At 40.4% G+C, this 242,835-nt stretch overlaps 2 protein-coding genes across 3 annotated transcripts; one reads left to right on the forward strand and one right to left on the reverse strand.

Annotated features, from left to right (window-relative positions):
• Positions 1 to 251: 251 nt before the first annotated feature.
• Positions 252 to 55,967, forward strand: gch1 (GTP cyclohydrolase 1). 2 transcript variants are annotated; one of them, XM_062968666.1, is made up of 6 exons: positions 252 to 1,077; positions 13,326 to 13,435; positions 23,797 to 23,852; positions 50,129 to 50,160; positions 52,866 to 53,001; positions 55,195 to 55,967. In XM_062968666.1, the coding sequence occupies exons 1-6, from the start codon at positions 696 to 698 to the stop codon at positions 55,319 to 55,321; spliced, it is 843 nt and encodes a 280-aa protein (XP_062824736.1). In that variant the 5' UTR covers positions 252 to 695; the 3' UTR covers positions 55,322 to 55,967. The 2 variants fall into 2 exon arrangements, with proteins under 2 accessions (XP_062824736.1, XP_062824737.1); XM_062968667.1 differs by having other exon boundaries at positions 254 to 1,077; positions 52,917 to 53,001.
• Positions 55,968 to 80,542: 24,575 nt separating this feature from the next.
• samd4a (sterile alpha motif domain containing 4A) lies at positions 80,543 to 241,119 on the reverse strand. Its single transcript, XM_003227821.4, has 12 exons — positions 240,921 to 241,119; positions 141,452 to 141,997; positions 118,939 to 119,202; positions 113,145 to 113,254; positions 111,209 to 111,295; positions 107,034 to 107,331; positions 104,699 to 104,784; positions 101,584 to 101,702; positions 99,084 to 99,285; positions 95,697 to 95,823; positions 93,260 to 93,343; positions 80,543 to 91,388 (listed from the first exon to the last, which is right to left on the reverse strand). The coding sequence occupies exons 1-12, from the start codon at positions 241,114 to 241,116 to the stop codon at positions 91,360 to 91,362; spliced, it is 2,148 nt and encodes a 715-aa protein (XP_003227869.3). The 5' UTR covers positions 241,117 to 241,119; the 3' UTR covers positions 80,543 to 91,359.
• Between the last annotated feature and the right edge of the window lie 1,716 nt (positions 241,120 to 242,835).

The raw sequence follows: 242,835 nt of genomic DNA on the forward strand, positions 1-242,835 counted from the left end.
TTTCCAACTCTCGCCCCGGTTTGTCCACTCCGTTATGGTGCCTGAGCTAACTAAAGGTTGTAATAGGGCCAAGCATGGAGATGGATTGGTGTGGTTTGTCCCTGTCAGCCAGGGCCCCGAGGAAGCCTGGCCCACCTCCAGCCACCGCCTTCTCCTTCTCTTCGCTCAGCCTCCACCCTCTCCTCCAAGCCCCGGTGACGCACGGGCAGGTACGCCCAATGGGGAGCCTCGGCGCCGGTCTATAAAAAGGGGAGCCGGGGATCTGGGGGGAGAAGCGGCTGGGGAAGCCCAGGAGGAGGGGAAGAAGAAGGTGGAGGCGGCTTAGTCACTGTCGGAGCCGCTCCCACCCGGCTGAAGAGTCGCGCCTTGCTTCTCCTTGTGCCAAAGCGCGCACAGCTTCTTCCCTGGATCCTCTTCCCGCACCGAGGGGCTTGTGGCTGCTCCTGAGCCTCGCCTGCCCTTCGGTGGACCCCCGAGAAAGGCAAGGGGTGTGTGTGTGTGTATTCCCATCTTGGGGGTCTTGTCAGTAATCGCTCTCATACAAAAAAAAAAAGTTGCGTAAAAGTTGAGATTTCGTGCGCCTTTGGAGAGCTCCTAGGGGGACCTGCTTTGGCGACCCCCGAGGCTGCAGGGAGACCCCACACCGGACTCGTTCCAAGGGATTTAGGGTCGGCAGGCTTGGGGGCTTCCGGCCCATGGAGAAAATGAAGGCTCGGTCGCCGCTTCGAGCTGCCAACGCGGCCGCCACGAGCAGCAGCTTCAACGGGTTTGGCGCGCCGGCGGAGAAGCCTCAGCCCTCGCCGCCTCTGCCCAAGGCGCCGGCTCTGCCTCCTGTTGTTGCTCTGGGGAGCGGGCCCGGGGCCAGCACGCGGAGGGCCCCGCCGGAGAGCTGGAAGGAGGAGCGGACCCGGAGCGAGGAGGACAACGAGCTGCACCTGCCCGGCCTGGCCGCCGCCTACGCCTCCATCCTGCGCGCCCTCGGAGAAGACCCCCAGCGCCAGGGCCTGCTCAAGACCCCCTGGAGAGCCGCCACCGCCATGCAGTTCTTCACCAAGGGCTACCAGGAGACCATCGCAGGTGGGCCTTGCACCTTGAGGGACTCCCCACTTACTTACCCTCTTGGCTGGAAGCTCCTTCATCTCACCCTTTTGATCTAGCCCAGGCATGGGCAAACTTGGGCCCTCCCTCCAGGTGTTTTGGACTACAACTCCCACCATTCCTAACAGCCGGCAGGCTGTTAGGAATGGTGGGAGTTGTAGTCCAAAACACCTGGAGGGAGGGCCCAAGTTTGCCCATGCCTGGGCTAGATCATCTTCCCAAAATAGCAACCTTCTACAAGCCTCCTATACTAGTTATTTGTTACTAGCTGTGCCCGGCCACGCGTTGCTGTGGCGAAGTATGGTGGTATGGGAAATAAAGTACTGAGGAATTGTATATTGTATATTGATAATCTTATATTATCTGCTTAGAACTGGATTGTATGAGGCCCCTTCTTCACAGCTGTATAAAATGCACACTGAAGTGGATTATATGGTAGTGTGGAGTCAAGATAATCCAGTGCAAAGCAGATAATATAAGATTATAAATGGGTTATATAGCTGAGTGGAAGGGCCTTGAGTCTACACTGCCATATAATCCAGTGCAAATTAGATAATCTGTGGAAGAAGCCTAAGTGAGGCCTAAATCTGCCTGTCCCCTAACTGAACCCTGGCTGTCCCTTGGCTGAGTTGGTTGCTAGGAGACCAAGTGGGCAGAGATTAGCCCTCTAAACTGGCAGCAATTTGATAAAAACAATTATTGCTCTCCCTCTAATTAGGACTTTATTTTTCTTTTCTTTTTGTTGTATCAACCTAGAGCCATGGATGATGGGTTGTGTTGTCAAATTTCGAGGTTGGGGGGCCTATAGTTTTGTGGGTCGCCGTGATGCCATCACTCATTTATATATATAGATGTATACAATTCAGGGAAAGGTTTTCCCCTGATATTAAGTCTACTCATGTCCGACTCTGGGGGTTGGTGCTCATCTCCATTTCAAAGCCAAAGAGACGTTGTTGTTCCTAGACACCTCCAAGGTCATGTGGCCACTGGCATGATTGCATGGAGCACCGTTACCTTCCCACCATAGCGGGAATACCCACTGAGTAAAGTTCTATATAATAATAATAATAATAATAATAATAATAATAAAATTATTTTTGTATGCCGCCTCCATCTTCCCAGCTGGGGACTCTGGGCGGCTCACATGGGGAACAAGCCCAATATAATCACATAAAATCATAAAATAACAATTTAGACATCAGACAACACAATTTAAAAACAATTTAAACAAGTAATAGTGAAAATCGACATAGTTAAAATGTTACATAATAATAATAATAATAACTTTATTTTTATACCCTGCCCCATCTCCCCGAAGGGACTCAGAGCAGCTTACATGGGGCCATGCCCGACAACAATACAATAACAGCAATAAAACAATAAAACAAGGTCAGCAATAAAACAATGTCATATCAATAAAAACATAACATCAATACATAATCATCTAGGCATTAAAGGACCTATGGTTCTATTGCTTCTTCTCACTAAAGGAAACTGGATCCATTGGATTTACCTATTGATCTACTCACATTTGCATGTTTTTGAACTGCTAAGTTGTCAGAAGCCAGGGCTAACAGCAGGAGCTCCCTCAGCTCCCCAGATTTGAACTGCTGACCTTTCGGTCCCTAAGTTCATCAGCTTAGCATCTCAATACTAGGGGTTGGTGCCCATCTCCATTTCTAGGCTGAAGAGCCAGCATTGTCTCTAGACATCTCCTAGGTCATGTGGCCAGCATGACTGCATGGAGCGCCGTTACCTTCCCACAGAGTGGTACCTATTGATCTACTCATGTTTGCATGTTTTCGAACTGCTAGGTTGGCAGGAGCTGGAGCTAACAGCGGGCGCTCATTCTGCTCCCCGGATTCGAACCTGGGACCTTTCAGTCAGCAAGTTCAGCAGCTCAGCGCTTTAGCCCAGTAGTCCAGTAATAAAATGTTTCAAACTCCTAAGTTGGCAGTAGGGCCCCTGGTGGCACAGTGTGTTAAAGCGCTGAGCTGCTGAACTTGCGGACCAAAAGGTCCCAGGTTCAAATCCCGGGAGCGGAATGAGCGCCCCCTGTTAGCCCCAGCTCCTGCCAACCTAGCAGTTCGAAAACATGCCAATGTGAGTAGATCAATAGGTACCACTCCGGTGGTAAGGTAACGGCGCTCCATGCAGTCATGCCAGCCACATGACCTTGGAGGTGTCTACGGACAACGCCGGCTCTTCAGCTTAGAAATGGAGATGAGCACCAACCCCCAAAGTCAGACATGACTGGACTTAACGTCAGGGGAAACCTTTACCTTTTGGGTTCCTAAGACCAGAAATAAGTGTTTTCTGATGGCCTTTGGTGACCCTTTTGAAACCCCCTCGCGACCCCCCCCCAGGGGTCCTGACCCCCAGGTTGAGAAATGCTGTGTTAGGAATTGTAGGAGTTGAAATCCAAAACATCTGGAGGGAGGGCCGAAGTTTGCCGCCCAAATTAAGAAGAGTGCCCTTTTTTCCCACTGAACATTACTTTCAGCAGCAAATACTTTGTTTTGGTTTCAGGCTTTTGAAAAGTGAGATGTGCGTGGGATTCAGTGGTGTATTAGACACAAGTAAATACATTGGAAGTGGGATTAACAGGAGATGCTTTGCAGGACAAACCTTCACAAACAGCCCTGTCCCTAAAGTTGGTGCCACACTCCTTCAGCATTAGTTCTGCTGTGGATTCAGTGCAGAAATGAGTGGAAAGTCAACTGCTTTGCAGGGCACATCTCAACAACAGCCCTGTGATGTAGGTTTCCCTGGCACCACTAAAATTGGTGCCTATCAGCGCAGTATCTCATGGAGCCACACTCTCCAAACTGGACCTTTGCTGAGGATTTTTAGAGTCCTGAGGTACAGAAAAGAAGGGATAGAAATGATGGAAAAACTTCACAACATCCCTGTGAGGTAGATCTTCCTGGCATCACTGGAATCCCCAGTGGTGCAGTGGGTTAAACCCTTGTGTTGCCAGGACTGCTGACCGAAAGGTCGGTGGTTCGAATCCAAGGAGCAGGGTGAGCTCCCGTCTGTCAGCTCTAGCTCCCCATGCAGAGACATGAGAGAAGCCTCCCACAGGATGGTAAAAACATCAAACATCTGGGCATCCCCTGGGCAACGTCCTTGCAGATGGCCAATTCTTTCACACCGGAAGCAACTTGGGACAATACTATGGAGTTTTAGTTCTTCTCTGCCTTCTCTGCCAAAGAGTGCTGATGCCTCACCAAACTACAAATCCCATTACTTGTTTTAATAAATATAACATTTACAATAGAGTCTCACTTATCCAACACTCGCTTATCCAACATTCTGGATTATCCAACGCATTTTTGTAATCAATATTTTCAATACATCGTGATATTTGGTGCTAAATTCGTAAATACAGTAGAGTCTCACTTATCCAAGCCTCGCTTATCCAAGCTTCTGGATAATCCAAGCCATTTTTGTAGTCAATGTTTTCAATATATCATGATATTTTGGTGCTAAATTCATAAATACAGTAATTGCAACATAATATTACTGCGTATTGAACTACTTTTTCTGCCAAATTTGTTGTATAACATGATGTTTTTGTGCTTAATTTGTAAAATCATAGCCTAATTTGATGGTTAATAGGCTTTTTCTTAATCCCTCCTTATTATCCAACATATTCGCTTATCCAACGTTCTGCCGGCCTGTTTATGTTGGATAAGTGAGACTCTACTGTATTTCTATTTTAATATTTATACTTTTAGGGCTCTTAATTGTATATGCTTTTGAAGGTGATGAGCCACTTTGGATGCCAGTCATGGGAGAAAAGAGGGGCATATGGTAAATAACTAAACAAACAAGCAAACAAGGGATGATTGATAACAAACTACAACTCTCAGGATCCCATAGCATTGACCCATGGCAGTTGAAATGCTGTCAAACTGCATTAGTTTTACAGTGTAGATCAGGCATGAGCAAACTTTGGCCTTCCAGGTGTTTTGGACTTCAACTCTCACAATTCCTAGCAGCCTACCGGCTGTAAATCGAAATGTTGATTAAGTGATAGGTCTTAAAAATCTACTGCTTTGATCATGATTTGTGAGAATAAAATGGTCCATGTGCATTCATGCATGCAGTAATTACTGGATGTACTTTACATAAAACATTTTTAATGGGGACTAATTATTTTATGGCCTTCACTTAATGAAAGCCATGGGTGGCTCATTTAGATCATTTTTTATCAAAACAATTTTGGAGGGAAGTATGACTTCTGCAACTAATCACCTTGATTAGCATTGAAAGGCCTTGCAGCTTCAATGCCTGGCTGATTCCTTCGTTGGGAGGTGTTAACTGGACCTGATTGTTTCCTGTCTGTAATTCCCTTCTGCCACTTGTGAGCTCAACCTGCAAACAATTTTAATGTGTGTTGTCGAAGGCTTTCATGGCCGGAATCACTGGGTTGCTGTGAGTTTTCCAGGCTGTATGGCCATATTCCAGAAGCATTCTCTCCTGATGTTTCGCCCACATCTATGGCAGGCATCCTCAAAGGTTGTGGGGTCTGCTGGAAACTAGGCAAGAGGGGTTTATATATGTTGTTTTCTGAGTGTTGATCTTTATTTACTGTCCTGCAAGTACTGTACTGTGCTGATTAGCATTCAGTGCTAATCAAGCTGGCCAAGTGCAACATTCACAATTGTCTCAAACCGACAAGAGTTCTTTCTCCCACCCTGGTCATTATTCTACAGATATATAAAACCCACTTGCCTAGTTTCCAGTAGACCTCACAATCTTTGAGGATGCCTGCCATAGATGTGGGTGAAACATCAGGAGAGAATGTTTCTGGAACATAATACAGCCTGGAAAACTCACAGCAACCCAGTGATTCCGGCCATGAAAGCCTTCGACAACACACATTGAAATTGTTTGCAGGTTCAGTTCACAAGTGGCAGAATAAAAAAGCTCGGCTTCTCCTTGCTTCTCTTTCCAGTTTTCCAGGACACCACAACATGCATTTAATTATCCCTCGGTTAATAGGGGAAATAGCCAATGTTCCCTGAACAATTGAATCCAGGTGGGATGGTCCAAATGTTTCCCGTTCTCGTATTGGAGACTGTGATGACAGCACCAAGCTTGGTTAGCGCTTCTACGTCACCCTTCTTGCAAATAACCCTTTTGGCAGGGAAACAAAGCAGAGAGACTCTATAATTTAGACCACTTCCCCTGTTAAGCCATTTATTGCCTCTCTGCGTAGCCTGCCATCTGCCACATTTGCACCTTATTTTGTCTGTCGCTGCCTGGAGAAAAGGGACTTGCAGCTCCACTGGTCAAAAGTAATGTTTATTTTAATTTTTGATCCCTGCTTCTCTCTTGTTCCTTCTAGAATTATGACTGTTTTGTATAATTATTATAATTATTATACATTTATCTTCAACCAGATAAAGCAATGCAAGCAAAATGTGCTTTATTTATTTATTTATTTATTTATTTATTTATTTATAGTATTTATATTCACACCGAAGGGGACTCAGGGTAGATTACAATGAACACATATATGGCAAACATTCAATGCCAACAGACAAACAATGTACAGTATAGACAGACACAGAGGCATTTAACTTTTTTTTTTCCAGCTTCACGATTCCGGCCACAGGGGGAGCTGTTGCTTCACTGTCCACTAGTGGCTGTACTTCCTCATTCCTTTCCTTGTGTTTTGCTGGCAGTTTTTTATGGTGTTGTAAATTAGTTAAATTAGCCTCCCACATAAAGCGTACCTAAATTTCCCTACTTGACAGATGCAACTGTCTTTCAGGGCTGCATAGGTCAACAGCAAGCCAGGCTATTTAATGGTCGGGGGCTTAACCCGACCCGGGCTTCAAACTCATGACCTTTCGGTCAGTAGTGATTTATTGCAGCTGGTTACTAGCCAGCTGCGCCACAGCCCGATTTATGAAATCGTTGGATTCTAAAGTGAGGATTGGGTATGCTTAAACTGAATTGATTGATGGCTCCCCATTCAGTGGCATGGAATTTACTGCCCACTGAGATTAGGCAAGCCCCCACATTAGTAGCCTTCAAGAAAGATTTGAAAACATGGCTTTTCCGTGGTGCCTTTGGAGAGTAACTATTTTACATTCCTTTTCTGTTGCTCCCTCTAATATCTATCCTCTAGACTACACCACTTCCTTGACCCTGATTACTGTGGTTTTATTTTATGTTTCTCTCACCCCGAGTTTTAATTTAATGTTCATGTGGACCGCCCTTGTTTTTATTATTCCCTTGATTTGTATTGTAATGGATATTTTATTTATTGTACTGTTCATTGTGTTCTGAAGTGTTGTTTTTATATGCTGTTTATTTTGTATTGTTTTGGGCATGGCCCCATGTAAGCCGCCCCGAGTCCCCGTTGGGGAGATGGTGGCGGGGTATAAATAAAGTTTTATTATTATTATTATTATTATTATTATTATTATTATTATTATTATTATTATTATTATTATGGTCAATGCATCTGCACTGTAGAATTAATGCAGTTTGATACCACTTGAACATCTGTGCCACAGTGCTATGGAAGTATGGGAGTTGTAGTTTGGCAAGGCAACAGCTCTCTTTGGTAGAGAAAGATAAAGTTCTTGGAAAATTACAACTTCCTTGATTTTGTCAGAGTAATTTACGCAGCGCAGCAGCAGTTAGATGGAATCAGCGTAAAGCAGAACGAAGTGACATCAGAAACGATGGTAAAACTATATAAAAGTTTTACTGAAAGCAGTAATAATCAATACAAACAGACTTAAAGACAATGGACACAGGACTTGACTCTCAGCAGACAGCACTCGACTCAACTCAGAACAGAACTGATCAGAACAGATCTGAACTGATGCAATCAGCAATGCACACATACTTGTGTCTGGACACTCCCTGGTTCCAGCCACAAATCAAGGACATCACAGCTTCTCAGTAATTAACTCTTTCCAGACTATGTTACATTCTGGATGATGCAATCAGTATGCAATACAGGCAAGACACAAATTTCATTTAAACACTACCAATACACAAATCCCACATTAACAGATTTCATAGACAGTCCGTCAACTGCACCTGTTCCTTGGGAAATCTGACTTGAGGTGCATCTACATTGTAGAATTGATGCACTTTAACTCTCATAGCTCAATGCTATGGAATCATGTACTCAATCAGGTGTTTTTCTCGAAAATTTTCCGATATGCTTTTGGGGATTTTTTTCTGTTTCTGGGAAATTCCCACTATTGCAACTAGGGTGCATCTACACTGTAGAATTAATGCAATTTGTTCAATGCTATAGAATCCCAGGAGTTGTAGTTTTGCAAAGTCTTTAGCCTTCTCTATTAGATAATGCTGCTGTCTCACCAAATTCCAAATCTCACCGAGCCATGGCAGTTCAAGTGGTGTCAAACTGCATTAATTCTACAGTGCAGATTCACCTTAAATTTCAACAAACATTGCTTCCTGGAACTTGTGAGTTTGGGAAATGTTGATTTTTGGACCATGGTTCTCTAAATCTCTCCCAGGAAGGAGTTCTGATGGATGTTTCAGCTTGAAAAAGTTACTTTTTTTTGCTCATAGGCTGAAATCATACTACATGGGGCTCCTATAGTTAATTTCATCTCCAACAGCATCTGGAAAAGTTACTTTTTTGGATTGCACTTTCCAAAATGCCCCAGCCAAACATAGTCAAGATGCTTGGAGATATTCACTTAAGTGAATATGGAATTAATATTTTTGGACACCACTTTATGGCTCAATGCTATTGAATCTTGGCAGCTATAGTTTGGTGAGGCACCAGCACTGCTTGGCTTTGCAAAACTATAACTCCATGATTCCAAACCATTGAGGTATGGTGGTCAAAGTGGCATCAAACTGCATTAATTCTACAATGCAGATGCACCCTTCATCAACTTTCCGTTGCTCCACTTGTTGGTGGATGGAAGTTCTCCATTGCAAAGACCTTCCACAGGTTGCCTTATGACCTGCCCATCAATCTGTCAAGAAGATGACTTACACTTGTCAGAGGTTGCCGGGGCAACATCAAAGCTATGCAAATAGTTTCCTTGGCAACGAGATCCCTTACTTCTGACGCAGGATCAGATCACCGGAGTCTGCCTCTCCTTCTCTTTCATATTTGGGGATTTTAATCTCTTCCTTTTTCTTGCGCCTCGTTTCCATTCAGGGACGCTTCCGTTGGCTGCGGTTTTGCTTTTTCGGCAGCCGGTGTTGTTCCAGACCGCTTTGTCTCAAAGGCCGACACCAGTTATTACTTTTCGCCCTGCATAAAAAGCTCTCGCTTTATGAATTATGCGTTGAAAAACACTTTATTGCTCCCAAACTTGCTATAAGGTGTTGCCATGAATCCAGCCCAAACTTCATGCATTTACACACTGCTGAGTTGAACAAGAGTTTTACCTAAGGCTGCATCTACACTGACAATATCATGCAGTTTCCAACTCATATAATGCAGTTCAATGCAGTTAAATTGCATTATATGAGTCTACACCATGCATGGGCAAACTTCAGCCTTCCAGGTGTTTTGGACATCAGTTCCCATAATTTATTTATTTATTTACAGTATTTATAGTCTGTCCTTCTCACCCCGAAGGGGACTCAGGGCGGATCACATTATATACATATAGGGCAAACATTCAATGCCCATATACACAGAACAGAGACAGAGACAGACGCAGAGGCAATTTAACCTTCTCCTGAAGAGATGTTTGATTCTGGCCACAGGGTGGAGCAGCTGCTTCATCATCCACTGTGACAGCACTTCCTCATTCCAACGTTATAAATTAGTTAAATTTGCCTCCCCACTTTATAAGTGGTACCTTATTTCCTATTTGATAGATGCAACTATCTTTCGGGTTGCTAGGTCAGCAACGAGCAGAGGCTATTTTTTATTTTTTAATTGACGGGTGCTCAGCCCGCCACGGGCTGGCCTTGAACTCATGACCTCATGGTCGGAGTGATTTATTGCAGCAGGCTGCTCACCAGCCTGCGCCACAGCCCGGCCCCAGTAGGAATTGGGAATTGAAGTCCAAAACACCTGGAGGGCCAAAGTTTGCCCATGCCTGGTTTACACTGAGCACATAAAACAGTTTGAAACAGGGTTGCTGCAGCATTCTCTCCTGACATTTCACCTACATCTGTGTCTAATGGCGTCTTCAGAAGTTCTGTTGGCAGTGGAGCAAGTGGAGTGTATAATGTCCAGGCTGGGAGAAAGACCCTTGTCTGTGTAAAGCAAGTGTGAATGTTGCAATTAGCAAGCCTGAATAGCATTGAGTAGCCATGAATCTGGACGGTCAATCAATGAGGGCATCTGCATAGAGGTAGCCTGGCTTCTGTTGCCTGGAGGCACCCTCTGTTTGGGAGGTGTTAATTGGCACTTGTTTGCTTGCTGTCTGGAGTTCTCCTGTTTCTGACTGGTGTCCATTATTTACTGTATGAAACTGTATTATAAGGCAGTGTAGATCCAGATCAAATTTCTGTTCCTGCAATTCTGGATTGTATGGGAGCTGTCCATAGTGCTGACCTGTTTTAGGAATAGAGTTCAGCACCTTGGCAATACCAATTTGTTCATTGCTTTCATTTGATCCCAATATAGGGACTCAAGGCAGATAACAATAAATATAAAATAATGTGTGTTAAAATAATATGAAAACATTAAAAATAATAATATGCATTAACATCGTTTACCCACTTAAAAATCAAAATGATGCAGCCTTTAAAAACCCAACTGTCACAGATTTATAAATGACTGATGGCAAGGAAAATGTTGCTTTCTGTCAAGAAACGTAAACAGGGATGGGGCCATTCTGGATTAAAGTTTTGGAGAAGCCACTGAAAAGGCCTCGTCTCCAACACTACATAACAAAATTTGAAAAAAATTGTTCCTGGTTTGAAAGTTTTATTTCTTGTTTAATTGTGCGATATAGTACTTGCTTTGAAAGTAGTTGTTATACTCCAGAAACTTTGTTTGTGTGGCTGCCACAAACTATGTATGTTGAATTGGTTGAGACTCGATGAGATATTCATTGAAAAACTATATCAAAATGTGCCGCAGAATGTCCCTCTCACAAAAATGAAGTTTTGGAAGTTTAATAAACCTTTTCCAATTAGGAAATTTATTTATTTATTATTTATTTGTTTACGATATTTATATCCCGCCTTTCTCAACCCCGAAGGGGACTCAAGGTGGCTTTACATATAGGCAGCTATTCAATGCCTTAAAAACAATACAAAATTAAAATAGAATAATAAAATACAATCAAAACCATTAGAGACATTAAAAAAAACCATACAATCACAAGTAATCACACAATCCACAAGCATAATCCAGGCCGTTCCTATACTCATCACACGTCATTCCATATCTATTTATTGCACAGAAATGAAATTTATAACCCAGGAACAAAAACTGTATTGCGTAGCAAATGCAGACTGGGGATAATGGGAATTGCAACCCAACAGCATTTGTGGCGCTGAGGTTGTGGAAAGTTTTAAGGACATGTTAAAGTATTGTGTCTTATTTATTTATTTACAGTATTTATATTCCGCCCTTCTCACCCCGAGATCACATTGTGATCAGGGCGGATCACAATGTACATATACATGGCAAACATTCAATGCCATGTGAACATAGAGACAGAGACAGACACAGAGGCAATTTAACCTTCTCCAGCTTCCTGAGGGTATGCTCAATTCCAGCCACAGGGGGCGCAGCTGCTTCAACATACTGTGATGCCGAGTCCTTGGATACTTCCTTATTCCAAACGCTGCTGGATGATTTTTATGGTGTCACAAATTAGTTAAATTGGCCTTCCCATATAAGTGGTACCTAAATTTCCTACTTGATAGATGCAACTATCTTTCGGGTTGCTTAGGTCAACAACAAGCAGGACTATTTTTTATTTCAATGGTCGGGTGCTCACTCTGACACGGGCTGGCCTCGAACTCATAGTGATTTATTACAGCTGGCTACTAACCATCCTGCGTCACAGCCCAGCCCCGGTCTTAATCTAAACCCCACTTTCTTGACTAAACAAACACAATGAACTACAGCCTTTCAGATGTGGCTGTATCACAAATCCCATCAGAAGTCTAATGAGGAATATGGGAGTTGTAGTCCAGCATCTGGAAGGTCACACAGCAGGACAAATTCAGCCCATGGACTTTGAATTAAACCAGGGGAGACTGAATTGTTTTTAATGGTTTTTAAATTTGTTTTATAATTGTATTTCAGTTGCCTTGTTTTAATAATTGAGGTCCTTAGAACATCTCAATCAAATCAGTGAATAATCAAATCTAAGTTTTATGTGGAAGAGGGAAAGGGGCTAACAATTCCAGCGAATCCTTTAAAGTTTGGACTAAAACCCGGAGCGGAGCAGCACATCCTTTCCTTGCCTGTTCCCATTTCCGTGGGCAAAACACATCCAAACAAGCCAAGTTCTTCCCGTCCCGGTCGCCAGGGCTACCTGCGTCAGTCGGGCTGAGTACAGGAAATTAAAACCTCTCTTGATAACATATCGCTACCAGCTCCAACGAGCAGCTCATAGGAATATATATAAATATATCTACAAGCCTGGTTTTCGTAAGAGTGGATGGATGCAGCTCTCTGTGTGTGTCAGAGGAAGCTATAAAAGACGAGGCGGCTGGCACGGCTCTTCGATTTATATATATTGACTTTTTAGTCACTTGGAGACGGCAAGGATGCTTTTGATGCCCTACTCCCTTTTGTTCCGAATCAGATAGACATTTTATGATAGACATGGGCAGACTTTGGCCCAATAGGTGTTTTGGACTTCAACTCCCACAATTCCTAACAGCCCGTAAATAATAATAATAAATATAATAATACCAATAATAATAGAGAAAAATAATAAATGTACCATATATTCTTGTGTATAAGCTGACCCAAATATAAGCCAACCAGGAGTATACTCACCCGAGTATAAGCCGAGGGGGGCTTTTTTGGTCTTAAAAAAAGGGCTGAAAAACTAGGCTTATACTCGAGTATATAGTATATATATAAAATCTTATATGGTAGCTAGCAATGTTTAAAAAATGACTTATCACTCTGAGATCCATTCTATTGGTGATTTAGAAATTCTTGAAATGAGTCTCTCAAAACAAACTTGGGAAGATAATGCACCAGGATCCAGTGCTCCAAACATAAATGACAGTAGGTTTTAATGCTGCTATTGATGTGGTTTCCTTAATTTCAGATGTACTCAACGATGCCATATTTGATGAAGACCACGACGAGATGGTGATTGTGAAGGACATAGACATGTTCTCCATGTGTGAGCATCATCTGGTTCCATTTGTTGGAAAGGTAATTCCTGTTTGCTTTTTCTTTCTAGCCTTTCCTTGGCAGAAGAGAACATATAGACCAGGCATGGGCAAACCTGGGTCCTCCAGGTGTTTTGGACTTCAACTCCCACCATTCCTAACAGCCTACCGGCTGTTAGGAATGGTGGGAGTTGAAGTCCAAAATACCTGGAGGACCCAAGTTTGCCCATGCCTGGTCTATATGTTCTGTTTTTGTACTTCTTTCCTATCTCCTGCATCCTACTCATGGAAAAGTACGTCTTGGACAAAAAACTTGGAGTTTCCAAACTTAGTTAATGATCAAAGTGAGAGTCATGGAAAATGCGATCAAGAGGAAATGTGGTGGAAAGAGAGGAGATTTTTGTTGTTGCTCAATTTCAGTAAGTGGATCAAGGATGTGCTGTGGTTCCAGTCTCGGACTACAGCTCTGGAGACCAGGGTTTGAATCTCCACTCAATTATATTGGAAACCCACTGGTTAACATTGGCCAAGTCACATTGTTTGATCTTGGAAGCTAAGTAGGGTCAGCCATGGTTCGTAACTGGATGGGAGACGGCCAATGAATATCAGGTCCTGGAGGCTGCATTTCAAAGGAAAGAATTGGTCAAATACACCTCTAAGAAAATCCTGTGGAAAAATTCGTGGAGTGTTATAAGTCAACAGGCCACTTGGTGATACCTACATAAACACAATTACAATTGCGGTAATAAAATTGAAAGGATGTTGCAAACTTCTCTGTTAAAGTCCTTGTGCCTGATATTCAAATATTGGAGTGTCAACTTTTGAACTGGCTTTCAAATCTGCTCCTCTAATTGGAGTTTAGTCTGCAGCAAATTGAGAAAACTTTTAAGTCAGTGTCAAAGACATGAAACAATCAAGACCAGCTAACACCTCCCAACAAAAGGATCCCCCCCAGGCAGGAAGCAGCCAGGCTTTGAAGCTGCAAGGCCATTCAATGCTAATCAAAGTGGCCAATTGCATCATTCACACTTGCCTCAAGCAAACAAGAGTTCTTTCTTCCACCCTGGACTTTCCACATTTATAAACTGCACTTGCCTAATTTCCAACAGATCTCACAACGTCTAAGGATGCCTGCCATAGATGTGGGTGAAACTTCAGGAGCGAATAATTCTGGAACATGGAAGATATATAAACCTCCTTTGCTTAGTTTTCCAATATACCTCACAACCTCTGAGGATGCCTGCCATAGATGTGTGCGAAACGTCAGGAGATAATGCTTCTGGAACATGGCCATATAGCCCGGAAAACTCACAGCAATTGAATGGCAAAGCCTTCTCATTGTATGCAGAACTTTTCAGGTTCAATTCCTGGCAACTCCAGTTTGAAAAGAATCATGTGGCAGATGATGGCAGAGACCTCCAATTGAATTTCTGGTTGTATGTTGCTAGTTGGAGTATTTCTTTTATTTCATTTCTATGCTAACTTTCTCTCAGACCAAGAATCAAGGCAGCTTCCAAAAAACAATAAGCTAAAACAGTAAACCAAGGACGGGAAGGGCATTCCCTTAAATACCTTAAACATCACATCTTCTCTTGGAAACTAAGTGCAGTCAGCCCTGGCTCGTACTTAGATGGGCAACTGTCAATCAATATCCTGTTAATGTGGGATTTGTGTATTGATAGTGTTTAAATGCAATTTGTGCCATGCTTGTATTGCAACTGATTGCATCATCCAGAATGTACCATAATGTAGAAAGAATTAATTGCCAAGAAGCTACGATGACCTTGATGTGTGGCTGGAACTAGGGAGTATCCAGACACAAGTGTTTGTGCATAACGATTGCGTCAGTTCAGTTGAGTTCTGTCTGCCTAGAGTTCGAGTCAAGTTCTGTTGGAGAACAGAGCAGTCCTGTGTTCGTCTGTCGTCTGCAAGTCTGTTTGTGTTGATTATTGCTGCATACAGTAAAACTTTGTACATAGTTTTACCAACGTCTCTGAGAGTCTCTTCGTTCTGTGTTCCACTGCTTCCATCCAACTACTGCTGCGCTGCAAATACTCTGATATATCCAAGTATATTTCGGAGGAAGAAACTGGCAAAACTGCTTCTGAGTATTCCCTGTCTAAGAAATTCATGAGATTGCCATTGATCGAAAGGAGACTGAAAGGTGCATCAGCCCAGAGCAGTGTTTCTCAACCTGGGGTCCCCAGATGTTTTTGGCCCAGAAATCCTAGCCAGTTTACCAGCTGTTAGGATTTTTGAGAGTTGAAGGCCAAAAACATCTGGAGACCACAGGTTGAGAACCACTGGTCCAGAGCAGTGTCAGCTTGGTTGTGGCTGAGACTCGGTCGTGGAAATCTGCTCCTGGATTTGGCTGATACTTTAAGAAGCTATCCAAGGTGCTGAATTCTAACTCCAGAATAATTTCTATATCTTGGGTGGGTCCTTTAAAACCTGCCAGTGGATTCAACATCTCTCGGACACGGGATTCACCAGGACACATTGTTTTCAAGAAGAACTGCAATTCCTGAAATTAGGAAGGTATGCATAGGCTGTAGCTGGCCTTGTTGTCGCATGGCTTTCAAGATGTTTCTGACCTATGGCTTGTAAGTAGTCTGGGTCTAAACCAGGCATGGGCCAACAGCCGGTAGGCTGTTAGGAATTGTGGGAGTTGAAGTCCAAAACACCTGGAGGGACCAAGTTGGCCCATGCCTGATCAACACTATACTGTTATTATTATTGTATGACACAGCAAACAAGATAGATATGCTGGATTTCGTATCAAAAAATCACAAGTCGAACATTTCCCAAGTGTCTAGGACTGTGTGATGTATTTTCGGATGATGTGCGCAGATCCCAGTAGGGTGGCCTTTTGCAGTTGGCAGATCGTAATTTTGTCAATGTCTATTTAGTTTCCAAATGCCGGCTGAGATCTTTTGGCATGGCACCCAATGTGCCAATCACCACCGGGACCACCTGCACTGGTTTCTGCCAGAGTTTTTGAAGTTCAATCCTGAGGTCCTGGTAGCGGCTGAGTTTTTCCTGTTGTTTTTCGTCAATGCGACTGTCACCTGGGATGGCAACATCAATGATCCAAACCTTTTTCTTTTCCACAACTGTGAGGTCTGGTGTGTTGTGTTCCAGAACTTTGTCAGTCTGGATTCGGAAGTCCCACAGTATCTTTGTGTGCTCATTTTCCAATACTTTTGCAGGTTTGTGATCCCACCAGTTCTTTTCTGCTGGGAGGTGGTACTTGAGGCATAAGTTCCAATGGATCATTTGGGCCACATAGTTGTGCCTCTGTTTGTAGTCTGTCTGTGCGATTTTCTTACAGTAGCTGAGAATATGATCAATGGTTTCGCCAGCTTCCTTGCACAGTCTGCATTTTGGGTCATCAGCTGATTTTTCGATCTTGGCCTTAATTGCATTTGTTCTGATGGCTTGCTCCTGGGCTGCAAGGATCAGGCCTTCTGTCTCCTTCTTCAGGGTCCCATTCATGAGCCAGAGCCAGGTCTTCTTCTTGTCAGCTTTTCCTTCAATTTTGTCAAGGAACTTTCCATGCAATGTTTTGTTGTGCCAGCTGTCAGCTCTAGTTTGTAGTGCGGTTTTCCTGTACTGGTTTTTTGTCTGTTGTGTTTTGAGGAGTTTCTGATTTTTGACTTCAATTAAAGCAGGTTCTTCACTTTCCTTTACATATTCTGCCAGGGCATGTTCTTCTTCTTTGACGGCTTGTTTTACTTGTAAGAGTCCTCTGCCCCCTGATCTTCTAGGCAGATATAGCCGGTCAATATCACTGCGAGGGTGCAGTGAATGATGAATGGTCATGAGTTTTCTTGTTTTTCTGTCCAAATTATTGTTATTATTATTAATAATAATAATACCTTGCCCTTTCTCTCCATAAAGAGTTTTACTTGGCAAACCCACACACTGCAGTTAACACATTAATGAGCCACGATATACAGTTTGGAAAGCACTAGTTTAAGGCTTTATAGGTCAAATCCAGCACTTTGCATTGTGCCCAGATACAGACTATGGGTATATCTACACTGTAGAATTAATGCTGGCACTGCTTTGGCCCAATGCTGTGAGCTGTTGTTTGGTGAAGCACCAGCACTCTTTGGCAGAGAAGGATAAAGATCTTGTAAAGTTATAACTCCCATTATTTCATAGCACTGAGCCATGGCGGTTAAAGTGTGTTAAACTGCATTAACTCTTCAGTGTGGATGTACCCTATGCTCTCACAGACAGATATGACCAAACCTCAGCAGATGACGTAATCATTTTGTGTCTGTATCTGGAGACGTATCTGGATACTTTTCCATCCTGTGTGGCAAGGCCCCATGTAAGCCGGCCCGAGTCCCTTCGGGGAGATGGGGCGGGGTATAAAAATAAAGTTATTATTATTATTATTATTATTATTATTATTATTATTATTATTATTATTATTATCCTTGTTCTTCACCAGGCGCAGAACGGATCCCATTTTGGCCAGAAAAAATGTCAATCTAGGCATTCTGGAAGTGATGATGATGATAATAATAGTAACAGTAGTAGTAGTAGTAATAATTTTTTTTTAGACCGCCCTATCTCCCCAAAGGGCGGTTTTCAATATATGGCAATGATTCAATGCCTAAAGAAAACAAACAAACAATATACATCAAGACAAAGCACATGCGTTGACAGGTCTCATCCAGGGAAGCTTGAAGGCCACATGCATCCCCAGCAATGCACTCTGTCCAACCCTGATTTATTTATTATCCCACCGCTGCCACCAACTTGCGAAGGATTTATAACAACTAAGGTTCTTTCAGGCAGGGGGGAATCTTTTTATCCCACTGCTGCTACCAATTGCAGAGAAGAGACGTCGTATATTTATTTTCTATTATTATATTATAACTGCTGCCACCAATTGCAGAGATGTTTATAATGCGGCCACCAGATGTAAAGGGGATCATCCACGCTTGCCACCACTATGGGAAGATATAGCCACTAGCTACTTAGAGAGGAGACCTTTTAATTTTTTGGTTTTCTTCTTTTTTCTTGTTTGTTTTTGATGGTAATATATATATGACAGAAGCTGCGATGTTTAAAAGAACAATAGCACGTTTATTCTGGCACAAAGCTTAATGGTTACAATAACTTTCTCTTTAGAGGCACTTTGGTTAACAGTTGCAAAGCTAGAATGAGGTGTTTCAAACTTCTTAAAATGTCACTTCTTTCTTTCTTGCTCTAAACTGCAGTCACCCTGTGAATTACAATCACAGATTATCTGTTCCTCATCAGGAGACAGACTACCGTAAAATAAGTCACCAAACTTATTTTAAACTGACTCAAAAATAAGCATTTGAGTCTCCCTGATCCCTTCAACTGAGGGTCAGTCTTCACTGTGCCTCATCAGGGCACAGACTAACTGCTTTTTTTTCCAACCTGCACTTCTCCACTAAAATGGCAGTTGGCTCCGCCCACTTCTCCATGGCAACCAACTCATGAGTGCAGAGTAACTGAAATACTGACCCTTTTAAAACGCAATTAAACATGACATCTGTAAACTAAAGAATTTACACTTCGTTACATCATGATATAAATCATTGTGAACGTTTTTCAAATTCGCAAACAGGTGGGTTTCGAAAAATAATTGGCCAAATCGAAATCCAATGTGAGGGGAACCTAAGTAACTAAATCTTGAATTGAAAGTACAGTTCAAAGATCAAGCTTTGGAGAACAAGCAGAAAAGACTACTGTTGTGGTGGTAGCATGAACTCAGTGATCTTCAAAGCACAACTTCCACAGATCTTTTTGAACTCAAGTTTTCAATTTGACAAAATGCTACTGTGTTCTTACGTTGTGGCGTTGTTTTGCTGTGACGCTGCCTTGCTACAATGATCTCTCTCTCTCTCTCGCTGGGTTGGATTTTCCTCTTGTTGTAATAGGTTCTGACATTTCATTTCAAAGCCCTTTGTGTGGCGGCACCCACCCCGAGGGAAGCTCCCGGCACCGGCGTCTGTGCATTAAATCTGATCACCCTGGACATAAGCTTTGATCTCCTCTTCCAGGTCACGCGGTGCCTTTCGGCACAGTTCCTTCTATGAGCGATTTTGCCCGGTTCACCTTAAGTGGAATCCCTCCCCAGCCTCTCCACCTCCACTTTCAGAAGATAACCTTTTATTTAAAAAGTGCTCTCTGCCCCAATGATGTTCTGAATGGCAAACACCTTAGGGTCTCATCAGTTCACCTGCCTGGTTGTTGTTTTTTTTTGGTCTGTCATTGTTTGTAGAATAATTAAGAAAATAGGCGAGTAAAACTTTATATCCAATCGTCTGGTGATTATGTGGAAAAGTGAATAGTGTTAGTTAAAGAGCACATTCTAAGGATTATTTCTGCATTTTATTTATTAAACCCTTCTTTAAACCTAAGTAAAGAAGGTGGAGGCAATACTTTTCATTCAACCCTCGTAGATTGATAGATAGATACTTTGGGCAGTGGTAGTTGGTGACCACCATGTAGGACAATGAATCAATTTCAGACTTTAAACTTTAAAGGAATTTATCTGAAATGCTGGGTTGTCTCCCCCAGCATTGGAGAGTCCTTTTAAAGCTATCCAAAACCCAGATAAGGTTCACTGCTCCACTAACATGGGATTCATCAATTTTTGCTGTTTGCTCTTTCATAAGATCATAATTTTTAACATTTCTCTCCAGAGAAAGTACATTCTGTGGTTTTTCTAAGCCTTTGTTTTTGTTTTTCCTGCAAAGTGATTCCAGCTAACTGGACATGGGACAGATTGTTCCTTGCCACACCAACTGAACAGCTTCCATGTTGAGCACGACTTCTATTGATGCTTTGATCTCCTGCATCTCTCCTCCCTCTTTTGCTTTCTTTTGTGTTCTGGGACCAGAGACCAAATGGTTTCAAGCAGGCATTGTGAACCACATTCCTCCCAGCAGTCAAGACCAGGTGCCAGAATGACATTCCAGTTTAGAGGAGGATAATGAGTTTGATAGGAGGGGAGCGATAACTCACCAAAGGAGGGAACGAGAATGTTTGTGAAGAAGCCAGACTAATCTGATCTCTTTTTTCGATAGAATTACGAGTTGGGTCGATACAGGGAATGCTGTGGATGTAGCCTACCTGGATTTCAGTAAGGCCTTCGACAAAGTCCCCCACGACCTTCTGGCAAACAAACTAGTAAAATGTGGGCTAGACAAAACTACGGTTAGGTGGATCTGTAATTGGCTAAGCGAACGAACCCAAAGGGTGCTCACCAATGCGTCGTCTTCATCATGGAAAGAAGTGACAAGTGGAGTGTCGCAGGGCTCCGTCCTGGGCCCGGTTCTGTTCAACATCTTTATTAACGACTTAGACGAAGGGTTAGAAGGCACGATCATCAAGTTTGCAGACAACACAAAACTGGGAGGGATAGCTAACACTCCAGAAGACAAGAGCAGAATTCAAAACGATCTTGACAGACTAGAGAGATGGGCCGAAACTAACAAAATGAAGTTCAACAGGGACAAATGCAAGATATTTCACTTCGGCAGAAAAAATGGAAATCAAAGATACAGAATGGGGGACGATGCCTGGCTTGACAGCAGTGTGTGCGAAAAAGACCTTGGAGTCCTCGTGGACAACAAGTTAAACATGAGCCAACAATGTGATGTGGCTGCTAAGAAAGCCAACGGGATTCTGGCCTGCATCAATAGGGGAATAGCGTCTAGATCCAGGGAAGTCCTGCTCCCCCTCTATTCTGCCTTGGTCAGAACACACCTGGAATCACACTGTGTCCAATTTTGGGCACCACAGTTGAAGGGAGATGTTGACAAGCTGGAAAGCGTCCAGAGGAGGGCGACTAAAATGATTAAGGGTCTGGAGAACAAGCCCTATGAGGAGCGGCTTAAAGAGCTGGGCATGTTTAGCCTGCAGAAGAGAAGGCTGAGAGGAGACATGATAACCATGTACAGATACGTGAAGGGAAGTCATAGGGAGGAGGGAGGGAGCTTGTTTTCTGCTGCCCTGGAGACTAGGACACGGAACAATGGCTTCAAACTGCAGGAAAGGAGATTCCACCTGAACATCTCCCCCGGGCTGTGGTGGAGGCTCCTTCTTTGGAGGCTTTTAAGCAGAGGCTGGATGGCCATCTGTCGGGGGTGCTTTGAATGCGATTTCCTGCTTCTTAGCAGGGGGTTGGACTGGATGGCCCATGAGGTCTCTTCCAACTCTACTATTCTATGATTCTATGATTCTATGATAAGCAAACGGTTGCTTTTGAGTAGTTTTCTCATGAGAGGAAGACCTTGGATTTCCCTTAAAATCCCCTGTTTTCTCTGCCATGGCAGAGGTGGTATCATTGCTATTCAAGAAAGAAGGATCTTTGTTCCGTGTTCCTGGTATCCAGCTTCAAGTTCCAGCCTTGCCTCGGTCTGTATTTCCAGTTGGATTTCTGTGACTTTGCTGTTTGGTTTTTATTCTAGTCAAGGCTCTTGCCTTGTATTTCATTATTGATTTTATACTCTGGACTATCTTGAAGTGAATCCTGCACTCAAGTCTTGTTTTCTTGTGTTTCCTTGATCCCTGCCTTGGATTGAATCCTGTTTGGACTATCCTGGATATATTTTGCGGCTTTCTTTGATGTACAGTTTTGGACTATGTTCTTTGAGTGGCTTTGAGAGACACTTGTTGCTTTATGAATTTCAAATTCCTTGCTTTTGTGGGTTTTAACCCATTTTATTGACTCTGAACTTTATGTGCTTGTGCTTATTTATAACCTTCAATAAACAACTTGCTTGTTTATATTCTGGGGCTCCAGTGTGGTTTTGAGGTGCCTACGCAGCCTAGGGGTGCAACATCTTGAAAGTTGATTATTCTGTTAATTTATACCTCACTTATTTTCTCTCCACAAAGGAGACTCAAAGTGGCTATCCTTCTCTGTTTGTTGTGCCACATTCAAAGTGAGTTCCCTTGGTTAACAGCCCCATGCTCTGAAGCAGGGATCCCCAAACTAAGGCCCGGGGGCCGGATGCGGTCCATCGAAGCCATTTATCCGGCTCCCACGGCACAAGGACAGAAGGGGGTTGAGCTAAATGACCCAAGGGGTCTCTTCCACCCTCTTTTATTATTATTATTATTATTATTATTAACATTGAGGCTGGGTGGCCATCTGTCGAGTGCTTTGCTTGTGCTTTTGGTGCACAAAGGCAGAAGGGAGTTGAACTAAATGGCCCAAGGAGTCTCTTCCACCCTCTTTTTATTATTATTATTATTATTATTATTATTATTATTATTATTATTAACATTGGGGCTGGGTGGCCATCTGTCAGGGGTGCTTTGCTTGTGCTTTCGGTGCACAAAGGCAGAGGGAGATCGGACTCAATGGCCCAAAGGGTCTCTTCCAACACTCTTTTTTATTGTTGTTGTTGCTATTATTATTATTATTATTATTATTATTATTATTATTATTGCTCGGTGGCCAACTATAGTCCGGCCCTCCAACGGTCCGAAGGATCATGAACTGGCCCCCTGTTTTAAAAGTTTGGGGACCCCTGCTCTGAAGTGTTAAATCCTACATGAATTTGTGTTGATCTTCTTTTTTGCCTTTGAACTAAGCTTCATAAACCCTGGCATTTGTCCTGTTTCGTCTTTCACGAACAGTGTTTTGCCTTAAAACACTGTGGTAAGTAAATGCAAACTGCTTTACTTCAGCAAAACATAAAGAACAGCACACTCAGTGGAATAATGCAAAAGGAAGCAAGGAGGTCATAGGGCAAATACAGTTCTTAGTCTCTGATAAATTCCCAAATTGCAATCTTACTTCAGAGAAAGAAACAGTAATAAATCCTTAGGAGCAGTTTCCCAGATGCAGACTTGAAGCAGGCACAAGGGGAGCCAAGAGTCAGTTTGTTACCAGCAAGAGCTGGCTGCACCTGCTTTTGCTTTATAGTCCTGAGTCCCCTCACAGCTGCTAGGGCAGTTCCCAATTACTCAACTGCATTTCTGGCAGCTATTCTAGCTAAACATCTCTGCTCTGTTTCCTTTCGCCTCTCCTGAAATGTAGGCACTTGCAAAATCTCCTCTTCAGATTCCAACTCACCCTCAGATTCATGAACACTTTCCTGCTCCCCTTGCTCTTCTGAAGAAGAGGAATCCCTAACAGCATTTAAAGATGTCTGATTACTTCTCCCATTCTTTGCAGGAAGGAAAGGAAAATTGGGAAGTGAGTTCTCTGGGCATGTTGAATCTTTCGCTTGTCCCCACTCTTGCGTGAGTGCATGCTCGTTTCCTCCACTCCCAAAACCCTACACACTTCTGGGTTATGATTGATACAGCATGGATGTACATGCATGGGACTTTCAGGGCTTGCCAAATAGTGTTACATCGATTGATTTCATTCGTCAACCTCCTTTTTGTCCTCAGGTGCACATCGGTTACCTGCCGAACAAACAGGTGCTTGGGCTCAGCAAACTGGCAAGGTAAGAACCAGAGTTTAATTAAACTAATACGGATTAACTTGGATTCCCCGGACGAAGTATGTTGAACTGCGTAATCCGATTCTTCTCTCAATCCCAGCAAGCTAAACCTCTTGAGTTTGGAGAACAATACACCTTTTCTTAAGCGGATAAGCTGGCAAGCCATTGAACAACAAATCTCTTGTACGGATAGTGCTTCTAGCCCAGGCATGGGCAAACTTTGGCCCTCGAGGTGTTTTGGACTTCAACTCCCACAATTCCTAACAGCCTACCGGCTGTTAGGAATTGTGGGAGTTGAAGTCCAAAACACCTGGAGGGCCAAAGTTTGCCCACGCCTTATCTAGCTTAATATCCGTAATTCTGTTGTGAGTAATTAATGTAATAAAATGGATTTCGGTAGGGAGAAATAAGCAAAAGGAAGGAAGGAACAAAGCAAGCAAGCTTTGAGATTGAAGCAAGTCATAGTCCCACTTTATTCTGCGTTGATCAGACCTCGTTGGGAATAAAATCTTGTGTCCAGTTCTGGGTAAACAATTTATTTATTTACAGTACAGTAGAGTCTCACTTATCCAACACTCGCTTATCCAACGTTCTGGATTATCCAACACATTTTTGTAGTCAATGTTTTCAATACATTGTGATATTTTGGTGCTAAATTCGTAAATACAGTTATTACTACATAGCATTACTGCGTATTGAACTACTTTTTCTGTAAAATTTGTTGTATAACATGATGTTTTGGTGCTTAATTTGTAAAATCATAACCTAACTTGATGTTTAATAGGCTTTTCCTTAATCCCTCCTTATTATCCAACATATTCGCTTATCCAACATTCTGCTGGCCCGTTTATGTTGGATAAGTGAGACTCTACTGTATTTATATTCCACCCTTCTCACCCCAAAGGGGACTCACGGCGGATCACAATGTACACATACATGGCAAACATTCAATGCCATATGAACATACAGACAGAGACAAGGACAGACACAGAGGCAATGTAACATTCTCCAGCTTCCAGCTTACTGAGGATATGCTCGATTTCGGCCACAGAGGGAGCAGCTGCTTCATCATCCACTGTGACACCGAGTCCTTGATGGATACTTCCTCATTCCAAACGCTGCTGGACGATTTTTATGGTGTCGTTAATTAGTTAAATTAACCTCTCCTCATAAGCAGTATCTAAATTTCTTACTTGATAGATGCAACTATCTTTCGGGTTGCTTAGGTCAACAATGAGCAGGGCTATTTTTTTAATAGTTGGGTGCTCACTCCGACACAGGCTGGTTTCAAGAAAGATATTGGGGAGGTGAAAAGTGGCCAGAGAAGGAATTGTATGGTTTTGGGCATGGCCCCATGTAAGCCGCCCCGAGTCCCCGTTGGGGAGATGGTGGCAGGGTATAAATAAAGTATTATTATTATTATTATTATTATTATTATTATTATTATTAATACCAAAATGGTCAAAGTTCTGGAAAACGTGAATGTGGATGAGGAGTTGGGTATGTTTAACTTGTAGAAGAGAAAGTTAATGTAATAGCCATGTTTTGATATTTGAAAGGTTGTCAACAAAGCAAGCTTGTTATTTTTGCTACTCTAGATCCTAGTAGACATTGCAATGGATTCAAACTTCAGGAAGAGAGATGATGATGATGATGATGATGATAATGATAATGATAATGATAATGATAATGATAATAATAACAGATGTTTGAGGGTCAGGTTTTATCCATTCTCTCTCAGTGTTTATACCACATTTTTTTAGGTTAGTTTTAAGCCCATCTTTACATTTATTTTTTTGTCCACTTACATTAAAAACGTGCCTCGTTAAAATATATTTCTACCCCAGCTGCCAGTTAAAGGTCTGCTAAATAGTGAAAATTTGAAAGGTGAAGCTTTTTAAAAAGGTTTTGATTGTAATTACAGTAGAGTCTCACTTATCCAACACTCGCTTATCCAACGTTCTGGATTATGCAACGCATTTTTGTAGTCAATGTTTTCAATACATCGTGATATTTTGGTGCTAAATTCGTAAATACAATAATTACTACATAACATTACTGCGTATTTAACTACTTTTTCTGTCAAATTTGTTGTCTAACATGATGTTTTGGTGCTTAATTTGTAAAATCATAACCTAATTTGATGTATAATAGACTTTTCCTTAATCCCTCCTTATTATCCAACATATTCGCTTATCCAACGTTCTGCCGGCCTGTTTATGTTGGATAAGTGAGACTCTACTGTATGTCTATTTTAACTGAATTGTTTTGCTTTGCTACAATGTTTATTTATTTATCTTATTTCCAATATTTCTATCCCACTCTTCTCACCCGGAGGGACTCAGGACTCAGGACTCATGTACAATTGGCAGCAATTCGATGCCGACACGTCATTAAAAACAAACGGCATATAAAATCTATTACAAACAGTTAAATACAGTATAAAATATAAAACATATGGTTAAAATCCATTCATCCAATATCCTCGTGCTTTATCCATACATCAGTCTGGGTCGTCTTTGTCGTTGTTTATTATGCCTGTTGTGTTAAATTGTTGTATGTTGGTTTTGAGAATTGATTGTTTTACACACATGTTGGAAACCACCCTGAGTCCTCTCAAGGAGATAGAACGGTATATAAATAAAAGTATTATTATTATTATTATTATTATTATTATTATTATTATTATTATTATTATTATTATCAACACAATGACGTTGTATGGCACAGCAAACAAGATAGATATGCTGGATTTCGTTTCGCAAAACCACAAGTCGAACACTTCCCAAGTGTCTAGGACTGTGTGATGTATTTTCTGATGATGTGTGCAGATCCCAGTAGGGTGGCCTTTTGCAGTTGGCAGATGGTGATTTTGTCAATGTCTATTGTTTCCAAATGCCGGCTGAGATCTTTTGGCACGGCACCCAGTGTGCCCATCACCACCGGGACCACCTGCACTGGTTTCTGCCAGAGTCTTTGAAGTTCAATCTTGAGGTCCTGATAGCGGCTGAGTTTTTCCTGTTGTTTTTCATCTATGCGACTGTCACCTGGGATGGCAACATCAATGATCCAAACCTTGTTCTTTTCCACAACTGTGATGTCTGGTGTGTTGTGTTCCAGAACTTTGTCAGTCTGGATTCGGAAGTCCCACAGTATCTTTGCGTGCTCATTTTCCAATACTTTTGCAGGTTTGTGATCCCACCAGTTCTTTGTGGCTGGGAGGTGGTACTTGAGGCATAAGTTCCAATGAATCATTTGGGCCACATAGTTGTGCCTCTGTTTGTAGTCTGTCTGTGCGATTTTCTTACAGCAGCTGAGGATATGATCAATGGTTTCGTCGGTTTCCTTGCACAGTCTGCATTTTGGGTCATCAGCTGATGTTTCGATCTTGGCCTTAATTGCCTTTGTCCTGATGGCTTGCTCCTGGGCTGCAAGGATCAGGCCTTCTGTCTCCTTCTTCAGGGTCCCATTTGTGAGCCATAGCCAGGTCTTCTCCTTATCAGCTTTTCCTTCAATTTTGTCAAGGAACTTTCCATGCAATGTTTTGTTGTGCCAGCTGTCAGCTCTAGTTTGTAGTGCGGTTTTCTTGTACTGGTTTTTTGTCTGCTGTGTTTTGAGGAGTTTCTGATTTTTGACTTCAATCAAAGCAGGTTCTTCACTTTGCTTGATATATTCTGCCAGGGATTATTATTATTATTATTATTATTATTATTATTATTGTTATTGTTCCACCCTTCTCCCCATGGGGACTCAGAGCAGATTACAGTATAAACTGATCAAGGCAAACATTCAATGCCTTGTTCACTTCACTTCACTTCACTTTATTTCTTAATTAGTCGCTCTCCACCAGAGTGCTCCGAGAGACTTACAATTTAAAATATCATTCCACAATATAAAAACATTCAACATAAAAACATTCAACAGTGACTATTTGGCAAATTAGATCTGATTTACTTAAATGCACAGCCAAACAGCCAAGTCTTGAGCGCTTTTACAAAAGGTCGCAACTCCGACATTGCTCTAACATATGGAGGCAATGAGTTTTTTTGTTGCAATACAATGAGACACAAATACACAAACAAAGGCAAAGGCTTCTCCTTTCATTTCCGGCTCTGGAGACGGTGCTCATCTCTGGCTCTTGGGGAGATACTCGTCTCCATTTCCAAGCCGAGGAGCCTGAATTGTCCCCTCCTGACTGTGTGACAAGCAAGACTACTTGGAGCGTCCTTTTCATGCCTTTGCATGTTTTTGAACTGCTAGGTTGGCAGGAACTAGGGCTAACAGTGGGAGCTCACCCCGTCCTGCTGATTTGAACTCCCAACCTTCAGCTCAGCAGTTCAGTAGCACAAAGGTTTAACCCATTGCACCATTGATTCAATTTCCAGAAAAACTTTCTATGGTTAAGAGCTGTTTGGCAGTGGAAAGCACTGCTGCTTGAGAGTCCAGTGGAGTCTCCTTCTCTGGAGGTTTTTAAGCAGAAGCTGGCTGGCCTTCTCTCAGGAGGGCTTTGATTGTGTGTTCCTGCATGGAAGAAAGGGGTTAGACTGAATTTTAACTCTATGGTTCTACATATTGTGGGGTTGCTGTGAGTTTTTTGGGCTGTATGGCCATGTTCCTGATGTTTCGCCTGCATCTGTGGCTGGCATCTTCAGAGGTTCTGTTGGCAGTGAAGCATGTGGGATATATACCATATATACTTGAGTATAAGCCGACCCGAATATAAGCCGAGGCACCTAATTCTACCACAAAAAACTGGGAAAACATTGACTCCAGTTTTATTTTATACCAATAAAATTACATTAATTGAGGCATCAGTAGTTTAAATGTTTTTGAATCTTTACCTCAAACTGTAATTTAAGATATGACTGTTCAACTCTGATTAAATCATTATTTTCATCTTCAATGTAAATGCGCTTATGTATCCTTTTAATAATAATAGAGTGAAATAATAAATGTAGTAATAATAATAATCATCAATGTAGTAAAATAATAAATGTAATAATAAAGAGAGTAAAATAATAAATGTATTAATAATAATAAAAGTAGAGTAAAATAAATGTAAAAGTAACAGCAATAATAGAATAAAATAATAAATATATTAATAATAATTAATAGAGTAAAGTAATAAATGTATTAATAATAATAGAAATAGAGTAAAATAAATGTAAAAGTAACAACAATAATAGAATAAAATAATAAATATATTAATAATAATTAATAGAGTAAAATAATAAATGTAACAATACCAATAATAATAGAGAAAAATAATAAGTGTAATAATAATTAATAGAGTAAAATAATAAATGTAACAATACCAATAATAATAGAAAAATAATAAATGTAATAATAATAATTAATAGAGTAAAATAATAAATATAACAATACCAATAATAATAGAGAAAAATAATAAATATACCATATATACTTGAGTATAATAAATGTAACAATACCAATAATAATAATAGAGAAAAATAATAAATGTAATAATAATTAATAGAGTAAAATAATAAATGTAACAATACCAATAATAATAGAGAAAAATAATATATGTAATAATAATAATAATAATTAATAGAGTAAAATAATAAATATAACAATACCAATAATAATAGAGAAAAATAATAAATATACCATATATACTTGAGTATAATAAATGTAACAATACCAATAATAATAGAGAAAAATAATAAATGTAATAATAATTAATAGAGTAAAATAATAAATGTAACAATACCAATAATAATAGAGAAAAATAATATAATAATAATAATAATAATTAATAGAGTAAAATAATAAATATAACAATACCAATAATAATAGAGAAAAATAATAAATATACCATATATACTTGAGTATAAGCTGACCTGAATATAAGCCCACCAGGACCCTCACCCGAGTATAAGCCGAGGAGGTTTTTTTTTAGTCCTAATAAAGGGCTGAAAAACTAGGCTTATACTCGAGTATATACAGTATATATATCTGTGGAATAATGTCCAGGGTGGAAGAAAGAAGCCTATATATTGTTGTTCTTGGCTGTCAAATTGGCTTTGTCTCACGCTGACTCTGTGAATGAGCGCATTCCAAGAATCTCATGTCTTGCAAATGCAATGTGGCTTTTCTATACTTTTACTTTCTACTTTTATGAGCGTTGCTGCCTTTACCACAAAGTCTCATGATGTGTCCAAAGTATTATAGCAGGGGTCCCCAAACTTTTTAAACAGGGGGCCAGTTCACGATCCTTTGGACTGTTGGAGGGCCGGACTATAGTTGGCCACCGAGCAATAATAAATAAATAAATAAATAAATGAGGATTGGAAGAGATCCCTTGAGCCATTGAGTCTAATCCCCTTCTGCCTTAGTGCACAAAAGGAACAAGCAAAGCACCCCTGACAGATGGCCTCCCAGCCTCAAAGTTAATAATAATAATAATAATAATAATAATAATAATAATAATAATAATAATAGACCCCTGGGCCATTGAGTCCAATCCCCTTCTGCCTTTATGCACTGAAAGAACAAGCAAAGCACCCCTGACGGATGGCCTCCCAGCCTCAATGTCAATAACAATAATAATAATAATAACTGCAAAAGGCCACCCTACTGGGATCTGCGCGCATCATCCGAAAATATATCACACAGTCCTAGACCCTTGGGAAGTGTTTGACTTGTGATTTTGTGAAACGAAATCCAGCATATCTACATTGTTTGCTTTGTCATACAATAAAATAATAATAATAATAATAATAATAATAATAATAATAATAATAATAATAGACCCTTGGGCCATTGAGTCCAACCCCCTTCTGCCTTTGTGCACTGAAAGAACAAGCAAAGCACCCCTGACAGATGGCCTCCCAGCCTCAATGTTAACAACAACAACAACAACAACAACAACAACAATAGACCCTTGGGCCATTGAGTCCAACCCCCTTCTGCCTCTGTGCACCAAAAGCACAAGCAAAGAACCCCTGACAGATGGCCTCCCAGCCTCAATATTAATATTAATAATAAGGGTTGTAAGAGAAGAAGAGACCCCTTGGGTCATTTAGCCCAACCCCCTTCTGCCCTTGTGCCGTGGGGGCCGGATTAATGGCTTCGATGGGCCGCATCCGGCCCCCGGGCCTTAGTTTGGGGACCCCTGTATTATAGCCTTCTGGTGCTGCTCCATTGTAGAATGAAAGCAGTTTGACACCGCTTTAACTGCCATGGCTCAATGCTACGAGAGTTGTAGTTTGGTGTGATACCATCAGTACTTTGCAGAGAAGGCCAATGACATTGTCAAACTGCAATTCCCATGTGCATTGAGCCATAACACTTACAGTGGTGTTAAACTGCACTCTTAGTTCTGATAATTTCGGTTAGTGCTTCTAATTCAGGTCCCATCTACACTGCCATTATAATGCAGATTGAACTGGATTATATGGCAGTGTAGACTCATATACCGTATATACTTGAATATAAGCCGACCCAAATAGAAGCCCAGGCACCTAATTTTACCACACACAAAAAACTGGGAAAACATTGACTCCAGTATAAGCCGAGGGTGGGAAATTTCAGAAATAAAAAGAGATACCAAAAAATTTCATTAATTGAGGCATCAGTAGGTTAAATGTTTTTGAATACAGTAGAGTCTCACTTATCCAACACTAGCTTATCCAACGTTCTGGATTATCCAACGCATTTTTGTAGTCAATGTTTTCAATACATCGTGATATTTTGGGGCTAAATTCGTAAATACAGTAGAGTTTCACTTATCCAACACTCGCTTATCCAACATTCTGGATTATCCAACGCATTTTTGTAGTCAATGTTTTCAATATATTGTGATATTTTGGTGCTAAATTTGTAAATACAGTAATTACTAGATAGCATTACTGCGTACTGATCTACTTTTTCTGTCAAATTTGTTGTATAACATGATGTTTTGGTGCTTAATTTGTAAAATCATAACCTAATTTGATGTTTAATAGGCTTTTCCTTAATGCCTCCTTATTATCCAACATATTCACTTATCCAACGTTCTGCCGGCCCGCTTATGTTGGATAAGTGAGACTCTACTGTACAGTAATTCCTACATAGCATTACTGTGTATTGAACTACTTTTTCTGTCAAATTTGTTGTATAACATGATGTTTTGGTGCTTAATTTGTAAAATCATAACCTAATTTGATGTTTAATAGGCGTTTCCTTGATCTCTCCTTATTATCCAACACATTTGCTTATCCAACGTTCTGCCGGCCCGTTTACTTTGGATAAGCGAGACTCTACTGTATTTACATCAAGCTTTAATTTAAGATAAGACTGTCCAATTCTGATCAAATCATTATTCTCATCTTCTTCAATGTAAATGTGCTTATGTATCCTTTTAATAATAGTGTAAAATAATACATGTAATAATAATAATAAATATGGGAAAATAATACATGTAATAATAAATAGAGTAGAATAATAAATGTAATAATAATAAGATCAGTTGAATAATAAATGTATTAATAATAATAATAATAATAATAGAGTAAAATAAATGTAATAGTTGCAACAATAATAGAGTAGAATAATAAATGTAATAATAATAGAGAAAAATAATAAATGTAATAATACCAATAATAATAGAGAAAAATACTAAATGTACCATGTATTCTCGAGTATAAGCTGACCCAAATATAAGCCAACCAGGATCCTCACCCGAGTATAAGCCGAGGGGGGCTTTTTCAGTCCTAAAAAAAGGGCTGAAAAACTAGGCTTATACTCGAGTATATACAGTAATCCAGTTCAATGTACAGTAGAGTCTCGCTTATCCGACCTTCGCTTATCCAACATTCTGTATTATCCATTGCAGTTTGCCTTTTAGTAGTCGATGTTTATGTAGTCAGTGTTTTCAATACATTGTGATGTTTTGGTGCTAAATTTGTAAATACAGCAATTACTACATAACGTTACCATGTATTGAACTGGTTTTTCTGTCGTGATGTTTTGGTGCTTAATTTGTAAGATCATAATGTAATTTGGCGTTTAATAGGCTTTTCCTTAGTCCCTCCTTATTATCCAACATTATTGCATATCCAAGGTTCTGCCGGCCTGTTTATGTTGGATAAGCGAGACTCTACTGTAGTTCAATCTGCAATATATGAGTCTACATTGACCATATAATCCAGTTCAAACTGCATTATACAGCAGTGTAGATGGGGCTTCTGACTTTATTTGCTCTCAGATCTCTTTATTGGTCTTTTTGATAGTCCATGGTATTTGTAAAACTTTCCTCCATCAGAAAATGGAAATATAAAGGCAGGATTTTTTCTGAATTCAGTGGAAATATAAAGACAGGAATTTTTCTGAATTTAGTGGAAATATAAAGGCAGGAATTTTTCTGAATTTAGTGGAAATATAAAGGCAGGATTTTTTCTGAATTTAGTGGAAATATAAAGGCAGGATTTCTTCTGAATTTAGTGGAAATATAAAGGCAGGATTTTTTCTGAATTTAGTGGAAATATAAAGGCAGGATTTCGTCTGAATTTAGTGGAAATATAAAGGCAGGATTTTTTCTGAATTTAGTGGAAATATAAAGGCAGGATTTTTCTGAATTTAGTGGAAATATAAAGGCAGGATTTTTTCTGAATTTAGTGGAAATATAAAGGCAGGATTTTTTCTGAATTTAGTGGAAATATAAAGGCAGGATTTTTTCTGAATTTAGTGGAAATATAAAGGCAGGATTTTTCTGAATTTAGTGGAAATATAAAGGCAGGATTTTTCTGAATTTAGTGGAAATATAAAGGCAGGATTTTTCTGAATTTAGTGGAAATATAAAGGCAGGATTTCTTCTGAATTTAGTGGAAATATAAAGGCAGGATTTTTTTCTGAATTTAGTGGAAATATAAAGGCAGGATTTTTCTGAATTTAGTGGAAATATAAAGGCAGGATTTCTTCTGAATTTAGTGGAAATATAAAGGCAGGATTTTTTCTGAATTTAGTGGAAATATAAAGGCAGGATTTTTTCTGAATTTAGTGGAAATATAAAGGCAGGATTTTTTCTGAATTTAGTGGAAATATAAAGCTAGGAATTTTTCTGAATTTAGTGGAAATATAAAGGCAGGATTTCTTCTGAATTTAGTGGAAATATAAAGGCAGGATTTCTTCTGAATTTAGTGGAAATATAAAGGCAGGATTTTTCTGAATTTAGTGGAAATATAAAGGCAGGATTTTTTCTGAATTTAGTGGAAATATAAAGGCAGGATTTTTTCTGAATTTAGTGGAAATATAAAGGCAGGATTTCCTCTGAATTTAGTGGAAATATAAAGGCAGGATTTCCTCTGAATTTAGTGGAAATATAAAGGCAGGATTTTTTCTGAATTTAGTGGAAATATAAAGGCAGGATTTTTTTCTGAATTTAGGGTTCAGTTACAGATACACACATATATGAATCTTATGATTACCTGTCAATCAGATAAATAAATTGTTGGGTTGTTGTATGTCTTTCGGGCTGTGTGGCCATGTTCCAGAAGCATTCTCTCCTGACATTTCGCCCACATCTATGGCAGGCATCCTCAGAGGTTGTGAGGTATAAATTGTATAAATAAATTGTTGTTGCTCTTGGTAGAAACAATACCAGAAGAGCACATACAAGTGGTATGGAAGGAGCACAAGAGAGCCAAAAAATAGCATTTTTCTCGGGCATTGGCTCATGCTATGATGACAGAGAAATGCCACTTCTTACACACTAAACTTTCCATTCTCCGTCTGTATCGATACGGTCTGCGTTTATTACGTCGTGTCTCCAGCGACCTTTTGCTGCAGCCGGTATCTCGATTAAATCTGACTCTCTGCATTTCTTTGTAACCTGCGGGGATCAAATCCGACGCCTGAGCGTCACCGGCGAATCTAAAGTCATTATGATTCACTTTTGGGAAACTTTAAAAAGAAACTAATCGGTTTCATAAATACCACTTCGCCCGGAGGCAGAGCCCTGTTGTAATCGGATGTTGTTAGATGTTCTCTCGGGAAACAAATATGAAAAAAGAGAGAAATGGATGTTTAAACAAAGCCTAGTCTTTAAATACCATGGATTTCTAGAGATGGAACAACAAGAGGTCATCTAGTCTAAACTGCTGGCGATGCAAGAAATTCCCAGCTCAGTTCTGGATATGCCCAAAAAAATTATTCGATATTGCTTGGACTCAAACCAGTTTTTATATATCTATATCTATATCTACAGTAGAGTCTCACTTACCCAAGCCTCGCTTATCCAAGCCTCTGGATTATCCAAGCCATTTTTGTAGTCAATGTTTTCAATATATCGTGATATTTTAGTGCTAAATTCGTAAATACAGTAATTACAACATAACATTACTGCCTATTGAACTACTTTTTCTGTCAAATTTGTTGTATAACATGATGTTTTGGTGCTTAATTTGTAAAATCATAACCTAATTTGATGTTTAATAGGCATCCTTAATCCCTCCTTATTATCCAAGATATTCGCTTATCCAAGCTTCTGCCGGCCCGTTTAGCTTGGATAAGTGAGACTCTACTGTATACAGTAGAGTCTCACTTATCCAACACTCGCTTAGCCAACGTTCTGGATTATCCAACACATTTTTGTAGTCAATGTTTTCAATACATTGTGATATTTTGGTGCTAAATTCGTAAATACAGTAATTACTACATAGTATTACTGAGTATTGAACTACTTTTTCTGTCAAATTTGTTGTATAACATGATGTTTTGGTGCTTAATTTGTAAAATCATAACCTAATTTGATGTTTAATAGGCATCCTTATTCCCTCCTTATTATCCAAGATATTCGCTTATCCAAGCTTCTGCCGGCCCGTTTAGCTTGGATAAGTGAGACTCTACTGTATATTTATATGAGCCTCTTTTACAGTTTTTAATGAAAGAGTTTATTTTTGTCTCATCATCATTTGGACAGAAGTGCATTTGGGAAGCCCCTTCTACACTGCCATATAAAATCCAGATCTGCTTCGAATTGGATTATATGACAGTGTAGACTCATATAATCCAGTTCAAAGCAGATAATGTGGATTATCTGCTTTGATAATCTGGATTATATGGCAGGGTAGAGGGATGGAGACAGGGCCTTTTTGGTGGCGGCTTCGAATTTGTGGAATTTTCTTTTTCCAGAGCCATTCCACACAGTAGAATTAATGCAGTTTGATGTCATCGCTTTGACTGCCACAACCCAATGCTATGGGATGGTGGGAGTTGTAGTTTTATAGGATCTTTAGCCTTCTCTGCCAAAGAGTGCTGATGTCTCACCAAACTACAACTCCCAGGATTCAGTTTGACCCCATTGGCAGTGCCATGGCTCATTGCTATGGAATTGTGGGAGTTGTAGTTTTACAGGACCTTTAGCTTTCTTTGCCAAAGAATGCTGATGTCTCACCAAACTACAACTCCCAGGATTCAGTTTGACCCCATTGGAAGTGCCATGGCTCATTGCTATGGAATCATGGGAGTTGTAGTTTTACAGGATCTTTAGCCTTCTCTGCCAAAGAGTGCTGGTGCATCACCGAACTACAACTCCCAGGATTCAGTTTGACCCCACTAGAAGTGCCATGGCTCATTGCTATGGAATTGTGGGAGTTGTAGTTTAACGAAGTCTTAGCTTCACTAAACTACAACTCCCAGGATCCCATAGCCTTGAGCCATGACAGTTCAAGCGAGGTCAAACCGCATTCACACTAAACTGTAGAGCCAGTCTAAGAGCCTGAGATTTTGATTACGAAACGCCGAGTACATAGAGATGCAGTCTTAATCTTGGCATTAGTTGATCAGTCTTTCAATTAAGCAGATTTAAATCTTAGAGACCTGGATCATGCTAAACCAGCTGAAGTTGTTGCCGAGGACAGCAGATTTGAGCCAAATTGGATGAGATGTGTTGGTGGAGTCTCCTTCTTTGGAGGTTTTTAAGCAGAGACTGGATGGCCATCTGTCTGGGGTGCTTTGATTGTGTCTTCATGGCAGACTGGATAGTCCTCGAGGTCCCTTCCAACTCTTTGAATCTATGATTGTAGTTTTGTGAGACACCAGCCCACTTTAGCAGTGAAGGCTAAAGACCTTGCAAAACTATAGGATTCTATAGCATTGAGCTATGCCAATTAAAGTGATGTCAAACTGCATTCATTCTACAGTCATTGACGTTGTTCCACCTGCCCAATCTAGATGCTCACGGCATTTGATAACTGACTTCCCTTGTGGATATTGGTATAATAATACAGAACAATATAATCTCTAACATCAGGACAGTACATAAAGAGCAACACTCTGAAAACAGGGAAATTGGAAATTCCGGAAAGGAAAAAATCAGGGCCAGCTAACACCTCCCAACAGAAGATTTCCCCCAGGGAGGAAGCAACCAGGCTTTGAAGCTGCAAGGCCATTAAATGCTAATCAAGGTGACTAATTGCATCATTCATACCTACCGCTCCGAGACTATTAATGGCTATTCAACCTGGCCATCCAAGGATTCCACAAGGTAGAAAGCGGCCAGGCTTGCAAGCAGCAAGGCTATTCAGATTGCAGAGATCTGGTGCAATGCCACCTTTTTTTGATTGTCTCTGCGTGAGCAAACATTGCAGCCAGGTAACTCTCTCTTTGTCACCCATGACAGTGTTTTTCATCCACCCACAAGGGATTTGTCATTTCAGATCCCATTATCAGCCTCGTCGGCTCCGGGTCTTGCTGGTCAGGTCAATCGATGGCGTTGCATTACGGTATTTGCCCGACAATTATCTCCAAATGGCACAGACGTAGCAAGGATGTTAAACTGAGAATTATCCCACGCGTCTGATGGCCTTCTTCCTGCCAGAGAAACGTGTTGTTTTCTTTCTGCCTCTTTGCTGATCAATACGTCGCTTGCTTGCGTGAAGCGATCAGAAGAGGTTTGTGGGGTCAACAAAGAGCTGCCTGTGAATGCCAGATGAAGTTGGTGCCATTGATGAATTGGCCTTCTTATCTACGAAGGTAATGCCTCCACCTTCGTTACTTGGGTTTGGATGGAAATATTTTAATAAATCAAACGCAGAAATAATCCTTAGAATGTGCTCTTTAATGACCACTATTCACATTTCCACATAATCACCAGACAATTGGATACATTTCTGCCAACGATGAACAAGTTTTCTGAAGTTGTCACGAAAGAAGTCTACACTCTGTTTCCGCAACCAGCGTCTCGCAGTCCCCATTGTGCACAGATCTTCCGATAGCCAAGCAAAGCAATAATGTGACCCACACGTTCTTGTGAAATGCCGATTATGCTTGAAATTTCTCTCTGAGTGATACGACGATCGTCCTGAATCAATCTGTCCCTACAGATGTCCCAATCCTCAAACACTCTCTGCCTCATTTGGGAAAATGCTACACTCACAGATTGTTATATAAAACTATGCAGCTCCTTTCTAGCTATGTCTCTAAACAACAAATCTAAATGAAAACACAGATAGACAAATAAAACACACACGGGACAGAAATCTTAAGCCACTTGTTTTGTTTTTGTTTTATAAATATTTTTATTGAAGTTTTATAAAACAAAAATAAAGAAATATAAAAAATATAAGGTAAAATTTTGGTACATTGAAAGTGGGGGAACACTGATTTATATAGAAAAGTAGGGGGGGGAAAAGAGGATAAGGAAAAAGAGAAAAAAAGGGAAAAAGAAAAAAAAAGAATATATATATATATACACACACAGTAGAGTCTCACTTATCCAACATAAACGGGCCGGCAGAACGTTGGATAAGCGAATATGTTGGATAATAAGGAGAGATTAAGGAAAAGCCTATTAAACATCAAATTAGGTTATGATTTTACAAATTAAGCACCAAAACATCATGTTATACAACAAATTTGACAGAAAAAGTACTTCAATACGCAGTAATGCTATGTAGAAATTACTGTATTTACGAATTTAGCACCAAAATATCACGATATATTGAAAACACTGACTACAAAAATGCCTTGGATAATCCAGAATGTTGGATAAGCGAGTGTTGGATAAGTGAGACTCTATATATAGTTGACTTCCATCTCTCTTTTGCTGGTTCTTGAGTTCTTTTTGTCTTAATGTCTCACTGTAATAACACTGCTTCTCCTTCGAGTCCTTCTATCCTTTGGATTGAGTAACTTCCAACAAATGAAATCTAATTGCATGTGTTTTAAATAGTCGTTTACTAGGTCCCAATTAGTTTCCTTCTTTGGCAGACCCTGATTTGGTGATAACCAATAGGTCAGTCTGTCCATGTTCATAATCTCTAGAACTTTGTTTAACCAGTCCTCCTTTTTCGGTATCTCTCTCTGTCTCCAAATCCTGGCATAGACAATCCTAGCCGCCGTGACCTGATAGTTGAACAAAATCTCTTTATTTTTATCGTTTCCTATATCTAGCATGCCGAATAGGAAAAATTCAGGCTCTCTTTGGATTTTTTATTTTTTATATTGTTTGTATGGCTTCATTAATTTCTTTCCAATACTGTTGTGCTTTCGGACAAGGTATGAAAAAAGTGCCTATCTGTTGTTCACATTTCCAACATTTGTTGGATGCGTACTTATGGCATTTAGAGGTTCCAGTCACCTTTTTCCTACCAAAATCAGAAGCTGAGGCCCCTTCCTACAGCTGTATAAAACCCACATTAAACTGAATCATATGTCAAGTGGATTCAGATAACCCAGTTCAAAGCAGATATTGTGGATTATCTGCCTTGATATTCTAGGTCAGGGGTCCCCAAACTAAGGCCCGGGGGCCGGATATGGCCCTCCAAGGTCATTTATCTGGCCCCCGCCCTCATTTTTATAATATAATATTTTAATATCAGTTTTAATAATATAATATATTGTATATATATTTATTTATTTATTTATTTATTTGCGACATTTATATCCCGCCCTTCTCACCCCGAAGGGGACTCAGGGCAGTTTACAAGTATATATATACATACAATATATTATATTATACGACTAATATTGCAATATTATTACCGTGTTTCCCCGAAAATAAGACAGTGTCTTATATTAATTTTTGCTCCCAAAGATGCTCTAGGTCCTATTTTCAGGGGATGTCTTATTTTTCCATGAAGAAAAATTCACATTTATTGTTGAACAAAAAAATGAACATTTATTATATACTGTACAGTAATTGTCATCACAAACCAGCATAACCAGACAAACTGTGCATCCTGTCAAAAATTTGTTACTACCAATATTTCCATGTACAATACTCTATGGTACGTACATTTACCGATCCTGGATGTTCTGGTGTTCTGTTTGGCGGGCATGCTTCCAAACAAAAACTTTGCTAGGTCTTATTTTCGGGGGAGGCCTTATATTTAGCAATTCAGCAAAATCTCTGCTAGGTCTTATTTTCTGGAGATGTCTTATTTTAGGGGAAACAGGGTAGTAATATTGCATCTATATATATAAAAGGGTAATGAAATTTCAGCCTAGGACAAAACAACAAAACTAAACATCCCAGAAACACTAAACTTGGCAGCACAACCCCTCATCCATGCCTCTATGTTCATACAACAAAAAGCTCCAGCTACTCCAGAAAACGGCCAGGCTTTGAGACTGCAAGGCTATTCACTGCTATTCCACCTGGCCAACAAAGGATTCCCATAAGCCACAGCAACGCGTGGCTCGGCAAAGCTAGTGTAATATAAATATACAATTATAATAGTGAATTATAATTATTACTACATTGTATTACATCATAATATTATTATTAATATTACATGTATATACAATGAATTATAATATAAGTATAGTATAATATTATTATATATTATTATATCATTAAATTGATACAGGAGACATGGTGGAAAGTCTTCCTGGCCCCATCTTCTTCATTCTGGTCCAGAATGGCAGTTAGATCTTAGGGAGTTGGGGGAATATTACATACAATATAATAATAATAATATATTATTATTATATGTAATATTATATTATATTATAATAATATAATATAATATTACATATAATATTGATAAAAATATTATAATGTTATACAATATAATACTAATAATACCATATAACAATTTTAATTATATATTATATATTACATATAATATTACAGTATAGTGGTATAGTTCAATATAGTAATATATAATGCTAATATTGTGCTATGCTAATAATATAATACATTGTATGTACATACAGCTGCTCTGAGTCCCCTTCAGGGTGAGAAGGGTGGGATATAAAGGTAGTAAATAAATAATTACTTTTATACTTAGGCTCGCCCAAAGTCTAAAATGACTTGAAGGGACACAACAACAACAATCCTAATTAACTTGACTATCTCATTGGCCAATAGCAGGCCCACACTTTCAATTGAAATCCTGATACGTTTATTTTGGTTAAAAAAAATCATTTTTAAATATTGTATTGTTCTTTAATTGTTATTGTTGTATTGCACTACAAATAAGACATATGCAGTGTGCATAGGAATTTGTTTGTAATTTTTTTTCCAAATGATAATTCGGCCCCTCAACAGTCTGAAGGATTGTAGACCGGCCCTCGGCTTTAAATGTTTGAGGACCCCTGATCTAGGTTATGTGGCTGTGTTGAAGGGCCCTGAGTTTTGGCTAAAACTGGGTTCCTTTTTGGCAATCTTTGGCAAACCAAACCTTGTCCTGCAGAGCCTCAGAAATTTCCATCGCGTACTTCCACTTCGGATTTCAGGTTACTCAGGCTGTTGGTATCTGAAGACCATAATCTCTCCTAATAGGATTTCTCTGATGTGTTTGGGTTTGTTGTACACCGAGGGCATGACCCTGGGAAAGCAAACAAACACTTTCTGTCTCTGGATTTTTTTTCCCTGTGGTTAAACTTCAAATCCTTAATTGGATCAGTGCGCAATTTTGCAAATACCTCACCTGACTCTCGCCGGCACCACACACAATAGTATTTGCTGGAATGGGTTTTTAAGGAGAGAAAACATATGTATGTATGTGTATGGGGGGAATAAGAGAATTCACCTTTCCACCAAGCAATGGGATCGGCATAGAGAAAAATGTAAACAAGGCACTCCTTTCCACTGCCAAATCGTGACATCGGTGAGTGATCATTTATTTTATTTATTTACAACATTTTTATCCCACCTTTCTCACCCGAGGGGACTCAAGGCGGCTTACAACAACTGGCAAAACTCAATGCCCAAATACAATAAATAAAAATCAACAATACATCTAAACTGATTAACAGTAATTAATAAAAAAACACATTATACAAGCTTAAAATATATAGCTACTCAATTCCATTCTTCCAAGAGTCTTGTACGTAGACCTTAGATCAGACCATGTCAAATGTAATGCAGGATAATAAAAAAACTAGTAATCTAATAATGTAATTTAAATATGTATTCCACATTTCTCCCAATATGAGATTGAAGCTTACAGTAAAGGTTAAAACAAAACAAAGTTAAACCCATATAAAGTAAAGAATTTTAAAAAGAAGCAATCAAACACTGAGGTTACAGGCAGCATTCAATTGATGGCAGTAACAAAAACAAAATCACAATACACAGAACACTTCTTATGAAAGGTGAGCTTTGTTAAGACTGAAAACTATAAATGTGTCTCATTCTTTAGGTTGGCAAATTGGCCAGGCAGGATTGCTCCAGTGACTTTTTGACCCTGCCAGTGGCTGATCCTTTCTTATTCTGCCATTTAACACTTTGCAGCAGGGGTCCCCAAACTAAGGCCCGGGAGCCGGATGCGGCCCTCCAAGGTCATTTACCTGGCCCCCACCCTCAGTTTTATAATATAATATTTTATATCAGTTTTAATAATATAATATATTGTAGATACATATAATATTGATAATCTTATGTTATACAATATAATACTAATAGTAATACCATATAATAATATTAATTATATGTTATATATTACATATTATATAATAGCATAGTGGTATTGTCACAGACAGAACGCCAGCAAGTAAAACAAAACTCAGTTTATTGAGGTTACAGAACTAAAAAACGCCCGTAGGAAACAAAGAACAGGGCAAACACTTGACTTCAGTGTGATAAGTAACAAAAAACAGCTCAGTTTGAGCTTAAACGGTTCAAAGGAATAAACCGGGTTAAACAGAAGTATAATCCGGATTAAATCAAAGTGCTTACTTCAGCCTGGCAAACAATGCAAACAAAAGAGGATCAACAGGAGTCAGAATGTAAACAACAGACTGGTGGCAGATTCCTCTCTGCTACTCAGAAACAGCAGGAGAATAAACCAGGCTTGTTTATCCCTTCCTGCAGCGGACGAAAGCGTGGTCGTAGTCAGGATTCAGTTTGAGGTTCAGCGGTCAACGAAATCTAGGTCCAAGCACAGCGGTCAGGGTAACGGCAGTCAGCGGGGTCCCAATCCGGTCCAGAGGTCTATAGCCAAGCGTAGTCGTCCAGAAATCCAAGAGTCTCACCGATAGCCAGCAGAAGGGATAATCCGGAATCGAAGTCAGTCAGTTCAGCGTCAATCCAGTAAGTAGGTATTGCCCGTCAAAAAGACGACGGAGGTCCAAGCTATTGAGATTAAACACAAGTTGCACAGAGAAAAACCCCGCACAGTTCCTCCCACCGTCAATGCCCAGTGTCCTTGGTAAACTTACGTATCCAGCAATGAACCACACCCGTCTTCAGGAAGTTCCCCAACAAGAGCCCAAGCGTCCGTCCAGATTACCTTGCCCAACGCAATTAGACATTGATCCCAAACCCCATTTTATCCCAGTTCAAGCTCATCATCGCTGTCAGCTGCCATCCCAATTCCAGACGCCCCAACATCATCATCCTCATCAGAGCTTAAGCACCTTTGACTACGCCCCACAGCATCCCCAGCTGTGGATCCCGCTCCATCCCTCCAGCCAGTCCATGGGTCTGATCCTGCAACCCGCCACTCACCTCCCATGCTTTCATTGCCTGTTTCCCCAACACCCAAATCCTCCCTCACGTGAGTCCATTCCATGTCATCCTCCTCCGAGCTGGCCATCTTTTCCTCCAAGCCCTGAGAAAAACCCTCAAATGAGTCCTCATCTGTCGGGTCTGTAAACAAATCCCGGAGCTGTTTTCTTTCACGCTCCTCGAAAGAGTCTGACTCTCGAGGAGTCTTATGACCCCTTCTTCTATTACCGGAGCCCGAAGGCTCAACCATAACAGGTATAGTTCAATATCTATATATATAAAAGGGTGATGGCATCACGGCAGCGGACAAAACAACAAAAGTGAACACCCCACAACCTTGAAAATTGACAGCACAACCCCTCATCCATGCCTCTAGGTTGATACAACAAAAAGAAAAGAAAAATGAAGTCCTAATTAGAGGGAGAGGAATAATTGTTTTTATCCAATTGCTGCCAGTTAGAAGGCTAAGCTCTGCTCACTTGGTCTCCTAGCAAGCCACTCAGCCCAGGGGACTCTTTACCTTAACTACCACCAATTCCTCAATACTTTATTTCCCATACCACCATACTTCGCCACAGCAGCGCGTGGCCGGGCACAGCTAGTAGTAATATATAATGCTAATATTGTGTTATGCTAATAATATAATATATTATATGTACATACAGCTGCTCTGAGTCCCCTTCGGGGTGAGAAGGGTGGGATATAAATGTAGTAAATAAATGCAGTAAATAAATAATTAATTTTAGACTTAGGCTCGGCCAAAGTCTGACATGACTTGAAGGCACACAACAACAACAACAACAATAATCCTAATTAACTTGACTATCTCATTGGCCAGTAGCAGACCCACACTTTCCATTGAAATCCTAATAGGTTTATGTTGGTTAAAATTGTTTTCATTTTTAAATATTGTATTCTTTCGTTGTTGTTGCACTACAAATAAGACATGTGCAGTATGCATAGGAATTTGTTTGTATTTTTTTTTTCAAATGATAATTCGGCCCCTCAACAGTGTGAAGGATTGTGGACCAGCCCTCTGCTTAACAAGTTTGGGGACCCCTGCTTTGCAGAATCTCTCCGATCCTATTTTGTGGTCTTTCGTGAGTTGGCATGGCATGGAGGCAGGTGCAAAAGCTATCCACACTAGCAATAAATGTAATTATTTTGTACTTTTCTCCAAGTTAAAAATGCCCAGCTCCCTAAGCCACTTGTCATAGAGATTCATAGTTTCCAGATCTCTGACCATTTTGGTTGCCTTTCTCCAGACATGTTCCATCTTCTTCTTGAATTGCTTTGCCCAGAACTTGGATGCACGGTTATTCCATGTGAGGTCAGGCCAAACCAGAGGATAATGGGACTAAGACTTCCCTCCATCTAGATGCCAGACCTATACATACAGCTTAGAATCACATTGGCCTTTTTTGCTGCCACATCACACTGTTGGCTCATGTTCAGCTTGTGGTCTACTGAGGCCCCTTCTATACTGGATTCAGTTTCCAAATCCAGATTATTTGCTTTGAATTGGATCATATAGAATCATAGAATCATAGAATAGTAGAGTTGGAAGAGACCTCATGGGCCATCCAGTCCAACCCTATTCTGCCAAGAAGCAGGAAATCACATTCAAAGCACCCCCGACAGATAGCCATCCAGCCTCTGCTTAAAAGCCTCCAAAGAAGGAGCCTCCACCACAGTCCGGGGCAGAGAATTCCATGGCACAGTGTAGAGGCCTCTGGTGGTGCAGCGGATTAAACAGCTGAGCTGCTGAACTTGCTGACTGAAAAGTTGGTGGTTCGAATCCGGGGAGCGGAATGGGCACCCGCTGTTAGCCCCAACTTCTGCCAACCTAGCAGTTCAAAAACATGCAAATGTGAGTAGATCAATAGGTACCGCTCCAGTGGGAAGGTAATGGCACTCCATGGAGTCATCTGATAATGCACATAATAATAATAATAATAATAATAATAATAATAATAATAATAATAATAATAATAATAATAATAAATAAACAGAGGCACAACTATGTGGCCCAAATGATTCATTGGAACCTATGCCTCAAGTATCACCTCCCTGCAGTTAAGAACTGGTGGGATCACAAACCTGCAAAAGTATTGGAAAATGAACACGCAAAGATACTGTGGGACTTCCGAATCCAGACTGACTAAGTTCTGGAACACAACACACCAGACATCACAGTTGTGGAAAAGAACAAGGTTTGGATCATTGATGTTGCCATCTCAGGTGACAGTCGCATTGAAGAAAAACAACAGGAAAAACTCAGCCGCTATCAGGACCTCAAGATTGAACTTCAAAGACTCTGGCAGAAACCAGTGCAGGTGGTCCCAGTGGTGATGGGCACACTGGGAGCCGTGCCAAAAGATCTCAGCCGGCATTTGGAAACAATAGACATTGACAAAATTACGATCTGCCAACTGCAAAAGGCCACCTTACTGGGATCTGCGTACATCATCTGAAAATACATCACACAGTACTAGACACTTGGGAAGTGTTCGACTTGTGATTTTGTGAAACGAAATCCAGCATATCTATCTTGTTTGCTGTGTCATACAACGTCGTTGTGTCAATAATAATAATAATAATACAGAACAACCATGTATGTGCATATACACTCCTGCAAAAATCCCATTGTTGTTCTGTATTCTTATAGATATTTGTGCATTATCAGCGTATTGCATTTCTTGGGATTTTTGCAGAAGTGTATATGCACATACATGGTTGTTCTGGACTCCATGGAGTCATGCCTATGGCCACATGACCTTGGAGGTGTCTACGGACAACGCCTGCTCTTCGGCTTAGAAATGGAGATGAGCACCAACCCACAGAGTCGGACACAACTGGACTTCATGTCAGGGGAAAACCTTTACCTTTAGACACACATAATCCTGTTCAAAATGGATAATGTGCATTCTGAAAGTGTTTTATTTGGCAGTGTAGATCCAGCCTAAGACTCCTAGATGCCTTTTACACGCACTGTTACTAAGCATTACAATTGAACATGGGCAGAATTGACTTAGAAATATGAGTCTTTGAAATCAATGTTCACCTTTATTAAACCCATGTCTGTGTGTGGAATCACATCAAGGAAAGACATTCTAACAGACCAAGCATTTTAATCTTAACAGTGAAGTCTCAAGAGTTTCCCCAAATCCTTTTGACAAATGATCGTCTGTTTAGCAATACTCTTTCCACTTGTATTTTACAGCAACATGCTTTTTTATGTGATCTCTAATTTTAGCTCACGGTTCCAAGCAACTTAACCATAGACCCTTTGCAGTTCTGAGCTCAAGAAAAGCATGTTTCCCATTTAAAGGTTAACTGGAGCAAGCCATTTGCTGCAGGTTTCTCCAACGAGTGGCAAACCTTTTCCCAGCAAAAAATAGATACTGTGACCTCCATATTGGATATCACAATATGCATCTGAATTGACAATCAAGTATTCCGATGCATTCCATGCACACATCTATATGTGCAGTTCGAATTTTGCAACTTTGAACCAAAACCTCTCTATTATGTGAGCAGTTTCCAGCTGGAAGAATAGGCCACCCTAAAATAAAGTTCCACAGCATCTTTGCCAGTGGAGATGGTGGGTTGCATGTCACTGGGGAACTCAATCCACACCAGGTATTATTACATGAAGAAGTTGTGAACACTGGTTAGCTTTCTGGTTCTGATATTTGGCTCCATCCTGATGACATACTACTTTCCTAAATTAATGAAGGAAAATGCAAGGATGAACTCTATTTGGGACTAATACTTTATCTTGTTGCCCGAAGTTCAAAGAAACTGATGCCGAGATGATAGATTTCCAGTTTCATAATTACACAAATTAGTCTTATCCTAGTAGCTCTTTAATATATTTAGGGTTCATTTTAATAATAGTCATTTTATTAACTCAACAGGTATTGGACTAAATTTTTTTTTAACTTTAGTCATGCACATTTTACTGCAGGAATATGTAAACTGGCTGTGGCAATGAGTCCAAATTTCAGTACCAATCCTTCCATTTCACAATCAAAATATATTCTTCTGCTATGGTCCCTTTTATTAAATAATTTCTCCCTTTCTCTCCCATTTTGGGGAGGGTCTGATTCACCTTGAATGACGCAATACCTTTGACAGTTGTCTATAAGCATTCTGCTGTTACGTTAGTGAGCATAAATTGTCATGCTACTTAAACCAGTAGTAACCATCAGATATTAATAAGCATTTACCTTAATCTCTTCCAGGATTTGCAAAAATAAAAATAAAAATGTAAAACATTTGTACAGGAAATACTATGCACATTTTATTCTATTTACAGTACATTTGTTATAAATATACATTTCTTGAAAAGCTTGATTAACTGGTATTTTTAGCAGATTAATTGTTATAGTTACATAATAAAGTGAATGAGTCTAAATGAACAACAAAAAAGAAGAAGTTGTGAACGGTGTTGAGGTGAGACTCTCAAGAAGAGAATGAATGCAGTTTGATACCAATACCATGTAATAGTGGATGTTTCAGTTTGGAGAGGCAATAAAGAACTTGAACAACCCCAAGATTCCATAGCTTTGAAAAGTGGTGTCAAACTGTATTAATTCTACTGTGTAAATTAGGCATGGGCAAACTGGGGCCCTCCAGGTGTTTTGGACTTCAACTCCCATAATTCCTAACAGCCGGTAGGCTGGGTTGTTGTATGTCTTTCGGGCTGTGTGGCCATGTTCCAGAAGCATTCTCTCCTGACGTTTCGCCCACATCTATGGCAGGCATCCTCAGAGGTTGTGAGGTATGGAGAAAACTAAGCAAACTAAGCAAAGAGGTTAATATATATCTGTGGAAAGTCTAGGGTGAGAGAGGTCAGTGTGAATGTTGTGTAGTTAATCACTTTAATTAGCATTGAAAAGCTTATCTGCTGTCTTCTTCCTGCCTCTGGGGCATCCTTTGTTTAGAGTCGTTAACTGCCCTTGGTTGATTCATGTCTGGAAATCCTCTGTTTTCAGAGTATTGCTTTTTATTTACTGTTCTGATTTTTGAGTTTTTTAATACTGGTAGCCAGATTTTGTTCATTTTCATGGTTTCTTCCTTTCTGTTGAAGTTGTCCACATGCTTGTGGATTTCAATGGCTTCTCTGTGCAGTCTGACATGATAGTTGTTGGAATGGTCCAGCATTTTTGTGTTCTCAAATAGTATTCTGTGTCCAGGCTGGTTCATCAAATTCTCTGCTATGGCTGATTTCTCTGGTTGAATTAGTCTGCAGTGCCTTTCATGTTCTTTGACTCTTGTTTGGGCAATGCTGCGTTTGGTGGTCCCTATGTAGACTTGTCCACAGCTGCATGGTATCCGGTAGACTCCTGCAGAAGAGAGAGGATCCCTCTTGTCCTTCGCTGACCGTAGCATTTGTTGGATTTTCTTCGTGGGTCTGTAGATAGTTTGTAGGTTGTGCTTCTTCATCAGCTTCCCTATGCGGTCAGTAGTTCCCTTGATGTCTGGTAAGAACACCTTTCCTCTGGGTGGATCTTTGTCTTGACTCTCATGGCTTGTTCTTGGCCTTGCAGCTCTTCTGATGTCTGTGGTGGAGTCTCCATTGGCCTGTAGAGCCCAGTTGAGGTGGTTGAGTTCCCCTTGGAGTAGGTGAGGTTCGCAGATTCTTTGTGCACGGTCTGTCAGGGCTTTGATTGTGCTCCTTTTTTGACTTGGGTGATGGTTGGAGTTTTTATGAAGGTATCTATCTGTGTGTGTAGGTTTTCTGTAAACTGTGTGGCCCAATTGTTGATTGGGTTTGCGGATGACCAGAACATCTAGAAATGGCAGTTTTCCTTCCTTTTCTTTTTCCATGGTGAATTGGATGTTTGGGTGGATGCTGTTAAGATGGTCCAGGAACTTGCTGAGTTCTTCCTCTCCATGGCTCCAAATCGTGAAGGTGTCATCTACGTATCTGAACCAAACAGTTGGCTTTTTTGGTGCTGTTTCTAGGGCCTGTTTTTCAAAGTATTCCATATAGAAATTTGCTACTATTTGCCGGTAGGCTATTAGGAATTATGGGAGTTGAAGTCCAAAACACCTGGAGGGCCCAAGTTTGCCCATGCCTGGTGTAGATGCAATTGCCTTTCTTTTTGCCATTTTTTGGGGGTTGACTTTCATACATTTGTATCTGACTTTTATTTTCATAGAAGTAAATTACTTTGATTGTGTCTTCCTGCCTGGCAGAAAGGGGTTGGACTGGATGACCCTTGTGGTCTCTTCCAACACTATCTCGCCATGATTCTACCTTTAGTTTGTATTTGTTTCCTGAATAACTTCAAATCTGCACCCAGCAATTGCAAGTAACACAATGCCTTCTTCTTTTCCCAATCCTTCTGTCCCTCTTCCTCTTCTTTAGGATTGTGGAAATATATAGCAGAAGACTACAAGGTATGTAATGTACTTGGTGCTTGCTCCACATTTGCTCCACATTTGCTGGGATCTCACCTTCAATCAGACATTGCCTGGAGATCAGATTCTGGGTAACCTTCAGGATTTTGGCCTAAAAATTATATATTTTAAATCATATATTACATTGCTTTGAATGTAAGCCACTTTGGGTCTCTTTTTAGAGAGATAATGCAAGATAGAAATACAGTAGAGTCTCACTTATCCAAGCCTCGCTTATCCAAGGTTCTGGATTATCCAATGCATTTTTGTAGTCAATGTTTTCAATATATCGTGATATTTTGGTGCTAAATTCATAAATGCAGTAATTACAACATAACATTACTGCGTATTGAACTACTTTTTCTGTCAAATTTGTTGTATAACATGATGTTTTGGTGCTTAATTTATAAAATCATAACCTAATTTGATGTTTAATAGGCTTTCCCTTAATCCATCCTTATTATCCAAGATATTCGCTTATCCAAGGTTCTGCCGGCCCATTTAGCTTGGATAAGTGAGACTCTACTGTAACAACAACAACAACAAATCTTTATTTATGTCCTGCTTTTCTCCCTCACGGGACCCAAAGCATCCTACAACATATTAAAAATATCATGTAAACAACAATCCAAAGATGCCATTAGCCACAGATGCAGGCGAAACGTCATGAGAGAATGCTGCTGAAATATTGCCATACAGCCTGAAAAACTCACAGCAACCCATTATTATTGTTATTATTATTATTATTATTATTATTATTATTATTATTATTATTATTATTACAAACTACAAACTAGAGCTGACAGCTGGCACAACAAAACATTGCATGGAAAGTTCCTTGACAAAATTGAAGGAAAAGCTGACAAGGAGAAGACCTGGCTCTGGCTCACGAATGGGACCCTGAAGAAGGAGACAGAAGGCCTGATCCTTGCAGCCCAGGAGCAAGACATCAGAACAAAGGCAATTAAGGCCAAGATCGAAACATCAGCTGATGACCCAAAATGCAGACTGTGCAAGGAAGCTGATGAAACCATTGATCATATCCTCTGCTGCTGTAAGAAAATCGCACAGACAGACTACAAACAGAGGCACAACTATGTGGCCCAAATGATTCATTGGAACTTATGCCTCAAGTACCACCTCCCAGCAGAAAAGAACTGGTGGGATCACAAACCTGCAAAAGTATTGGAAAATGAGCATGCAAAGATACTGTGGGACTTCCGAATCCAGACTGACAAAGTTCTGGAACACAACACACCAGACATCACAGTTGTGGAAAAGAAAAAGGTTTGGATCATTGATGTTGCCATCCCAGGTGACAGTCGCATTGACGAAAAACAACAGGAAAAACTCAGCCGCTCTCAGGACCTCAAGATTGAACTTCAAAGACTCTGGCAGAAACCAGTGCAGGTGGTCCCAGTGGTGATGGGCACACTGGGTGCCGTTCCAAAAGATCTCAGCCGGCACTTGGAAACAATAGGCATTGAGAAAATCACAATCTGCCAACTGCAAAAGGCCACCCTGCTGGGATCTGCACGCATCATCCGAAAATACATCACACAGTCCTAGACACTTGGGAAGTGTTCAACTTGTGATTTTGTGATACGAAATCCAGCATATCTATCTTGTTTGCTGTGTCATAATAAAATAATAATAATAGTAATAATAATAAGACTCTGGCAGAAACCAGTGCAGGTGGTCCCGGTGGTGATGGGCACACTGGGTGCCGTGCCAAAAGATCTCAGCCGGCATTTGGAAACCATAGACATTGACAAAATCATGATCTGCCAACTGCAAAAGGCCACCCTACTGGGATCTGCGTACATCATCTGAAAATACATCACACAGTCCTAGACACTTGGGAAGTGTTCGACTTGTGATTTTGTGATACGAAATCCAGCATATCTACCTTGTTTGCTGTGTCATAATAATAATAATAATAATAATAATAATAATAATAACAACAACAACAACAACAACAACAACAACAACATCTCCTCGAAGGGACTTGGGGCAGCTAATATGAGAAAAGAACCAACCACAACATAAATTAACATATAATCCATAAGTTTAAAACACAATACAATAGCATAGTTATAAAACAACATAACATAATGATTATTAAAACCAAGACCTCAATACAGAGGTGATTAGTGCAAACTCTGAGTAAGGTCCGTGAATAAGGTAGGACCTTATAATAATAAATGGGGTGGATAGAGACATGACTAACTTGGCTTGCCTCCAAAAAGTTCAAATTTTTAAAAATGACACATTTTCAAGAAGCATCGGGTAACTGACGTGTCCCAAAATCAGCCATGAGAAGCCACTTTCTCCATCTCCATCCCTTTGTGGTCATCAGAGATAACAACAGTGCTCCCAAGTCTTCCCAAAATAGATCCAATGAGTCCCAGAAATGAATTGGGCCCGGGCTGTGGTGCAGACGGGAGAGCAAACCAGCCGCAATTAACTGCAATGAATCACTCTGACCAGGAGGTCATGAGTTCGAGGCCGCTCGGAGCCTATGTTTGTTTGTCTTTGTCTTTGTTCTATGTTGAAAGGCATTGAATGTTTTCCTATATGTGTAATGTGATCCACCCTGAGTCCCCTTCGGGGTGAGAAGGGCGGAATATAAATGATAATAAATAAAAATAAATAATTTAGGCCCATAAAAGAAATCTAGTTGAGTTCCCACCCATGATTTCCAGATGCCGCATTGCAATCCCTGGCTTCTCCATCCATTTCATTTCTTGCTGCAGTTCAGGAGCGCCTAACGAAACAGATTGCGGTGGCCATCACAGAAGCCTTGCAGCCGGCTGGGGTCGGAGTAGTGATTGAAGCCACGTAAGTTCACACAAGTTTCCAAATTTTGGGGTAAATGCCTTGTTTGGGTTGTCAATATTATGATGTGCCTTCAGGTCAGCTTTGATTTACGGCAATCCTCTCTTGGGGTTTTCCGGACCAGTAGAAACAATATCACGAATCTGAGCTCTTACAAAATTAGCCATCCCTTCTCTGAACAGGTTTCTCTATCTGGCCACGTAAGAATCCTGTCAATAAATCTTATCAAACTTATCAATCTTTATATGAAACGCCATGTAAGAATCCTGTCAATAAACCTTATCAACCTCACAGCAGAAATCTTTATATTAAACTTTGCTTTAATTGGTTTTAATGTGTATGGGCAATTTAATTGTATTTTAATCATGGGTTTTCCATATGTTTTTAGTTTTGGAAAGCTGCCTTGAGTCCCAGTACTAGTTTAGCATCCCTTATCCAAAATGATAGACTTAGGTGGCCATGGCCGGGCTGTGGCGCAGCTGGCTAGTAACCAGCTGCAATAAATCACTACTGACTGAGAGGTCATGAGTTCGAAGCCCGGGTCGGGTTAAGCCCCCGACCATTAAATAGCTCGGCTTGCTGTTGACCTATGCAGCCCCGAAAGACAGTTGCATCTGTCAAGTAGGGAAATTTAGGTACACTTTATGCGGGAGGCTAATTTAACTAATTTACAACATCATAAAAACTGCCAGCAAAACATGAGGAAAGGAATGAGGAAGTACAGCCACTAGTGGACAGTGAAGCAACAGCTCCCCCTGTGGCCGGAATCATGAAGCTGGAAAAAAAAAAGTTAAATGCCTCTGTTTCTGTCTATATATGTTGTTTGTCTGTTGGCATTGAATGTTTGCCGTATATGTGTTCATTGTAATCCACCCTGAGTCCCCTTCGGGGTGAGAAGGGCGGAATATAAATACTGTAAATAAATATAATCCAGATTATCAAATCAGATAATCCACATTATCTGCTTTAAACTGGATTATATGAGGCTGCTTCTACACTGCCATATAATCCATTTAAAAGCAGATAATGTTGATTTTGTACAGCAGTGTAGAAGGGGCCTGAGATAATTACGCCTTTGCTTTTTGATGCATCGATGAACACAAAGTTCTTCCAAATTCTTTGTATAAAACACCTTTAAGGTTACATGTGTAAAGTGTATATGAAACATAAACAAATTTTATAATTAGACTTGGATCCCGGTATAGCGGGTTAAACCGCTAAAGCTGCAGAAAATCATGCTGATCGAAAGGTTGGCAGTTCAAGCCCGGGTTGGGGTGAGCACCCATGTCAGCCCCAGCTCCCTGATCGAAAACAGAAATGTGAGTAGATAAATAGGTACTGCTTTAAGCAGGGAGGTAATGAAGGGCACCCATAAGGGCATGCCGGCGATTCAATCAGGAGGATGTCTAAGGATGACAAAGCTCCTCAGCATGGAAGATGGAGTGACAGCAGAGTTGAGCACAGCTTCCAGATACCAAAAATGGAAAAGATGGGAAAAAGCCTATATCTCTGTTTATGTATTGTCTGTCCTTGTTAATTGTATAATGGCATTGAATGTTTGCTGTATATTTATTTATTTATTTATTTACAGTATTTATATTCCGCCCTTCTCACCCCGAAGGGGACTCAGAGCAGATTACAATGAACACATATATGGCAAATATTCAATGCCAACAGACAAACAACATATATAGACAGACACAGAGGCATTTAACATTTTTTTTCCAGCTCTACAATTCCAGCCCCGGTGGGAGCTGTTGCTTCACTGTCCACTAGTGGCTGTACTTCCTCATTCCTTTCCTCGTGTTTTGCTGGCAGTTTTTATGATATTGTAAATTAGTTAAATTAGCCTCTCGCATAAAGCGTACCTAAATTTCCCTACTTGACAGATGCAACTGTCTTTCGGGGCTGCATATGTGTTCTGTAATCCACACTGAATCCCCTTGAGGAGATAGAGCAGAATTATTATTATTATTATTATTATTATTATTATTATTATTATTATTATTATTATTATCAACATCATCGCACCTCCAAGATAACTCATTGTGGATATGTAAAATACAGGTATTCGAAATCCAAAACATCCAAAATATTTCTGGTCCCAAACATTTTGGATAAGGGATGCGCAACCTGGTCAAGGTGGAGTTGCCTTAGTCAGACTAAACTTTTCTTCTCGCTTTCTTTCTCCCAAAGGCACATGTGCATGGTGATGCGCGGGGTTCAGAAAATGAACAGTAAAACCGTGACCAGCACAATGCTTGGCGTATTTCGGGAAGACCCAAAGACGCGGGAAGAGTTTTTGACGCTAATCCGCAGCTAAATCCCAACGTTCGTGGACTCTCTCTCTTTCTCTGGACTTGTCTTAATGTCACTGTTGCTCTTCTGATTTATTTTCCACCCCATTTAGTTGTTACTTGGGCTCTGTATTGTGAGTCCCATCGTTTGCTCAAAAGGTTCCCAATGTCAAAGGTTCTCAACAGTCCTGAAAATGTCCTATCAGTGGATATGGCTGTTTTTCTAGGCAAACTCTCAATGTGTGTACCTGTGTTTTTGTGGGCAGAATAGGACTTCGTAAACAGAGCTGTTCATGGTCATTGAAGTACTTTGTGCCTATGCTCCCAAATTAGAGAGAAAGAGAGGAAAACTCGTTTGTCCTGATGTTCCCCAAGGGACATCTGCACTACAGAATTAATACAGTTTGACACCACTTTAATTGCCATAGCTGAAGCCTGTGGAATCATGAGATTTGTAGTTTTGCAACATCCGTGGTTATATATATATATATATATATATATATATATATATATGCATACCGTGTTTCCCCAAAAATAAGACAGTGTCTTATATTATTTTTTACTCCCAAAGATGCGCTAGGTCTTATTTTCAGGGGATGTCTTATTTTTCCATGAGGAACAATTCATATTCATTGTTGAACAAAAAAAAATGAACATTTATTCTATACTGTACAGTAGTTGTCATCACAAACCAACATAACTAAACCAGACAAACTGTGACTCCTGTCAAGAATTTCTTGTTACTACCATTATTTCCATATACAACTGGTATGTAAGCCGCCCTGAGTTCCTCTGGAGAGATGGAGGCGGGGTATAAAAATAAAATAATAATAATAATAATAATAATAATAATTATTATTATTATTATTATTATTATTATGTACATTTACCAATCCTGCATGCTATGGTGTTTTGTTTGGCGGGCGCCAGGCATGTTTCCAAACAAAAACTTGGCTAGGTCTTACTTTCGGGGGAGGTCTTATATTTAGCAATTCAGCAAAACTTCTATTAGGTCTTATTTTTTGGGGATGTCTTATTTTCAGGGAAACAGGGTGTGTGTGTGTGTGTATATATATATATACACACACACACACACACACACACACACACACACACACATATACACACATACATACATACACTAACTGTGCCCGGCCACGCATTGCTGTGGTGAAGTCTGGTGGTATGAGAAATAAAGTATTGAGAAATTGGGGGTAGTTAAGATAAAGGGTAAAGGTTTTCTCCTGACATTAAGTCCAGTTGTGTCCCACTGCACACTGAAGTGGATTATATGGCAGTGTGGAGTCAAGATAATCCAGTTCAAAGCAGATAATATAAGATTATAAATGGGTTATATAGCTGTGTGGAAGGGCCTTGAGTCTACACTACCATATAATCCAGTTCAAATCAGATAATCTGTATTTTATAGGCAGTGGGGAAGAGGCCTAAGTGGGACCTAACTCTGCCTGTCCCCTGGCTGCATGGGATAATCCAAAATGTTGGATAAGCGAATGTTGGATAAGTGAGACTCTACTGTACCTCAGAACCTCTGAGGATGCCTGCCACAGATGTGAGCGAAACGTCAGGAGAGAATACTTCTGGAACATGGCCATACAGCCCGGAAAACTCACAGCAACCCTGTGATCTTGGCCATGAAAGCCTTCGACAACGGCCCACAGATTGTATTGTCGAAGGCTACTAACTCTTCCCTACAACTTATTTTCTTGGGCATCTGCCAGATTAAGAGGAAAAGGTCCATTCTGCCAGTGATTGGAACATGGTTAAATGTTGTTTCCATCATGTTTGGTAGGAATAGAGATAAACAGCTGATACAGAATAGTTGTCCTTTAAGATTTCCATGTGCCACGTCTCATGAATGGGTCTTAAGAAAACCCTGCCAGATGCTTGGAAATGGTCATCAAAATCCTACATACCCAACTACATAGCAGAAGTACCAAGAACCCCCTTTTTTCAAATTACACTATGTAACAAACTCTGAAAAATAAATTCTGTTCCTTGTTTGGAAGTGTTATTTCCTGTTTAATTGCGTGGTCATGCTTTGAAAGTAGTTGTTATACTCCAGAAACTTTGTTTTTGTGGCTGCCATTTTTAACTTTTCAAGTGCCATTTCTAACCTTTTGTGCAGACTGCAGAAACAAAGGTTTTTGCAGTTTAAAAAACTTTCCCCATGTTTTTATGATAGAACCAATTAGGAAATGACATTTATAACCCAGGAACTACAACCGTGTTACATAATGTTCTGGAGACCAACAAGCCCAGCCAAAAATGTTGGGACCAATGTGCTACGTGTCAACACAAATAGCAATTGGTCGTGTTGCACATCAGACACCAATATATACTAAGCACTTTGCTAGCTTTGAATGTAGTAGTGGTGCTATATATGTCTCCATACAGTCATGCCGGCTACATAACCTTGGAGGTGTCTACGGACAATGCCGGTTCTTTGGCTTAGAAATGGAGATGAGCACCAACCCCCAGGGTCGGACACGACTGGACTTAATGTTAGGGAAAACCTTTATCTTTACCTTTACCTATTGGATTGCAACTGTGCAATCCTAATTTGCACATGTCAAGTTCACTGATGAAGACGTACATCTCCAGCCATACGTTTTTGGGACCTGCAACACTACAATTCTCCAGCCTTGATTGCAAATGAAGAAGTGGGATTGTGTTAATAGTATTGTCCCTAAAATAATATTTTCAGGACCTGCCAAAATGTCTATCAGTCACACATCTTTTTCCATCCAAGTAGCCAATGCCCAGAGCTTCGGAGCAGAAGTGCTCGCTGTTGTTGTCCAAACCTCCACTTCTAAAACCCAATGACTCAGGTTCAAAGTTCTGATGAGAATGAAGCATCGTTGTGCTTTCATAATGTGCTATCTATAACAATTTGACCTTAAGGAAAATATAGTTTTTTAATATTATGAAAGATAACTCAAACTGCAGGGGCTGTGATGAAGTTTCCTCACTCACTTTACTCTCCCAAACCAGGACAAACAGTCCTGAAAGAAAGCCTATCATGCCAGAATATGTTGCTTCACAATCACATCGCTTCCTGGCAAACTATGGATTTATCTTTTGTCTCCAAAAGCAATCAATTCCTTGGTGTGTGTCCCTTGTATAGATAACTCTTTCCCAATCTCCTGTATAAAGGATATTAAAAACAGGTTGACTTGGCCCATCAGCTCCCCAAAAATATCTATAAAAGGGTAATGAAATTTCGGCCTAGGACAAAACAACAAAATTACACATCCCAGAAACACTAAACTTGGCAGCACAACCCCTCATCCATGCCTCTACGTTCATACAACAAAAAGAAAAGAAAAATAAAGTCCTAATTAGAGGGAGAGGAATAATTGTTTTTATCCAATTGCTGCCAGTTAAAAGGCTAAGCTCCACCCACTTGGTCTCCTAGCAACCCATGATGCTAAATTCGTAAATACAGTAATTACAACATCACATTACTGCGTATTGAACTACTTTTTCTGTCAAATTTGTTGTTAAACATGATGTTTTGGTGCTTAATTTGTAAAATCATAACCTAATTTGATGTTTAATAGGCTTTTCCTTAAACTCTCCTTATTATCCAACATATTCGCTTATCCAACGTTCTGCTGGCCCGTTTACGTTGGATAAGTGAGACTCTACTGTATACACAACCTCTGAGGATGCCTTCCATAGATGTGGGTGAAACGTCAGGAGAGAATACTTCTGGAACATGGCCATATAGCCCGGAAAACACACAACAACCTCATCTATGGTCTCTTTTATCCTACTTTGCAAAATGTATGTCTTTTGCAAGTTTTTAATTACATCCTCAGAGGTTGTGAGGTATGTCTGCCATAGATGTGGGTGAAACATCAGGAGAGAATACTTCTGGGACATGGCCATGTAGCCCAGAAAACACACAACAACCTCATCTATGGTCTCTTTTATCCTACTTTGCAAAATGTATGTCTTTTGCAAGTTTTTAATTACATCCTCAGAGGTTGTGAGGTATATCTGCCATAAATGTGGGCAAAACGTCAGGAGAGAATACTTCTGGGACATGGCCATGTAGCCCAGAAAACACACAACAACCTCATCTATGGTCTCTTTTATCCTACTTTACAAAATGTATGTCTTTTGCAAGTTTTTAATTACATCCTTAGAGGTTGTGAGGTATGTCTGCCATAAATGTGGGCAAAACGTCAGGAGAGAATACTTCTGGAACATGGCCATACTGCCCAGAAAACACACAACAACCCCAATTTCTGGGCCCTTCATTGTTATGATAGCAACCTTTGGAGGCTTTTAAACAGAAGCAGGATAGTCATCTGTTGAGGGTGCTTTGATTGTGCTTTTCCTTCATGGCAGAATGGGGTTGGACTGGATGGCCTTTGGGGTCTCTTCCAACTTTGTGATTCTGTCGAGTTGCACTGGAGGGATTCCCAATCAGCATTTCAATCAGATCTGTAAATAAATCTATAAAACCTGCAAATGATGGACCTGATTTTACATACATACGAAGGTGAGACAAGCTGCACAAGATTCTTAATGTGTTTTATCCTTCTGTCACATCCGTACCTTGCCCTTTCGCCAAGCCTTAAGGCATTTCAGCTGAAATATAGCAAAGTGGAGAGGGAATAGGAAAACTATCAGAACTTGCAGAGATTTCTTTGAACGTAGCACTGTGATGCCTAGTTCAAGGGCAAACGCTGTTGTTATTGTGGTTGCAGTTGTTGCCGTGTCTCTTCAAGTAGTTTCTGCACTGTGACCACTATCAAGCAAACCCGTGTCAGGGTTTTCTTGGCAGGGATTTGGACCCAGATCTCCATAGTTGAAACCCAAAGCTCAAAGAGCAATAGCTAATCCAGGCATGGGCAAACTTGGGCCCTCCAGGTGTTTTGGACTTCAACTCCCACAATTCCTAACAGCCGGTAGGCTGTTAGGAATTGTGGGAGTTGAAGTCCAAAACACCTGGAGGGCCCAAGTTTGGAGGGCCCAAAAACGCAACTGTTGGCACTGGGGTTTATGCCCGTTTCGTGGCCTTAGGACTTTTTTGAGATAATTGTATCTGTTGTCTAGTGAACGCTATTATTTATGATTCTTGTGTTGTGAACAGCCTGTAACTTGAACCACAATGCCATTTTGTTTTGCTCCGTGTATTTGTGTATGTGTATGTATATATTAAACTTACATGGCCAATTACTTTCTGTGTTCTTTCTGTGTCTCTTTAAAATATTAAAATACAGTACTGATCCATTTTGGGTTTGGAAAGCTTATATTTTATTAAATTTTCAAAAATGTAACTTAAATCCAACGAATTGTAAAAAAGCAAGTAAAGTATGGGTTCATTTTGGAGACGTTCCTCAAAGTTCAGCATTTGGACCAACAGACGAAGCAATCTTAATTACTGACATCTTCCTAATAGTATATACAGGTGTAATGCATGTTTCTTATTGTTTGTTCATTGCAATATTTTATCCTTTTCTATACAATGAGCAACACTTCCTAGACTCACTGTTGAGCCATTGCAAACCCTCACTCCCCATAGCTTTGGCTTATGTATTTCTAAATAGATTCAAATGATTACATCACCTGCTGATAGAACCAAATACAAAAATAATTACATCAGCTTCTGATGGAACTTGATATAGATTGCATCAGCTGGTGATGAAACTAATTGCAAAATGATTGCACCAGCTTCTGATAGAACTAGATATAAGATGCTTGCATCAGCCGCTGATGGAAGTAAGTGCAAAATGATTGCATCACCTTCTGATGGAACTAGATATAAGATGCTTGCATCAACTGCTGATGGAAGTAAGTGCAAAATGATTGCATCACCTTTTGATGGAACTAGATGCTTGCATCGGGTGCTGATGGAAGTAAGTGCAAAATGATTGCATCAGCTTCCGATGGAACTAGATCTAAGATGATTGCGTCAGCTGGTGATGAAACTAATTGCAAAATGATTGCATCAGCTTTCAATGGAACTAGATCTAAGATGATTGCATCAACTGCTGATGGAAGTAAGTGCAAAGTGATTGCTTCACCTTCCGATGGAACTAGATATAAGATGATTGCATCAGCCGCTGATGGAAGTAAGTACAAAATGATTGCATCAGCTTCTGACGGAACTAGATATAAGATGATTGCATCGGCTGCTGATGGAAGTAAGTGCAAAATGATTGCATGAGCTTCTGATGGAAGTAGATATAAGATGATTGCATTGGCTGCTAATGGAACTAAGTGCAAAATGATTGCATCGGTTTCCGATGGAACTAGATATAAGATGCTTGCATCAACTGCTGATGGAAGTAAGTGCAAAATGATTGCATCAGCTTTCAATGGAACTAGATATAAGATGCTTGCATCAGCTGCTGATAAAAGTAATTGCAAAATGATTGCATCACTTTCCGATGGAACTAGATATAAGATGTTTGCATCAGCCGCTGATGGAAGTAAGTACAAAATGATTGCATCAGCTTCTGACGGAACTAGATATAAGATGATTGCATCGGCTGCTGATGGAAGTAAGTGCAAAATGATTGCATCAGCTTCCGATGGAACTAGATATAAGATGCTTGCATCAGCTGCTGATGGAAGTAAGTGCAAAATGACTGCATGAACTTCTGATGGAACTAGATATAAGATGATTGCATCAGCTGCTGATGGAAGTAAGTGCAAAATGATTGCATCAGCTTTTGAAATCAGCTGCTGATGGAAGTAAGTGCAAAATGATTGCATCAGTTTCCGATGGAACTAGATATAAGATGATTGCATCAACTGCTGATGGAAGTAAGTGCAAAATGATTGCATCAGCTTCCGATGGAACTAGATATAAGATGCTTGCATCAACTGCTGATGGAAGTAAGTGCAAAATTATTGCATCAGCTTCTGATGGAACTAGGTATGATTGCATCCGCTGCTGATGGATGTAAGTGCAAAATGATTGCATCAGTTTCCGATGGAAATAGATATAAGATGATTGTGTCAGCTGGTGATGAAACTAATTGCAAAATGATTGCATCAGCTTCCAATGGAACTAGATATAAGATGATTGCATCGGCTGCTGATGGAACTAAGTTCAAAATGATTACATCGGTTTCCAATGGAACTAGATATAAGATGCTTGCATCAACTGCTGATGGAAGTAAGTGCAAAATGATTGCATCAGCTTCCGATTGAACTAGATATAAGATGATTGCATCAACTGCTGATGGAAGTAAGTGCAAAATTATTGCATCAGCTTCCGTTGGAACTAGATATAAGATGCTTGCATCAACTGCTGATGGACGTAAGTGCAAAATTATTGCATCGGCTTCCGATGGAATTAGGTATAAGATGATTACATCAGTTGCTGATGGAAGTAAGTGCAAAATGATTGCATCAGTTTCCAATGGAACTAGGTATAAGATGATTACATCAGTTGCTGATGGAACTAGATATAAGATGATTGCATCAGCAGCTGATGGAATTAAATGTAAAATGATTGCTTCAGCTGCTGATGGAGCCAGACACAAAATCAGATTCTGAGATCTCAGGAGGGTCATAGCAGAAGTCACCAGATGATGTAATCACCACATGTCTTGTTTGGGGAATACAGCCAGGTGCTACTTTTATCCCCTTAGAATCATAGTGTTGGACGAGACTGCATGGGCCATCTAGTCCAACCCTCTTCTGTCATACAAGAAAAGCACAATCAAAACACTCCCAACAGATGGCCATCCAGCCTCTGATTAAAAGCCTCCAGAGAAGGAGCTTCCACCAGACTCTGGGGAACTTGAGGATTAACATGACATGACAGCCATGCTTAAACATTTGAAAGGATGTCTTACAGAAGATGGAGCAAGCTTGATTCCTGCTGCTCCCAAGATTAGGATTCAAATTGCATGAAAAAAGATATTCCACCCAAACATTAAGAAGAGCTTCCTGGTGGTAAGATGTATTTTTCAGTGGAATTCGCAGTTGCCTGGCCTTCTGTTAGGAGGCTTTGCATTGTGTCTTCTTGAATGGCGGAATGGGGTTAGACTGGATGGCCCTGAAGGTCTCTTCCAGTTCTATACTTGTGAAGTAAAGGAACATCTACACCGTAGAATTATTGCAGTTTAAGCCCATTTTAACTACCATGCCTCAATGCTATATCATCCTGGGATTTGTAGTTTGGTGAAGCAGTAGTTTGGTTTTAACAGAGAAAGTTAAAAAAGTTGTATAGTCCTATGATTCCATAGCATTGAGCCGTGGCAGTTGGAGTGGCGTCAAGCAGCATTAATTCAACAGTGTAGATGTACAAAACCAGTGCAACCAGAGCTGTATGTTCAATGGGCAATTTCACCTCATGCCATGTGGACCCACACACATATACACACATACACATTATACACATATACACATGCACATATCCATAGACATATACACATGAACATATACATATGTACATGCACATCTATATATATAAAAGAGTGATGGAATCCCGGCGACCAACAAAACAACAAAACTAAACACCCCACAACCTCGAAAATTGACAGCACAACCCCTCATCCACGCCTCCAGGTTGATACAACAAAAAGAAAAGAAAAATAATCTCCTAAGATTCCCATAAGCCACAGCAACGCGTGGCCGGGCATAGCTAGTATACATATATACATAGACATATAAACATGCATCTATACATATGCACATGCACATAGACATATACTCAAACACATAGCGTATACATAGACAGGCATATACACAGGCACATAGACATAATACACATATATGCATAATTACTCATATACATATATAAATATAGACACATACACACATATAACTATATATCATATATCATATACACATATAACTATAATAATATTAACTTTATTTTATACCCCTCCACCATCTCCCCAAATATACATATACATATAAACATATAAATATGCACACATACATACACACACATACATACACAACACAGACACATGTGTGTACATGTGTACATATACACATATACAGGTGTGTGAAAGATAACACACATTAATCTTTTCTCCAAACCAGATCATAATCCTTTTTAATTTATTTGGAACGAGGAAAACCACAAGAGGCAAAAATGTGGTCCAACACACACACACACACACACACACACACACACACACACACAATAATAACCTAGAGGTCTGAAAATCAATTGTGTCAATATTAGGTATCTCAAACAGCACTGCTTGGTCTCGCTCAAGGCCCTCATATTCTTGAAATTACCCTTTTCTCCTTCTTTGTTCAGCTTTGTAGAATCTGAAGACTAAACCGAAAGGCTGACCTTTAATTCCTAGAAGAGCTTGTATTTCGTGGCAGGTTTAATAAAAGTTGGGTCACGGTTTTATAAGTGTAGGAACATCGACATTTGTGTTTCTCCCCACTATTTGCTCAACATTTTGCTAATGAAAACCCTGACACGAATGGCCAAGTAATGTCCGAATGAGGTCAAGATGGCAAGAGTTATTAATGAGTAAAAACACATCAGCAAAGGGAGACTGCAGCCATTTGCTTTTGCCTTAGCCTCTTGGAAAGGGAACGATTCAGCCCTCCTCTCCTCCAGGTTGAACTGAATGTAAATGAATACACTTTGAACTCAGTTTGCAGCAATGGAGGAAAGCTGCGCACAAAGCAAGAGGAGAGGAAGAAACCGGGACATTTTAATAGCAGTTGGAAAAGTGGGATGACAAAGAGTTAATTGGGATTGTCCCTGCAAAATTTGGGCAGTTGCTGTGAAGCAAATTCCTTCCGTTCAAGAAAGTTGAATGAAAGTGTTTAAGAGAGCCCTGTTTTGTCTTTCAAGAATAGCTTAAAACACTGTGGTAAGTAAATGAAAACTGCTTTACTTCAGCAAAACATAAAGTACAGCACACTCAATGGAGTAATGCAAAATGAAGCAAGGAAGTCTTAAGGCAAGCACAGTTCTTAGTCTCTGATAAATTCCCAAACCAAATAGCAGTCTTACTTCAGACAAAGAAACAGCAATAAATCCTTAGGAGCAGTTTCCCAGATGCAGGCTCAAAGCAGGTGTCACACCTCAGGTTAAGTTCACCTTGCTATAGATACCCAGTCAGACACAAGGGAAGTCTTTTGAGGTTTTTATTAAGCAAAGTAGGATGTAATTCAAGCAATCAATCAAAAGGTAGTTCAAAGATATAAGGGAATAGTCAATAAGAATCCAATTGTTCACAATGCAAAGAAATGTCCATTAATCAATGATGCAAGGTCCAAAAGTCCAAAGAGCATAGCAAGAACAATAATCCACAAGGCAAGGCAATAGTCCATATAGTCCAAGAACAAGATCCAGAATCCAGGGGTCCAAGAGCAATAATTCACAAGGCAAGGCAATAGTCCATAGAGTCCAAGAACAAGATCCAGAATCCAGAGGTCCAATAGAGTCCAAGAACAAGATCCAAAATCCAGAGGTCCAATAGAGTCCAGGAACAAGGCCCAAAATCCAAAGATCCAAGAGTCCAAGAACAAGGCCCAAAATGTTCCAAAGATCCAAGAACACAGACGAAGAGAGTATCCACCTAGATAAAGCGAGGAAATTGCTCTGACAAAGAGCAGTCTGCAAAAGTCTCCTTTTAATAACAACTTAGAAAGGCGTTTCTTTTCCCACAGCTGGTTTCTCTTTTTTGCTCCAATCGCTCACTTCTTCGAACCTGGGAACCCATCCAAGACAAACGGTCCTCTCTGGATAGTTCATTGCTTGTGCTACCGTTATCTTGCACCTGGCATGGAGCTGAATCTACTCCCTCATTTCTCAACTGTTCTCCCTCATTATTTCTCAAGGGAATGTCAGCCTGTCCGTTATCTATAGCTCCTGGGTTCAGCAGGTCATCCTGCTCAAACTGAAACTGCAAATCTCCGGCCTCTGAGCCAGACTCCATCTCTGAACCAACTTCTGCCTCTGGCAGCTCTTGAATCTCAAATCCAGAATCCCCTTCATCTTCATCGTGAATCTGACCAGCCCGTGGCTGGTTCACAACAGCAGGCACAAGGGGAGCGAAGAGTCAGTTTGTTACCAGCAAGAGCTGGCTGCACCTACTTCTGCTTTATAGCCCTGAGTCCCCTCACAGCTGCTAGGGCAGTTCCCAATTGCTCAGCTGCATTTCTGGCAGCTCTTCTAGCTGAACAACGTCTCTGGTCTGTTTCCTTTCACCTCTCCTGAAGTGTGGGCACTTGCAAAATCTCCTCCTCAGATTCCAACTCACCCTCAGATTCATGAACACTTTCCTGCTCCCCTTCCTCTTCTCAAGAAGAGGAATCCCTAACATGGAATGATTTCAGTCCAAACTTGGCAACTAACTTTTGCTCTTTCATTGTTTCCCAGAAACAATTATTGGAGATTCTCATAAAATCACAGAGTTGGAAGAGACTCCCCAGGGCCATCCAGTCTATCCCCATTCAGACATGCAAGAAGCCACAATCAAATTCCTTCTGACAGATTGCCATCTAGCCTCTGTTTAAAAAAATCCAGAGAAGGAAACTCAGCCAGACTCCCAATACTTTCGAGGAGGAAGGCAGGGTATAAATAAAGCTGCTCAGTATAAACCATGGGACCATGAAAATGAACAAAACTGGCTACCAGTATTAGAAAACTCTAAAATCAGGATACTAAATAAAGAACAACACTAAAAAAAACTTGGGAATTCCAGACAGGAAACAATCAGGGCCAGTTAACACCTCCCAACAAAGGATTCCACCAGGCAGGAAGCAGCCAGGCTTTGAAGCTGCAAGGCCTTTCAGTGCTAATCAAGCTTGCCAATTGCAGCATTCACTCTTGCCTCCAATAGACAAGAGTTCTTTCTTTCTCCCACCCTGGAGATTCCACAAATATGTATATAAACCCCCCTTGCCTAGTTTCCAACACTCACAACCTCTGAGGATGCCTGCCACAGATATGGGCGAAACATCAGGAGAGAATGCCTTTGTAACATGGCCATACAGCCTGGAAAACTCACAGCAACCCAGTCATGAAAGCCTTCAACAATACACTGCTCAGTATAGTTTTATATGATGATGATGATGATGATGATTATGAGTAGTGTAGTAGTAGTATATTTGCACCTCACTTTTATCTCTTTGAGATGTTAAGTGGCTGACAGCATTAAATTACAATGCAACATATAAGCATTAAGATACGAATAAACATACAAATCAGTCAAGGTGTGACCGAATGCACAACCAAATTTTAATGTTAATTCCTCCTTTAAGATGATTCAGGTATGCCATTTGGTCTGGATCTACACTGCCATATAATCCAGATTAGCAAAGTAGATATTAATCTTCTTTGAATTGTATTATGTGAATCTACACTGACCTATCATCCAGTTCAAAGCAGATAACCTGGATTTTATTTGTCAGTGTAGATGGAGCCTTGTCTGGGAGATGAACTGACTAATTTGGTGCACGATAGGTATTACTCTACAACAAGCAAAAAAATTATTTTTAAATGAATTTTTATTAAATTAAATAAATAAAAATAATGTTAAAAAAATAACACAGACACCAAAACATCTCTAATACATAACCATCGGTAATAATCATATATGAGGGTTGAATGAAAAGTAATGCCTCCACCTTCGTAACTCCTCAACAGATGGCAGTCCTGGTATGTGGCAGGTACTGGCTTGTTGAGTAGACTCTCCTCTACAGTTCTATTTGGTGGGAAGCCTTAGCATTGAACGGTTGTGTTGTTAAAGTGTGAAGTATGGAACCCTGCGCAGATGGTTGGTCAATGCGACTTAAGCAGCATGCAGTCATTGAATTCTGGACAGCAGAAGGTGTCACCCCAAAGGAGATCCATCAGGGAATGCAAGCTGTTTATGGTGGTTGTGTTGATGGGAGTCTTGTGCGTCATTGGGTGAGTAAGTTTAAAGATGTTGAGGTGGGAACATCTGACTTGCATGACAAACAAAGAGTTGGACGTCCTGTGACAGCAACCACCGAGTTTCACAAGCAAAAGGTCTACAGATGGATTCAGGACGATTGTCGTATCACTCAGAGAGAAATTTCAAGCATATTCCGCATTTCACAAGAACGTGTGGGTCACATTATTGCTTTACTTGGCTATCAGAAGATCTGTGCACAATGGGTCCTGTGAGACGCCGGTTGCAGAAACAGAGTGTCGACTTCTTCCTTGACAACTTCAGAAAACTTGGTCATCATTGGCAGAAATGCATCCAATTGTCTGATGTTTATGTGGAAAAGTGAATAGTGGTCGTTAAAGAGCCCATTCTAAGGATTATTCCTGAGTTTGAGTTATTAAAATATTCCCATCCAAACCCAAGTAACGAAGGTGGAGACATTAGTTTTAATTCAACCCTTGTACATAATTTAACCTGCTCATATTCTTGTAACGTCATCTTTTATCCATCTTTATCTCATTTTGGAGCTGTGGTTTTGTGTTCCATAGGTAGGATTATATATAGTTTTAAACTTGGGGAGAGTGGGAAAAGAAATATATTGCTTTACCCAAAAGGGTACAGCTTAGTGTGATTTCTTTCTCTCTTTTTTTGTGCAAAGTCTTTGAAAGAGTCTGTTGACCGTTCAGCCACAAAAGAAAGCAGCTGGACTTTCAGGAGGCTGGTTCAGGAGATCATAACCTTGTATTGATTTTAGGAAGGTTTACACAGGCTTCTGTTTGTCTTTATGGCAAAGGTTAAGTGCAGGGTTCAGCACAAATTCAAGGTTTTCTTTGATGACGATCAAAACCAGTCAAGGTTGCTGAGCCAACCCTTTGGGGACCTTTCCAAGATTTATTTACTCTCATGATTGTTTGGGTTGTTTGTGGTCTATGGGATATGGTTCTTTGAAAAAGGAGCCACTTTATGTCACAGTGATGCAGTTTTGTTATCAAGCCATGATGCCCCTCCTTGAAGATTGAGAGCTTATTAAAAGACATCAAAGAAATATATGATTTTTCTATTCATTAAAAACCTTTTCTGGAGATCCAGAGTTGTGAGATTATGAAGCTTTAGGATTGGGAGCATTACTTTTCATTCAACCCTCGTATTAAAGAGTTTAGAATTGATAGTCTCTAGGGTACAGCTGCTGCTAGCAGCAGCTGTACCCTAGAGACTATCAATTCTAAACTCTTTAATACGAGGGTTGAATGAAAAGTAATGCCTCCACCTTCGTCACTTGGGTTTGGATGGGAGTATTTTAATAAAGCAAACACAGAAATAATTCCACATAATCACCAGACAACTGGATACATTTTTGTCAACAATGAACAAGTTTCGTTTGCAACGTGCAGTCATTGAAGCCTTGACAGCAGAAGGTGTCACCCCAAAGGAGATTGATCAGAGAATGCAAGCTGTTTATGGTGAATGTGTTGATGTGAGTATGTGCGTTGTTGGGCAAGTAAGTTTAAAGATGGTGCAGTGGGAACATCTGACTTGCGTGACAAACAAAGAGTTGGACATCCTGTGACAGCAACCACCGAGTTTTACAAGCAAAAGGTTGATAGATTGATTCAGGACGATCGCCATATCACTCAGAGAGAAATTTCAAGCATAATCGGCATTTCACAAGAACGTGTGGGTCACATTATTGCTTTGCTTGTCTATTGGAAGATCTGTGCACGATGGGGACTGTGAGACGCCGGTTGCGGAAACAGAGTGTCGACTTCTTCCGTGACAGCTTCAGAAAACTTGTTCATTGTTGGCAGAAATGTATCCAATTGTCTGGTGATTATGTGGAAAAGTGAATAGTGGTAGTTAAAGAGCACATTCTAAGGAATATTTCTGAGTTTGATTTATTAAAATATTTCTCATCCGAACCCAGGATGCTGATGCCTGAAATGAAAGACACAGACTTGAAATTTGCCAGGAACTCCTCTCGCGTTACGAGAATGAAGGTGATGCCTTTCTCCTTTGGAGTGATACCTTCTGCTATCAAGAATTCAATGACTGCATGTTGCTTAAGTCGCATTCAGAGGCGGTTCTACCACCAGGCAAACTAGGCATTTGCCTGTGGCGCCATGTTGTTGGGGGCGCCATCGAGGCAACTCCTGTCTCCTGCAGCAGAAAGGAGCCTAGGAAGACAATATGGTTTTTGGGAAGCCTGTGAAGTAAGTATTGCTTATCTTACCTAACTTGGGTGAATTAATTTAATGCATACACACTTATTTAATTGAATGTTCATTTTCTACTGTTACTTTTTAATTTATGGAGCTTGTTTTAATTCATAGGTGAGCCACTTTTGTCGCCATTTATGAGAAAGGAGGGAAATTGTTAAATAAGTCCTAGTACCTTCATTTATAAGTAGAGTTTCCCGAGGATTAAAGTTTTAACACCTGTATGCAACTATTTAGTTTAGCAAAGATATAGAATCTACACTTGCTAATGGATGTGCAAGGCAGAGATGGCAGTAATTAATGTCCAGCACTTCTGGAAAATGTCAGTTTGAGAAAATCTGACATACATTGTCAGAAATAGTTGTACTGATTCAGACTACTGGGTCATCCAACTCCTCCTCTGTAGGAAGTCTAGGAAGCAAGGCAAGTGGGGCTTCCTCTCTGGGGGCATCCTTGGTTGGGGGGTGTTAGTTGGCCCTGATTGTTTCCTGTCTGGATTTCCCATTTTCAGAGTGTTGTTTATTTAGGCTTTCCCTTAATCCCTCCTTATTATCAAACATTTTTGCTTATCCAACACTTTTATTTTTCAGTGATTGGGTTTTTTTTGGGGAGGAGGGCGTCAAAATTTCTGTTTGCCTACACTTGAAAATTACCTTGGACCGGCTCTGGTCGCATTGACCAACCGTCTTCGCACTTTAACAACACAACCGTTCAATGCTAAGGCTTCCCGCCAAATGGATCTAACTGTAGAGGAAAGTCTACTGAACAAGCCCGTACCTGCCGCATACCAGGACTGCCATCTCTTGAGGAGTTACGAAGGTGGAGGCATTACTTTTCATTCAATCCTGGTATGCTTGTCTTTCAAGCAAGCATTAAGTATTGTGTACTTATACTTGTCTCATATGCCTTCTCCTGGCTACAATTCTAGGAAATTCCAAATTCCTAGTTCCTTTAAATTCCAAATGGAAGCAGGTGAGTAGCTAAATAAACAGCTAAGAAATCCATCAGTTCAGCTGCCATAAATGAATCTGTACTGCCCTCTCCTGGCTCTTTTACCAGAGAGAGCAACAGAAGTGTTATTAAATTTTGTTGTCAAAGGCTTTCATGGCTGGAATCACTGTGAATTTTCCAGGCAGTTTGGCCATGTTCCAGAAGCATTCTCTCCTGACATTTCGCAGGCATTTATGGCAGGCATCCTCAGCAGGTCTGTTGGAAACTAGGCAAGAGAGGTTTATATATCTGTGGAATAATGTCCAGGGTGGGAGAAAGAACCCTTGTCTCTTGGAGAGAAGTGTGAGAGTTGCCATTGGCCACCTTGATTAGCATTGAACAGCCTTGCAGCTTCAAAGCCTGGGAGAATCCTTTGTTAGGAGGTGTTAGCTGGCCCTGATTGTTTCCTGTCTGGATTTCCCCCTTTTTTAGTGTTGTTCTTTATTTAATGTTCTTATATTAGAGTTTTTAAAAAATTGCTAGCCAGATTTTGTTCATTTTCATGGTTTCCTCCTTTCTGTTGAACTTGTCCACATGCTTGTGGATTTCAAATGGCTTCTCTGTGTAGTCTGACATGGTGGTTGTGAGAGCATTTCTGTGTTCTCAAATGCAACCAGAGAAGTTAGCCATAGCAGAGCACTTGATGAACCAACTTGATGGACACAGAATATTATTTGAGAACACAGAAATCCCAGGAGTTGCAGCTTTACAAGGTCTTTTGCCTTCTCTGTTCACCAAACTGCAACTCCCAAGTTCCCAAACTGCATTATTTCTACAATGTAGATGTGCCCTAAGCTAATCTACTATGTCTTTAGTGTCACTGTGCCCTCCAAACGAGCTGATTATGCCCGGTCTCTATCTAGGTAGAAAAGACTGTATGTTGGATTATTGCATAATATCCAGGGGTCCATCTGCACTGCAGTTTATACCAAGTTGATGCCACTCTAAAAACCTTGGCTGCATCCAATGGGACCCTTGAGTTTGTGAACGCATTACAGCGTTCAAAAATGAGATTTCTAAATGCTTCTCCCTAAACCGCAAATCAAAAATTCTGTAAGATGAACGACAACAGTTAAAGTGGAATAATAGTGCTGTGATCGGATAGACTTTGGGTGCATCTACACTGTAGAATGAATGCCGTTTGACATCGATTTTATTGCCATGGGCCAATGCTATGAAACCAAGAGATTTGTTCGATGCTATAAAATCATGGGAGTGGCAGTTTTACAATGTCTTTAACTTTCTCTGCCAAGGAGTGTTGGTGTTGATCTTCATTCCTGTGATTTCATAGCATTGAGCCATAGCAGTTAAACTGCATTCATTCAACAGCACAAGGCAGGAGACTCTACTGGACTCCCAGGCAGTCTATACTTCACTAGAGTTTGAAGGGATCCCCAAAGGGCAGCTAGTCCAACCTTTGTCGGCCAGGCAGGAACACAGTGTCAAAGCCCTTTTGACAGATGGCCATTCAGCTCCCATTTAAAAACATCCAGAGAGGTTTAATCACTACAGAAGTGGAGTGCTGGTACTGTTTAAGTGGAGGTATTGTTATATAACCCCTATAATTCGCACAATATGTTGATTAATTAACACTAAAATGGATAAATTCCTAATTTAGAAAATTGGCGCAGTTGTACTACTGAAGAGAATGTGATATTGAAGGTGCTCAAATTTGAAAGGGAAGGGAACTGTGGCCAAGATCCCTCCAGCCATTTCCCAAGCCAGATAACTGTCAATATATCCATTGTATAGATATGAAGATAGATGATCCTCTTTCTAACAATATAAGATCAAGATGTTTGTTCCTTGAACCTGAGGCTGAGTGTCTGCCACTCCTACAGAAGTTGGAGCTTAAGAAATGTGCATTCATTAACTTTATCCACTACCTACATTAACATGGCTGTACTGGAATATTACGTTGGCGTGTTAAAAGTCCATAGTGTGAATTTCCTTCTCTGGACCACTTGGATTGTGTATTCCATTATGGCAGAACGGGCTGTCGTGAATGGCCTTCCATTGATATGATTTTTCCCAACTGAAGCATAAACTGGCCTCCCGTTAGCATCTCGAACAGAAATCTGCCCAAGAACTCCACGAAAGCTATCTAGTGTGCAATATAAATATCAAGGCTGGTTTCTTGTGGTCTGCTGAATACTATAACTTTGCAAATGTCCTACTCTAAAGGAAGCTGTGAAAAAGAGGTATCAAGCTGGCACCATTTTGCAACATATACAAATCCTCTCTTACTCTTCGTGGTAGTTAAAAGTGGGCTCAAGATATATAAATTCTACAGTGTAGATGCACCCTGTGTTGCCTCCAAATGAGACCCTTTGAGAGAAGAGATCGCTTCTTTTGTGTTACATGAACCTGAGGGACACCCAAACAACCTAATGTGTTGTCAAAAGCTTTCATGGCCAGAATCACAGAGTTGTTGTATGTTTTCCTGGCTGTATGGCCATGTTCCAGAACTAGTCTCACCTGATGTTTCACCCACATCTATGGCAGGTATCCCCAGAGGTTGTGATGTTGACAGTTCGAAGCCTGGGTCAGGGTGAGCTCCTGGCCTTTAGCCCAGCTTCCGTCTACCTAGAGGTTCGAAAGCGAAATGTGAGTATGTGTTGTCGAAGGCTTTCATGGCCAGGATCACAGGGTTGCTGTGTGTTTTCCGGGCTGTATGGCCATGTTCCAGAAGTATTCTCTCCTGACATTTCGTCCACATCTATGGCAGGCATCCCCAGAGGTTGTGAAGTATCACAATCTCTGAGGATGCCTGCCATAGATGTAGGCAAAATGTCATGAGAGAATATTTCTGGAAATATTCTTTAAGTTGTTGGTATTGCAACCATGTCAAATTTTTGTATTGAGCTTTTATCTCTTCTTGGGATATCATTTCGTAATTCTGATCTTGTTTTTTTTACAATTTCACTATATTTTGGCCAGTCTATCCATCCTAGAAGCCTTCTTTGCAATGCTTCCAAAGGAGAAAACCACATAGGCATTTTGTTGTACATTCTTATTTTGTATTTGCTCCATGTTTTTATCAAAGTTGCTCTAAAGAAATTATTGTCACATTTTTGTTGTTGTTTTCCCTTGCAAAATATATGAATGCCAGCCCATACATAAATCGAATCCTTCCAAATTTAAGATTTTTTTGTTTTTTAGCTGTATCCAATCTTTGATCCAAATTAGGTTGCAAGCTTCGTAGTATATTTTAAGATCTGGCATCGCGGAGCCTCCTCTTGTCTTGTCATCTATTAAATTTTTCATTTTTATTTGTGGTTTTTTTCCCCTTGCCATATGAAATTATTTAAGTCCTTATTCCATTCTCTAAAACTCTTATGAGATCTTAATATGGGAAGACATTGAAAAAGAAATAACATCTTCGGTAGGATAGTCATTTTGATTGAAGATATTCTGCCCCACAGTGATAATTTCTGTTTTTTCCAGGTTTCCAACTCTTTTTTTAAAATCTCTTTCCAATTTTTTTTTGTAATTATCCTGTAATAGTTGGGAATTTTTGGCTGTTATATTTATTCCTAAATATTTTATCTTGGTTGTAGTCTGTATGCCTAATTGGTTTTTTATCTGCTCTTGTTTTTCCTTTGTAATGTTTTTTGTAAGGGCTTTTGTTCTATTTGTATTAATTTTAAAACCTGCCAGGTCTCCATGGCCATACAGCCCGGAAAACACACAACCTACTGACTCTTCACAACATCATATGGTTCCTTTTAGGTTTCACTCTTCATTGCCCGCCCATCCCTTCATTCATTCATTGGCTGCTTCATCAAGAGACTACAAGCAAATATATGGTTTTTCTTTTCTTTTTATTAAAAACCTTTTCCAGAAGTCCGTAGTCGGGAAATTCCGAAGCTTTAGAGCAGGGGTCCCCAAACTAAGGCCCGGGGGCCGGATGCGGCCCATCGAAGCCATTTATCCGGCCCCCACAGCACAAGGGCAGAAGGGGGTTGGGCTAAATGGCCCAAGGGGTCTCTTCTTCTCTTACAACCCTTATTATTATTATTATTATCATCATCATCATCATCATCATCAACAACATCATCATCATCATCATCAATATTGAGGCTGGGTGGCCATATGTCAGGGATGCTTTGTTTGTGCTTTTGGTGCACAAAGGTAGAAGGAGTTGGACTCAATGGACCAAGGGGTCTCTTCCAACCCTCTTTTTATATTATTATTATTATTATTATTATTATTATTATTATTATTATTATTATTAACATTGAGGCTGGGAGGCCATTTGTCAGGGTTGCTTTGCTTGTGCTTTGGGTGCACAAAGGCGGAAGGAGTTGGACTCAATGGCTCAAGGGGTCTCTTCCAACCCTCTTTATTATTATTATTATTATTATTATCATTGAGGCTGGGAGGCCATCTGTCAGGGTTGCTTTGCTTGTGCTTTGGGTGCACACAGGGGGCCGGACTCAGTGGCCCAAGGGCTCTCTTCCAACCCTCTTTGTTGTTATTATTATTATTGTTGTTGTTGTTGTTGTTATTATTATTATTATTATCATCATCATCAAGGCTGTATTTGTTCCCGTTTTGTTTTGTTTTTTACTTCAAAATGAGGCATGTGCAGAGTGCATAGTAATTTGTTCATAGTTTTTTTTAAAAAAACTCTAGTCCGGCCCTCCAACGGTCTGAGGGACCGTGGACTGGCCCCCTGTTTAAAAAGTTTGGGGACCCCTGCTTTAGAGGATTGGGAGTAGACCTAGCAGCAGCTGTACCCTTCAAAGTCTATCAGTTCTAAGCCCTTTAATAAATTGTATCAATTGGATGGTTTCTGTGTATCTTGTATCTACTGTATACTGTATCAATTCCTTATATAGAATGTATAAACTATCTTCTAAATATATATATCAAAATGTAACTTGAAGGCAGCCATCTCTCTGTGACCCAGTTTGCATAATCCCTTTGGAAGGGAACCGTGGCCAAGATCCCTCCAGCCATTTCCCAAGCCAGATAACTGTCAGTGTACCCATTGTGTAGATATGACGATAGATGATCCTCTCTCTAACAACATAAGATCAGAACGTTGTCCATGTAATTTAAAGATGAGTGTCTGCCACTCCCACAGAAGAAGGAGCTTTAAGAGATATGCATTCATTAACTTACTATACCGGCAGCCAAGATCAGCACCTTTGTCTTTTGAGTCTTACATTTTGATTATCCAAGATCAGCACCTTTGTCTTTTGAGTCTTACATTTTGATTATCCAAGATCGGCACCTTTGTCTTTTGAGCCTTACATCTTCTGTCTTGCACGGAACTGGACACTTGAGTTAATCAATCTCCAACCGACATTCTCCCCGTCACAGAAGAGTGTCAGAACTGTATAAGATGTCATGCCTTTCTCTATATGTTTATGCTTGTACCTTTCAAAGCAAATTGCTTGTACTTGCATCCTTTTTGGCCAAATCATAATAAACCTCTGTGGCTTCTCTTCAACTTGGTGATTTTGTTTCTCTATCCTGGCTGATCTGATTTAGGAAAATGCTCACTTGATATGGACCCTTTTAACCAAGCTGAAATCACTACAATGTAGAGTCAGAAGAGAATAGCTTGGCCTGGTTGGAGACCCTTCTATAGCACTTTGATTTCACTTTTATTGTTATGGCAACATCCTGTGTTTTGGGTGACACTAACACACCATGGCTGAGAATTTTAAATATTTCACTAGTTTGGATTACAGGAGTCCCATCTATATATATAAAAGAGTGATGGCATCATGGCGACCCACAAAACAACAAAACTACAGGCCCCCCAACCTCGAAATTTGACAACACAACCCATCATCCACAGCTCTAGGTTGATACAACAAAAAGAAAAGAAAAATAAAGTCCTAATTAGAGAGAGAGAGGAATAATTGATTTTATCCAATTGCTGCCAGTTAGAAGGCTAAGCTCCTCCAACTTGGTCTCCTAGCAACCCAATAAAAAATAATAAAAAAACACTAAAAATAATTAAAAACACTAAAGAATTAATACAATAAAATACTATAATAACAGAAAATAACTAAAAATAATACAAGAAAATAATAAAATATAATAAATAAAAAGATAACTTACAATAAATTTTTTTAAAAATACAAATAACGTCAAATAAAAATTACACAACAATTTTTAACCAATACCACCACCACTTTGCCACAGCAACGCGTGGCCGGGCACAGCTAGTAATTTATAAGTGTGTTAAAACACTGAGCTGCTGAACTTGCAGAACGAAAGGTCACAGGTTCGAATCCGGGGAGCGGAGTGAGCGCCCGCTGTTAGCTCCAGCTTCTGCCAACCTAGCAGTTCGAACACATGCAAATGTGAGTAGATCAATAGGTACAGCTCCAGTGGGAAGGTAACTGCACTCCATGCAGTCATGCCGGCCACATGACCTTGGAGGTGTCTACAGACTACGCTGGCTCTTCGGCTTAGAAATGGAGATGAGCACCAACCCCCAGAGTCGGACACGACTGGACTTAACGTCAGGGGAAAACCTTTACTTTTACTATGAGTATTGTAGATGCGTATTGGACATGGATGCTCAGCGTATATGTAGGTTGTATTACCATGAAGTTGGTTTCAGCTTCTAGCCTGGCTTAACAATATGCCAAAGCGATCTAGGAATCTTAGTAAGTGATTAGTAAGGGGTGCAATGGGTTAAACCCTTGTGCCGGCTGAATTGTTGACCTGAAAGCTGGTGGTTTGAATCCGCGAGACTGGATGAGCTTCTATCTGTCAGCCCTAGCTTCCCATGTGGGGACATGAGAGAAGCCTCACAGCAGGATGGTAACACATCCAGGCGTCCCCTGGGCAATGTCTTTGCAGACGGCTGATTCTCTCACACCAGAAGCAACTTGCAGTATATTCTCAATATGCTCTGACACAATAAAAAAGTGATTCCACCTAAACATTTGAAAAAACTTCCCAATGGTAAATGCTATTTGACAATGGCATATGCTGCTACCTGAAAGTCCATTATAGAGTCACCTTCTTTTGATGTTTTTAAACAGAGTCTGGATGACCATCTGTCGGGAGGGATTTGTATTGTGTGTTCCTGCATGGTAGAATGGAGTTGGACTGGATGGCCCTTGGGGTCGTTTCCAATTCTAGGGGCCAGGCTTTACATAGCGGGTTAAATCACTAAAGCTGCACAAAATCCTGCCGATTGAAAAGTTGGCAGTTCAAGCCTGGGTCAGGGTGAGCACCTGCTGCCAGCACCAGCTCCCAGCCCAACTAGCAGATCGAAAACAGAAATGTGAGTAGATAAATAGGTACTGCTTTAAGCAGAGAGGTAATAAAAGGCACCCATAAGGACATGTCAGCAATTTGATTGGAGAATGACGAAGCTCCTTGGCATGGAAGATGGAGCAACAGCAATTCCCACCCCAACACCCATGGCCGAAGTTGAGCATAGCCTCCAGATGCCGGAAATGAAAAAGACGGGGAAAGCCTTTACCTCTGTTTATGTATTGTCTGTCCTTGTTGATTGTATAACGACACTGAATGTTTGCCAAATATGTGTTCTGTAATCTATCCTGAATCTCCTTGGGGAGATAGAGTGGAAATAATAATAATAATAATAATAATAATAATAATAATAATAATAATAATAATAATAATGCCGCCCAGGAGTAAGCCATTAGAACAAATGAAATTAAGGCCAAGATCGAAAAATCATCTGATGACCCAATATGCAGACTGTGCAAAGAAGCTGATGAAACCATTGATCATATCCTCAGCCGCTGTAAGAAAATTGCACAGACGGAAAATTGCACAGAAGCACAACTATGTGATCCAAATGATTCATTGGAATTTATGTCCAATGGCCTCCGGTGGCCTAGGGGATAAAAGCCTTGTGACTTGAAGGTTGGGTTGCTGACCTGGTTCGAATCCCACCCAGGGAGAGCACGGATGAGCTCCCTCTATCAGCTCCAGCTCCATGTGGGGACATGAGAGAAGCCTCTCACAAGGATGGTAAAACATCAAAACACCCGGGCGTCACCTGGGCAACGTCCTTGCAGACAGTCAATTCTCTCCAGAAGCAACTCCGGTTGCTCCTGACATGGAAAAAAAAAATGTCACAAGTACCATCTGCTGGTAGTAAAGAACTGGTGGGATCACAAACCTGCAAAGGTATTGGACAATGAACACGCAAAAATAATGTGGGACTTTCAAATCCAGACTGACAAAGTTCTGGAACACAACACACCAGACTTCACGGTTGTGGAAAAGAAAAATATTTGGATTATTCATGTTGCCATACCAGGTGACAGTTAAATTGATGAAAAACAACAAGAAAAAACCATTGTCAAGACTTCAAAATCGAAATGCAAAGGCTCTGGCATAAACCAGTACAGGTGGTTTCAGTGGTAATTGGTGCATTGGGTAGCGTGGCAAAAGATCTCAGCTGGCATTTAGAAACAATAAACATTGATAAAATTACAATCTGCCAACTGCAAAAGGCCACCCTACTGGGATCTGCGAGCATCATCCGAAAATACATCACGCAGTCCTAAATGCTTGGGAAGTGTTCGGCTTGTGATTTTGTGATACGAAATCCAGCATATCTATCTTGTTTGCTGTGTCATACAATGTTGTTGTGTCAATAATAATAATAATAATAATAATAATAATAATATTGCCCAGGAGCAAGCCATCAGAACAAATGCAATTAAGGCGAAGATCGAAAAATCATCTGATGACCCAATATGCAGACTGTGCAAAGAAGCTGATGAAACCATTGATCATATTATTATTATATTATTATTATGATCATATCCTCAGCTGCTGTAAGAAAATCACACAGACAGACTACAAACAGAGGCACAACTATGTGATCCAAATGATTCATTGGAATTTATGTCACAAGTACCATCTGCTGGTAGTAAAGAACTGGTGGGATCACAAACCTGGGAAGTGTTCGATTTGTGATTTTGTGATACGAAATCCAGCATATATATCTCATTTGCTCTGTCATATTCTGTCTTTGTATCAGTAATAATAATATGATTGTGACCTACTTGCAATACAGTCTTCCCACTTTTTCACTGCCTTCCCCATGTGCTCCAGTGCAAAAACCCTTTCTTTGCTTTGAGAGCAAAACCCCAAATCACAACGAGAGTCCAAATAAAGAGCCGACAGTCGCCAGTGTTACAAAATCTTGTATTAATCCTCTCCCTTCACTTTCAATATAACGTTGATATGAAACATAGGCAAATGATTACTACTTACACGGGAGGAGAACGAATAATAAATATATGTTTGTAGCAAGTTGAAATCACAAGGGTGTTTCACCAGTAAGAACGACAATTTGAAAACTGTACACTTGCAAAAGAAATTACAGACTCCTTGAACGTTTAAAGGATCCATCTTCCTTGCGCCCCGACTCCTCCTTCCGTAATACTCAAGAAGCCGATTACGTGTAAACAAACATGCTAATTTCCATATATGGCAAATTTTCTTTTTTTAAAAATATGCATTGCTTAGCAACAATAACTAGGCAAAAATATTTCTTTGTGCACTAATTTTATACAGGGGAAAATACACCCGCCGCAACCCCCCAAAAAACAAAATAATAATAAGAGGGGAAAAAAAAGGAAAAGTCAAGGCTAAAAATGCATGCATGTACAACAGAGGGCATTTTTTTTGCCGAAAGCTGGCATGCAACAGAATGGAAATCCAAGCTCTTTTTTTTTTCATTTGCTTACAGTAGGCATAAATACATAAGGGAGGGTTATATATTAATAAGGGAGGATGTTTTCTGGGCTGTTCTTTTGTTTTGTGTTGTGTTTAAACATTTATGAACATTCCTATTTTCTTGCCATTCCTCCCAGAGGAATACACATTCACTTTTTGCTTCTTCTTTTTTTTTTTAAGTAAAGGAATACAAAAAAAATAAAATAAAACTCACTTCGCAAACTCGGATGACTTGAATATAAAAGCAACTTTAGTGTTTTTTTTAAATCGTAGCTGTGTGCAAAATTATACTCCCTCCTTTCGAGATCTATCTGTTCTGTCGACTTCTTGGCATGAGGCGCATCCAGAAAAACCTCCAAAGCTGTGGACGTTAATTACAACGCTAATGCTCCAGAAAACCTCTAGTTTTTGGGGACACATTTAGGGCATAGACGTGATGCCGTTTCGCCTTGCCCCTTGGAACACAAAGTAACACAAAGGAGCCCCAAGGCATAACGAAATGACGTTGCGTTGTATTTACCTTTCGGAGAAGACGAGAACTTTTGTATGACCGTATGGAAATTTATGGAGAAAAAGTTGACCAGCAAAATACAGAAGGTGGGATTGAAAGGTGGGTCTTCGGAGCGGCACCTAATTCTATAGGTAGCCACAATACAAACTGCTAACAGATCCATATGTCCAACACAATTTGTTTGCTCATTCACGGAGCAAGATTCGACCGAGTTGGAAAGCAACCTCTTCTTCCTTTGATGATTTCGGAAACGCCTTGCCGTCGCATCTTCTTGGCTTCGGGTTGGGATTATAGCAGCTCGCTTGGGCCGAACAGGAGCAGGGAACGACACCTCAAAAGAAAAGGCTTGTTTTCCTCAGCATCGTTCTCCCTTGGGCCCCGTCCAGGAAAAGGAGAGAGAAAAGGCACTGCCAGGCCGCGGGAGAAGGAGAGTTCACGGAGTTTGCGGAAATCGTTTCTGAGAGCAAAATAAACCATGTGGCAGATTCTGCGCACCTTGGATGAAACCCACCAACCAGTTGAGAACATAAAGCAGCATTTTTGGGACTCCTTTGCCATCGAGTTCATACTCCAGCCTTGATGAATCCAAGCCTTCTGCCTAATCCCAAGGCTTGAATGTCTGATAATGTTCAAGATACAAGGAGTGAAGTCCTTTCCTTTCCTATGTAGCTTAGAAGCACCGTGTGCGGAGAGACTCCAAGGTTCTATTAGTCCAACCTCAGTCCAACTCTTGAAAGATGTCCATCCAAACTTGGTTGAAAAGACTTCCAAAGAAGGAGGCTACCACCTTTCTTTCAAGGCAGTCTATTCTACTATCAAACACCTCTTATGGTGAAGTGCCATCGATACTTGTAAGTTCATGGATAGGTTTGTGGCGCAAAGATTATGGGTTTTTAATTGACCCATGGATAAGTCGAGGGTCATTCTGCATAGAGAAGAAAGCTGGTAATGGTGAGAGTAGAACAATCTGATGGTCCTTTCAGGTTCTCCAGGGACAAAGTTCTCACCTTTTGCTACTATACATAGAGATGGTTCCTAGGAGTACCATAACTCATAGCAAACCATTGGATAAGTCAACCCAGGTTTCATGGGCTGTTTTCCAACAAAATTTCCAGACTTAATACATGATTATCTGCAGTAGGTCTTCCAAATGTTTAGATGGGACTATCTTTTCTTGTAGGTGGAATACATCAGTCTCTAAAGCAGCAGAAAATAAGCTTTCTTCATCTTCTTCATGATACCCTTGAAGATATGTCCAGTTCTGGGACAAACCAAGGATACGGAGAAGAGGGAACGTATCTGGAAAAGGGTCACCACAATAATCAAAGGACTGGAAACAGTGAACACCTTAAGAGAGTTAGAAATGTTTAGCCTGGAGAAGGGAAGTTTAAAGGGACACAATAGCCATGTTTAAATATTGGAAAGGATATCTCATTGAGGAGAAAAGGGCAAGCTTGTTTTCTGCTGCTCTGGAGACTAGGAAACAATACAGTGATGGGTTCAAATGGCAGGAAAATGAGATCCCACCTAAATATTAAGAACTTTCTGATGGTCAAGAGTTGTTTGGTAGTAAAATATGCTGCTTGGGAGTCTTCAGGAGGCTTTTAGGCAGAGGCTATATAGCTATCTGTTGGGAGAGTTTTTATTGTGTTTTCCTGCTTGACAAAATGGGTTGAACTGGATGGCCCATGGGGTCTCTTCCAACTCTAGGATTCTATCATCTCCTGGATCAGCCAAGAATGGATTCAAGTAGAGATGTTCAGAAACCAGTCCTCTCAAAGCACCTTGACTAGAACAACCAGCCATCCTTTTCAGGGCCAAGTCTGTAGGCTTCTGGCATGTTTGGTGATGGATGTAGCTATTTCGGAGAGGTTGCCCCGGTTGGTTTCATCCTGATGGATCAACATCAGTCACAGCAAGACAAGCTTCATGAAGGCATCCAAATGCTACTGCTGAAATGTCCCGAATGGCAGTTGCTTTCCATCCTCCAAAATAAGTTCTCTAAGCAATCGGTTCAGTCTCCAACCGAGGAAGTGCTGCTCAGACCTGTAGATGGTACAGTTTTGTTTCTGCGGTGTGGAAACACGGCCAAGGCCACTTGGAAAGGCCAGACTGGTTCGCGTTGCAGTGTAGACGGTCTCACAGTGCAAGAGCGGGAAAAATATCCCCAACCTTTACGATGCTCTGCTCAGCTCTCCCCTCCCAAAACTAGTCCCCAAACAAAGCCTTAAAAGCCAGGTATCCTTGCCTCCTCCCTCTCTGCCACAGCCTCAGTCCAGTGACATGGATCTATTTGCATTTCCCCATCCAATAATTGTCATAAACCACTAAAAATAAGACAAAAAAGCACCAATATAAATGTCCTACGTGATAATCGCATAGAAAAAAGTTGCCTCTGGCGGAACAAGCCTGAGAAAACCACCTTGACACACTCTGGTAATGAGAGCAAGAAAGAAAGAAAGAAAGAAAAATATAGAACTCCACACATTTCTATGTAGTGAAATATTTCGCATTTTGTTCTGACACTTATCATATAATTGCTTAATATAAAACAGTTGCATTTGGCGATAAATGGGAAAAATACAAAAACGAAAGGCACTGCCACTTTGTTTGTTTTTTTAAATACTAAACATTTGACTTCATCCATGACCTTTTGCATGCATTTTTTTTCTCTCTCTTATAAATAGATTTACTCTTAGATTACTTCTGGTTGTCGTTTTGTTTCTTAGCTCTGTGTTAATATCTACCTGCAGTCAATACAGGGTTTAAGAGGGAATTTAAGTGGGCTTCTTAAAAAAATACGTACGGGAAGCCCCTTTTGCTTACGCACGAAACAGAAACAAAAAAAATACATACACACATACACACAGACATGCACCCAGACAACAATGTACATACATGCTGTCAATGGAAAAAAAAAAGATGCATATTCAAAGAGGGGAAAGAAGAGAAAGGAAAAGAAAAGAAAACGGTTGCTAATATCGGGGGCTTTATCATGGTTACCAGCCATAGCAATTTATAGGTCTATTTCTTTTATCCAAAATAATATATCTCAATACTCAGATAAACTCTGTTTTTTTGTTATAAGTGAAAGGAATAAATAGGTTTTTCAGATTTGTAATTACTTTGAGAAACATCTTCCTTTTCTATCCCCCCCTTTTCCCCAAGATTCCTGCACTAAATAACACTGCATAGTTCGGCTTCTCTCAACCTGGTGCCATCCAGGAATGTTGGACTGCCAACTCCCATAATTCTCCAGATATTGGCTGCAAGGTTATGGGAATTGGAGTCCAAAACACCCAAAGGGCACCTGGATAAGGAAGTCTGGGTAAGCTTCCTACAAAACATTCACGCTGCCATTTTCTTGGCTTCTCTATCCAATCCCATCTCCAACTGTCTCTCGCTAACCACCAGGTTTCTCCAAGAATAAGGCTCTCCAAGCTCTTGTCTGGAGCAATCGATACTATTTTGCAATGAACAGGATGTCAATCCCATTTGGTGCAATTACAGCGAACCTGATGGACAGGCACCTCTTTGTCAATGCCTTAGAAATCACCTTCCCAAACCTTTCCTACGACCACTCTTTTCCTTCTTGTTCCTTTTCCCTCCTGTTCATCACACACTCTTGTAAACACTGAGAAACAAACAAATAACACTATTTTGGCACTCTTTTTTGTTTGTTTGCTTGTTTAAAAAATAAAGTCTTAAATGTCTTTAAAATACTGCATCTTGAATAGGTCATCGCATATATCTATCTCTCTTTTTATGAATACAAGCTCAAAAGAAATAAATGGCAGCAAGTTCTGCATGGAGACCAAAATGTTTGGCACTAAATGTGACTGTCGATGAGGTACGGAGAACTCTCGTTCCCCCTTGAATTGAAAATAAGTTTAAAGGTGAACTACCACAGTTTGTGAGTTTGGATGAGAAGAATAACTTGCATTACATTGTTTTATCCAGCTGGGTTATGAATGGTTATATGGATAGGATATTTTGCACGACTCTTTTGGCATGCCACACTTTGGAGCTGATGTTTCTCACATTGGTTTAACTGGCATAGCTTCCAACCTATAGACCAGGTGTGGTCAAACTTGGACCCTCCAGGTGTTTTGGACTTCAACTCCCACCATTCCTAACAGCCTATCGGCTGTTAGGAATGGTGGGAGTTGAAGTCCAAAACACCTGGAGGGTCCAAGTTTGACTATGCCTGATGTAGACCTTACAGAGAAGCCATAATAGATGCTCAGGGCCTTCACAAGACCAAGAAACCAGTTTGTTGTTGGTCATTATAATATTTGGTCTCTTAGTGCAGACTTTTGGAAGTCTCCTTAAAGGAATTATTCTTACATGGGTATCCACTGCACCAAAACCGAAATGGAGAATGCCACTTTAATACATTGGTGAGTATCTGTATGGCTATCGCATAGTGCGTTCTTGTAATGGTGAGAACCAACCCTAAACGAATGCTGTTTGGATGAGTCCTTGTAAACCATCTATTACTTGTACAATGATGTGCCAAAATGTCACAGCATTGAGTTCTATATTTGACTCTCCACATTTGTAGGTTTGATTAAAATGTTCTAAGATGCTCTACATCCTCAAATGCAACTCTTACTACAAGTTGACCACAGAGTCATGCTGGAGAACCTAAAGATTCTCCAGCATGACTCTGTGGCCAACTTGTACACCGCCATATAAAATCCAGATTATCTGCTTTAATAACCTGGATTATATATCAGATTAGAAGGGGACTTAGAGGACACCTCTCTAAGGTCCTCTATAGTGTGAGTCTAAGATCAATCTCCTTAGAGAGATGTTCTCTTAGTTAGAAAAATATGATGTTTTGGGGTTTCTCACTTTTGCAGGGATTGTGTGCCTTCAATTTCCAAAACATAGAATCGTAGAGTTGGAAGAGACTTCACAGGCCATCCAGTTCAACCCCCTGCAAGAAGCAGGAAAATCTCATTCAAAGCACCCCCGACAGATGGCCATCCAAACTCTGCTTGAAAGCTTCCAAAGAAGGAGCCTCCACCACAGTCCGGGGCAGAGAGTTCCACTGCTGAACAGCTCTTTCTCACAGTGAGGAAGTTCTTCCTGATGTTCAGGTGGAATCTCCTTTCTTTCCTGTCGTTTGAAGCCATTGTTCCGTGTCCTAGTCTGCAGGGCAGCAGAAAACAAGCTTGCTCCCCCCTCCCTATGACTTCCCCTCACATATTTGTACATGGCTATCATGTCTCCTCTCAGCCTTCTCTTCTGCAGGCTAAACATGCCCAGCTCTTTAAGCCGCTCCTCATAGGGTTTGTTCTCCAGGCCTTTGATCATTTTAGTCACCCTCCTCTGGACACTTTCCAGCTTGTCAACATCTCCCTCAATTGTGGTGCCCGGAATTGGACGCAGTATAGAGGTTGAATGCAATTTCCTGCTTCTTGACAGGGGGTTGGACTGGATGGACCATGAGGTCTCTTCCAACTCTATTATTCTATGATTTTATTTTAAAGCAATATATTCCTCTAGGTGGCAATGGCACATCTTTTACAAGGCCAAGACGGAAACATTGGCACACGGCATGGAGTTTTTGCGACCTCTACTCATGCCTCCTTTTTCCCAGTAACTTGTGCATGTGAGAAAGAGGTGTTCTCTTCCACCTCCAGGTAACCACAAATAATAAAAGCGCCTCAGACCCTGCATTTACCCCGAAGCGAATCTTATAAAAGAGTTCCAGGAGTCTCCTACGTGGCTTCACATCTCCTCCTAGTTTTGGACAGAGTCAGCCTTCGAAGGCATTCTGGACTCGGGGCTCGATTACAACGTGGCCAAGCGGAAGTCGCAAAGCACAGAACAGCGGCAGAAAGGCGAGACTGTCTGCAGCGCGTAACCAGAGCTGATGGCTCCCTTTTTCCTCGGCCCACCTGCGTGGGGACCTTGCGCGGAGGAGTCAAAGGAGAGCCGGCCCGCTTGCTGGCTTCCCCTCCTGGCCTCCGGCACCGGCGCTGCCTGCCAGGTCCAGAGAAAGGCCGCAGTGTCTGCCTTCCAGCACAAACACGGCTCCGGACAAACGTCTGATTGAGAAAAGAGGGCTGCTGTCTCAGCCGGCTTTGTTTACCCTTCCCTCCTGCGTGGCTCTTTGGCGCAGGAAGGCCACGTCCCACCCTTCTGAGACTACGCGTCCTCTGGTTGCTTCACGGGTGGGGTGGCGAGAGAAGTGGAATCTCTGAATCCACAAACTTTCCAAATCCACAAACTTTCCTTCTGTGTACTTTTTGCATTCTCACCTCAAACGCCTTAACATGGTTTCTGGGACTGTTCCATTTGTTATGCTCACTTAAGGGCTGTTTGTTGTGTGCCTTTGAGTTGTTTTCAATTTATGACAACCCTATCACGAGGGGCTCCATGCAGTCATGCCGGCCACATGACCTTGGAGGTGTCTACGGGCAACGCCGGCTCTTCGGCTTAGAAATGGAGATGAGCACCAACCCCAGGGTCGGACATGACTGGACTTAACGTCACGGAAAACCTTTACCTTTTTTATCACGAGGCACGTGATCTGCCCTAGCTCGCTTGGTGGGTTTCCGAGGCTAAGCAGGAATTTGAACCTTAGTCTCCGGAGCTGGGTTCGGATTCCGGCTTGGCCGCAAACTACTACATCACACTGGCTCTGAAGTAAAGGTCTCTTTCCAAAATTACCCTCAGAATAATGGGCTCAGCTGCATGGTGGGCAATGCCAAGCAGACAAGATACAGCGCAACCACTTCTATCTCTTACCATTAAGGCAACCAGACTGAAAACTGGAGACAAACCTTTTTACCTTTAGGCCCCTTTTACACTGCCATATAAAATCCAGATTACCGTATATACTCGAGTATAAGCCGAACCAAATATAAGCCAAGGCACCTAATTTTACCACAAAAACTGGGAAAACTTATTGACTCGAGTATAAGACGAAGGTGGGAAATGCAGCAGCTACGGGTCAAATTCAAACATAAAAATAGATATTAATAAAATTGCATGATTTGAGGCATCAGTAGGTTAAATGTTTTTGAATATTTATATAAACTGAAGATAATAATAAGACTTTAATAAAATAAGACGGAGCCTCCGGTGGCCTAGGGGATAAAAGCCTCGTGACTTGAAGGTTGGGTTGCTGACCTAAAAGCTGCCAGGTTCGAATCCTACCCGGGGAGAGAGCGGATGAGCTCCCTCTGTCAGCTCCAGCTCCATGCGGGGGCATGAGAGAAGGTAAAACATCAAAACAAGGATGGTAAAACATCAAAACATCCGGGCATCCCCTGGGCAACGTCCTTACAGACGGCCAATTCTCTCACTCCAGAAGCAACTCCGGTTGCTCCTGACATGAAAAAAATAAAATAAAATAAGACTGTCCAACTCTGAATACCTTTATACTCAAGTATAAGCCAATCTGAATAGAAGCTGCCCAGGACCCTCACTCGAGTATAAGCTGACGGGAGCTTTTTCAGCCCTAAGAAAGGGCTGAAAAACTAGACTTATACTTGAGTATATAGAGTATCTGCTTTAAACTGGATTATATGGCAGTGCAGACTCATATAATCCAGTTCAAAGCAGATCATGAGGATTATCTGCTTTGATAATCCAAATTGTATGGCAGTGTAGAAGGGGCCTTAGAGGTCACGCAAAAGTGGGAATTTCAGCAGGTGTTGCTCATCACCCAAGGCAGAACACTGGCTGGGTGTAAGTCAGCAGTGTGATGCAACAACTTTAAAAAGTCAATGCGATTTTATGCTGGATTAATAGGAATACAGTGCCAGGGAAGCAAAAAATATTACTCTATTCCTATCTGGACAGACATGGTCTGAAATCTGGACACTATATCCTTCAAGAAGAATATGGTCACACTGCTATGTACCCAGACAGGGCAATCCAACTGGTCAAAGGAAAAATCTCCCTTTTCTGTGCCACCACTACAAGTTCAAGGATTGCTTCTAGTTTGCACCAGTTGTCCTAATGTTTCTCCAGAAAGAGATGTAGGTGGTGCATCTCCCTAGTCCAGGGGTAGGAATCGTGTCACCCTCCAGACAATGTGGGATTGCAACTCACAGCATCCTTCACCCTTTAGGTTCAGTTTACCAGGACTGTTGAGGATTGCAGCCCAATACCTGAAGGAGGGTATAATTTTCATTCCTGATGGCTTTATGGAAAGCCCATAAATGAAATCGTAGAAGTCTAGGAAGCCGTTCCTGGAGTGGGGTTGCCCACTTGCTCCCTGACACTTCTGGTTTTGCATAACTGTGTCAAACTCAGGAGGAAAGCAAACCCAAAGTTGGTATGCTTCTGTTCTCCCCAACATGCATCCTTAACATGCCCACTTCTTCCTAAGATATGAGACCAGTAGGGCCAAGTCCCAAATGTAAGATACTTCATTATAAAATCTCCCACTCTTTCCCTCCCACCCTTCTTTGCCCACACTTGCATGCACTCAGATACACAAACACAACCCAAGGAACAGAAAACCTTGCCTGCAACTTCTCCTCCGTCTGCTCTGCAACGTTTCTTAACTCCTTTCTTTACTCAAGAAACAAAAAACTAAACTGGGGCTCGAGGTCCTTTTTAAGAAGCAGCAGCTTGGCAGTTCTTATTTTAATAGGCAAAACCTATGGCTAGGAGGCTAATGGGACAAAACAACGAGAAGAAGAGGAGAAGGGGAAGAAAACAACAACAAGAAGAAAAAGCAGGAGAGAAAGTGTCTCGGGAGAGGAAGAAGAGGAGGAGGAAGTAAAAACACACACTCACACAGATAACATGCAAAAGACTCTTTTACGACAGGGAGAGGAGCCAAGCAAGGCTCTCCCGGGATCCTTGCAACTGGCAGCAAATTCCTGCCCAAAAGCCAAAGGGCCTCGTCCGACCCCTTCCTTGCATTTTGCTGTCTGTCCCAGCGTCCTGCAGGATATTTCAGCCATACACACATTTACAGGTTTGCATATGAACACGGCAGGTGGATTCGGGACACGGACAATAAAACCCAGAGCAGCAGGGAGTGGGATTGCGGTTCTTTGGGGGGCAAACCCATCGCAATGCTTCCTTCGCCCCCAAAGCAAAGAAGAGAAAAGGCTGCAGGAGGAGCGCGCAGCACACCCAACACAGCCTTTGCTACACACCCACCCACCTACCGCCGTGTAAACAAGTGCACAAAACCCAAAGCCACTCTTTTTGGGAAGGGAAACGGCCTTTTTCCTTGCTCTTTCATTTGCACCTCTCCCTTCCCCAAAACACAAAGCCCGGCTCCAATCGCAGGGTTGAACGTCGGCGAAAATGCGGTGCGTATTTACAGCCAGTCAACGCGTTCCTCCCTTCTTCTTAGCAATATACGTAAAAGTCTCTTTTGTTTTATAATGATGCAAAAGGAGAAAGAGAAAGGCTTTCCTCTTGACATTCCCTATTCCCACCGGAGGCTCGCCAGCGTATTCTCTCGCCCCTAAGATGCCGGGCCTTGTATGCTCTCCATCCCAAAAAATCCTCCCCAGAAGAGCCCACTTTTTATGTTTTGGACGACATACCGGTTAAGCTAAACAACGCTTTCACGAAATGAGAGCAAAGGGGGAGAAAGGAAAGGAGACGGAGATGGAGACGGAGAGAGAAGGGAAGGAGGAAAGAGCAATGAAAAGGCGGCGAGGCTTCTCCAAGGGTCCTTCCTTTCCACGTCCCGGGATTCATCATCAACATTTCCCACTGGTCCAGCAGCCAAATCCTTCCCACGGCCAGCGCTGACGCTTCTCTGGCTTCTAGATTGTTGAGGTCCGGTCCACACCATCTGGGAAAAGGTGAACACAATCTTTAACACAATCTTCACACGAGGACACACACATATATGAGCATATATACCTTGTGTTGCCCAGGTGTTGTTGGAACTACTGCTCACCAATTTTCTCCCCTGCAGAGAACTCAGGCAGGGGGGAATCTTTTTTAAATCCCACCACTGCCACCAATTGCGGAGATGTGGAGGTGTTTTTATTAATTATATTTATATTATATTATAACCGCTGCCACCAGTGTAAAGATGTTTTATTTAAATGCTGCCACCAATTATTAAAGATGTTTATAATGCAGCCACCAGATGTAAAGGGGATTATCAACTCTTGCCACCACTATGGGAAGATTGAGCCACTGGCTACTTAGAGAGGACTTTTTAATTTTGTTTTTCTTCCTTCTTCTTGTTTGCTTTTGATGGTAATATATATGACTGAAGCTGAGATGTTAGAAAGAACAATACAAGTTTATTCAGGCACAAAGCTTAGTGGTTACAGTAACTTTCTCTTAAGAGGCACTTTGATGAACAGTTACAAAGTTAGAATGAGGTGTTTCAAATTCCTTAAAATGTCACTTTTCTCTACTGCTTTAAACTGCAGTCACCCTGTGAATTACAATCACAGATTATTTGTTCCTTAACAGGAGACAGATTACCTTAAAATAAGTCACCAAACTTATTTTAAACTGACTCAAAATTAAGCACTTGAGTCTCACTGATCCCTTCAACAGAGAATCAGCCTTCACTGTACCTCACCAGGGCACAGACTAACTGCTGCTTTTTCAAACCTACACTTCTCCACCAAAATGACAGTTGGCTCCGCCCACTTCTCCATAGCAACCAACTCATGAGTGCAGAGTAACTGAAATATTGACCCTTTTAAAACACAATTAAACATGGCATCTGTAAACTAAAAAAATCACACTTCATTACATCCCCTTTCCTTCTTCCTGCCTTTGTTCTCCCCTCTTTCTCCCTTCTTCTTTCCTTTCTTTCCCGTCTTCATTTCTTTCTTTCCTTCCTTCTGCCCTACTTCTCATACACATGCCACTTTTCTTTCCCAGCCTTTATGGTACAACCTTTATGGTATAGACAGATATATTTTGACACACACACACATATATATGTCTAGATCAGGCACAGGCAAACTTTGGCCCTCCCTCCAGGTGTTTTGGACTTCAACTCCCACAATTCCTAACAGCCTACCGGCTGTTAGGAATTGTGGGAGTTGAAGTCCAAAACACCTGGAGGGAGGGCCAAAGTTTGCCCATGCCTATATCTTGCAGAATTTGGTCACCGAGCTTTTGCTTTTGCCTCTGATGCTGAGAGAGCGTGACTTTCCCGAAGTCACCCAGTGGGTTCCCATGGCTGAGTGAGGATTCAAACTCAGGTCTCCAAACGAGTAGTACATCCAGTGCTTAAATGACAAGGACCACATTGGCTTTGTTAATGTGGGATTTGTGTATTGATAGTGTTTAAATGCAATTTGTGTCTTGCTTGTATTGTAACTGATTGCATCATCCAGAATGTAACATAGTGTGGAAAGAGTTAATTGCCAAGGAGCAGTGATGACCTTGATGTGTGGCTGGAACTAGGGAGTATCCAGACACAAGTGTGTGTGCGCATAGTTGATTGCATCAGTTCAGTTCTGAGTTCTGTCGAGATCTGTCTGCCTAGGAGTTGAGTACTGTCTGCCTAGAGTTTGAGTCCTGTGTTCATCTGTCGTCTGTTTGTGTTGATTCAGTAAACCTTTGTAAATAGTTTTACCAATGTCTCTGAGTGTCTCTTCGTTCTGCACTCCACTGATTCCATCCAACTACTGCTGCGCTGCTAATATTGTGACAAGCTTCACAGAGAAAAATGAGAGTGACACGTACCTCCCAGGGCATGTTCTGTCATACTGAGGCACAAGGACTCCAGCCTGTTATTGATATCAGGTTCTGTCACTGGTACCTGGAACTCTGTTGAGGGAACGGGAAGAAGATTTAAATAGAAAGAAATGCTATTTCTCGCTTTGGATGACACCATCTATAACAGGCATCTCTGTTATGGTGTTATCCGCTAGATCATGTAGATACAGTAGAGTCTCACTTATCCAACACTCGCTTATCCAACGTTCTGGATTATCCAATGCATTTTTGTAGTCAATATTTTCAATATTTTGTGATATTTTGGTGCTAAATTCGTAAACACAGTAATTACTACATAATGTTACCATGTATTGAACTGCTTCTTCTATCAGTTTGTTGTAAAACATGATGTTTTTGGTGCTTGATTTGTAAAATCATAACGCAATTTGATGTTTAATAGGCTTTTCCTTCATTGCTCCTTATTATCCAACATTTTCACTTATCCAATGTTCTGCCATCCCGTTTATGTTGGATAAGTAAGACTCTACTGTATGTATGTGTGTATACACATACACACACACATACACATACAGTAGAGTCTCACTTATCCAACATTCACTTATCCAACTTTCTGGATTATCCAACGCACTTTTGTAGTCAATGTTTTCAATACATCGTGATATTTTGTTGCTAAATTCATAAATACAGTAATTACTACATAGCATTACTGCGTATTGAACTACTTTTTCTAACAAATTTGGTGCTTAATTTGGAAAACCATAACGTAATTTGATGTTTAATAGGCTTTTCCTTAATCGTTCCTTATTATCCAACATTTTCACTTATCCAACGTTCTGATGTCCCGTTTATGTTGGATAAGACTCTACCGTATATATGTGTGTACACACACACACACACACACACACACACACACACATATATATATATATACACACACACACACACACACAAATACATATACATTTTGGATAGCATAGGGAAGGATTAACACCTCTGTGGTGCTTGTTTTGCTGTCTGTGCCTCTGTTCAGGAGATTTCACAACACTTTCTGTCCCTGTGATAAAACTATGCAATAATATTTTTTTCTGTTCCTGGTTTGAAAGTATTACTTTCTGTTTAATTGTGTTTAATATTGCAGAAACTTTGTTTCTGTGGCTGCCACAAACTATGTTGAAGACTCTATGAGACATTCATTGAAAAACTATAGCAAAACGTGCTATAGCAGGATGTCCCGCAAAAAAACAATTTTTTGCAGTTTAATAAACTTTTTTCTTTTTCTTTTTTTGCATTTTAATTAATATATTTTTATAGAAGTTTTACCTTATAAGATAGAGTAAATTAACATCAAAAGAGGGAGAACATTTGATTGTATAGAAAGTAGGAAAACTGCGATTAAAAAAGGATCAAAAAGGGAGAGAGAGAAAAACCAAAAAACCAAAAGCAAAGCTAAAGTGTGTGTGTGTGTATATATATAAAATAAATCTGAACAAATGGCGATATAAAAATGCAAAAGTACTTGGCAAAGAAACACACTAAAAAGCAAAAGCAAAAAAGCATTAGCACTGGCATTAAACACTTTGAGTAAAATCGCTAGGTTAGAAGCAGCAGACATTGGTAATGTTCTAACAAAGAACTGCCATAAAACTGTTAAAGTTAAACTAAACAATCATTGTTGTTCCAGTACAACAGCTGGAAAATAATAATAATAATAATAATAATAATAATAATAATAATAGTCAGGATTTCCAAGCTTTTTTCATATTTTTATGATGGGACTAATTAGGAAATGGTATTTATAACCTAGGAACAAAAATCGTGTTATATAGTGCAATTGAAAAATTAGCTTGTTGTGAAAACAAGGGTTTGCAAGAAAGCTTCAGTGGAGTTAAAAGTTAAAGGTTTCCCCTGATGTTAAGTCCAGTCATGTCTGACTCTGGAGGTTGGTGCTCATCTCCATTTCTAAGCTGAAGAGCCGGCGTTGTCCGTAGACACCTCCAAGGTCATGTGGCTGGCATGACTGCATGGAGCGCCGTTACCTTCCCGCCAGAACAGTACCTATTGATCTACCCACATTGGCTTGTTTTCGAATTGCTAGGTTGGCAGAAGCTGGAGCTAACAGCGGGCGCTTACTCCGCTCCCGGGATTTGAACCTGGGACTTTTCAGTCTGCAAGTTCAGCAGCTCAGCGCTTTAACACACTGAGCCACCGGGGCTCCTGTTCAGTGGAGTTACATAGTGTATTTGTATTTTGTAAATAACGGCTTGTTGTGGAAACAACAAGCTTCAATGGAGACTCCTTTTGCCCATAATAACTCTTCCAGGAATGAATGTACCTTCCGTAAATATGAGTCGTTTCTAAGTTGGATGTTTGTAACTGCACACTCAGATGCCCATCTGTTGGGAGGGCTTGGATTGTGTCTTCTGTGCAGGAGAACCTGGCTTACCTGGCTGCTGGAACATGAGCATCGTCTGCGGAGAGGTGTGGACCGGCAACGAACGCGTCCTCTGGACTGAGCTGTGAGTCCGGCTGGGCATGCTGTTGCTTCCGCCGGGGTTTGCAAACCAAAGGTTCTGGCGGGGGAGAATGTAGCAAAAATTTACCGTATATACTCGAGTATAAGCTGACTTGAATATAAGCCGAGGCACCTAATTTTACCACCAAAAACTGGGATAACTTATTGACTCGAGTATAAGCCGAGGGTGGGAAATGCAGCAGCTATGGGTAAATTTCAAAATAAAAATAGATACCAATAAAATTTCATTAATCAAGGCATCAGTAGGTTAAATGTTTTTGAATATTTACTGTATTTCAAAGAAAAACAATAAACTAGCTCTATAAGTGGAAAAGTAGGGGCAACAAAAACAATATGGTATCAACAATAACATAATAATAATACAATAGAGTCTCACTTATCCAAGCTAAACGGGCCAGCAGAAGCTTGGATAAGCGAATATCTTGGATAATAAGGAGAGATTAAGGAAAAGCCTATTAAACATCAAATTAGGTTATGATTTTACAAATTAAGCACCAAATCATGTTATACAACAAACTTGACAGAAAAAGTAGTTCAATACACAGTAATGTTATGTTGTAATTACTGTATTTACGAATTTAGCACCAAAATATCATGATATATTGAAAATATTGACTACAAAAATGGCTTGGATAATCCAGAAGCTTGGATAAGCGAGGCTTGGATAAATGAGACTCTACTGTAATAACAACAACAACAACAACAACAACAACAACAAAATCTTCATTTGGATCCCACCCTATCTCCCCATGGGGACTCAGGCCGGCTTCCAACATAGTAACAGGCAAATATTCAATGCCTATATAAACAATGCAGAGCTAGATATAGATCTTTAATTGTAGATACTAATTTCACATATGTATTTCCCCCTGAAACGTTTGCAAATCCCCCCGTGTGTGTGTGTGTGCACGTGCGTGCGCATTTCCCCTACAATATTTGCAAGCCAACATGTCTATATATGTGTGTTCATTTCCTCTTGTAATATTTGCAAGCCCTATATATAGGTAGCTAAGAATATATTCATATCTATCTAGACATCTCTCTTTATATAGATATTTGCAGAGACTTGCAAACATATGAGGGTAAATTCATATATAAAAATAATGTATATGTTTGGCTACAGATACACAGGTACATGGATCTATATGTATAAAGGATTTGCAAAGACCTGCAAGCATATGAGGGGAAATTCATATATAAAATTAATGTATATAGATAGATACACATATAAAAGTACATAGAGATGGCAAAAGCTACCGGCTGTTAGGAATTGTGGGAGTTGAAGTCCAAAACACCTGGAGGGCCCAAGTTGGCCCATGTCTGATATAGATGCACCATCAAATAATATAACACTTTTTGATTCCAACCATTACTATGTTCATTTCATCCTATCCACCTAAAGTCCTTTTTTTACACCTTCCTTCTTTCCTTCCCATTCCTGTTCCTGCCTCTCTCAGCTCTCCTTTTGCAGGACCTCTCTTTAAAGCACCAAAGAGAGCGAAAACAGGAAATGCCTGTAGAGTTTTCTGGCTGACTCTAAAAATTGAAAAATTAAGAAGCATCCAGCTCAGCCTGGAAAAAGGGAACTGGAAAAAAGGTGTCAAAAGTAAACTTTGCAGTAACTCTCTCTCCGACGAGAAGGAAAGATGCATTTTGAGTACGAATGCAGTGATTGCCAGTGTGTATGTATGTGTCGCGTTGTATATTATTATTATTATTATTATTATTATTATTATTATTATTATTATTATTATTGAGACAAAGACATAGTATGACACAGCAAACGAGATATATATGCTGGATTATTATTATTATTATTATTATTATTATTATTATTATTATTATTATTTGAAGCACAACAAGATGAGTCCACAGCAGACACTCTGCTGGCTGTTGTATTGGATCATATGTTGGACACTTATTATTATTATTATTATTATTATTATTATTATTATTATATGTATTTATACCTCGCTTTATCTCTCTTTGTCTCTCCCGAGGGAGACTCAAAGCAGCTTAGCATCAAAGCATTTGCATATTATTATTATTATTATTGTTATTAATACATGTATTATTTCACTCTGATCTTATTATTATTATTACATTTATTATTCTATTTATTACTACATGTATTATTTTCCTGTATTTATTATTACTATTACATGTATTATTTTACTCTATTATTATTAAAAGGATACATAAGCACATTTACATCGAAGAAGATGAGAATAATGATTTGATCAGAGTTAGACAGTCTTATCTTAAATTAGAGCTTGATGTAAATATTCAAAAACATTTAACCTACTGATAGATGTCTGTGCGTGTACATCCTGTCCCTTGTTCTGAGGCTGAGAGACTGAAAGTCCTAGTTTGCAAGTCCCAGTATTCATTGTATGGGTCTACACCAGGCACGGACCAACTTGGGCCCTCCAGGTGTTTTGGAATTCCTACCAGCTGTTAGTAATGAAGGTGTATTGGGAAAATATAATACTTTTATTGGAAACTATATATTGAATGTAATCATATTAGAAATAGGAATAGGAAAAATGTAATCACAAGCAGATTGTGTGCATATAACCCCAAAATACACTCTGCTCAGCAAATAACCTTCCCCATAAGTAGAGACCAAAGTTCACTCTAAGTGCCAGAGACATATGTTAAGTGTCAACAAGAATAGATAAGCTAATGGACAAAAGACAAATTAAGGCTTTTTGGGATGTCAAGATAAGACCTGGCGCCATGTAGGAGTACTAATGACTCTCTGACAAGCTAAGGTAGGGGGGAATTCCTTAATTAATGGATCCTGAGAACCTAGATGGGAATTCCTTAGATAAGGCCTAATGGAGGGTCAGAGGTCTTGAAAGTAGTCTATATTTTAGGAAAATGCAAAAGTAGCTTTTAGTAAAGTCTTTTAGTAAAGACTTTTTTGACACTAATTGGTGATGGATAATGCCTATATGATGTAAATAGATGAAGGCAAAAATAGTATATAAGAACCTGTGTTTCTTTGTTCTGTACCCTTTTTTCCTGGAGACAGGAGGGTCTATATTCTCTCTGGCCACTGAGAATAAACGTCTTTTTTTGTACAGCCACCGGAACCCTCTTTACCTCAAAACCTTTGTCTGCCATTACATTAGGAATTGTGGAAGTTGAACTCCAAAACACTTGGAGGGCCCACGTTGGCCCAGGCCTGGTCTACATGATCATAGTTTGCAAATTGTTTCCTACAGCAGCGTATATCCAAACCTATAATTGTAAACTTTTCTGACTTTTCCCCAGCACAGGTAAGGGACGCACCTGTCTCCCTTGCTTGAGGATGGTGGGGTTGGCGGCCGAGTTGCGCTGCGTGGCCCCCAAAAGGCTGGTGGGTCCCAGGAGCCCCAGCCGTGAAGTGGGGAGGTTCCGGGTCGGGATCTGGAACTGGCGCGGGTTCCGCCGGCCCATTCCTGCACCTACAGAGCCCGCTGTCGGTAAGGAGTTCGACTGGCCAAAACCTCGGCTGGGGGAAAAAACAAACACACACACATTAATATTGCAGGGAAAGAGAAAACACCATTAGGAAGAACTTCCTGACAGTAAGAGCTGTTTAGCAGTGGAATATGTGCCTCAAAGTCAGGTGAAGTCTCCTTTTCTGGAGGTTTTTAAGCAGATGTCGAATGGGCATCTGTCGAGAGTGCTTTATTGTGTCGAAGAGAGGTTGGACTGGTTGGGCCTTGGGGTCCCTTCCAACTCTATTATTCTTTTATTCTACGTACATAAAGACGCAACTATATACATATATACACCTCATTGGTAAGCACCTGGTGCAAGCCTTTTAATAACAAAGTCTCTACACTGTAATACAGTAGAGTCTCACTTATCCAATGTTCTGGATTATCCAAAGCATTTTTGTAGTCAATGTTTTCAATACATCGTGACATTTTGGTGCTAAATTCGTAAATACAGTAATTACTACATAGCATTACTGCATATTGAAGTGCTTTTTCTATCAAATTTGTTGTATAACATGATGTTTTGGTGCTTAATTTGTAAAATCATAACCTAATTTGATGTTTAATAGGCTTTTCCTTAATCCCTCCTTATTATCGAACATATTCGCTTATCCAACATTCTGCCAGCCTGTTTATGTTGGATAAGCGAGACTCTACTGTAAATATATATATATATATATATATATATACACACACACACACACACACACACACACACACACACACACCCCTCATTAGGAAGCACCTGATGCAGACCTTTTAATAACAATGTCTCTACACTGTAATAATAATAATAATAATCTATATATATATAAGGGTAATGAAATTTCGGCCTAGGACAAAACAACAAAACTACACATCCCAGAAACACTAAACTTGGCAGCACAACCCCTCATCCATGCCTCTACGTTCATACAACAAAAAAGCTCCAACTACTCCAGAAAACAGCCAGGCTTTGAGATTGCAAGGCTATTCACTGCTATTCCACCTGGCCAACATGGATTCCCATAAGCCACAGCAACGCGTGGCCGGGCAAAGCTAGTAATAATAATAATAATAATAATAATAATAATAATAATAATAATAATAATAATAAAGCTTCATTTATATCTCTCCTGGGGTAGCTTACTAAAAAGAAGATACAGTATAAATAATAATGAACACATAACCAGATTTCATCCCACTGGCTAGGTGTCTTAGTCGTACTAGGTATCCAATTGGGAAAACCTATATAAACTTTTGATTACAGTTTGGTCTGTGATCCTTAGTTATACTAGCTACCCAATTGCTTCCTTTCATTGGGAAAACTTATAAAAACTTTTGACTATAGTTTGGTCTGTGATCCTTAGTTGCACTAGCTACCCAATTGCTTCCTTTCATTGGGAAAACTTATAAAAAGTTTGGATTACAGTTTGGTCTGTGATCCTTAGTAGTACTAGCTGCCCAATTGCTTCCTTTCATTGGGAAAACTTATAAAAAGTTTGGATTAAAGTTTGGTCTGTGATCCTTAGTTGCACTAGCTGCCCAATTGCTTCCTTTCATTGGGAAAACTTATAAAAAGTTTGGATTACAGTTTGGTCTGTGATCCTTAGTTGCACTAGCTACCCAATTGCTTCCTTTCATTGGGAAAACTTATAAAAACTTTGGATTACAGTTTGGTCTGTGATCCTTAGTTGCACTAGCTGCCCAATTGCTTCCTTTCATTGGGAAAACTTATAAAAAGTTTGGATTACAGTTTGGTCTGTGATCCTTAGTTGCACTAGCTACCCAATTGCTTCCTTTCATTGGGAAAACTTATAAAAAGTTTGGATTAAAGTTTGGTCTGTGATCCTTAGTTGCACTAGCTGCCCAATTGCTTCCTTTCATTGGGAAAACTTATAAAAACTTTGGATTACAGTTTGGTCTGTGATCCTTAGTTGCACTAGCTACCCAATTGCTTCCTTTCATTGGGAAAACTTATAAAAACTTTTGACTATAGTTTGGTCGGTGATGTTGTCATCATCAAAATCATCATCATTGTAATCATCCCTCCAAGCTTTTCCCAGCTCCAAGTGCCTTAAAACAAACATAGGGTGCAACTACTCTGTAGAATAAATGCAACTTGATGCCACTTTAGCTGATATGGAGTCAAGGGAGATGTAGTTTTACAAGATCTTTTAAGCTTCCTCTGCTAAAGGGTGCTGGTGTCAAACTACACATCCCAGGATTCAATAGCATTCATCCACGGCAGTTAAACTGGTATCGAAGTGCATTAATTCTGCAACGGAGACGCGCCCAATAAGCAAAGATAACGCCCTGAAACTTACGTTCTTTGCTGCCGATATCCCGAGAGGTCGAGGATGGATTTCCGAGGGAAAGACCTGAAGAGTTTTTGCACCTGCTGTTTCCATGACAACAGCCGTTTCTTCTGCGTCTCGGTAAACGCCTGGATCAAAAAGAGAAGACGATGCAAGAAATAAAAAAACAAATTATTTATATTTTTTTGCAAGAAAACAGATGCAAACAACGGATTGCTAGCAGGCTTAACAGTAGGAAGGCTTTAGAGCAGGCATGGGCCAACTTGGGTCCTCCGGGTGTTTTGGACTTCAACTCCCACCATTCCTAACAGCCTACCGGCTGTTAGGAATGGTGGGAGTTGAAGTCCAAAACACCCGGAGGACCCAAGTTGGCCCATGCCTGCTCTAAAGGAAGGGAAGAAAGCGACTTGCAGTCCGGCCCATAACACATCCACTCAGCAAATTGAGAAGGCCCTCAAGACTCTTCTTAAGGGCCGGGATCAATGTGAGGTTAATTGTGCAAATGTGCTTAACGTGCAAGTCCAGCAGCTCTGGGATTATGGGAACGAGAAAGCGATATAACCAGCTGGTCTAAAAGCGGCTTCTCCTGTTTTGCCGATCTTGGAAATGTTAGGAATACAATTCTTCCCCAAGCTCTGGTTCAGGCAACAAAAACCTTGAAACAACACACACAGTCAGTCATCTCTCCCCATTTTCAGGTTTAACTTTTGCGGATTTCAATTACCTGTGGATTTGTTTTAATACGGACTCCCTAATAATCTCTTGGTTTTCCAGGGCAACACCTGCTGGTCCAGAATCCGGAGATTCCTAGAGAGCTGTTTTAAGCTCTCAGCCAGTTTTAAGCATGGATTTTAAAAACTCATGTCTTGTGTTTAATAATAATAATAATAATAATAATAATAATAATAATAATGACAAAAAATCAGTACAAGAAAACCGCACTACAAACTAGAGCTGACAGCTGGCACAACAAAACATTGCATGGAAAGTTCCTTGACAAAATTGAAGGAAAAGCTGACAAGGAGAAGACCTGGTTCTGGCTCACGAATGGGACCCTGAAGAAGGAGACAGAAGGCCTGATCCTTGCAGCCCAGGAGCAAGACATTAGAACAAAGGCAATTAAGACCAAGATCGAAAAATCAGCTGATGACCCAAAATGCAGACTGTGCAAGGAAACCGATGAAACCATTGATCATAGCCTCAGCTGCTGTAAAAATATCACACAGACAAACTACAAACAGAGGCAAAATTATGTGGCCCAAATGATTCATTGGAACTTATGCCTTAAGTACCACCTCCCAGCAGCAAAGAACGGGTGGGATCACAAACCTACAAAGGTAATGGAAAATGAACACACAAAGATACTGTGGGACTTCCGAATCCAGACGGACAAAGTTCTGGAACACAACACACCAGACATCACAGTTGTGGAAAAGAAAAAGGTTTGGATCATTGATGTCGCCATCCCAGGTGACAGTCGAATTGATAAAAAACAACAGGAAAAACTCAGCCGCTATCAAAGGCTGTGGCAGAAACCAGTACAGGTGGTCCCGGTGGTGATCGGCACATTGGGTGCCATGCCAAAAGATCTCAGCCGGCATTTGAAACAATAAACATTGACAAAATTACGATCTGCCAATTGCAAAAGGCCACCCTACTGGGATCTGTGCGCATCATCTGAAAATACATCACACAGTCCTAGTCACTTGGGAAGTGTTCAGCTTGTGATTTTGTGATACGAAATCCAGCATTTCTATCTTGTTTGCTGTGTCAGACTATATTGTTGTGTCAATAATACGAGGGTTGAATGAAAAGTTACTTGGGTTTAGATGGGAGTATTTTAATAAATCAGAAATAATCCTGAGAATGTGCTCTTTAACTAGTATTCACTTTTCCACATAATCACCAGACAATTGGATGCATTTCTGCCAATGATGAACACGTTTTCTGAAGCTGTCACAGAAGAAGTCGACACTCTGTTTCCGCAACCAGCATCTCACAGGAGCCATTGTGCACAGATCTTCCGATAGCCAAGCAACGCAATAATGTGACCCACACGTTCTTGTGAAATGCTGATTATGCTTGAAATTTCTCTCTGAATGATACGACGATCGTCCTGAATCAATCTGTCAATCTTTTGCTTGTGAAACTCGGTGCTTGCTGTCACAGGACGTCCAACTCTTTGCAAGTCAGATGTTCCCACCTCAACATCTCTAAACTTACTCGCCCAATGATGCATAGTACAGTAGAGTCTCACTTATCCAAGCCTCGCTTATCCAAGCCTCTGGATAATCCAAGCCATTTTTGTAGTCAATGTTTTCAATACATCGTGATATTTTGGTACTAAATTCGTAAATACAGCAATTACTACATAGCATTACTGCGTATCGAACTACTTTTTCTGTCAAATTTGTTGTCTAACATGATGTTTTGGTGCTTAATTTGTAAAATCATAACCTAATTTGATGTTTAATAGGCTTTGTCTTAATCTCTCCTTATTATCCAAGATATTCGCTTATCCAAGCTTCTGCCAGCCCGTTTAGCTTGGATAAGTGAGACTCTACTGTACTTACATCAAGACAATCACCATAAACAGCTTGCATTCTCTGATGAATTTCCTTTGGGGTGACACCTTCTGTTGTCATGAATTCAATGACTGCACGTTGCTTAAGTCGCATTTACCAACCATCTGTGCTGGGTTCCATACTTCATACTTTAACAACACAACCGTTCAATGCTAAGGCTTCCCACCAAATGGAACTGTAGAGGAGAGTCTAATGAACAAGCCAGGACTGCCATCTGCTGAGGAGTTAACGAAGGTGGAGGCAGTACTTTTCATTCAACCCTCGTAGAAGTTTAGAGGAGCTAGTCCAGCATCTGGAGGACCACATAAAATGACACGGTGGGCCAGATTTGGCCTGTGGGCCTTGAGTTTGATACATGTGACTTGGAGATTCCTGGAGAGAACGATTCTTTAGGAAACATTAGGTCCTCCAATACAATTAGATCCACCAGCTGACGTTGACCATACAGTTCATGTTTTCTCAAGTTATTATGGGGACCTGTGCTTTTAACCGGAGTGAACCAGAGGGCTGACTGAAAATATAGACTAGACCTTACTCACCTCATGGATTAGGCATTTGTCGATGAGCTGTAGATAGGAACTTATGTTCTCCTCATCTGGCCTGGAGACAAGAAGCTGAGTACACACTGCAAGGCAAAGGTGAAAATCATTTTACAAGTGTGGTCGGGGGAAAGAAAATGGGGAAATTTGCACCCGGGTCAAGCTTCTTTGCAATGCACGGCAATGACCTAAAAAAGAGTCACTCCCAACGGGAGAGTCAACGGCAATGAATGCGGACGCAGGCAGGGCCCGGATGCCATTCATGTCTTTCTGCCTTTGGTTCTATTTTGCGGTCTCTGTTACTGTGTGGCGTCAACCTGGAATAACTCAATTTAAAAGTCTATTTATAAAAAGGAAGCAGCTGGGCGCTTTGCATTCTCCTACATATGGAAAGGCGCCCACTCAGGCACAAAGCGGTGCAGACCTCGGCTTGCCGCAAGAGGGCACATGGGAACATCAGAAGCGCATGAGGCGGCTGCTTCACATAACCAGTTCCTGAGTCATTGAATATCAAAAGGATGTGCTCAACCAATTTTCCCTAAGAAAATGATCGTGACTGCATCAACATTGTAGAATTAATGCAATCTCAGTTCATTTTAACTGCCATGGTCCAAAGCCATGGATTCCTAGCGAAATTTAGCTTTAGACTTATCTTCCAAAGAGTGCAGATGCTTTAGTAAAGGTTTTCCCCTGATGTTAAGTCTAGTCGTGTCCGACTCTGGGGGTTGGTGCTCATCTCCATTTCTAAGCTGAAGAGCCGGCGTTGTCCGTAGACACCTCCAAGGTCACGTGGCCATAGGCATGACTGCATGGAGCGCCGTTACCTCCCCGCCAAAGCAGTACCTATTGATCTACTCACATTTGCATGTTTTTGAACTGCTAGGTTGGTATGTGTTAACCCTTGATCAGGTTGTGTAAATGTTAATTATCTATATATATATAAAAGAGTGATGGAATCCTGGCGACCGCCAAAACAACAAAACTAAACACCCCACAACCTCGAAAATTGACAACACAACCCATCATCCACACCTCTAGGTTGATACAACAAAAAGAAAAGAAAAATAAAGTCCTAATTAGACGGAGAGGAATAATTGTTTTTATCCAATTGCTGCCAGTTTGAAGGCTAAGCTACGCCCACTTAGTCTCCTAGCAATCCACTCAGCCCAGGGGACAGGCAAAGTTAGGCCTCACTTAGGCCTCTTCCACACCGCCTATAAAATACAGATTATGTGATTTGCACTGGATTAGATAGCAGTGTAGACTCAAGGCCCTTCCACACAGCTATATAACCCATTTAGAATCTTATATTATCTGCTTTGCACTGGATTATCTGGACTCCACACCTTTACCCTTTACCTTAACTACCACCAATTCCTCAATACTTTATTTCCCATACCACCATACTTCGCCACAGCAACGCGTGGCCGGGTACAGCTAATTGCTATATAATTGTATTGTTTTACCTTGCTTAATAATGTGTTATGTATGTTAAGTAATGTATGTGTTGTTTTTATGATTGGAAACCGCCCTGAGTCCCATCGGGGGATAGGGCGGTATCTAAATAAAAACTTTATTATTATTATTATTATTATTATTATTATTATTATTATTATTGGTTGGGAGAAGCTGGGGCTAACAGTGGGTGCTCACTCTGCTCCCCGCATTCAAACCTGTGACCTTTTGGCCCACCTAATTAGTAGCTTGGCAGATGCTTTGCCAAACTACAAATCACAAGATCCCATAACATTGAGCTATAGCATGTGCAGCTAAACTGCATTAATTGTACATTATAATCGCACCTTATTAATAAATGTCATATTAGTATTTATTCATCTTCCGTCTATATAATCCTTAAGAAGTTCTACAGGCCAATTTACACCAGACTTTCTTTCCTCCAACCTGGCCCCATCCAGACATTTTTGCCTATAATTCCCATGAACTCCAGCCAGCACGGATGACGGGAGTTGTATGCTCAGACATAGATACAGACTCAATATGTGCTACACACTTTGGAAATCTAATTTTTGGACCATACTTCTTACAGGGAGCCAACTGGTATGCTATGTGAGGGTTGGGAAACCCCAAAGTAGTGTCGAAGACTTTCATGGCCGGAGTCACAGGGTTGTTGTGAGTTTTTCTGGCTGTATGGCCATGTTCCAGCAGCATTCTCTCCTAATGTTTCGCATGCATCTGTGGCTAATGGGTCTTCAGAGGTTCTGTTGGCAGTGAGGCAAGTGGAGTGTATATAGGGTTGTTGTGTGTTTTCCAGGCAGTATGGCCTTGTTCCAGAAGTATTCTCTCCTGAGAATGAATACGAAAGCAGACGACTCACCTTTCCCCATCACCTTCGTGAACTGCCCCGGGATGTCTCCTTCGGCCAGAGGGATGCCTCCGGATTCGCCCTCGCAGCCCGGCAAGTGCGGATGGTGGTGCAGCCCCCCGGAAGCGGAGTCCTTGCAGTCTGGACCGTGGCCGTCGGAGACGATGAGAGACGTGGGGCGGCGGGACTCCGGGTCCCGGCCGTGTCCGTCCCCGGCCGAGGTCCGAGAAGAGTAGGCTTTGATCGGGGTGAGGATCATTTGGTGGAGCTCTTGGAGAGGGACGCGGAGGTTGCCACCTTCCAGGATGTCCTGCGGGTTGAGGACAACACATCATGCAGAGCTGAGCCAAAACTAACACATGAATTCCAACAGTACGACACTTAAGCAACACACAAATACAGAATGGTAACGCTTGGCTTGAAAGCAGTACATGTAAAGAACTGTAAAGGAGCCAACAGTGTGATGCAGCAGCTAAAAAAGCCAATACGATTCTAAGCTGTGCCAACAGGAGCATAGTATCCAGATTGAGAGAAGTCATGGTTCCACTTTAATTCACACTAAGTCTGGTTCTATTATTATTACTATTATTATTATGTATACTTATACATTTTGATTGATAAATTAATTACAGTAGAGTTTCACTTATCCAACATAAACGGGCCGGCAGAACGTTGAATAAGTGAATATGTTGGATAATAAGGAGGGATTAAGGAAAAGCCTATTAAACATCAAGTCAGGTTATGCTTTTACAAATTAAGCACCAAAACATCATGTTATACCACAAATTTGACAGAAAAAGTAGTTCAATACACAGTAATGCTATGTAGAAATTACTGTATTTACGAATTTAGCACCAAAATATCACGATGTATTGAAAACATTGACTACAAAAAAGCATTGGATAATCCAGAACGTTGGATAAGCGAGTGTTGGATAAGTGAGACTCTACTGTATTTAAATAATAACAACAACAACAATAATAATAAAAAACAAAACATGTATAAGTAGATAAAAGGTGTGTAGTAGAGGGATATGGAGTAAAGTTGTAATGGAAAAGTTTAAAACTGATAAGAAATATGCTTAAAGATGTTCTTGATTTTTTTTGCTGTCAGATTGTATACAATATGACATGACTAAGATACTGTAAAATGAGGAAAGAATGTATACTTATGCATTTTGATTGATAAATTAATTTTAAAAATTCAAAAAAAGGGGGGGGAAAGGACTGTAAATGAGCCAACAGTGTGATGCAGCAGCTAAAAAGTCCAATACAATTCTAGGCTGCGCCAACAGGAGCGTAGTATTCAGACTGAGAGAAGTCATGGTTGCAAATGTGTTGTTGTTGTTGTTATTATTATTATTATTATTTGTAAGTTTATGTTTGTTTATGTTTATTTATACCCTGATTTATCTTTCCTGAAGGAGACTCAGGGCCTTTCTACACTGCCATATAATCCAGAATATTGAGGCAGATAATTCACATTATCAACGTTGAAATGGATTATCTGAGTCTACACTGTTATATAATCCAGTTCAGAGCAGATAAAATTCAGAAAAGGGGGGGAAGAAAGGACTGTAAATGAGCCAACAGTGTGATGCAGCAGCTAAAAAAGCCAATACGATTCTAGACAGCGCCAACAGGAGCAAGGTATCCAGATTGAAAGAAGTCATGGTTCTACTTTAATTCAAATGTATTATTATTATTATTATTATTATTATTATTATTATTATTATTATGTTTGTTTATGTTTATTTATACCCTGATTTATCTTCCCCGATGGAGACTCAGGACCTTTGTACACTGCCATATAATCCAAAATATCAAGGCAGATAACCGACAGTATCGGTTTGAACTGGATTATCTGAGTCTACACTGCCATGTAACCCACTTTTAAACGGTCCCTATTTATCTACTCATATTTAGCTTTCGAACCGCTAGGTAGGCGGAAGCTAGGCTGAAGGTCAGATAAGATAATCTAGATTTTATTCAGCTGTGTAGAAGGGGCCTCAAAGTGCCTTACGCTCAAACTATGACCACATCATATAAAATATACAAATACTAGCTTTGCCCGGCCACGCGTTGCTGTGGCTTATGGGAATCCTTTGTTGGCCAGGTGGAATAGCAGTGAATAGCCTTGCAGTCTCAAAGCCTGGCCATTTTCTGGAGTAGCTGGAGCTGTTTATTGTATGAACATAGAGGCATGAATGATGGGTTGTGCTGCCAAGTTTAGTGTTTCTGGGATGTCTAGTTTTGCTGTCTTGTCCTAGGCCGAAATTTCATTACTCTTTTATATATATAGATTCAAGCGTTAAAGCAGAATTAAACACAGCAGTATTAAACGTTCACAGGTAAACATCCATTAAAACATATTCATATGTATTGTACAATACACTCATGGTTGCGACGGCGTGTTCCTGAAAACCAAGTCAATAAACAATTCGGTATTTCAAATGCGGGGCCGAGAAAGGTATAGAATTGCTCAGAAATCATATATTTAAAAAAACCACAGGTTGCTCCTTGGCCTTCAGAAGCTAATATTAACGCCGAGAGAGATCTATTACACCTGCATTATCTCCAGCTGGTTTCCTAAACACAGCCTCACTGTAATATAAATGAGCAGAGTAAATAAACCCCGGCAAACTGCAGAGTGGCTGAAAGAGATCCAAACGGAGGTGGATGGGTTTATGTAATATTATATATACCAGGCATGGGCAAACTTGGGCCCTCCAGGTGTTTTGGACTTAAGCGGCAGAGGGGAAAAGGAAAGGGCCCGAGGCTGTTAGGAATGGTGGTAGTTGAAGTCCAAAACACCTGGTTGGCCCAAGTTTGCCCAGGCCTGGTATATACTAATTCTTACATTAAGCTCTTGTATAAATCAGGAGGAAAACAACGTAAAGGGAGTCCTAGGTGATTTAAATATATCATGGCTTCATTGGGTCCAACTAGATCAATGGTTCCAAAATTGGCAAAGAAAGAGCTGGGAGGAAAAAGAACCAACAAAATTTGAAAATATAATATTAAAAGAACAGACTAAAGAGGGAAATGAATATCCAAAAGGGATAACCAGTACGATATATAAAATACTAGCTTTGCCCGGCCACGTGTTGCTGTGGCTTATGGGAATCCTTTGTTGGCCAGGTGGAATAGCAGTGAATAGCCTTGCAGTCTCAAAGCCTGGCCGTTTTCTGGAGTAGCTGGAGCTTTTTGTTGTATGAACGTAGAGGCATGGATGAGGGGTTGTGCTGCCAAGTTTAGTGTTTCTGGGATGTGTAGTTTTGTTGTTTTGTCCTAGGCCGAAATTTCATTACCCTTTTATATATATAGACTAGCTGTGCCCAACCACGCGTTGCTGTGGCGAAGTATGGTGGTATGGGAAATCAGATAATCTGTATTTTATAGGTAGTGTGGAAGAGGCCTACGTGAGGCCTAACTCTGCCTGTCCCCTGGGCTGAGTGGGTTGCTAGGAGGCCAAGTGGGCGGAGCTTAGCCTTCTAACTGGCAGCAATTGGATGAAAGCAATTATTCCTCTCCCTCTAATTAGGACTTTATTTTTCTTTTCTTTTTGTTGTATGAACGTAGAGGCATGGATGAGGGGTTGTGCTGCCAAGTTTAGTGTTTCTGGGATGTGTAGTTTTGTTGTTTTGTCCTAGGCCGAAATTTCATTACCCTTTTATATATATAGATTAATAGAGATTAAAGGTGGGAGGAAAGGGATATTAACAAGGGAAATATGGAAGAACTGGGAATAAAAGTAGGAGAAAGAAATTGGGAAAAATTATGGAAAGCAAGGCATCTTAAAAATTTATCAATTAGAATAAAAGAAAACTACTACAAGATAGTATGGATGTGGTATTTGACCCCAATAAAGATACATAATATGGATAAGAGCTGTTCAGAAAAATGTTGGAGGGGTTGTCAAGAAAGGGGGACAGATATTCATATGTGGTGGGAATGTAAGTATGTAAGGAAAAGACTTAATTATATGGATTGTAAAGATTTTTCTTTTCTTTGTAACAAATTAATAGTAATGTAATAAAAATATATTTTTTAAAAAGGCTCTTGTATAAGTCAGGGGCGGTTTGGAGACCCAACAGCCACCAAAAGAAAGTTTCTGGAGTATAACAACTACTTTCAGAGTAAGGAACACACAATTAAACAGGAAATAACACTTCGAAACCAACTCACCCGTTCCAGGGACTTGAGGAGGTTCTGCCTCTCTTTTAGCTTTTGGATACTGATCACGATTTTGTGCCTCGCGCCTTTGGTAACGTTCTGCAACAAAAATTAACATAGGTATCTTTGCATTATTATAAACATTTTGCACTGAAAGAACCCTTTGTTGCACCTCAGCGCTGGTTCACCTTGCTCTTAACACACACTCCACCGCAGCAGGCTAAGTTTAAACAGTTTATTGATAAAAGATAGCAAAGTCTGAATTAAAAGCAGTAAACATAGCAAACATCCAAATGCAATGGCAGTCAATAAAAACAATATAATCCAGTAGTAAAAGCCATTTGCAGAGTATAAATCCAAAGACTCAGATGTAGGAAATCAGTCCTGAAAAACAAGGTACCATGAACTTCAGGGTAAAAAGCAAAACACAGTTTCCAGGCATGAAAACAGGGAAAAACCTGCAGCAGCTTTCCATTGAAGCTTAGTATAAAATAATTTTGGGACATTGAACTTATGGAAAAAGCTGAAATGGACTTAGTTGAATAGTAAAGCCTTTGTTATTGTCTCATGCTGTGAAACTAGGAACCAAAGACTTCATACTATCACCAAAATATTTATTTTGGGGGAAATAAGATGCAGTGTCCTGTACTTAAAGCTATATCGTGCCATAATAACATGTTGTTGTTGTTAATATTATTATTAATAATAATCCCAAAATACCACCAGAATCAGGTTCCTGAAAAAAGGTTGGACTTCTTTCATTGACGTCAAATTTCTTATCCAAGTTCCAATACGTTTATTGTGCTAGCCAAAGGCTGCATCGACATTGTAGAATGAATGCAGTTTGACACCACTTGAACTGCCATGGCTCAATGCTATGGAATCAAGGGAGTTTTAGTTCAACTAGGTCTTTAGCCCTCTCTGTCAAGGAATGCAGGTGTTTCGCCAAATTACATCTTCCAGCATTACATAACATTGAGCTATGGCACTTAAAAGAGTAGTATCAAACTGCACCATAGCTGCACACTGAGCCTTGAGTAAATGGATGCAACTGTTGTGGTTCAGTCTGATGAAGAAGGGGGATTTGGGTTTATGCAGGCTGACCAAGGAAATGTTGAAGGCTCTGAATTGTCAGAAATGCAGGCTGATCAAGGAAATGTTGAAGGCTCTGAATTGTAAGAAAGGCCACAGGCTAGCAGGAAAGCAGAAGGTTGTGATAAACAGACTGAAGCAGAAGTCAGTGATAAAGGTGACCTTTCACAGGATTTAGAACATCAACAAGTCACAGGTGGCTCGGGCAGCGAGTCAGAGGAGTCTTTTTTAGATAGAGATACAAGGTTAAGGTTAAGAGTTCATCGTCCCAGGCGTTCTCTGAAAATAGCTGGGAAGCGTGTGGGAACTCAAGGACAGAGGAATGCTTTCTTAGCCTGTAAGCATGGTTAAATAGGGAGAAACAGGGAAAGATTTCAAACCAAGTAACATTGATTTTGGAAGCTTAATTCCTGCCTTGTCTCTGCTCATGGAAAAGGATTCTTGCTTTTTGTTCATGCCTAGATCCTATGTTTTGGATTGTATTTTGGAGTTCATGCTACCTTGATTTTCAGGACTGACTTGCTATACTAGAGACTTTGAACTGTATTCTACAGAGACTTTGAACTATATTCTGCAGGTTGCCTTTGCAATTGGACTATTGCTTTCTTTACTGCTTTTTAATAAGACTTTGCTATCTTTTATCAATAAACTGCAAAAAACCAAGTCTGCTGTGGTGAAGTGTGTCTTAAGAGCAAGGTGAACCAGCGCTGAGGTGCAACAGTGACTAGGTTTGTGTTTTAGAATAAGTTACTTTTCAATAGGGGGATTCTGGGAGTAGTTGTCCCAAAGAGTTACTTTTCCAAACTCTGGCTTCTATGGCCAAACCAACCCTTAGTACTAGTTAGCATTCACTCACTTGAGCCTCGAGCTGACACTCGGTGAGGGCCATCATTTCGTCGTAGGTCATCTGGGAGAAAAGGGCAGCGTATTTGTGGAGGCGCAGACTTTTGAGCCAGGCAGGAACATCTACAAGTGGGAGCAACAAAAGGGAATATTAAATATTATTAAGCAGCAGCACTAATAGTTATTGTTGAGGGGTATATTTGCCAAAAAGCATTCAAAAAAGGTAAAGCAGTAGCATCAGCATCAGACTGGAAGCTTTTAGTGAAGGAGCTTCAACAATACAGTAGCAGAGTGAAGCTTCATAACTTATAAAGACTTTATTCAATACTAGATATTACTTTACTAATTAACTCACAGCAAACATCTCATCTCTGAGGACTACAAACTTGTGCAGGATGTGGTTGCGTTCCAATAGTTATTTATTGCTGTTGTTGTTTCTAACTTTATTTATATCCACCTCTCCTCTAAGATTAGGATTCAAGACCACCCACAAATTAAAATGCAATTAAAAACTTGCAAAAAATATACGCTTTGCAAAGTAGGAAAAAAGAGACCATAGATGAGGTTGTTGTGTGTTTTCCGGGCTATATGGCCATGTTCCAGAAGCCTTCTCTCCTGACGTTTCACCCACATCTATGGCAGGCATCCTCAGGAACATGGCCATACTGCCCGGAAAACATACAACAAACCTGTGATTCCAGCCATAAAAGCCTTTGACAACATACAGACCATAGATGCATCTACACTGCAGAATAAATGCAGTTCAACACTGCTTTTTACTGCCATGACTCGATGTTATGGAATCCTGGGAGCTGTATTTTGGTGAGGCAGCAGCACTCATTGGCAGAGAAGGCTAAAAGCATTGCAAAACTACAACACTCACGATTCTATAGCACTGAGTCACATCAGTTAAAGTAGTGCCAAACTGCATTATTTCTACAGAGTAGACGCACTCTAGGGATATGCAAAATGCGCCAGGCAATGGTGTTCACAATGCATCCACACAATCCTTCCCAATTGATGCAATTATTACTATTAGTGCAACAGGTCATCCTATACATTACAATACACTTATTGTGAGCTACAGCCTACAGTTTAGTTTTAGCAAAATGCTGTATGTACACAAAACAATGTTAGAAGAATATTTGGAAATGGAGCCCTGTGCAATTGGCAGCCACAAGAAATGGATGCCCACTTTCCAAACAAAACGAAAGGTATGGGTTGAACAACTCTTATCCAAAATGCTTTGGACCAGAAGTGTTTGGGATTTTCTTTTAAAAATTCTGGGATATCTGTAAAATGGTGCAGTATTTGGTGCAATATAAGACTCGTGCCATCTCAGAGATCCTCATGTATTTCTACAGCTTCGCTTCTCACTTGTTTGTTTTTGTGTTGTGTATGAGACAGAAGCCTGGAGAGAGACTGGGGATTTTAGCAACATATATAATACCTGTTATATACATGAAAGACAACTTTTATTCTAATGTTATAACTATATTGAACTCCATGACTTCACATAGGTGGTGGTGGGAGTGTGGAGGGATGGATGTGTTGATTTGTGATGTGTGCTGGGGAAAATATTTAATTTTGCTGTACAATGTACAATGACAATAAAATATTATATATATCAATTATTGTATAGGAAGTCAGTCTCTGGTAACCCATCGGCTACCTGCTCCTGCCTTATGAACAACTGAGCAGCCATGCCAGCAACACAACTTCAAAGAGCATCAAGTTTTGGATTTTGGAGCATTTCGAATTTCTGGATTAAGGATGCTCAACCTGTACTAAGCACCAGTTACTATCTGATGCGCAAAAATTTCTAGCTAGTCTCAAATACACACACAACTTCATTTCAATCTCTGAAAGCCTGGCCTGTCTATTGCACCACTTTCGTATTTTTAATTTTATAATCACACTAGTAAACTATGTAAAACCACTACCTCAGATGAATAAATGACTTCCTGACCGTCCTTCGACTAAATACAGTTATGGTTTTATCATGCCAAAGTGCCATATGTGTCAATGGTGGGCCTTGATTCAAGGAGATCTTGGATGATGAGGCTCTGGAAGCAAACCTCAGATGAACCAAACTTTGGAAGGCAAAGTTTGAAAAATTATTTGTTCGTGGTTTGAAAGTGCTATTTCCTGTTTAATTGTGTGGTCTTTACTTTGAAAGTAGCTGTTATACCCCAGAAACTTTGTTTTTGTGGCAGCCAATGGTTGAATTGGTTGAGACCCGATGAGATATTCACTGAAAAACTATAGCAAGATTTGCAGCACGATGTCTCACAAAAAACAAAGTTTTTGCAGTTTAATTAACTTTTTCCATGCTTTTATGACAGACTCAATTAAGAAATTGTATTTATAATCCAGGAACAAAAATTGTGTTTCATAATGTAATTGAGTCAGAATTCACAAGCATGGCCTATGGCTATCTAGTAGTCCAATCTGCTACTCGAATATTGAAAAACATCTGGAAAATGTTCCAGTGTTGTATTGCTGGCGTAAAGTAAGAATTGTAAATTCTTTGATGTAGTTAACTTGATTAACTTCATTTTGACAACAGTTGGCATGCATTGTTGTGCTATGCTAGAAAGGCTGCATCTGCAATACCATGTGCTCAGGTCCACACCATCCACTGTAATAACAGGCTATGAGAACATCCTCCTGAACAACAAACAAGCTCTGTTTTCATTTTGTGCTGCTCACATAGATCTCAGAAAAGGATAAGCATGTATGTAGTAGCTATGGCTCATGGTCCTCTGCCTTTGTTTAACTCTAAAGTGGTATGAGGAACGGTCGCTTACTTGTAACCGTGTTTCTTCAAGTGGTCATCTGTGAAATTCGCACTTATGTGCAACTTTCACAGAGACCACGAAGAAGAAAACAAAGATGCTTGGAATACATTTTCTCGATCTCAGCCAATGCTGTGAGTAAGTTGGACAAAGTTATTGTTGTCTGCTGCCTTCTGCTCAGTTTCATGACTCATCTCAGCTTCAGCTTCTACTGTGGGGCTAACATGTCAGTCTTACCCTATAATAACTTCCAAATCGACACACTATTTTTGCTCTATCTTCCATTTATCCATAAATTATCTAGGCTGTCACCACAGAATCACACTGCGCATCTACACTGATCACTAAAATCAGTTTCAAACCTGTGCTGAAAAGTGGTTTCACTGTGCAGATTTCCATAGGGTTTTCTTTCTATTGCACAGGGAACCCAGGAACTAGTTTGAGGCCCAGATTGTGATGACACAAAACCACAGAGCACTGTGGTTTCTTTTGTGCTCTTTCCTGGGGGTTTGTTGTCTAGCCAAGACAGTTTGAAACTAGCTTTTGTGGCTTTGACTATTTGCAGATTTAATTAAAATGTTATTATATATAATGTGCGGTGGTGGTGGGAGTGTGGAAGGATGGGTGTGTTGTTTTGTGATGTGCACTGGGGAAAGCATTTAATTTCGTTGTGCAATAGTACAATGACAATAAAGCTATTCTATCCTATCCTATTCTATGTTATCTCTGGAAATCTCTAGTCTAGAGATTGAAGAAATTAACAACAACAATAGTTAGTGGCTTTTGATAAATCTAACACGACACATGAGAAGCTGAGCTTTTTTCAAAAGGGGAAAATTTCCTTCATCAGACAGACAGGAGTTCCTCTCCTTGGAGACTATTTCTGACTCTTTTAGGAGGCTGATTTTACACAACATGAATCCACGGAGAGATTTGCACCAAAACAATCCACATTAACATCAAATTCCAACCCCTTTTTCTTTTGCTCCCGGACTCGACCAAATTACAAAACAGCAAACTCAATCTCCTAAGCACCGCCTGAACGCTATTTAAGCAGAGAGGTGTACAATGAAAAGTCCAGATTAAATGTCTTGTAAAGCAGAAAGGATGCCCAGACTACGATGAGTTAGGCCCTGTGAAGGGGATCCAGTTGATGAGAATGGGAGCAATTTTTGATCACCTTTTCTAAACATATTTCATCTTGCTTATATCTGTCTGTTACGGGTGCTTTGTGTTTTTCCTGCATGGCAGAAGGGGGTTGGAATGGATGGACTCTAGGGTTTCTGCTATTATTATTATTACTATTATTATTAATTATTATTATTATAAGTATGGGAGGTGGGACTTGAGGCACAAGTTCCAATGAATCATTTGGACCACAGAGTTGTGCCTCTGTTTGTAGTCTGTCTGTGCGATTTTCTTACAGCAGCTGAGGATATGATCAATGGTTTCGTCGGTTTCCTTGCACAGTCTGCATTTTGGGTCATCAGCTGATTTTTCGATCTTGGCCTTAATGGCCTTTGTTCTGATGGCTTGCTCCTGGGCTGCAAGGATCAGGCCTTCTGTCTCCTTCTTCAGGGTCCCATTCGTGAGCCAGAGCCAGGTCTTCTCCTTATCAGCTTTTCCTTCAATTTTGTCAAGGAACTTTCCATGCAATGTTTTGTTGTGCCAGCTGTCAGCTCTAGTTTGTAGTGCGGTTTTCTTGTACTGATTTTTTGTCTGCTGTGCTTTGAGGGGTTTCTGAATTTTGACTTCAATCAAAGCATTATTATTATTATCATCATCATCATCATCATCATCATCATCATCATCATCATCACAAAGACTGAGTGGTCAGTTGGGGGTGCTTTGACTGTGCTTTTCCTGCATGGCAGAAGAGAGTTGATCTGGATAGCCCCTGGGGTTACTGCTGTTGTTGTTGTTGTTGTTATTATTATTATTACAAAGGCTGGGTGGCCATCTGTTTGGGGTGCTTTGATTGTGCTTTTCCTGCATGAAGGCAGAAGGGGGTTGGACTGGATGGCCCCTGGGGTTGCTCTTATTATTATTATTATTATTATTATTATTATTATTATTACAAAGGCTGGGTGGCCATCTGCTGGGGGTGCTTTGATTGTGCTTTTCCTGCCTGGCAGAAGTGGGTTGAACTGTGTGCATTACTCTCCATCCATCCACCTGCCACTGGTCTAGCCCATGCCTGATATACCGTATATACATTATATATAAAATATATAAACATGTCTTGGGGCTTCATGAGAAACTTTTTGCTTCAAAAAGAGATTTGTGACTGAAAAAGTTTGAGAACCCCTGATCTAGACACAATTCTTCTATTAGGTTGCTGTGAGTTTGACCATGATCCAGAAGCATTCTCTCCCGACGTTTCACCCACATCTCTGGCAGGCATCCTCAGAGGTTGTGAGATCTGTTGGAAACTAGGCATGTGGGCTTTATATATCTGTGGAATGACCAGGGTGAGAGAAAGAACCCTTGTCTGTTTGAGGCAAGTGTAATTGCTGCAAGTGGTCAGCTTGATTAGCATTGAATAGCCTTGCAGCTACAAAGCCTGGCTGCTTCCTGCCTGGGTGAATCCTTTGTTGGGAGGTGTTAGCTGGCCCTGATTGTTTCCTGTCTGGAATTCCCTTGTTTTCTGAATGTCGCTAAATGTTAATCAAGGTGGCCAATTGCAACATTCACACTTGTCTCAGCCAAACAAGAGTTCTACAGATATAGAAGACCTCACAACCTCTGAGAATGCCTGCCACAGATGTGGGAGAAACGTTAGGAGGGAATGCTTCTGGGACATGGCCAGACAGCCCGGAAAACTCACACCAACCCAGGCTATGAAAGCTTTCGACATCATGCACCAGACCTCCACTTCTGCATGCACCGGGCAGCCATAGGATGTACTAGCGAACTCGTGTGCATGCAATTGAACAAGTAGGAAGAAGAGGAAGAGAAAGAGAAGAAAAAGAGGAAGACGGGAGACCGTGGGCACATCTTTCCACTCACCTTTCATTCCACTCCCTTCTTCCTGGAATGTGTTACGGGCGGAGGTCTGGTCTTCTAAGTGCTCGCTCCCACCGCTTCCCGAGGAGGCTATACTGCTTTGAGGAGACAGGGGGGCATGGTCGGAAGGGAGGCTGGGCGGTCCTCTCGCTCGCAAGTCCTCATGAGACATCCATCCGTGCCCAAGAGGCTGGTTGGGGACGGTCATGGGCGGGGTAAGGGACACAGACCGCTTCAAGGGGCTGTGGTGGGTCTGGCTCGAGAGAACTGGAACAAGAAAGGTGGGACACAAAATTATGTAAAAAAGCAAGGTATCCCCTCGCCCTCTGCTTCCCAAACACTCGGCAGATGGATGCATCTATGGGCACATCTCACACCACTTTAACTGCCATGGCTGAATGCTACAGAATAATGGTTTTTGTTGGGAATCTATTGAGCGGTTAGACTCAAAATAACCCTCTTTTGGGGCGATTCCTCAAAAATAAAGCAGAGTGGCCGAAGCACACTTCATAAACAGCAGAAACGTACGTGTGGTGAGCTGTTAGAAGCCTTCCTTCCTTAGGATGGCAAAGGATTGCAAAGTCTCAATAAAAGTTCAAAAATCATTTATTGAGGTAAAAAGAAATCAATTGTAGAAAAGGTTATTGAAGCTAACTAGCTCACTCGACTAGCTTCTAAGGAAGGTAAGAAGGTAAAAATAACAAAATATCTAAATAGCTACATTTTGCCAGGAGAGAGGGCAAAATGTGGCCTTCTCGGGTTGAAGACAAAGGAGGAAAAAAAACAAAATGGGGCTGACCAAATGGTCGAAGCCTTGGGGCAATTACCATTCCAATAGATAGAGGAAGTTGCCTCATACCTGAAGGATCACATTACTACAACAACAAGGTGAGAAAGTAAATGTAAACAGGAGAACAAGAGAGGGAAAACAGCAAAGGCCTATTACGCTTTTGCTCAGCGAACACGTGTCTGGGCCCATAACCCTTGGTTGGGAATCTATTGAGCAGTTAGACTCAAAATAACCCTCTTTTGGGGTGATTCCTCAAAAATAAAGCAGAGTGGCCGAAGCACACTTCATAAACAGCAGAAACTTACATGTGGTGAGCTGGGAGAAGCCTTCCTTCCTTAGGATGGCAAAGGATTGCAAAGTCTCAATAAAAGTTCAAGCATCATTTATTGAGGTAAAAAGAAATCCATTGTAGATAGAAAAGGTTCTTGGAGCTAACTAGCTCTCTAGGCTAGCTACTAAGAAAGGTAAGAAGGTAAAAATAACAAAATATCTAAATAGCTACATTTTGCCAGGAGAGAGGGCAAAATGTGGCCATTTTGTTTCTCTTCCTCCTTTGTCTTCAATCTGAGAAGGCCACATTTTGCCAACAGACTATAAATCCCAGGATACCATAGGATGCAACCACAGTGGAAAAACTGGTATCAAAATGCTTTAAATGATAGTTGAGATGCTGAAGTGAAGCAGGATGCTGAAAACGCAATCCTGGAGTTTGGAGACATACTTGGACTCTCTGGTCAAGACTATAAATCACAGGGCTTCATAAAATGCAACTGTGGTGGGAAAACTGGCATCAAATTTCCATTCATGATGCAGGCAAAATATCCGCTTTGAAATCAACATGTATGAGGAGGGACAAATAGATGCTGAAAAAAAGGTTTAAGATGTGCATGCAGATCTCTGAATCATGGAAATCATAAACTCCTTCTCTAAAATTTGGTAACTACTTTATAGCTTTTGTCACACACTGAGAGTTTAACTAGACATTGAAATCTGTCAGTTGCAATTCTAGCATCGGAGAGGCCGACCTATTAAAAATAGTTGATTTCTCAGACTATTTTATTTGTTGTTTCCGTATTTCCTGGCTCCCTTTTTTGCCCTTTTGTATGGAGATCTATACTGTATTTCTACAGACTAAAAGTTGACTGAAATGTTAGAAATTTGGGGGCTGAAGGGGGAGAAAATCGCTGGAAAGCAAAAGGTTTATCCAAGGAGGACTATGTCCTAATTTTGCCTCTTCAGCAGGTACACCCTTAATTTTGGGCCAAGGATAAGGGCAGGGGTCCTCAAACTTTTTAAGCCGAGGGCCGGTCCACAATCCTTCAGACTGTTGAGGGGCCGGATTATCATTTGAAAAAAAATACAAACAAATTCCAATTCACACTGCATATGTCTTATTTGTAGTGCGAGCCCCCAGATGGCGTAGTGGACTAAGTGACTTGAAGGTTGGGTTGCTGACCTGAAAGCTGCCAGGTTCGAATCCCACCTGGGGAGAGTGTGGATGAGCTCCCTCTATCAGCTCCAGCTCCATGCGGGGACATGAGAGAAGCCTCCCACAAGGATGGTAAAAACATCATAACATCCAGGCGTCCCCTGGGCAACGTCCTTGCAGACGGCCAATTCTCTCACTCCAGAAGCAACTCCAGTTGCTCCTGACACGAAAAAATAAAATAAAATTCTAGTGCAAAAACAACAAGAACAATGAAAGAACAATACAATATTTAAAAATAAAAACAATTTTAACCAACATACATTTATCAGGATTTCAATGGGAAGTGTGGTCCTGCTTCTGGCCAATGAGATAGTCAAGTTAATAGTTGTTGTTGTTGTTGTGTGCCTTCAAGTCATTTCAGACTTTGGGTGAGCCTAAGTCTAAAATTTATTTATTATTTATTTACTGCATTTATTTACTATAATAATAATAATAAAACTTTATTTATACCCCGCCACCATCTCCCCAACGGGGACTCGGGGCGGCTAACATGGGGCCATGCCCAGAGCAATATAATATAATAAAATATAAAAATATACTACATTTGTATCACACCCTTCTCACCCCAAAGGGGACTCAGAGTGGTTTACAAATTATATGTACATACAATATATTATATTATTAGCATAGCACAATATTAGCATTATATGTTACTATATTGAACTATACCACTATACTGTAATATTATTAGTAATATTATATGTAATATAGAATATATAATTAATATTATTATATGGTATTATTATTAGGTTATATTGCATTACATTATAATATTATTATCAATATTATATGTATATACAATATATTATATTATAAAACTGAGGGCGGGGGCCAGGTAAATGACCTTGGAGGGCCGCATCCGGCCCCCGGGCCTTAGTTTGGGGACCCCTGGATAAGGGGGTCAACTTTAGGCTTTTCTTAACTGTCAATGTTTTGGAAAGATCCAGAGATGATGTGGAAGAAGGGAGCAAAGGGAGACGGAGGAGAAAGACCTAGAAGTGGGATAGGATAACTGGCAACTCATAATGCTCTATAATGCAGCATACAATTCCATTATTTGGTCAGTGCAGACTGCATTATTTGAATCTACACTAGTGATTCCCAACCTTTGGGTCTCCAGGTATTTTGGACTTCCAACTTCCAGAAATCCCAGTTGTTCGGAAGTGTGGGAGCTGAAGTCCCATACATCTGGACGACCAAAAGCTGGGAACCACTGGTCTACACGGACCATATAATGCAGTTTCTAATTATGGGGTGGTGTAATTGATAATTTTCCTACTCATCTCTTAAGAAGAACAGAGAAAAAGTAAAGACACAAGAACTACCAGAATGGCTACATGCAAGAATGAGACAAGGAATGAAGAAATTCAAGCTTCCTGGCTCCAAATTGAGAAACTCTGGACCACTTCCCAAGGCATGGGATACATAAACCAACCCTTCTTGTCAAACAGAAAAACACAATACAAGCACTCCCAATAGATGGCCATCCAGCCTTTAAGTCTCCAGAGAAGGAGAGAGGTCAAACATGTTGTGCCATACTACAAGTGGTGTCAAAATGCTAAGAACCAGAAAATCCTTGAATTGAAGGAGACCCCAAGGATGATCCAATCCAACACTCTCATCAATCCAATCCAAGCCTTCCTGACAGATGGCCATCTAGCCAGGAAAGTTTTTTTTCCTAACGGTTAAGTGGAAGGTTGTTGTGTGTTTTCCGGGCAGTATGGCCATGTTCCAGAAGTATTCTCTCCTGATGTTTCGCCCACATCTATGGCAGGCATCCTCAGAGGTTGTGAGGTATATAAACACACAACGACCTAGTGATCCCGGCCATGAAAGCCTTCGACAACAGGTTAAGTGGAATCTCTTTTCCTGTAATACAAATCCATTGCTCTGTGTCCTAGCCTCCAGAGCAGCAAAAAACAAGCCTTGCTTATTCCTCCTCAACGTGATCTCCTTTTAAATGTCTCTCATGTCCCCTCTTGACCTTTTCCTTCTCCAAGCCAGACATCCCTAGATGCCTTTGGAGGTTGAGCCACTTTGGGTCTCTTTTTAGAAAGAAAAAGCAGGATAATAATAATAATAATAATAATAATAATAATTATTATTATTATTATTATTATTATTATTATTATTATCCTTGCAGCCCAGGAGCAAGCCATCAGGACAAATGCAATTAAGGCCAAGATCGAAAAATCAGCTGATGACCCAAAATGCAGACTGTGCAAGGAAACCGACGAAACCATTGATCATATCCTCAGCTGCTGTAAGAAAATCGCACAGACAGACTACAAACAGAGGCACAACTCTGTGGCCCAAATGATTCATTGGAACTTATGCCTCAAGTACCACCTCCGAGCAGCAAAGAACTGGTGGGATCACAAACCTGCAAAAGTATTGGAAAATGAGCACGCAAAGATACTGTGGGACTTCCAAATCCAGACTGACAAAGTTCTGGAACACAACACACCAGACATCACAGTTGTGGAAAATAAAGAAGTTTGGATTATTGATGTCGCCATCCCAGGTGACAGTCGCATTGACAAAAAACAACAGGAAAAACTCAGTCGCTATCAGGACCTCAAGATCGAACTGCAAAGGCTCTGGCATAAACTAGTACAGGTGGTCCCGGTGGTGATCGGCACACTGGGTGCCGTGCCAAAAGATCTCAGCCGGCATTTGGAAACAATAGACATTGATAAAATTACGATCTGCCAACTGCAAAAGGCCACCCTGCTGGGATCTGCGCGCATCATCCGAAAATACATCACACAGTCCTAAATGCTTGGGAAGTGTCTGACTTATGATTTTGTAATATGAAATCCAGCATATAGATCTCGTTTGCTGTGTCATATTGTGTCTTTGTGTCAATAATAATGATGATGATGATGGATCAGTTATGTCAATGTTGGACTATCAGTTGGACTAGTATTTGGACATCAATGCTATGCCACAGAGAGCTTTGTCCAGTGTACAATTGAGCGGTGGCAGCACAAATGATGCCAAGGCACCAGCACTACTGGGCAGAAAAAGTTTAAGATCTTGCAAAACTATAGTTGCCAGGATTCTATTGCATTGAGCCATGGCTGTTAAAGTGGCATCAAACTGCATTAATTCGACAGTATAGGTCAATGATGGGCAACCTTTTGCACTTGGTATGTCAAAATTCACCAAAAAACCTAGCATGACTTGTGTGGTGTGTCACTTTGAGAAAAAAAAACAACATAATTTCACAATATGTATAGTTTAAATAACAAATATGTATAATTGTAATATCTAACTGTATTTAATAAATCAAAAACTATTTACTACCATTATTTCCATGTACAACAATCTATGGTACCTCTTGCAGTTTCCACGCTGGTTTCTCTCTATTCTAGTTTCAATGTAGTCATGAATAATGAATAATATATTATATTGAGTTTATTGAGTTTTAGAAAAGCCTTAAAAACATGGCTAGGGGCCCAGGCTTTTAACGAATAAATGATAAAGACGACCCAGACTGTTATATGGATAAAGTAGGAGGATATTGGATGAACGAATCTTAAGCATATGTCCCATTTCGTAACACTCTGCACTTGCCTGGGATCTACGAATTAGTCTCCTGTTTTTAATACTGTATCCTGCTTGTTGATTTTAATGATTGTTTTTATTGATGTTGGTGTTTTTTACTGGGATAATTGATTTTATTGCTTTGTTACTGTTATTTGTTTGTTTTATTGGGCCAGGCCCCATGTAAGCTGGCCCGAGTCCCTTTGGGGAGATGGGGCGGGGTATAAAAATAAAGTTGTTATTATTATTATTATTATTTTATGTTTTATATTTTATACAGTATTTAACTGGTTGTAATACATTTTTATATGTTGTTGTTTTAATGATGTGTCGGCATCGAATTGTTGCCAATTGTACGCCGCCCTGAGTCCTTTAGGGTGAGAAGGGTGGGATAGAAATATTGGAAATAATATAATGGTAATAATATAATATACTACAATAATAATAGAATAATAATAAAATGATATAATCTATATATATAAAAGGGTAATGAAGTTTCGGCCTAGGACAAAACAACAAAACCACACATTCCAGAAACACTAAACTTGGCAGCACAACCCCTCATCCATGCCTCTACGTTCATACAACCAAAAGAAAAGAAAAATAAAGTCATAATTAGAGGGAGAGGAATCATTGTTTTTATCCCATTGCTGCCAGTTAGAAGGCTAAGCTCCGTCCACTTAGGCTCCTAGCAACCCACTCAGCGCAGGGGACAGGCAGAGTTAGGCCTCACTTAGGCCTCTTCCACACTGCCTATAAAATACAGATTATCAGATTTGAACTGGATTATATGGCAGTGTAGACTCAAGGCCCTTCCACACAGCTATATAACCCATTTATAATCTTATATTATCTGCTTTGCACTGGATTATCTTGACTCCACACTGCCATATAATCCACTTCAGTGTGCATTTTATCCAGCTGTGTAGAAGGGGCCTCATATAATCCAGTTCTAAGCAGATAATATATTAAATTATTAGCTACATGCTAATCGTTTCCCCTAATTGCAACATTCATACTTGCCTCCAACAGACAAAAAAACCCAATCAGAAATATTGTATATGCACAACCTTTAGGAAATAATATCCCCTGATGGCGCAGCATGTTAAAGCGCTGAGCTGCTGAACTTCTGGACCAAAACATCGCAGGTTTGAATTGGGGGAGCGGAGAGAGCCCCCACTGTTAGCCCCAGCTTCTGCCAACCCTAAAGTTCAAAAACATGCAAATGAGAGTAGATGAATAGGTACTGCTCTGGCAGGAAGGTAACGGCGCTCCATGCAGTCATGCCACATGACCTTGGAGGAGTCTACGGACAACGCCAGCTCTTCGGCTTAGAAATGGAGATGAGCACCAACCTCCAGAGTCAGACACGACTGGACTTAATCTCTGGGGAAAACCTTTACCCTTGACCTTAACTACCACCAATTCCTCAATACTTTATTTCCCATACCACCAGACTTCGCCACAGCAACGCGTGGCTGGGCACAGCTAGTCTATATATATAAAAGGGTAATGAAGTTTCGGCCTAGGACAAAACAACAAAACCACACATTCCAGAAACACTAAACTTGGCAACACAACCCCTCATCCATGCCTCTACGTTCATACAACCAAAAGAAAAGAAAAATAAAGTCCTAATTAGAGGGAGAGGAATAATTGTTTTTATCCAATTGCTGCCAGTGAGAAGGCTAAGCTCCGCCCACTTGGTCTCCTAGCAACCCACTCAGCCCAGGGGACAGGCAGAGTTAGGCCTCACTTAGGCCTCTTCCACACTGCCTATAAAATACAGATTATCTGATTTCCCATACCACTATACTTCGCCACAGCAACGCGTGGCTGGGCACAGCTTGTATATATATATATATAAATGTAATGTGCATAATTCCCACGGAGTAAACAACAAAACCACTGGACCAAATCACACCAAATTTGGCCACAAAAGACATAGTCATCCAATCAATCTGCATGCGGCAGCGTGTCAGCAAAAATGGCTAGGCGTGTCAGTGTTGACACGCGTGTCATAGGTTGGCCATCACTGGTATAGGTGAACCTTCAGAGCGTGCCAGGCAATTCCTGCTGCTGGATACAAGATGCCTCTGCAATGCACATCCTTCCACGTTTCCCCTGCTTCCAACCACAGCCAAATTAAGTAATTTTAAAGAATAATACTCCACTGAGCAGGTTCCAAGCACTGGCAATGAGTTGTGTTGCTTGTAAACAAGCTATAGAGCGAATTTTCATAGAATTGGGCAAGTACCATTGAAAACAACAACAACAACAGCTCCTCAGATCCCATTGTCGTTTCAGCGCTGTGGCTGCTAACTGGTGAGGAGTGCACGATTGCTCAGTTTATTTCTGTTTTCCTAACAGCTCTTCTTTGGATGTGATATAAGGGACAACAGCTACCAACGTGAGAAGAGACTGTTTTTTTTAATGGCAATCTGCTTACCGTTTCTCTGCAGGAGATAAATAAGATATCAAAACAGGAGGCTAAAACCGTACCCAAAACACCGAGTGGACCGTCTGTCTGTTCTCCGCAGACAGCCAATCGCCATGCACGCAAAGCTATCGCCTTCGATGAAAATATTCCAACTAGGTACAAACCCACTGCCAATAATTATAAATTGGGCAGACAACTGTTTTCAGTCGCTAAAAATAATTAAGAGCGATAACGCGGATCAAAACCGCAGATGGTCAAGTGACATGTTGGAAAGATGCATGTGTGAAAGAGGTGTGGATGCCACGTTGGTGCGTGAATATCTGACAATATAAGCCATGTTGGTTCCGTCAATTAAAAGCAAAATCCACAAATAACTAATTTCCATGTTATAACTGCCACCCCATAGCAGCTATGGTCTAAGGGAAACTAGAACAAGGACTGAACATTTTCAGCAACTTGTTCACTTAAATTGGTCCAGGTATATGCTCACTTTGTGCAATAATATTTTAATGACTGTCATGTTTAAATTTATTGTTTTTCTAATGTGGAATTTTTATTATAATGTGTATGTTATTGTCATTTTATACTTGTGGCATTGAATGTTTGCTGGTTATATGTATGTTAAGCCCTAAGTCCTTCTGGGGAAAGAGGGTGGTCTAGAAATAAAGATTATTATTATTATTATTATTATTATTATTATTATTATTATTATTATTGTTGTTGTTGTTGTTGTTATTGACTTATATTATTATTATTACTATTATATTTATTATTATTTTATTTATTTATACCCTGCTTTATCTGTAGCAACGTAGACTCAAAGCGGCATTAACATAAAACCATTAGCATACTATTTAAAATATACAATTATGCAAACATTAACAGATAATTAAATATGAATAATATATTATATAGTTATATTTAATTCTGTGTTAATATTTGCATATAATTTTATTATAAATAATCTAATCTAATCTATCTAATCTAATCTAAATCTAAACTAAATCTATATATATAAAAGAGTGATGGCATCACGGCGACCCACAAAACAACAAAACTACAGGCCCCCCAACCTCGAAATTTGACAACACAACCCATCATCCACACCTCTAGGTTGATACAACAAAAAGAAAAGAAAAATAAAGTCCTAATTAGAGAGAGAGAGGAATAATTGCTTTTATCCAATTGCTGCCAGTTAGAAGGCTAAGCTCCTCCAACTTGGTCTCCTAGCAACCCAATAAAAAATAATAAAAAACACTAAAAAAAATTAATACAATAAAATACTATAATAACAGAAAATAACTAAAAATAATACAAGAAAATAATAAAATATAATAAATAAAAATATAACTTACAATAAAATTAATTAAAAAATGCAAATAACATCAAATAAAATTACACAACAATTTTTAACCAATACCACCACCACTTTGCCACAGCAACGCATGGCCGGGCACATCTAGTCCATAATAAAAGTGAAAACCTGTATGTGTGTATATGACATGCATGTCTGCTCACACAGACAGCCTCTGGCCCCTACAAACAGGCTATACTTCCCACTACTCAGAAGCCAGCAAGTCACTACTTTGCACTAACATTGAGGTTACAGCGAGCACCATGAACATGTAGCCCAACCCCTGCCAATGTCCTCCCCAAACACTACAAACCACCACCCAGGAATGCTTTCATTTGGGGACAATTTCATCCTACATTTTGCTATTTTTTCCACCACAGGCAGGCATTTCAGGGTTCTCCATTGCTGTGAAATTTGCATAACCCTGCCTACTACCCTTGCACCATAGACAGGCATCCCAGGGTTCTCCATTGCTGGGGAATTTGCATGGCCCTGCCCACTGCCCTCCCCTTTTCAATATCTCTGCAGAACAAACATAGCACAACTGAGCAGCAACTAAACTTACTGGAGGAGTTTGGGGATTGACTGCACATGGTGGAAGTTGTGGTTCACCCTGCATCAAGTCACACCACTGTGACTCCTACTGGGAAATTTAGAGTTGTAGTTCACCTACACCCAGAACACTATGAACCCAAACAATGATGGCTCTGGGCCAAACTGGCCATGCATACCTGATATGCCCTGATTTGAATACTGGTGGGTTTTGGAGAGGAATTGCCCTAAACATTTGGGAGTAGTAGGTACTGGGATTTATAGTTCACCTGCAATGAATGAGCACTTCTAACCCCACCGATGATGCACCAGGGCCAAACTTCGCACACAGAGCCCCATTAACCAACAGAACATACTGGACAAGTTTTGAGAAAAAGGGAGTTATAATTCACCTGCATTCAGAGAAACAATGACTCCCACTGACAATGAGCTGGGACCACACAGAGAAGCCTCATGACCAACTGAAAATACTGTAGGGGTTTGTGGGAATGGGCCTTGATTTTGGGAGTTGTAGTTCACCTGCATTCAAAGAGCACTGAACCCAGCCAACAATGGATCTGGACCAAACCTGGCACACAGACTCAATATAGCCTACTGTGGATACTGACAAATGTTTTGGGACAATTGCCCCGAGAATCTGGGAGTTGTAGTAGTTCACCCCCATCCAGAGAGCACTGCAGCCAGGCAATGCCCAGCCAACAACAGATCTGGACCACACTTGGTACACAGACCCAAAATGGCCAACTTTGAATACTGGCAGGTTTGGCGAGGATTGACCCGAGATTCTGAGAATTGTAGTTCACCCACTCTAAACTGAGAATACCTAACATTCAAAGACAAATAATGCCTTTTTCAAATAACTCGGGCACCGCCGGGTCTCCAAGCTAGTATAATATAAATAATATATTATTTATAATATAAATATATTTCTACTTTGTGCAAAGTCAAGTACTGGTTATGTTCCACCCAGGGCAACTGATTTCTGGCTCCATCTACTCTGTAGAATTAAAGCAGTTTGATACCTCTTGGAATTGCCATGACTCAGTGCTATGGGATGTTTAGTTTTGTTAGGCACCAGCACTCTTTGGCAAAGAAGGCTTGGGACCTTGCAAAACTCTATGGATCCCATAGCATTAGGACCAAATATATTCAGTATTTTGGGTTTTCTTTCAGATTTTGGAATACTTTCATTCCATACACACACACAGAGTAGAGTCTCGCTTATCCAACCTCCACTTATCCAACATTCTGTATTATCCAATACAGTCTGCCTTTTAGTAGTCAATGTTTTTGTAATCAATGTTTTCAATACATTGCGATGTTTTGGTGCTAAATTTCTAAATACAGTAATTACTAGATAACGTTACCATGCATTGAACTGCTTTTTCTGTCAATTTGTTGTAAAACATGATGTTTTGGTGCTTAATTTGTAAAATCATAATGTAATTTGATGTTTCATGGACTTTTCCTTAATCCCTTCATATTATCCAACATTTTCACTTATACAACGTTCTACCGGCCCGTTTATGTTGGATAAGTGAGACTCTACTGTATATATAAAGATGCCTTGAAGATGAGACACAAGTCTAAGCATGAAATTTATTTATGTTTCATACTATGTCACAAGGCTTGAAAGTAATTTTATATAAGATCTTTTAAAATAATTTTTGTGCATTGAATCCAAGTTTGTATATATCGAAGCACTTGAAAGAAAAGGTGTTACAATCTCAGGCCCCATCTACACTGCCATATACCGTATATACTCAAGTATAAGCCGACCCGAATATAAGCTGAGAAACCTAATTTTACTACAAAAAAACTGGGTAAACATTGACTCCAGTATAAGCTGAGATACCAATAAAATTACATTAATTGAGGCCTCGGTAGTTTAAATGTTTTTGAATCGTTACATCAAACTGTAATTTAAGATATGACTGTTTAACTCTGATTAAATCATTATTTTCATCTTCTTCAATGTAATTGTGCTTATGTCTCCTTTTAATAATAACAGAGTGAAATAATAAATGTAATAAAAATAATAATAAATGCAGTAAAATAATAAATGTAATAATGAATAGAGTAAAATAATAAATGTATTAATAATAATAAAAATAGAGTAAAATAAATGTAAAAGTAACAACAATAATAGAGTAAAATAATAAATGTAATAATAATAGAGTAAAATAATCAATGTAACAATACTAATAATAATAGAGAAAATTAATAAATATACCATATATACTTGAGTATAAGCCGAACTGAATATAAGCCCACCAGGACCTTCACCCGAGTATAAGCCGAGGAGGTTTTTTTCAGTCCTAAAAAAAGACTGAAAAATTAGGCTTATACTCGAGTATATACAGTAATCCAGTTTCCAAATCCAGGGTTATCTACTTTCAAATGGATAATATATGAGTCTACACTGCCATGTAATCCAGTTCAGCGCAGATAATCTGGATTCGGAAACATATGATAGTGTCGATTTTGGAACTCCAGTTAAGGGATGTTCAACTTGTACATAACCAAGTTGATTCTTAAGGAAAGCTTATCTACTAACACCTTTTTCCTCCCAATTAGTTTCAAAGGTGCGACACACTCCGCTTTCACTTTCTCTGTGCCAAAGCACCCTTCAGCTCTATTTGCTGGATCAATTCCATTTCAAAGAGGAAACCAAAAGTAGAGCAAACAACCCAAAGCCTGGTGTGTGTATGCAGAGGATTTGCTTTGGAGCAGAAGGTGAGCAGACATATCGATCCGACCCGATGTCTAGGGTAAACTTGGGGAATCCCGCCGTTTGTTTTGCAGCATCTGGAACTGACCTTTTAAAAAATTCAGGCTCTTATAAAAACTGTGCTAAAAATGACAACTGAGGATTCAGAGACAAAAGGGTCAGGTGCATCTACACCAGGCATGGGCAAACTTTGGCCCTCCAGGTGTTTTGGACTTCATCTCCCACAATTCTAAGATGTCTTGTGTTATCTACTTCAAATTCTATAAGCAATGAACCTGTATGCTGAATACATGAAGTTTGTGAGTAAACCAACTATGTTGCTTTTAAAGAAGTCTACTTATTTTTGTCTCTTGAGAGCATGATTTAAAGGCAAATATATTTTAAAGGAAAGTACAGTAGAGTCTCACTTATCCAACACTTGCTTATCCAACATTCAGGACTATCCAAGCCATTTTTGTAGTCAATGTTTTCAATATATTGTGATATTTTGGTGCTAAATGCATAAATACAGTAATTACAACATAACATTACTACGTATTGAACTACTTTTTCTGTCAAATTTGTTGTATAACATGATGTTTTGGTGTTTAATTTGTAAAATCATAAATTATTTTGATGTTTAATACGCTTTTTCTTAATCTCTCCTTATTATCCAACATATTCGCTTATCCAACATTCTGCCGGCCCGTTTATGTTGGATAAGTGAGACTCTACTGTATGTTGCTTTTAAAGAAGTCTACTTATTTTTGTCTCTTGAGAGCATGATTTAAAGGCAAATATATTTTAAAGGAAAGTACAGTAGAGTCTCACTTATCCAAGCCTCACTTATCCAAGCTTTTGGATTATCCAAGCCATTTTTGTAGTCAATGTTTTCAATATATCATGATATTGTGGTGCTAAATTAGTAAATACAGTAATTACAACATAACATTACTGCGTATTTAACTACTTTTTCTGTCAAATTTGTTGTTTAACATGATGTTTTCGTGCTTAATTTGTAAGATCATAACCTAATTTGATGTTTAATAGGCTTTTTCTTAATCCCTCCTTATTATCCAAGATATTCGCTTATCCAAGCTTCTGCCGGCCTGTTTAGCTTGGATAAGTGAGACTCTACTGTACATGCTTTTGGGCAACTGAAAAAGAACACTTCTGAAACTCTGCTCTATGTATGTGTGTGTGTGTTTGTGCACTGGCATATCATTGTTCCTAACAGAACAAAGAGATATCTAGGTTTATCAGTCTAACACAGTGGGTTCTCAACCTGTGGGTCCCCAGGTGTTTTGGCCTACAACTCCCAGAAAACCCAGCCAATTTACCAGCTGTTAAAATTTCTGAGAGTTGAAGGACAAAATAACTGGGGACCCATAGGTTAAGAACCACTGGTCTAACAGCTGAGAAACCTGACTGCCTTGCACAAATGCCAATTTCCCAAAAGGTTATGATTCTAACAGGTGGTGCTTTTTACTAAGATGTTTTGGCATCATTTTTCAAAAAGTAGTGACTTCTAACAAGGTCGTGCCTTTCCAAAGATAACAAAAACTCCAAAAGGTTGTAGAGATTTCCACTTTCCAAAAGGCCACAGCTTCTGCAATTCAATTTTGGTGAAATCTGGAATTACAGGTAAAGGTAAAGGTTTTCCTCTGATGTTAAGTGTAATGAAGTACAAATTTTTGGTTTACAAATGTTATGTTTAATTGTTTGTTTGTGTTTTAGAACGGTAAGTATTGCAGTTGCTGCTCTCAACACTCAGAGGCTGGTTGCCATGGAGAAGTGGGCGGAGCCAACTGCTGTTTTGCTGAAGAAGTGCAGAGTTTAAAAAAGAGGAGCAGTCTGTGCTCTGATGAGGCACAGGGAAGACTGATCCTAGGTTAAAATAAGTTTGGTGACTTATTTGATATAATCTGTGTCCTGATAAGGAACAGAGAATCTGTGAAAGCATATCACAGGGGTGACTGTGGTATAAAAGTGGTTGAGGAATAGAGTTTCCTTAAGTAAAAAAAGTAATATTTTAGAGAGTTGATTCATCTTATTCAAGTATTGTAACTGTTACTAAGAATACCTCTTCGTGAGAAACATCATTGTAACCACTCAGCTTTGTGCCTGAATAAACTTGTTCTTGTTTTTCCAACATCGAAGCCTCTGTCATATATATATAATCTGAACCAAATACGCTACAATCTTAAGTCGATAAGAAGAAGAAAGGAATAAAAAGTAAAAGGTCTCCTCCCTGAGTCTTTGGTGCCTAGATCATTTCAGTTGGTGGTTCCATCTTTCCAAATTGGTGGCAGTCATAATTAGCTCCATTACAAATTGGTGGCAGTTCCTCGTAATTAAGATTCTTTACAATTTGGTGGCAGCGGTGGGTTAAAAAAGATTCCCCCCTGCCTGAAAGAGCCTTAGACGTAATAATAATTAATAACCCCCTTTACATTAAGTCTAGTCACGTCCAACCTGGGGGTTGGTGCTCATCTCCATTTCTAAGCCGAAGAGCCGGTGTTGTCCGTAGACACCTCCAAGGTTATGCAGCTGGCAGGACTGCATGGAGCACTGTCACCTTCCCGCCGGAGCAGTACCTATTGATCTACTCATATGTGCATGCTTTCGAGTTGCTAAGTTGGCAGAAGCTGGGGCTAACAGCGGATGCTCACCCCGCTCTCCAGATTCGAACCGCCAAACCTTTTGGTCAGCAAGTTCAACAGCTCAGTAGTTTAACTGTGGCCTCCCAGGAATTAGGAACAAGGGATGCACAACTTGTTATATATATTATTTGTGCTGTTTCCATTTTTAAAAAGAAGTGAAAAGAAAAAAGAGAAAGGAGGCGGAGGAGGACGAGAAACAGGGGCGAAGAAATAATCCTGTGGCATCTTTGTAAACCTGCTTTATTTTAGCTTAAGCTTCCATGGTTTACAAAGCAGAAAGTACTATAACTTTCATACTTCACAGAAAACAGCCTCGTAGACCTGGATATTAACACGATATTGTCAGAATTGTTTATGCAGAACCAGTGCTTTGAAAATACACTGACAAGTCTTATGGAAAAAATAACAGGCTGAAATCCAGGAAAGCTCATGCTAAAATAAATCAAGCCTTAATGATGCTACTGGGAATCTACCCAAACGGCTGCCTTTTTAATGCCGAATCTATACTGCTTTATAATGCCGTAACTATTGGTCCAAAACACCTGGAAGGCCCAAGTTTGCCCATGCCTTCTGTACGAGGGTTGAATGAAAAGTAATGCCTCCACCTTCGTAACTCCTCAACAGATGGCAGTTCTGGTCTGTGGCAGGTCCTGGCTTGTTCGGTAGACTCTCCTCTACAGTTCCCTTTGGCGGGAAGCCTTAGCATTGAACGTTTGTGTTGTTAACATGTGAAGTATGGAGCCCTGCACAGACAGTTGGTCAATGCAACTTGAGCAACATGCAGTCACTGAATTCATGACAAAAGAAGGTGTCACCCCAAAGGAGATTCACCAGAGAATGCAAGCTGTGTATGATGATTGTGTTGATGTGAGTATTGAGCGTCGTTGGGCGAGTAATTTTAAAGATGTTGAGGTGGGAACATCTGATTTGTGTGACAAACAAAGAGTTGGACGTCCTGTGACAGCAACCACCGAGTTTCACAAGCAAAAGGTTGACAGATTGATTCAGGACAATCGTCATATCGCTCAGAGAGAAATTTCAAGCATAATCAGCATTTCACAAGAACATGTGGGTCACATTATTGCTTTGCTTGGCTTTCGGAAGATCTGTGCACGATGGGTCCTGTGAGACGCTGGTGGCGGAAACAGAGTGTCAACTTTTTCTGTGATGGTTTCAGAAAACTTGTTCATCGTTGGCAGAAATGTATCCAATTGTCTGGTGATTATGTGGAAAAGTGAACAGTGGTAGTTACAGAGCACATTCTAAGGATTATTTCTGCGTTTGATGTATTAAAACATTCCCATCCAAACCCAAGTAATGAAGGTGGAGGCATTACTTTTCATTCAACCCTCGTGTAACCACCACATTTGCCTAAGAACTTCTCTCTCTGTTAGTGAAATATTGGACTTTTGCAGACAATAAAAGGATAACGGGAGTATTTCTAAGACAAGCTTTTTTTTTTTCCATGCCCGGTCTCCCATGGGAAACAGAAGCCAACTAATTTTTTTTTTTATATAAAGGCAATTAAAGAACAGCTAGACACCGGCTGGAAAAAACTGGCAGGATTAAAAATGCAGACCATATGTGGCCTTCACAGCCTTGTCTTTGTCGTGAATTTTATGTAATAGTCTTTTCTTGAAAGGGTAGACAGCACAGACGGACTCGCAATCATATAGTAGAAAGGAACCCTAAAGAGCATCTAGACCAGTGGTTCTCAACCTTCCCAATGCCGCTGCGACCCCTTAATACAAGTCTTCATGTTGTGGTGACTTCCCAACCATAAAATTATTTTTGTTGCTACTTCAGAACTGTCATTTTGCTACTGTTATGAATCGTAATGTAAATATCTTTTTTTTTAAAAAAAAATTGTATTGGTTTTGGTGAAAGCAAAAAACATTTATGGATAACAAACGAGCGGGGGGAAAAATGACAACAAAACAAAATTGCAGAGAGTAAAAGGATGAAGGGTGAGGGGCAGAGGAACAAAAATAGGGTTTTGGGAAATATATCATGTGGATTGTAGGTCTGAGGGTGGAGGAAGGAAAAAAAAGACAGAAACATTTAAATATTGTACCCCATGGAGTATTTCCCCAACACCCGAAGCTGAACATAAAACACAAGACAAGAAACATAATCAAAGAAGAAGAATATGTAGCTATCCATAGAATATGCAAAAAATACAAACAACACCCCCCCCCAAAAAAAACCCCCAAAAAAACCCAGAGAGCGAAAAATAAATAAAATGGAATAAAATGACTTCCATCTATTGTAAGTTGTTATAGTAAATATTCTCTAGTTGCATTTCAATCTCCAGTCTTCATCTTTAATATTGTTTCTGTATCTTCTTCCGAGACAAGAGTATAGATATTCTTCCTAACTTTTATGATTATCATATCATTATTTTACAGTTCTCTTTTTAAAGATAATTTTTAATTTCTTCCCAGTCTGTTTGATTTTTTGGTCTACCTTGGTTTTGTGATAATAGGTATGTTAATTTATCCATATTCATGATCTCTAAGATTTTACTGTACCACCTGTTTATCTCTGGTCTGTTTTTTTCCCTCCAGCTTTTTGCGTATACCATTCTTGCCGCTGTTATTAAATAATAGAATAGAATTTCTTTGTTTTTGTCTTTTTCTATATCAAATAGTCCTAGCAAGAAGTATTTGGGATCTAGATCAATTTTAATTTGTAGCATCTTTTGGGTTTTTTGCTGTATTTCTTTCCAAAAGTTCTTCGCTTTCTCACATGTCCACCAACAGTGGTAGAATGTGCCTTCCTGATCTTCGCACTTCCAGCATTTATTTGATATATTTTTTTGTAATACTTTGATAATTTTTGGGGTGTCAAGTACCATCTGTAAAAAGTTTTAATCCAGTAAATATCTGACATGCAGGATTAATTTCCATTAACTGGACCAAACTTGGCGCAAATACTCGATATGCCCAAATTTGAATACAGGTGAGGGGGGGGGGGGGGGAGAGATTGATTTTGTCATTTGGGAGGTGTAGTTGCTGGGATTTATAGTCCACCTACAATCAAAGAGCATTCCGAACTCCACCAACGATGGAATTGAACCAATCTTGGCACGCAGAACTCTCATGACCAACAGGAAATACTGGAAGGGACCTTGAGTTTGAGAGTTGTAGTTCACCTACATCCAGAGAGCACTGTGGACTCAAACAATGATGGATCTGGACCAAACTTGACACAATTACTCAATATGCCCACATTTGAACACTAGTTGAGTTTGAGGAAAACAGACCTTGACATTTGGGAGTTGTAGTTGCTGGGATTTATAGTTCACCGACAATCAAAGAGCCCCTTGAACCCCACCAACTATCGAATTGGGCCAAACTTTCCACACAGAATCCCCATGACCAACAGAAAATACTGGTCTTTGATGACCCCTCTGAACCCCATTCGTGACCCACCCAGATTGAGAAACACTGATCTAAACCCTCCCCTACAAGTGTAGGAAACCCACTACGACAGTATCCGTAATGGATATGTGTCCAACTGGTGGTTACAATCCACCTCCTAAGTCCATTGCTCCACCTTCCTAACATCTATCTATACACAGAATATGCACATAAATATCACCAAAGGGTAGTTTAATTGTGTTGTCGAAAGCTTTCATGGCTGGAATCACAGGGTCGTTGTGTGTTTTCTGGGCTGTATGGCCATGTTCCAGAAGCATTCTCTCCTGATGTTTTGCCCACATCTATGGCAGGCACTCTCAGAGGATGGCAGGCATCCTCATATACCTCATAACCTCTGCCATAGATTTGGGTGAAACGTCAGGAGAGAATGCTTCTGGAACATGGCCATACAGCCCAGAAAAACTCACAACAACCCAATTATTGAGTTCCCCTTCAGGGGTGAGAAGGGCGGGGTATAATACAGTAAATAATAAATAATACAGTAGAGTCTTGCTTATCCAACATAAACGGGCTGGTAGAACGTTGGATAAGCAAAAAATATTGGATAATAAGGAGGTATTAAGGAAAAGCCTATTCAAGGTCAAATTACGTTATGATTTTAAAAATTAAGCACCAAAACATCATGTTTTGCAACAAATCAACAGAAAAAGCAGTCCTAAACATGGTAACGTTATGTAGTAATTACTATATTTGTGAATTTAGCACCAAAACATCGCAATATATAGTAGAGTCTCACTTATCCAATGTAAACAGGCTGGCAGAACATTGGACAAGCAAATATGTTGGATAATAAGGAGAGATTAAGGAAAAACCTATTAAACATCAAATTAGGTTATGATTTTACAAATTAAGCACTAAAGCATCATGTTATACAACAAATTTGACAGAAAAAGTAGTTCAATACACAGTAATGCTATGTAGTAATTACTGTATTTACGAATTTAGCACCATAATATCATGATCATGCCAGACTAATCTGATCTCTTTTTTCGATAGAGTTACGAGTTGGGTCGATACAGGGAATGCTGTGGATGTAGCGTACCTGGATTTCAGTAAGGCCTTCGACAAAGTCCCCCACGACCTTCTGGCAAACAAACTAGTAAAATGTGGGCCAGACAAAACTACGGTTAGGTGGATCTGTAATTGGCTAAGCGAACGAACCCAAAGGGTGCTCACCAATGCGTCGTCTTCATCATGGAAAGAAGTGACAAGTGGAGTGCCATCAGCAGGGCTCCGTCCTGGGCCCGGTTCTGTTCAACATCTTTATTAACGACTTAGACGAAGGGTTAGAAGGCACGATCATCAAGTTTGCAGACGACACCAAACTGGGAGGGATAGCTAACACTCCAGAAGACAGGAGCAGAATTCAAAACGATCTTGACAGACTAGAGAGATGGGCCGAAACTAACAAAATGAAGTTCAACAGGGACAAATGCAAGATACTTCACTTCGGCAGAAAAAATGGAAATCAAAGATACAGAATGGGGGACGCCTGGCTTGACAGCAGTGTGTGCGAAAAAGACCTTGGAGTCCTCGTGGACAACAAGTTAAACATGAGCCTACAATGTGATGCGGCTGCTAAAAAAGCCAATGGGATTCTGGCCTGCATCAATAGGGGAATAGCGTCTAGATCCAGGGAAGTTATGCTCCCCCTCTATTCTGCCTTGGTCAGACCACACCTGGAATCACACTGTGTCCAATTCTGGGCACCACAGTTGAAGGGAGATGTTGACAAGCTGGAAAGCGTCCAGAGGAGGGCGACTAAAATGATTAAGGGTCTGGAGAACAAGCCCTATGAGGAGCGGCTTAAAGAGCTGGGCATGTTTAGCCTGCAGAAGAGAAGGCTGAGAGGAGACATGATAGCCATGTACAAATACATGAAGGGAAGTCATAGGGAGGAGGGAGCAAGCTTGTTTTCTGCTGCCCTGCAGACTAGGACACGGAACAATGGCTTCAAACTACAGGAAAGGAGATTCCACCTGAACATCAGGAAGAACTTCCTCACTGTGAGGGCTGTTCGACAGTGGAACTCTCTCCCCGGGGCCGTGGTGGAGGCTCCTTCCTTGGAGGCTTTTAAGCAGAGGCTGGATGGCCATCTGTCGGGGGTGCTTTGAATGCGATTTCCTGCTTCTTGGCAGGGGGTTGGACTAGATGGCCCATGTGGTCTCTTCCAACTCTACTATTCTATGATTCTATGATGTATTGAAAACATTGACTACAAAAATGCATTGGATAATCCAGAACGTTGGATAAGCGAGTGTTGGATAAGTGAGACTCTACTGTATATTGAAAACATTGACTACAATAACATTGACCAATAACAAACTGACTACAAATAAAGATAAAATTGCATAAAATGAACTTACAGTAGCAACATTGTCAGAAATTAAATCCATAAAAAGTTCAATCCTTGCAACCTAGAGAAACAGCTGTGGATCAGGGTGGGAGGCAAAATCCAGAACATTGGATAAGCGGATGTTGGATAAGTGAGACTCTACTGCAATAAATAATCCTACTTGTCACTTGCAAATCGAGCTTGCTAATGGGATCCTTTATACACGTTTAACAGACAATGGTACTTTCTCCAAGCCTGGACATCCCACAGTTATATATACTCCACTTGCTTGACCATCATCAGATGCTTTGAAGATGCCAGCCTCAGATGCAGGCGAAATGTCAGGAGAAAGGGCTGCTAGAATACGGTCATACAACCCAGAACCCACACAACAACGCAATGTCTAAGATGTTTGTAATGAAGTACGAATTTTGATATACAGATGTTATGTTTAATTGTGTGTTTATGTTTTAAAAGGGTAGGTATTACAGTTATTGCATCTCAGCACTCAGAGGCTGGTTGCCATGGAGAAGTAGGCGGAGCCAACTGCCGTTTTGTTGAAGAAGTGCCGAGTTTTAAAAAGAGGGTCAGTCTGTGCTCTGATGAGGCACAGGGAAGATTGACCCTAGGTTGATGGGATTAGGGAGATTCAATTGTTCATTTTGAGTCAGTTTAAAATAAGTTTGGAGGCTTATTTAATATAGTCTGTGTCCTGATAAGGCACAGAGGATCTGTGATAGCATATCACAGGGGTGACTGCGGCTTAAAAGTAGCAAAGAGAGAAGTTTTAACTACTTTAATTAAAAGAAGTGACACTTTAGAGAGTTGATTCATCTTATTCTAGAATTGTAACTGTTAATAAGAATACCTTTACGTGAGAAACAATACTGTAACCACTAAGCTCTGTGCCTGAATAAACTTGTTATTGTTCTTCCAACATCTAAGTCTAAGCCTCTGTCGCATATATTCTGAACCAAGTTACGCTACCATCTAAAGTGAATAATAAGAAGAAAGAATTAAAAGTAAAAGGTCTCCTCCCTGAGTCTTTGGTGGTTGCATCTTTCCAAATTGGTGGCAGACTTTATTATTACTGGACCCAGGGCAGTGTGGCACCTGACTGGTCACTTCCCTCCACTCCCTTTGCTTTAAATCTACTACGGACGGAAATGCACGTGGATGCCGCCAACTTACTTGTGCCCGTTCCGGTCCCGATGGTGTTGATGGTGGCCGGGACGGAGGAGGAGGAGTAGAGGGGCAAGTGGCCGTTCTCGCAGCCCAGGCTCTTCTCCTGCCAGGCGTTGGAAGAGGCGTTGATGCAGATGCCCGAGTCCCGGGAGCTCTGCCAGCCGTTCAGCTTGTCGTCCGAGTTCTGTCTTTGGTGGTAGTAATGCGCCTGGCCGTAATCCGCCGAGTCGGAGCGTCCCCTGGCCTGGCCGCCGAAGGTGCCGGACGCCGCGGCCGATGCCGCGGAGGTGCGGTCCTCCAAGTGGTTGAGCCACATGGCCAAGGCGCTGCGGTCCTCCAGCGAGGTGGCCGGGTGGATCAAGGCGTAGGAGAGGAGCTGCCGGCTCTCCTCGATGTGCTGGTTGTGCTCGATGGAGTGGGCCAGGATCTTGGGCAGCAGCTTCATGTACTCCCCCTTGGCCTCCACGTTCCCGGGCTTCAGCAGAGGCAGGTGAGTTAACAATAAAGAAATGACTTTGTCCTTGGATTCCTGTTGCCACTGGTTAATGATTCCTACAGCAGTGTTGTTGTTGTTGCAGGGAAAGGGAAATTTGGGAAAAGAGAGAGAGAGAAAGAGAAAGTTGTGAAATCAGCAAACAATCCCAGGAATCGCATTAAACGTTCTGAGCTGGCTTTGCAACTCTGATCCTACAAAACAAGAAATGCAATGGCTTTCCCCTCCCTTAAGAAGAGGAGAAAAGGTTACTCAAGAAAAACAAAGCAGCACCCAAAAAAGCCCCAACGCAAAACAACAAACCAGGGGTGAACCTGCATTGTAGAATTAAAGTAGTTTGACACCACTTGAATCATCTATTATTATTATTGTTGTTGATGTTGATGTTGTTACTATTATTAGTTCAAGGAGGACAATGACAAGTTGTTATTATTATTATTATTATTATTATTATTATTATTATTATTATTATTATTCTATGTCCTGTTCTAGGTATCACCATTAAGGGAGGAAATTGACAAGCCGCTATTATTATTATTATTATTATTATTATTATTATTATTATTATTATTCTGTGTTCTGTTCTGGACACCAGTATTCAAGGAGGGCATTGACAAGCTATTATTATTATTATTATTATTATTATTATTATTATTATTATTATTATTCTATGTCCTGTTCTAGGTATCACCATTAAGGGAGGAAATTGACAAGCCGCTATTATTATTATTATTATTATTATTATTATTATTATTATTATTATTCTGTGTTCTGTTCTGGACACCAGTATTCAAGGAGGGCATTGACAAGCTATTATTATTATTATTATTATTATTATTATTATTCTATGTCCTGTTCTAGGTACAGTAGAGTCTTACTTATCCAAGCTAAACGGGCCGGCAGAACCTTGGATAAGCGAATATATTGGATAATAAGGAGGGATTAAGGAAAAGCCTATTAAACATCAAATTAGGTTATGATTTCACAAATTAAGCACCAAATCATCATGTTATACAACAAATTTGATAGAAAAAGTAGTTCAATACGCAGTAATGTTACGTTGTAATTACTGTATTTATGAATTTAGCACCAAAATATCACGATATATTGAAAACATTGATATATTGAAAAAATGGCTTGGATAATCCAGAAACTTGGATAAGCGAGTTTTGGATAAGTGAGACTCTACTGTATCACCATTCAGGGAGGAAATTGACAAGCTGCTATTATTATTATTATTATTATACTTTTTCCTGTTCTAGGTATCACCATTCAAGGAGGATATTGACAAGCTATATTATTATTGTTGTTGTTGTTGTTGTTGTTGTTGTTGTTGTTGTTATTATTATTATTATTATTATTATTATTATTATTATTATTATTATACTGTGTTCTGTTCTGGACACCACCATTCAAGGAGGGTATTGACAAGCTATTATTATTATTATTATTATTATTATTATTATTATTATTATTATTATTATTCTTTCTACTGTTCTAGGTATCACCATTCAAGGAGAATATTGACAAGCTATTATTATTATTATTATTATTATTATTATTATTATTATTATTATACTTCCTCCTGTTCTAGGTATCACCATTCAAGGAGGAAATTGACAAACTGCTATTATTATTATTATTATTATTATTATTATTATTATTATTATTATTATTATACTTCCTCCTGTTCTAGGTATCACCATTCAAGGAGGATATTGACAAGCTATATTATTATTGTTGTTGTTGTTGTTGTTATTATTATTATTATTATTATTATTATTATTATTATTATTATACTGTGTTCTGTTCTGGACACCACCATTCAAGGAGGGTATTGACAAGCTATTATTATTATTATTATTATTATTATTATTATTATTATTATTATTATTATTATTCTTTCTACTGTTCTAGGTATCACCATTCAAGGAGAATATTGACAAGCTATTATTATTATTATTATTATTATTATTATTATTATTATTATTATTATTATTATACTTCCTCCTGTTCTAGGTATCACCATTCAAGGAGGAAATTGACAAACTGCTATTATTATTATTATTATTATTATTATTATTATACTTCCTCCTGTTCTAGGTATCACCATTCAAGGAGGAAATTGACAAACTGCTATTATTATTATTATTATTATTATTATTATTATTATTATTATTATTATATGTCCTGTTCTAGGTATCACCATTCAAGGAGGATAATGACAAGCTGCTATTATTATTATTATTATTATTATTATTATTATTATTATTATTATTATTATTCTATGTCCTGTTCTAGGTATCACCATTCAAGGAGGATAATGACAAGCTGTTGTTGTTATTATTATTATTATTATTATTATTATTATTATTATTATTATTATTATTCTATGTCCTGTTCTAGGTATCACCATTCAAGGAGGATAATGACAAGCTGTTGTTGTTATTATTATTATTATTATTATTATTATTATTATTATTATTATTATTATATGTCCTGTTCTATGTATCACCATTCAAGGAGGATATTGACAAGCTGCTATTATTATTATTATTATTATTATTATTATTATTATTATTATTATTATTATTCTATGTCCTGTTCTAGGTATAACCATTCAGGGAGGAAAATGACAAGCTGCTATTATTATTATTATTATTATTATTATTATTATTATTATTATTATTATTTCTCCTGTTCTAGGTATCACCATTCAAGGAGGATATTGACAAGCTGCTATTATTATTATTATTATTATTATTATTATTATTATTATTATTATTATTATTATTATTATTATACTATGTCCTGTTCTAGGTATCACCATTCAAGGAGGATATTGACAAGCTGCTATTATTATTATTATTATTATTATTATTATTATTATTATTATTATTATTCTATGTCCTGTTCTAGGTATCACCATTCAAGGAGGATATTGACAAGCCACTATCATTATTATTATTATTATTATTATTATTATTATTATTATTATTATTATTATTATTATATGTCCTGTTCTAGGTATCACCATTCAAGAAGGATATTGACAAGCTGCTATTATTACTATTATTATTATTATTAGTAGTAGTAGTAGTAGTAGTAGTATGTTTAGGTTGCTGTGAGTTTTCCAGGCTGTATGGCCATGTTCCAGAAGCATTCTCTCCTGACGTTTCGCCCACATCTATGGCAGGCACCCTCAGAGGTTGTGAATCTAGTTGGAAACGAGGCAAGTGGGGTTTATATATCAGTGGAATGATATCCAGGGTGGGAGAAAGAACTATTGTCTGTTGGAGGCAAGTGAATTTTGCAAATGGCCACCTTGGTTAGAATTTAATGGCCTTGCAGCTTCAAAGCCTGGCTTATCCACTATTGCAACCTCATTGTTTTTAATTTGATGTTTTGATTTTGTGTTGTTGTTTTTTCGCCTATTGTGTATATTTTATTATTGGTTTCTGTTGTTGTCCTTTGATGTTTCATATTTTATCATTGCTTGTACAGTAGAGTCTCACTTATCCAACGTAAACGGGCCGCCAGAACGTTGGATAAGCGAATATGTTGGATAATAAGTAGAGATTAAGGAAAAGACTATTAAACATCAAATTAGGTTATGATTTTACAAATTAAACACCAATACATCATGTTAGAGAACAAATTTGACAGAAAAAGTAGTTCAATACACAGTAATGCTATGTAGTAATTACTGTATTTACGAATTTAGCACCAAAATATCACGATGTATTGAAAACATTGACTACAAAAATGCGTTGGATAATCCAGAACGTTGGATAAGCGAGTGTTGGATAAGTGAGACTCCACTGTATTTTGATTTTGCTGTAAGCTGCCCCGAGTCCCCTTCCGGGGAGATGGAGGCAGGATATAAATAAACTTATTATTATTATTATTGACACAATGACGTTGTATGACACAGCAAACAAGATAGACATGCTGGATTTCGTTTCACAAAACCACAAGTCGAACACTTTCCAAGTGTCTAGGACTGTGTGATGTATTTTCGGATGATGTGCGCAGATCCCAGTAGGGTGGCCTTTTGCAGTTGGCAGATCGTAATATTGTTTCCAAATGCCGGCTGAGATCTTTTGGCACGGCACCCAGTGTGCCCATCACCACCGGGACCACCTGCACTGGTTTCTGCCAGAGTCTTTGAAGTTCAGTCTTGAGGTCCTGATAGCGGCTTATTATTATTATTATTATTATTATTATTATTATTATTATTATTATTTGTTGGGAGGTGATTAGGTAGGTTGTTAGGAATTGTGGGAGTTGCAGTCCAAAACACTTGGAGGGCCCAAGTTGGCCCATGCATGTTCTATACAAAAATAACAAAACCCGCAGCGATTTTCCCCCCTTTGCAATTGATAAACAAGACAAGGATTTGCAACAAGCATTGCAAACTCTCATTAAGAACCACAAGGATAGAATCAAAAGGAAGTCGGAAACCGGAGCGCAACCCTAGAAATCCCAAGAGTGACATGGGCAGCGAACGGGATGCATTTATTTAGTGATGAAGCATTTCTATACTTGGCTTTTTTCTTTGCTTTTCCAAGGCAGGATGCCACGGCGGTGCGCTGGAGGACTCTGGCTGTTAGCAAATTGCCCTTCAATTGCTGTTTTATTACATCCTTGTTTTCACTTTAACAACACACCCAATAAAACACTCTCTTTTGTCTCCTAATGATAATTTCCTCGGGCAAAACAAAGGGAAGAAAAAGCAGCTGAAAATTACGCATGCATGTCTGGAAAGGTGTTCCGAAGATATATGTATTAACATCACCATCTCAGCGCTATTAGGATGATAATATTGGCCGCCAAGATATCTCTAGAAATACATTATGACAAAGATGTTTTTCAAAAAAAGAGACAAAAAAAAAGGATTGAAAAGCAACTGGGAAAGAGCACAATTGAAACAGTTCAGTACAAATCTGAATTTTAATGATACTAGTTGCAAGAGTGCTCTAGGAAAAACAAAGAGAAAATTGGTTTATAAAAATTCTGTAAATGGCAGAAATGGATACGGTATTTTGCCTAATAAAACAGATACTTTTCTAAAAGGGAACATTTGTACTACAGTAGAGTCTCACTTATCCAACATAAACGGGCCGGCAGAAGCTTGGATAAGCGAATATGTTGGATAATAAGGAGGGATTAAGGAAAAGCCTATTAAACATCAAATTAGGTTATGCTTTTACAAATTAAGCACCCAAACAACATGTAATACCACAAATTAGACAGAAAAAGTAGTTCGATACACAGTAATGCTATGTAGAAATTACTGTATTTACAAACTTGGCACCAAAATATCACGATGCATTGAAGACGTTGACTACAAAAAAGCGTTGGATAATCCAGAACGTTGGATAAGCGCATGTTGGATAAGTGAGACTCTACTGTATTCATATTCTGGACTCTGGGGAAAAAAAACCTGAAATCAAAAACAATTTTGGTCCTAAGCATTTCAAATAAGGGATACTAAAAGATGCTCATCCCTTGCTTAGCCTGGCTGGAGAATAATGGAAATTGTGGTTTTAAAATTGTCTCAGCTTTCTTTATTATTATTATTATTATTATTATTATTATTATTATTATTATTATTATTATTATCAGAGGCCCTATCATTTTGGTCACTCTCTCTGGACATGTTCTACCTTGTCCATATCCTTCTTGCAGCATACACAGGGATAATAATAATAATAATAATAATAATAATAATAATAATAATAAGACTAATAATAAGAATAATAATAAGAATAATAATAATAACAACTTTATTTATACCCCGCCACCATCTCCCCGCGAGGACTCAGGGTGGCTCACATTGTTACACAAGTAACAACACAAATACATTAGCACAATATACAAAGGTTAAAACACAATAAGGTAAAACAGTAGAGCAGGGGTCCCCAAACTTTTTAAACAGGGGGCCAGTTCACAATCCTTTGGACCATTGGAGGGCCGGACTATAGATGGCCACCGAGCAATAATAATAATTAATAATAATAATAATAAATAATAAAGAGGGTTGGAAGAGACCCCTTGGACCATTGAGTCCAATCCCCTTCTGCCTTTGTGCACCGAAAGCACAAGCAAAGCACCTCTGACAGATGGCCTCCCAGTCTCAATGTCAATAATAATAATAATAATAATAATAATAATAATAATAATAATAATAGACCCTTGGGCCATTGAGTCCAAACCCCTTCTGCCTTTGTGCACAAAAGGAACAAGCAAAGCACCCCTGACAGATGGCCTCCCAGTCTCAATGTCAATAATAATAATAATAATAATAATAATAATAATAATAATAATAATAATAGACCCTTGGGCCATTGAGTCCAACCCCCTTCTGCCTTTGTGCACTGAAAGCACAAGCAAAGCACCCCTGACAGATGGCTACCCAGCCTCAATGTTAATAATAATAATAATAATAATAATAATAATAATAATAATAATAATAATAGAGGGTTTGAAGAGACCCTTTGGGCCATTTAGTCCAACCCCCTTCTGCCTCTGTGTACCAAAAGCACAAGCAAAGCACCCCTGACAGATAGCCACCCAGCCTCAATGATAATAATAATAATAATAATAATAATAATAATAATAATAATAATAATAATAAATTACGATCTGCCAACTGCAAAAGACCACCCTACTGGGATCTGCACGCATCATCCGAAAATACATCACACAGTCCTAGACACTTGGGAAGTGTTCAACTTGTGATTTTGTGATACGAAATCCAGCATATCTATCTTGTTTGCTGTGTCATACAATAAAATAATAATAATAATAATAATAATAATAATAATAATAATAATAATACATCACACAGTCCTAGACACTTGGGAAGTGTTCGACTTGTGATTTTGTGAAACGAAATCCAGCATATCTATCTTGTTTGCTGTGTCATACAATAAAATAATAATAATAATAATAATAATAATAATAATAATAATAATAATAATAATACATCACACAGTCCTAGACACTTGGGAAGTGTTCAACTTGTGATTTTGTGATACGAAATCCAGCATATCTATCTTGTTTGCTGTGTCATACAATAAAATAATAATAATAATAATAATAATAATAATAATAATAATAATACATCACACAGTCCTAGACACTTGGGAAGTGTTCGACTTGTGATTTTGTGAAACGAAATCCAGCATATCTATCTTGTTTGCTGTGTCATACAATAAAATAATAATAATAATAATAATAATAATAATAATAATAATAATAATAATACATCACACAGTCCTAGACACTTGGGAAGTGTTCAACTTGTGATTTTGTGATACGAAATCCAGCATATCTATCTTGTTTGCTGTGTCATACAATAAAATAATAATAATAATAATAATAATAATAATAATAATAATAATAATAATACATCACACAGTCCTAGACACTTGGGAAGTGTTCGACTTGTGATTTTGTGAAACGAAATCCAGCATATCTATCTTGTTTGCTGTGTCATACAATAAAATAATAATAATAATAATAATAATAATATGAGGATTTAAAGATCGAATTACAAAGACTCTGGCACAAGCTAGTCAAGGTGGTCCCAGTGGTGATGGGCACACTGGGTGCAGTGCCTCAAGACCTTGGCCTGCACTTAAACACAATCGGCGCTCACAAAATTACCACCTGCCAGCTGCAGAAGGCCACCTGACTGGGATCTGCATGCATTATTCACCGATACATCACACACTCCTAGACACTTGGGAAGTGTCCGACGTGTGATCCAATTCAACAGTCAGCAGAGTGTCTGCTGTGGACTCATCTTGTTGTGATAATAATAATAATAATAATAATAATAATAATAATAATAATAATAATAATAATGGTTGTAAGAGAAGAAGAGACCCCCTTGGGTCATTTAGCCCAACCCCCTTCGGCCCTTGTGCCGTGGGGGCCAGATAAATGGCTTCAATGGGCCGCATCCGGCCCCCGGGCCTTAGTTTGGGGACCCCTGCCGTAGAGTCTCACTTATCCAAGCTAAACGGGCCGGCAGAAGCTTGGATAAGCGAATATCTTGAATAATAAGGAGGGATTAAGGAAAAGCCTATTAAACATCAAATTAGGTTATGATTTTACAAATTAAGTACTAAAACATCATGTTATACAACAAATTTGACAGAAAAAGTAGTTCAATACGCAGTAATATTATGTTGTAATTACTGTATTTACGAATTTAGCACCAAAATATCATGATATATTGAGAACATTGACTACAAAAATGGCTTTGATAATCCAGAGGCTTGGATAAGCGAGGCTTGGATAAGTGAGACTCTACCGTAATAATAATTTTATTCTTATATCCCTGCTCCATCTCTCCGTGGGGACTCGGGGTGGCTTACAAATGTGGAACAAAAGCACAATAACATCAGGAACCGAACAACAATGCAAATGAAAATTTAAAAGACATAAATAAAATGACAACCATTAATAAAACACAGGTTAAAATATAGCAATAGAATCATAAAAATGGACTGGGCAAAAGTGCACTAAGTAAGACTTGTAAACATGGTGGAAGTTAAAGTGCTATCTGATCATGGGGGAAGAAACCTTAAATAGGTTTGAATGTTAGGGCGAACTCTTATATATAATTTAAAAAAAACAAATGAGTAAAAACCTAGATTGAAAATAGTGGATAATATGAAGAAAGAGCAATTCTATATGTTTTGAGTTACTGATAAAAAATATGTACTCAATGTTAGAATTAACCAGTTGATTGACTAATGTAGAAATGCATGTACATTTCAAAAGGATTGTTATCTGACTTTATCTGCTATAATTTGCTGTTTTGTTGTGTAACATATCATTAATAAACTGTTTACCCACCAAAAAAAATACAAGTTTCAAACTGACTTTAGTGGTCAATGTAGATGTTTCCTGAGCATTTCCACGTCTAACAAAACCGCATAAAGTAAATGGTGTTGTCATAACTCAGCAGGCAAGTTGAAGGCAGTGTGTGCTATGTTTCCAAACTCTTTGACAGGTGGGCCACGGGCTATTTCCATGCAGCTGGTGACTTTAACCTGCTGACCACGGAGCGAGATTCCTCCGGGACAAAAATAATGTGAGCCAGGCTACAAAGACCCCTGGCGCTGGCCCTGTACTTAAAACTTTTCTGTCTGGGCAGCTGGTTGCAAGAAAGGAAACCCGGAGTGGCAGCTGACTCTTTGGAGGCAAGAGTTTTGTTTTGCTTTTGGAACCAAGTGCGAGAGCTAATTTGGTGACCCCTTTATTATTAAATAAAAAATATCCTTGCGCACAAGCCTCCTCTATGGACACATAGGCTGTCATGTGACCCATTATATATATAAAAAGGATACGGCATGAAAACGACGCCCTCGGTGACCCGTAATAACACCACTCCAAAATTAGATCTCAAAGTTTCGCTTGGCCCTCGCTCCACTCCGCAAAACGGAACACCAGTGGCCCAGGGGTTGCTTTCCTTTTTTATTATTTCTTGCATGTGTTGTTATGCGCTGGTCTGCGCTCATAATGTTCTCCTTTCACATTGCCGGGCCCAACCCTTCTGTGCTAAGAAGACTTTCTCAAACAAGTATTTATGTATGTGTGCCAGAAAAAGCACAACAGTGATGGATTATCAGCAACTTCTCTCTGAGAGTGCTTTTTGCAAAATTTATGTCGACTTATGGTGATCCCATGCATTTTGGCCATCTGTCAGGAGTGCTTTGATTGTGTGTTCCTGCATAACAGAACGGGGTTGGGCTGGATAACTCTGGGATACTTTTCCAACTTTTCCAATTCTACTAGCTGTGCCCGGCCACTTGTTGCTGTGGCGAAGTATGGTGGGATGGGAAATAAAGAATTGAGGAATTGGTGGTAGTTAAGGTAAAGGGTAAAGGTGTGGAGTCCAGATAATCCAGTTAAAGCAGATAATATAAGATTATAAATGGGTTATATAGCTCTGTGGAAGGGCCTTGAGTCTACATTGCCATCTAATCCAGTTAAAATCTGATAATTTGTATTTTATAGGCAGTGTGGAAGAGGCCTAAGTGAGGCCTAACTCTGCCTGTCCCCTGGGTGAGTGGGTTGCTAGACCAAGTGGGCGGAGCTTAGCCTTCTAACCGGCAGCAATTGGATAAAAATTCCTCTCCCTCTAATTAGGAATTTATTTTTCTTTTCTTTTTGTTGTATCAACCTAGAGGCGTGGATGATGGGTTGTGTTGTCAATTTTCGAGGTTGTGGGGTGTTTAGTTTTGTTGTTTTGGCGGTCGCCAGGATTCCATCACTCTTTTATATATATAGACTAGCTGTGCCCAGCCACGCGTTGCTGTGGCATTTTCTGGTGGTGTTGGTGAGAAATTGTTGAGGTAGTGGTGGTATTGAATGTCTGTTGTATGGTAGTCTTTATGTTTAGTATGCACACTGAAGTGGATTATATGGCAGTGTGGAGTCAAGATAATCCAGTTCAAAGCAGATAATATAAGATTCTAAATGGGTTATATAGATGTGTGGAAGGGCCTTAAGTCTACACTGCCATATAATCCAGTTAAAATCTGATAATCTGTGGAAGAGGCCTAAGTGAGGCCTAACTGTGCCTGTCCCCTGGGCTGAGTAGGTTGCTAGGAGACCAACTGGGCGGAGCTTAGCCTTCTAACTGGCAGCAATTGGATAAAAACTATTATTCCTCTCCCTCTAATTAGGACTTTATTTTTCTTTTCTTTTTGTTGTATCAACCTAGAGCCATGAATGATGGGTTGTGTTGTCAAATTTCGAGGTTGGGGGGCCTGTAGTTTTGTTTTTTTGTCCACTGCCCTGATGCCATCACTCTTTTATATATATAGATTAGTCTTTTATGATTTCTTAGCTGTTTCTTAGGTAAGGGATCCTCAGAGGTGTTTTTGCCAGTTCGTTCCTTTGAAACAGAGCTTATCGCACCTCGGATTCATTGGCGGTCTCCCATCCAAGTGCTAACCAGGACTGACCTTGCTTAGCATCCAGGATCTGACAGGATCCCTTGTCTTTAAGGCATACTCATACTCAGTTTTTATCTACTAATAAAGAGATGAAAAACAACGTAGTCTAATTGTTTGGAGAAGTTGGAGAAGAAAGGGTTCAAATCCATACTTGGGGTGCATCTACATTGGAGGCTTAATGCAGTTTGACACCATTTGAACTGCTATGGCTCAATGCAATGGAATCGTGGGAATTGTACTTTGATGATACTAAATGGTAGATTTACACAAAGCCCAAAAGAATGGACTGATGACAAATTGGATAGGATAGGATACTAAAGACCTTGCAAAAACAACAACTCCTAGGATTCCAAACCATTGCACCAAAGCCGGAAAAGGTGGTGCCAAACTGCATTAATTCTACAGTGCAGCTGCAACCTTGATGGCAGAGAACAACGCCACCGGTATAGTGGTGAGATACAGCCCTAAACATCAGTTTTTCATTTCTTTCACCTCTGGAAAGTGGTGATGCTGCATCTAGTGTGGCACTCAGCCTGTGAAATAAAATTTGTTTTTTTTTTAGGTTGAGAGAGTGTGACTGTCCCAAATGTTAGCCCAAGGCTTTCTATGGCAAACAGTGAAGTCATAGCTCAACACTCACATCATTACACCACCATGCATTATTTTTAGAGAGGTAATAAAAAAGAGGAAGGTTCCCAGAATATTCTTAATTTTGGACACTACAATACAGTCATATTCTGCAGTGAGACGTCATATCATGAAATCATTTACACGTGTTTTTGCTTATGTATTGCACGTTTTAAACATTTCCATCTGTTGCGCATTGCTAGTGTGACCGACCGGCCGAAAGGCAATGGGCGAAAACTCTTTGGATAAATAAATAAATTATACTATGTAACCATTTTTTTTAAAAAAAATATATGTTCCTGGTTTGAAAGTGTTGTTTCCTGTTTTATTGTGCGGTTCTTACTTTGAAAGTAGTTGTTCTACTCCAAAAATTTCATTTTTGTCGCTAAGGGTAGTATTATTATTTCCTTCAGTCTAGCTACTTTGTAATTTTCCTTAATGGAAAACAATGCAATTGGTAACCTTTCAATGTGCAAACCACACAAAAAAATCACTTCACTTTTGTGGATTTAATTACACTATGTAACAGAATTTGAAAAACGTTTTGTTTCTGGTTTGAAAGTGTACAGTAATTGTACAGTACTTATTTTGGAAGTACAGTAGAGTCTCACTTATCCAAGCTAAACGGGCCAGCAGAAGCTTGGATAAGCGAATATCTTGGATAATAAGGAGGGATTAAGGAAAAGCCTATTAAACATCAAATTAGGTTACGATTTTACAAATTAAGCACCAAAAAATCATGTTATACAACGAATTTGACAGAAAAAGTAGTTCAATACGCAGTAATGCTATGCAGTAATTACTGTATTTACAAATTTAGCACCAAAATATCACGATGTATTGAAAACATTGACTACAAAAATGCGTTGGATAATCCAGAACGTTGGATAAACGGTGTTGGATAAGTGAGACTCTACTGTAGTTGTTCTACTCCAAAAATTTCATTTTTGTGGCTAAGGGTAGTACTATTATTTCCTTCAGTCTAGCTACTTTGTAATTTTCCTTAATGGAAAACAATGCCATTTGTAACCTTTCAATGTGCAAATCGCAAAAAAAAGCTTCACTTTTGTGGATTGAATTACACTATGTAACAAAATTTGAAAAACTTTCTGTTTCTGGTTTGAAAGTGTTATTTCCTGTTCAATGGTAAAGTACTTATTTTGGAAGTACAGTACTATTATTTCCTTTAGTCTAGCTACTTTGTAATTTTCCTTAATGGAGAACAATGCAATTTGTAACCTTTCAATGTGCAAACCACACAAAAAAAAACAAAAAAACAAAAAAAAACCACTTCACTTTTGTGGATTTAATTACACTATGTAACAAAATTCGAAAAACGTTCCGTTTCTGGTTTGAAAGTGTACAGTAATTGTACAGTACTTATTTTGGAAGTAGTTGTTATAATCCAGAAACCTTGTTTTTGTAGCTGCCACAAACTAGGTTGCAATTGGATGAGACTCTTATGAGATATTCATTGGAAAACTAGAGCAAAATGTGATGCTGCAAAATGCCCACAAGAACAAAGTTTCGCAGTTTAATAAACTTTTTCCATGCTTTTATGATAGAACCAATTAGGATATGATATTTGTAAGCCAGAAACAACAATTGTGTTACATTGAGCAACTGCTTGCCACAGATGTGGGCAAAACGTCAGGTGAGAAAGCTTCTGGAACAATTGGCCATACAGCCCGAAGGATTCATAGCAACCCAGTGATTCCAACCATGAAAGCCTTCGACAATGCAGACTCCATAGATACCACTAAGTCATGGCAGTTCAAGGGGTGTCAGACTACATTCATTCTACAGTGTAGACCAGTGGTTCCCAACCTGTGGTCCCTGGACCACCAGTGGTCCACAAGAACTAAAATATGGTCCGTGGCCTTACCATTACTACTACGGTTAATAACACTGCCCAATCAATTTTTTCTTTCTTTTTAGGCCTGTTTCTGGAGTTATTTGGGGTGCTGATTCAGAAAATTGCATTGGATAGACCACATCAGCTCTGGATTATTAAATATGGTTTTCTGTGGGCGAGCAGATGGCGACTACTGGATGGCATATGTTCTGGATCAGAAACTAGAGCTGATACAGTCTATTCAATGCAGATTTTTGAATCAATACCCCAAATAACCAAACCGAATCTAAAGTTGCCAAAAAACCCGATTCGTAACCGATTGGTTCCTGGTCAAATTGGTTCCTGGTCAAAGATCTACCAACGGAAAGGTTGGCCAGTTTGAAGCCTGGTCGGGGTGAGCACCTGACCGTCAAGCCCAGTTTATTGTCTAGCCCGGGGCTGTGGCGCAGACGGGAGAGCAATGAGTCACTGACCAGGAGGTCATAAGTTCGAGGCCCGCTCGGAGCTATGTTTGTTTGTCTTTGTCCTGTGATAAAAAGGCATTGAATGTTTGCCTAATATGTGTAATGTGATCCGCCCTGAGTCCCCTTCGGGGTGAGAAGGGCAGAATATAAATGATGTAAATAAATAAATAATGAATAAATAATATCTAAGCAGTTCGAAAACAGCTAAAGAGCTGTAACTAGAGAAATTAGGTACCACAAATTGCAGGGGAGGTATTTTATGGCATCATAAAGAACAAGACTTAAAATGCTTAAAATTTTATATAATGTGATTTTATTTTGTAATGGTATCTGTTTTTTATATGAATTGTTGTTTTGTAGATTGTTTTATATGAATTGCTGTTTTTACATTGTTTTTAGGCATTGAATTTTTGCCTATTTATTGTAAGCCACTTTGAGTCCCCTCGGGGAGAAAGGAGGGGTAAAATTGATGTAAGTAAGTAAGTAAATAAATAAATAAGACCAGAAATGCGGTGACCAAAAGGAAAGTGGAAGGAGGAAGTCCTGATGGCTCTTTGTCATAGAAAATGGAACAACAGCATCTCCCATGACCGAATCTGAGCTCAACCTCCAAGGCACCAAAAACTGTACTTCAAGACAACATACCTGCTTTCTGTCTGTTTCGTTCTGTCCTGTCTGTCCAAATGGCATTGAATGTTTGCCGTGTATGTGTACTGTGATCCGCCCTGAGTCCCCTCGAGAAGATAGGGCGGAATATATATATTTATTTATTTACAGTATTTATATTCCATCCTTCTCACCCCAAAGGGGACTCAAGGCAGATCACAATACACATACATGGAAAACATTCAAAATTCAACATACGACATATAAACACAAACAGTGGCAATTTAACTTTTTCCAGCTTCTGGCTTCATGAGGGTATGCTCAATTCTGGCCAGAGGGGGCGCTGCCGCTTCACCGTCCACTTGTGACAACAACTCCTTGATGGTATTACTTCCTCATTCCTTCCACGAGCTGCTAGCAATTTTATGGTGTCATAAATTAGTTAAATTAGCCTCCCGCATAAAGCAGGACCTAAATTTCCTACTTGACAAATGCAACTGTCTTTCGGGTTGCTTAGGTAAACAGTGAGCTAGGCTATTAATGGTCGGGGGCTTAACCCGACCCAGGCCTTGATCTCATGACCTCTCAATAGTGCAGTGATGGCCAACCTATGACACGTGTGTCAGCACTGACACGCCTAGCTATGTTTGCTGACACGCTGCCGCATGCAGATTGATTGGGTGACTATGTATTTTGTGGTCAAATTTGGTGTGAGTTGGTCCAGTGGTTTTGTTGTTTACTCCATGGGAATTATGCACATATATATATATATATATCATTCTATTATTGTTGTAGTATATTATCATATTATTACTATTATATTATTATTATTATATTATTTATTATTCATGACTACATTGAAACTAGAATAGAGAGAAATCAGCGTGGAAACTGCAAGAGGTACCATAGATTGTTGTACATGGAAATAATGGTAGTAAATAGTTTTTGATTTATTGAATACAGTTATATATTACAATTATATATTTTTGTTATTTAAACTATACATATTGCGAAATTATGGGTTTTTTTTCTTTTCAAAGTGACACACCACCCAAGTCATGCTAGGTTGTTTTGGTGAATTTTGACACACCAAGCGCAAAAGGTTGCCCATCATTGCAATAGTGATTTATTGCAGCTGGCTACTAACAAGCTGCGCCACAGCCCGGAGCAGCTGGTTATAAACAAAGTGTATTATTATTATTATTATTATTATTATTATTATTATTATTATTATTATTATTATTATAGTGGTTCCTAGTCAAGTGGTCCCTGGTAAAAAAAAAAAGGTTGGGAACCACGGGTGTAGATATATTTTTGTGGCAGAACAGAACAAAGATTGTCAGGACTCTGGATGAGAGCGAGAGATCAGCGAAAGCCATGGAGAGGTCAGCAAAAGCCTTCCTTCGCCTATTAAAACTGGATGCCTCTCCCTTTCGGCCTATGTGACCAGGGCAGCTTCTGAATTTAAACCTTACATCACTTCTATTTTCGCTTCCTTGATAGTCTGGTATATTATATACCAAGGGTTTGGAGTTGTCAAACTGCATTATTTCCAAAGTGTAGATGCACCCAAATGTTGTCTTTCTGCATGCTCCGAATGCACACTCACAGTCTTGTTCTGGAAGGAGCAGGATATAAATATAAATACTCCCAAATCTATCTAAATCTAATCTAAATCTAATCTAATCTAAATCCATAATAAAAGTGAAAACCCATATGTGTGTATGTGGCACAGATGTCTGCTCACACAGACAGCCTCCAACCTCCACCAACAGGTTATAGTTCCCAAGGTTAAAAATCTAGCAAGTCACTCTTTTCCACTGACATTGCGGTTACAGCGAGCGCCATGAACATGTATCCCAGCCCCTGCCAATGTCCTTCCCAAACACTACGGCCCACCACCCAAGGAATGCTTTCGTTTGGGGACCATTTCATCCTAGATTTTGCTTTTTCTTCTAACACAGGCAGGCATCCCAGGGTTCTCCATTGCTGTGAAATTTGCATGGCCCCGCCCACTGCCCTTCCCTTTCAAATCTCTCTGCATAACAAACAGAGCAGAACTGAGCTGCAACTAAACTTACTGGAGGAGTTTAGGAACTGACTCCACATGGTGGAAGTTGTAGTTCACCCTGCATCAAGTCAGAGCACTGTCACTCCTAATGGGAAATATAGAGGAGTTGTAGTTCACTTACACCCAGAACACTATGAACCCAAATAATGATGGCTCTCGGCCCAGATTTGACTACTGCTGGGTTTGGAGGGGAACTGCACTGGAAGTTCAGGAGTAGTAGGTACTAGGATTTATAGTTCACCTGCAATGAATGAACATCACACTTGGCACACAGAGCCCCCATAACCAATACAACATATTGGACAAGTTTGGGGAAAAGGGAGTTATAGTTCACCTGTAACCAGATAAACACTGATCCCCACCGACAATGCACTAGGACCACACTTCACACAGAGAAGCCTCATGACCTACTGAACATACTGCAGGTTATTTGTGGGAAGGGGCCTTGATTTTGGGAGTTGTAGTTCACCTCCATCCAAAGACCACTGAACCCAGCCAATGACGAATCTAGACTTGGCACACAGACTGAACTTGGCACACAGACTGACTATTGCCTGCTGTGACTACTGATAGATATTTCGGGACAATTGCCCTGGGAATCTGGAAATTGCAGTAGTTCACCCCCATCCACAGAGTATTGCACCACACGATTCTGGGAATTGTAGTTCACCCACTCCAAACAGAATACATAACATTAAAAGACAAATAATGCCATTCTCAAATGACCCAGGCATTGTCGGGTCCCCAAGCTAGTATATATATATAAAAGAGTGATGGCATCAGGGCAGCGGACAAAACAACAAAACTACAGGCCCCCCAACCTCGAAATTCGACAACACAACCCATCACGACTGGACTTAATGTCAGGGGAAAACCTTTACCCTTGACCTTAACTACCACCAATTCCTCAATACTTTATTTCCCATACCACCAGACTTTGCCACAGCAACACGTGGACGGGCACAGCTAGTAAGTATATATTTGCATGCAGTCTAGGAGAAAGAAATTATGCTCTTAACCTTGGAGAAGGTAGCTTCTAGTTTTAGACTACTACAACTTCCAAAATCGTTTGTCTGGATTCGTCCCTGCTCTACTTTTCGGTGCGGCAACAGAGAGGAAACGACACTGAACGAGAGAGAAATCAAAGAGCGAGGAAACCAGAACAAACAAGAAAAGAAACAAAAAGGGGAAAAAAATAAGGAAAGGATCTCACAACACAAATTCCAAGCAAGTGACATGGGAGGCTGGATGAGCAAAACGGGATGACTCACAAGGCCGACCGAATGTGCCCAAATCCGTGATGCAAAGCCTTGTGATGACTTCCACATTTTTGGGAGGCGGAGAGAGAGAGAGAGAGAAAGAGAGAAGGATGAAATCATCCCTCTCTTTGGAGCCAAAGCGGAGCAAAAAGTTCTGCCAAATGGGAAATTTTTAAAGAAAGAAAAAAAGGATAATATAATCAGCCAAACTCTTGAAAGGAAAGGAGGGACGGAACATCCCAAATTCCTTCCAAGCTTCCTTCCCATCTGCATTGTCTCACATCCCGTTGCTTATGTTTTTAAAGATTAGGTTTGTTGAACACTCAAAGCAGTGGTTACTTGGAGAGGGAGTTGCAACTCCCAGAATCCCCCAACCGGCTGTGCCGGTTGGGGGATTCTGGGAATTGCAACTCCCTCTCCAAGTAACTGGGAATTGCAATGCTTTTCCAAGTAATTGCGAATTGCAATTTCCTCTCCAAGGAACTTGGGAGTTGCAATGACTTTCCATGTACAGTAATTGGGAATTGCAACTCCCTCTCCAAGGAACTGGGAATTGCAATGCCTTTCCAAGTAACTGGGAATTGCATCACCTTCCCAAATAATTGGGAATTGCAACTCCCTCTCAAAGAAACTGGGAATTGCAACACCTTCTCAAATAATTGGGAATTGCAATTCCCTCTCCAAGTAACTAGGAACTGCAATACCTTCCCAAGTACCTGGGACTTGCAATGCTTTTCCGAGTAATTGGGAATTGCAACACCTTTCCAAATAACTGGGAATTGCAACACCTTTCCAAATAACTGGGAATTGCAACTCCCTCTCCAAGAAACTGGGAATTGCAATGCCTTTCCAAATAATTGGGAATTGCAACTCCATCTCCAAGTAATTGGGAATTGCATCACCTTTCCAAGTAATTGGGAATTGCAACTCCCTCTCCAAGGAACTTGGGAGTTGCAATGACTTTCCATGTACAGTTATTGGGAATTGCAACTCCCTCTCCAAAGAACTGGGAATTGCATCACCTTTCCAAGTAATTGGAAATTGCAACTCCCTCTCCAAGTATCTGGGAATTGCAACATCTTTCTAAGTAATTGGGAATTGCAACTCCCTCTCCAAGGAACTTGGGAGTTGCAATGACTTTCCATGTACAGTTATTGGGAATTGCAACTCCCTCTCCAAAGAACTGGGAATTGCATCACCTTTCCAAGTAATTGGAAATTGCAACTCCCTCTCCAAGTATCTGGGAATTGCAACATCTTTCTAAGTAATTGGGAATTGCAACTCCCTCTCCAAGGAACTTGGGAGTTGCAACACCTTTCCAAGTACCTGTAAGTGGTAATTGCAACTCCCTCTCCAAGGAACTGAGAATTGCAACTACCTCTCCAAGTAACTGGGAATTGCAACTCCCTCTCCAAGTAATTGGGAATTGCAACTCCCTCTCCAAGTAACTGGCCATTGCAATGCCTTTCCAAGTAATTGGGAATTGCAATTCCCTCTCCAAGAAATTGGGAATTGCAACTCCCTCTCCAAGTAACTGGGAATTGCAACTCCCTCTCCAAGTAACTGGCCATTGCAATGCCTTTCCAAGTAATTGGGAATTGCAACTCCCTCTCCAAGGAACTTGCGAATTGCAATGCCTTTCCAAGTAATTGGGACTTGCAACGCCTTTCCAAGAAACTGGGAATTGCAACACCTTTCCAAATAATTGGGAATTGCAACTCCCTCTCCAAGTAATTGGGAATTGCAATGCCTTTCCAAGTAATTGGGAATTGCAACTCCCTCTCCAAGTAACTGGAAATTGCAATGCCTTTCCAAGTAATTGGGAATTGCAACGCCTTTCCAAGAAACTGGGAATTGCAACACCTTTCCAAGTAATTGGGAATTGCAATGCCTTTCCAAGTAATTGGGACTTGCAACGCCTTTCCAAGAAACTGGGAATTGCAACACCTTTCCAAGTAATTGGGAATTGCAACTCCCTCTCCAAGTAACTGGGAATTGCAACGTCTTTCCAAGTAATTGGGAATTGCTACTCCCTCTCCAGTGGTGTGAGAGAATTGGCCGTCTGCAAAGACGTTGCCCAGGGGATGCCCGGACATTTAACCATCCTTGTGGGAGGCTTCTCTCATGTCCCTGATTGGGGAGCTGGAGCTGACGGAGGGAGCTCAACCTGCTCTCCCCACATTTGAATCGCCAACCTGTCAGTCAGCAGTCCTGCTCCCACAAGGGTTTTAATCCATTGCGACACTGGAATGGATTTTGCCATTTCATTCTGCGGAAGGCAGAAAACTTAGGAAAAGGTGGTGTAAGGTATCCTTTGAAGGAAGGTGCCAATAACTACCTAGAATGAATGATCTTTTGGCTGAGGAGAGTGCAGCTACCAAAATAGTCCAACCTACAAGGATTTGGAACAAATTTGCATTGTTTGTGCAATGAGCCATGTTTTCTAGCTACATATTCATATTTTAATGCACTTACTGTACGTAGTTTTAATTTGCATTGGGTCATAGTTATTTTTAGTCCCCATAATGGGAGAAAGGCGGGATGAAAACAAAGCAAACAAATAACTATTAAGAGCCAGAAAAGTAACTGCAGAACAATAAGCAACACAGCATGTCATAGCAAATGTACTTTTAAATCGTTAACACACAAGCATCCCTTATCCAGAACTACAAAATACTACAAAATCTGAAATTAGCCACATGGGAGGCTGAGATAGTGTCATCTTTTGCTATCAGGTTGATGTACACAAAAATGCATCATGAACAAAATTATTAATGATATTATATAAAACAGCAATGAAATTACGTGTTTAGGGATGGGTCCCATTCTTCAAGATATCTCACTATGGATGTATGGAGTAATACAGATATTTCAAAAATTGGAGAAAAAAATACAAATAGCCTTGACTTTGGATTGACTGTGAATTTTGAGAGTTATAGTTCACCCACATCCAAAGAGCACTGTGACCCAAATGACAATGAATCTGGACCAAACCTGGCAAGCAGACCCAACATGGGCAACTTTGCATACTGGCAGAGTTTGGGAGGAACTGACTTTGAATTTTGGGAGTTATAGTTCCCCAACATCCAAAGAGCACTGTGACCCAATTGATGATGAATCTGGACCAAACTTGGCAAGCAGACCCAACATGGCCAACCTTGGATACTGGCAGTGTTTGGGAGGAATTTACTTTGAATTTTGGGAGTTATAGTTCACTCACATCCACAGAGCACTGTGACCTAACTGATGATGAATCTGGATCAATGTGTTGTCGAAGGCTTTCATGGCCGGGATCACAGGGTTGTTGTATGTCTTTCGGGCTGTGTGGCCATGTTCCAGAAGTATTCTCTCCTGACGTTTCGCCCACATCTATGGCAGGCATCCTCAGAGATCCATACCTCACAACCTCTGAGGATGCCTGCCATAGATGTGGGCGAAACATCAGGAGAGAATACTTCTGGAACATGGCCACACAGCCCGAAAGACATACAACAATCTGGATCAAACTTGGCAAGCAGACGCAACATGGCTAACTTTGGATACTGGCATGGTTTGGGGAGAATTGACTTTGAATTTTGGGAGTTATAGTTCACTCATATCCAGAGAGAACTGTGATCCAACTGACAATGAATCCAGACCAAACTTGGCAAGCTGACCAAACACAATCAACTTTGGATACTGGCAGCATTTGAGGGAAATTGATCCAGGATGGTGGGAGTTATAGTTCACCTAGGTACATATATTTTCTAATGAGGATCATTCATAAAACTCAAAAACAAACAATGACTGCTTCTAATATTAACCAATATTAGATCTAACCTGGGTATCACCTGATGCCTAAGCTAGTTTGTATATAAAGAAGCACCTCATTTTTAGAGATTTTCATATGGAAAAAAGTGTGCCTTAGACTCAAACAAATGGGGGAACTTGTCTCTAAGCTGTGTTTGAAATCTAGCTACGCTCTGGAGCAGGGGTCCCCAAACTTTTTAAACAGGGGGCCAGTTCACGATCCTTTGGACCGTTGGAGGGCCGGAATATAGTTGGCCACCAAGCAATAATAATAATTATTAATAATAATAATAATAATAACAACAACAACAATAAAAAAGAGGGTTGGAAGAGACCCTTTGGGACATTGAGTCTAATCCCCTTCTGCCTTTGTGCACCGAAAGCACCAGCAAAGCATCCCTGACAGAAGGCCACCCAGCCTCAATGTTAATAATAATAATAATAATAATAATAATAATAATAATAATAATAATAATAATAATACAGGGTTTTGGAACACAATACTTCTGACCTCACAATTGTGTTAAAAAACAAAGTATGGATTGTCGATATTGCAATCCCAGGTGACAGCAGGATTGAGGAGAAACAACGGGAAAAGCTGACACAATATGAGGATTTAAAGATCGAATTACAAAGACTCTGGCACAAGCTAGTCAAGGTGGTCCCAGTGGTGATGGGCACACTGGGTGCAGTGCCTCAAGACCTTGGCCTGCACTTAAACACAATCGGTGCTCACAAAATTACCACCTGCCAGCTGCAGAAGGCCACCTGACTGGGATCTGCATGCACTATTCACCGATACATCACTCACATCACTCACACCTAGACACTTGGGAAGTGTCCGACGTGTGATCCAATTCAACAGTCAGCAGAGTGTCTGCTGTGGACTCATCTTGTTGTAATAATAATAATAATAATAATAATAATAATAATAAGAAGAAGAAGAAGAAGAAGAAGAAGGGTTGTAAGAGAAGAAGAGACCCCTTGGGTCATTTAGCCCAACCCCCTTCTGCCCTTGTGCCGTGGGGGCCGGATAAAGGGCTTCGATGGGCCGCATCCGGCCCCCAGGCCTTAGTTTGGGGACCCCTGATCTACATGTTCTGATGAGCTGATTTCGCCATGTGATTCTGATCATGAGCAAGATGCAGCACATTCAGGGGAGCATTGTTTTTTGGACCTTCCCTCAACTTAGTTCATTGTGCTTTGAATGCCTTCAAGCACGCTGCAGCGCACTCTGGCTGCTAGTTTAGTTTTGCTCACATTCGACAAATGGTTGGTGTTAACTGAGATGGTCTACGCTCTAGATTATTTCAGTCTGACACAAGGAAAGTGACAGTGCCAGTACCTGATTACCTGTCCCAGGGGTTCATTTGCCTTGGATATTTGTTGTCTGCCAGATGCAGTATGAGTATTGCAATGCACATCAGCGCTTTTGGTATCTACATGTTCTGCAGAGCTGATTTCACCATTCAATGTGGTTCTGATTGTGAGTAAGATGCAGGATATCCATAGGGAACATTGTTTTTTGGACCTTCCCTCAACTTAGTTCATTGCGATTTGAATGCCTTCAAGCACGCTGCAGCGCACTCTGGCTGCTAGTTTAGTTTTGCTCACATTCAACAAATAGTTGGTGTTAACTGAGATGGTCTACACTCTAGATTATTGCAGTTTGACACAAGGGAAGTGACAGTGCCAGTACCTGATTACCTGTCCCAGGGGTTCATTTGACTTGGATATTTGTTGTCTGCCAGATGCAGTATGAGTATTGCAATGCACATCAGCGCCTTAAGTGTATCTACATATTCTGCAGAGCTGATTTCTCCATGCGATGTGATTCTGATCATGAGCAAGATGCAGGGCATCCAGGAGGAGCATTATTTTTTTGGACCTTCCCTCAACTTAATTCATTGCGCTTTGAATGCCTTCAAGCACGCTGCAGTGCATTCTGGCTGCTAGTTTAGTGTTGCTTATGTTCAACAAATAGTTGATGTTAACTGAGATGGTCTATGCTCTAGATTATTGCAGTTTGACACAAGGAAAGTGACAGTGGCAGTATTTTATTACCTGTCCCAGGGGTTCAGTTGATGTGCAAAGGCCATGCCTTTGGGTATTTGTTGTCTGCCAGATGCATCATGAGTATTGCAATGCGCATCAGCGCTTTCGGTATCTGCATGTTCTGCAGAGCTGATTTCGCCATGTGATGTGGTTCTGATTGTGAGCAAGATGCAGGACATCCATGGGGAGCATTGTTTTTTGGACCTTCCCTCAACTTAGTTTGTTGCGCTTTGAATGCCTTCAAGCATGCTGCAGCGCATTCTGGTTGCATATGCTAACTCCAAATTGCATTACATCAGTGGTTCTCTACCTGTGTGTCTCTGGGTGGTTTTGCCTACAACTCCCAGAGATCCCAGCCAGTTTACCAGCTGTTAGGATTTTTGGGAGTTGAAGGCCAAAACATCGGGGGACCCACAGGTTGAGAACCACTGCATTACATGGTCAGTGTATATGAGCCCTCGTGATAATGGCCAGAGTATCAGATTCACTGAGATTCTACACTAGTGCACTATAGCATAAATAACATTATATAACACGATTTTTGTTCCTGGATTATAAATGGCATTTCCTCATTGGTTCTATCATAAAAACATCAGAAAAGTTTATTAAACTGCAAAAACTTTGTTTTTGTGGGAGTGACATTCTGTAACACATTTTGCTATAGAATATCTCATAGTCTCAACCAATTCAACAGAGTTTGTGGCAGCCACAAAAACAAACTTTCTGGAGAATAATGATTACTTTCAAAGTAAATACCACACAATTAAGCAGGGAATAACACTTTCAAATCAGGAACATAAAATTTTTCAGATTTTGTTACATATGGGAATGGATGGGGTAGCCACCAAGAAGGCCTTGTCTCACATCCCAATTAATTCTCTATCTGCAGCTCATTTTTGCTCATTATTACTCCAGACTGAGTACAAGTTTGGAGGCTCATACTCTCCAGAGCAGGGGTCCCCAAACTAAGGCCCGGGGGCCGCATGCGGCCCTCCAAAGTCATTTACCTGGCCCCCACCCTCAGTTTTATAATATAATATTTTTATATCATTTTAAATAATATAATATATTGTATATACATATAATATTGATAATAATATTATAATGTTATACAGTATAATACTAATAATACCATATAATAATATTAATTATATGATATATACTACATATAATATTACAGTATAGTGGTATAGCTCAATATAGTAATATATAATGCTAATATTGTGCTATGCTAATAATATAATATATTGTATGTACATACAGCTGCTCTGAGTCCCCTTCGGGGTGAGAAGAGCGGGATATAAAGGTAATAAATAAATGTAGTAAATGAATAAATAAATAATTTTAGACTTAGGCTCGCCCAAATGACTTGAAGGCACACAACAACAACAATCCTAATTAACTTGACTATCTCATTGGCCAGAAGCAGGCCCACACTTCCCATTGAAATCCTGATAGGTTTATGTTGGTTACAATTGTTTTCATTTTTAAATATTGTATTGGTCTTTCATTGTTATTGTTGTTGTTTTGCACTACAAATAAGACATGTGCAGGGTGCACAGGAATTTGTTCCTTTTCCCCCCAAATGATAATTCAGCCCCTCAACAGTCTGAAGGATTGTGGACCGGCCCTCTACTTTAAAAGTTTGAGGACCCCTGATCTAGAGCGTAGACCACCTCAGTTAACACCAACTATTTCTCGTACGTGAGCCAAACTAAACTAGCAAGCCAAGTTTCACTGAATAAAGCAAAGCCTTTTGCAATAACTGCAGTGTGCATTATCCCCCGGCTTGGTTTCCTTCCTTCCGCCCCGCATCTTGTTTTAAAAGCAACTCAATTGAAATGTGATTCAGAAAGGATGCTATTACGAGGATGTAGCTGGTAGTTTGATTTTATTTTGCTCCCTATTCTCCAGCAAAATGCGACAGCCACATCTATCTGACTACACAGACTCCTGCCTCAAGCAGTTGTTTTTGGAATATGAGCGATTCCCAGGTGACGAATGAACGGTTTTCCATCAGCCAGGGTGCAAATACGATCTTCTTTTATCGCTACACGTATCGGCACATTCTGCCTATGAGCGCTGACTCTTTCTTCGCAAATGTTCAAGTGGCTGATGAGAAGGCGGCTAAATACAGGTTGTTGGCAACCGTCATCATTCCCATTTTCTCATTCCCATTTACGCAGAGATCTCCCTCTTCTACTTCTTTCTATTAAGGTATGTTCATATAGCTAAGCATTATTAAATTCTTGCTTGTCTAATGGGCATGGGCAAACTTGGGCCCTCCAGGTGTTTTGGACTTCAACTCCCACAATTCCTAACAGCCGGTAGGCTGTTAGGAATTGTGGGAGTTGAAGTCCAAAACACCTGGAGGGCCCAAGTTTGCCCATGCCTGCTGCAGAATGAATCCAGTTTGAACTCAATGCTATGGAATCGTGGGAGTTGTAGTTTTATAAGATCAATCAGAAAACTAGAATTCCAGAACTCATTTTTATCAAGGGTCACATCAGCCTTATGGTTGCCTCCAAAGGGCTGTTGAATCCATGGATGGAAAATCCACGGACACGGTATTGACCAGTTAACAGTGCCGACAGTTGTTAGTTTCTTTATTGACTTTAACTTATTGCCATTCAGCAACACGCAAGAGATGGAAACGTTTCAAACATGCAACACATCAGTGAAAACATGTGTAAAAAGAACCAAATGATTTCATGATATGACGTCTCACTGCGTAATATGACATTACCGTCCTCTCCAAAAACAAGCATTGGTTATCAAAGGCTTTCATGGCTGGAATCACTGGGTTGCTGTGAGTTTTCCAGGCTGTCTGGCTATGTTCCAGAAGCATTCTCTCCTGACATTTCGCCCACATCTATGGCAGGCATCCTCAGAGGTTATAAGGTCTGTTGGAAACTAGGCAAGAGGGGTTTATATATCTGTGGAATAATTCCTTTTGCTTGTTTCTCCATTTATTTCTTTTCCGGTTCCCAGTTTGAAAATTTCCTCTTATTTTGCGGTTGGCAAGGTTTATTTCTCTCCGATCATATATATTCCTTCTTCCTTTTGGCTTACACTCCAACTTTCCTTGAATTTAAATATTTTCTAATTTATAATAATAATATAATAACTTTATTTTTATACCCCGCCCCATCTCCCCAATGGAGACTCGGAGCGGCTTACATGGGGACCAAGCCTGAGAACATACAACAATAAAATGATAAAACAATTATACCAACAATAAAACATCAATATCAATAAAACCATCATAGTAATCAACATATAGCATAAGATATTAAAAGCAGCAAAATAAAACAAGGATCTGGGCCAAAGTGCAAAATATATCAAACGGGAGAGGTAGTTTCTCAATAAAGTGCAAAATAGTAGTGGCAGAAAAACTGCCACTGATTTACTCCAATCAGTTTCTTTCCTTGGTTTTCCCTGTTGCTTTGCGGTTAGAAAAGTCAATCTGTCCATGTTTTTTTTATTTCTGTTACCTTAATTAGCCATTCCTCTAGTGAAGGGATTTTATCTTGTTTCCAGTATCTTGCAAATGTTATTCTTGCAGCCGTAGTAAGGTATGTTAGTATCTTTTCATCATTTGTGCCAGGTGCTATTTTAGAAATTCCTAGTAAATATATTTCGGGTAGTTTTTGGAGTTTAGTCTCTAATATAATTTGTGTGCTTTTATGTATCAATATCCAGAATTCCCTTTGCCTTCTTACATGTCCACCAAATATTCTCTCCTGACGTTTCACCCACATCTACCCTGTTTCCCCTAAAATAAGACATCACCAGAAAATAAGACCTAGTAGAAGTTTTGCTGAATTGCTAAATATAAGGCCTCCCCCGAAAGTAAGACCTAGCAAAGTTTTTGTTTGGAAGCGTGCCCAACGAACAGTACACCAGATCATGCAGGATCGGTAAATGTACGTACCATAGAGTGTTGTACATGGAAATAATGGTAGTAACAAGAAATTCTTGATAGGATTCACAGTTTGTCTGGTTATGCTGGTTCGTGATAACAGCCCGGGCTGTGGCGCAGGCTGGTGAGCAGCCAGCTGCAGCCAGCTGCAACAAATCACTCTGACCAAGAGGTCATGAGTTCGAGGCCAGCTCGGAGCCTGCATTTGTCTCTGTCTTTGTTCTATGTTAAAAGGCACTGAATGTTTGCCTATATGTGTAATGTGATCCGCCCTGAGTCCCCTTCGAGGTGAGAAGGGCGGAATATAAATACTGTAAATAAATAAATAAAATAAACTACTGTACAGTATATAATAATGTTCATTTTTTTTTGTTCAACAATAAATGTGAATTCTTCTTCATGGAAAAATAAGACATCCCCTGAAAATAAGACCTAGCGCATCTTTGGGAGCAAAAATTAATATAAGACACTGTCTTATTTTCGGGGAAATACGGTATGGCAGGCATCCTCAGAGATTGTGAGGTTTGTTAGAAACTAGGCAAGTGGGGTTTATATATCTGTGGAATCTCCAGGGTGGGAGAAAGAACTCTTGTCTATTGGAGGCCAGTGTGAATGTTGCAATTAGCATTGAATAGCCTGAACCATACAGTGCGGAAAACATACAACAACGCTGTCATCCCGGCCATGAAAGCCTTCGAGAACACACCCACATTGTTGTTTGATATATATGAGAGCAAAACTATCCTTAAAGGCTGGCTGTCTAGTAAAGAAGGTCACAACCCTCTGAAGTGGATGGGTTTAGAAAGAAAAAAAGCACCGAGAGAGAGAGACACATGGTAGATATAGCAAGCATATGACTGCGCTTCTAAAAATATACAGCTGAGGTTTCACCAAGAGCCAGGAATAAATCCGGGACACACCGGCTCCTTTGTAGCCGTGCCTCTCGCTCCTCCCAGACTTGACTCGTACTTTTGATTCTCAGAAATCAACCATGCATAGTGTAATTTTGTATGGAAATGGGAATGGAAAGGAAGCAAAACCTAAGCATGTGCAAACTTGGGCCCTCCGGGTGTTTTGGACTGCAACTCCCACAATTCCTAACAGCCGGTAGGCTGTTAGGAATTGTGGGAGTTGCAGTCCAAAACACCCGGAGGGCCCAAGTTTGCACATGCTTAGGTTTTGCTTCCTTTCCATTCCCATTTCAGTACAAAATCGGCAAGCGAGAGATTAAAAGGGGAACGAAAATGAGGTCAACAAGATAATGGTCTGATTAAAAACGGCACCGTTCGTAACAAGCTAAAAATGGTCTCTCTCGCTGCGAGAGGAGAATATAATTAAAAGAGTATTTTTAAAAAGTGGTTTTTTTTTCTCCGCCCCGGCCGGTGTCCAAATCGCGGCCACTTATTATTCCCTTCCAGCTCAGGGCATTGGAATGCGCTGGCGCACCACAGGCCCAAGGCGGGAAGAATGTGGCGTTTTCCGAAGCGGCTGCAAAGGATCCCAAACGGGGCTGGTTAGCTGCATTCTTTCGCTCCGAGATCACCGATTCCCTTTTTAGAAAAGCACGGCAGTGGAAAAGCAGCGATGGAGCAAGAGGAAGAGAGGGCAGGCCTCGGCGCCCACATCTAAAGGCCTGGAAACACCACGGCACTACAACAACACTGGGCGTAACCGGGGAAGAGTTATGCGTGCTCAAAAGATGATTTCATAGAATAGCAAGAGCTGGGAGAACCACAAGGGTCATCTAGTCCAAACCCCGGCATGCGGTCATGCATACTCTCTTTAAAGACTTCTAAAGGCAGAGAGAAAAGTGAGATGTGGCGGGAAGCCTTAGCATTGAACGGTTGTGTTGTTAAAGTGCGAAGTATGGAACCCTGCACAGACTGGGAAGCCTTAGCATGGAACGGTTGTGTTGTTAAAGTGCGAAGTATGGATCCCTGCGCAGACGGGGAAGCCTTAGCATTGAACGGTTGTGTTGTTAAAGTGCGAAGTATGGAACCCTGCACAGATGGGGAAGCCTTAGCATGGAACGGTTGTGTTGTTAAAGTGCGAAGTATGGATCCCTGCGCAGACGGGGAAGCCTTAGCATTGAAGCGTTGTGTTGTTAAAGTGCGAAGTATGGAACCCTGCGCAGATGGGGAAGCCTTAGCATTGAACGGTTGTGTTGTTAAAGTGCAAAGTATGGAACCCTGCGCAGACGGGGAAGCCTTAGCATTGAACAGTTGTGTTGTTAAAGTGCGAAGTATGGAACCCTGCGCAGACGGGGAAGCCTTAGCATTGAACAGTTGTGTTGTTAAAGTGCGAAGTATGGAACCCTGCGCAGACGGGGAAGCCTTAGCACTGAATGGTTGTGTTGTTAAAGTGCGAAGTATGGAACCCTGCGCAGACGGTCAGTCAATGTGACTTAAACATGCAGTCACTGAATTCTTGACAGCATAAGATGTCACCTCAAAGGAGAAAGTAGTCACCTTCATTTTCATAACGCGAGAGGAGTTCCTGGTAAAAGTCTGTGCGCTTTCATTTCAAGTGTCAACATCCTGAGTTCCCATCGTGCACAGATCTTCCGATAGCCAAGCAAAGCAATAATGTGACCCACACGTTCTTCCGAAAGGCCGATTATGCTTGAAATTTCTCTCTGAGTGATACGACGATCATCCTGAATCAATCTGTCAAACTTTTGCTTGTGAAACTCGGTGGTTGCTGTCACAGGACATCCAACTCTTTGTTTGTCACGCAAGTCAGATGTTCCCACCTCAACTTCTTTAAACGTACACGCCCAACTATGTGCAGTACTCACATCAACATAATCACAATAAACAGCTTGCATTCTCTGATGACTCTCCTTTGGAGTGACACCTCCTGTTGTCAAAAATTCAATGACTGCACGTTGCTTAAGTCACATTGACCGACCGTCTGTGCAGGGTTCCATACTTCACAATTTAACAACACAACCGTTCAATGCTAAGGCTTCCCCGTCTGCACAAGGTTCCATACTTCGCACTTTAACAACACAACCGTTCAATGCTAAGGCTTCCCGCCAAATGGAACTGTAGAGGAGAGTCTGTTGAACAAGCCAGTACCTGCTGCAGACCAGGACTGCCATCTGTTGAGGAGTTACGAAGGTGGAGGCATTACTTTTCATTCAACCCTTGTATCAATTCAACAATTGGGTCACACAGTTTACAGAAAACCTATGCACACAGATAGATACCTACATAAAACCTCCAGCCATCATTCAGGTCAAAAACAAAGCACAATTAAAGCCTTGGTGGACTGTGCAAACATATTTCAATTAGCCAGCTTGATTTGTACTGAGTAGCCTTGCAGCTGCAAAGCCTGGAGGTTTTACCTGACACTTGGAGCTCCTACCCTGTTTCCCCGAAAATAAGACAGTGTCTTATATTAATTTTTGCTCCCAAAGATGTGCTAGGTCTTATTTTCAGGGGATGTCTTATTTTTTCATGAAGAAGAATTCACATTTATTGTTGAACAAAAAAAAATTAACATCACAAGCCAACATAACCAGACAAACTGTGAATCCTATCAAGAATGTCTTGTTACTGCTACTATTTCTATTAAAATCACATAAAGAGCAATTAGAGTGCATCAATAATATAAACATAATAAGATAAACAGATTAAGAAAAATAACTACAGTTCATGAGGTATCATATCAAGACATATATTGCACTCTACTCCGGTCCATAACATGATATTCCTGTCATTCCTGATTAATTTTCAAGATTAGAATACCCTTCCATAAAAGAGGGAAAAGGCAGCTCAGATTGTGATGTGCATTACAAGTGACAGGTGATCTTCCAGTGTACAAAAATATTGATGTACTTGCCAAATTTCAGAACCAGAAAATGTGATTCACATGAAGAAAAATGTAATTAATTGTTTTATTTTAGAAGAGGGATCTGTAACTGCCAGAGATCCAAGGAATGGATATCCCCATACTGGATCTTAGAAGCTTACATTCCCTTCCCATGTCATCTGTCTTTATCCCCAAAATGTTTTTTTACTCAAAGGGCTCCTTGTGGCATCTAAGTGGAGTGAAGAACAATTTCAGGGTTTTTGTTAGTTTAGTTTTAAAGCCAAGAGCATCTGGGATCTGCACTGACAGCCTCAAAGGCCCAGTTGGATGGAACAGAAAGAGGCTGGAGGGCCACAGGAAACAGCTTGTGGGGTTTGCACATTGCCCATCTCACACATACACTTAGCATTCAGGTGGATGGTCAGAGCACTCTTTTAAGGTCAATGGAAAGTGGGTTTTGCACTACAAGTCCCATCAGGCCTTAGCTATGGAATGGTGGGAGTTGCAGGCCAGCAATGTCTACAGCAGAATGCATGCAAAGAATGGCTTCCTCTGGGTCAAGATGAGCTACATATGGAGCGAATGCTTTTTCTTTCTTCCTAAAGCCATGACGCCTCCTTCCTCATTTGTCTCCCTTCCAAAAAGTAGAAATACAGTAGAGTCTCACTTATCCAACATAAATGGGCTGGCAGAATGTTGGATAAGTGAATATGTTGGATAATAAGGAGGGATTAAGGAAAAGCCTATTAAACATCAAATTAGGTTATGATTTTACAAATTAAGCACCAAAAAGGGGAAGCGACGGAAGGGAGAGGGGAAAGGAAGGAGAAGGGAGCCGCGGCAGCGGCACCAGCGGCTCCCTCCTAGGTCTTACTTTCGGGGGAGGTCTTATATTCGGCAAGTCTCCCAAACCTGTACTAGGTCTTATTTTATGGGGATGTCTTATTTTCGAGGAAACACGGTAGTAACACAGTGGGTTAAACCCTTGTGCCAACAAGACTGATGACTTGAAGGTTGGGTTGCTCACCTGAAGGTTGCCGGTTTGAATCCAATCCAGGGAGAGCGTAGATGAGCTCCCTCTGTCAGCTCCAGCTCAATGTAGGGACATGAGAGAAGCCTCTGACAAAGATGGTAAAAACATCAACACATCCAGGCAACATCCTTGCAGACGACCAATTCTCTCACACCGGAAGCCACTTGCAGTTTCTCAAGTTGCTCCTGACACAAAAAAAAAACCTGGCACTTGATTGTTGGCTGTCTGAAATTCACCTGTTTCTGAGTGATGTTATTTATTTACCGTCTTGATTCTGGTGTTTTTGTAATGCTGGTAACCAGATTTTGTTCTTTTTTTTTTAATGATTTTCTCCTTTCTGTTCAAATTGTCTACAACCAAAGCCCTGGTAGACACAATATACAATAAATCCCAACCAAAGAGAGTCTATGTCCATCACTGCAGCCCTTTTTTGCATTGTTTCATCAAGGGAGCTAGGAAAGGTCATTGATTCCACCCCAATAGTGACTAATGTCTCCATTGTCTCCAAACTAGCACCCATTTCCCTACTTCCAGGCGAATGGGGATGGACTCAGACACAGTAGATAGACTCAGGTCTTCCTCCAATAAAAAGATCCTGCTATTTCCAGGGCAACAAAAAAGCCCACTATATGGTTCCGATATGTTGGTGATACCTTCGCCATTTGGAGTCATGGAGAAGAAGAACTAAACAAATTCCTGGATCACATCAACAACATCGACCCGAACATCCAATTCACCATGGAAGAAGAAAATGAAGGAAAACTTCCATTTCTAGATGTCCTAGTCATCCGCAAACCCAATCAACAATTGGGCCCCACAGTTTACAGAAAAACTACACACACGGATAGATACCTACATAAAAACTCCAACCATCACCTAAGTTTAAAAAAGAAGCACAATTAAAACACTGACAGACCGTGCACCAGTTCTCCTGCAAACAGCGATCCATCAAGGGCCATTTAACACCTTCCAAACAGAGGATGCCTCCAGGCAACAGAGACCAGGCTAGTATTCTCACTGATTAACTTTGCAGCTTTGTGGCTACTCAGTAGTACTCAAGCTTCCTAATTGCAACATCCACACTTGCTTCAAACAGACAAGGGTTCTTTTCCCTTCCCTGGACATTATTCCACAGGTACACATACACTACACTTGCTTCACTCCCAACATAGCCTCTGAAGATGCCGGCCACAGATGCAGACAAAACGTCAGGAGAGAATGCTACTAGAACCAGGCCCGAAAAATACACAGTAAACCAGTCAGATTTTTTAAAATAAAAAAAATCTATGATAACACTTTGTAACAAGATTTGAAACATTTGCCGTTCCTGGTTTGAAAGTGTTATTTCCTGTTCAATTGTTTTGCGCTTACTTTGAAAGTAGTTGCAATACTCAAGAAACATTGTTTTCGTGGCTGCAACAATGTGTTGAATTGGCTGAAGACACTATGAGATATTGGAAAACTATAGCAAAATGTGCTGCAGGATGTCCTTCCCACAGAAACAAAGTTTTGGTAGTTTAACAAAAATTTTGATAGATATGATAGAAACAATTAGGAAATTACATTTATAACCCAGGAACCAAAATCGTGTCATATAGTGTAATTGAACTAAGGAGCATTAAATGGTTTTTGGTGGAGGTAATAAACATAGGCCGTTGTATCCACAGCTGAATTCTTTGGGAACAGAAAGATTGATTTTTATGTCCAGAGTATGAAGATGTAGTGGCCTTTCAGTATGTCTCCTCCTTGGGAGCCCCCGGTAGTGCAGCGTGTTAAAGCGCTGAGCTGCTGAACTTGCAGACCGAAAAGTCACAGGTTCGAATCCGTGGAGCGGGGTGAGCTCCCACTGTTAGCCCCAGCTTCTCCCAACCTAGCAGTTCGAAAACATGCAAATGTGAGTAGATCAATAAGTACTGCTCCGACGGGAAAGTAATGGCACTCAACACAGTCATGCCAATGGCCACATGACCTTGGAGGTGTCTACGGACAACGCCGGCTCTTCGGCTTAGAAATGGAGATGAGCACCAACCCCCAGAGTCAGACACGACTGGACTTAATGTCAAGGGAAAAACCTTTACCTTTACCTATGTCTCCTCTTTTCGAAGGATGTGAGAAGCACAGTAGGGAAAGGAGTTATTTCTAATTTCATTGCTAGATGCCTCCCTTCAATCAGTCAATAGTCAGACATTTGTGTCCTATCTAAAAACAAAATGCTGTAAAACAATACCACACTAAAACTGTCAAAAATATTTAGTAAACTCGCACTAAATACAGAATTTACAGCAGGGAACAGCATGAATAAACAGCAATAAATGCATATAAACTCAAACCTATCAAATGGAAAGAAGCCCACTGTGAAAACTCAAAATTGCAAGGTTGTTGTGTGTTTTCCAGGCTGTATGGCCATGTTCCAGAAGCATTCTCTCCTGACGTTTCGCCCACATCTATGGCAGGCATCCTCAGAGGTTGTCAGGTATGGAGAAACTAAGCAAGGAAGATTTATATATGTATCTGTGGAAGTTCCTGGGTGGAGGGAAGAACTCTTGTATGTTGGAGGCCAGTGTGAATGTTGTAATTGACCACCTTGATTAGCATTGAATGGCCTTCCCAGTCTCACATCCTGACCTGGGGGGAATTCTTTGTTCAGAGTCGTTAGCTGCCCTTGATTGATACATGGAATTCTTCTGTTTTCAAAGTGCTGCTCCTTATTTACTGTTCCGATTTTGGAGTTTTTTTAATACCGGTAGCCAGATTTTGTTCATTTTCATGGTTTCCTCCTTTCTGCCACACAGCCCGGAAAACACACAACAACCCTGTGATCCAAGCCATGAAAGCCTTCGACAACTCAAAGTTGCCTTTGCAATTCTTTACATCCCACTTTTCTTCTTCAGAGTGTCCATAATCCACAAAGGGACCTGTAAGGCACTATCTACACCAGGGGTCCCCAAACTTTTTAAACAGGGGGCCAGTTCACAATCCTTTGGACTGTTGGAGGGCCAGACTATAGTTGACCACCGAGCAATAATTAATTAATAATAATAATAATTACTATTATTAATAATAATAACAGCAATAATAATAAAAAAGGGTTGGAAGAGACCCTTTGGGCCATTGAGTCCAATCCCCTTCTGCCTTTGTGCACTGAAAACACAAGCAAAGCATCCCTGACAGATGGCCACCCAGCCTCAATGTTAATAATAATAATAATAATACTGAGGGTTGGAAGAGATCCCTTGGGCCATTAAGTCCAACCCCCGTCTGCCTCTGTGCACCAAAAACACAAGCAAAACACCCCTGACAGATGTCCACCCAGCCTTAATGTTAATTATTATTATTATTATTATTATTATTATTATTATTATTATTATTATTACTAGCTGTGCCCGGCCACGCGTTGCTGTGGCGAAGTATGGTGGTATGGGAAATAAAGTACAGTAGAGTCTCACTTATCCAAACCTCTGGATTATCCAAGCCATTTTTGTAGTCAATGTTTTCAATATATTGTGATATTTTGGTGCTAAATTCGTAAATACAGTAATTACTACATAGCATTACTGCGTATTGAACTACTTTTTCTGTCAAATTTGTTGCCTAACATGATGTTTTGGTGCTTAATTTGTAAAATCATAATTTAATTTGATGTTTAATAGGATTTCCTTAATCCCTTCTTATTATCCAAGATATTCGCTAATCCAAGCTTCTGCCGGCCCGTTTAGCTTGGATAAGTGAGATTCTACTGTATTGAGGAACTGGTGGTAGTTAAGGTAAAGGCTAAAGGTTTTCCCCTGACATTAAGTCCATTATAAATGGGTTATATAGCTGTGTGGAAGGGCCTTGAGTCTACACTGCCATATAATCCAGTTCAAATCAGATAATCTGTATTTTATAGGCAGTGTGGAAGAGGCCTAAGTGAGGCCTAACTCTGCCTGTCCCCTGGGCTGAATGGGTTGCTAGGAGACCAAGTGGGCGGAGCTTGGATAAAAACAATTCTTCCTCTCCCTCTAATTAGGACTTTATATTTCTTTTCTTTTTGTTGTATGAACGTAGAGGCATGGATGAGGGGTTGTGCTGCCAAGTTTAGTGTTTCTGGGATGTGTAGTTTTGTTGTTTTGTCCTAGGCCGAAATTTCATTACCCTTTTATATATATAGATAAGGGTTGTAAGAGAAAAAGAGACCCCTTGGGTCATTTAGTCCAACCCCCGTATGCCCTTGTGCCATGGGGGCCGGATAAATGGCTTCGATGGGCCGCATCCGGCCCCCGGGCCTTAGTTTGGGGACCCCTGATCTACACTGTCCATTTAATGCAGTTCAAAGCAAGCGAGAAACTCTGCTTTCTTCAATACCAGTTTGAAACTGCATCAGATTATAAGTATAGACAGGGACTAAGAGATGCACCAGTGTACGAACGGCAATGACAAGCAGTTTAACCTGAAACAGGAGGGCAAACACGGCTAAAAATACCGCTCTCAAGCCTTGCATGCATGCCACATGCTTGACCTCAGCCTTGGCCGGCCTTTCCATCAATAAGGTCCGAGTGCTTTTCAAAGAAGCCAGGAAGATATATCATAGGACATCTAGTCCCATTCGGCCATGCAGGAAGACACAATCCAAGCCCTCCCGGCAGATCACCACAACTTTTTAATCGCCACGGCTCGGTGTTGCATGCAGAATAACAGGAATTATTGTTTTGTAAAACCTTTAGTATTCCCTGTCAAAAAATGTTGTTGCCTCTTCAAACTGCAAATCCCAGGATCTCACAGCATTGAGCCATGGCAGTCATGTGAAACTATGAGGGTTGAATGAAAAGTAATGCCTCCACCTTCGTTACTTGAGTTTGGATGGGAATATTTTAATAAATCAAATGCAGAAATAATCCTTAGAATGTGCTCTTCAACTACCACTATTCACTTTTCCACATAATCACCAGACGATTGGATACATTTCTGCCAACGATGAACATGTTTTCTGAAGCCATCACAGAAGAAGTCGACACTCTGTTTCCGCAACCAGCGTCTCACAGTTCCCATCGTGCACAGATCTTCCAATAGCCAAGCAAAGCGATAATGTGACCCACACGTTCTTGTGAAATGCCGATTATGCTTGAAATTTCTCTCTGAGTGATACGACGATTGTCCTGAATCAATCTGTCCACCTTTCGCTTGTGAAACTCGGTGGTTGCTGTCACAGGACGTCCAACTCTTTGTTTGACATGCAAGTCAGATGTTCCCAATGTTACTTGCCCAATGATGCACAGGACTCACATCAACACAAGCACCATAAACAGCTTGCATTCTCTGGTGAATCTCCTTTGGGGTGACACCTTCTGCTGTCAAGAATTCAATGACTGCACATTGCTTAAGTCGCATTGACCAACTGTCAAGTTAACAACACAACCGTTCAATGCTAAGGCTTCCCCGTCTGCGCAGGGTTCCATACTTCGCACTTTAACAACACAACGATTCAATGCTAAGGCTTCCCCGTCTGCGCAGTGTTCCATACTTCGCACTTTAACAACACAACGATTCAATGCTAAGGCTTCCCCGTCTGCGCAGTGTTCCATACTTCGCACTTTAACAACACAACGATTCAATGCTAAGGCTTCACCGTCTGTGCAGGGTTCCATACTTCGCACTTTAACAACACAACTGTTCAATGCTAAGGCTTCCCCGTCTGCGCAGGGTTCCATACTTCGCACTTTAACAATACACCCGTTCAATGCTAAGGCTTCACCGTCTGCGCAGGGTTCCATACTTCGCACTTTAACAACACAACCGTTCAATGCTAAGGCTTCCCCGTCTGCGCAGGGTTCCATACTTCGCACTTTAACAATACACCCGTTCAATGCGAAGGCTTCACCGTCTGCGCAGGGTTCCATACTTCGCACTTTAACAACACAACCGTTCAATGCTAAGGCTTCCCCGTCTGTGCAGGGTTCCATACTTCGCACTTTAACAACACAACCGTTCCATGCTAAGGCTTCCCCGTCTGTGCAGGGTTCCATACTTCGCACTTTAACAACACAACCGTTCCATGCTAAGGCTTCCCAGTCTGCGCAGGGTTCCATACTTCGCACTTTAACAACACAACCGTTCCATGCTAAGGCTTCCCAGTCTGCGCAGGGATCCATACTTCGCACTTTAACAACACAACCGTTCAATGCTAAGGCTTCCCAGTCTGCGCAGGGTTCCATACTTCGCACTTTAACAACACAACTGTTCAATGCTAAGGCTTCCCCGTCTGCGCAGGGTTCCATACTTCGCACTTTATCAACACAACCGTTCAATGCTAAGGCTTCCCCGTCTGCGCAGGGTTCCATACTTCGCACTTTAACAACACAACGATTCAATGCTAAGGCTTCCCCGTCTGCGCAGGGTTCCATACTTCGCACTTTAACAACACAACGGTTCAATGCTAAGGCTTCCCCGTCTGCGCAGGGTTCCATACTTCGCACTTTGACAATACACCCGTTCAATGCTAAGGCTTCACCGTCTGTGCAGGGTTCCATACTTCGCACTTTAACAACACAACCGTTCAATGCTAAGGCTTCCCCGTCTGCGCAGGGTTCCATACTTCGCACTTTAGCAATACACCCGTTCAATGCTAAGGCTTCACCGTCTGCGCAGGGTTCCATACTTCGCACTTTAACAACACAACGATTCAATGCTAAGGCTTCCCCGTCTGCGCAGGGTTCCATACTTCGCACTTTGACAATACACCCGTTCAATGCTAAGGCTTCACCGTCTGTGCAGGGTTCCATACTTCGCACTTTAACAACACAACCGTTCAATGCTAAGGCTTCCCCGTCTGCGCAGGGTTCCATACTTCGCACTTTAGCAATACACCCGTTCAATGCTAAGGTTTCACCGTCTGTGCAGGGTTCCATACTTCGCACTTTAACAACACAACCGTTCAATGCTAAGGCTTCACCGTCTGCGCAGGGTTCCATACTTCGCACTTTAGCAATACACCCGTTCAATGCTAAGGCTTCACCGTCTGCGCAGGGTTCCATACTTCGCACTTTAACAACACAACCGTTCAATGCTAAGGCTTCCCCATCTGCGCAGGGTTCCATACTTTGCACTTTAACAACACAACGATTCAATGCTAAGGCTTCCCCGTCTGTGCAGGGTTCCATACTTCGCACTTTAACAACACAACCGTTCAATGCTAAGGCTTCCCCGTCTGCGCAGGGTTCCATACTTCGCACTTTAACAACACAACCGTTCAATGCTAAGGCTTCCCCGTCTGCGCAGGGTTCCATACTTTGCACTTTAACAACACAACCGTTCAATGCTAAGGCTTCCCCATCTGCGCAGGGTTCCATACTTTGCACTTTAACAACACAACCGTTCAATGCTAAGGCTTCCCCGTCTGCGCAGGGTTCCATACTTTGCACTTTAACAACACAACCGTTCAATGCTAAGGCTTCCCCATCTGCGCAGGGTTCCATACTTTGCACTTTAACAACACAACCGTTCAATGCTAAGGCTTCCCCGTCTGCGCAGGGTTCCATACTTTGCACTTTAACAACACAACCGTTCAATGCTAAGGCTTCCCCAGCTGCGCAGGGTTCCATACTTCACACTTTAACAACACAACCGTTCAATGCTAAGGCTTCCCCGTCTGCGCAGGGTTCCATACTTTGCACTTTAACAACACAACCGTTCAATGCTAAGGCTTCCCCAGCTGCGCAGGGTTCCATACTTCACACTTTAACAACACAACCGTTCAATGCTAAGGCTTCCCCGTCTGCGCAGGGTTCCATACTTTGCACTTTAACAACACAACCGTTCAATGCTAAGGCTTCCCCGTCTGCGCAGGGTTCCATACTTTGCACTTTAACAACACAACGATTCAATGCTAAGGCTTTCCCGTCTGCACAGGGTTCCATACTTTGCACTTTAACAACACAACGATTCAATGCTAAGGCTTCCCCGTCTGCGCAGGGTTCCATACTTTGCACTTTAACAACACAACCGTTCAATGCTAAGGCTTCCCCGTCTGCGCAGGGTTCCATACTTCGCACTTTAACAACACAACGATTCAATGCTAAGGCTTCCCCGTCTGCGCAGGGTTCCATACTTCGCACTTTAACAACACAACGATTCAATGCTAAGGCTTCCCCGTCTGCGCAGGGTTCCATACTTCGCACTTTAACAACACAACGATTCAATGCTAAGGCTTCCCCGTCTGCGCAGGGTTCCATACTTCGCACTTTAACAACACAACGATTCAATGCTAAGGCTTCCCCGTCTGCGCAGGGTTCCATACTTCGCACTTTAACAACACAACGATTCAATGCTAAGGCTTCCCCGTCTGCGCAGGGTTCCATACTTCGCACTTTAACAACACAACGATTCAATGCTAAGGCTTCCCCGTCTGCGCAGGGTTCCATACTTCGCACTTTAACAACACAACGATTCAATGCTAAGGCTTCCCCGTCTGCGCAGGGTTCCATACTTCGCACTTTAACAACACAACCGTTCAATGCTAAGGCTTCCCCGTCTGCGCAGGGTTCCATACTTCGCACTTTAACAACACAACGATTCAATGCTAAGGCTTCCCCGTCTGCGCAGGGTTCCATACTTCGCACTTTAACAACACAACCGTTCAATGCTAAGGCTTCCCCGTCTGCGCAGGGTTCCATACTTCGCACTTTAACAACACAACGATTCAATGCTAAGGCTTCACCGTCTGCGCAGGGTTCCATACTTCGCACTTTAACAACACAACGATTCAATGCTAAGGCTTCCCCGTCTGCGCAGGGTTCCATACTTCGCACTTTAACAACACAACGATTCAATGCTAAGGCTTCCCCGTCTGCGCAGGGTTCCATACTTCGCACTTTAACAACACAACGATTCAATGCTAAGGCTTCACCGTCTGTGCAGGGTTCCATACTTCGCACTTTAACAACACAACTGTTCAATGCTAAGGCTTCCCCGTCTGCGCAGGGTTCCATACTTCGCACTTTAACAATACACCCGTTCAATGCTAAGGCTTCACCGTCTGCGCAGGGTTCCATACTTCGCACTTTAACAACACAACCGTTCAATGCTAAGGCTTCCCCGTCTGCGCAGGGTTCCATACTTTGCACTTTAACAATACACCCGTTCAATGCTAAGGCTTCACCGTCTGCGCAGGGTTCCATACTTCGCACTTTAACAACACAACCGTTCAATGCTAAGGCTTCCCCGTCTGCGCAGGGTTCCATACTTCGCACTTTAACAACACAACCGTTCAATGCTAAGGCTTCCCGCCAAATGGAACTGTAGAGGAGAGTCTACTGAACAAGCCAGGACTGCCATCTGTTGAGGAGTTACGAAGGGGGAGGCATTACTTTTCATTCAACTCTCGTACAGTGTAGATGCACCCCCAAAATGCAGGAATATATGCTCCAAGTTTGGAGTGCTACTTCCAAACTTGGACCAAATCTCTTTGAGGTTGCGACTTGTTAGTTAGGGGGTTTCTTCAATGCACAGTGTGAATAGCGTCGATGTTTTGGTTCCGTCTGCCAGAGCGAAGGCAAAGAAATGGGGACGCCTGCATTCAAGAAAGTGATGATAAAAGGAAGGAAGTCCTTTTGCATTCCTTCCCTCCTCTGCGGTCCCACCGTGGGGAACCTTCCAATGAATAAAACATTCACGGCGCGTCCTGGCTGAGTGTTCCTCAAAGCCCGTTTCTCCAGCTCCGAATTTAAAAATAGAGCTTTTCTGCATTTTCTCTTTTGTTTTGGTGCCCGTCTTAGCACACACAAAAATAATGAGATGGCGTTTTTAATGGTTTTTGTCCAACTTGGGCTGAATTAATACCTTTGTCATCCTTTCCTTCCGCTGTAAATTGGCCTTGTGGAAGGATAGAAAGAATTAGAGAGTTAAAAAGTGAGTTTCTAGAGGTCTGTGCATTGAAAGGCTGGATTTCGCCACTGTGCCAATGGTGTTATCTACCATCAAAGGTACATCTGGGGTTATTGTATGTTTTCCAGCCATGTTCCAGAAGTATTCTCTCCTGACGTTTCCCCCACATCTATGGCAGGCATCCTCAGAGGTTGTCAGGTATGGAGAAACTAAGCATGGAAGGTTTATCTATCTGTGGAATAATGTCCAGGGTGGGAGAAAGAGCTCTTGTATGTTGGAGGCAAGTGTGAAAGTTGTAATTAATCACCTTTGTTAGCATGAAATGGCCTTCTCAGCCTCACCTCTTGGCCTGGGGGAATCCTTTGTTCCGAGTCGTTAGCTGCCCCTGATTGATTCCTGTCTGGAAGTTGTCCACAAGCATGTGGACAACTTCAACAGAAAGGAGGAAACCATGAAAATGAACAAAATCTGGCTACCAAAGTCTTAAAAAACACAGAAATGCTTGACCACTCCAACAACTATCATATCAGACTACACAGAGAGGCCACTGAAATCCACAAGCACGTGGACAACTTCAATAGAAAGGAGGAAACCATGAAAATGAACAAAATCTGGCTCCCAGTATTAAAAAACTCAAAAATCAGAAGCAACACTCTGAAAACAGAAGAATTCCAGACAGGAATCAATCAGGGGCAGCTAACGACTCTGAACAAAGGATTCCCCCAGGCAGGAAGAAGCCAGGAGATGAAGCTATTCAATGCTAATCAAGGTGATTAACTACAACTCCTTCCAGCACAAGACTTTGAGTGTGCATTAGGAGCATGCAGAAAGACAACATTTGGGTACATCTACACTTTGGAAATAATGCAGTTTGACAACCACCCGAGCCTTTGGTATATACTGTATATACTCGAGTATAAGTCTAGTTTTTCAGCCCTTTTTTTAAGACTGAAAAAGCCCCCCTTGGCTTATACTCGGGTGAGGGTCCTGGTTGGCTTATATTTGGGTCAGCTTATACTCGAGAATATATGGTACATTTATTATTTTTCTCTATTATTATTGGCATTAATACATTTATTATTTTTCTCTATTATTGTTGCTACTATTACATTTATTTTACTCTATTTTAATTATTAATAATATTTATTATTTCACTCTAATCTTATTATTATTACATTTATTATTTTTCTCTATTATTATTGGCATTAATACATTTATTATTTTTCTCTATTATTGTTGCTACTATTACATTTATTTTACTCTATTTTTATTATTAATAATATTTATTATTTCACTCTAATCTTATTATTATTACATTTATTATTTTTCTCTATTATTATTGGTATTATTACATTTATTATTTTTCTCTGTTATTGTTGCTACTATTACATTTATTTTACTCTATTTTATTATTATTAACAATACATGTATCATTTCACTCTGATCTTATTATTATTATTATTGCATTTATTATTTTACTCTATTTATTATTACATGTATTATTTTCCTCTAATAATAATAATAATAATAATAATAATTATTATTATTATTATTATTATACAACATTGTATGACACAGCAAACGAGATAGACATGCTGGATTTCGTATCACAAAAGTTGAACACTTCCCAAGTGTCTAGGACTATTATTATTATTATTATTATTATTATTATTATTATTATTATTATTATTACATGTATTGTTTTACTCTATTTTTATTATTATTACATTTATTATTTCACTCTGATCTTCTTCTCCTTCTCATTATTATTATTATTATTATTGCATTTATTATTTTACTCTATTTATTATTGCATGTATTATTTTCCTGTATTTATTATTATTATTAATGTACACTTCCTAAGTGACTAGGACTGTGATTATTATTATTATTATTATTATTATTATTATTATTATTATTATTATTATTATTATTATTACATGTATTGTTTTACTCTATTTTTATTATTATTACATTTATTATTTCACTCTGATCTTCTTCTTCTTCTTCTCATTATTATTATTATTATTATTATTATTATTATTATTATTGCATTTATTATTTTACTCTGTTATTACATGTATTATTTTCCTGTATTTATTATTATTATTATTACATGTGTTATTTTACTCTATTATTATTAAAAGGATACATAAGCACATTTACATTGAAGAAGATGAGAATAATGATTTAATCAGAGTTGGACAGTCTTATCCTAAATCTGAGCTTTATGTAAATATTCAAAAACATTTAACCTACTGATGCCTCAATTAATGTATTTTTATTTCTGAAATTTACCACCCTCGGCTTATACTGGAGTCAATGTTTTCCCAGTTTTTTTGTGGTAAAATTAGGTGCCTCGGCTTATATTCGGGTCGGCTTATACTCGAGTATATATGGAATCTGAAAGGATGGTGAAAGGTTATGATTTGGAAAATGTTGAATCACAGGAAAAAGAGAAAATAAAATGTCAGCTTTTCCATTTCGCTTTTAAGCCCCGTTTCCAGACCTTTTTTGGGGATTGAGGAGGAGCAAAAGGGAATATTGGCTTTAATAGTAACAGAAGCAGTAGCTGCAAAGAAAGCAAACAAACCCTTTGGCAAGTGGAGCCAGTTTCCATTGTTAAATAGTAAGGAGGGTGATTTCGGGCAGATAGGAAAATGTGGAAAACAGTACGCTTTCAAAGATCATGGCTGTATCTACTTTTAGTGTGTCTGTATTGCAGAGTTATAGCAGTTCAATGCCGCTTTAAATGCCATTGCCCCTTCCCATGGAACTTTGAGGTTTGTAGTTTTGCAAGGCCTTTGTCCTTCTCTGCCAAAGAGTGTGCATCTACATTGCAGAATTAATGTAGTTGACACTACTTTAACTGCCATGGCTCAATGCTATGGACTTATGGGAGTTGTAGTTTTACAAGGTTTCCAAAATATGGGGAAAACATCGAAAATACAGAACACTTCCGGTCCCAAAGAGCGCTGGAAATAATGAATAATGAGCTTCTTGAAATACAAAAATAAAATAAAACATTGCCCTGGTTAGATTGCTGAGATATACACTCTGCCATTAGGTATGTAGATCAGGAGTTGCTATTCAAAAATTCACACTTTGGGGTTTGTAGTTTTGCAAGGTCTTCGCCTTTCTCTTCCAAAGAGTGAAAACAAAATAGTAGTAGTAGTAGTAGTAGTAGTAATAATAATAATAATAATAACAACAACAATTCACACTTTGGGGTTTGTAGTTTTGCAAGGTCTTCGCCTTTTTCTTCCAAAGAGTGAAGACAAAATAGTAATAATAATAATAATAATAACAATAACAATTCACACTTTGGGGTTTGTAGTTTTGCAAGGTCTTTGCCTTTTTCTTCCAAAGAGTGAAAACAAAATAGTAGTAGTAGTAGTAGTAGTAGTAATAATAATAATAATAATAATAATAACAACAATTCACACTTTGGGGTTTGTAGTTTTGCAAGGTCTTTGCCTTTCTCTTCCAAAGAGTGAAAACAAAATAGTAGTAGTAGTAGTAGTAGTAGTAATAATAATAATAATAATAATAACAATTCACACTTTGGGGTTTGTAGTTTTGCAAGGTCTTTGCCTTTCTCTTCCAAAGAGTGAAGACAAAATAGTAATAATAATAATAATAATAATAATAATAATAATAATAATAATAATAACAATTCACACTTTGGGGTTTGTAGTTTTGCAAGGTCTTTGCCTTTCTCTTCCAAAGAGTGAAGACAAAATAATAATAATAATAGTAATAATAACAACAACAACAACAACAACAACAACAACAACTCACACTTCGGGGTTTATTATGACACAGAAATCCAGCATATCTATCTTGTTTGCTGTGTCATAATAAAATAACAACAACAACAACAATTCACACTTTGGGGTTTTGTAGTTTTGCAAGGTCTTTGCCTTTCTCTTCCAAAGAGTGAAGACAAAATAATAATAATAATAATAATAATAATAATAATAATAATAATAATAATAATAACAATTCACACTTTGGGGTTTGTAATTTTGCAAGGTCTTTGCCTTTCTCTTCCAATGAGTGAAAACAAAATAACAACAACAACAACAATAATTCACACTTTGGGGTTTGTAGTTTTGCAAAGTCTTTGCCTTTCTCTTCCAAAGAGTGAAGACAAAATAATAATAATAATAATAATAATAATAATAACAACAACAACAACAACAACAACAACAACAACAACAATTCACACTTTGGGGTTTGTAATTTTGCAAGGTCTTTGCCTTTCTCTTCCAATGAGTGAAGACAAAATAGTAATAATAATAATAATAATAATAATAATAACAATTCACACTTTGGGGTTTGTAGTTTTGCAAGGTCTTTGCCTTTCTCTTCCAAAGAGTGAAGACAAAATAATAATAATAATAATAGTAATAATAACAACAACAACAACAACAACAACAACAACAACAACTCACACTTCGGGGTTTATTATGACACAGAAATCCAGCATATCTATCTTGTTTGCTGTGTCATAATAAAATAACAACAACAACAACAATTCACACTTTGGGGTTTTGTAGTTTTGCAAGGTCTTTGCCTTTCTCTTCCAAAGAGTGAAGACATAATAATAATAATAATAATAATAATAATAATAATAATAATAACAATTCACACTTTGGGGTTTGTAGTTTTTCAAGGTCTTTGCCTTTCTCTTCCAAAGAGTGAAGACAAAATAACAACAACAACAGACTGTATATCTACACCAGGCATGGACAAACTTCAGCCCTCCTGTCAGGACCCAGGCTACAGAACACCAATAACCATGCGCAGAGGCCAGATTCTATCTAATATCTTTATTAAAGAAATATATAAAGTCAATAAAAACAAGTGAAGAATATAGTTCAGAAGTAGACCTTTCAGGAAAGGTCAAATATAGTCCAGGAAAATAATGTCCAATATGTGATATTAGAGTCCAAAGTTATAATCCATTAACCGAAACACACACTTTGCCAAGCAATAGTGTGGGGAGATGACAAGGGCTTTTAGTCCATTGAAGCTTGACAACAAGGCTGGAAAACAAACTAGATTCTTGGCAAAACAAGACTTGATACGAGGCAAACAAGAAGCAAGAACAAGGTCCGTGGCGAGGTCCGCGGCAAACGTGAGACAAGGCAGGCTTGGGACTTGGTCCGGGAAACAAGGAACTGGGGTTACGAAGTCCACACACGATCTCACTCCTCAAGCTGACAAATTGACTCCGCAAGGTTCCCCTTGCGGCAAAACTCCTAAATAGGGTCTTGTTTTCCCGCCAGAAGAACACTTTCCCTGGAGAACGAGAAGCGAAACCCAACTCTGTCCAGATGCATGACTCCTTAGAATTTCCCAAGGGAAGCAGACCTAATCAGCTAGTTGTTTGGCTGCGATTCTGAGGCTCCGGCGATTAGCCTCCCTAGCTTCTCTATCTCTATTATAATTGTCTTTTCGGGAAAACGGGGGAGAATTCTGCCCAAGGCTTGCTTGGCTGACTTCTTGAGGGCAAACATCCTCCAGGTGCAGGGGCTCCGATTCTGGCTGAACCGGTGGAAATCCCATGTTTTCCTCCTCGTCTGCCACAATAGTACTAGGAACGGGACTACAAGGCCCATGAGACATCACACCTCCAAATGTTGGACTTCAACTCCCACAATTCCTAATATTCTCTCCTCAGTGAGGATGCCTACCATAGATGTGGGTGAAACGTCAGGAGAGAATGCTTCTGGAACATGGCCACACAGCCCGGAAGACTCACAACAACCCAATGAATTTCATATTCAAACCTGGGGTCCATCTCAGAAATATTTCATTATGCATATGAAGATGTTCCAAAATATGGGGAGGAGAAATCTAAAATACTGAACACTATGATCCCAAACACCACTGGAAACCGTGAATACAAAAATAAACTACAGAGAAATACACTCTGCTATTATGTACGCATGTAGCTCAAGAGCTGCTATTTAAAAATTCAAACAGGAAATCTCAGAAATTGGAAAGGATCCGAAATCCTCTTCGCAGGGAGGAGGACAGGACACCATGCCTTCGAAATAGCTCTCAAATGTCAAAACCAGATCTGCCTTTCAAAGGGTCTAATATCTAATGTTTATCGTTTTGTAGAGGTTGTTATTATTATTATTAGCAGCAACAACAAACAAACAAACAATCATGATAGAAGCAACAATCAAAGCAGTCCACAGAACAAAGGAATTGTGATGAGTCATGGGCCATGTAGTCCCGTTCCTGGCACTGTTGTGCTAGATGAAGAGGAAAACTTGGGTTTTTCACCGTTTCAGTCAGAATTGGAACTTTCCCAGCCAGATTTGGAAACCTTGCACCTGCAAGAGATTTGTCTTCCAGAAGTCTGTCAAACAAGCCCTGAACCTAAATCTCCTACGTTTTCTCGCCATGAGTTTTGTAAACAACAGAGGGGAGTTCAAGCGGCCTCTCGCAGGAGTGCGAGGATAGCTGCTAAGCATTCAGCTGATTAAGTCTTCTTTCCATGAGAAACTTTAAGGAGTCACACATCTGGACTCAGAGAATAGCTTTCGTTTCTGGTTCTCCAGAGAACTGCTCTTTGGCGGGAAAACGGGACCCTATTTAGGTGTTTTACCCACAAAGGGATCTTGCGGAGTCAATTCGTCAGCTACCGGAGTAGCGTGTGTGGACAGCTACTCCGTTTCCAAGCCTCGTTCCTGTTTCAAGCCTTGTTCCCGATTTCAAGCCTTCGTTTCCAGCCTTGTTTTACTCTCCGGATCTTGCCTTGTTTTCCGGACCTCGCCAAGTAATTCCACGGATCCTATTCTTGTTCCTCGTTTCCTTGTTGCCTTGAATCAAGCCTTGTGTTCCAAGAATCAAGTTATTTCCTAGCCTTGCTCAAGTTCATGGACTAAAGGACCTTGTCATCTCCCCTCAATTGCTTGGCAAGTGAGTGTTTCGGTTATTGGATTACAACTTTAGACCTTAATATTTCGTGTTGGACATTGTTTCTTTGGACTAATTTTGACCTTTCCTGAAAGGTCTACTCCTGGACTAATTCATACGCTTGCTTTTATTAACTTTATATATTTCCTTAATAAAGATATTAGATAGATTCTGGCCTCTGCGTATGGTTATTGGTGCTCTGCTGCCTGGGTCGTGACAGTTTGACTCCGCCACCCTAAGCACCAATTATCCTAGGCCAGAATGTCTACCGGAGCCGGGCCGGGTGGCCAACCGATCAGCTACACCATCGACAAGGATGAGGTGGACCGCATCCGTGATAAGCTCAATGCGCAGGATGGGGAAATAAAGGGTTTGAAGGAACGCGGAATCCGTCTCCCGGCCATGGCGTTGCCAACCAAGTTTTCTGGAGAAGCTTCTAAGGTCCATGTTTTCCGTCGTCAATGCCAGGCTTATCTAGAGGCCCGTGCTGCCGAGTTTCCCCAAGAAGACATCAAGGTGGCGTGGGTTTACAGTCTCCTAGACGGGCCAGCGGCCAACTGGGCGACGGCACTGTTCGACCAAGCCTCCCCACATCTAAGGTCAGCGCAACACTTCTTGGACCATCTTAAGGAGACCTGGGGAATCGAGGACAATTTGGAGGCAGCCGGTCACAAACTCCGGCGCCTCTCCCAAGGGGACAGACCCTTGTCCCAGTACATAGCCGAGTTCCGAGTGCTGGCCCACAACACCGGCTGGAACGATGTAGCCCTCAGAGGTCAATTTCGGGAGGGCCTCAACATTGAGATGCTGGAAGAAATCTCCAAGGTGGATCCTCCCCACTCTCTTGAAGCACTCATTGATCAATGTTTACGAGCTGAAGTCATGCTTGCCAACAGAAAACAATGGGTCCGAGGCCAGAGCGGTAGAGCTGGGGTGAAACCTCCCGCTCCCACCGGCGTCCAGCCGCGCCCAGTATGGAGACCCCCGCCACCAGCCCCATACCCCAGAGGGAGCGAGGAGGTGCCGATGCAGTTGGGCAATGTGCGTCCCAGATTAGATGCCGCCGAGAAGGCCCGCCGCCAACGCCTAAATCTCTGTTGGTACTGCGGAAACGGGGGCCACTTCGCCAGAGAGTGCCCAGCCAAAGGGAAGCCCGCCGCGGCGGCGTCCTCCACGGAGACGAAGACGTCTGAGGCGGCTGGCGCACAGCCGGCGGGGGAAGCCAGCGACCGGGCGCAGAGAGGCTCGCCAACCCGGTCAAAAAACCCACTCAAGAGCCGCCAACCGGGGTCCTGTTTCTTCTAGTGGTCACCTTGTGGTCAGCAAAAAAAGGACCCGTCATGGTCCATGCCATGATAGACTCCGGAGCCACCAACAATTTCATTGATAGAGAGTATGCCGACTCTCTGGGATTACAATATCATGACTTCAAGAATGCCCGCAAGCCATCGATGGCCGCCCCCTCAAGACGGGTCCCGTAAGCCAGTGGTCGGAACCCACCAGAATGTGGATAAGGGAACATATGGAAGAGATTTCCTTCTTTGTTACCGAGGTTCCCCATTTCCCTGTGATTTTGGGAATTCCATGGCTGACACTTCACGACCCAAGCATCTCCTGGTCCAACAGAGAACTGCAGTTTGCTTCAAAATATTGCCAAAACCATTGCCTTGTAGCCAAGGTCTGCCATGCCACAGACACTGAACCCATTATCACCTTGCCCAAGAAGTACTCAGAGTATTGGGATGTATTCAATGAAAAGGAAGCCGAGAGATTACCCCCACATAGACCTTATGACTGTGCCATTGACTTGGTGGAGGGGGCCCCGATCCCGCGAGGACATCTCTACTCCCTGACTGAACCGGAGCAAGAAGCTCTCAGGGAGTTCATAGAGACAAACCTTCGCAAGGGATTCATCAGACCCTCTCAATCCCCAGCCGCCTCCCCAGTGATGTTTGTGAAAAAGAAGTCAGGGGACTTACGCTTGGTGGTGGACTATAGAGCATTGAACAATATCACTAAGCGGAACAGCTATCCCCTGCCCTTAATCTCGGACCTACTAGACCGACTTCGAGGAGCCAAGGTCTACACCAAGCTGGATCTTCGGGGGGCTTATAATCTAGTTCGCATCAGAGAAGGGGACGAGTGGAAGACCGCCTTCCAGACTAAATTCGGATTATTCGAGTCCCGAGTTATGAATTATGGATTATGTGGAGCTCCCGCAACGTTCCAGCATTTTGTCAATGACATCTTTCAGGATTATCTAGATCGGTTCTTGATCATCTACCTGGACGATTTTTTGGTGTTTTCTAGATCACAATCAGAACATGAGAACCACGTCATAATGGTATTACAACGATTGCGGGATCATGGACTTTATGCCAAGCTGGAAAAATGCGCTTTTGATCTACAAGAGGTAGATTTCCTGGGGTACCGCGTCTCGCCACTAGGGCTCTCCATGGACCCGGCAAAGGTTTCAGCAGTATTGGAATGGCAGGCGCCAACCAACAAAAAAGAGGTGCAACGATTTTTGGGGTTCGCGAACTATTACCGCAAGTTCATTCCAGATTTTGCCCGCTGGTCTGACCCAATCACTAGCTGCATCCGTGGGAAACAGCCCTTCCGCTGGACAGATCAAGCAGAGAAAGGGTTCCAGCAACTAAAGAAATTATTCACGTCTCAGCCAATCCTTCAGCACCCAGATCCTGAAACCCCATTTGTCGTGCAGGCGGACGCCTCCGATGTGGCAATTGGGGCTGTACTCCTACAACCAGGGGGAGATCATCTTCATCCTTGTGCCTTTTATTCCCGTCAATTGACCACACCAGAGAGAAATTACACCATTTGGGAAAAGGAACTATTGGCCATAAAGGCAGCCTTTGAAACCTGGAGGCATTGGTTAGAAGGGGCCAAATTTCCCATTGAAGTCCATACTGATCATCGGAATCTGGAGCATCTAAGAACTGCCCGCAAGCTTAATCAGAGGCAACAACGCTGGGCTTTATTCTTTGAATGTTTTAACTTCCAAATTCATTATGTAACCCCAGCCCAGACCAAGCAAGCAGATGCTCTGTCGCGGAAACCGGAATACGCTGCAGGGCGCAAGGAGACCTTTGAGTCCCAGCTGCTACAACCCGAGAACTTTGCCACGCTCACGGTGGGAAACACCAAATCCACTCCCATTGAATCAACTCCCTCTACCCCAGGGCCCCTTTGTGCTCAGGAAATCAGGGCTAGTCAGCAAGCAGATGCCTGGGCACAGGATCAACTTCGCCAAGGGCTACATTTTCCCTTTTCGCTTAAGGATGGGCTACTTTGCTATAGAAATCATGTTTACATCCCCCCAGGGCCGGGCAGGGAAAAAGCACTTCGTCTGTGTCATGACTGCAAGCCAGCAGGGCATTTCGGACTATTCAAAACCATGCATTTGATCCTAAGAGATTTCTGGTGGCCCAAGATCCGCAAGGATGTGGAAAAATATGTCAACACCTGCCCAGTATGCCAGCGCTCCAAGACAAGAAGGGAAAAGCCCTCAGGGCTTCTACATCCCCTCCCTACCCCATCTCGCCCATGGGAAATAATTTCTGCGGATTTTATCACCGATCTACCACCTTCCTGTGGATTCACCACGATCCTAGTGGTGGTGGACCTTTTCACCAAGTTAGCCCATTTCATTCCCTGTGATGGCCTTCCCACGGCCAAAGAGACTGCAGATCTATTCCTCCAACATATTTTCAGATTGCATGGATTGCCCAAGAGTTTGGTCACAGACCGTGGGTCCCAATTCACCTCTCGTTTCTGGAAAGCACTACAAAAACTATTGGGCATAGACTCTCGTTTATCTTCGGCTCACCATCCCCAAACGGATGGGCAAACTGAGCGCACCAATGCCACTTTGGAACAATACCTTCGCTGTTATGTGAACTACCAACAGGACAATTGGGCTTCCCTGTTACCGCTGTCAGAGTTTGCCTACAACAATGGGGTCCAGGCTTCAACTAAAGAAACCCCGTTCTTTGCAAACTACGGCTTCCATCCACGTTTCTTCCCCCCAGTCATTGAAACCTCAGAAGTTCCCGCAGCAGAGGACTGGCTGCAGGAACTCACAGCGGTGCAACAACTTTTGCTCCAGCAACTGGACCAAGCCAAGGAGAACTATAAACGCCACGCTGACAAACATCGCCAGCCGGGCCCCGAAATCAAGGTAGGAGACCGGGTTCTTCTGTCCACTCGTTTTTTGCCCTCCCATCGCCCTTGCCGGAAGTTAGATGCCCGTTTCATTGGCCCCTATCCAGTGGTGGCGCAACTTAACCCCGTGACTTTCAAACTCCAACTTCCGCGCTCTATGCGCATTCATCCAGTGTTTCATCGCTCCCTGCTCCTTCCGGCGGATGGTGTGCGCCCTGATGCAGACCGGCCGGCTCCCACTCCTGTTTTGGTGGATGGGGAGGAGGAGTTCGAGGTTCAGGACATTTTGGATTCTCGCTTTCACCGCCGCCGCCTACAATGTCTCATTGACTGGGTGGGTTTTGGCCCCGAGGAACGCTCTTGGGAAGACGCTTCCACAGTCCACGCTCCCGATTTAACCCGCCGCTTCCATCAGACCTATCCCGCCAAACCGCGGCCTCGCGCCTCGGGGAGAGAGCCCCAGTTTGAGAGGGGGCTTGAGGAGGGGGATAGTGTGATGAGTCATGGGCCATGTAGTCCCGTTCCTGGCACTGTTGTGCTAGATGAAGAGGAAAACTTGGGTTTTTCACCGTTTCAGTCAGAATTGGAACTTTCCCAGCCAGATTTGGAAACCTTGCACCTGCAAGAGATTTGTCTTCCAGAAGTCTGTCAAACAAGCCCTGAACCTAAATCTCCTACGTTTTCTCGCCATGAGTTTTGTAAACAACAGAGGGGAGTTCAAGCGGCCTCTCGCAGGAGTGCGAGGATAGCTGCTAAGCATTCAGCTGATTAAGTCTTCTTTCCATGGGAAACTTTAAGGAGTCACACATCTGGACTCAGAGAATAGCTTTCGTTTCTGGTTCTCCAGAGAACTGCTCTTTGGCGGGAAAACGGGACCCTATTTAGGTGTTCTACCCACAAAGGGATCTTGCGGAGTCAATTCGTCAGCTACCGGAGTAGCGTGTGTGGACAGCTACTCCGTTTCCAAGCCTCGTTCCTGTTTCAAGCCTTGTTCCCGATTTCAAGCCTTCGTTTCCAGCCTTGTTTTACTCTCCGGATCTTGCCTTGTTTTCCGGACCTCGCCAAGTAATTCCACGGATCCTATTCTTGCTCCTTGTTTCCTTGTTGCCTTGAATCAAGCCTTGTGTTCCAAGAATCAAGTTATTTCCTAGCCTTGCTCAAGTTCATGGACTAAAGGACCTTGTCATCTCCCCTCACTTGCTTGGCAAGTGAGCGTTTCGGTTATTGGATTACAACTTTGGACCTTAATATTTCGTGTTGGACATTGTTTCTTTGGACTAATTTTGACCTTTCCTGAAAGGTCTACTCCTGGACTAATTCATACGCTTGCTTTTATTAACTTTATATATTTCCTTAATAAAGATATTAGATAGATTCTGGCCTCTGCGTATGGTTATTGGTGCTCTGCTGCCTGGGTCGTGACAGGAATGGAGATTGGAAACTTTAGCAAACTGATGAATTGGAAGCTAGATCTACATGGCTGTATAATGCAATGAGACTGCAAGCTGATAATATAATATACCGTATATACTCGAATATGAGCCGAGGCACCTAATTTTACCACAAAAAACTGGGAAAATATTGACTCCAGTATAAGTATATATTTTATGTATTGGACATAAAAATTTCAGAAATAAAAATAGATACCAATAAAATTGCGGCATCTGTAGGTTAAATACTTCTGAATATTTACATAAAATTGTAATTTAAGATAAGACTGTCCAACTCTGATTAAATTATTATTCTCATCTTCTTCAATGTAACTGTGCTTATGTATCCTTTTAATAGAGTAAAATAATAAATGTAATAATACTAATAAATACAGTAAAATAATAAATGTAATAATAAATAGAGTAAAATAATAAATGTAATAATAATAATAAATAGAGAAAAAATAAATGTAATAATACCAATAATAATAGAGAAAAATAATAAATGTACCATATATACTCAAGTATAAGCCAACTCGAATATAAGCCAACCAGGACCCTCACCCGAGTATAAGCCGAGCGGGGCTTTTTCAGTCCTAAAAAAGGGCTTTAAAACTCGGCTTATACTAGAGTATATACGGTAATAGGAACACATGGGGTTTTTGATATAATATGATAACAATATAAAATAACATATGATGATATAATATAATGGGGACACATGGGGTTCTTGCATGATCACAGAAGGCAATTCCTGTAATATAATATAATATAATATAATATAATATAATATATACTAGGAAAGGGGTTGCCTTCTGTGATCTTGCAAGAACCCCGTGTGTTCTCATTATATTATATTATCATTTATTATTTTATATTATTATCATATTATATCAAGAACCCCATGTGTTCCCATTATATTATATTATATTATCAGCTTGCCTTTTCTCCTTACAATAATGGGACCCAAGGGGCTAACATATTGTTAAAAGCAGCACAGATTAAAAGCCATACAAAATACCCTCAGTAAAAGAAAATAAAACATGAAAGCAATTTTAAAAGCAATGATACAACCATAGGTAACCGTAACGTTAAGTCCAGTTGTGTCCGACTCTGGGGGTTGGTGCTCATCTCCATTTCTAAGCCAAAGAGCCGGCGTTGTCCATAGACACCTCCAAAGTCATGTGGCCATAGGCATGATTGCATGGAGCGCCGCTACCTTCCCACCAGAGCGGTACCTATTGATCTACTCACATTGGCATGTTTTCAAACTGCTAGGTTGGCAAAAGCTGGGGCTAACAGTGGGAGCTCACTCCGCTATATAAAAGAGTGATGGCATCACGGCGACCCACAAAACAACAAAACTACAGGCCCCCCAACCTCGAAATTTGACAACACAACCCATCATCCACGCCTCTAGGTTGATACAACAAAAAGAAAAGAAAAATAAAGTCTTAATTAGAGAGAGAGAGGAATAATTGCTTTTATCCAATTGCTGCCAGTTAGAAGGCTAAGCTCCTCCAACTTGGTCTCCTAGCAACCCAATAAAAAATAATAAAAAACACTAAAAAAAATAAAAAAACATTAAAAAATTAATACAATAAAATACCATAATAACTAAAAATAATACAAGAAAATAATAAAATATAATAAATAAAAAGATAACTTAGAATAAAATTAATTAAAAAATACAAATAACGTCAAATAAAAATTACACAACAATTTTTAACCAATACCACCACCACTTTGCCACAGCAACGCGTGGCCAGGCACAGCTAGTATGTATATATAATATACATACTAGCTGTGCCCGGTCACGCGTTGCTGTGGCAAAGTATGGTGGTATGGGAAATAAAGTATTGAGGAATTGGTGGTAGTTAAGGAAAAGGGTCCCCTGGGCTGAGTGGGTTGCTAGGAGACCAAGTGAGCGGAGCTTAGCCTTCTAACTGGCAGCAATGGGATAAAAACAATTATTCCTCTCTCTCTAATTAGGACTTTATTTTTCTTTTCTTTTTGTTGTATCAACCTAGAGGCATGGATGAGGGGTTGTGCTGTCAATTTTCGAGGTTGTGGGGTGTTTACTTTTGTTGTTTTGTCTGCTGCCGTGATGCCATCACTCTTTTATATATATATATCATAGTCCATTTCTAAAAGTCTGATAGAAATTATCATTTGGTGGAAAAGGAATTAAAAATGGAAAGGCCTCACCACCAAAAAAAGAAAGAAAAACTTCTAAGTAGAATTGAGTCAATACAACTTAAGGAATTGTTTGCTACTTACTTGAACCCTTGGGTTCCAGAGCATAAGCAAAGTTCATTGCAAAGGAGATGTCCCAGCGATGCAAGAGAAATCAAGACAATGTTGGTCTCTGAGAAAACGCTGTTAGGAAGAAGCCTTGAGGAATGGTCACAAGTCCCTTTATTTATATTATAGGGACAGAATTTAAGTGCCGGCCCCTTTCCTTAGACCTTTGCCCAATCCTGAGTTGAGCCAAGCCCACCTTCTTTTAAACTCAAATAATAAAGCCAAGTATTGTGCAAACAAAGGTATTTGGAGAACAAAAGAAGAGGTTCCCTTTGCTTAAGCTTAGCCAGCAGGGATGGGGCAGATATGCCTCAGAATACATATGGCCTTTGGGCCCACATCCCCATAAGAAATGGTTTATATAGGGAGGAAAGTTGAAACAAAAGGTCCAGTTGTTTTTAAAAATAGGTGAAAACTCATCAATCCTAGGCTACACATGGATATAAATAGGGCAATATCTAACACTGTGTTGTCCAAGACTTTAATGGCCAGAATCAATGGGTTGTTGTGAGTTTTCCAGGCTGTATGGCCATGTTCCAGAAGCATTCTCTCCTGACATTTCACCCACATTTGTGGCAGGCATCCTCACTGTCTGTTGGAAACTTTGCAAGTGGGGTTTATATATCTGTGGAATGATGTCCAAGGTGGGGAAAAGAACTCTTGTCTGTTGGATGTGGCAACTGGCCACCTTGATTAGCATTGAATAGCCTTGCAGCTTCAAAAGCCCGGTTGCTTCCTACCTGGGGGAATCCTTTGTTGGGAGGTGTTAGCTGGTCCTGGTTGTTTCCTGTCTGGAATTCCTTGTTTTCTGAGTGTTGTCCTTTATTTACTGTCCTGATTAAAGTGGAATCAGGTGTCAAGCAGGGATGTGTTATTGCCCCCAGCTTATTTTCCATCTTCATCGCTATGATACTTCACCTTGTTGATGGGAAGCTTCCCACCGGAGTGGAAATCATCTATCGGACAGATGGCAAGCTATTTAACCTCAGCAGAGTGAGAGCCAAAACTAAGGTCACCACAACATCTGTTATAGAACTCCAATATGCTGATGACAACGTAGTCTGTGCGCATTCAGAAGAAGACCTACAAGCCACTCTAAACACCTTCGCAGAAGCATACGAGAAGCTCGGCCTCTCACTGAACATCGAGAAAACCAAAGAGCTCTTCCAACAGGCACCAGCTAATCCCTCTGCAAAGCCAGGAATACAGCTTAACGGTGTCACATTAGAAAACGTTGACCATTTCCGCTACCTTGGCAGCCACCTCTCCACAAAAGTCAACTTCGACACTGAAATACAGCACTGCCTGAGCTCTGCGAGTGCAGCATTTTTCCGTATGAAGCAGAGAGTGTTTGATGACCGGGACATCCGTAGAGAGACCAAGGTGCTTGTTTATAAAGCCATTCCTCTCCCAACCCTGCTCTACGCCTGCGAAACGTGGACGGTCTACAGACGTCACATTCAACTCCTGGAGCGTTTCCATCAGCGTTGCCTCAGGAAAATCCTGCAAATCTCTTGGGAAGACAGGTGGACAAATGCCAGCGTGGTGGAAGAAGCAAAGTCCACCAGCATTGAAGCGATGCTCTTACGCCATCAACTCCGCTGGACTGGCCACGTTGTCCGAATGCCCAAAAGATCACCATCTCCCAAAGCAGTTGCTCTACTCTGAACTCAAGAATGGGAAACGTAATGTTGGTGGGCAGGAAAAGAGATTGAAAGATGGGCTTAAAGCCAACCTTAAAAACTGTGGCATAGACACTGAGAACTGGGAAGCCCTGGCCCTTGAGCGCTCTAACTGGAGTCAGCTGTGACCAGCAGTGCTGCGGAGTTCGAAGAGGCATAAATGGAGAGCTTAAGGGAGAAACGTGCCAAGAGGAAGGAGCAAACAAACAAACCCTGACCGGGACTGCCTTCCACCTGGAAACCGATGTCCTCACTGCGGGAGAACATGCAGATCAAGAATAGGTCTCTTCAGCCACCTAAGAACCCACCCCCAAGACACCAGAGATGGAAGACAATCGTCCTCGAACTACGAGGGATTGCCTAAGTAAGTAAGTAAGTAAGTACTGTCCTGATTTTAGAATTTTTTAAATGCTGGGCGCTAGATTACAGAGATGCCACTGAAATCCACAAGCATGTGGACAATTTCAACAGAAAGGAGGAAACCATGAAAATGAACAAGATCTGGATACCAGTATTTTTAAAAAAATCTAAAATCAGGACAGGCCTACCAGCTGTTAAGAATTGTGGGAGTCAGAGTCCAAAACACCCAGAGGGCCGAAGTTTGCCCGTGCCTGATATAGATTATGGAGTAAGTCAAACCTGAAAGGCATCAGATCCTGAACCTTGTGTTACTGGGTTATAAATGTCATTTCCTAATTGGTTCTATCATGAAAACATGGGAAAACTACAAAAACTTTTAATTTTGCAGGACCTCCTGCAGCACATTCGGCTATTGTTTTTCAATCCCATCAAGTCTCTCAACCAATTCAACCTACTTTGTGACAACCACAAAAACCAAGCTTCTGGAATATTAACAACTACTTTCAAAGTAAGTACCGCACAATTAAAACAGGAAATAACACTGTCAAACCAAGAACAGAAAATGTTTCAAATTTTGTTACATAGTAATATACGAGGGTTGAATGAAAAGTAATGCCTCCACCTTCATAATTCCTCAACAGATGGCAGTCCTGGTTTGCAGCAGGTCCTGGCTTGTTCAGTAGACTCTCCCCTACAGTTCAATTTGGCAGGAAGCCTTAGCATTGAACGGTTGTGTTGTTAAAGCACGAAGAATTGAACCCTGCACAGACGGTCGGTCAATGTGACTTAAGCAACGTGCAGTCATTCAATTCTTGACAACAGAAGGTGTCACCCCAAAGGAGATTCATCAGAGAATGCAAGCTGTTTATGGGGATTGTGTTGATGTGAGTCTTGTGTGTCGTTGGGCGAGTAAGTTTAAAGATGTTGAGGTGGGAACATCTGGCTTGCGAGACAAATAAAGAGTTGGACGTCCTGTGACAGCAACCACCAAGTTTCACAAGCAAAAGGTTGACAGATTGATTTAGGATGATTGTCATATCACTCAGAGAGAAATTTCAAGCATAATTGGCATTTCACAAGAATGTGTGTGTTACATTATTGCTTTGCTTGGCTATCGGAAGATCTGTGCATGATGAGTCCTATGAGACGCTGGTTGCAGAAACAGAGTGTCGACTTCTTCTGCGACGGCTTCAGAAAACCTGTTCATCGTTGGCAGAAATGTATCCAATTGTCTGGTGATTATGTGGAAAAGTGAATAGTTAAAGAGCACATTCTAAGGATTATTTCTGTGTTTGATTTACAGTAGAGTCTTGCTTAGCCAACATAAACGGGCCGGCAGAATGTTGGATAAGTAAAAATGTTGGATAATAAGGAGGGATTAAGGAAAAGCCCATTAAATGTCAAATTGTATTATGATTTTACAAATTAAGCACCAAAACACCATGTTTTACAACAAATCGACAGAAAAAGCAGTTCAATACATGGTAACATCATGTAGTAATTGTTGTATTTACAAATTTAGCACCATATTAAACATCAAATTATGTTATGATCTTACAAATTAAGCACCAAAACATCACGACAGAAAAACCAGTTCAATACATGGTAACGTTATGTAGTAATTACTGTATTTATGAATTTAGCACCAAAACATTGCAATGTATTGAAAACATCGGCTACAAAAACATTGTCTACTAAAAGGCAGACTGCATTGGATAATACAGAATGTTGGATAAGCGGAGTTTGGATAAGCGAGGCTCTACTGTATTAAAATATTTCCATCCAAACTCAAGTAACGAAGGTGGAGGCATTACTTTTCATTCAACCCTCGTACAAATGACGCATACACTTTTGGTCTCTTTTCCTTCCAAATGCAGACATTCGGATAGTGTAATGATAATAATGAGGAAATGAAACCCGATTATCAATGAACCCAAATACTTTTAGCCTCCTTCCCTTCCAAATGCAAATCCACTTGGATGACATTTTGGCACCACTGCTCCCAGCATATTCCAGCTACTATGGCATCTGATCGGAAGGATTCTGGGACTTCTGGTGCACAAACTACATAGGGAATTTCTCCAATTGTCCTCTGTTTCTTGTTCTGCCCTGGCTAGTCCCACCTCCTGACCTCTCAGGGAGGAAAACAAGGGAATGTGCACATTCCTTCGGAGAGGCCCCAACCAACAGACCGACCGGTTGCTGGAAAAGGAATTTTCTCCTCCAACGTCTGGCCCTATTGTTCCTGGACAGAAATAGATCCGTTTGTGGTACATGCCAGAACCTTGTCCTGTAACAGAAGGAAACATTTTTCCCAGAGCTCCGCCTGCAAAAGGAAAGCTTTCCATCCAAAAGCTTGGAGACATCACTGTTGCAGTCAGCTTTTGAGAATGGAAAAGGCCAGATGAACCAAGAGTGGTTTACACTGTTGCCGCGATGCAGTCCGATACCATTTTAAACTCAGCGCTAGTAGTAATTGTACAACAGGCATGGGCAAACTTGGGCCCTCCAGGTGTTTTGGACTTCAACTCCCACCATTCCTAACAGCCTACCGGCTGTTAGGAATGGTGGGAGTTGAAGTCCAAAACACCTGGAGGGCCCAAGTTTGCCAATACCTGTTGTAAAACTACTATTATGGTAACGTCATGAATTTCTTAATGTTTTCTTAGGCAAGGAAGACTGAGAGATGGCTTCCTCTGAAATGTAATCTTCAGCATCAGGGATTTGTTGGTAGTCTCCCATTCAAGTGCTGACCAGAACTGACCCTTTTTAGCTTCCAAGAATTGGAAAGTGTAAGAAAGTACGAATTTTGGTTTACAGATGTTATGTTTAATTGTGTGTTTATGTTTTAAAAGGGTAAGTATTACAGACATTGCACCTCAGCACTCAGAGGCTGGTTGCCATGGAGAAGTAGGCGGAGCCAACTGTTTAGTTGAAGGAGTGCAGAGTTTAAAAAGAACGTCTGTCTGTGCTCTGATGAGGCACAGGGAAGATTGATTCCAGGTTGATGGGATCAAGGAGACTCAATTGTTCATTTTGAGTCAGTTTTAAATAAGTTTGGTGACTTATTTAATGTAGTCTGTGTCCTGGTAAGGAACAGAGAATCTGTGATAGTGTATCACAGGGGTGACTGTGGTTTGAAGTCACTGGAAAGTCCAAGCAAGTGTGAATGTTGCAGTTAGCAAGTTTGATTTGCATTGAGCAGGCTTGCAGCTGCAACGTCTATCAGTTGAGGGTATCTGCATAGAGGTAGTCTGGCTGTTGTTGCCTTGAGGCATCCTCTGTTTGGGAGGTGTTAACTGGTACTTGATAGATACATTTTATTAACTAGCCAGTATCAACTGGCTTGATATTTGATTGCTTGTCATCTGGAATTGTCCTGATTTTGAGTGGTTTTCATTATTTACTGTCTTGATTTTGGTGTTTCTTTAATACTGGTTGCCAGATTTTGTTCATTTTCATGGTTTCCTCCTTTCTGTTGAAATTGTCCACATGTTTGTGGATTTCAGTGGCTTCTCTGTGTAGTCGACATGATGGTTGTTAGAGTGGTCCAGCATTTCTGTGTTCTCATATAATATTCTGTGTCCAGGTTGGTTCATCACGTGCTCTGCTATGGCTGACTTCTCTGGTTGGATTCATTTGCAGTGCCTTTGATGTTCTTTGATTCATATTTGGGCAATGCTACTGCGTTTGGTAGTCCCTATGTAGACTTGTCCATGGTATTACCAGTATTAAAAAAAACACCAGAAATAAGACATTAATAAACATCACTCAGAAACAGAATTCCAGACAGCAAACAATCAAGGGCCAGTTAACATCTCCCAAACAGAGGATGCCCTCAGGTAGCAACAGCCAGGTCATCTCTATGCAGATACACTCAACTGATTGACTGAAGCTGCAAGCCTACTCAATGCAAATCAAGCTTGTGAATTGCAAGTCATACTTGCTTCAAACAGACAAGAGTTTTTTCCCCCCACCCTGGACATTAGTCCATAGGTATATATACACTGCACTTGCTTCATTGCCAATAAATCTCTGAGGATGCCTGCTACAGATGCAGGCAAAAGGTCAGGAGAGAATGCTACTTCATACTTGCTTCAAACAGACAAGGGTTCTTTCTCCAACCCTGGACATTATTCCACAGGTATATATATACTCAATTTACCTCATTGCTAACAGGACCTTGCTTGCCACAGATGCAGGCAAAACGTCAGGAGGGAATGCTACTGGAACATGCACATACAGCCCGAAAAACTCATAGCAACCCAAAAGCTGTGGGCACTGAACCATTGGAAAGCAAAAGGGTCACTTAGTTAAACAATTTTGGATTTCGGAGTGTTTCATATTGTGGAATTCCAGGTAATGTGGGCACAATTGTAGTAAATTACAAAAGTAGGAGGATGCAAGCAATTGGTTCTATCCCAAAGGCATTGTTTCTCCCGAATATTATGTCTTAACAAGCAGCAATTGAATGCATCAAACCAACATTCAGCCACGATTTTTTATATTAATAGAGACTTTTGAAATCCCAGGAAAGAATAAGCCAAAAGTCTATAAGCCATTTCCTAAAAAGTTTTTGTGAGTTGTGCAGAACAAAATCTATGCAAATTAGAAATACAGTAGAGTCTCACTTATTCAACATTCTGGATTATCCAACACATTTTTGTAGTCAATGTTTTCAATGCATCATGATATTTTGGTGCTAAATTCGTTAATACAGTAATTACTACATAGCATTACTATGTATTGAACTACTTTTTCTGTCAAATTTGTTGCATAACATGATGTTTTGGTGCTTAATTTGTAAAATCATAACCTAATTTGATGTTTAATAGGCTTTTCCTTAATCCGTCCTTATTATCCAACATATTCACTTATCCAACGTTCTGCCAACCCATTTATGTTGGATAAGTGAGACTCTACTGTAATAATAATAAAAATAATAATAATAATAATAAAGTTGGAAGGAACCACATGAGCCATCTAGTCCAACATCCTCTGCCATGAAGCAGGAAAAGCACAATCAAAGCAACTCCAACAGATGGCCATCCCGCCTCTGTTTGAACAACAACAACAACAACAACAACAACAACAACAACAACAACAACATCCAATTTTTTTCGTGTCAGGAGCGACCTGAGAAACTTCAAGTCGCTTCTGGAGTGAGAGAATTGGCCGTCTGCAAGGATGTTGCCCAGGGGATGTCCGGATGTTTGATGTTTTACCATCCTTGTGGGAGGCTTCTTTCATGTCCCCGCATGGAGCTGGAGCTGACAGAGGGAGCTCACCCGTGCTCTCCCCGGGTTGGATTTGAACCAGCAACCTTCAAATCAGTTAACCCAACCTTCAAGTCAGCAGTCTGCTGGCACAAGAGTTTAACTCACTGTGCTACCAGAGGCTTCTTATATAGTCTAATAACAACAACAACAACAACAACAACAACTTGGGAAGTGTCTGATGTGTGATCAATAAAACAGCCAGCAGAGTGTCTGCTGTGGACTCATCTTGTTATGTTTCAAATAATAATAATAATAATAATAATAATAATAATAATAATAATAATAATAATACGATCTGCCAACTGCAAAAGGCCACCCTACTGGGATCTGCACGCATCGTCCGAAAATACATCACACAGTCCTAGACACCTGGGAAGTGTTCGACTTGTGATTTTGTGATACGAAATCCAGCATGTCTATCTTGTTTGCTGTGTCATAAAATAATAATAATAATAATAATAATAATAATAATAATAATAATAATAATACATCACACAGTCCTAAATGCTTGGGAAGTGTTAGACTTGTGATTTTGTGATATGAAATTCAGCATATATATCTCGTTTGCTGTGTCATACTGCATCTTTGTGTCAATAATAATAATAATAACAACAATATAGTCCCACTTTATTCCTCCAAAGAGAGACCCAAACTGGATATCTTTAAATATATATATATATATACCATTTTAAATCCAAGCAACAGTAAAATAGGATTACACATTGAAACTATTAGAAGCAAACAGTCAAAACCATTAAAAAGGGATTATGTTTTTTGAGTGTGTAACGTGATGCTTTGGAAATACTCTCTCTTTCCCAATACGCAAACCCACATTATATCCAGCCCAGAATATCTCTGAATGGGGACGGGTGGGTGGCCACATGCTCAGAAATGTGAAGCACTAAGCAACGTTTTCATAAACACCAGCAAACATTAACTGTGCCTGAACCTGTGGAAAGAGGGAAAAGAAACCTCCCATTCCTCTCGGTCACGAATACATTGCATAAGGAAAGAGGATGCGAGAATATAGCGCATGCAGCTCACACACAATAGGAAATGCGCACACACACACATAAATTCCCAGTTGGCAGACTACAGACACATCCGTGAAGAAAGCAGCTTTTAAAAAACAGCTCATACACCTTGGAAGATAGGAAAGGAATGTTAAAACTGGAAAACTGAACTGGAGCTAACAGAATGGAATTCAGCTGCAAAATGGGATTATAACTATTCAGTTCTAATAGTTCTATGTTTAATTCTATTTATTTGTTTATATGTCATAGGTTTTGCAATGTACATTGCATTGCTTTTGCTGTTGACAGCTGCTTGGCGTCTCTTTTGAGAAAGGAAAGTGGGATATAAATACAGTAGAGTCTCACTTATCCAACACTCGCTTATCCAACGTTCTGGATTATCCAACGCATTTTTGTAGTCAATGTTTTCAATATATCGTGATATTTTGGTGCTAAATTCGTAAATACAGTAAATACAGCATAACATTACTGTGTATTGAACTACCTTTTCTGTCAAATTTGTTGTATAACATGATGTTTTGGTGCTTAATTTGTAAAATCATAACCTAATTTGATGTTTAATAGGCTTTTCCTTAATCTCTTCTTATTATCCAACATATTCGCTTATCCAACGTTCTGCCGGCCCGTTTATGTTGGATAAGTGAGACTCTACTGTAATAATAATAATAATAATAATAATAATAATAATAATAATAATAATAATAATAAATTATGCGATTAAGGCCAAGATCAAAAAATCAGCTGACGACCCAAAATGCAGACTGTGCAAGGAAATACATCATCCGAAAATACATCACACAGTACTAGACACTTTGGAAGTGTTCGACTTGTGATTTTGTGATACGAAATCCAGCATATCTATCTTGTTTGCTGTGTCATACAACAACAACAACAACAACAACAACAACAACAATAATAAATAAAAGAGGAAAAACTCAGCTGCTATCAGGACCTCAAGATTGAACTTCAAAGACTCTGGCAGAAACCAGTGCAGGTGGTCCCGGTGGTGATCGCCACATTTGGTGCTGTGCCAAAAGATCTCAGCCGGTATTGGGGAACAATAGACATTGACAAAATTACGATCTGCCAATTGCAAAAGGCCAGGTGCAGGTGGTCCTGGTGGTGATGGGCACACTGGGTGCCGTGCCAAAAGATCTCAGCCGGCATTTGGAAACAATAAACATTGACAAAATCACGATCTGCCAACTGCAAAAGGCCACCCTGCTGGGATCTGCATGCATCATCCGAAAATACATCACACAGTCCTAGACACTTGGGAAGTGTTCGACTTGTGATTTTGTGAAACGAAATCCAGCATATCTATCTTGTTTGCTGTGTTATTACAATAATAATAATAATAATAATAATAATAATTAATACCCTCTAATATCTAGGCCTGTGAAAAGAGTCCGAAATTCAGGGACAAATCCCAGACACTTGGACCTAATGTGCATGTGGGCTGTGCTGTTATGTACATGTAAACAATAATAAACACAACAACACTAGCAAACTCACATTTTGGTGTCTCAAATGTTATCCCTGTTTCTGAGTATATTGGACTTACTGATTGCAAAAATGGCATCAGTTTTCTCCTATTTGCTCCGGTTTCTGAGACAGATGGCATCTACCAGTTGCCATCTGCTTGCCCGTAGAAAACCATAACAACACTATCTAAGAAACTACAGCTGATGCAGTGTCTCCAGTGCAATTTTCTGAATCAACACCCTAAAGAACCCCAGAAACAGGCCTAAAAACCAAGACAAGGAAATTGTTGTTGTTGGGCTGTGTGGTGGTGGTAGTAGTAGTAGTAGTAGTAATCTGCAGTTAGACTACACAAATCAAATGTACACTGGGGATACTTAGCAACAATACATGTGAAAAGGACTTTGGGATTATTGTTGATCATGAACTCAACACGAACCAACAGTGTGATGCTGCAGCAAAGAAGGCAAATAATATAACATAATAATAATAGGAAATATAATAATATACTATTTGAGCCTATATTACGAGACACATTGTTTCAAACACCACGCAAACCAAACGTACACTCGAGAGGATGCGGAATACTTAGCTTAGCAACAATACATGTGAAAGGGACTTTGGGATTATCGTTGATCATAAATTAAACACGAGCCAACAGTGTGATGCTGTAGCAGAGAAGGCAAATGTAATAATAATTATTATTATTATTATTATTATTATTACATTTGCCTTCTCTGCTACAGCATCACACTGTTGGCTCGTGTTTAATTTATGATCAACGATAATAATAATAATAATAATAATAATAATTATTATTATTATTATTATTATTATTATTATTATTATTATTATTATTATTATTATAAGTCCCACAGTATCTGTGTGTGTTCATTTTCCATTACCTTTGCAGGTTTGTGATCCCACCAGTTCTTTCCTGCTGGGAGGTGGTACTTGAGGCATAAGTTCCAATGAATCATTTGGGCCACATAGTTGTGCCTCTGTTTGTAGTCTGCCTGTGCAATTTTCTTACAGCAGCTGAGGATATGATCAATGGTTTCGTCGGTTTCCTTGCACAGTCTGCATTTTGGGTCATCAGCTGATTTTTCGATCTTGGCCTGAATTGCCTTTGTCCTGATGTCTTGCTCCTGGGCTGCAAGGATCAGGCCTTCTGTCTCCTTCTTCAGGGTCCCATTCGTGAGCCAGAGCCAGGTCTTCTCCTTGTCAGCTTTTCCTTCAATTTTGTCAAGGAACTTTCCATGCAGTGTTTTGTTGTGCCAGCTGTCAGCTCTAGTTTGTAGTGTGGCTTTCTTGTACTGGTTTTTTGTCTGCTGTGCTTTGATGAGTTTCTGATTTTTGACTTCAATCAAAGCAGGTTCTTCACTTTGCTTTACATATTCTGCCAGGGCATGTTTTTCTTCTTTGACTGCTTGTTTTACTTGTAAAAGTATTATTATTATTATTATTATTATTATTATTATTATTATTATTATTATGTTTATTATTATTATATGTGAACTCCCCACCCAACTATCAACCAGGGCCAACCCTGCTTAGCTTTCAAGATCAGACAGGGATCTGGTGCTTTTAGGGTATTTAGGACCTCCTTCATACGTTAAAAAAAGGAACCCAGATTTCCCACTCAAAAAAATCTCTGTAAATGTACAGTCGGTAAAATATAGGTCCAGACTAAGGATGTCCAGTCCTGACCATTATTGCATTCCTGATAGCTTGCAACTGTTTGTAAAAGATGTTTTCAGGGATGCTGCTCCTAGGAGTATTACAATTATTCTTAACTGAACATGTAAATAAAAAGAATTATTATAGAATGTTATACAAATATAACATGAGTCTGGGACCCTGATGTATCATTGCTGTGTGCCTTCAGGTAATGTCCAACTTATGGCAAACTTACAGTGAACTTTAACAGCCACAACTCAATGTTATGGAATCCTGGGAGTTGCAGTTTAACAAGATACTATCCTTCTCTGCTCCTCTCCAAACTATAGCTCATAATGATGCCATAGCATGGAGCTATGAAAGTTCAAGTGAGGTCAAACTGATCTAGACTTCATTCCTTTCTTTGCAAAGTCTTTTGGAAGTTTCCTAGAACGTACGGTCGGTCAATGCGACTTAAGCAACGTGCAGTCACTGAATTCTTGACAGCAGAAGGTGTCACTCCAAAGAAAATTCATCAGACAATGCAAGCTGTTTATGGGGATTGTGTTGATGTGAGTCCTGTGTGTCGTTGGGCAGGTAAGGTGCATGATGGGGACTGTGAGACGCCGGTTGCAGAAACAGAGTGTCGACTTCTTCTGTGACAGCTTCAGAAAACTTGTTCATCGTTGGCAGAAATGTAACCATAACCAATTGTCTGGTGATTATGTGGAAAAGTGAATAGTGGTAGTTAAAGAGCACATTCTAAGGATTATTTCTGCGTTTGATTTATTAAAATATTGTGTTGTCGAAGGCTTTCATGGCCGGGATCACTGGGTTGTTGTATGTATTCTGGTTAATATATTAACCTTCCTTGCCTAGTTTCTCCATGCCTCACAACCTCTGAAGAGGCCTGCCATAGATGTGGGCGAAACGTCAGGAGAGAATACTTCTGGAACATAGCCATACAGCCCAGAATACATACCCCGTGTTTCCCCGAAAATAAGACAGTGTCTTATATTAATTTTTGCTCCCAAAGATGCGCTAGGTCTTATTTTCAGGGGATGTCTTATTTTTCCATGAAGAAGAATTCACATTTATTATCGAACAAAAAAATGAACATTTATTATATACTGTACAGTAGTTGTCATCACAAACCAGCATAACCAGACAAACTGTGAATCCCATCAAGAATTTCTTATTGCTACCATTATTTCCATGTATATGGTACGTACATTTATCGATCCTGCCTGCTCTGGTGTTCTGTTTGGCAGGAATGCTTCCAAACACAAACTTTGCTAGGTCTTACTTTTGGGGGAGGCCTTATATTTAGCAATTCAGCAAAACCTCTACTAGGTCTTATTTTCTGGGGATGTCTTATTTTAGGGGAAACAGGATATCATCAACAACCCTATTAAAATATTCCCATCCAAACCCAAGTAACGAAGGTGGAGGCATTACTTTTCATTCAACCCTCGTATTAATAAAATCCACAATTAAACCCCAAAAAGTCAAACCCACATCTACGGAGGGCTGATTGTAAAGCAAATAATTAGGAAAACCCCACAAATCTCCAGTTTAGTGAAGGTTTGCCCCTGGGACCGTTCTGGTCTGAACAATAACAATAAAAGCAGGGCGCTTTCATGAATCAATCAATCATCTTCATTATTACAGTCAAAGCACAAGGCTTGCTTTTATTTGCATTTGCAAAGCCAGTTTGGAGTATCCTGGGGGCAGAGAGCGATATTAGTTACTTAGGAAGCACTTAGGAGAAGCCAATGTCTATCTAAAAAGGGAAAACACCTTGCAATTAATTTGTCAGCCAAACAGATTGCAGCCGAACGAACTGAACTTGTGGACACATTTTCCTCTCTTAGAGGTTCATTCATGTCCAATTTACACATGCTTTCACCGCTGGATGGGTTTTAATGCGCTCTCCTGGGGGGAAAGGAAGCAACACTACGTCTCTCTCTCGCTCCGGAGAAATGCCTTGTTTGTACACCAAAGAAGAAGATGCAGACACAATTTCATTTAATAGGCCCATCTTCCATGTACTCCCCTGGGTTTTTAATTCCTGCATATAATGTTGCTATAAGTGATGGATTTACCACTTCCGACCCATTACAAGGCATCAAAATACCCAAAAGGCTCCAGATCCTCATATGGCTTTGAATGCTAAGCAGGGTCAGCCCTGGTCAGTACTTGGAAGGGAGACCGCCAAGTTCTTCAGATACTGTATAGGACCCCTTTCCAGCTCCACAGCATATTTGCCTATTATGTTGTATTCCCAAAAATGTTGTAATCCCATAAATTTGGAGATTTTAATGTTTGAACTGAAACTCCCAAAATCCACAAGCCAAGCTCCTTGGCATTCTATCTATCGAATACCATACCTATCCGGAAAATAAGCCCTAGCGTGATTGTTCAGGATGCTCATAATATAAACCCTACTCCGAAAATAAGTCCCAATGAAGGTTGTCAACTGGGCGGACACATTCATTTACCATTGCAACGCATGATGGGCATATCTATATATATAAAAGAGTGATGGCATCAGGGCAGCGGCCAAGCAACAAAACTACAGGCCCCCCAACCTCGAAATTTGACAACACAACCCATCATTCACGGCTCTAGGTTGATACAACAAAAAGAAAAGAAAAATAAAGTCCTAATTACAGGGAGAGGAATAATAGTTTTTATCCAATTGCTGCCAGTTTGAAGGCTAAGCTCCGCCCACTTGGTCTCCTAGCAACCTACTTAGCCCAGGGGACAGGCACAGTTAGGCCTCACTTAGGCCTCTTCCACAGATTTTAACTGGATTATATGGCAATGTAGACTCAAGGCCCTTCCACACAGCTATATAACCCATTTAGAATCTTATATTATCTGCTTTGGATTATCTTGACTCCACACTGCCATATAATCCACTTCAGTGTGCATACTAAACATAAAAACAACCATACAACAGACATTCAATGCCACCACTACCTCAACAATTTCTCACCAACACCACCAGACAACGCACAGCAACGCGTGGCTTGGCACAGCTAGTTGAATTTTAAAATAATAATATTAATATTAAAAATCAAAAATTAGTGACACAATATTAATCTTATATTATAATATAAGACCTGGTCTAATATTCAAGGAAGTCATAGGCTTTGGAAGAAACCCAATAACTATGGCGCTAAGCAGGGTCAGCCCTGGTTAGTACTTGGATGGGAGACCACCAATAAACTATCTGGTGTTGTAGGTTTCATTTCAGAGGAAGGAACATCGCAAAGCCACTTCTGAATCTTCCTTGTCTAAAAACACCAAGGAGTGTGTCTAAACTGTAGAATTAATGCAGTTTGATACCACTTCAACTGCTATAGCTCAATGCATTGGAATCCTGGGAGTTGTTTTATTTATTTGTTTGCTTGTTTGTTCTATTTCTACTCCGCTTTTCTCTATCCCGAAGAGGACTAAAGGCAGCTTAAATGGAGGCAATAATTCAATTCCTTAAAAACATATACAGTAGAGTCTCACTTATCCAACATTCTGGATTATCCAACGCATTTTTGTAGTCAATGTTTTCAATATATTGTGATATTTTGGTGCTAAATTCATAAATACAGTAATTACTACATAGCATTACTGCGCATTGAACTACTTTTTCTGCCAAATTTGTTGTCTAACATGATGTTTTGGTGCTTCATTTTTAAAATCATAACCTAATTTGATATTTAATAGGCTTTTCCTTAATGCCTCCTTATTATCCAACATATTCGCTTATCCAGCATTTTGCCGGCCCGTTTATGTTGGATAAGTGAGACTCTACTGTAAGACAGACATTAAAATTAAATTAGGTTAAAAACAGACATATTAAACATATTAAACATTTAAAAACGTTACATTAAAATCACTAAAATAGTTTTGCAAGGTCTTTATCCTTCTAAGAGTGCTAGTGCCTCACCCAAGTCATAACAGTTAAAGTGGTGTCAAACTGCATTAATTCTACAGTGCAGATGCACACAAGGATGGGTCAGGCTTGAAAAGTTGGGCAAACTTTTGCAACTCGAGTATTTTCAAATTCCCAAAAAACTTCATCTAGTAAATAGTAGCTGATCAGAAGCATCATACTGTCTGACATCTGGTTTATTTCTGAGCACATTTCATTGACTAGTATCTCATACATATATACATTCTTGTGGATGCACAAGTCCTATTATGTACAATGGCTTAGTGCAATAGGGATTGTGGTGCATCCCCTGTACCTGAAGGTACAGAATAAATGCAGTTTGACACCACTTAAACTCCACTACTCGGTGCTATGGAAGACCGGGAGTTGGTTAAATACCTTGCAAAACTACAGCCTATCACAGAGCCATGGCTTTCAAAGTGGCGTGTGCCAAACTGTGTTAAATCTACCCCACTGTTTCTTATCCTTCTATGAAGATGTCTTTTCTTTGGAGTAAGGAAATGTGCCATTGCGTTTGCTTCCTTTTTTTATATAAGAATTGGTTAGATCACTGGGCAGCCCCGTGCCAAATTCCAGAGCTCTGACAGGTCAGCTGCGAGAGCAAAAGCATTTGCTGGGATGCTGCTTACATAAACCGTTGTGTTTGTTCACCCAAATGTTTCCGATCCTGGTTTTGTGTATTCTATCATTTTTTCCCCTTCTATGACAAATCTCCATTTAATTAGAGGATGCCACAGCAGATGAGGGCCGATAACCAAAGAGGGAATTTCTGGAAAGAAATGTGGAATATGCGTATATTAAAAAAAACATGTCTATAAGAATAAAAGAGAATTATTATAAAGTGGTTTGGAGATGGTACCTCACAACAATTAGATTAAATCAAATTGATAAGAAATACTCTAAGCAGTGCTGGAGGGGCTGCCAGGAAAATGGTACATATATACATATGTGGTGGTCCTGTAAATATGTTCAAAAATTTTGGGAGAACGTTTTTAAAGAAATAAAGGGAATCACCAAAACAGAAATAATAGGAACGCCTGAAATAGCACTGTTGTCATTTATGGATAATATTCAAATATCAAAAGAGTTAAAGGAACTAATTGCCAACTTGCTAACAGCAGCAAGATTGTTAATAGCCAAAAAATGGAAAGGAAGTGAGGAGTGCCAATTGGAAGAATGGTATAAGGAGATTTGGGATATTGCGATACATGATAAATTGACATGTAAGATTCAAATTAAAAGAGGGTTATTTAAAAAGGATGATTTTGGGAAGATATGGGGAAAATTTATAGAGTTTGTATATGTAGAAGGTAAGGGGAAAAACCTGTAAAAGAAACAATGGAATTTTGGAAATAAATATTGTAATTGGCTGGTCTGGGGTGAAGGGATAGCACTAGGTGAGGGGTAATAAAAGGTAAATAATATGAGTATGTAATATAGAGAGTGAAAATACTATATGAGCTTGATATACATAACTCTGTATTGCAAATTTGTTAAAGAATGTATAAGTTTTAAGTATAAATAAAAATTATTAAAAAAAAAAACCAAAGAGGGAATTTCTCATGCTAACCAAACACTTAATTCCAAACACTTAAAACTCAAGCCTCAAAATCAGTGTGCAAACCATGGTTAAGGATCACTCTATACCAGGCATGGGAAAACTTCAGCTCTCCAGGTGTTTTGGACTTCAACTCCCACAATTCCTAACCAGCTGTTAGGAATTGTAGGAGTTGAAGTCCAAAACACCTGGAGAGCCCAGGTTTACCCATGCTTGATCTAATAGTACAATTCTCTTTGCTAGACAGATGGTTCCCAATGCTTCTCAAGGTCCATGTGATGAGGTTTCCAATCCAAATCCAGGACACTATACTACAATGGCAGGGTTTGTTCAGAGGGGTCTTGCCATTATTATTATTTTATTATGACACAGCAAACAAGATAGATAAAATATAATAAAATAAAGAATAAAATAAAATTATTATTATTATTATTATTATTATTATTATTATTATTATTTTATTATGACACAGCAAACAAGATAGAAATGCTGGATTTCGTATCACAAAATCACAAGTCGAACACTTCCCAAGTGTCTAGGACTGTGTGGTGTGTTTTCGGATGATGCGTGCAGATCCCAGTAGGGTGGCCTTTTGCAGTTGACAGATTGTGATTTTGTCAATGTCTATTGTTTCCAAATGCCAGCTGAGATCTTTTGGCACGGCACCCAGTGTGCCCATCACCACCGGGACCACCTGCACTGGTTTCTGCCAGAGTCTTTGAAGTTCAATCTTGAGGTCCTGATAGCGGCTGAGTTTTTCCTGTTGTTTTTCGTCAATGCGACTGTCACCTGGGATGGCAACATCAATGATCCAAACCTTTTTTCTTTTCCACAACTGTGATGTCTGGTGTGTTGTGTTCCAGAACTTTGTCAGTCTGGATTCGGAAGTCCCACAGTATCTTTGCGTGCTCATTCTCCAATACTTTTGCAGGTTTGTGATCCCACCATTTCTTTGCTGCTGGGAGGTGGTACTTGAGGCATAAGTTCCAATGAATCATTTGGGCCACATAGTTGTGCCTCTGTTTGTAGTCTGTCTGTGCGATTTTCTTACAGCAGCTGAGGATATGATCAATGGTTTCGTCAGCTTCCTTGCACAGTCTGCATTTTGGGTCATCAGTTGATTTTGGGTCATCAGCTTATTATTATTATTAAAATTATTATTATTATTATTATTATTATTATTATTATTATGATGATGATGAAAGGACATTACCTCGGTGCATGGTAATGTTTTATTATTGTATATTGGTTTTTATGATGTTTTAAATGTTTTTAGTTTTTAATGCCTTTTGTATTATATTGTTGATGTGATGGCACTGTGTTGCCAATTTGTAAGCTGCCCTGAGTCCCCCAGGGGAGAAGGGCGGGGTAGAAATATCAGAAATAAATAAATAAATAAATAAATAAATAAATAATAATAATTATATACATCACTTTTACCTTGCCTTTCTCCCCGAGGGGAATCAAGGTGTCTTACAATAAATAGGTATTGCCTCCCTCTGAGGCTGAGACAGTGTGACCTGGACAAAACGACCCAATGGTTTTCCGTGGCTGCAAACCCACAATCCCAGTCCAACATTCAAATCTTAAGCAGAGGCTGGATGGCCATCTGTCGGGGGTGCTTTGAATGCGATTTCCTGCTTCTTAGCGGGGGGTTGGACTGGATGGCCCATGAGGTCTCTTCCAACTCTACTATTCTATGATTCTATGATTCTAAAACATGCTCGTTCATGTTCATAGGGCTATAAGTGGAAGCTGACCTGATGGCAAAGAACACCCAACAATTAGGAATTGACTGACTACACAGAGTGTGATCAATGATCTTAATTTAAAATAACAAACAGCATCCTGGTTAGAAAGCACATTTATTTGTGAGAGTCTGAGTGAACTACAAGGTGAACATGAGTCATCAGTGTGATGCAGCAGCTAAAAAAGCCAATGCAATTCTAGGCTGCATTAATAGGAGTGTTTAAATTGAGCAAAGTTACAGTCCCGTTCCATTCTGCTTGGGAATAATAACCCTGTGTCCAGTTCAAGAAAGATATGGACAAACTAGAAGGTATCCAGAGAAAGGCAACCAAAATGGTCAAAGGTCTGGAAAGTATGAATCTCTACGAGGAGTTGTTTAGGGAGTGACGTTTAGCTTGGAGAAAAGGAGGTGAATAGAGGATAGCATAGGAGCAATGGACTCAAATGGCAGGAAAAGAGATCCCACCTAAACATTAGGAAGAGCTTCCTGATAGTTAGCAGAGCTGTTCAACAGTGGAAGATGCTGCTGCCTTAGTTTCCAACAGACCTCACAACCTCTGAGGATGCCTGCCATAGATGTGTGCAAAACGCCAGGGGAGAATGCTTCTGGAACATGGCCATACAGCCCGGAAAACTCACAACGACCCAGTGATTCCAGCCACGAAAGCCTTTAACAACAAAAATGTAGCTGTTTGATAATAGAATATACTGCCACAAAGTTTGATAGAATCCTCGTCCCTTGAGGTTTTTAAGCAGAGGCTGGATGGCCATCTGTTGGGAGGGATTGGATTGTGTCTCTCAGAATAGGATTGAACTGGGTGGTCCTGGGGGGGTCTTCCAACTATTATGATTCTATGGAAGCATCTTTTGTGTGCCTTTCCTGCTCCTTTTCCTACTTGTTCTGATTTTATTTATGGACCTTAATCAAAGTTTCTGTATCAGTCACCCTCTGTATATGTAGAAACTGATATTCAGGTTTTTAAAGTAATTGTTGTGTTGTTATTTATATTTTTATTGCTACACTCTTTTAAATTTTTGATTGTATGTTCCTATGTAAGCCACCCCAAGTCCCTTCAGGGAGATGGAGGCGGGGTACAAGAATGAAGTTGTTGTTGTTATTTCGAAGCATGCATTTTTGCACTTGTCCCCTTATTGGCGAATTGCATGGTCAATTTTGGAAATTAAAGGATGCTCACTCACATTCTGGTGCGCATTTGAGCTGGGAAATGCAAATTAGGTTGATGCATATTTAAATGTGAGCCAAACAAAGATGCTGGTCAGTAACAACCTGTAAAGCAATTTCGTGCCTCGCACCTGAATTGACTCCTGCATGAGTCCATCTTTTATTTGCTTCAGACTAATTGGACTTATTGTCTTCTGGTTAAAGAAACCTCTCCTTTTTCTGTTCTTGACTGCTGGCTTTCAATAGGGATGTGTGTGTGTATCTAATCTATATATATAAAAGAGTGATGGCATCACGGCAGCGGACAAAACAACAAAAGTAAACACCCCACAACCTCGAAAATTGACAGCACAACCCCTCATCCATGCCTCTAGGTTGATACAACAAAAAGAAAAGAAAAATAAAGTCCTAATTAGAGGGAGAAGAATAATTGTTTTTATCCAATTGCTGCCAGTTAGAAGGCTAAGCTCCACTCACTTGGTCTCCTAGCAACCCACTCAGCCCAGGGGACCCTTTACCTTAACTACCACCAATTCCTCAATACTTTATTTCCCATACCACCATACTTCGCCACAGCAACACGTGGCCGGGCACAGCTAGTATATATATATATATATATATATATATATTAGCTGTGCCCAGCCACATGTTGCTGTGGCTTATGGGAATGCTTTGTTGGCCAGGTGGATTAACAGTGAATAGCCTTGCAGCCTCAAAAGCCTGAACCTTAGCTGTACCCCGGTGCTATTGTGGCTGAGAGAGTTGCTAGGAGACGAAGTGGGCGGGGTCTAAAGGGGGCAGGGCCTACCCTTCTGACCAGCAACCAGGGTTGAAAACGGCTCTTCCTCGTTCTCTAATTTGGACTTTATTTTCCAGTTTTTTTTTGTCTGAAAGACATAGATTGGATGACTATGTCTTTTGTGGCCAAATTTGGTGTGAATTGGTTCAGTGGTTTTGTTGTTTACTCAGTCCTACAAACATACATTACATTTATATATATATATATATATATATATATATATATATATACACACACACACACACACACACACACACACACACACACACATACTAGCTGTGCCCTGCCACGCGTTGCTGTGACCAATTGGAATTGCACTGAATAGCCTTTGTGATTCTAAGCCTGGGCAGTTTGTATAGAGGGGCCTCTTTGCTTGGGCTGGTTGAATGGGATGGAGTGGCCTGATGGCTTACAAACCTGAGGGCTATCCATGTAGGGTATATTCTGGTTGGGCTGGTTAAACAGGAGTGAATAGTCTTGCTGCTTGGAAGCCTGGCCGCTTTCTACCTTGTGGAATTGTTGGTTGGCCAGGTCGAAAAGCAATGAATAGTCTGAGCGCAGGAAGTATGAATGTTGGAATTAGTTACCTCGATTAGCATTGAATGGCCTTGCAGGTTCGAGGCCTGGCTGTTTCCTGGTTGAGGGAATCCTTTGTTGGGAGGTGTTAGCTCGGTCTGATTGTTTTCTGTCTGGAATTCTCCTGTCTGGAATTCTCCTGTCTTGTGAGCGTTGATTTGTATTTATTGTCCTGATTTTAGAGATTATATTGTTTTGTTTTCTTATTAGAACGGTTTTTGGGGTTTTGCGGGTCCCGGTTCCGTTTTGGGGGTTCAATTGTGTTGTATGAACCTTGAGGCAAGGCTTCTGCGTTGTGTTGTCAAGTTTGGTGTTTCTGGGTTGCGTAGTTGTGTTGTTATAGTCACGGCGCAAATAACTTTACCTTTTTATATAGATAGATAGATATAGATATATATACATACATACACACACACACACACACACACATCTCCTTTGGTCCATCAAGGTGAATTTGACATTCCTCCGCCGCCAAGAATGGCATTACGCCTTGCAATCAGCCTGAGTAACTGAAATAATAATTAGTCTGAACATTTTGCTCTATTTTTAGGCTGCGTTACTCAGCTCTTTAGCTTGCCTTGCTTTTGTACTTGCCAGATGAACGTTTCTATGTTCAGCAAAGCAAGTGTGCTGGATGAGGATGCGAGCAAGGAAATCTTCATTCCCACCTGAGAGAGCATCAAAGAATCAGAAGGGACCCCCAAAGGCCAGCCAGTCCAGCCTCCTTCTGTAATGTAATAAGGCACAATCAAAGCCTTTCAGACAGACTCCAAGGCAGTAGCATATTCAATGGTCAAACAGCTCTTACTTTAACTATAGTCCACTACTATGAAGACTGTAAGGCAGGGGTTCCCAAACTAAGGCCCGGGGGCCGGATGCGGCCCTCCAAGGTCATTGACCTGGCCCCTGTCCTAAACTTTAGACTTAGGGTGGTTGACCTAAGTCTACCTGGTCTTTGGAGGTCTCTGTGCTTACCTATGGTCTTATGAGATCATTGAGATGGTTTTTGAAGGTCTCTTTGCTTAGCTACGGCCTTATGAGATCATCTAGATGGCTTTTGGAGGTTACTTTTCTTACCTATGGTCCTATGAGACCGTCTAGATGGCCTTTGAGGGTCCCTTTCCTTACCTATGGTCTCCTGATGGCCTGATGAGATCATCTAGATGGCCTTTGAGGGTCTCTTTCCTTACTTATGGTCTTATGAGACCATCTAGATCAGGGGTCCCCAAACTTTTTAAGCCGAGGGCCGGTCCACAATCCTTCAGACTGTTGAGGGGCCAGATCATCATTTAAAAAAAAATACAAACAAATTCTGATGCACATTGCACATGTCTTATTTGTAGTGCAAAAACAACAACAAGAAGAACAATGAAAAAACAATACAATATTTAAAAATAAAAATAATTTTAGCCAATATACATTTATCAGGATTTCAATGGGAAGTGTGCTTCTGCTTCTGGCCAATGAGATAGTCAAGTTAATTAGGGTTGTTGTTGTTGTGTGCCTTCAAGTCATTTCAGACTTCAGACTAAGTCTAAAATGTATTTATTTATTATGTATTTATTTACTGCATTTATTTACTACATTTGTATCACACCCTTCTCACCCCAAAGGGGACTCAGAGTGGCTTTCAAATTATATGTACATACAATATATTATTTTATTAGAATAGCACACTATTAGCATTATATATTACTTTATTGAACTATACCACTATACTATAATATTATTAGTAATATTATATGTAATAAAGAATATATAATTAATATTATTATATGGTATTATTATTAGTGTTATTTTGTATTACATTATAATATTATTATCAATATTATATGTATATACAATATATTATATTATAAAACTGAGGGCGGGGGCCAGGTAAATGACCTCGGAGGGCCGCATCCGGCCCCCGGGCCTTAGTTTGGGGACCCCTGATCTAGATGCTCTTTGAAGGTCTCTTTGCTTACCTATGGTCTTATGAGATCATCTAGGTCAGCGATCCCCAAACTAAGGCCCATGGGCCGGATGCAGCCCTCGAGGGTCATTGACCTGGCTTCTGTCCTAAACTTTAGACTTAGGGTTGGCCTAAGTCTGAAATGACTTGAAGGCACACAACAACAACAATCCTAATTTTGGACCATTTCATAGTCCGGCCCCCCAACAGTCTGAAGGACCATGAACAGGCCCTCCACTTAAAAAGTTTGAGGACCCCTGCTGTAAGGTAAACCAGAATAAAACTGCAGGTATGCTTGAGTCCCCTACTACTTCCAACTTTTTATAAATTGAGAAAGTGAAACGTACATCCCACACAGAAATAAGACCTTAAAGGCTTCTTTTCCATCGCAAGTCACTCTTCTCTGAATTCCATGTCGGCAAGCATCAAAACCTCCCAGGAAATCCAGTTCAACTCTGTTATGACACTTCGCCTCATTACAGCTTTTGACATGTTTATTCCCAAGTCAATCTCTTTCAACCTAAGGGCATATGTTCCCTTGCAAAACTCTGTACATTGGAGGCTTAGTATTAAAATGTTAAATAAACCCAGGCTACGCCGGCTGAGGATTATGGGAACTGAGGTCCAAATAAAGTAGCTTTTCCAAGCTCTACGGGTGAATTTACACGGTGGAATCCATGCAGTTTGACATCACTTTAACGGTCATGGTTCTAGACTATGGAAGATTGGGATGAATAGTTTTCCCAGGTCTCTGACAAAGTGTGTTGGTGCCTCAACAAACTACAATTCCCAGGGTTGCATACCATTGAAGCCATGGCAGCTAAAGTGGAATCAAACTGCATCAATTCTACAATGTAGATCAGAGCTTTCCAACCATTTCATGTTGATGGCACACCTTTTCAACAGGGATCATTTTGCAACACAGTAATTCAGTTTTACTAGCAGACAAACCCCTTATAAGAGATACGAACAAATGGATACATTGTAAATAACATAAGGTATGGGGACACAATGTATCTCGTGAAAACCTTTCTACACAAATACACATACATGTATATATTATTTATTGCTTATTTTACATAGCTTCCAAGTTATTTTGCTCACGCAACACACCGACACACTGCAGCCGACACACAAATGTGTCACGACACACAGTGTAAAGTGAAAGAAACTCCAGAAAATATATATTGTTTTGCACCAGTCCCACCTGAAATGTATGGGAACCAGAGTTTGTAAATAATGCCCTAGGAAAAATACCATTGTTTGTAACATGCATCTTATTCCATGTTGGTGATACACTTTTTAGACATGCATCATTTGGCGACACAGTAATCTAGTTTTACTAGCAAAACCCAAGTTAGAAACATCTGACTTACAAACAACTCATGCCTAGATTCCAACAGACCACACAACTTCTAAGGATGCTTGCCACAGATGTGGGTGAAACGTCAGGAGGAAATGCTTCTAGAACGTGGCCCGGAAAACTCACAGCAACCCAGTGATTCAGGCCATAAAAGCCTTTGACAACACAAACAACTCACAATTAAGAAGTTACACTCCAATATATATATACAGTAGAGTTTCACTTATCCAACACTCGCTTATCCAACGTTCTGGATTATCCAACGCATTTTTGTAGTCAATGTTTTCAATACATTGTGATATTTTGGTACTAAATTTGTAAATACAGTAATTACTACATAGCATTACTGTGTATTGAACTACGTTTTCTGTCAAATTTGTTGTATAACATGATGTTTTGGTGCTTAATTTGTAAAATCATAGTCTAATTTGATTTTTAATAGGCTTTTCCTTAATCCCTCCTTATTATCCAACATATTCGCTTATCCAACGTTCTGCCGGCCCGTTTATGTTGGCTAAGTGAGACTCTACTGTATATAGGTAAAGGTTTCCCCTGATGTTAAGTCCAGTTGTGTCCTACTCTGGGTGTTGGTGCTCATCTCCATTTCTAAGCTGAAGAGCCAGCGTTGTGCATAGACACCTCCAAGGTCATGTAGCTGGCATGACTGCATGGAGCGCTGTTACCTTCCAGCTGGAACGGTACCTATTAATCTACTCACATTTGCATGTTTTCGAACTGCAAGATTGGCAGGAGCTGGGGCTAACAGCGGGCGCTCATTCTGCTCCCGGGATTTGAACCTGGGACCTTTCGGTCTGCAAGTTCAGCAGCTCAGCACTTTAACACACTGTGCCACCAGGGGCCCCATATATATATATATATATATATATATATATATATATATATATATATATATGGAGTTATATGTGGACCAAGGTCACAACAACATCTGTTATAGAACTCCAATATGCCGGTGATAATGTAGTCTGTGCGCATTCAGAAGAAGACCTACAAGTCACTTTGCACATGCATACAAGAAAACCAAAGTGCTCTTCCAGCAGTCACCAGCCAATCCCCCTGCAATGCCAGGAATACAGCTTAATCGTGTAATGTTAGAAAATGTTGACCATTTCCGCTTTCTTGGCGGCCACCTCTTCACAAAAGTCAACATTGACACTGAAATACAACACCGCCTGAGCTCTGCGAGTGCAGCATTCTTCCGAATGAAGAAGAGCGTTTGAGAATTGGACATCTATAGAGATACCAAGACGCTTGTTTATAAAACTACTAGCTGTGCATGGCTCATGGGAATCCTTTGTTGGCCAGGTGGAATAGCAGTGAATAGCCTTGCCATCTCAAAGCCTGGCCGTTTTCTTTTCTTGGGAATCCTTGTTTGGATTCCCATAAGCCACAGCAACGCGTGGCCGGGCTCAGCTAGATTTTATATACAGTAGAGTCTCACCTATCCAACACTCACTTATCCAATGTTCTGGATTATCCAATGCATTTTTGTAGTCGATGTTTTGAATAAATCGTGATATTTTGATGCTAAATTTGTTAATACAGTAATTACTACACAGCATTATTTCGTATTTAACTACTTTTTCTGTCAAATTTGTTGAATAACATTATAATGTATAACATTTGTAAAATCATAACCTAATTTGATGTTTAATAGGCCTTTCCTTAATTCACACTCAACTCCTGGAACGATTCCATCAACGTTGCCGCCGAAAAATCCTGCAAATCTCTTGGGAAGACAGAAGCAAAGCATTGAAATGATGATCCTATGTTATCAACTCCGTTGAACTGGCCACGTTGTCCAAATGCCCGATCACCATCTCCCAAAGCAGTTACTGTACTCCCAACTCAAGAATGGAAAGTGGAATGTTGTTGGACAGGAAAAGAGATTGAAAGGTGGGCGTAAAGACAACCTTAAAAACTGTGGCATATACACCAAGAACTGGGAAGCCCTGGACCTTGAGCGCTCTAATTGGAGGTCAGCTGCGACCAGCAGTGCTGTGGAGTTCGAAGAGGCATGAATGGAGGGAGAAAGGTGCCAAGAGGAGGAAGGCTTGTCAAGAAGGCGTGACCGGGACCACCTTCCACCTGGAAACCAATGTCCTCACTGTGTGTGGAAGAACATGTGGGTCAACATGTGGGAAGAACAGGTGGGTCTCCACAGCCACCTACATATCCAACTCCAAGACATTACACTTGGAAGGCCGTCATACTTGGACGAGTGACCCGAAGAAGAAGAAGAAGAAGAAGAAGAAGAAGAAGAAGAAGAAGAAGAAGAAGAAGAAGAAGAAGAAAGATGTGGAGTTACACTTGCGAAATGTCCCTGCTCCAACTAACATACAAATTCAACATAAGGACAAACTTCCAGGACCTATCTTGTTCCTAACTGGACTGCTTTGGAGGCTTCTTGTTATGTTTATGTGATACACCAACTAACATACAAATTCAACATAAGGACAAACGAGTGATCCGAAGAAGAAGAAGAAGAAGAAGAAGAAGAAGAAGAAGAAGAAGAAGAAGAAGAGGAAGAAGAAAGATGTGGAGTTACACTTGCGAAATGTCCCTGCTCCAACTAACATACAAATTCAACGTAAGGACAAACTTCCAGGACCTATCTTGTTCCTAACTGGACTGCTTTGGAGGCTTCTTGTTATGTTTATGTGACACACCAACACTTTGCAGCCGGCACACAACTAACGTGTCGCAACACAGTTTGGGAAGCTCTGGCGTAGATGCACCCATGGTTATTTTATTTTATTTCCTATGTGTAGGAGCTGGAATATGTCAGTCCCGGCGGCTGCAACTGGGATCCCAGACAGAGCTCTCTCTGTGTTGCGCCAGAGGAAAGAATGCCGGGTGTTCTTCCAGTCCCGTTTTTTCCGGAGGCCAAGCCTCCAAGGCGCTCTCTTTTTTTTCACTGCTTTTTTGGCAGCTGTTGCTGGTGCCATTTGACGGAGGTGGCCTCGACCGACCGAATCTTGCAAGGCCTAGAAGCCTCTCCGCCGAAGAATTCTGGTTTCAAATGGGAAGAAAACAAAGCCGGGCCCCATTCCAGGGCAGCTGGTGGCCGAGAGGAGGAGAAACCTTACTGGGAATTGGGCATTTCCTTATATAGTTTGCACAAGGAAGAGCTCGGCAGAGTGTGTTTTCATCCAGTCTCATCTTAAATAAGAGTCCAATTTATTAATAGCAGTAGTAGTAAGACTACTACTACTAGTAGTGGAAGCATCTTAATACTACTAGTAGTAATATTAATACTATTGGTAAAAGCAGAAGCAATATTAATGCTGCCATTCGTACAGTAGAGTCTCACTTATCCAAGCTAAACAGGCCGGCAGAAGCTTAGACAAGCAAATATCTTGGATAATAAGGAGAGATTAAGGAAAAGCCTATTAAACTTCAAATTAGGTTATGATTTTACAAATTAAGCACCAAAACATCATGTTTTACAACAAATTTGACAGAAAAAGCAGTTCAGTACACAGTAATGTTATGTTGTAATTACTGTATTTACAAATTTAGCACCAAAATATCATGATATATTGAAAACATTGGCTACAGAAATGGCTTGGATAATTCAGAAACTTGGATAAGCGAGGCTTGGATAAGTTAGACCCTACTGTAATACTAACACTATTAGCAGAAGCAGAAGCAATATTAATATTATTAATACTAATAGTAATACCAATACCTTACTGGGAATTGGGATTTCCTTATATAGTTTGCACAAGGAAGAGCTTGGCGGAGTGTGTTTTCATCCAGTCTCATCTTAAATAAGGATCCAATTTATTAATAGGAGTAGTAGTAAAACTACTACTAGTAAGAGTGGAAGCATTTTAATACTACTAGTAGTAATGTTAATACTATTATTAAAAGTAGAAGCAATTTTAATGCTACCAGCAGTAATACTAACACTATTATTAGCCGAAGCAGAAGCAATATTAATACTATTAATACTAATACTTTACTAGGAATTTGGCATTTCCTTATATAGTTTGCACAAGGAAGAGCTCTGTGGAGTGTTTTCATCCAGTCTCATCTTAAATAAGAGTTAATAGCAGCAGTAGTAATGCTACTACCAACAGTAGCAGAAGCATTTCAATACTACTACTACTAGTAATATTAATACTATTAGTCACAATACAAGCAATTTTAATACTACCACTAATACTAGCACTATTATTAGCAGAAGTAGAAGCAATATTAAAACTACTATTAATACTAATACAATTATTAGTAGAAGTTAAAGTGATATTGATACTACTAGTAGTACTAATGCTACTATTACGTAATATTATGTCCCCTGGGCAACGTCCTTGCAGACAGCTAATTCTCTCACTCCAGAAGCAACTTTGGTTGCTCCTGACACAATAAAAAAAAAGAGAAGTCAAAACAATATCAATACCACTATTGCTAGAAGTATTATTATGTTTAAGTTTATTTACACCCCACTTTTTCTCTACATATGGAGACTCAAAACAGCCTAATAGTATTACTAATCGTGGTACAAGTAATACTACTATCATTATTAGTAATACTACTACTATTATTACTATTAGTAGAAGTAATACTAACACTATTATATTTAACACTACTATACCAGCAGTAGATGTAATATTAACACTGTTGCTATTATTCGTAGTAATACTATTATTATTAGTAAAGGTAATGTTAATACTATTATTTGTAATAATAATACTATTCTCAGTGGAAGTATTAATACAGTAGAGTCTCACTTATCCAACGTAAACGGGCCAGCAGAACATTGGATAAGCGAATATGTTGGATAATAAGGAGGGATTAAGGAAAAGCCCATTAAACATAAATTACATTATGATTTTACAAATTAAGCACCAAAACATCACGTTAGACAACAAATTTGACAGAAAACGTAGTTCAATACGCAGTAATGCTATGTAGTAATTACTGTATTTACGAATTTAGCACCAAAATATCACAATGTATTGAAAACATTGACTACAAAAATGGCTTGAATAATCCAGAACCTTGGATAAGCGAGGCTTGGATAAGTGAGACTCTACTGTATTATTATTAGAAGTAATATTAATATTATTATTAGCAGCAGTAGTAATAATAATAATAAAAATATCAATACTATTATCATTATTATAATTAGTAGTAGAAATATTAATACAATTATTAGTAGAAGCAATAGTAATCATCATAATCATAATTATCTGTACTTGCATTTCCTAAATGAGGAAACTACCAGGGCGCATCTACACTACAAATTGTGCAGTTTGATACCACTTCACCCACCATGGCTCAGTGATATGAACCCTGGGAGTTGTAGTTTTCCAAGATATTCTCTGCCAAATAATGCTTATAGCTTTGGCCAAACTACAACTCCCTTGAAATGAGCCATGGCAGCTCAAGTGGTGTCAAACTGCATTCATTCCCCAGTGCAGGCACCTCCTTGGCCTCTTTTGATGGAAGGTTGTTGTCAGTATTGAGACACTCCTTGGATTTCACTCAAATACCTTTTTTTGAAAAAAAAATTATACTGCTTCTGTTCTGCAAGGGCAGGATATTTTTTGTTCAAAGGAAAAGAAAACATATTTCTCATTTTTATGGTCACTCCTCAAAGCAACTAGGTGTAGCAAAGCTTTCTGCCTCTCCGCCGTTTTTCAAAAACGTACCTGATTTACAACGTAAACATGGCTGATATCGGGCTTTAAAATCAATAGGTTCATTGTCTCCGTCTTTCCAAAATGTTTAGGAATGCAGCTGTAAACACAGTGCCTCTGTGCATGTGCAGACACAACCCTTCCTCAGCAGACAAAAACAAGTATTTGACACAGTTTGACACCACTTTGATTGCCATGGCTCAAGGCAACAGAATGATGGGATTTGTGGTTTATTTTTCCTAATAGCTAGCAATTTTATCTTGATACCAAAGAATGCCTTAGCTTTTCATAGCATCCTAGAAATGGAAGAGACTGAAATGTTATTTTGTACACAACCATTAAAAGTATCAGGGAATGACAGAAATGTATGTTGGAAGGGACCACAAAGTCCATCTGGCCCTACCGCGTTGCGCCATACAATCAAAGCACTCCTGACAGATGGCCATCTATCTTCTGTGCAAAGCAAGCGGATTTCTAAGAAGTAGAAAAGAACTCTTACCACCAGGAAGTTCTTCCTAATGCAGAACTTTCCAAACTTTTCATGCATCCTTTTGCGACACAGTAATTCTGTTTTATTGACAAACTAGAAGTTAAACCGGGCTGTGGCGCAGCTGGCTAGTAACCAGCTGCAATAAATCACTACTGACCGAGAGGTCATGAGTTCGAAGCCCGGGTCGGGTTAAGCCCCCGACCATTAAATAGCCCGGCTTGCTGTTGACCTATGCAGCCCCGAAAGACAGTTGCATCTGTCAAGTAGGGAAAATTAGGTACGCTTTATGCGGGAGGCTAATTTAACTAATTTACAACATCATAAAACTGCCAGCAAAACACGAGGAAAGGAATGAGGAAGTACAGCCACTAGTGGACAGTGAAGCAACAGCTCCCCCTGTGGCCGGAATCGTGAAGCTAGAAAAAAATGTTAAATGCCTCTGTGTCTGTCTATATATGTTGTTTGTCTGTTGGCATTGAATGTTTGCCATATATGTGTTCATTGTAATCCGCCCTGAGTCCCCTTCGGGGTGAGAAGGGCGGAATATAAATACTGTAAATAATAAATAAATAAACAAACCCCTTACAAACATTTCATACTATTTAATATATATATTAAATAATGCACAAGACATATAAGTTTCATTTAATGAATAATATATATGTTTCATTTACCGAATAAATGAGATTTGGGCATTTTTCCTTTACACTTCTTACGTGCATATGCTCAAAAAATGCTCAAAGTCAGAACGACTATAAAACAAAACTGCACCCTAGTTCAATGTGGCACTCTCCACTCCGCAAGGTGACTGGATCAATCAAACCTGTTGTAATGATCTCTTACCTTTCGGCGTTTGATTGGATTTTTAAAAACTGAAGGTTTTTGAGCTAGTTAATCAAAGGGAACAGGAGCAAGTCCCAACACTACAGTTGATTCTTGTGCCATTTCATCTGTAGCAGCTCCATGGGGTTCATCACAAACGTCATTGTCAACAGATTTTCTAAATTAGAAGCTTATCCGTTTTAGTGGCAATTATTGCGACTCAATCAAGACACTGTGCAAATTATAAAAATTATAACAGTACAGTACTCACACTTGGACAGTACTAGCTGTTGTTTGTGGGGTCGGAGGTGAGTATTTTTCACCCGACACACTAGTGTGTTCCGACACATAGTTTGGAAAGCTCTGTCCTAATGTTTAGGAAGAATCCTTTATTCCGGCAGCTTGAATCCATTGCTAAGTGTCCTCGTCTCTCGAAAACTCGCCAACTCCCTATTCAATATGACATGCACTCAAAGTATTTAAAAGTCTCTATCATGTACCTTGGAGCCCCCGATGGCGCAGCGGGTTAAACAGCTGAGCTGCTGAACTCGCTGTCTGAAAGGTTGGCGGTTCGAATTCGGGGAGTGGGGTGAGCTCCCGTTGTTAGCCCCAGCTTCTGCCAACCAAGCAGTTCAAAAACATGCAAATGTGAGTAGATCAATAGGTACCGCTCTGGCGGGAAGGTAACAGTGCTCAATGCAGCCACATGACCTTGGAGGTGTCTATGGACAACACCGGCTCTTCGGCTTAGAAATGGAGATAAGCACCAACCCCCAGAGTTGGACACAACTAGACTTAGCGTCAGAGGATAAACCTTTACCTTTACCTATCATGCACCTTCTCAATATTTTTTTTTCTCCAGGCTAAACATACCCAACTGATTAAACCTCTCATAGGACAAAAGTTTCCAAACTTTTGATCATTTCGGTCTCTCTTCTCCAGACACCTTCCATCTTGTCCATATCCTTCTTGAATTGCAATGCCCAGGACTAATCCAGGTGAGGTCTGTTCAAAGTAGAATCAAGTGGGATTATTAGTTACCTAGATCTAAACACTATATTCTTATTGAATATATCCTACTGACAACCACAGAATTAAACCGAAGGCCCAATAACTGCACAATTATGTTATTGAAAACTGTTTTGAATACAGTTTTGCAAACTCACCTAATAAACACATCTACTGTACCTAAAGGCATATGTATAAATGATCTGGGTGGCCCTGTGGTCTCTTCCAACTCGATTATTATAATAAGCCATATCTCAGGATTCCTTGCCAATATCTCTTCTAAGAGGTCACCTTATATGTCCAATATTTATTTATTTATTTATTTATTTATTTACAGCATTTATATTCCGCGCTTCTCACCCCGAAGGGGACTCAGGGCGGATCACATTACATATATAGGCAAACATTCAATGCCTTTTAACATAGGACAAAGACAAGACAAACACAGGCTCCGAGCGGGCCTCGAACTCATGACCTCCTGGTCAGAGTGATTCATTGCAGCTGGCTGCAGCTGGCTTGCTCTCCAGCATGCGCCACAGCCCGGGTCATGGTCATCTCTTCTTAATAATGTAGGATCCCTGCTATGAGTTTTCAATAAACAATAAGATGTTACTGCAGCAGCTTTCAATAACTTTACAAATATTATGATAACTATTTTGACCCCTAAGCATGGCTTTCTTAGAAGGAAATTCCTCAAAAAAGGAGGCCACAACTGAGAAGTCTCAGCTTTCTCCGCATTGGCTCAGAGATAGATATTCCCCAGCAATTCTCCCCATAGCTAACAATTCTTAATATTTTGCAAGGCACCAACAGGCACCTACAGGCTGTTAGGAATTGTGGGAGTTTACGCCCAAAACACCGGGAAGGCCCAAGTTTGCCCACGCCTGGTGTAGACACATCTCTAGACACCATTTAGCCCTCTTCGTGTAGATCTAAATGTGTATTATCAACAGGAGAGTTTAAGCATACAAAAATGTGTCATTTTCACTCAATAGTTATGCACAATATGTAGGCTTTATGTATATTGGAAAAGACCTCATGGCCATTCAGTCCAACCCCCTGCCAAGAAGAAGGAAAAATGCATTCCTGGTCCTGGTGAAGGTGGCACAAAATAAGGGGAAGGGAAGAGGGGGAAAATGTATAACAATAATAACGATAATAATAATAATAATAATATAATATTGGCAATTAAGGCCAAGATCGAAAAATCAGCTGTTGACCCAAAATGCAGACTGTGCAAGGAAACCGACGAAACCATTGATCATATTCTCAGCTGCTGTAAGAAAATTGCACAGACAGACTACAAACAGAGGCACAACTATGTGGCCCAAATGATTCATTGGAACTTATGCCTCAAGTACCACCTCCCAGCAGCAAAGAACTGGTGGGATCACAAACCTGCAAAAGTATTGGAAAATGAGCACGCAAAGATACTGTGGGACTTCAGAATCCAGACTGACAAAGTTCTGGAACACAACACACCAGACATCACAGTTGTGGAAAAGAAAAGGTTTGGATCATTGATGTCGCCATCCCAGGTGACAGTCGCATTGACGAAAAACAACTGGAAAAACTCAGCCGCTCTCAGGACCTCAAGATTGAACTTCAAAGACTCTGGCAGAAACCAGTACAGGTGGTCCCAGTGGTGATGGGCACATTGGGTGCCGTGCCAAAAGATCTCAGCCGGCATTTGGAAACAATAAACATTGACAAAATTACGATCTGCCAACTGCAAAAGGCCACCCTACTGGGATCTGTGCGCATCATCCGAAAATACATCACACAGTCCTAGACACTTGGGAAGTGTTCGACTTGTGATTTTGTGATATGAAATCCAGCATATCTATCTTGTTTGCTGTGTCATAATAAAATAAAATATAATAATAATAATAATAATAAATAAAACATGTATAAGTAGATAAAAAGGTGTAATGGAAAAGTCTAAAACTGATAAGAAATATGCATAAAGATCTTTTGATTCTGATTTTTCTTTATTGTTGGATTGCATACAATGTGATATGTCTGGGATACTGTAAAATGAGGAAAGAATGTATACTTATACATTTTGAATTATAAATTAATAATAATAATATTGAAAATAAAACATGTATAGGTAGATAAAGGGTGTGTAGTGGAGAGATGTATAGTGAAGTTGCAATGGAAAAGTTAAAAGACTGATGGGAAATATGCTTGGGGATGTTCTTGATTTTTTGTTGTTGTTGTTGTTGTTGGATTGTATGCAACGTGATGTGTTTGAGATATTGTAGAATGAGGAAAATGTGAGCTTGTACATTTGGATTGGAAAACTGCATTCAAAGCACCCCCGACAAATAGCCATCCATCCTCTGTTTAAAAGCCTCCAGAGAAGAAGCCTCCATCACACTCTGGGGCAGAGAGTTCCACTGCTGAACAGCTCTCACAGTTACAAAGTTCTTCCTAATGTTCAGGTGGAATCTCCTTTCCTGAAGTTTGAAGTCGTTGTTCCATGTCCTAGTCTCCAAAGCAGCAGAAAACAAGCTTGCTCCCTCCTCCTCAAGACTTCCCTTCACATCTTGATCCATGGCCCTCATCATGTCTCCTCTCAGCCTTTTCTTCTGCAGGCTAAACATGCCCAGCTTTTTAAGCCGCTCCTCATACAGCTTGTTCTCTAGACCCTTGATCATTTTAGTCGCCCTTCTCTGGACACATTCCAGCTTGTCAACATCTCCCTTCAATTGCGGTGACCAGTGTGATTCCAGGTGTGGTCTGACCAAGGCGGAAAAGAAGGGTAACATAACTTCCCTGGATCTAGCCACTATATTCCTATTTATGCAGGCTAAAATCTCATTGGCTTTTTTTAGCTACCATGTTACATTGTTGGCTCATGTTTTTCTTCATCAGGCTTTTGTGTGGTTGGCACTCACCTGTCAAGACGCACGCAGGATGAATAGATTTCGAAGCATAACTGCCATGAATCCGCTACTTGTAGTAATCTCTCCTTGGTGACACACTCAGTGTCTATCATTCAGAAACTCACACATGCACCAGAAGTTTTATAGACCACTCCAACAACCACCATGCCAGACTACACAGAGAAGCCATTGAAATCCACAAGCACGTGGACAATTTCAACAGAAAGGAGGAAACCATGAAAATGAACAAAATCCGGGTACCAGAGTTTAAAAAAAAACCCACCAGAATCAAGACAGAAAATAAAGAGACAGAAAGAAAAGAACTCCAGACAGCAAACAATCAAGTGCCAGCTAACATCTCCCAAATAGAGGATGCCTCCAGGCAACACAGGCCAGGCTACCTCTATGCAGATACCCTCACTGATTGACTTTATTTATTTATTTATTATTTTCTACATTTATATCCTGCTCTTCTCATCCCGGAGGGGACTCAGGACTTTGCAGCTTCATGGCTACTCAATGCTATTCAAGCTTGCTAATTGCAACATTGACACTTGCTTTAAACAGACAAGGATTTTTTCTTCCACCCTGGACATAATTCCACAGGTATATATTTGCCTCTCAATTTGCCTCATTGCTAACAGATCCTTTGAGCATACTTGCCACAGAGGCAGGCAAAACGTCAGGAGAGAATGCTACTGGGACATGGTCATACAGTTCAGAAAACTCACAGCAACCCAAAGGTGTCCCTATCCCAGCCACCAATTTAGGAGTATTTCAGATAAGGGATATATTGGGATTTGATAGAAGATGAACCCCTCTAAGGACAGGTTCTGGCACCTGGCATATGTTTTCGCTTATTTATTGATAATATTAATAAATATCCCAAATTCACGCAATCTTGGGGCAGTCTACAGTAAAACTGGTTGAAATGTTCTGAAAATGTAGTAATTGTGTAAACAGCCTGACAAGTTAAAGCAGGACAATAAAGCACCCCGAAAACATCAAGGCATTTGGAGATTGGGGTCGAAGCCAATTAGGTCTCCAAAGCTGTGTTTTTAATCTGGTGCCAGAATAACACCGGTGTAACTTTGGACACTGAAGACTACAACTCCCAGGAGTCCACAACATTGAGCCATGGCACTTAAAATGATGTCAAACTGCGTTAATTCCACAGTGCAGATGCATCCAAAGAGGAAGTGTTCCATAAAGAATATGTCACAGGAGCCGAAACCCTCTTGTGTCTTTCCAAAATGCATTGCTCCCTTGGCGAGATAGAACGCAGAGTCTCCATAAGATTTCAGGCTAGGGACAGGTAGGAATACATAGGAGGAGATAGTCCTTCAGGTATGAAATCACAACCCATTTTGAGTTTTGACCAGGCAACCCCTTTAAAGCCGATTTGAAAGGTTTTCCATGCAATCTTCCAGACAGCAACTTTTGCACTAGCTGCAGCCTCTGAACAGTCTTCAAGGGCATCCTCACATGAAATACATTGCAGTAGTCTAACTAGGAAATTCCTATAGGCAGCCCCTTGAGTTACAAACAGGGATGAGACAACAGGAAGCATGAGAAATCTCCCACTTGGAAGGGAAATCCACTCCTGGAAGAGTTATTGCCATTTGGGAAAGGTGCCTCCACTGAAGCTTTATCTCCAATCCTTGTTTCCGCAACAAGCCACATTTTTATCACAGGGAAGAGAAAGTGCGATGAAATCACTTCCACCTTCTCCATTGCTATAGATGCCACCACTTGCCAAGGTTATATGTTGTCTGTGAATGTGTCAGTGTATATATCTATCTATATATATAAAAGAGTGATGGCATCACAGCAGCGGACAAAACAACAAAAGTAAACACCCCACAACCTCGAAAATTGACAGCACAACCCCTCATCCATGCCTCTAGGTTGATACAACAAAAAGAAAAGAAAAATAAAGTCCTAATTAGAGGGAGAGGAATAATTGTTTTTATCCAATTGCTGCCAGTTAGAAGGCTCAGCTCTGTTCACTTGGTCCCCTAGCAACCCACTCAGCCCAGGGGACACTTTACCTTAACTACCACCAATTCCTCAATACTTTATTTCCCATACCACCATACTTCGCCACAGCAACGCGTGGCCGGGCACAGCTAGTATATATATATAAGGGTAATGAAATTTCGGCCTAGGACAAAACAACAAAACTACACATCCCAGAAACACTAAACTTGGCAGCACAACTCCTCATCCATGCCTCTACGTTCATACAACAAAAAGAAAAGAAAAATAAAGTCCTAATTAGAGGGAGAGGAATAATTGCTTTTAATCCAATTGCTTCCAGTTAGAAGGCTAAGCTCCGCCCACTTGGTCTCCTAGCAACCCACTCACCCCAGGGGACAGGCAGAGTTAGGCCTCACTTGGGCCTCTTCCACACTACCTATAAAATACAGATTATCTGATTTCCCATACCACCATACTTCACCACAGCAATGCGTGGCTGGGCACAGCTAGTCTATATATATAAAAGGGTAATGAAATTTCGACCTAGGACAAAACAACAAAACTACACATCCCAGAAACACTAAACTTGGCAGCACAACCCCTCATCCATGCCTCTATGTTCACACAACAAAAAACACCAGCTACTCCAGGCTTTGAGACTGCAAGGCTATTCACTGCTATTCCACCTGGCCAACAAAGGATTTCCATAAGCCACAGCAACGCGTGGCCGGGCAAAGCTAGTGTGTGTATATATTTGTGTGTGTGTGTATATATATACATATATATAGTACATACACACATACACATATCCAAACATAGACATATACAGTGGTCTCTTTATATCTTCTGGGGTTAGATTCCAGGACCCTTCATGAATACCCAGAATCCAAAGATGCTAAAATCCCATTATATGCAATGGTGTAATAAAATGGTGACCCTTACATAAAATGAAAATTCAGGTTTACTTTTTGGAATGTTAAAAAAAAATCAAGCTGTGATTGGTTGAATCTGTGGATACACAACCTGTGGATACAACGAGATGATACACATATATGCACCCATATGTACTGTTGAGCATCTTTTATCCAAAATGCTTAGTCTCAGAATTGTGTTTGGTTGAATCCATGGATACACAATCTGTGGAATTTGTGAGATGATACACATAGATGTACCTCTATGTGTATATGTGTGTGTGTGTGTGTGTATGTATGTATGTATGTATGTATAATCTCTACACACACACACACACACACACACACACACACACATGTTGAGCATCTCTTATCCAAAATGCTTAGTCTCAAAAGTGTTTTGGATTCCTTACACCCACCCAGGTTTTGGAAAACCCTATATTTGCATGTATGCAAAAATTGAGATATCTTGGGAATAGGAGCCAAGATTAAACACAAAATTCATGTATGTGTGGTATACACATCGTAACACACTGCCCACGTGTAATTCTATGCACAATATTTTAAACAGTTTTGTGCATGATACAAAGTTTATGTACACTGAAGCATCAGGAAGCAAAGGCATCACATGTGGACAATTTCGGAGCATTTTGGATTTCAGAATTCCAGATAAGGAGTGTTCAACCTGTGTATACATTGCTAAATAATCCCCGTGAAGCAACACTGAAAACACCCTAGTAAACGCCAAGCTTTCTTAAGCCTTTGGTGCCACCAAATAGACACTGATCTTTGACATCAGTCCCATGTACTGTGTTTCCCCGAAAATAAGACAGTGTCTTATATTAATTTTTGCTCCCAAAGATCTGCTAGGTTCTATTTTCAGGGGATGTCTTATTTTTCCATGAAGAAGAATTCATATTTATTGTTGAACAAAAAAATGAACATTTATTATATACTGTACAATAGTTGTCATCACAAACCAGCATAACCAGACAATCTGTGAATTCTATCAAGAATTTCTTGTTACTACCATTATTTCCATGTACAACAATCACCAAACCTGCATGCTCTGGTGTTCTGTTCAGCGGGCATGCTTCCAAATAAAAACTTTACTAGGTCTTACTTTCAGGGGAGGCCTTATATTTAGCATTTCAGCAAAACCCCTACTAGGTCTTATTTTCAGAGGAAGTCTTATTTTCAGGGAAACAGGGTAGTTAAAAAGAAGGCATCTCAACCTTTATGCATCAGTGCCAAATATCTGGACATGTGGGAGGACAGGTACCTGGAATATGATGGTGATGTGGAACCAATTTATTTTTATTTAGGTTGTTTTATTCTACCTTTCTTCCAATATAGGGACTCGAGTTGGTGGTTGCATAGCAGTTTGATTCTACCCTGTTTCCCCTAAAATAAGACATCCCCAGAAAATAAGACCTAGTAGAAGTTTTGCTGAATTGCTAAATATAAGGCCTCCCCCAAAAGTAAGACCTAACAAAGTTTTTTTTTTGGAAACATGCCCGCCAAACAGAACATTACAGGATGCAGGATCGGTAAACATACGTACCATAGATTGTTATACATGGGAATAATGGTACAGTAGAGTCTCACTTATCCAACATAAACGGGCTGGCAGAACGTTGGATAAGCGAATATGTTGGATAATAAGGAGAGATTAAGGAGAAGCCTATTAAACATCAAATTAGGTTATGATTTTACAAATTAAGCACCAAAACATCATGTTATACAACAAATTTGACAGAAAAAGTAGTTCAATACGCAGTAATGCTATGTAGTAATTACTGTATTTACGAATTTAGCACCAAAATATCACGATATATTGAAAACATTGACTACAAAAATGTGCTGGATAATCCAGAATGTTGGATAAGCGTTTGTTATACATGGGAATAATGGTACAGTAGAGTCTCACTTATCCAACATAAACGGGCTGGCAGAACGTTGGATAAGCGAATATGTTGGATAATAAGGAGAGATTAAGGAGAAGCCTATTAAACATCAAATTAGGTTATGATTTTACAAATTAAGCACCAAAACATCATGTTATACAACAAATTTGACAGAAAAAGTAGTTCAATACGCAGTAATGCTATGTAGTAATTACTGTATTTACGAATTTAGCACCAAAATATCACGATATATTGAAAACATTGACTACAAAAATGTGCTGGATAATCCAGAATGTTGGATAAGCGAGTGTTGGATAAGTGAGACTCTACTGTAGTAACAAGAAATTATTGATAGGATTCACAGTTTGTCTGGTTATGCTGGTTTGTGATGACAACTACTGTAGAGTATATAATCAATGTTCATTTTTTTGTTCAACAATAAATGTGAATTCTTCTTTATGGAAAAATAAGATATCCCCTGAAAATAAGCGCATCTTTGGGAACAAAAATTAATATAAGACACTGTCTTATTTTTGGGGAAACACGGTAGTTCCCATCATCCTAGCCAGCCTTGCCAAAGACAATCCAATTGTAGCTCAAAGACACCAACAGAGCCAAAGTTTTTCTTCTGATGACACACAATACAAAAAAAGAGAGAGAGAATGATTCTCATTTCCTCCAAGCACCGCCTTACAACTTTAGGAAGCCCAACCTTTAATGCACACAAGAGTTCCATTAATAACGACAAGACGTCTGATTCAGCATGTATTTATGCAGCGAGCGTACTGCCAATGCCACACACACACACCACGGCGGCGGCAGCAGCAGCTCCGGCTGAAAAGATATTTCCACCAAGGCTTCTTGTGAAAGGCGATATCCGAAGGGCTAAAAACTGACACCAGATAAATAAATGCACAAATGCTATGGGGGGTTTTAGAGGCTGGGAAATAGATCCTCGCCTTCCCTGTCCCCTTTTTAAAAAAGGAAAAGAATTATCTGGGTTTTAAGAGCTTTTTCCCCCCTCGCACGCATGCGACCAAAAAGGCAGAGCAACTGACACTGCCTTTAAAAAAAAAAAAGAAGCCTTAAAAATTCCAGACTCTACGTGATCTGACTTACTTATAGGGGCAGGAAGTTGCACTGGAGGCTGGAGAAAAAAGGAAAATGACTACCATTCACATCTCCAGAATCTGACACAGTAACAGACAAAAATAACATTCTTTCTTCCCTTTGGATGCAAACAGTTGCAAGATGCTTCCCAAATCAACGTTGTATTTCTTTTGCTTTGGGAAGGAGAATCCGTACCCACAGGTAGTAGCTCTGTTTCTCCCCCTTTTAAAAGCTAGGTTTGCACCATCCTTTTGGATAATCAATGCAGGCTTGGTAAAGGGATGGGATGCACCAAAGCAAAGGGAGGGTGGGAGCCAGCAAGGAAGGAAGGAAAGGAGGAGAGAGCCAAGGAAAAGAGCAACTTACCAGGGCTGTTGGCTTCATTTTCCAGAACGTGCAGCTCTGTGCAATCAGCCAGGGAATGCTCAAGGCAGAGTTGGAGGAATCGGGCCTGACTCCGGCTCACTCTTTTCAACAGGGAAAGCAAGGCCACGGTCTGCTCGCACTCGTTCCAGCCTTTGAACCAACCTGCCAAAACTCCCACCTGGTCTCGAAACATCATGGTTGCGTGCGGTATACCTCTTTAACAGCAGAAGAATAAACTCTTGTAGGTAGGAACAAATATCTTGGGAAGGTTTTGTTGTATCAAACCCCCACCCACCCACTCCCTTCTTCTTCTTCGTCCTCCTCCTCGTCCTCCAGTCTATATTACAATTATGGCACAAATGAGAGAGATGTGAGGTTGAGTTGGCTCTTCTTGGGCACACTTTGCCTTCTAAAAACCAGTAGTTGCTTACTTGAAATCCTTTCCAAAATGATGTTAACGGTGACACAGCACAAGGAATCCGGACCGCAAATAGGTGACCCTTCTTCTTCTTCTTTCTCCGAGTCTAATTTGGCAATTATGGCACAAATGAGAGTGATGTTTCGGAGCAAATTTCCAAAACGATGTTAACGGTGACACAGCACAAGGAATCCGGACCACAAATTGGTGACCCTTCTTCTTCTTCTTTCTCCGAGTCTATTTTGGCAATTATGGCACAAATGAGAGTGATGTTTTGGAGACGTTTGCTCTTGAAGTCGACTTGGTTCTTCTTCTTCTTGGGCACACTTTCTCTCCCAAAGTGTGGTGGAAATCCCTTCCGAAATGACGGTAAGTATGACACAGAGATGCAGTAAGGGCACGGTGGCAACCAGGAATGAGTGAGATGTTTGGAGATGTTTGCAATTGAGGTTGAGTTGGCTCTTCTCGTCCTTCTTCTCTGGCACACTTTCTCTCCCAAAGGCTGGTGGAAATTCCTTCCGGAAGGATGACAACGGTGACACAGACCCCAAATAGGTGTGGTGGTTCCGTCAAGCGGATTTCCACCGGGGATACGTCTCCACAAGGCACGGCGATGTACGCGAAAGGCGGCAAGGTGCAAGGGTGGGTGGTGGTGGTGTTCATAGGGCTCCTTCTTCTCCCATTTTCGCCCCTTCCTTTCGGCTCCGTCTGGGTTTATTTTAGCCGTCTCGGTCGCCTGCTCTGGCTCTCCTCCTCGGGGCGGCTGCAGCAGCTTCCTTGAGCATCCACAGCCGCAACATTCCTCAACCCTCTGAGTGCAGAGAGAGGGAGGGAGAAGTATTCACAACTGTTGGGGAGAAAAGAGGAGGAGGAGGAGGAGGAGGAGGAGGGATGGAGGGGAAGGCACACAGAGAGGGAGAGATAATTTTACCATGATGGTAACCGATGACACACTTTGCAAGCGAGGAGGAGGTGGTGGCAGCGGCGGCTATGATTCAGCAGGACAGAAATCTCGATTATGACAACAGGGAAATCTGGCAGCCCTGGCCATTGCTGTGGCTTTGCCTTGCCAAACACAAACCCAACGCACGGCCGCTAGGCTTTGAAATATATAAGCCCCTCTGTCTCCAGAAGGAGGTTCCCAAATAATAATAATAATAATAATAATAATAATAATAATAATAATAATAATGGCAGAGAAGGGTAAAAGCCCAAACCCAGCCCACATACAAGCAAAGTGATGGGGAGGTTCAAAATAAATTCACTCCATAGTGAATACTTCACAGTGCAGGCAAAGGGAGGTAGGTCCCTGTTGCTGATGGCAAATCCTCAGTCAATTCTCCTTCTTCCAAGGATATATATATCTACCTAATCTAGGAAGAGATACAGATAGTAAAGAGGAAGGGACTGCACTCAACCATTCCTACATGAGGAAAGGATTGCATTGGGAGAAGCTCAACATTGGCTGGATCTACACTGTTTGAAGTGGCATTATAT

This window comes from Anolis carolinensis, chromosome 1, assembly GCF_035594765.1.
Source record: "Anolis carolinensis isolate JA03-04 chromosome 1, rAnoCar3.1.pri, whole genome shotgun sequence".
In the NCBI taxonomy this organism is placed as follows: Eukaryota; Metazoa; Chordata; class Lepidosauria; order Squamata; family Dactyloidae; genus Anolis; species Anolis carolinensis.

Excerpts from the sequence above, each read along its gene's own strand:
- samd4a (XM_003227821.4), bottom strand. The coding sequence starts at position 241,116 with ATGATGTTTCGAGACCAGGTGGGAGTTTTGGCAGGTTGGTTCAAAGGC. Across the intron at positions 111,296-113,144 it reads AGTGTCAGCTCGAGGCTCAA|AACGTTACCAAAGGCGCGAG; the intron begins GTGAGTGAATGC and ends TTTTTGTTGCAG. Across the intron at positions 99,286-101,583 it reads GGATATCGGCAGCAAAGAAC|CCGAGGTTTTGGCCAGTCGA; the intron begins GTAAGTTTCAGG and ends TTTTTCCCCCAG.
- gch1 (XM_062968666.1), top strand. The coding sequence starts at position 696 with ATGGAGAAAATGAAGGCTCGGTCGCCGCTTCGAGCTGCCAACGCGGCC. Across the intron at positions 13,436-23,796 it reads TGGTTCCATTTGTTGGAAAG|GTGCACATCGGTTACCTGCC; the intron begins GTAATTCCTGTT and ends TTTTGTCCTCAG. Across the intron at positions 50,161-52,865 it reads ATATAGCAGAAGACTACAAG|ATGCCGCATTGCAATCCCTG; the intron begins GTATGTAATGTA and ends CATGATTTCCAG.